This window comes from Sinohyriopsis cumingii, chromosome 17, assembly GCF_028554795.1.
Source record: "Sinohyriopsis cumingii isolate HCF-2022 chromosome 17, ASM2855479v2, whole genome shotgun sequence".
NCBI classification, from domain to species: domain Eukaryota; kingdom Metazoa; phylum Mollusca; class Bivalvia; order Unionida; family Unionidae; genus Sinohyriopsis; species Sinohyriopsis cumingii.
The window spans coordinates 38,813,884-39,068,740 of NC_142977.1; the positions used below are offsets into that span (position 1 = coordinate 38,813,884).

Genomic DNA, 254,857 nt, shown 5'->3' on the forward strand with positions numbered 1-254,857 from the left:
CACTATTACATAGTCTAGCGTACCATACATATATGTATATGCTTTTCCGTCTCCTGCATGATATATGGATGTAGCTGACACAGTTTTGGATCGTCTCTCATTTGATTTTCTACCAGCATTTATTTACTGATCTCTGTTGTCTTTTATACTGATGTCATCAGAAGTTTTTGTATCTCGTAATATCATTTAAACCCTCGATATTTTCGTCCACCACAAGATGCACATAACTGTGTTCTCCTTTTGACCCCAGCGCCACATTTCCGATATGGTTGTGGTCTAGTACTGCCACGAGGTACACTGGCCATATGATAGCTGCAGTACTCATCACTACAATTTTTTTCACAAGGTGTGACTGATCCGATCATGAGCCAACTACAACAATTTTTTGCTCATGTCATATTATATTATTTGAGAAATTTCATTTGAAGAAATTACTTTTCTTACATATAATAAATCACTAATTCTACAGTGGCAAAACAGAGAACAGTATTTTAGTCTAACCAGAATAAAACCAGCTTTTCCAAGGACGAAAATTGCACACAAAAATTTACAAATCAGATTAACAAATTTTAACCGCGAGGGAAATTGAATGATTAGCCGAGATTGGACCCCAACACACCACTAGATTTGTCTTCAACATATTACCAGGTGACAAAAAAAAACAACAACCACGATTTGAGTTACAGTTACATGAATTAATCAGAATGGTTAAAAATGAATTTAATCAAGATGGTGCCTCGGCTTTTTTTTCAACATTCAGGATATATTACGATGTTATTTTCATTGATTCGAACGTGAACGGCAAACGTTAATAATCTTTTGACGACAAATGGTACATGTTCAGAATAAAATTTATTGTCGAACATGTTAGCCAAGATGGCTCAATTTGGATTATTTGTGATAAACTCGACCCTGCTAAGGAATCAGGGCGACTCAACAATGTTGTCAGCGGGGACAAACATTCTAAACCAGGCGTGTTTATCGGAATAGACAAACAGAATCAAGAATAAAAAATAAAGGAATGAGAAGATTCTCTCATCGACGGTACTAAAATAAATAACGTAGCTGTATTAGAAAAACTATTTCAACTTTCGTTCGTGGAAAACAGTGACAAACAAGATCTTCTATGATTCTGGCAAATATGGTAGTTAATAAGCCCCAATTTCAATAGATGATCATATCAGGTACTCCTATACTGAATCATTAATAAAGTCCACGAGAAAGAACAACAAGACTTTACGACGGCAATCTTTTTGTAGAAATTAACAAAATTAGTACGCTTGACCCTATATCTGTCTGGATATTTCACGGTGACGATTCAGATTTATCTGCAGCAGATGAATCAATGTTGGGTTAATTTGTGCTACCGTCGGGTATACTTTATCGGAAAGAATCTCGCCAACGTACGATGAAAGAGATTGCGGTAAAATATGACGTCGACAGTGATGAATTACTCAATAACTGGTTTACTACATCGTCTGTTGGGGGTCATATGTCATATTTGCACAACAACAACATTTATGGCGCCAAACACCAAAATAATTTCTCGACGATACATCATGATCTTGTTTCGAGTTTGGTTATTGTGGTCTTTGGAACACTAAATATAATTTCGACGATATGATCTCAGCTGACAATGTGGCGTTTTATCCCGCTAGTTTTCTTGGATACAGCGAATGTCATCCGTATTTTTAACGATTAGGTCATCCAATACACGAAATGACCAGAATAGCAATAAACGGCGCACTACATCTCCACTACGATCTGATTTAATTGCCGAGATTGAATCATTCGAGTTCTCAGCGAGTATTCATCCGGTTGAACCTGCCTGGTTTGGTCGTCATTTGAATAAAATTGACACAAAACTCAGTCTCAACTACTGATGCGCATATAATCAGCTTGGCTGGGCACCAATACTGCTATTACGATATATGATTGACGCCAATATCCTTATATCGCTGACTGTAACTTCTGCATTGATTTCGTACAGGACGGCGAGGACAGATTGGCTTGCTCAAAATGATAAAGATATTTGCAAAAAATTATCGGTAAGTTTATATTCTCTGCGTAATCTGATAATAACGCCGCTGAAAAAGATTAATCATGGACCCAGCAGAACTTGATTTTGTGATCGCAGATACAACGTTGAGATGAGTATTGATGTAATGGCAAAGTGTAGTCACCCCAAATGGAATAAATATGGGCACGATAGTCAGCTACTACTATGGTGATTCACCAAATTTCACTCATTTGAGATCTTCGATGCTAGCATATTCGTGAACAAACCTGTTATCGATGATTAATCGGTTTTCAGCGGATGCTGCAGGAGTTGCCACGGAATCGTTTTATACAAATCGATTGAATATGAATCTTGTGCTAGTTGGGGTAATTGGGGAATAAAGCGCGAACAAATTGGTAATTATTCTGGATCGGCGGATGTTAAATCTCTTGCGGTGTATTACCGAAACAATACCTTATCAGAACCATGATCGTCACCGTCAGTGAGTGATCCAATCACGAGACAGAGCACGATATGTCTTAATGTTCTTGGTGGTTCTGATAAAGCAACATATATTTATACAATAGGAACGTGATTGACTTTTCATCGACAAGCGAGCAAGCACCAGTCAAGCACCATCCAATGCTACCAAATTATATTCGAGCTATTATAATTAGTCCATCTGGGTCAGGTAAAACTCAGTTGTTGCTCAACATGATAATGAGGTGGCTCAAATGGGACAAACTTTATTAGTGGCTCCATCTGTGGATGACCAAATATTTTATAATGTTCTTATGGAATTTAATGAAAAAACAAAGGATGAAGATGATGTTGCTGAATTTATCACTGATATCGATCATGCACCGTCCGTCGAGGATCTTAACGGGGATATCAACAATCTAGTGGTATACGATGATGTCATGATGCACAAACAAACTAATCCTGCCAGAATAATTTCAAGAGGCAGACGTAAAAAGACAGATGTCATTCACGTTACACAGAGGTATACTCAGATGCCCAAAGTGATCGTGATAAATGTATTTGTTTGGGTTTTTAACGGTGTTGACACGCTGAGAAATATTCATCATGCTTGGTGTCATGGTGACATGGACATAAATAAGTTTAAAAACTTCTTTGCACATGATCAAAAAAACCGCATGGATATATCATAAGCAGTTTACACAATCCAGGAAATCTTTTATTAAAGAAATACACTTACTGTATAATGAACAAGGAAAATATTTACGATATTATCTCTGAGATTGAGCAATTACACCAAGATGGTTTCGCGGTTCAACTTGATGTTAAAAAAAATCAACGATGAATTTTTGATGATACAGCAGCGATGTAAAAAAGGGCAGATACACACCAGCAACAGAATATGGATTTATCAAAATTACTGCAGCGCGAAATGGAACTGTCATTGGCGGATGTACACGAACAACAAAAGATAGCTAAATTTGTTCCACTGGCAAGCGCCGTTGATAAAATACGATCAGAAATGTCTAGACAACATGAATCTCGCGCGGCTGTAAGTGCACATGCGAGGCAGCTGAAAAGTCGTGTATTGCAATCCACTAAGGGTTCTAAATCCACCAAGGCGGAATAGCAATGTCACCAGTACCCCCCCCCCCCAAAAAAAATAAACATATTTTTGTGTCGTTATATTTTGTTTTGTTATTGGTGTGCTATTTTTGTCATGGTGGAGCGTTCAGGATATATCACGGATATTCAAACTAACAATTAATTCTTCACCGCGTGTGTCCAATAAACACCGACCTGGTCAGTTAGAAGAAAACGTATTCGTGACAACGACGAATTATGACATCGTAAATAAACAGGAATGGTTCTCACTGTCACAATCAAATGACCCGGTGGGACATCTGAATAAAAGCTATAAAGAACATATCCCTGTTGGGCCTACCCATGGAATGCTTTCGCAGACGAGGTAGAACTAATCATCGGCTGCGTCACAGACTAAATTTACAGATATTTACTATACCCGGAGATACATGACGATCGTTATTATGTCGGAGAATATCTGGAGTGCCTCTTATTTTCTCCCATATCGTATAAATTTTCAGAAAATATTCTTTAATTATGCCATTAAGAACCTCCTGCATTTTATCATAATCCAATCATGCAGTTTTAACGAGACAGCTGGTCTTCTATGATCTTAAAATGATAAAGAAATGCGATTTTGTATCTTACGCCGTTTACATCCGCCATAACACCCTCGTGAATTACTGTGTCTATCACAGATGTTTGAAGGAGTTTTACATCAGATTTTACCTGGTTCAGATGCCGAACTATCTTAATGATTTTATGTTTAATATTACCATTTGGATATTCAAGTATATATTTCTCCATTAGATCCCTTAGATTTCTTCGTTTAATTCCATATTCCTCCGCTAGTGTATCGACTAATGCCAAGTAGGTTGATTAAATCTGTGCACCACTCCAAAAAGTCTTAAATTCTCCAGAAATATATCATCATAGAACCATACCACAAATTCTTCATCATCTGGTTTTTTCTCTATTTTCCGGTGGGGAGGGTCCGCATTATATATCCATTTCAAATGTTTTCTATGATCTATATACTCTGGACCTTTTGCGAATACTTGCTTGATAAATAATCAGATTGTTGTTTTTCTGCCAGTCCAACCTAAATTGTCGATTACAGCGGAGATCCCAAAATAGTTATGATGGATGACTTATGTATGTCAACGGTGTTATCAACGTCGATATTCTGCCGTATCGTACCAACCGGTCGATAACATAATGGTATGGGTAGATTTGAAAACTTTTCTTTATGTAACATAAATAATTGTTGTTGAAGTGTATCACGAACTATCTTCCTACTTGCAACTATCAAACCATCTGTTCTCCATAAATTCCAAAAGTTGCTCATAGGAGTTTCTGAAATTAATTACGCATTATTTCACATTCATGTTTATTCGGTGGTAGTCTGATTAATTTCTTAAACTCTTTTAATTCTGGATCAAGAGATCTATGATCAACAGCTATTTCTTCATAATAATGAACAAAATTCTTTAACCATTCATGTGGAGACAATCCAACAAAAGGTGGTGGATGACCATGATCGCTACACATTATTACAGCAGTATTTTTTGTTAATAATCAATCATGAAATGTTTTTAATGTTTCTAATGACACTGTATATATTTCATCCCAAACAATTATCTTAGGAATGTATTTTTCGCCCATTCGATCAGGAGTCCATGTTTCTCCTTTCCATCGAAAAAATCTGTGATAAGTACATGATCTAATATTTCTTCCTCTCATTTCTCATGTTAGTCTGTGTTTAGGGGTTAAAACGATCATATCAAATTCCGCAACAGTTCAGTCACACGGGTTGTTTTACCAGAACCAGCAACTCCATTGGGATAAACTGTTTTATTTCTAACTACGGGATCATACACTGACGGTGCAGATGATAGCTTTAATGTCTGATATTTTCTGCAATAAATATCTTTCATTTCAACGACGACTGATTCAGAATAATCAAACATATTTTCATATTCTCCCCATGATGCATAAGTGCCGATATTTAATTTTTCCAACAATCCTGAATATTTTTAATTGATATAAAACGAATCTGTAGCGACTCTGACAGCAAACTTAGAAACTCTATTTATCATCGATAATAGATTTATCGAAACGTACGCGAGTATTGAAGATCTTAAATGAGTAAATTGCGATAGCTCACCGTCCATATAACTCACAAATGTACCTAATTTGGTTCCGTCCGATAAGTTAGCAATACTTCGACTTATAAACGTATTTGGTTTCGTCGTCTTAACAATTATAAAATCTAACTCAGCATCATCTATAATCAATCTTGTACAATGTCGTTTATGATCATATGATCCTCCTTGTGTGAATTTACTGATTATTTTTCTGCCAAGAACTTTTGCAAGTATATTTTCATGATCGGTTATATCAGGATGTTCATCATCAGAATATTTATTTTGTTGTGGTAACCAAACTTCTTTCTGCGGACGATATGATATAATTGCTTCACTTACTGTAAGAAATATCATTATTTTTACATCAAGCATATATCGTAATAATATTTTTTCCTGAAAAATGTTTGCCAAACCAAGCATAACAAAAAATCGGATGATGACCTTTAGGAAACTCGAATGACTCGATACAAGCGAATCCAGTCAGGTCAATATCCGGTAATGGTCCGTTTATCCATATTCTGGTCATTTCGTGTGTGGGATGACCAAATCCCTCAAAATACTCAGAACACTCCCCCATACCAAGAAAGCTTCTGGGATAACATGCAACTATATCAACCGAGATAACATCTCTGTGATCGTATTTACTATTCCACAATCCACCGTATCCGTATTCGACACAACTCGATATTATATCATTAAGAAAATCAAACCCAGTTGGTTTCCACGAATTTTTCTCTCTAGCAAAATGAGCCGCAACTGACGAAACAGTAAAACAATTACTCAGTAATTATTCAGCATCATATGTATATTTTAACGCAAGATTATTCATTTCTTCGTGGAGAGATTATGTGCGATAAATAACGCCATTAGGTCGTACAAACTAATCATAGTTTCCATCATCAGAACTTTGAAACAGCCATATTGATACAGGATCGTTTTTACTTATTTCGTTAATAAAATCAAATATATCTCCCTGGTAAAATTTAACAGTTCGATTTCGTGGAAATATTGTTACTGCATTAGTCCACACACGCGCATTATGATGACTAATTTCAATCGAAGCTCCTTTTGATTTATATTTTGATTCGTACAAAATCTCTCCGGTATCGTTTTTATTGTTATTCGGCATTTTAGTTTCGTTCCTAGCTCAGCGACATCTTTGACAGACGCTCCGGTATTCTTAACTATTTTTCCCCACTCGTTTATTATTTTACGTCTTTTATCCGTTAGACCGTTTCCACCATTCGAAACGGTAAAATGTTACGTTACTCGTTTGGCTACACAATTAAGTCTTGAAAATTTCATCTGTTTCAGATTGTTAATACTGGGTTTTTCATTTATCCGATAAATTCCATAAATAACTGCTGTTACAGGACACGGTCTTTGATAATACGGTGTGTCAATACCAGTCGACATTACTGGTTTGGAATTTTTATTCAGCATGGCAATTTTTTCATTATGAAGGACAGGATCATATTTGTATCGGATGATCCAAATGTCTGTTTCTGCTAATACAACAAATTTTATTTTAAAAAGATATTTTCGATTGTCGAGATAATTAATGATAGTTGCCACTCGTTTGTCGTTCATCGTAGCATCGACACCATCGGTGATTTTGAATCTTGACCACACATGAGATTCGCATGTTTGCGAAATTCTTTCTTGGCGTGATGAATTTTAATAATCAATGTTTTATTCTTCGCATCAACCAGTGCTTTTATCGGTAAGTTAGGAGATAATCTGTCAAGATTAAATCTATCTTTTGAAGGCTTGATCTTAGATAATCTCTCAAATTCGTTCATATTATAATTAAGACAAATATTTAAATTGATGTTGTTGTTGTAGGGTTTAAAGCCATTTTTCAGCACACGATAGGCTATACATGGCGGCCAGTATTAATGGTGGAGGAAGAACCCGCGAAAATCCCGGAAAGATCCACCGACCCACAAGAAGCTACTGGCATATTTAAATTGAAATATTATATATATATATATATATATATATATATATATATATATATATATATATATATATATATATATATATATATATATATATATATATATATATATATATATATATATATATATATATATATATATATATATATGTATATATGATTCAAACAAAGGTCAAGTGCAAGTGGTTAATGATAGGTTCTACGACTCCTTGTAACAAAGCTTGCGTAAACAAATTCTGCGGACATCATTTGCAAAGTGTTCGTAATGGAAGTCTATGACCAAAACCGTGTTTGAAATACGGTGTTGGAGTTAGAGGAAAAACGCATTTGTTTAAGCAATGTAGTGGTTAAAAACACAGAGAACTGAAAATATACTATGATAACAAAATAATGACAGTGACAAGGTGATAAAAGTATAGAAGATTATCTAATTAGATTCTCAAAGTAATAATTTAGACAAATTAGTATTTAAACAAATAATATTATATATTATGGAGCAATACTTTGCCAAACAGTTCAGCCAAGACTGTCTAAGACGGCCGATCATAACGAATTACGAAGCAAATCGTGATGGTGTAATTAGACACTGTCGACGGACGAAAAAGACCTTTAGTCGGCGATATTATTAATTTCGGTCATCTAAGATTTACTGTTGGGAAGAAACAATATTTCTGCCATAAGTTTGTATTCGAATGTTTAAGTGGAGTACTCGAAGACGGTCTTGTGATCGATCACATCAACGGTATAAAAATCGATAATAATTTATCTAATCTGAGAGCTATCACGCACAGTCAAAATTGCAAATTTGGAAAAACTGGTAGATGTAAAACAGTTGGAACAAAGCTGTTAAATCTACAAATACAGAGACGGGCGACGAAATAATATTTCAATCAATAACTGCATCTGGTAAATATTTTGATATTTATTATGCTTCGGTACAATTTGTTGCAGAAAATATAACCAAATCTGCTCTCTCTAAGAAATATAAGCAAAAAAATAATTTTCCATTGTTGTCAAGAGAGATAATTCTGTCTCTCTCCGGTAGAGGAATTACGTGGTTATGCAGCTTATATTACTAAGCTATTTTTTTAAATTTTCTTTTGTATCATCATAATCATTGTTAGAATAACTGTGATAGAAGGATTATTTTACCATTGCAAGACTTATATCTTTGGTGAAGAAATTTCTATAATTATATGAAAACAGAAGTCTCCCAACTCACAAAGTATGCAAGATAGAATAATTATTTTTTCTGAAATATTTATCAAACTGCACTATTACTGAAGGGAGATAACTCTCCTCTCCTTGACATTATCTCCCAATAAACAGTTTTTTTTATTCAGAACTAGACAATATTTTTTTTAGGCTGATCGGCTTTAATACAGGAATGTGCATGATTCAGAATCTGATCTCTATCACACGTGAACATAGAAATATGTTCTCGCCGTATTTGATTTAATTGTTCCTGCGTCAATAAAAAGTCATCGTTGACCTATTCATCAATAAGTATATTAACACTAAATTGTTCTGTGTTGACTGGAGACTGTGTCATTATGGTTCTTAATGCGACCTCCTTGTTGTGAACAGAAATCCTCATGTGTTGGTACATTATATAATATACCTCCTGATTTTAATTAATTGTAAAAAACTCGCCATGATCAAAAAATCTACTGACAACATTTTTATTATAATGATTTTATTTTTTCTGAAATATTCACAATTTCGGTTTTTTCATGAAAATTAGCCAAAATTCATCGTTTTTTCACCTATTTTAGTAATTTTTGTCAAGGAAAATCAGATTCGTAATTTTTGAGGGTGATAACCCCAGCGATTTTCTAAGTGATTTATCGTTAAATCGCTAAATTTTCATAAAACACACCTAAAAAATGATAGGACAATTTTATGCATAATAAAATAAATCTTTCACGTTGAGGTTGAGAATCACTGAGATTTGACATACATATTTATATTAAGAAATTCTTCACGTAGGTCAATTAAGTGTCCGGATTGGTCAGTAAGTTTAAAATTTGTTCTTGATAATAACGGATTATGACATCGTAGATAAACAGGATGAATAGGTTCTTGTACAATCAAATATCTAGGAATTACTTGCGGTGTAAATGTATATAAAATATATCCTTGCTGAGCTTTATTTGATTTTTCAAGATCTATTTGGAAGCTGCCATCAGTTACGTCGCATACAATATTGACTGCAATCGTTGAAGTTATATTAACGATTCCTGTTGAAATATGACGACCTTCACCGTACGGATTAGTGTTGTGTTTAAGAATAGTTGGAGGAAGGGATATTTTCTCCATGACTCGAGTATTTTGGGAAATTTTTCGTTGATAAGATCATTGACTGATTTTTTTAGTTCGTCGGCGCTAAATCCTGGTATTACAAATGTTGGTAACTCTGCTTCAGTTATTTTGTAATGATTGAGAAACAACCGTTTAAGGGTCATTGTTGCACGGGGTTTTGTATAATGATCAACGAACCCATCACCGAGGCGAATCATATTCCAAATGACAGTTTTATTTATATATTTAAGATCTGATTTAACCTTATTTAGATGTATCGTTTCAATGATTTGTTGTTTTACATCATCACTGTAGTGTTGTGTAACGCTGGAAAATAAATTTCGTTGTTTGCTGATTGATTGTCTAAATTTTGAATTAACAGGATCAGAAAATGACTGAATAAATGTTTCATCGACGATTGGATTTAATTTGTCATCATGGGTATACAATTGTCCCAATATTTTAAGAAGCTGTTCACCATCAGGAGAGGTAAAACAATCAACAGAAATATAAAATCCTTTTTGATATTCCCACGGATATTCTTCTCGATATTCTGGTGTTGTTATAAAAAAAAATTCGTTTGTGGAGAAATCATCTCGTTTTGGTTCTGATGGTCCTTCATAGTTTGATGGGATTTCATCCCATCCTAAGAAATTTCTGATTGATGATTGATAAATATCTACAACGTAATCTGGAGAATTTATCTATATCGCAGATGATAAAGTTTGTTCGTGAACTGAAATAGCCATTTTCGCTTCTTTTCCTGTTATTGAGTTTAATCTGGGTTGACATTCATCATTGATTTGTTGGATTTGATAACGTCCTGTTGGAATAGAAACAACATTCCAATCAGGTGTTTCATCTGGGGTTTTTATATTTGCAAATACAAGCGAATTATTCGCCTGTAACCTACCAAACGATTTTGATCTGATATTTGGACAACTGCAATATACTATTAATTGCGCTACTGCGATTTCTTTCATTGAAATTGCAGTTGGAAAGTTAATACTAAATTCTGGATTAGTTGAGCTTACCGTTATCATTATTGTTTTTGACTGATTCGTATTATTTACAATCTGTTGCATTACTCGCTTGGCGATGTCAGTGGAGTTGACATTGTTATTTAAATCTTGATTTTCTAAATCAATCACTGTCATTGCTTCTTTGTAGATTTTAATCGTCTCCGTGAACTCAAAATCTGATATTTTTCCATCACTAAGGCTCGTTGATAATAACGAGGATAATTTGGAGTATTCTAGCGTTGCTGTATGTAATTTTATTATATAATCATGAAATTTTTTTGCATTTGTACACGTACCTATATTTTTTCAATGTTGTTGAGAATACCGGCAATCTTTGTTGCAGTTGAAGCACAAATTGCTACAATAATAATAATAATAATAATAATAATGAGGACTTTGTATAGCGCCTAATCTTTAGAAGCTCTAAGCGCTTTACAACATTAGACAACACCTATAAGATAAAAAAAAACATAATAATATTATTACAAAAACAAACACCATGAAACCAGAACAACATTTAAAAATAAAAAACATGCTGAGAATATTTCAGGTAGGAAACATTATTAGGTCTTTAAGTTTGTTCTTGCAGTCGAAACAAGTGAGTTTTGAGAGCCCTCTTGAATGTGATCACTGTGTCTTTGTGTCTAAGTTCAGTGGATAATTCATTCCACGTTGCTGGGCCCTGGCATGCACAAGAACGCTGTCCACGTGACTTTGTTTTCATAGTGTGAATAATGAGCATACGACTACAACTACTGGGCCATCATTGTTATTGTTGATAATAACACGCCGGTTCTAGCAATAACAGCAGACGCTGAATAAACAATTATATCAACAATAACTACACGTCTGCGATATTTTAATTTTCACTACATTCTCGTCAACGATATTTTTCAATTTTGTTTGCCATTGACGTGCTTGATTGTACCTGAATTTTTGAACGTCAATTGAAGTGCTCATTATACTTCATACAGTAACCAATTGAGGTGCTTCGGCCACAAATTCCAGACACCACCATGCAAAATATTGCGGTCAATTTTTTATCGGATGCTTCCAGAATAAATATTTCTTCGTCTCCCTTATTTAATTTGATAGACATGGTTAAAAAAAAACCTTATCGCTTGAATGCTGCCAGGGATACATAGTAAATATCTCAAATTTTGCAGCGCTGAACACAGACAGTATATACACACTAGTGACTTCTGCAGTGTGTTTGAGAGTTTTAGTTTGCAGTGACCATGTTGAGAATCCTGATGACACTGTGTATACAATGTTGGTAATCTGCCCGTGGGGGATTTTAATTAGATTAATTTTTTTAACGATCTCAGGAATCCCACTGATGACATCTTCTAGTTTTTTTTCTAATCGTTTCAGTATCTGATATAGCTGTTTTAATATCGCCAAGATCTGTGTTAATATCAACAAGTTTTACGTTAACAGTCAACGGACTTCCAAAGAAATCATCTGCGATTTCATTAAGTTTTTGAAAGTTTCTACGAAGTCTTGTAAACTCGCTTACGTGAGAATCAAACTCAGCTCATAGCGTAGATGATTTAGTATCTACTGTGTCTACATATTTGTTTTTGTCGCAGATTCCTCATCAGATGTTGGATCTCTTGAAACAACTATCTTATTTCCATTCATGCTGAGTTCAGCTGTCATTGTATCACCGGTAGATCGTAAACGATTAGCAACATTTCTTGCAATTTCATTTCTAATAGTTGCGATTGATATATCTGAATCCCTGATTCTACCGTCATTTGCAAATAATGGAATATTATCCGTAGTAGCACAGAGAACTCTACGTACTATTTAACTCCATTTGATGATACTCGTCTTTAAAACACCGTGTATATCCTGAAAAACAACAACTTCATCTTGGTCAACTGCAGACAGTTCATAATATCAGCGAGTTCATATTTAGTCGCGTAATTTGACAAATCAATGTCAACTTTATTTTTCTTTCCCTTAGTGGTACCACTAAGAGAAGATCCTTGGTAAATATCAACCATTATACTTTAAGATCTTTTTAAAACGACGCGGTTACTAGTATAATTATTCACGACTTAATGAGGTACATCGCAAGATTTTGATATAGCGTCAAGTACATTAATTACTTCACAACCACGTATCGGTGGATCAGTTAGTGTTTGTGGTGGCAATGCTGAATACCAGACTGGAGTTTTTTATTGTGTTTATATATTTTAAAAATTCAATTGGTGGAACCAACCCATACGAATCGAAATAAACGATTCCACGTGGATCAATTGCATATGCCACCCAATAAGTACCAGGCCCTGAATTATCATCAAGATTAATAATGCCTGTTTCAAAATTGTTTAGTTGTTTTGGTAACTGGTCACGCATAAAAACACCTCTGAAATATTTTTCTGTTGAATTTTTTAGCAGCATCAAGTAAATCAAAGTTATACACTGGAAGAACTAACGAAGTGTTCCTGGAAGTCTCAGACCTTTTCCGTACCGATAAGGGGTTCCCGGTAATCTTAGACCCCTTCCTTTTTCTTCCTTTTTTATATCCTTTTCCTGTTATTTTATCAACAAGCATCTACCAACTTTTCCGGTAGAAGCGCTTAAAATACCAAATGCAGCTGTTTTTGCAATGACTGGGGCTGCAACGACTATTAATCCTAGTATAGCTGCAAGAAGTGGAAATATACCACCAATTTTAACTATATCTTGTCATGAACTATTTATCGCTATTAATAGCGCTCGGAGAAAGATGAAGTTGAAGTCCGGTTTTTGACTCTATGGCCTTATTATAATGTTTAAGTTGAGCCTTGGTCAGCGATAACTTGTTGGGACCGCCACTAGAAATTTAATCTTTATTGTGATACTTTTATTCCGCATTTACTCTCGCGAGTTTTGATTGTAATTTTGTCACCTGATCGTGAGTCAGAGTGACATTAACGTGACTATACGAAATTGTTATGATGTCATGAGCTATTTAATTACATGTTTTCTACTGGAGCGTCAACAACTCTCATTTTTCCACCGATACCTTCAAGTAACATGGATTTATCTGAACTACAGCAACAAGAGGTTGTGTTACTTGAGCTCGAAAATGAATATCAACGACGGATTGTCTAGATAAATCAAGATGCTCCAGCGAAAAGCAATAAATCAGATACAGCGTCGTAAAATCGAATTGTGATATTTGTAAACCAGTATCTGTATTTTGATCACGTCCCATAAACGTCATTAATCGATGATATGCACGAGCTACATGATTTTGATCAAAATTTAATAATATATCCTCAGCTGGTTCTTGATACCCGTTTATCCGTGAAGAAACTTCATTAACACGTTTGTCAAATATCATATGACTACGTGTTTGTGAACTTATTCGCGTAAAATCTTGAAAAGCAACAAATATATGTCGTGGTGCGAAAACACCCCGCTGTGATGCTATGTGCCATGTAAATAAACTATTAACACTAGTTTGAACACTGTCTGTGGTCACTGTCAACCATGATAGTAATGATTTACCACCTGAATCCATAAAAGAAAGTAGTTTTTGTTCTTCGGCAATCGTTGGAGTCATTACTGTCATCCACAACGAAAGTTTTGTTAGTATTACTTTACCAGCATCACCAGCAGGTCGCCAAATTGCATCATCATCAGTAGCCTTTCTTACAAGTGCAACTGTATGTCTAGCTCCAAAGATAACTTTTCTAACATTTCTGCAAAATCCAAAAATATGTGACAGTGGAATTGCGCATGAAAATCTTCTACGAAGATCTTTCAGCATTGATCGTCGTGATAAAAATCCTAAGTTGTAATCTTGATTAGCACTATGAACCACCGGCCACATATCAGCGTCGGCGTTGTCGGCAAAGTTTCTTGGTAGTCTTATATTATACGGTCTGCTGTCATGGAAGTCAGTGCCGTCTTTGTAGAACATCACTGTCGGGCCGTCTGATCTTTTGTAATCATAAGAATGTCTTGCTAGACCTATTATCGTCGTGGCAACGTCAACGTCCTTCTGAATTGATTCAATATTTCTTCCGTCGATGATATACGTGGCACTGTCAAATAACGCCATGATACCGTTGTTGACAAAACCAACTCTAACATCAACTGCGTATTCAGTATCATCTGCTTTTATAATTTCACCTTCTACCTCAGTAAATGCTTCAGCGGGTAAGACATATCTGCTTGTATCTTGAATTTGTAATTCAACTCGCCCACGCTGATTTGGTTTTCGTGCGTCATAAGAATAAAATTGATAATCGCGTATAGATTCTTCTTTAAGAACCGGTGCGTGTACATCGAACGCTTGATCGGATACACGTTTGAACATTTTATTATAATTGTTATCGTCTACCACGAAGACGACTTCCAGCTATCAAACTTGAAGCTATGTTTTTTTTTTTTCTGTTTCACCAGCCAGCTCTGATAGTTTCTGGTTTGCGGCTTGATTTATTATTTTACTGACATTTGTAGGCATAACTTCAGTGCTGGGTAATTTTACTGATGGTAATCGTACTAATCGAGCTGGTCTATCCTTGACTGTCGAGAACGCTTTACCGACAAGATTACCAATATCATTAATTCCTCTATCACGAACAACATCAATAGCCTTCATTCCTAATTGTTTTACAATCGGTATTGCTTTTGGGGCTATCCTTTTGAATAAACCCATAACAGTGTCAACAAGTCCATCTCCGTAAATCGCTTTGTAAGTTGGTAATCGTGAGTTCACTAGCCTGACCATTACGGGTCTACGTTGTGCATTGTGTACAATCATTTTATAAATTACATGTTGATTAATTAATTTGTTTTTTTTTAGTCGCTGTGATAATCATTAGCAAATTCATCAATGAGAGAACGATAAATGTTGTGGTCCATAATACCGCCAGTAAGTAATCTTCGACAAATATTAGATATTTCATTAATAATTTCCGGCGAATTATTTCGTGCGCGTTTTCCTCCAATCAGAACTTCTAATCTATCTAGGTCAGATAGTACACTATCAGGACAGATTCCTTGAGTAACAAAACCACTTCCAGTTGTTTCATCTTTCTTACTTGTTGTATCTTCTGCTTCCTTCTCTCATTTTGCTGAGACTGATTTCCATTTTACTTCTTTCTTATCTGGTAAAGAACGTAATTCCTTCCTTCGTCTAGTTTCTTCAAATTCTTGATCTTCTTCTTCTCTTTCTTTCCTTTCTCGTTCAACCTCCTTAAGTTCCGACCTCATTTCCCTCTCTCTCTTTGTTTCCTTTCTGTTTTTGCTTTTTCAGGTTGCAACTTCATTTCTTCTTCTTTTTGTCTCCTTTCCAGTATTATTTGTTTAACACGCTCATTTACTGTCTGTTCAAAAATACTAAAATTGTTAACATCTTCCACAGATCTGATTCGTGAAATATCAGTAGCGATGCGAAATGCATCTCTAACCCAATCGGCAGATCTCATAGTTCTCACATATTCGGGTTTTACATACTTATCTCTATCATGATATCCAAACGCGGCAATATCAGTTACTTGGTTTGGGTCTTTGATATCGGTAATACCCTCGGGCGTAAATTTATCTGCAATATTAATTTTCCTCCTGGCAGAGGTGGTAGTTGAGGAGGTTGGGGTGGTGGTGGTTGATCTGCTTTAAGACGGCCAGCAATATCAGCAGGCAATGTTTCAAGAGTTTTTTGTGTTGCCTCAGTTGCTGTAACAATGTTCTTGGTTGGTTCGACAATTGGTTTAAATAATATTTCTGCACCTTCTGCATATTCAACTTGAGATTCTTGACGTTCTTGAAGTTTTCGTCTAACAGAATCACGAACAGGAAACAAATTTTGTATTGCTTCTAATCTCTCTCTAGCTAATCTAGCTATATAAGATTCCATAGCTGGTGCAATATTATTTATATATAATAATGATCTAATTATAGCAGCAGAGGAGGCGCAACCTCAATGAGACGTCATAAGGGTAAACAAACAAAAAACATACAAATTTTGACAAAAACAAAGTAACCCAATTAGAGAAACTCTCGGTAAAGTTAGAGGCTTTGGTTTAGCGTCAGTGACCTTATTTTGTTCGTATGAAGTTTTTAGTTTTCGAAGCTACGTTTCAGCACAAGGTCTGTTCGCCTCCTCTGCTGCTACTTACCGTCTGCGAAAAGGACCCAGTACGTTTTTACGAACATTTTCTATCAATATTTCTATTTCACGAATTAAATTAATTTGTGTATTTACTGATTCAGCATTACATACATATTTATTTCTTTTAATTCAGTATTACAGTAACCTCAAAAATTGTCTATTACGAAACAAACACGAACTCTGGTTCTGACAAGTCCCATTTTTTGCAGATTGTCCTGGTAACATCATACATTATTTTGATAATACTGAAAATGAAGATTCATTAGTCAAACCAAACAAAAATCGGGGAGGGGGGCTGGTGGATATACATTTGCCTCAAAGCAGATGGACTTTAAAGCTAAATTTAAAGTTGTCCTGGTATTTTTTCAGATTTTTTGTAACATGTATTTAAAGTCTTATTTGCCATACTGAAAAGTCATGCATTCCATTGGAAAGAACTTACTTTTATTTTTAAATGTACCTCGTACGTAGAGTATTTTGATAATAGCTTATTGTTAATGATATATCTACAGTGTTATTTCTTCAAAATTATCTACAATAAAATGAAATTAAATTTATTTTTCTAAATTGGATTATCGAAAAAATTGCACACCAAATGTAACTTTAAGTTTAATTTCTCCACTGTGACAAAAATATTAGAGACACTTTGGAAATGAGGAAAAGGTAAACATTTTATATAAAGGTACATATTTGTCATATATTTATTCTTTAAAATTTTTCAGGGAGTGCAATTGTGATTGTTGCTAGTATAAGAACTACGTAGTAAGGTATTACAATATTTTTTATTCTGTTGTGGTCTTGTTACACTGTTTAATGGATTGGTGCATTTTCTTTGTTCTGCTCTACTAGTAATTTTTTAATCTCGTGTTCTATTTTATTTCTTGTTTGGTTAGGCAAGAGGATTAATGCTTGAAGAAAAAAAGGTGATATCATTTCAGGCGTGTCAGTAGTTAATCACTGCACTATGATCTATAAAAAGTTGATAATTGTAAATTTGTATATAAATTATTACAGGAACTAAAAATATTTAACTAAATGTCACCTTGTTTTCTTTCAACCCATATTGTTATGCATTGGTATAATTTGGGTCATGGACTATCGCGTTTAATCTGGAATAATTTTACAATAAAGTGTGTTATAACGAGGGAGACCTATATATATACTGTGCATGTATGTACACAATGTTGGTAGATATACTGCAGCAGTTTAGTTTAGAACAGTTAATACACGTACGTGCTAGTTCATGCAAAAAAAAAAAGGCTGTCTTTTCACACAAATTCCCACAGTGAGAAGATAGCTGCAGTACTGCCATGAAGATTCTAAGTACTGGAATAATTCTTTTACTTGCTTGAGAATGCGTCTTAACTAAACTTTATTGTTCAAATATTGTAGTACAGCTGTATGTAATAGTCAAAGGTTTTGCTGCTGAATATTTAACTAACAAATGTGAAAATAGATCTGTTTTAATAGACGATATAAAGATGTATTGGTGCAGTTTTAGGGTTAGTTGGTGGTTGATAGCCAAAGCCAGAAATTATATTTGAAATAAATATTGCCCGTCCTTGGATGGGAGTGATACATTTTCAAGATAAAAATTTGGAAACAGTTTTAAAAAAAAACAATTGGGATGAGCGAGTTTAAAAGAAGGTTTGAACATTAAAATAAAATAAACCAGTAAGAAAAACAACATGGGATGCAGCAGCGAGTTTCGAACTTGCGAACTCATGTTTGACAGCCGGGACACACAAGTAAATGTGTCTTTATATATATAGATTCAAGAAAATTACTTTTCTAAATTGCCTACATGCGATTATGTTGAGTATAGAGGAAATAGCTTATTCTGTAGCTATGCTTAGGCGTGTATTTGCCTAAATTGTGAAGCAAATGTAATGATTTGTCTTTCTTGGATACTTGGCTTAATTATTGTATGTGCAAAGGCTTGTTTGCACTTCAATAAATGTCTTGATAAACATTGTTTCTCACTGTTCTCTCTTAAATTTGAAAATGGAGCACTTGGAACTGTCTTTCTATTTACCCCAGTCATGTCATTTTAAAGATTCCATTCACTTAAACTCATCACATCATAAACATTCACTTAAAATAATCACATCTTGACCAAGTTCGAGCCAAGAAGAACTATTAAATGCAATGTGAAATGAGTTAATACACAAATTAATTTCAATCGTGATATAGAAATATTAATTGAAACTATTGGTAAAAACGTAATAGGTCCTTTTCGCAAACGGCAAGTCTTTTTGGCCAAAGTACTCATTATTAACACTTTATAGTAAAAAGAAATATTACGTGTTATGTAAAATGAGTTCATACACAATTTAATTTCATTTGTGAAATAGATTAGCATTGGACTTGTATCCGTGGACAAAGCACCTTACTTTCATGTATTGATATGCAGTTACACACCATACACATCTGCTCGTTGTTTTAATTCAGATATCTGCAAGGACTGCTAGCAATATGTATGTTCTAAACAAAATGATAGTTTTCTTGCTAGTTTGATTGAAAGACGAAGTGCATTGGATTCAGTAATAGAGAAAACGTACGAGCAATCAATTTTCCGCGCGCAGAGCACGAGCTAATTATATCACGTGATCCGGTAGGCTTCAGCCGCAGGTGAGGCCCTGAAAGCATAGATACGTAGCACGTAGCAGGAAAGAAGGTACGAATACATGTGACATGGTTGTAGAAAACTCGTTGTTGATAGAGACAGAGTGACATAATTTACGAAAAGTGATCTTTAAAAACAATAATAAATATATATATTATTATGGGCAAGAAATCCAGCAAGTTGAACCAGCAAGAATTGAAGCAGTTGATGGCAGTCACCTATTGTAAGTATCGTCTGAAGAAGTTAGCTCCCTTTCTGGATTACAGTTAGGACTCTCGGACTCTCTCTCTCTCTCTCTCTATTGTAAGTATCGTCTGAAGAAGTTAGCTCCCTTTCTGGATTACAGTTAGGACTCTCGGATTCTCTCTCTCTCTCTCTCTCTCTCTCTCTCTGGAAGTTATGTGCGAAGTGCTATATATTCATTAACCCCTTTAACGAACTTGCAACTGCTTAATTTCAGATCATTGTCAAATATCGTCAAGTGGTTTCAAACAAGGTTGATAATAAAACCGACACAAACACATTAAAAGGGGGTGACATTTGCGTATTTCCTAAGTATTGTATTTTCCTAAATTCACAAACTTGTGTTTAGCAGTGCTATTATTCTGTGATTTTGTTTACATTTAATCGAATAAGAATTTGTTAAATTAGCATATTTTCTAATATCCATTGTTTTTATATATGTTTTAAAGATTGATGTATATGGGGTATAATAGATATAAGAACATTAAATTAACGCGTTAATATATAGCAGAAAAGCAATACAGTATCTAAATTATAAAAAAAGTTACACATCAGTTTGCTGTTTTCAGATATAAAGAAAATTTTGTTTCGATCTTTACATCATAATTCACAGTTTAAGTATTCATAATTATAAATTATATTTTATAATTAGTCACAGTGTTAATACTCCCTGTGAAAGTCAGTAGCAATTGGATAACTCATCAGTGGTTTGTTTTTATGAGCATACTGCTGGAGTTTAGAATAGCATAGACAATGTTGCCCTTTGAATGCAATATAGTCGGTTTCCCAAAATGTTTAGAGCCCAGTGTCCTCCAACTCTTCATTGACACCGGTGTCCCCCTTCGGACTTTTTTATGACAATTTGTAATATTATAAAAATGTTCACCTTTGACATCTTTTATCCATTAGATTTGGGATCTGTGGGACGCCTTGTCCTTAGTTCACTGGATCCTGGGTTTACCATAATCCAAATTTCCTCTGACCCTTCCAACCCCATTTTTTATATTTGGACATTTCTGTTGGGGTGTACAGAAATGACTAAATATCAAAAATGGGGTGGGAAGGGTCAGAGGAAACATGGATTAGGTTTAACACTGGTCATATTTATAATGGCATGTTGGTATTTTGGGTGCATTGCCAGCATATTTTACTGGAAGTCAAGACCTCAGTAAACAACTTCTTTTCTTTTGAAAATCTCTTCCATTCTTTCTCTTTGTTTGAAAGTAGCACTTTTCAAGAAGTGAGAATTGCACATAATTTAGGGACAGCCATCGACTGTTTAATTTGGAGGAGTGGGCTTGGTTGGGGTGGGTAGGGTGAGAGCTGCAATTATTCTATTTAAACACTAAACCAGGTTAATAATGGGTAATATTTTTGGTAAACTAATATGATGGATTTAGTTGGCGTCTTTTCTGCAAATCATAACCAGAGCATTTTTATGAAGTTATTGGAGCCCAGAATTAAAAAAATATCAGAAGCCTGACTCTAACCACCCTCTGAAAATTAAATGATTGGTGTGTTATAGCATGTATCTGAGGTTCAGGGACCCTAAAATATAAATCAGAAAGGTATGGAGAAGTCTTTGATCGTACACTAAATAGCTTTAAGTTCATGTGGAATACGAGAAGTATGGTTGCATTTTCTTGTTGAAAACATATACATATGCCATTTTAGATGAAACTTGCAGGAAAGCCATAAGGGATTGCACCAGCTTTGCCCACACCCCGAACCCCATACCTGCCCATGCTAAAAAATTACATTCACAGCAGCCACATGCTCTCATGGCTGTTGTCTGTGCCAAATGTTTGAGTGTGCTAGATAGGAAATACGTGCTGTCAGATGGGAAATGCTACATTAATACACCTGGCTAGACCCAGCACAGACATAAGTCTTGCAGTGATATACATACCTTTTTGATCTGTTATGGTAGTAGAAACTCAGCTATGTCAATAAACCTTACACATGCATTTGCTGTTGCATTGTCCCAAGCCACAGGTGATGTTCCTTTCACACCTGTGGCTGCCTGTGTGAATATTTCCTTGTTTTTCATGAGAATGAATAAACTTACTTAACCAGTCACTTTGAGTTCAAGTAAAATTTTCTTGCCCTTGTGATCCAACATGACCTTTCATTCTGTTCAAATGAGTCAATTTTTTTCTTTGAAACAAACGTATCAGTTGATAAAAGGACACTTTTACTAATGTGTGGAAGAATGCTTCATTGTGTTGTTCATGATGCATATTTGCTATGTGTGGTAATGAAAACTGAGGAAATTTCATCACAGGCAGACATTGGTGATAAATAGATACCACCACATGTGTTATGTTCTGAGTGGGAGGAAACAACGAGTTTTATACAGTGTAGGTGTATGTTAAGACCATCAGGCATTTCTACGCCATATGTTGATATTGATGCATTGACATGTTATGATACCAAGTACATGCATGTAAATTCTATTTTATTGCTGGCATCTTTATGTCACTGTAAAAGGTTAGAAAGGCATGTATGAATGTGCCCTTTACTAGCTGTTTAAAATTTAAGTATGATGCAAACATTTTAATGTAATTGACATTTTTTAGGTTGTTTTGTGGATTGAGTCGGTATTCAAAACATAAAACACAGATGATCAGTGATCAGTACTAATATTAAGTCAATGTTGTAGTTAGTATTTCGAACATTTTATTTAAGGCTCATTCTTTTGATTGAAATAAATAAATGTATTTCATTAAGTACATGTATTGAACTACTGTTTTATTTCACACATTGTGTAGCCATGAAAATTTATATGGCAGATAAGGTCTTGGCCTGAAAATTGATATTCATGGGATGCTGATTTCATGTTTTGAAATGGTTTCATATGCATGTGGTTTGAAATTTTGTAGTGAAAGAAATTAGAATGTATGCCAAGAAAAAAGATGAAGAAAATTTATTTTGAAATGAAATTCATTGAATAAAAGATCCTCAAGTAATCAGTCATAATTGTATATCTATTCATCTCTTCTTTGTTTCATCGATGTTTGGCCAATGAAAACAGGCTATTCTTGCACATAGGTCTTAACAGGCAGACTGAAATTTAATCGCACTACATAATTTAATGAACTTTAGGAGATCAACTGTAGATCCTAAAGCACATGAGAGATTGAATAGTCACATACAAATTATGTTGTTTATTATGTATTTGCTTTTTAATTATGTTGAGTAATATTGGCAGATGGTAATTATTTTATGCCACAAAACCTGTTTTCCACACTAGAGGATCCCATTTGCATTGATTCCTGGCCTTTTGAAGAATTTTACTTCTTTGTTGATGACCGGTCCCATTTACATTGATTCCTGGCCTTTTGAAGACTTTTACTTCCTTGTAGATGACCGGTCCCATTTACATTGATTCATGACCTTTTGAAGACTTTTACTTCTTTGTAGATGGTCAGTCCCATTTACATTGATTCCTGGCCTTTTGAAGACTTTTACTTCTTTGTAGATGACCGGTCCCATTTACATTGATTCATGACCTTTTGAAGAATTTTACTTCTTTGTAGATGGTCAGTCCCATTTACATTGATTCCTGGCCTTTTGAAGACTTTTACTTCCTTGTAGATGACCGGTCCCATTTACATTGATTAATGATCTTTTGAAGACTTTTACTTCTTTGTAGATGGTCAGTCCCATTTACATTGATTCCTGGCCTTTTGAAGACTTTTACTTCTTTGTAGATGACCGGTCCCATTTACATTGATTCATGACCTTTTGAAGACTTTTACTTCTTTGTAGATGGTCAGTCCCATTTACATTGATTCCTGGCCTTTTGAAGACTTTTACTTCTTTGTAGATGAGCCCATTTACATTGATTCCTGGCCTTTTGAAGACTTTTACTTCTTTGTAGATGACCAGTCCCATTTACATTGATTCCTGGCCTTTTGAAGACTTTTACTTCTTTGTAGATGACCAGTCCCATTTACATTGATTCCTGGCCTTTTGAAGACTTTTACTTCTTTGTAGATGACCAGCCCATTTACATTGATTCCTGGCCTTTTGAAGACTTTTACTTCTTTGTAGATGATCAGTCCCATTTACATTGATTCCTGGCCTTTTGAAGACTTTTACTTCTTTGTAGATGACCAGTCCCATTTACATTGATTCCTGGCCTTTTGAAGACTTTTACTTCTTTGTAGATGACCAGTCCCATTTACATTGATTCCTGGCCTTTTGAAGACTTTTACTTTTTTGTAGATGACCAGTCCCATTTACATTGATTCCTGGCCTTTTGAAGACTTTTACTTCTTTGTAGATGACCAGTTAGAGTGACAGATTGATGCTTCAGTTTCTAGAAGTTTTGCATGAATCTTACAGTGTTCTTGCTAGAACAGTTTAGCATGAATCTTACAGTGTTCTTGCTAGAACAGTTTTGCATGAATCTTACAGTGTTCTTGCTAGAACAGTTTTGCACGAATCTTACAGTGTTCTTGCTAGAACAGTTTAGCATGAATCTTACAGTGTTCTTGCTAGAACAGTTCTGCATGAATCTTACAGTGTTCTTGCTAGAACAGTTTTGCATGAATCTTACAGTGTTCTTGCTAGAACAGTTTAGCATGAATCTTACAGTGTTCTTGCTAGAACAGTTCTGCATGAATCTTACAGTGTTCTTGCCATAGGAGATGTGTTGAAAAATTGAAAAACCTCAACCTCCATTTGTAATGGAATCTACTCCAGATTGTCTGGAGCAATGAGCAATTAAATGCTCTACCATAGGTATAAAATATGGTCTCACTTGCATTAAATATTTCAACTGAGAACTTGTTTTTCTGTGGCTAGGATTACAGTGATCCAAAGTGTGTAAACAGTTGTAAGTTAATACCTTTTTTGTGGCTTGTATTACAGTGGTACAAAAATGTAAAAAGTTGTAGGTTAATAACTTTTTCTGTGGCTAGGATTACAGTGGTCCAAAGATGTAAAAGGTTGTATGTTAATATATTTTTAAGTGGCTAGGATTACAGAGGTCCCTTACTTTAAATTTACCCATCAGCATACAGCTGTCCCATTTATAATGCAGGTATGTTATGGATCCCAATAAACTAGTTGATTGTTCTTTTATCATTTATATTTTAATTCTGTTGGCTGAATTTTCTTTTATTTTTGATACTTTAATACAGTCATTTAATTTTAGCTACTGGCTAATGAGAACCAAATAGTTTCTATCATTAAACGCACTATCTTGGTGGACTTTTATGATGGAGCCTTACTGGAACATCTGTCAGTATAATCACTAACACTTATATGACTCTTATGAACAGTTTTATAAAAGGGGAGCACTGTATTCATATATTACCTTGTACAGCATAATAATCAAACGTATCTTCAATAAGCACCCATCATTTACTCAAAATTCACTTTAATAATTTAAATTTTTTTCAGCTGGCAGAAATCAGGCTATTTTCAATGGCCACTGGCATATTTCATATTTTAGTTATTATTTAAACACACTTCCAAATATCACTAGCAGGAATCTTCTGATTCAGTCTTTTCCATCCAGCACTTTTTTGGCATATAAGAATTGTAACTATTGATAGCAAAGTGCTCGCTTGCTTTTATGAATTTCAAACACTGGTACCTATCCTAATATGCCTTCTTAGAGGGACGTTGGTGCCAGATTGGGTCTAGGACATCTGGATTGTATTGGACACTTCCACCATGTCTACTGTGTCTTTTGCCACAACTTCTTGGCTTAAATCAGCCTCAGGCTGGGTGAGACCATATTGAAATAGAAAATGAATATCCAAAGTGACTTATAATAGATCATATAATCAACATTAGTTGCTGATGAAGGCAGTGTGATATTGCAAAAAAATTTGAGCTCTTAAGTTATTTATGCTCCGAGTATGGGAAATTACTAATGATCATGAACTCTCAGTATGGGAAATTACTAATGATCATGAACTCTGAGCATGGGAAATTACTAATGATCATGAACTCTGAGTATGGGAAATTACTAATGATCATGAACTCTGAGTATGGGAAATTACTAATGATCATGAACTCTGAGCATGGGAAATTACTAATGATCATGAACTCTAGTATGGGAAATTACTAATGATCATGAACTCTGAGCATGGGAAATTACTAATGATTAGAAAAAGTTGTTCTATCCCAACTTGTGTCTCATATGATTTCAGATAGTGTTTTTAGCAATGTACAGTCTGCATATCACTGTCGCCATAGAACTGAAACTACTCTTCTGAGAGTAGTTAATGGCCTTTTCTCTGCTTTGGAACGTGGAAAGATTACAGTCCTCACCCTCATTGACGTGCCTGCAGCATTTGACACAATAGACCATGATATATTACTTTCCAGTCCAACATGTATTCATGATAACAGTCTTACTATGGTTCAAGTCTTATTTATAATAGATCATGGTATATTACTTTCTAGTCCAACATGTATTCATGATAACAGTCTTACTATGGTTCAAGTCTTATTTAGTCAACATGACACAAAAATTTGTTTGTAAATGGAAAATATTCCAGTTCATTTGATTTATGTCTTAGCTGCTCTCAAGTGTCATAGATCAACATCAGGTGTCTCACCACTTGTATGCTGGTGACACTGAAATGTACAAATCTAGCTAAGTTGAGGGTACCATCCATGGCATAGAGAGGTACATTTTGGATGTAAAGCCATGGATGACATGTAACAAGCTGCAGATGAATGATAATAAAACTGAAGTCATCCTGATCACCATGCAAAGACTTTCTCATTTACATCTGTCACCTCAAACAATAAGTATCAGCAATACTAACATTAAATTTACACATTCAGTATGAAACCTAGGTGTCAATCTTGGAAGTACACTTTCATTACACAAACATGTAATGAATATATGCAAGGCTGTCCATCTGGAGCTGAGATGCATCAGCTCTATTCACATTTGCCTTTTGATTGATACCACAAAAACACTTATGTGTTCCTTAGCACTTTCAAGACTGGACCATAGTATTCACTTCTGTTGGGTTCATCTCAGTATCTGCTACAGAAACTTAAAAAAGTTAAAAACATGGCTGCTTGGATCATCTTTAGAGTACAAAAAACTGTGCAAAACCTCCCTACCCCTGCTCTGTAACCTCCACTGCTACCCATTAGATCCAGAATGAAACACAAAATCTGTTAACTATGATACCTTTTCTTGACTGACTCCAGTCCAACATACCTGTCTGACCTCACCCATGTGTATACCCCATCTAGAAACTTTACTTCTTTTCTGACACTTGCATTCTCATTGTTCCCACTGTTAAAATGAATTCATACAGATAATGTTCTTTTTGCATACCAGGGGCCAGCTACATGGAATGAATTGCCCATAGATCTTAGACATAAGTGCACTGTGATCTCATACAAGAGTTTAGAGCTCTTAAAACTCACCTATTGTAAATACAATAACAGCATGTTTTTGTTCTGTAATCTCATGGTGTTTGTTTTTGTAATCTTGTCATTGTATACGTTTTTATGTGTTATTGTTAAGAACTTAGAGCATCTAAAGATTAGGCGCTGTACTTAATCCATTTTAATATTATTGTTATTATTAAAGAAGATGAGCTGCTGCTTCAGGGTCAGCAGGCAAATTAATTGTCTTGTGTGCTATATTCTTCTTCAACATTAGTATTATACTCTGGTTGACTTTTATCCATTTATTTAAGCTCTCTTGAGAGTTTTTTTAGACATTAATTCCATACATGCAATGGATGTCTTGCATTTGATTTGTTATTTCTGCAGGGCATTAATGCTTCCAGTTTGGTTGTTTCTTTTATAAAAACACACATTCAAGAAAACAGCAAAGGGTATGTATTTGATTTTAATTTCTCTATTTTGCAATTTACAGACTTGCTTTCCAACGATTAATTCACCTAACTTATATTGCGAACAATTCATCTTGCCTGTATCATGAATTGTGACTATTTTTTTATGTGGGGTATTTGTTTACCACCAAGCTGAAAGACAAGCTTGCCTTTTATGTTTCTCCAGTCACTGGCCAGTGGATTCCTTCAGCCTGAGATGAGATCATCTGTTTGCTTATACCTTCCCACCCATCAGGATGATCCACAGGTCCTTCACAAAGGTAGGCATTCCTTTGCTCAGGTCATTCTGATTGCTTCTTGGTCACGGCCTCTGTGATCATGGTTCAGTGATCTTCTTGATCTGCTTGTGGACTATTCCAAGACCTTACCTCAGAGAATGGACCTTTGGCCACAGCATAGGCTCTCTACTACACAACAGCCCACAGTTTTCTACCTTTATGCTGGGCTCGTCTTGGATGATCTCTCTGCAAAGAAATATTTTTAAATCCAAGTTGCCAAGTGCATCATTTAGTCCAAGAGAAGATCAGCAACTAAGGTGTATGATGCTAACACACAGAATCTTTTGTGATTGTTGTAGTACAAAACATGTAAATCCTAGCTGTCTCTCTTTGAGATCAGTGGCTGTTTTTTTTTCTCTCTTTCTTTTTAAAGAGAAACTCTACCTGGTAGAAGTTTCTACTATTAAGGCTATTGAACAGCCCTTTCCAACTGTTTTGTGTATTTAATCTGTATTATTTGTTAGCTTTTCCTAATGATTATATGTTATATACATTTGTATTTTGTACACGTCCAAAATTAAGTTCACTGTGTACCTGATTAGAGCCAGTGATTTTGTAAACAATATTATACATAGCTAATATTTCTCTGTGAGAATAGATTAAATATTACGATCATTATGAATAGAAGTGAACATGTTTATCTTAATCTGAGTCTTAGACCTGATGTTTGCCATGTATTTATTATAATTTTAGTACAATTTTATCTTGTTGACAACCTAAAACTTTCTAGAAATGAACTTTTGACACTCATCCTGGTTCTACTATTGTCTTTTTTATATAATGTTGTTTACTCTAGAAAATATTCATTCTTGCATTAGCATCTTTAGCAGAATCAGTCTTATTGTTGTATTCATTATTTCTTTTGGGTGGAATTATTTATTCAGATTATTATTCACCAGAAGTATCAAGTGCTCATCAGTAATATTCTTGGGCATAAACATTGATTTGGAATTATAGTGAATTAAGACAAGAACTTTTTTGGATTATAATATTGTGATACATCAAAAGAATCTTACCACATTGCCACAATCCAGGCTACTGAGAAATTACCATGTTTGAGACTATAGGCACACAGAATACCACTGGAATTCAGTTGAATTTTATACATTTGGATTTGTTGTAAAATCTTTAGGACTATTTGGGATTTAATTCAATATACTGTAAGTTGTTTTTAAATTTTCACTTTGTATTATAGGGAAATAAATTATTTGTAAATTTTACAAAACTTGTTCATTTTCATTCTTTTCTGTTACTTTGTTTAAGACCATAGAGTCATGACACGAACACTCTCAAATTTTAAAAAGTCCCTGCCATTGGGATGGATTCTCAATTAGCAGACCTGATCAGTTATTTCGGATTGGAAAGACCAGTCAACCATTTTTTTTCATTCTTTTTTTAAGCAAAAAACCCAGCTACCTTTATTAGATTCACTTCCAGTGAGATCCCCAGTCTCAGCCATATATGTGTTGGAGATGACCGTGATATATGTGTATGCCCATTACTATATATTTTTATTTGGCCTCCTTTAAAAAGAGAAGGATACGAAGCATGAAGCTGACAAATTCAGCTATGCAGTAGCAACAGGTATGGTATTACTGATATGAAAATGTGGTTTGGGGTGGGTGGGCATAAAGCTGATTTTAATGATTTAATACTTAGCTGTTGCTATTTCAGATTCCCTCCCCTCTTGCCACACTGATGTACCACTAAGTTAGCCTGCTCCTTCAAAATAATGATGAGTGCCTAAAGGCATGCCCAGTTTGTGTTCTCCTGCAGAGGTCATTCAGTGTTCTTGAAGCTTCTGGTTCTCCCTAATGATAGGATGGAATTTTCCTCATTTGGTCATGGTATTTCTTTCTCAGAAAAGACCAGCTATGCAATAGCAACAGGTAAATATTAATCATTAAAATTGGTTTTACCCCCTTCCCCACAAAATTACATTTAGTTTTGTTCATAAACATGATGAAGACCTGTTATAATAGTGTATGGTTGTTATATGGAGCTTTGATCTCATGAAATTTACTCAAATAATAATTATATAAGCTCATATTGTGTGGATTATATCAACTGGTTGAATAATAGAATCTGTCATACATGTACTTGTATTTATTAATGTGGGATAGGGGTATTGAACCAGATAGATCATCTAATTTGTGGACGGAGATAAGGCTTTGTCAATTCCCACCAATGAATTATCATTCCAAGGCTGGGATTTTCCCCAACTGAAGATCAGTATGCATGGTTGTTATTTGGAATCTAATTTGTAGACAGAGATAAGGCTTTGTAATTCCAAGGCTGTGATTTTCCCTAACCGAAGATCAGTATGCATGGTTGTTATTTGGAGCCTAATTTGTGGACAGAGATAAGGCTTTGTCAATTCCCACCAATGAATTATTCTAAGGCTGGGATTTTCCCCAACCGAAGATCAGTATGCATGGTTGTTATTTGGAGCCTAATTTGTGGACAGAGATAAGGCTTTGTCAATTCCCGCCAATGAATTATCATTCCAAGGCTGGGATTTTCCCCAACTGAAGATCAGTATGCATGGTTGTTTTGTTTTCTTATTTCAGGGTTAAAAAAATCATTTTGTAACAAAATCTGTCCAGTCATTACAGTTTAAGAATTGAAATGGCTGAAGTATTCAAAGTAAAGGAAATTTTGTTAAACCACAAGTAGATATTATAGATGGTGTGAAAGTGAGGTAAGAGATGTTACATCATGAGTGTAATGACATCATAAAAACAAGACATAGTAATGATGTACTACTTTAGGTATGTTGCCTAAATTTTGAACCAGTAAGGCTTCATTTAAAAAATGAAAGCTTTAGTTTTTGTAATAATGGACCCAAACAGTAATAATAAACTTGAGATTTATGTACGCCAGTTATGTGCCATTATGTATAATTTGCATGCTCATTTTATTTGTTGATATCCATTTTGTTCATTCTGTATAGGTCTCATTAATTTTCTGGAAGATTGATAATAGTCGTCAATATAAATAGTTAAATTTCTTTCTGCTCAAATTTGTTAGATGTAAGTTATATTTTTTTTAGAAGAAGTAGCCTTAATTTAGATTACATTAATACATTCTTTAGTGGGCACTGCCATAGCTTCCTGTGGCTTGGTGGTTCTTACCAGGGTTTTCCTGGGTTCTTCCTCCACCAGATATACTGGCTGCCATGCATAGCCTATCATGGGCTGCAAAATGGCATTAAACCATTATATATAATGATGATCTTTGTTGATCTGCTTCCTGGATTTGATTCATGGCCCTATGAATTCTTAAATTTGAAATACATCAGTTGGTCAGACCATAAAACCGATGAAAAACTGAATTATTGAATTCTTATTAAACAACATTGAGATCCCATGTTGTGTTACAATTTGTAATGATCATAACCGTAGTAATCAGATGCATATGAAACAGATTAATGGATTTTACACAGATATAGTAAAATTATTGCCTAACTCTGGTAAATACTTAGCTAGTAAATCCAGACATGGTCAGGTGGCATGATAACAGTAAGTGTAGTTATGGACTTCTCTGTAACTAAATGGGTCAAGCTAGACCTCAAATTTAGGTACATGTATGTTCTTTGATTATGCAAGAAGGAAGAATTGAAACAGCCGACATGCTTACAAAAAGAAAATTGAAATTTTAGACCACTATAAATTCTGGAAGCAAGTTCAACAAAATACTTTGAAAACTTCCAGTAGGCTACCAGTTTGTATTGGTGGTAACCATGGCCATACTACAACTTCCAGTAGGCTACCAATTTGTATTGATGGGAATCATGGCCAATTACTACAACTTCCAGTAGGCTACCAATTTGTATTGATGGGAATCATGGCCATACTACAACTTCCAGTAGGCTGCCAATTTGTATTGATGGGAATCATGGCCATACTACAACTTCCAGTAGGCTACCAATTTGTATTGATGGGAATCATGGCCAATTACTACAACTTCCAGTAGGCTACCAATTTGTATTGATGGGAATCATGGCCAATTACTACAACTTCCAGTAGGCTACCAATTTGTATTGATGGGAACCATGGCGATACTACAATTTCCAGTAGGCTACCAATTTGTATGTATGGGAATCATGGCCATGCTACAACTTCCAGTAGGCTACCAGTTTGTATTGATGGGAACAATGGTCATACTACAACTTCCAGTAGGCTATCAATTTGTATTGATGGGAACAATGGTCATACTACAACTTCCAGTAGGCTACCAGTATGTATTGATGGGAACAATGGTCATACTACAACTTCCAGTAGCCTACCAGTATGTACTGATGGGAACAATGGTCATACTACAACTTCCAGTAGGCTGCCAATTTGTATTGATGGGAACCATGGACATACTACAACTTCCAGTAGGCTAACAATTTGTATGGATGGAACCCATGGCCATACCACAATTTCCAGTAGCCTACCAATTTGTATGGATGGGACCCATCGCCATACTACAGCTTCCAGTAGGCTACAAATCTGTATGGATGGGAATCATGGCCATACCACAATTTCCAGTAGGCTACCAAGTTGTGTGGATGGGAACCATGGCCATACTACAGCTTCCACTAGGCTACCAGTTTGTATGGATGGGAACCATGGCCTTAAATGACATGCATCATGTGGAAAAATCATTTTGAAGCCTTACTCAATAGTGTTCAAAACAATCTGGATAATGATTGTTCTTTCAGCATTCTTGGTCCCTCATTGTATTGAACTATTCACATCATCTGAGATCCAATATGCCATAGGTAAACAAAGTAGGTAAATGTCCAGGATCAAATTTTTTCATGTATAGAATATTCTAAATTTTCAGATTTTTTAATGGTATAATGGTATGTATGTTTGTACGTAACTTTGATGAGGTCACAAAAGTTACAATTATCCTGCTAATGAAAAATAAAATTGGTAACCTGGTGGAGAAAAATAATTATAGATCTGTAGTTCTTACAACAGTTATTTGGAGACTATTTGAATGTATTGGAATACAGTGATATAAAGTCACAATCTCTGATAATCAGTTTGCTTTAAAAAAAAACCATTCAACAGATTTTTGCCTCAATGCCTTTAAGAAAACGTGGCAGCACTGTGTGTGCATATTTTTTTTATGCTAGTAAGGCATTTGATATGGTCAATTTTTGAACATTTTTTTAAAGAGCTGCTTCAAATTCAATACCCGTCTACCTGTACATTATAAAGTTCACACTCTAGGTAACTGGTATGGCCAACAATTGTACTAAATGCGTTGGGAAGTGCAGTATCCAGCTCATTACATGTAACCAATGTGGTGAGGCAGGGAAGTGTTCTTTTCCCTCTTTTATTTAATATATACATAATCAAGTTAAATCGTATGCTGGGTCATTGTCATGTGGGGGTACATTTGATACTAAATGTGTTATTTCTTAATAATTTTTAGTTTTCCTGATGATATTTCATTGATGGGTCTATTGCAGGTTTAAGGAAATTATTAAAGATATGTGAACAGTATGCATTTGAGAATGATATTGTCTATAATGTACTAAAATTGGTTGGCTACATGTTCTTTCAATTAACTTTCTTTTTGATTAACATATCCTCCTTCTGTGCATCATATTGGTCATGCTGGTACATATGTCAGCAATTATACTTATTTGAATCAGATTTTAATATTCAGTTGGTCAGATGATGAAGATATGATGAGACATTACAGATTTTTGTGTACTCAAACAAACATGCTTTTACCTAAATGTAGAATAGAAATTGTTCTTTGAATATTAAAATTAGGTTATTCAAATCCTATTGCTGCACAGTGTATTGTTCTCCACTGTGAACAAACCTTTGTGACTGTATGAAAAGAAAACTAGTTATTAGTTATTTACTATTAAGACTTTTAAGATGATGTAGTGCCTCTAACATAATTGTGAACAATATTGTATTCAGTTTTGAAGAACTATAATGTATTCAGTTTTGAAGAACTATAATGTATTCAGTTTTGAGAAAGTATGTGTTTTCAGTGATGACAAGAATATCTAGTAGTAAGAATTGTATCTTGAAATCTCTGTTGAACTGTGGATTATAAATTGATGGAATAAATTACCCTTTAAATGTCTTACATAATTTCATTCTTAACAATACCAGACACATTCTGTACTTGTAGATGTGTCTTCATAAATGTACATGATACCTATGGTCTTTTATGTTTAAAATACTTTTATATTTAATATTAATATTTTATATTTCAATTCAGATGTGTTGATTATGCAGTCTGAAATAAAGAAATCTTATATATAACTATTGATATTATGTATTCTCGCGCATGTGACACAGAAATCTGTCTGTTTTGCTAACTTTACTTTTTCTGTCTCAGTCTGGTTATCTCAGACCTGTCGTCTCAGTCACAATGCCCATGCATTAGGAACTACTTTTAAAAAGAAACCCTTGATGTCTTCTGCTGTGCCAGATGGAGATGCTATAAAATCCAACAACAACATGAACATATATAACAAAAGAAATTGACTCATAAAGCAACTTAAGGTCTCTCCAAATTTCATAACACCATACAAAACATTTTCACACACACATACACACACACACCAAGCTGTTTGATAGAGCTCCTGACACACAAGCAATACACATCCCTGGCCACACAGAACCAAACTCTCTCAAGTGCTACTCCAAAGCCAGCAAAAACCAGAAATATATTGGCCTATGTCAAACCTGTTTCTTTTAACTTTGTCGAACACCAACAATTCTCCCCATTTGAATCAAATATAATAGCCTAATGCAATTGCAAATGAACACTCCTGCACTTATCAACCAGAGTGGTTCATTCATCAGTCCACAAGCTATGCCACAAAAAGACTTCCATGTAGCGTATCTTTGCATTAGCAATATCAACACTTGCCATATTTCCAGGACAGAACATGTAAATTTCCAAGTAAGTCATGAATTAGAAATTTCCTGATGTCACTACACACTTCATTGGTATTGTACCCTGTAGGCGTATTGTACTGCACAGTATTGTACCATTGCCTACCATAGAACAATTTCCAAATTAGAACTGATGAAAGTTAAAATTTAACCATATAAAAGATATTAATTATTTATTGTCAGTTTCATATGACATCCATCAATTAAATGTGAAATACGGTAAAAATATCAATGATTTTATGTTTCTATTTTCTCATGCATATAACTTGTGTACTTGGGGTCAGTATGTCACTCCCTTGCCCTTATTAACATATTCATCTTAATGCACAGTACATGTACATGTATTTGGAAAAACAAAAGCACATGGCTTGAAATGCTCATTGTGCAATACTTCCAACACATAACAATTATAACGTTTTTCTTTATTTTTCATTTTCTAAGAGTGGCATATATAGCAAGATTACTTAGATAATTATTTAGATTTGTATATAAGAGTACAGTTGTTGTTGTTGTGGGGTTTAACACCATTTTTCAGCACACGATAGGCTATACATGGCGGCCAGTATTAATGGTGGAGGAAGAATCTGGGAAAACCCCGGAAAGAACTAGTGACCCATGAGAAGCTACTGGCAAACTTTCTCACATACCCACATTGGCTGAATCCAAGACTCGAACTGCCACAGACAGGTGAGATGGCAGTGATCTGTAACGAAGAGCGCTTTAGACCACTCGGCCACTTGGGGGCCCCTATATAAGAGTACAAAACCTGATGACCTTCATATAGAGTGAGAAGCAATAATAGTACCTGATGAATACTGTGTTTTTAATCTGCTGACTAAATTGCAAAGGAACAGCATTATTTCAGTTTAGTTGGAAAAAATTGGGTGAGAAAAATAATTTATGCTGGTGTTTGTACCACAAGGTTATGCCAAGTGTGGAGACAAATAATATAATCTGCAACTGGGATTTCCTTGTCATGGTCCAAACCCCAACATATATTCTATATTGCTTCCAGAGGTGCAACAGTTCTTATCATTTTAATTTGAATTGTTGGTCAGATATCATGAAGTGATAACACATGAAGAGGGATGAAGTCCTGGAAAACATTACATCCACATTGAGATAAAACAGTTCAGGTGGAGAATAAATACTATGAATTCACTATTTTTCATGAAGTACTGGTTGTAGATTTTTTTGTACCTATTAAAGCATGAAATAAGAACATAATGAACTGCCCCTTTTGTGGAACCCATAGGACCCCTTCTCTATCCCATGAATTCAAGTACCCGCAAAAATGCCAATTTGTGATAAACCATGAAAATGGAGACCATCAAAATAAATACATTCCAGTACAGTTAAATGATGATTAATTGGACAGTGATGATCAGGTTGTTTTTTTTTTGGTTTTATTTAAAAAGACTCCTTCTGTATATGCCCACCACCTCAAAATTTTAGTTCCTAAAAATCATTTAAAAAAAACAATCAGATTTTCTGGAAAAATCTTCATATGTTGATAGACCTCTCCAGTGGTTAGAGTATCCATCTTGGAATTGGAATTCATGGGTTCAAACCTGGGCCAAGTCATACCAAAGACTTATAAAAATGGTACTAGCAGCTTCCTCACTTTGAACTCAACATTAAGAGGTTAGTGTTAGGACTGGTTGGTCTGGTGTCAGGATAATGTGACTGGATGGGACATGATGTTACATGTCTGTGGCATGATACCTCAGTGCTAGCCATTACTATAAGCTGTCACACTTAAGACTTCATAGTGATATGACTGGAAAATTGTTAAAGCTATGTTAAAAATCCAAATTACACACTTACTCATCTCTTGATAGGCATGGATAATTTGCACTTGACTGTAGCTGGCATCATATCATGGTAGTGGCGTATCCATTAATATGCTAGAAACTGGTTATTCCACAAAATTATGTGTGTGGCTAGTTATTTATATATCCTAGAGAAAGTACTAGGGGTCACACTGATAAAGGAATAACGGAAAAAGTAGAACTACCTGTAGAATATAAGCCATGTGATAAGCATTGAAATAAAACAAGTTTAATTATTTTCATGATTCATTCTTGGGTCAAGGTCGTCAATTGCCAAGGCTTCAATGGCTGTGGTACAAATATTATTGGTGGCTGAAGATGATTTAATGACTGAGGAATGTCCGACATACAAAACTTACATCTTCTTTTGCATCGTAATGGTTTTCAGACTGATTTGCCAAATTTTGGAATGATTGAATGATGCAGTTTTTCATTGGTTCCACTGCAGTAAACGTTCTGGTCCATGCGCATTTGTTGGGTGCTAAATACATGCGTCTACATGAAATTTTCCAAATTCATAATTACTGTGCCAATACACAAATTGTGTATAAAATTGTAATCATGTGTAATGGTACCGTGCCTCTGAACCATGCAAGAATACCAAATCAATGTTAAACTGCCTGCATGATTATATGTATTGTTGAATTAGTAGCAAATCTTTATTCAAAACCAAAACATTATTAACAGTGATGACAGGAACGAGTCACTCAAACTTGATTGTGTTGGCAACATTTACAGGAAATTCATTGCTGTGCAAGTTTTGTTTGCTCAGTTATTGTTTATATTGTCACACTGTGTTGGTCATTCTTACTCACAGAATACAGTACAGATAAAAGTATCTGTTCAAAAGATTGATTATCCTAATCTTTCACATTGATTATTTCTCACTGTGGAATACACACTGGCATTTTATTATAATTTACTAAAGGCTTTATTGGTGAAATATACAGTATAGACACTGTGTTGGTCAATTTTTCAAGCAAATTGAGAATCTTTGTGAAAGCTTTGTTGATTTCATCATTAATAGGCTCAGTATGTATCCACTGGGTTTTGATTTTTTAATCATTTTCACACTTAAGCAACTTAACCAAATGTACATGAAGAACAATATCCATCTTAACTGCAGATTTGCCTGAAAGTTGTAATGCTGATAAAATGTCCAGAACAAAGTTTCATAGTACTTTGCCTGCCTCATATTCCATCAGGATAATTGCCCAGTAATCTTTTAAATGACCATGATGTTTATGTAACTTGAATTCAGGGACTCATTATCATCATGCTTTTTTGGCAGCCTCAGTAGCGATTACAGCTCTACTATGGTAGCGATGCTTTTGTTCATTGTCAACAGCTGTGATATTTCGGCTCATATAGCCCATGTAGAAATTTTGATATGATGCTATGCTGTTGTTTCATGAAATTTTTTTGCAGTCATATGCAGCTTATTTGGTGAAAGTCCTAACATTGTATATTAGCTTTTCACAGTTTGCTTGTAAATCGCATCATGTGCTCTCATGCAAGTTATAATTTATAATTTGCATACTGGTATATAAGGGAATTTTTTTGTCTAATTGCATATTCTGTAAGCAAATTTTTTATACTTTACCAGTATCAGAAACTGTAATCAGGCAGAGCAGATCGGTTGGTATTTTACAGAGGCCAAGTGATGGTATTATGATAATTGAAAATTGTAAATCAGGCTTTTGCATATAAACAGTCTTGTTCTATTTAGAATCATAAAACAATGTATTGTCTTAACTACTGATTTCAATGTCTTCATCACTAGGTTAACTCAAAGGTGACTTGGTTAATGTAAGCAATTTGAAGTTTTCTTGCACAGTGTCATACAATGACTTTTGATGAGTTTTGGTATAAGCTTGACCTAGTTTACATCATTGTTGTTTAAATACATACCCTTAGTTGATTAATTTATCAAGAATTGCCAGGTATGTATCTGAAGAATGATACACCTTTAGATCCTCTTTGACAAATCTGTATGATGCATTTAAGCAAAATAGAGATTTAATCTTTTCTGAGACATTACAAACACTCCGTTGTTCAACAATATGATTCCCACATTAGGTACACTCATAAATACTTTCATCATGCTGTACACATCAATCTGATAAGTTATTTATATTAAATATATACCATGGTAATTGTTTAATATAAAAGGAAACAGTCTGTATATGTGTTGTCCTTGTGAATCAGTATTTCTTTGAAATTAAAAGTATGCTGCTTATTTTAAGCTGTTACACATAGATATCATACAGATGAGAGATATGTTTTGGTCAGTCATAATTACATTGGTTTGAATTTGCAGCCCCAGATGAACCACTTGCATGCCGTGCATCAGACTAGAAGACTCAGAATTTGTCTCCAACCTCAAAGAATTATGTGTGCCTTTTACTTACAGTTGACAGCAGCCATAAATCTTCATATTAATTTTCATGTACAACCAACCTAAGCTTGATGTTTCCCAATTATAAAGAAAAATATTATTTTCCATGATTTGAACCTCGAATGTCTCAATCAGGAGTATAAGGCGGTCCACTGAGAACTCCTCCTAATGAGTAAGTGAACTCCTAATGAGTAAGTGAAGTCCTAATGAGTAAGTGAACTCCTAATGAGTAAGTGAAGTCATAATGAGTAAGTGAACTCCTAATGAGTAAGTGAACTCCTAATGAGTAAGTGAAGTCCTAATGAGTAAGTGAACTTATAATGAGTAAGTGAACTCCTAATGAGTAAGTGAACTCCTAATGAGTAAGTGAAGTCCTAATGAGTAAGTAAACTTATAATGAGTAAGTGAACTCCTAATGAGTAAGTGAACTCCTAATGAGTAAGTGAAGTCCTAATGAGTAAGTGAACTTATAATGTGTATGTGAACTCCTAATGAGTAAGTGAAAAGACCTCATAACTAATCCTAAGTGCTGGTGAATAATGTGCATGCACACCTCCCCATATTAAATCTATGGGTAAATGAAGCCATTTTGAATTAGCATTCCATGACTTATTATATACATATCCATACATGGTCCCATGTAATGGCAAGTACACATGTTCACCATAGAGGAATAGAAATTCTAGGTCTTAAATATTGATTAACACTTCTATCAACAATAAACTGAGTTGTTTTTCACATTGATTGTTGTCAATATATCTGTCTCTTGTGTAAATACAATTCAACTTTGCAATAATAGGTAAGCCAAAATACTCCTCAACAAATAGCTATTTCTTCCTTGAGAGTTAAAGGTACATAGAAATAGGCTATATTCTTGATATCTTTATACATGAGCTGGTACTGTTTCAGTGACACAGAGCTACACTTGCTTGTATATACATCAATATAAATTTGTCACATTGATATGTGACAGAGTTTGTGTCACAATCACAGAGACATGTAAGTATTATGAGCAGTTTGGTTACTGATCTAGGTTAAAGTCTTCTGCCCATTATGCAGACCTGCCAATGCCAGTTTTGCTGTAAGTCTTATGAAAATGACCATTAAAATATGGGTTAATGGAATAAAAGCAAAAGCTATGTAAATATAATTGTTGCAGTAAAATCCAGATAATTGGCTCATCCTTGTTTAATTTGGATCCAGGTTTCATATTAGATTTAGTAGAGTTAGTCAGGGAACCCGACTGACTTTACAGTAGTACCTCAGACACTTTAAACTACACATATTTTTTCATGGAAAGCATCTGCATGATCAAACTGTTGTTTATTGAATTTTTTCAAATAGTGTCCAGCAAGTGAAACCTGTTGAAGATAAAAGGGAAAATCAGTAACTTAAAAAGTACGACTAATCAGTACAGAAGGAAAAAAATAATAATTAGTTTCATGTGAATAAATGTTGGAAGGGACACTATTATGTTTATTGGACATTATCTGTCAATTTAAGTATGTCTCATGGTGGGAGATATGACTGCTGTCATCATGTGAAATTAAAAAATTTCAGGAATTATATTACGTGAAAGATGGCAACTAGCTGTTGAGCTGCATAAGGTTTAGAATTGAAGTTTGTGCTAGATAAATAAGGTCTATGCGTGCTTTACAAACTTTTCAGTTGAACATAATGTTTATATCACTGCATCAATTTCAAATACCAAACTTTTTAAATACATGTTTTCCAATTTTAAAATAGCAGAACATGATATTTTGTTACACCTTACTGAAAACTAGTCAAACTTACAGAAATAATCAACTGCCTCAATGAGAAGGTCCCATTAGGGTTGGCAGGTCTACTTATGATATGACTTACATTTTGGATGGGCACCTCATGGTAACTTGGTTTGGTGAATTTGCATGTGGGCTTAGTGAGGACGAAGACATGGTGGGGTAGACGGTCTAGATCAGTAACAAAAATTCTAAACTCTTATTATCATACTACTGCTGTAATTGCAATTGGAACATCACTTGTCATTTCTATCAAACTGAGAAATAACCTTGGATATATTTGTAATACATGTACATTTGATCAGTTTGGTTATTCACCTTCAGTAGAGTACACCTCATGTTGTGACAGAAAAGGCAGACAGTGTTATATTTGTGTCTCCTTCTGCTACGATATTGTGCCATGTGAACAAAAGTAATTTTGAATATAGTTCTATATGGTGGCAGATTACATTTGAGATTCATTTCTTGACTGACAAAAAGTCCAGAATCTTACAGTTACTGGAATTGTAGAGGTGCAAAGTGATTGTGTTACCAGTGAAGCACTACTGCTATGTTAACCAGGAGAATACTAGTGTGATATTTGATTTAGTAAAGCTAGGTATCACTTTAGAAAGTTGTTGTTGTTGTTGTTATTGTTGTGGGGTTTAACGCCATTTTTCAGCACGCGATAGGCTATGCATGGCGGCCAGTATAAATGGTGGAGGAAGAACCCGGGAAAACCCCAAGAAGAACCACCGACCCACGAGAAGCTACTGGCAAACTTTCTCACATACCCACATTGGCCAAATCTTGGACTCGAACCCACACAGACAGAGGTGAGATGGCAGTGATCCGTAACGGAGAGCGCTTTAGACCACTCGGCCACTCACTTTAGAAAGTAGTGGAATGTTTAATGAAACTCTTTAAAAATGCAACTTTTAAACTTTGGTGATCATTCTTCTCAGTGTAATCAAACATTTTAGGCCTACACATTTTGTTTCCTTTTAAAATCCTTTCATTCCAACTTTAAAAATTTTGAGAGCTTTGTAGTTTGGTGAATGCCTTATAATGTCTTGCAAAATCTCTTGAATTTGCTGTCTCCCCATCACACATTCACATATTGACATATTCCCGAGTTGGTCATTTAATTATATTTGCCTTTAAGTATAGTTATATGTACTGTAGCTGTAATAACAGTAATGGTGATGATGATTGGTCATTGAGCACATTTAATATTTAGTGCAGGATGCCTGCAAAAGAGGAAATATGATATAACAATGCACTTTTTAATATTTGTTTCATTAACTTGCTAGAAGTGTTAATGACACTGAGCTATGATACCTTGACTTTTGGTATTTTTAGTGAGCCCAGTGTATACAACTTCATTGGTTTTATGCATGAATTATCCTCTCTATGTATATAAAATGCTTTTTCTTTTGCAGTTGACAGGAAGGAGTTGCAAAAATGGTGAGACTTTTTCTGAAATTTCATAGAGTTTAATGTCTGACAATTAAATGCATTTTGAAGATCCTAAATCAAACTCTGGATTCTTTTGTAAATTTAGAACATTGGAATTGTGAAGGGATGAGAGGCCTTTTTGTATTAAGTTTTTTCAGTGAACAATTTGATTGTTCTCAGATTCTGTGTTAATATATGGAATATAGAAAGTATCCTATGTAAGTGCTCAGTAGCAGAATGGTGTATATTGTTTTACAACTGTATGTCTATAAGGACATTCTGAATCCATTTTAGCAGCCTTCTGCATACTTGGTGATTTAGAATAGACTCAGTGTTTTAAGAGATGACTAATGAGGACAGGAAATGTCAAATTTGTCTACCTATGACCATGTTGTAAGAAATTACTAATGGGGCAAGAGTAGTCAATTTGTCTACCTATGACCATGTTGTAAGAGGTGACCAACTTGTCCACTTATGACCATATTATAAGACGTGACTAATGGGGCAAGGATAGTCAATTTGTCTACTTATGACCATACTGTAAGAGATGACTAATGGGGGCAAGATTAGTCAACATGTCTACTTATGATTATGATGTAAGAAGTGATGAATGGGGGCAAGAATAGTCAGTTTGTCTACTTATGACCATGTTGTTATGACCATGTTGTTGGAGGTGGTGAATAGGGGCAAGAATAGTTAATTTGTCTGCTTATGACCATGTTATAAGAGGTGATGAATGGGGGCAAGATTAGCCAATTTGTCTGTTTATGACCATGTTGTAAGAGGTGACAGTAGGGGACAAGAATAGTCAATTTGTGTATTGAGTTATAAGATGTGACTAATGGGGCAAGAATAGTCAATTTGTCTACTTATGACCATACTGTAAGAGATGACTAATGGGGGCAAGATTAGTCAACATGTCTACTTATGATTATGATGTAAGAAGTGATGAATGGGGGCAAGAATAGTCAATTTGTCTACTTATGACCATGTTGTTATGACCATGTTGTTGGAGGTGGTGAATAGGGGCAAGAATAGTTAATTTGTCTGCTTATGACCATGTTATAAGAGGTGATGAATGGGGGCAAGATTAGCCAATTTGTCTGTTTATGACCATGTTGTAAGAGGTGACAGTAGGGGACAAGAATAGTCAATTTGTGTATTGAGTTATAAGAGGTGACTAATGGGGTAAGATTTGTAAAATGTGTCTCCTTATGGCCATGTTGTCAATTTGTCTATTTATGATCATGTGACTGATGAGGGAAAGAGTAATCAATTTGTCTAGTTATGGCCATGTGAGAGATGATTAATGGGAGCAAGAGTAGTATATTTTCCTACTTATGACCATGATGTAAGAGGTGGTGAATGGTGGCAAGAGTATTCAACTTGCCTACTTATGACCATGATGTTAGAGATGACTAATGGTGGCAAGAGTAGTCAACTTGTCTACTTATGACCATGATGTAAGAGATGACTAATGGGGGCAAGAGTAGTCAGCTTGTCTACTTATGACCATGATGTTAGAGATGACTAATGGTGGCAAGAGTAGTCAACTTGTCTACTTATGACCATGATGTAAGAGATGACTAATGGTGGCAAGAGTAGTCAACTTGTCTACTTATGACCATGATGTAAGAGATGACTAATGGTGGCAAGAATAGTCAACTTGTTTACTTATGACCATGATGTTAGAGATGACTAATGGGGGCAAGAGTAGTCAACTTGTCTACTTATGACCATGATGTAAGAGATGACTAATGGTGGCAAGAGTAGTCAACTTGTCTACTCAAGACCATGATGTTAGAGATGACTAATGGGGGCAAGAGTAGTCAACTTGTCTACTCATGACCATGATGTAAGAGATGACTAATGTGGGTAAGAGTATTCAGTGTTCATATATATGCCCATGATGTAAGAGATGACTAATGGGGGCAAGGTGACTGATGGGGGCAAGAGTATTCAACTTGTCTACTCATGATGTAAGAGATGACTAATGGGGGCAAGGTGACTGATGGGGGCAAGAGTAGTCAACTTGTCTACTCATGACCATGATGTAAGAGGTGACGAATGGTGGCAAGAGTATTTCATTTTCCTGCTTATGACCATTTTGTAAGAGGTGACTAACATGTCTACTTATGACCATGATAATGTATAGACAATTTAATAACTTTTAGTCAAAAGGTTTTGTGTTATCATGTTAAGATGGCTTGGTTTGGTGTGGTGTTCTATAGCACAGCAACATAGATAGGTTATTTAATGCAGAAGCAATTTTATTAAAGTGTCTTGTCCAAGGATGCACCAGAGTAGCAAACCCATGTTATCCAGTGGTAGGATTTGAACTTGTCTACTTTCATATGTCAGTTAGCACAATTTATTTACTGCTATATCCCCCAAACTACTGAGAGTATTGACATGAAGCTTTATTCACACATTCATCTTAAATGAAGATGGTACCTCATGGACATCCAGCATTCCCTCCACATCAGTTATCCTGAAAATCTCGTTATTGCTATTACTTCTGAGTGTAGAGTCAAATTCAAATGGGATTTTCTCTGATGATGTCTATTTGGTATCAAGTGTAAATACTGTCATTCTGACATTCATTATGGCCTCCATGGTTGCCATTTTGACAATCTATTTAACACCTCCCTGTATTTTTTTAGGATTGTAATATATTTTACTTTTTTCTTTTATTAGCTCGGTGGTTCATAGACTAGAAGAGTTTATGGGATGGTCTGTTTGTCCAAGTTTGTAATCACTACTTTTCCTAAACTGTCTTGAGGATTGACATGAAATTGTACACATACATTCATCCCATGGTTTAGTTGGTCTAACGTTAATTGAAAATGGTACTGGTTGGACATCTAATATAGCAGCCATCTTGAAAACCTTTGTTATAGCTACTCCTAAATAGATGGTCATATCAACATTGAGTTTTCACTGAAAGACTTCTTATGATATTAAGTTGGGTCTAAATGAAAATAGTGCTGATCTAAAATGGTGACCACAATGGCCATGTTGAAAATCTTGTTATCACTACTCTACCTGCAGTGGATATCACTTTGGGGTTTTCACTAAAAGACATGTTGATGTCCAGTTGGTCCTAAATAAAAATGATGGTGATCTAATGTCCAGTGTAGATTCCATGGCATCCATCCTAAAAATCTTGTTATTGTTTCTCCTCTGGAACATAAGGCCATCACTAAAAGTATTCTTATGGTGTCAGTATGGCATCCACAACAAGCAGCTTAAAAATCTTGTCACTACTTGGCCTGAATAGATTGCTGATCATCATGACTTGGGGTTTTCACCAAAATACTCGTTATGATGTTTATTTTGTCCTGAATAAATATGGTGCCAAGCTGACAAATGTACACCACCTCAGCTAGTTGAAAAGTTTGTTCTCACTTAAGAATATAAAAGATGGTTTTAGTACTAGACAATTGAAACGAAGAACTGGTCTTCTCATGAATTCCTGGAAATTCTTTTTGCCCAGTTTCAGTCCCTTCAAGGAACTCTCATTTTATTTATATCTTTTTGATAATTTTAAATGTTTTATTCATGTAGGACTATTTGTTTACTATCCACTTTTAATAGGCTTTATATAGCGAGTATTGTGCAGAAAAGCCATTGCACCCTTTACACACACACACACACAAACACACACACACAGACACATTTTTCTTCTTGGATGTGTCATCCATACCTGCCGTATTCCCATACAGTGTTGTACATGCATTATCCATACCTGCCTTGTTCTCCTACATTTTTGTACATGTGTTAGCCATTCTTGCCATAGACACATAGTGTTGATTTAATCTGTATCTGATTTAATTGTTTGTAAGTTTTCATATAAAAAAAAATTAATTTCATTATATGTCAAAATAATGTAGTTCTGTTTACTAGGAACTCAATACTTTTCCAGAAAATAGTTTGACCTTGACTATTCCTTTTAGTAAACACATATGACTGACCTGGTTCCCAACCTTAATTCAAAATTGGTAACAGCCATGTGAACAAGTTATTTTTAATTTATTTTTATTGTGGGAATAATAAGGTTGAGATCAAGGCGATGTTGGATACGTGAAATAGTTTTTAGTGAAGTAAACAACTTTTTTTCTCTGAGTAAAATGATTGGTTCATATCAAGGACATACAGGGGCTACGTGATTTTGTTGTATGTAAACATGATCATGTGACCCTTAACCAGGAATCTGTTTTACGCATTATTCAAGTTTTAAACCATTGCTTAGAGAGAAATCTCACAGTCTGGGCTTAAAAATGCTTGATGTCAAGTTGTTTCCTTCTGTTGTAGCCAGTTTTCAAGTTATATGTTAATTTTTCTTCGGATTATTTGGATTCTAAAAGATTAATTCATTTCTCTGGAAATATTTTTATGCTCTTACAGAATTCTTGAACAAAGACATTTGTTAAAAAATTTATTCGGATTTCAAACACTGGATTACTTCTTGTGCTTCTACAAGGAACTGTAGACAACAGCATTGAACAGGATACAGCATATGTCATCGCCTTCCATCTTGGATTCTTCATCTGGACTCGAACTTGAATTCAGTAGCAAGTATTATTATTATGACTTCTAAAATTTTATACCTGGATTATTCTTGGATTATTTTGGATTTGATTCTTGAAACCGTAAGTTCTTATTTGTTTATTTTTACAGTATTTTTCCAGGGAAATAAATTATTTGTTATATTTTTTCAAAGCTTGTTGTTTTCTCTCTTTCTTGTGATACTATTTATTCAAGCCTAAACACATAACATAAAGATTGGAGGCTCATCCAGGATTTTAAATTTTGGCTAAAATATTTCAGAAAACTTTGTTTTTTGAAATTTGAATTCCCCAAGTTTTTGAAATTTTAGTGAAATTGACAAGTATTTTAAAAATGTCATCAGAAGTGGAAATCTTTCTTTCAGATCCTACCCAGGAACAATTAGATCTTTTCAAAAAAGATGAATTGATTCAACTTGCCAGACAATGCGATCTTTCTGAGGTAAAGGCTTCCTTAACGAAACAGGAAAAAAGAAATATTTTAGTTCAGTATTTGGTAGAAAAGGATGTTTTGGATAAAAGTGCTTTGGTTTCAATCAGTAAGCCTCTTTCAGGCTCTGACATAAAAATAAAGGAATTAGAATTAAAATACAAGATGGAATTGGAGTTGAGGAAGCTAGAACTTCAGAAAGAAAAAGAAGAAAAACAAATGCAGTTGCAATTTGAAAAAGAAAAACAAATGAAATTGGAAAAAGAGAAAGAGCAAATGCATTTACAATTGGAAGAAAGAGAGAAAGAAAGACAAATGCAGTTACAAGAAAAGCAGATGCAAATGCAGTTACAAGAAAAACAAATAGATAAGGAAAAAAGATAAAGAGAAATGCAAATGCAAAGAGAGAAGGAAAAGAGGGAGTATCAGTGTAGAATAAAAGAAATGGATCTGGCAAGTGAAAAACAAATACAAATTTATGTTTTGATCTTGCAAAGAATATTAGATTGGTGCCCCCCTTTCAGAAAAAAAGAAGTAGATAAATATTTTACTCATTTTGAAAATAGTTGCTCAGAATTTGAAATGGCCAAGGGAGCATTGGACTCAATTATTACAATGTGTACTCACTGGTAAGGCTGGTGATAATTTACAATTCACTGTCAGTTCACCAAAATGGTGACTATGATACAGTTAAGGAATGCATTGGAAGGGGTTATGAGTTAGTCCTTGAAGCTTATTGGCCAAAATTCAGAAATTATAGAAAAGAAGCTGGTCAAGTTCATGTTGAATTTGATAGAGAAGAAGAGCAGTTATTTGATAGATGGTGCTTAGCCAAGAAAGTTGAGCGAGATTATGAAAGTCTCAAACAACTTGTATTACTTGAAGAGTTCAAGAACTGTGTCCATACTGACATTAAGACTTATCTTGACGAGCATCAGATTGAAACCTTGGAAAATGCAGCTCGTGCTACTGATGAGTATTCTTTAACTCATAAGTTCCTTTTGTAAATAAGACTTCTGCTCAACAGTCTTCTGGCAGAAAAGTATTTCAGCCAATACAAGCCCTTCTAAAACTCAAAGTGGCACAACTTCTAATAATGAAGCTTCTGATAAACTTGATTCAAGATCCTTGTCTCTTCCTACATGTACCTATTGCAAGAAGAAAGGATACATTATTTTTGATTGCTACGAATTGATAAATGGGCATCAGAATCAAGACAGACCTATTCCAAATGCTTTTATTTCTAAGAGGTCAAGGTCATGGTCATGTATTGAAAGCAATACATTTGTTGGGTCTAATAAACCCCAGTCTGATTTTATTATGGAGAATTATGAACCATTCATATAGAAGGGTTCTATATCACTCATGGGTGATTCAGCCAATCCTATCCCTATTAATATTTTAAGGGACACAGGAGCTTCTCAGAGTCTTTTATTGTCAGGTATTTTGCCTTTTTCTGAGAAGCCTTCTTCTAATGAGAGTGTTCTTATTCAGGGAGTAGAGTGTGGCTTTGTTAATGTTACTCTTCATTGTGTAAATTTGTCATCAGACTTAGTCTCAGAACCCGTGACAGTTGACACAGTGTATGTTTTACCTGTTGAGGGCATTCATTTAATACTAGGCAATGACCTAGCTGGAGACAAGGTTGTGGTTAATCCACTCATAACTGACAAGCCTTGCTTGGATCAGAAAGTCGATCCAATTAAAAAATAATTCCCTTATTTATTCCCAGCTTGTGCATTTACCAGAGCTATGGCAAAGAAAGCTCTTGAGAATGATGTTGTTAATGAAATTATTCCTTTAGCTGACACATATATATGTATTGGTCAGGCTTTTGATGAGGTCACCTTCGCTCCTTGTTTGAATCAATAAGAAGGTATTGATCACAGTGATCCTCTATTAACTACTCATTCTCTTTATTCGAATCAGGGTGATAAATGACACTCACTTGTTGTTGAACAGGAAAAAGATCCTGAGATCTCCTGTTTGTTTCAAAGGGCCATTAGTGAAACTGAAGCTACTGAAGCTCCTGACTGTTATTTCATTAAAAATGGAATTCTTATGAGAAACTGGAGACATTCCAAGGTACCTGCTGATGATGAATGGTCAGTGAACTATCAAACTGTGGTTCATAAACCTTACAAACAGGATATACTTAGTCTGGCCCATGAAACTCCTTTGGCTGGTCATTTAGGGATTAATAAAACTTATCACAAGATCTTGACTCACTTCTATTGGCCAAAAAATCAAAAGTGATGTTAGAAAATAATGTAGATCTTGTCATACCTGTCAGATGGTAGGAAAACCAAATCAGAAAATTCCCAAGGCTCATCTACAACCTATTCCTACCTTTGATGAACCATTTAGTAGAATTATGGTAGATTGTATTGATCCTTTACCTGAGACCAAGTCAGGTAACCAATACCTGTTGACCATTATGTGTGCATCAGCAAGGTTTCCAGAGGCAATTCCTTTGAGGAATATAAAATCTAAACCAATAGTAAAAGCTTTGATAAAGTTTTTTAATCATTTTGGCCTTCCAAAACCTGTTGAATTGGGTCAAGGATCAAATTTCAGGTCTGGAACTTTCCAGCCTATTATGCTTGAATTTGGCATTCAGCAATTCAATTCAAAAGTGAAATTACAGTTTGATAGAACTACAATGGAGAGAACTTTTGAGTTTGGTAATAATGGAGTTCTGTCTCTCTTGCTCATTCTTCACATTTTTCGTCAGATTAGATATTATGGCCCTTACAAAGTTAAGATGAAAATGAATGAGTTAAATAATATTAGTGCTCCTGGGATCTAAATAAATTAGAGGAGTACGAGTTTATTGAAAGAGATAGCCGGATTCTACTGATATTGGAGTGACAAATCTTTGAATTCAGAAATTATGAAAGATCTGGACCAGAAACTTTCACATTTGCAAGATCAAGAAAGAAATGAACTTAAGCTGTTATTATTTGAATATGAGCACTTATTTCCAGATGTTCCTACAAGAACTAACACAATTTTCCATGACGTTGAAACTGTAAATTCCAAACCTGTGAAACAGCACCCATACTGGATGAACCCTCTCAAACAGGAATACTTGGAAAAAAAGAAATTCAGTATTTGCTGGAGAATGATTTTAGTTCACCATGCATACTTCTTCCAACACCAGATAAAACTTTCCATATGTGTACTGATTATAGGAAGGTAAATAGTGTGACAATAACAGATTCATTTTCATTACTAAGAATTGATGACTGTATTGATAAGATCGGGAATGCCAAGTATGTCACCAAATTTGACGATCAGAAAGGATTTTGGCAAATTCCACTAATGGAAAGAGCAAAGGTAACTTTGGTATTTGTGACTCCAGATGGACTTTACCAATATAAAGTAGTGCCGTCTGGGATGAAAGGGTCACCAAGTACATTTCAGCATCTCATTAATATGATTACCTCTGGTCTAGACAATTGTGATGTTTACATCGATGATGTCATCATCTACAACAACACCTGTAAAGAACATTTAGCAAGAATTCATAAATTCTTTGACAGACTCACAGATGCAAGTTTGGCAATTAATTTATCTAAAAGTGAGTTCTGCCGTGCTAGTGTAACTTTTCTAGGACATATCGTGGGACATGGACAAGTTAAACCAATAGATGCTAAGGTCAAGGCTCTCTCTGAATTTCCCGTGCCTGTTAATAAAAAGCAACTGATGCGATTTTTGGGTATGGCTGGATACTATCGAAAAATTTTCTATAATTGCTGAACATCTGACAAATTTATTGAATAAGAAAAACAAGTTCCTTTGGACTGAAAAATGAGGCAGCTTTTAGTAAGTTAAAAGCCATACTTAAAAGTGTGCCAGTTCTTACAGCTCCAAATTTCAACCAATCATTTAAACTGTTGATGCAAGTGATGTTGGGGTTGGAGCAATTTTGATTCAAGAAGTTGAAAATGGTATTGATCATTCAGTGTGTTATTTTTCGGAGAAATTAAATAAACTCAAAGAAATTATTAAGCAATCGAGAAGGAATGTTTGGCTTTGATATTGGCATTAAAACATTTTGAAGTTTACCTTAGTTCAGCTCCTTCATCGATTATTGCATTTAGTGCCACAACCCCTTTACTTTCATTGGCAAGATGAAAATAAAAATCAAATACTATTAAGGTCGAGTTTGTTGTTACAGGAATATAATCTTGACATCAGGCACACCAAGGGAAAAGATAATTTAATAGCAGACGCACTTTCCCATGTATAACAATGTATTATTTCATGTACACTGTGTGTAATTTATATGAGTTCTTTTTAACCTCATATAAAACTAATCTGTGGTAAAAAGAAAGCTTTATCATATAAATCTTTCTTTTTTTATGAGGGGAAGTGTTATCTATATTTGATTTAATTTGTATCTGATTTAATTGTTGGTAAGTTTAAAAAAAAAATTAATTTCATTATATGTCAAAATAATATAGTTCTGTTTAATAGGAACTCGATACTTTTCTAGAAAATAGTTTGACCTTGATTGTTCATTTTAGTAAACAGATAAGGCTTACCTAGTTTCCGACCTTAATTCAAAATTAGTAACAGCCACGTGAACAAGTTATTTTTAATTTATTTTTATTGTGGGAATAATAAGGTTGAGATTGAGGCTGTGTTAAATATGTGACCCTCGACTTATAAATAGTTTATAGTGAAGTAAACAACTTTTATTCTCTGAGTAAAATGATTGTTTCTTATCAAGTACATACAGGGGCTATGTAATTTTTTATACGTAAACATGATCATGTGACCCTTATCCGGGCATCTGTTTTATGCATTATTCAAGTTTTAAACCATTACTTACAGAGAGATCTCACAGTCTGGGTTTAAAAACGCTTGATGTCAAGTCGTTTCCTTCTGTTGTAGCCAGTTTTCAAGTTATATGTCAATTTTTCCTCAGATTATTTGGATTCTAAAAGATTAATTCATTTCTTTGGAAATATTTTTGTGCTCATTCAGAATTCTTGAACAAAGACATTTCTTGAAAAAATCTATTTGTATTTCAAACACTGGATTACTTCTTGTGCATCTACAAGGAACTGTAGACAACAATGTTGAACAGGATACAGCATCCGTCATCGCCTTCCATCATGGATTCTTCTTCGGGACTCGAGCTTGAGTTCATTAGAACATTCTGTTATTATGACTTCTAAAATTGTATTCATGTATTATTCTTGGATTATTTTTGGATTTGATTCTTGAAACCGTAAGTTCTTATTTTTCATTTTTACAGTATTTTTCCAGGGAAATAAATTATTTATATTTTTCAAAGCTTGCTGTTTTCACTCTTTCTTGTGTTACTGTTTATTTGAGCCTAAATATGTAGCACTTCTGTATTAAAACCACTGTGGTCCAACATCTTCAACATGATAGGGCCACATGGACAAAACTTGTAAAGTCCATTTGATATATCCATATATACAAATAATTTGTAAATGTAGTTTTCGTTTTTTCAAAACTCAAGTTCACAGTATACCTGATTAGTGACACTGATGTTGTTTTGATTTTGACAAACAAATAATATTTAGCTAATATTTCTCTATGAGAGTGCGTTAAATATTAGAATCATTATCAGTAGAGGTAAACGTATTTGTTTGGGTCTGGGCCGAGGTCATTGGAATTCTCCAATGAAGAACCTGTTGTACCTGATTCTTGTATCACATTCTTTATTTTAATTTTAGTAACAGATTTTATCCATTGGCAACTTAGATTTTTCTATAAATGTTCTTTGGACCTACATCCTGGCTTTTCTTTTGTGTCTTAGTTTTTTATATATATAATCTTGTTTACTTGAGAAATTACTTTTTTGCTTTAACACCTTCAAGCAGGATCAGTCTGATTTTTGTGTTCGGTTTTTCATTTAGGTAGAATTATTTAATCAAATTATTATTCACTGGAAATATAAAGTGTTCATTTATAATATTCTTGAACTGGAACATTAATTTGGAATTATAGTGAATTTAGACAAGGATATTTTGGGTTATATTAGTGTGATTCATCAAAAGACTGTTTGTACATCTCCACATCAGAAGCTAATAAAGCCATATCACTGTATTCAGTGTTGGATCTTATTTTGAACACCACTGACTTTTTTTGGATTTAATTTGCTGTACTGTAAGTTCTTTTTAAATTTACACTTTGTATTCTAGAGAAATAACTTATTTTTTGAATTTTACAAAAGTTGTTTTAGCTTTTTTTCTATTAAATAGCTTAAGACCATAGATTTGTTTATATATGTGTCAGCAACTGCTATTTTAACATCACAAGTTTCAAGTAGACATTTAAAACTTTAAAACTGCTATTTTAACATATCAAGTTTCAAGTAGACATTTAAAACTTTAAAACTGCTATTTTAACATATCAAGTTTCAAGTAGACATTTAAAACTTTAAAACTGCTCTTTTAACATCTCAAGTTTCATGTAGACATTTAAAACTTTAAAACTGCTTTTTTAACCAATCAAGATTCATGTAGACATTTAAAACTTTAAAACTGCTATTTCAACATATCAAGTTTCAAGTAGACATTTAAAACTTTAAAACTGCTATTTTAACATATCAAGTTTCATGTAAACATTTAAAACTTTAAAACTGCTATTTTAACATATCAAGTTTCAAGTAGACATTTAAAACTTTAAAACTGCTATTTTAACATATCAAGTTTCAAGTAGACATTTAAAACTTTAAAACTGCTATTTTAACATATCAAGTTTCAAGTAGACATTTAAAACTTTAAAAGTGCTTTTTTAACATATCAAGATTCAAGTAGACATTTAAAACTTTAAAACTGCTATTTTAACATATCAAGTTTCATGTAGACATTTAAAACTTTAAAACTGCTCTTTTAACATCTCAAGTTTCGTGTAGACATTTAAAACTTTAAAACTGCTTTTTTAACCAATCAAGTTTCAAGTAGACATTTAAAACTTTAAAACTGCAATTTCAACATATCAAGTTTCAAGTAGAATTTAAATCTTTAAAACTGCTATTTTAACATATCAAGTTTCATGTAGACATTTAAAACTTTAAAACTGCTATTTTAACATATCAAGTTTCAAGTGGACATTTAAAACTTTAAAACAGCTATTTTAACATATCAAGTTTCATGTAGACATTTAAAACTTTAAAACTGCTATTTCAACATATCAAGTTTCAAGTAGACATTTAAATCTTTAAAACTGCTATTTTAACATATCAAGTTTCATGTAGACATTTAAAACTTTAAAACTGCTCTTTTAACATCTCAGGTTTCATGTAGACATTTAAAACTTTCCTTGGCATCCGTCCGTCTATGGGAGACGATGGCATAGCTCCAAAGTACGCTTTTGCTTATCCTTCTTTTTAGCTCTCTTTTCAGCTTGCTTTATTCTTCTCTTTTCCTCTGCGTTTTGAACTCCCTGCCTGACAGCTAGACGCCAGCTGGAACAGTTGTTTGCACAGCTCTCCCAGTCGTTGACATTGATGTTTGCTGTCTTCATATCCTTCTTGCAAACATCTTTGTAGCGCATATGTGGTCGTCCAGTTGGTCGTGCACCTTCTGCTAACTCCCCATATAACAGGTCCTTGGGAATGCGACCTGGGTCCATTCTCTTGACATGGCCGAGCCAGCGAAGGCGCCTCTCGGTGAGTATGGAGAACATGCTGTTCATGTTGGCGCATTCTAGAACCTCTGTGTTAGGTACTTTGTCCTGCCACTGGATGTGCAGAATGCGCCGAAGACATCTCAGGTGGAAGCTGTTGAGTTTCCTCTAGTGTCTTGCATAGGTGGTCCATGTTTCGCTGCTGTAGAGAAGTGAGCTGAGCACGCACGCTTGGTAGACACGCAGTTTGGTCTTCTCTGTGAGGTTGGGGTTTTTCCAGACCCTCTGGTTAAGTCTGGCCATCACTGCTGCTGCCTTGGCAATCCTGCCGCCCACCTCAGAATCAATGGAGAGTGAGCTGGAGATGTTAGACCCGAGGTATGTGAAGTTCTCGACAACTTCCAAATTGTACCCATCAATGGAGACAGAGGGACGGGAGTCTGTGTCCTGTGCCATGACATTCGTTTTCTTCAAACTGATGGTCAGTCCAAATTCCTTACATGCATGGGAGAGGCAGCATACCAGCTGCTGAATTCCATCTTCCGTGTGTGATGTCAAGGCTGCATCATCAGCAAAGAGCAATTCACGGATGAGTACCTCTGTGACTTTAGTCTTAGCACGGAGACGGGCGATGTTGAACAGCTTGCCGTCAGCCCTGGTATGGATGTACACTCCCTCACTGCAGTCCATGAATGCGTACTGGAGAAGCATGGAGAAGAAGATGGCAAAGAGCGTCGGTGCAAGGACACAGCCTTGTTTGACTCCGCTAATGACTGGGAATGCTTCAGATGTTGCGCCATTGAAGCACACTGTGCTGTGCATGTTCTCATGGAACGACATAATGACAGCAAGCAGACGTGGGGGGCAGCTGATCTTCTGCAGGAGTCTGAAGAGTCCACTCCGACTAACAATGTCAAACGCCTTCGTCAGGTCTATGAAGGCAATGTAGAGGGCATCCGCTGCTCGCGACACTTCTCCTGCAGCAGACGTAGTGAGAAGATCATGTCTACAATTGACCTGCCGGCTCGAAATCCACACTGGGACTCTGGGTAGACGCGGGAGGCTAGGATCTGCAAGCGCGCCAAGGCAACACGGGCGAAGGCCTTTCCGACGATGCTGAGGAGGGAGATGCCCCGATAGTTGTTGCAGTCGCTACGGTCTCCTTTGTTTTTGTACAAAGTGACGATGTTGGCGTCATGCATGTCCTGTGGGATGTATCCCTGTTCCCAGCAAAGGCAGAGGAGTGTGTGTAGGGGCTGGAGCAGTGCTGGTTTTCCGTTCTTGAGGACTTCAGGCGGAATGCCGTCGCTTCCAGGAGCCTTCCCACAGGCAAGGCAATTGATGGCTTTTCTGAGCTCTTCCAGGGTGGGCTGTGTGTCTAGCTCCTCCATGACAGGCAGGTCTGGAATGACGTCCAGGGCAGTTCCAGTGACATTGTTTTGGGTTGCATATAGCTCGAGATAGTGCTCAACCCATCGCTGCAGTTGTTTCCCCTGGTCTGTGATGACTTCGCCCGTCTTTGACTTGAGGGGGGCGGTCTTGTAGCTGGGGGGGCCTGTCGCCTTTTTGATACCCTCATACATTCCTCTTGTATCCCCGGTGTTAGCAGCTGTCTGTATACTGTTGCAAAGGTTCAGCCAGTAGGTGTTGGCACAGTGGTGGGCGGTCTTCTGGGCATTATTCCTTGCAATCCTGAGGGCTTGTAGTGTTCTGGGGCTAGGTGCAGCCTTGTATGCCAGGAGGGCTTTCCTCTTTGCCTCAGTCACGGGCTCCATCTCCTCCCAGTTTGCCTCATACCAGTCGACATTCTTTCGCTCCCTCTTCCCGTAAGATGTGATGGCTGAATTGTACACAGAGTCACTGATATGGGACCACTTGGAATCAATGGTGTCATCAGGTGTCACTTTGGTGAGGGCTTCCTTCAGTTTGCTGATGAACTGCTGTGTTTTCTCTGGGTTGCTTGCACAGCAGGTGTTGATACATGGGTGACCCTTCTTCTTGGCATGGTGCAGCTTCTTGGGTAATATTCACACCTTGCTGGCCACGAGGGAATGGTCCGTGTCACAATCGGCACTGTGGTAGCTGCGGGTAAGGAGGACACTGGCCAGTTCTGCACGCCTGGTGATGACGAGGTCCAGCTGGTGCCAGTGGCGTGAACGTGGGTGTCTCCACGACACCTGGTGGATCTCCTTGCATTTGAAGAAAGTGTTGGTCACACATAGGCTGTGGGTGCAGCACATCTCCAGCAGTCGCTGACCATTCTCGTTGATCTTGCCCCTTCCGTAAAAGCCAAGACAGGTGGGCCAGGCCTCATGGTCAGCTCCCACTCTAGCATTGAAGTCTCCTAGTAAGTAAAGGCTTTCATTGTTGGGGATACTGGATATTGCCTGATCCAGAGCCTCATAAAACTTGTGTTTCTCCTCGTAGGTGGAGTAGAGGGTTGGGGCGTACACACTGAAGATGTTGACCGGGCCTAAGGATGTTGACAGCCTGAGGGCAAGGATTCTCTCAGTACCTGATGATGGAGGTTCAGTGAAGGCGATTAGCGTGTTCTTGACAGCAAAGCCTACACCATGCCATCTAGGTTCATCCAAGGGTTTCCCCTGCCAAAAGAATGTGTAATTGGCTTCCCTGATGGTGCCGCTGTCAGCCAGTCGGGTCTCCTGGAGGCAGGCAATGTCGATGTTTAGTCAGGAGAGTTCTCTGTCAATGACGGCAGTCTTCCGTGCATCGTCGATCTGCTGTAGGTCAGTGGTCAATCCAGGACACATGGTCCTGATGTTCCAGGTTGCAAAACGAAGAGTTGGAGTCTTTTTATTTCTTCTTTTAGTCTTTCCTGGTGCAGAGTTTTGTGGCCCACTTGTCGAGATGGTTCTCTAAGCTCCACGCACCCAGTGAAGCAGGCAGGCCATGGCGGGCAGCACCTTACTGACTGGGGGCTGCCCAGCTTGAGGCGGGCGGTAGCTGTCCAGTGAGACCTGATGATCTCTCCCACCATCAGAAGTAACCCCTGGCACCAAGCTCTACGCCAATTGAGCTTTGACTTAGAACCAGTAAACTGCTACTTCTCGTGTTGTGCCAACGCCGTACGACGATGCTGGAGTGTCCTCTCCAGTGGAGCTATGAAGCCTGGGCAGGGTCGTATGGAAAATCAGCTGTTGCCCATGCAGCAGATACCCCCTCTCCACGCAGCTGGTGTGCCCAAGGCAACGACGAATGCCGATACAGCTTGGCACCAACGGCATCGCAGGAGTTGCCGGAATGACGTTGAAGTCAATGTCATACCGCCTTAGGGACTCCATCTCCGGATTTTCTGTCGGAGTTTACTCCCTTAGCCTTTCCCATGAGTGGGTATAGCCACAAGGCAGCGGAGGTTTGGAATCGGAGTTTTCCTTCTAGATGAGCTACCATCCAAGGTTTACGAGTCCCATCTACCCGAAGCAACTGGTTTTAAGGCGCCAGTGGGCCGCCTTCACCCCTTCTCCTGTTAGTAGAAAACATGGTCTGCCAGGCTTCAAATCTAAGCCACTCATGAAGGCCAGGAGCTGGATTTTAGTTGACAGAGGCAGTAAGAGACGCAGGCCGTATGGGGCATTTTGGAGGATTGGGGCGCTTGTCTCCCACTCCCACCCCGGGCAATGTCAACCTTAGACCACATTTAAAACTTTAAAACTGCTTTTTTAACCAATCAAGTTTCATGTAGACATTTAAAACTTTAAAACTGCTATTTCAACATATCAAGTTTCAAGTAGACATTTAAATCTTTAAAACTGCTATTTTAACATATCAAGTTTCAAGTAGACATTTAAAACTTTAATACTGCTATTTTAACATATCAAGTTTCAAGTAGACATTTAAAACTTTAAAACTGCTATTTTAACATATCAAGTTTCAAGTAGACATTTAAAACTTTAAAACTGCAATTTCAGCATATCAAGTTTCAAGTAGACATTTAAAACTTTAAAACTGCTATTTTAACATATCAAGTTTCAAGTAGACATTTAAAACTTTAAAACTGCTATTTTAACATATCAAGTTTCAAGTGGACATTTAAAACTTTAAAGCTGCTATTTTAACATCTCAAGTTTCAAGTGGACATTTAAAACTTTAAAACTGCAATTTCAACATATCAAGTTTCAAGTAGACATTTAAAACTTTAAAACTGCAATTTCAACATATCAAGTTTCAAGTAGACATTTAAAACTTTAAAACTGCTATTTTAACATATCAAGTTTCAAGTAGACATTTAAAACTTTAAAGCTGCTATTTTAACATCTCAAGTTTCAAGTAGACATTTAAAACTTTAAAACTGCTATTTCAACATATCAAGTTCCATGTAGACATTTAAAACTTTAAAACTGCTATTTTAACATCTCAAGTTTCAAGTAGACATTTAAAACTTTAACACTGCTATTTCAACATATAAAGTTTCAAGTAGACATTTAAAACTTTAAAACTGCTATTTTAACATATAAAGTTTCAAGTAGACATTTAAAACTTTAAAACTGCTATTTTAACATCTCAAGTTTCATGTAGACATTTAAAACTTAAAAACTGCTATTTCAACATATCAAGTTTCATGTAGACATTTAAAACTTTAAAACTGCTATTTCAGCATATCAAGTTTCAAGTAGACATTTAAAACTTTAAAACTGCAATTTCAACATATCAAGTTTCAAGTAGACATTTAAAACTTTAAAACTGCTATTTTAACATATCAAGTTTCAAGTAGACATTTAAAACTTTAAAACTGCTATTTTAACATATCAAGTTTCAAGTAGACATTTAAAACTTTAAAACTGCTATTTCAACATATCAAGTTTCAAGTAGACATTTAAAACTTTAAAACTGCTATAATTTCAAAATATTAAGTTTCAGTTGATATTTAAATATGGGCATTATGTGAAGAGAAAGAGACTCTTAATTGTTGAATCTTTTCCTGTCGGTGGTTAAAATTACAAATTAGTGAATAGAAAATGTGCTACTTACATGTAATAAATAAGTATTTCACATTTAGCAGAAGGTTAATTATCCTAGAAAGAAAAAAAACATGTACATGAAATCTTGAAAAAGAGGCTTGCTTTCATGAATTTAACTCTGAACTTAATACAACCTACATGCAGCTGTAGACTCCATTGCCACTGAAACCTTAATTGCTGTACTTGACGTTATACCTCCAGTGTGTGTACAATAATAGTTTGGTAGATTTCATGATGTAATTCCCTCAATGTACATACAATATTAATTTGGTAGATTTCGTGATGTAATACCCTCAGTGTGCTTACATTATTACTTTGGGAAATTTCATGATGTAGTACCCTCAGTGTGCTCACATTAATAGTATGGGAAATTTCGTGATGTAATACCCTCAGTGTGCTTACATTATTAGTTTTGGTAAATTTCTTGACATAATATTCTCAGTGTACATACAGTATTAATTTGGTAAATTTTATGATGTAATACCCTCAGTGTGCTTACATTATTAGTTTGGTAAATTTCTTGAAATAATATTCTTAGCATGCTTACATTATTAGTTGGTAAATTTCATGATGTAATACCCTCAGCATGCTTACATTATTAGTTGGTAAATTTCATGATGTAATACCCTCAGTGTGCTTACATTATTAGTTGGTAAATTTCATGATGTAATACCCTCAGCATGCTTACATTATTAGTTTGGTAAATTTCATGATGTAATACCCTCAGCATGCTTATATTATTAGTTTGGTAAATTTCATGATGTAATACCCTCAGTGTGCTTACATTATTAGTTGGTAAATTTCATGATGTAATATCCTCAGCATGCTTACATTATTAGTTGGTAAATTTCATGATGTAATACCCTCAGCATGCTTACATTATTAGTTTGGTAAATTTTATGATGTAATACCCTCAGTGTGCTTACATTATTAGTTTGGTAAATTGCATGATGTAATACCCTCAGTGTGCTTTACATTATTAGTTTGGTAAATTTCATGATGAATACCCTCACTGTGTGTATATTATTAGTTTGGTAAATTTCATGATGTAATACCCTCAGTGTGCTTACATTATTTGGTAAATTTCATGATGTAATACCCTCAGTGTGCTTACATTATTAGTTTGGTAAATTTCATGATGTAATACCCTCAGTGTGCTTTACATTATTATTTATATTGTAAATTTCATGATGTAATACCCTCATTGTGCTTCCATTATTTGGTAAATTTCATGATGTAATACCCTCAGTGTGCTTACATTATTAGTTTGGTAAATTTCATGATGTAATACACTCAGTATGTGTACAGTGTTAGTTTGGAAAATTTCATGACATAATCCTTTCAGTATGCATACAATATTAGTTTGGTAAATTTCTTGACATAATATTCTCAGTGTGCTTTACATTATTAGTTTGGTAAATTTCATGATGTAATACCCTCAGTGTGCTTACAATATTATTTTGGTAAATTTCATGATGTAATACCCTCAGTGTGCTTACAATATTAGTTTGGTAATTTTCATGATGTAATCCTCTCATTGTGCATACATTGTTAGTTTGGTAAATTTCATGACAATTAAACTCTTCATAATAGGTGCACACCAACAATCTAAAAATATATAGTCCCATCAGATATGCATATAGACTGGAAGATTTTGCTCCCTTTAGTGCTGTAGTGAGTTCATCAGTTATTAGATGTACTTTCATAACCAAGATGGTTGCACAGAATAAAAAATACTTTGAAGATCAATTTTTGAGATTGATTTAACCCTCCAAATTAATGTAAAAAGTGCAGCCATGCATGGTAATGAGCACACTACCCAGGGGCCCCGAGTGGCCGAGTGGTCTAAAGCGTTCTCCATTACGGATCACTGCCATCTCACCTCTGTCTGCGTGGGTTCGAGTCTAGGATTCAGCCAATGTGGGTATGTGAGAAAGCTTGCCAGTAGCTTCTCGTGGGTCGGTGGTTCTTCCCGGGGTTTTCCCATGTTCTTCCTCCACCATTAATACTGGCCGCCATGCATAGCCTATCGTGTGCTGAAACATGGCGTTAAACCCCACAACAACAACAACAACAACACACTACCCTAGTTGGGCCATGCATGCAGACTACCCAAATTGGGCCATGCATGGTAATAAGCACACTACCCTAATTAGGACATGAATGCTAAACAGTACACTACCTGAATTGAACCATGCATGCAGATCACCCTAATTGGGTCATGTATGGTAATAAGCAGACTACCCTAATTGGGCCATGCATGGTAATAATCACACAACCCTAATTGGGCCATGAATGTTAATAAGCACACTACCTGAATTGGGCCATGAATGGTAATAAGCACACTACCTGAATTGGGCTATGCATGCAGACTACCCTAATTGGGTCATGCATGGTACTAAGCACATATACCATAATTGGGCCATGAATGGTAATAAGCAGACTACCCTAATTGGGTCATGCATGGTACTAAGCACACATACCCTAATTGGGTCATGCATGGTACTAAGCACACATACCCTAATTGGGCCATGAATGGTAGTAAGCACACTACCCTAATTGGGCCATGCATGGTAATAAGCACACACCCTAAATGGGTCATGCATGGTAATAAGCACACTACCTTAATTGAGCCACACATGGTAATAAGCACACTACCTGAATTGGACCATGAATGGTAATAAGCACGCTACCTGAATTGGGCCATTTTTGCAGACTACCCTAATTGTGCCATGTATGGTACTAAGCACACATACCATAATTGGGCCATGAATGGTAATAAGCACACTACCCTAATTGGATCATGCATGGTAATAAGCACACTACCCTAAAGGAGTCGTGCATGGTAATAAGCACACTACCTGAATTGGGTCATGCATGAAGACTACCCTAATTGGGTCATGTATGGTAATAAGCACACTACCCTAATTGGGCCATGCATGATACTAAACACTCTCCCCTAATTGGGCCATGCATGGTAATAAGCACACTACCTGAATTGGGCCATGAATGGTAATAGGCACACTACCTGAATTGGGCCATGCATGCAGACTACCCTAATTGGACCATGCATGGTACTAAGCACACATACCATAATTGGGCCATGAAACTCAACTTGACAGCGAATCCAACTCCAGACTCACAATGTTCATCAGTGCCATGTCCTCTCCAGAAAAAGGTGTAACCAGCTTCAACTTCAGTCAGTTGGCCCTCATTGGCCAAGTGAGTTTCATTCAGGGCTGCTATCTCTATCTTGTAGCGAGCAAGTTCTCTTGCAATCAGCGCAGTTCTTCTCTCCAGTCTGTCAGCCTTTGCACGATCCAATAGACTGCATATGTTCCAAGCACCAAGAGTGAGTGGAACCTTTCAGGTTTTCTCTGTACTTCGACTGCAAGAATGGGATTCCCTCCAGCCACAGTAAGCTGGTCAGGGTAGATGAAGCAGGCTTTTTTTAGGGCACCTTTTGTAATCCCTTCCTCAGGCTATGAAGCAGTGCTATCCTGAAGAGGTCTGCTTAGTCCTTCAGACTGCTGCCGACATCCATTTCTGTTTCAGGTCAATGGAAGACAACCATATGGCCTGTGCTGCCTGCGTGCAGGTCTGCCACTACGTCTACCAGTGCATCCACACCTGCTGCATCGCAGCTCAGCCGTTGCCACAGGACTTGGGCACGGGTGATGACATAAATGACTTGTGCGCGAGTTGGATTAAAGTGAGGAAGGATTGTGCTGCATTAGCCTCACTCTCTTGTCCAGGCTCCACTTAGTTCAGTTGCAAGACATAGTCAAGATGGCTGGAATGGAGATTGGACGCAGTGGATGACCATGGCATCCTACATGTGTTGCCATGCTCTTAGCACTCCACATCACTTTGCTGGGTCCACCTTCCTGCTCATTGACCAGCTGGTGGTTGCTCCATGCAGTCTGCTGGGTCCAGTCTTCACATGCTCTAGGTGACAATCCCTGACTCACGGAGGGTTTGAGACCCATTGGTTACCCTCAACCTGATTTGGCCGGCCAGTCAAAGCCGTTGCCCATGGTGTGGCCACTGTGCATGCTACAGCTTCTTGGAGCCACAGGTGAGAGCTAAGTGCCAAGTGGAGACCAAAGGTCTAGCTACCCCCAAGGGAGCACAACTGCTACCCACACCAGAGGTACTACCCCTCTATGGGCACCACAAAAGAAACAAAGTACTGTAACCAGCTGTAACTATATTGTAACCAGCTGTACTATGTTGTGACCAGCTGTACTATGTTGTACAGATGATGGCTTGCTGTGTTTGTTTTAATAACTGTAGCATCAAAAAGCGGCAAAAAACTAGAATTTTTTTAAATGACAGTCAAGTCTGGGAAAGTGTATAATCACTTATTAAAGACAATGACCTCATTTACCCCTGGAATTATAGATTCACTTCAGTGACAAACAACATACTCAACCCCTACCTCAAGCCCGTTAAGACGATTTCTAATTATGACATTATTATTGTTGTGTGGTTTTTCCAAGATAAAAAAACAACATGAACCATTGAATTGAATGTGCATGGCTGGAAATTAATCATAATCCACTATCTTACAGTTAGTGATTTTGCCAGTGGATCACTAAAACCCAGCCATCATTAATCAATTGTCCAGGAGCAGTGAAAATAACTCAGACAGTCTCTATGATAACAGGAAGTGGTTGTGAGTGGGCATTTCCTTTATGGTTCATTGATCGATTTATTGTGTAAATTGAGTATCTGCCAACATCCTGCACCTGAGAAGGGGCAATAAATGCTCATTGGACAGATGGGCAGATGTTAAATTACTCATCCAATCATCTGTTAATTTCTGTAATCATCGTCAAAACAGTCTTTGTACACATGGAACTAGACTGGTGTACTGCTCGCAAGCACTGATTTTATTACTGAGGATACAAAAAAATAATAAGATATCAAGACGGTATTGACTAATCAGAAACGATTGCACATCACCTGATTCAGTGAATAAACCAGAATCATAATGAACATTGTTTTACTATTTATATCGTTGTTGATGAACATTCTGTGCATTGTGTAGTGATAATTGTAAACATCGGAGCATTAATAAACAGCAAAAATTAGATGATGACAAGAGAGAATACAGTTGCAAAGATGATAAATAGAAGAGGCTAAGAAAGTACCAGAAATGCTGGGAAAATTAACACAAATGGTTGTGTATGGCCCAGTAAAGGCTGTGGTCTTGTGCACTTTCTGCACTTAGTATTTGAAGATTATAAAAGTGCACATGAGTTTTCATTCATGAGTCTTGTTTGTGAAACAGAGTTATTATTTTGAGTTAATGTTAATGAACAATAATTGGTGCATTAAAAAATGAAATAGGATCAGTAAATATTTTATTCTGGTGATCATGTGGGTTAGTGAAAAAAATCCTAATATCAAGCCCTGTTATTAACATCCTCGACTGCTCCCTTTGAAAAAGAAATAGTTAATTGTATGTATTTACACGAATTGTTCATAATTACAGTGGTTAGTAATGGTTTGCAGTTGGTAGTATAGGATGCTATCTGCATGGCCAGTAGCTTTTAGAAAACTGGTTGTTGTTGTTGTTGTAGGGTTTAATGCCATTTTTCAGCACACGATAGGCTATACATGGCGGCCAGTATTAATGGTGGCGGAAGAACCCGGAAAGAACCACCGACCCACGAGAAGCTACTGGCAAGCTTTCTCACATACCCACATTGGTTAGAAAACTGGTAGTCATACTCAAGTTTTGTTTTGTTTAGAACCAACCCTTCTAATCAGTTGTGTTTACAGCAACAAAAATGTCAGTGTGTTTTTCTCTGTTCTTTCAATGCAATTATTCATAGCAGTGTTATTTAGAACAACCTCTAGTTTGCCTGCAGACCCTTCCAAGCGGTTATAAAGGACTAAAAAAGGTCATTTATGTTTTTCTGTTTTTTGCGATGTGTTTGTTCATAGTCAGATCGCTTATTGTGTCTAAAATTTGTGGCTGTGTTCTGCACGTGGTAACTCACAACAGTTCATTTTTATCATAAAATCTTTGCATAACAATTGTGGTCAGGTGGATGCTCGTAGCAGAGGTCATTCAAAACATGATTTACTATATCAGCTGTAATGTACATGATGGCAGAATTTTCCCTCGGAGTATTTTCAACCATTCATCAGCTGACATAATGGACCATGATATATTACTTCATCGTCACAATGCATCCTTACTATAGTTCAAATCCTACTTTATTAACAGGCCACAAATTCTATCTGTAAATTGAAAACATTTGATCTCTGTTTTGGTGTTTCACAAAGCTTTACCTGAACACTCATCAGCTCTCAAGTGTCATAGATCGACATCCGGTGTCTCACCAGTTGTAAGCTGATGATTCTAAGATATACAAGTCTAAGCTGCCCAGCTATAGTTGAGGTTGCCATCCAAAGAGTAGAGAGGTGCATTTCCAATGTGAAGTTATGGATGACATGTAATAAGTTGCAGATGAATGATGATTAAACTGAAGCCGTACTGATCACCAGGCAAAGGCTTTCTCACTCATATCCTTTACCTCAAACTATAAGTATCAGCAATGCCTACATTAAATTTACAGACAGTACAAAGCATATGTGTCACTCTCAAAAGCATGCTTTTCTTACACCAACGTGTAATGAACATTATGCAAGGCTGCATGCATATCTGGAGCTGAGACGCATCAGCTCCATTTGCAGTTTTCATTTGGTTGATGCCACTAAAACACTTGTGTGTTCCTTAGTATCTCCAAGACTAGAATTTTAATACACTTCTGTCTTTTTCAGCTCATGATCTGCTATGCAGACATCAAAAAATCCAAACCATGTCTGCTTGGATCATCCATGAAGTACAAAGAACCGAGCACACCTCCAGCCTTCTGTAATCTGTTACTCATTTAATCCAGAATCAAACAAAATCTTTTCACTATGTTACTTTTCATTGACTGGCTTCAGTCCAAAATACCTGTGTGACCTTACCCATGTGTACACCCCATGTAGAAACTTATGCTCCTCTTCCAACACTTGTTTTCTCATTATTCCCACTGTTAAAGTGAAGTCATATGGACAGTTTTTTTTGCATATCAGGGGTGGAATGAATTGCCCATAGATCTTAGACATAAGTGCACTGTGATCTCATTTAAGAGTGCCCTTAAAACTTACATATTTTGACTACAAGAACATTTATAAAAACTGAATGCTTACTTCCTTAATTATTGTTAGCATGTTTTAGTTTTATAATTTCATGGTGTTTGTTTTCAATCCTGTCATTGTTTATATTTTTTATGTGTTATCTAAGATTGTAAAGCACTTAGAGCTTCTAAAGATTAGGTACTGTACATTATTATTATTATTATTATTACGGTATTATTATTATTGTACTTCTAAAGATTAGGGACTGTACATTTCTATTATTATTATTATTATTATTATTATTGTTGTACTTCTAAACATTAGGTACTGTACATTATTATTAGTAGTAGTATTAGTATTGTACTTGCCAACCTTCCAGACAGTTTTGGGTTATTTTTAAGACTCAAATAGTATGTTTTAAGGTCACAAGTTTGGTGTGGTGTGGTGTGGTCGTGCACTTGACCCTCAAAAGCCATATTGTAGAAATGAAAATAAGTCATATACCAAAATAATAAATGGCAGACTTGTGGTTGGGGGTTTAGCAGGTGCAAGCACTTTTTTAATGAAAATAAGTTACATTCTTCACTATTTTTTTTAATGAAAAATGTTCATTTTCCATTAGAAAAAGACACTTTTTGCATGGAAAGTTGCATTGATGTATATACATGTAGTCACTTGTTACAGAAATGAACTTTCTATATGAATTCTTTGCATTGACATGAAAAAAATCACATTTCAGAAGAAATGTAAAATTATCAATGTAGATTAAATATATAAGTAGAGAAGCAACAATATATTGCCAAGAATTTACCAAACACAATTATCCTAATGTTTTTCATGATAATGGTGCAGTCTTTATGAAGATTGTAACCTTTTTATGAAATAAGCATTTGTACATATTGATACAAATTGTTCATGAAATAAGTGTTTTGTACACATTGATACAAATTGTTCATGAGAAAAAAGTGAAGTTTTTCATGAAAAAGGTGAAGAATATGCAATCCTCAAAAAATGTGCAGTATTCACAAAGAAATTTGAAAGGACTTTTTAGTGATGTGTTTCTTAATGAAAAAAACTATTCCATGAAAAAGGTACAACATTGTTTTTTTCATGATGTGCATTTTTCATGAAGTTTGTTTCTTTCTTTGTGAAGAAATCAGACTCATCAGAACAAGTTTTTTAATGAAATATTTAATCAGTCTGTACATGCTTATTCAGGATGCATACGTATTTATGTGAAAAATTATCCCTTGTTTATCAAGATATTTGATAGTATTTTGTCTGGAGAAATCTATATGAAAACAGACAGTTCTGTCACAAAGAAATTGATTATTTCATGAAAAAGACACTTTATTGCCAAGAAAGGCGCCATTTTCATCACACTTTTCTGATAAGCATAAAATGATTGGCTGATGATAACGGTTTTAGCTGTTATATGTCAGTCTCTCCAATTTAAATCCTTTACATGCAAGTTTTTTTGTTAAGACATGATGACAACATACAAGTCACTTTATTGAATACCTAGCAGATGTATAGAGTTTTCTCATTGGCTGATTGATTTTTGCTTGCTATGCCAAGGGTCAATGTGGATTGAAGTGAATTGACATCTCTTGGCTAAAGGAGCTGCTTCACACAGTGTTTGGACATTTATGTTCACCCTAGTTGTTGTTAGGAAACCAAGGAAGTTTAAGTAAAGAACTTCAGTATATAGGTCAATCAGCATCTAAATCTGCATACTACATTATTACTATAAATTTATACAAATATTAAAGTCTCATGCAAAATGTTGAAAATCTGATTTCAGAAATAACTGTTCATCAGGACAGAATATATCAGAGTAATCCAAATTAAAATTGTTTATATATATATACAGACACACACACCTTTCTTTTGCAGGTATAGGGACTTTATGAGAGACTGTCCAAGTGGTTACTTGCGATTAGAGGTAAGCATGAGTGACAACTTTAATGTTATCACTGCAGCTGAAAATGGCATTACGGAGTTATTAGGCTGTAAGTTTTACCAAATCAGTTTCATTAATATTTCAGCTAAACTACAGCATGTAATTAAATGCTATATTGGTCAGGATTCTTTCCATTCATCAAGTCATAAGGCCACGAGCTCAAAGTATGGTTCTGCAACTGTCATCATTTGTTATTTGAGATTTCTTTTATTTATATAAAAAAAAACACTGAACAAAATTCAGCTAAATTTGTTGGAGATCATAACTGCTTAAAGAGCTTTCAATCTTTACAAATGATGCCAATCCATTGGAGAATGGCTGCAATTACTAAAAATAGAAAATCTTTGATAGACTTCATCTCAAACACTACTCAGAAGCATAATGGTATAACAGGATTTCAGATTTATACAATTTAAAAATAGAAAAAACATTTAAATGACTTCTGAAAAAAACACTGAACAGAAGAATTTGACCCATTTTGTCAGAAAGCATCCTGACGTAAATGGTAGGGGTAAAACAGTTCATCGATATACCATTAATGCATCAATACTTTTGCTGAAACGATGCATATTTCATTAAAAGAGTCAAAGAATCAGTACAAAACAATACTTACCAGATGCATGTTATTTCAGTCTTCAGCAGCCATGAATAATTATTATTAGTTGCTTTGTTATTCTGTAAAATTATAATCCATCTGAAATAGCATTTGCAATCACATGTTTGTTAGTAAAACTGAATTTTTTATTATAGAATACCCACTTGCCATCTACAATTTAACACAAAGTGACATGATTTGTAATCTGGTCCACCCCGCTCTCATTCCATGCTAATTATCTTAACCCAGAAGTATGTTCTGCATATACTATACGTTTCAAACATGTTCCACATGCATGGTGAAGTAATTTGGTCATCATTTAATAACCACTTTCACGTGAAGTTTTTACTTTGAATTGTATCTTGGCTTCTTTGGTCAATTTGAAAGCTACACTACTGGTGTGTTGTATACTGAAATAAGTTACACTGAATTCTCATTTGTGGTTATTGCTTGTTCTGCTCCAGGTTAAACAATAACTACCAACCAGAAATCAATGTAGCTTATTCTGTGAGTGACAAACAAGAAGTATGGGCAGACCAACAGAGAGACTTAGCAGTAAAGTCATTAGATATGTCAAGTACTTAAGCAAAGACGCTGTCAGGGTGTGCCATTGCGTGAATCCTGCAACATTTGTACAAATTCACATGCTTGGAGAACAGTGAAACGTGAAAACTCCCACAAATTCATTGAAAGTCTCACATAAGAAAATATGCTTGGTGTAGTGTCATGTATATTTAAATCAATTATTTGTCTGTTAGTTTAAAATTTTTTTTATTCCATTACATGTTACTGCAATGTAATATTGTTTACTGGACTTGATTTTTTTTCTCAGAATTAAGTTCAGTTCTGTTTGACTTGATTGATTTTTAAAAAAAAACATTTCATTGATGTAAATGCCTAATAATAGAAACATTTTCTCTAAGTTGCTGACCTTAATATCAGTGACAGTTTTGGTAAACAACTTTTTTTCTTCCCTTTCTCAGAGTAAGAATCATTTAGTTGAGTCAAGGTCATACCTGGACTAAGTGACATGAAGCATGTGTTAATTCATAAACAAACTTCTATTTTTTCCAGAAGTATGAACTTTTGACCCCATCTGGGAATCTGTTTTGCGTTTTAGTTAGTCTTATAGCTGATGTTATGAAAAGAATTCTTTCTGACCCAATTTATGAGTCGTGCCTTAACACTTGAACAGTCAAGTTGTTTTATGTTGTGTCCAGATTGGGGATTGTTTTCCCTGGAAATACTAGTGCGCTAAATTAATTCTTGGACAACAACATTTACCACATTTTATACGGAATTCAAAAACTGGAATAATATTTTCTGTGATTTAATAAGAGACTGTTGACGCATCAGTACAATGCTGACTATTGCATACATCATCACCTTCCATCTTGGATTTTCATTGGGATTTGAACTTGATTCACTTAAAACTTTTCATTGATAGAACTTGTGTTTTTTAATTCTTGGATTACAATTTGGATTTAATTTGCAATGCTGTAAGTTTTTTTTGTTATTTTTTTTACTTTGTGTGTGTGTGCGTGTGTGTGATTTGGATTTTTAACGTAGCTTGAACAATTTTTCAGTCATGTTGCTACGATATCTGCAGTGTGGCAGTTTAAAGTGATGTCTAGCACTGGGGCTTCATGCCGCAGACATGTAGCATGATGTCCCACCCAGTCACATTATCCTGACACCAGGTCGACCAGTCCTAACACTAACTTCTTAATGCTGAGCACCAAGCGAGGCAGCTGTTAGTACCATTTTTGTAAGACTTTGGTATGACTCGGCCAGGGATCAAACCCACGACCTCCCACATCCGAGGTGGACGCTCTAACCACTAGGCCACCGGAGTGGTTGTTTCTTACTTTGTAGTCTAGGGAAATAAATTATTTGTTAAATTTTACAAAGCTTGCTGTCTTCACTCTTTTCTGTTACTTATTTTAAGAGCATAGACTCGTAACAGTATTATATAATTTGTATTTAACCATTCTTGATGCAACATATGTTTTTGGGGCAGCAAATGTTCCACAACTGGGTTCTTCAAGCATGACATGGATGGTTCTGAAACTAAATTTAATTAGAACAATGTGCCGGAAATACAAATTATGGCATAATTTGAACCATTTATGAAGAAAGTTTTACAAAATGCGTATTTAAAATACGGGCTACATAGAAAACCCAAAATGCCTGATTCCTGGATTGGTTCCTTACAATTTCATTCGGCAAATACTTGCTGATGATAGTAATGATGACAGTAATTTTTAAAATCATGAAGTATATCAGATTATTGGAGTGGGGAAAGTGTTAATTTAGATACAAGTGAGTGATTTTGAGCCTGAAATAGTGTTAAATACGAGTCAGATGTACATGCTGGGTGTACAGAAAAATAGATGGCATGACCTTTTCAGTAGTATTTCGAAATTAAATTTACAAAGGGCAGAATACTGAACCTAATTAAAATAAAGAGAATTTAAAAGTATAATGCAATTTTCATTGTTTTGATTAATCAATTTTGCCCTGTAGATCATTTGCTACAAAACTGTACATGTATCCATATCAGGGTTAAGATAAATTGAATAAAATAAGGGTTTAGAAAATGCAAATATGAAGTAAAGATAGTTTAATATCTCTGTCTGCACAGGCATTGATGGACCAAATACCCTTATACAACATTATGGGACAGATAAGAAATTTGCCATAGTAGTCAGTAAACCACTGATTTAACAAAGGATGTTTATGTTGGTGAAAAATCCTATTTAGGAGCAGATGTATCCAAAAGATAATATCTGTCATCTCTGAAAATTTTACATAACAATCACAATGATCAGTTTCCCAACATAGTCAAGCTGACAAAGCTAGCTATATATATATGCCCCTTTCAGAAAAAAGCACAGAACAATAGTGATGCAAAGAAAAGGAGCAGAATATGCACAGATTAATACTTATACAACTAGAGGTGACATCTGTCAAAGATATTGATTTCAGTAGAGCTGTAAGAAAGTGGAGCAGGAAGAGAGACATATTGAAGTTTAGATAAATATTGACTTATGACTTTTTCTTCCTTCTCTCCTTTTTTCATGGATAATGGGGTAGGTCTCCCTTAAGATAAAATCCTGTCATCATCTTCCTTAAATTGGTCACAGAAACAAATTTAGAATTATTCGTTTTTATGCAGAGATATTTAACCAGTGAATGAAGGTGCTGAGGAAATAAATAAAATTAGCATAGAATGAGTGATGGGGCAGTTTCAAACTGCTGAAGTTTATCACCTTTAAGTTAAAAGAAAATTGTAGAATAGGACTGGGTTTAGTCAATATATAGTTTTCATTCTTCACTAACAAATACAACATGTACCTGTGGCTGCAGCAGTCTTTTGCATCTGCAGGAAATAAAAGGTGGTAGGTTTTGTTGTTATTAACCTTGTTCCCCTGCCTGGATTTGTTCTAGATGAGATTTTCTTTGCATGAAGAAATTGCATTATTTCTTCTGTTTTGAAGATAACATCGTAATATCTTCCAAGTGTAACTAAGATATGAAACTGGTAATAATATGTTTTCAGATCATTCATGTTGTTGTTGTTGTTGTAGGGTTTAACGCCATTTTTCACCCACGCAGACAGAGGTGAGATGGCAGTGATCTGTAACGGAGAGCGCTTTAGACCACTCGGCCACTCGGGGCCCCCATTCATGTTGTACAAAACAAAGTTAAATTTAGCCACAATAAAATGCCTAAAATGTGGGATAAAACTCACTGCAACCAACTGGTAGTCAGTTGGAAAGTATTGTTGTTATATTCTCATCAATGAGAATTGCGTATAATGATAACTATTTGTCTGTCTGTAGTCTGCATACTGAAAATAGGAATAGAATGTCAACATACATGAAAGGGCACCACCTACCTTCCAGAGATTGAGAGACCATAAAGATCATGTGTTTCAATATGTATTGTAATGCAAGATATGCATATCATGAATCATATCGTTGAGGTACAGGTGTATCATTTCACCCCTAATAAATGGCTTTTCAGTTGTTTTTTTTATATACAAAAGATGCTGATCCCCCATTTAATAATGGCAATCACAATCATTTTGTGACTTTTCAAGAACTACTCAACAGAAGTTGACCATATTTAACAATAGGCTCTTAGCATCAGGCTTTTAGGTATTGTTTACAAATAATGCTGATCTCCATCCAATATAGCTACCATTACTAAACCTGCTCAACAGAAGTCAACAAGTTTGAAAGAAATCATCCTATCATAAAGGCCTTTCAGGTTTATACTAATTATAGTGATCCACCATTAACTGTTATTTTAAAATGGAAAAACCTTTAAATGATTTCTTGGACATAGTATGTGTATGGTCATGGGGTTCCATGAATCATAGTGCCCATACTGCAGTGGAAAGTGGGGCAAAGTGACTTGCTTTTCTAAAGTTAATTACTTTGTTATATGTTGATTATCCCCAGCATTAAAGGTTTTGGTTTCCTCGTATCTTTAGCTTTAGTTTTGGTATTTGTTTGTAATTTGATTAGAAGACTCCTTGTATCATTTGAAACCAACCCAGATCAAAACAGGTCCTAGTGACCTACTTTTCATGCATGAATCCCATGTTGATATGTGATAGTCCTGTAGGAATGACCTTTTCTGTATATTCATCTGTCAGTCAGTCCATATGTCTTTACTTTATTTAAAGGTTTGCAATCAAGTTACAGCTTCAAACAAATATAGTAATGTCTGCCTTTGACTTTCAAATGGGAACCATCAAAGAGGCAAATTTTGCACCCTTTTGTTATGTATAAAGGTTTACCAATTTTCATGCTACTAATTCTGTTAGAGTTACAAAACACCACACTTAAAGTAATGTGACCTTAAACTTAAAGAAAGAATGACAGCACTCTTTTGTTGTGGTAAAACTTACAAAACACCTTCCAGCCAAATAGATTAGTTTCAGTAAACATTTCAATAATATTGGAAGATTTTTTTACAGAATTACTTATCCACAAACACTGATTCCACATTTTCTTCAAGAATGACATGGACAGTAGTAGCTTGTAGTTTTCTCATTGAACAATTGCTTGGGTAACCATCAAATTTAGTTTAAACCAAAGTGAGATACAGGAAAATGCCTAGAAATAGGTAAATAACATGGCACAGCATATCACCATATGTATGTGGCTAGGGGTTTGGTCTGATTCCAGAGGAAATTTGTCAATACTGTAATGGTGTATTTCTCTTTTCATACCAAGTCAGTGTAGATATAGTTTAAATGTTGGGAATCTTGATGTGAGTCAAGGGTAAGTCCCATACTCCGAGGACTAAACCTAGGATATGTGCTAGATGTACAAGTGTGTATATTCCCTAATTTGTGCCCATACATGTATATATAGCTCTAGAATAGGGATCTTAACATTTTCCACGTTATAAGCCATGATCAAGTTCCCAGTCATGGGAGAACAACCCCGGGTCTGTGTTGGATATATGTTTAATTTTGTTTCCACGTGTCCTTCAAATCTGTATATGGTTATTGGCTGGGGATCTCTGCCTTCAAGAGTTCAATTATTTAGATTTTTTGGAAATTGATCTTATCTCAAGAGTCATAATTAAAATTTTAAAACTGCTATGTGTAACTAAAAGCTACCCCAACCGTATCCCAAAATTTCAATTCTGTGTCGGTGTGAGAGATATATTACGTTACTAATGAAAGGACAGACAGACTGATAGGGAGACATAATTTCCACATTTTTAAAAGAATCATGGGGATAAAAGTCATCTTAATTTTTTGTTTACTTATTTAATCATGATGGTCAATGATAATTATGAAAAGATTTAAAATACTATAGATACTTATAGAAAAAGTTTTGCTTGAAAAAGTACACCTGTTATGAAACAGCTTTTCATGACATGAGAAACACAAAACAAATTTACATACCTCTCAACTTATTGATATACATAATATATAAAAACATTGACTATGCTAACAACCCGTGCACATTGCAGATTATTGTTATTAATAATATTATTATTATTACCTCAATTTTCATAATTAGAAAAATAAAGCTTTTACAGTTTGTGGCTTTTGTGTGAATCTGTCAGTAGGAGATTTCATGGTATTTGTGGGGTCTGAGTTCCTCAGATTACTAATTATTAATTAAAAGGTCACTAAAGTTGGCAACAAGAAAATTTGATTCTTCCCTTCAGATGATAATTTTAAAAGTTACTGAAATTATTACCTATATTAACAGCAACATTGTTTTACATGCAAACATTCATACAAACCAGCATTTTTCCACTTCCAAGAACACAAATTGAAGTGTAGTTTGAAAATAGAAATTAAACCCATTACATGCACTGTAGTTGAAGTAGAGATCAGATCAATGTAAAACTATACATAGAACCCATCACTATTATAGTTATACTTCTCTCAGTGTAAGCTAAGTTCACACTGAGTCTAAATGGACACAAGGGTTGTGGATTCCAATATACGAGTCACTGCAAGCAATGTTCCCTTGAATAGTCCTGTTAAACAGTGGTTTTAAAGGTCCTTTATATGACGTGCTACCTGAAAAAAACAAATAAGGAATATAAACTAAAACAAATTCATGATGTATTATGCCCTGCTCAGTGCATCTGCAGTACATGCAATGCAGAATGAAGAAATGTTGAGTAATTTCAACTGAATTGGAGTTTAATGGTAACAGTTGTCTGAATTTAAACAAGATTAGAAATAGTTTCTGGTTGTGTAGATAACATGCACATCAGTCATGCACTCAGTTAATGTCAAAAGGATGAGTATAAATGTACGCTGTCACTCTCCCCGCTAATTTCCAGTAATTATTGCTTTATCCATAATATCAAATGGAGGAAACAATTACAATAATAATGATGACTTTATTTAAAGAAGAAGCTCATTTGGTCAATTTTCCAATCTTCCATGAGGTCTTCTACAATTACATTTGTACAAAAAAATGTATATATATATATATATATATATATGCACAATTGTTACAAGATGAGGCAGACAATTCATTGACTGCTACAATAAAATATGCACAAGGCATTAAGGATGAGTACATACAGGATACATACAAAGAATAGTAGCGAATGTAAGTAAAACAATATAGGTGAGTACATAATATAACAATGTTTTAAATAGTAGTTGTAGTAAATTAAGCTAAATCATATAAAATGATTGTTTCTGTCGATGTTGGAAAGAAGCTTTTATGAAAGCTTGGCATAAGTCAGCTGACTTTATATAAGGTGATATGGAATTCCATAGTTTGGCTCCAGAAAAAGCGAACCTCTTCTTTAAAACTCAGAATTTGGTTTAGTTAAATATAAATTGTTGTTATAGATGGATCTTAGTTCGTACATATGTGCATTTTCAATCAATTTAATGTTATGTTTAAGATAATCAGGAGCCAATCGATGTAAGGATTTATATACTAGTAAACCCTTTTGTGACTGAGTTCTGTGCTGAAATGGAAGCCACTTTATGGTTTTAAAAAGATTTGTTGATGGTGTATCTAAATCAGCATCAAGAATAACAAGCTGCTCTTTTTCAAAATTTCAGTAGTTTTTCTTAATTTTCTGTACCACTATTACTCCAGATAGAACAACAATATTCTAGGTGTGGCTTGATATTATGCGTTGTAAAACATCTTTTCTGTTCTTGAGGGAAAAAAGATTTTCTTCTGTTCAAGAGATAAAGCAGTGAGTTAACTTCTTTAATGACCTTATCAGCTTGCATTTTCCAGCACAAAATATTGATGCCAAGTACATTTTCATGTTAAGACTGTTGCATATCCATTCTTTTTATCATTACTTTGAAACCCTTTTTCTCAGCTTTACTCTTGCTTGACAACCTATCATCATGGCTTTTGAAATTGGCTTCATTTATCTTCATACCATTGTGCTCACACCAGTTATTTGTTTTATCGAATCTTAATTTAGTGCTAATCTCATGGAAAGTGTTATATAATGTTGTGTTATCTGCAAACATGTTGTTGGTGGATAGCTGAATATGATATGGTAAATGATTGATGTACAGCAGTAAGAGTAATGGTCCAAGAACTGATCCTTGTGGAACACTTGACTTTATCAGATTCTTATCTGAGAATTTATTTAAAATAGAATCTTCTTCTTGTCTGAGTTCAAGGTAGGTTTGAAACAAAGTTAAGCTTTCATGGTTAACTTGATATATGTTGAGCATTTCCAGCAGGATTTTGTGATTTACAAGGTCAAAAGCCTTTGTAAGGTCAAGAAACACTGTGCCTACTACTTGATATATCGATGTACAGAATCAGTATCTTTTACATATCAATACAAGAAGTGAAGAATCAATACTTGAAGACCATACTTGTTACTTTAATCTTTGGCAGTTGTGAATAAGTATTAGCCATTTGCCTTTTTATTCTCTTAATTGAGAATTCGTCAGAAACAGACAGCAGGCACATGTTTGTATTGACTAAAAACTATTGGCTAGCTACACCCACTTGCATTCTGCAAATCAACAAACACAAGGTAACTAAATCACATGGTTTGAAATCTGCCCCTGTCCCTCTCAAAAATTACATATTGATTATTTTATCCTGTCAGCATTCCCAACCACTGATAACATATCAATGTAAAGAAGACATTCCATATTTGTTCCACATGTGTGATTTAAGTGTTCTGTTGATCATTTAATAACCACCTGTATGCTGAGTTTTACTGTTACTTCACGTCTTGTCTATCTTAATAACCACCTGTATGCAGAGTTTTACTGTTACTTCATGTTTGATCATTTAATAACCACCTGTATGCTGAGTTATACTGTTACTTCATGTCTTGTCTATCTTAATAACCACCTGTATGCAGAGTTTTACTGTTACTTCATGTTTGATCATTTAATAACCACCTGTATGCAGAGTTTTACTGTTACTTCGCGTCTTGTCTATCTTAATAACCACCAGTATGCAGAGTTTTACTGTTACTTCATGTTTGATCATTTAATAACCACCTGTATGCAGAGTTTACTGTTACTTCATGTTTGATCATTTAATAACCATCTGTATGCAGAGTTTTACTGTTACTTCACATTTGATCATTTAATAACCACCTGTATGCTGAGTTTTACTGTTACTTCACGTCTTGTCTATCTTAATAACCACCTGTATGCAGAGTTTTACTGTTACTTCACGTTTGATCATTTAATAACCACCTGTATGCTGAATTTTACTGCTACTTCACGTCTTGTCTATTTGTATCAAATATAAGGGCTACACTTCTGGTGTGTCATGTAGCGAAATATGTTGCATTCAATTCTGATTGGTTGTTATTTTTTGTTCAAGTCCAGAGTAATAATAATAATAATAATAATGAGGACTTTGTATAGCGCCTAATCTTTAGAAGCTCTAAGCGCTTTACAACATTAGACAACACCTATAAGATAAGAAACATAATAATATTATTACAAAAACAAACAACATGAAATTAGAAAAACATTAAAAAATAAAAAACATGCTGAGAATATTTCAGGTAGGAAACATTATTAGGTCTTTAAGTTTGTTCTTGCAGTCGAAATAAGTGAGTTTTGAGAGCCCTCTTGAATGTGATCACTGTGTCTTTGTGTCTAAGTTCAGTGGGCAATTCATTCCACATTGCTGGGCCCTGGTATGCAAAAGAACGCTGTCGATATGACTTTGTTTTCATAGTGTGAATAATGAGTATACGATTGTCAGAAGAGGAGTGTAAGTATCTTGCTGGTGTGTACACATGGGTGAGGTCAGATAGGTATGTTGGACTAGAGTCTGACAGTGAAATGTAGCACAAAGAACAAATTTTGTGTTTGATTCTGGATCAAATGGATAGCCAGTGTAGGGTTTCAGAGCAGCGGGGATGTGTGCTCTGAGTAAAACAGTAACCACCGATCAAAGCCAGCTTGTTCAGTACTGAGGGACACACTAGAAGTAATGGCAATCAAACTGTCTAAATATATACAAAGCAGCAGAGAAACTTAACTTGTAATGTCTCCTTTTATGCTGATAATAATAATAATGAGGACTTTGTATAGCGCCTAATCTTTAGAAGCTCTAATCGCTTTACAACATTAGACAACACCTATAAGATAAAAAACATATAATGATATGATTACAAAAACAAACACCATGAAATTAGAAAACATGGTGAGAATATTTAAGGTAGGAAACATTATTAGGTCTTTAAGTTTGTTCTTGCAGTCGAAATAAGTGAGTTTTGAGAGCCCTCTTGAATGTGATCACAGTGTCTTTGTGTCTAAGTTCAGTGGGCAATTCATTCCACGTTGCTGGGCCCTGGTATGCAAAAGAATGCTCCCATATGACTTTGTTTTCATAGTGGGAATAATGAGTATACGATTGTCAGAAGAGGAATGTAAGTATCTTGCTGGTGTGTACACATGAGTGAGGTCAGATAGGTATGTTGGACTAGAGTCCGACAGTGAAATGTAGCACAGAGAACAAATTTTGTGTTTGATTTTGGATCGAATGGATAGCCAGTGTAGGGTACAGAGCAGCGGGGAGGTGTGCTCTGATCGTGGTACTCTATAAGTATGATCCAGGCATCTGGAGCAGATATTGAGATGAACCAGACAGAATTGAGTTACAATAGTCCAGTCTTGAAAGTACTAATGAACACACAAGTGTTTTAGTGGCATCAACTGAAAGATATTTGTGAATTGAGCTGATGCGTCTCAGCTCAAGATATGCAGCCTTGCATATGTTCATGACTTGTTGGTGCAGTGTGAGAGTACTGTCCAGAGTAACACCTAGGTTTTGTACTGATTGTGTGAATTTAATGTTGGTGTTGCTGATATTTATTATTTGAGGTAAAGGATGTGAATGAGAAAGGCTTTGTGTTGTGATCAAAATGGCCTCAGTTTTATCATCATTCATCTGCAGCTTATTACATGTCATTCATGATTTCACATCAGAAATGCACCTCTCTACACCTTGGATGGTAGCATCAACTTCAGTTGGGTGACTAGATTTGTATATTTGGGTGTCATCAGCGTACTATTGGTGAGACACTGGATGATGATCTATGACACTTGAGAGCGACTGAGTGTACAGAATGAAGAGAACATGTCCAAAAACAGACCCCTGTGGAACACCACAACATAGATCAACTGGGCTGGAGTGTATTCCACGATATATGTAATCAGTGACTGAACATGCCGACAGAACTGTATTTGTAGATTTCAGGAAAGCTTTTGACATGGTGGATCATGAAATCCTTTTGAAGAAACTGAAAATCTACCATTGTGATGAAAGAACAATTAGATGGTTTACTTCATACTTAAATGAGAGAACACAACATGTTTACATAAATAATGTTCTGTCTGAACCTGAAACAATTAGATATGGAGTACCACAAGGCTCAATTCTAGGTCCACTACTTGGCATTTTATTTATTAATGACCTACCACTTTTACTAAGAGACTCAATATCATCTACAGATCTCTATGCAGATGACACAACATTGTCAGACATCCAAAACACAAAGCATGAGCTCGAAATTTCTTTACAGAATGCACTAAACAAACTGGAAAACTGGTGCGCATGTAATGGCATGGTGGTAAATACTGGTAAAACTAAAATATTACTTATCTCAACACAGCAAAGAAGGACAAATCTTGATAGTGATGAACTATGTCTGACATGGAAGGATACAAATCTGCAAATAGTCTGTCATGATAGACTACTTGGTGTTCTAGTAGATAATAACCTATCATGGACTGAACATATTAAACATACCAGTAAAAAAGTCAATTCAAGTTTATGGCTTCTCAGTAGGATAAGACATTTTCTCTCTGAAAGGCACAGAAAACTATTTTATAACAGTTACATACAACCCTATTTGGACTACTGTAGTACAGTATGGGGTAATTCAAATGATAAAAACATAGCAAAGCTGGCACATCTTCAAAAAAGAGCATTTGGGCTAATATCAATCCAGAAAGAAAGCAAGGAAAGTTGAGCTGGTAGGTTAAAAATATTACCTATTAAAGACCGAATCTGTTTGAGAAAAGCCAAATTAATGTACAGGATATCTCAGAATAGTGCTCCTGAATATTTACAATCACTATTCCAGTATAGGCTACCTGGTAATACTCCCCACCTGCGATCCATGTCTACCAAACAGTATAAAATTCCCAAACCAAATAAGAAGTTTTTAAAAAAAAAGTTTCCAATACTCTGGAACTCTGCTCTGGAATAGTATTCCAGTTGAGATTAGAAATGCCCACTCTATTTCCTTCTTCCAAACCCAGTATATCCAGTGGCTTCAGAGATGCAGCTTAAATAAATGAATTCCTTTGTATGAGGGCCTCAAGGTAGATTAGTTTTTAGCTAATTGTGTTACCCTCTTTAAATAAGGTCATTATTATTATTATTATTATTATAAAAGAAAATTAGCACAGAATCGACAGTGGATCAGATTCCAAACCACATGAGTTAAAATCAGCTTTTTAATTTTTAGAAGGGAGTGGGTATTGTCAATAATTTTCTTTTGCACTCATAAGAAAGGAGTGTCTGTGTCTGCAGAAATAATTTAGCATCTGCAGGAAGTAGAATGTAAAGGGTTTGGTAATTATTCTACTCTGCTTCCATAACTCAGACTTGTTCTAGGTAAGATAACATTGCACAAGGAAATTCCATTTTTTCTTCTTTTTTGGAAGATGACACTATAATGCATTCCAGATTCAAGTGAAATCATGACATTGGTAATAAAATCTTTTAAAAGCAATCATGCAGTGCAAAACAAAGAGAATAGTGACCAGTCTTAAACTTAACAAATGGAGCAGCCTAAAATGACCCAAAGAGAATAGTGACCGGTCCTAAACTTAACAAATGGAGCAGCCTAAAATGGCCCAAAGAGAATAGCGACCAGTCCTAAACTTAACAAATGGAGCAGCCTAAAATGGCCCAAAGAGAATAGTGACCAGTCCTAAACTTAACAAATGGAGCAGCCTAAAATGGCTGAATAAAATCACTGTATCCTTACAAGTAATCTGCTTAGAAGTGTTTATTTTATCTTGTCATGTCTTGAGAATGGCATATATACAGATGACAAATACAACCTGTATGTCAACACATAAAATGGCACCACCATACCACAGAGGGGACCTAAAAAAGATGAAAAGATCAATCAAGTTTATGTGTGTAACAATGTATCATATTGTAGGCTGTGTATTTCGAATAGTATCTATACTCAGCAGAGGTGTATCATTTCACCCCTAATATTGAATGCATTCATCCGTCACTAATTTATGTAAAACTATCATTGAGAATTAAATTTGCTGCAAGCATCGATTGAATATCATGCTATCATCGAGATCACTAATTCAACCAGTGTTTGTAGTTGTCTGTTTTGAAATTCTCTTCTTTCTCTTCTAACAACTTACTTCAGGTCATATTTCATAGGTTGGAAGCATCTAGTTCTGTTGTATTGTCTGCTACTTCTCTTTCTCCATCTTCTTGATGAGACTAATCCCATCTCTACAGGCAGTTTTCCACAAGACACATTTCTTCTACTGGGGCATTGGTCTTTGCCACCCTGATATTTACAGGGAGTCATCAGTTTCTATGGTAGCAGCTGCATTTGTTTAAATATATATATATTTTCCTTTGCACTATTTATAGAACTCAAAAACAATGTCAACACTTTTCAAATAGGAGAGTTTGACTTTGATTATGTATGTAAACCCAATGTTTGACAGTACTTTATGGGACAGAAAATTGTGCTTTTACAAGGACTCCAATTTCCAGTTTTTGTGGAATTTTATATTTTCTCATTTGATGCAATAGTGCTTCTTCAAAAAACCCTACTGTGGATAGTTGGGTCTGGCTGTGGAAGTTATGTCTTTAAGTACCTCCCCTCACCACTGTCAATAGTGGGGTCCAGCCTGGGAGGTTATGTCTTTTCAAGACTGTTAATTATCTAATACTATAGTAAAAGTCACACAGGTCATGTAAGCACATTTACTGATATAAATTTAAAAATTTATTTGACTTTTAAAATTTAAACGTAATATAGTTATAACAAAGTTTATTCAATCGTGGTTTCTGAGTGATCTGCACATTAATTGTCATAACAAAATTTCCAGAAGAAAATTATCATTCGATATGGACTTTCACAATGGCAGTTCAGCATTACACTGGGTCAAGAAAGTTGATATTGGATTGAACTACTATTAGGACACAGAACACAATTAATTTTACTATATGTTCTCTACATTTGTTTCTCAATACTGACCTTTCCACTGTGTGACAATCAATACAAATCATATGTTAATCTAAAATATCTTCAAAGATGACTTCACGGTGAAGTTCTTGTCAAAGGTTGACCTTCATTTTTTTTTAGAGGCTGGACTGTCAACAGAGCAGCATGTAAACAGAACATAGATTTCACTTCTGGAACATCATTGGCCTTATTACTCGCTGTGCACTTTCACCAAAAACACACAGAACACCACACCCTGAGCTCATATTCTCAAGAATAAACAATTACCTTTAAATCCCTACCAGAAATGCATAAATATAACTCTTCTATCACCACCAAAATGAGAGAGGAAAAAAATGTTCTAAATATAGACTAGAACTACATTCATGGGTACTGAACTGGAAGTACTAATTGCAACCTGATTCCATTAGGGCAAGGGGATTCAGGATAATGATTGCATGAGCAAGAATTGGCATGCATGTTGATTCATCTCCTGCAATCCATCTATGACTGGGATAGAGGAGTAACATAAAATAAAGTTTTATTCTTAACTTGTACATATGACATCTCTTCGCAATGATAATTTAGCTTGATATAAAATTTAACAAATAAAGCTGAATTGACTGCCGTATTACTACCGTCTTTTGTGTGTATGAAAGAAAGTTACATAATTGCCTCCAATTTATTGGACTTGTGTGCCATTTTTTTCCTGCCAGTGTTTTCCAAGGTTTTGTTTATAAATTACGACATTGTCGTATTTCTATTGATGCTTTTAGTACAACTTCTTCTGAATTGCAGGTAAATTCCCTCTTACATCAAAGCGCGTGACAAAAACCAGTTTAAATAGGATCACCCGCTTGCTTGACTGTGCCTTAAAATGTCAAAGTACATTATGGGGTTCATGAAATTACAATCACACTTCAACTTTTTAAGTCTAGTTTAATTTATAAATTTTGTGAAGAATTTCCTTTTGGATCAATGTGAAGGTGAAATAATAAGGCATTTTTCAGCTGCAAATAAAAATGTTTCCAACGGTGTCTGAGGTCAATTGGCCCCTCCTAACCTCTTTCCCCCTTGTGCTTCCCCGCCTTTCCCTCGCTTATCTGACTTCTATTGGAGCCAATTCTAACTTGTGGAAGCAATAGCATAAGCTGCATTTTTTTAAAAATTGGGGCTATTTTATAGGGTCTTTAATCCTTAAGGTCTCGCAGCATTTAAAGTTTTGTGTTTCATGGAACATTTCTTTAAATGGCTCCAGTATTTCATTGTTTGTATATTAATATCATAAGGGTCTTGATTTTGGTATGAAAATTGGTTGGGTATGTGGGGCATCTTAGAGGCCTACTAGCTTTCTTATAGCTGGGGACCTGGATATGTCCACAAATGAACAAACACTTTGCCAACTTTTTCTACAGTTCTGGGAGAGGAGGTTTCAGACTTTAACTTTTGGTATGCATGAAAGATGACCAGTAAACATATCCCAGATAATTTACATATCCTAGGTAATTTACGTATCCTAATCAAGGAAAAGGTATCTAATTTATAATATTCTTTGGCTCTAGTAGCCTGTTTTTATTAACAGTTTTATATGTAGGGTGAAGTATCATGATAGCACTGTAATAAAATTGTGCTTCCCTTTACATAATGATAAAATTTGTTGCATCAAACAAGCTACAGCTCTATCAATGCTAAAATTCCTTGTAATGTTTTTGCTTATTCTTGTAATGGTTGCTTTATTATTTATTCCAATATGACTTGTGTTTTTTGTTTATCTTCATTTTTTAATTTGAATTTGAAAAATATATGCCCAGGCCACTGCTAATTTTGCACTTTCTCACCTGGTGCTTTGGAAGCTATGATGGGATAATGTCAGCAAACATTGGCAGTCAAGTACATCACCAGTGAACTTACCACCACATTGACATATGGCAAGGTTATCAGTTAGTTTTATGTCTTTCTTTGAGTAGTTAAGCCAAATACTGCCATATGAATGATTTTGCCTTTTTTCAGAACCAGTTTATACAAGACTTCAGGCTCCACATTTCCCATTTCTCTTGATTGCTATGCAACAGGCAGGATATAACATGCAGTTCAAACATTTTCTTAGTTAAAATATCTCTCAGAATTTTTTTTTCTTAGAACAGCCTTTGAAAGAGACAAAAAAGTTTTTTAAAATAACATAAATAAGATTGAAGTAGGATTTTTATTTGTATACTATTTATAGAAATACACCAAAAACCTGTTCATTGGCAATGTACTATGTGATTCATGTACTGGAATTATTCTGTACCACAGTGTACCAATATGCAAGTTAAACACATAGAGCATAAAAAGCAAATATTAAACTTTTTCATAACCATTCAACATATTATGGAGTGATTTTTAACAAAAGCACCATTTTAACTCAGATTCTTTCCCAACTGCTCATGAACTTGGTTTTGAGGTACGTATTAGCCAGGTTAATTATTTCAGGCCCTCATGGGCCTCAAATTCCTTCCCAACTGCTCATGAACTTGGCTTTGAGGTATGTATTAGCCAGGTTAATTATTTCAGGCCCACATGGGCCTCAAATTCCTTCCCAACTGCTCATGAACTTGGCTTTGAGGTACATATTAGCCAGTTTAATTATTTCAGGCCCTCATGGGCCTCAAATTCCTTCATAACTGCTCATGAACTTGGCTTTGAGGTACGTATTATCCAGGTTAATTATTTCAGGCCCACATGGGCCTCAAATTCCTTCCAGCTGCTCATGAACTTGGCTTTCAGGTACTTATTAGCCAGGTTAATTATTTCAGGCCCTCATGGGCCTCAAAGAGGTTTCTCATTTACTTTAAGGATTGGGACATTTTTACTACCAACCTTGCTAACATGATTATGCAAAAACTGCTTGATCTAGACAAATAAATTTAGTAAACATGTTTGTGCCTCAATGTTGTTGATGTAATTAGAGCTTCAAGCCATTTAAATGATTGTTGAGATTTTTAATTTTAGACACAGGGCCAGGTATTTTTATGCAGATACCATTTGACCATGACAAATAATATATTTATAAGATTTTTACAATCCATATAGCTGATCTGATTTTTGATAATTGTGACATCTAATTAGTTTTGCAAGATTTAGTTCATTTTGTTTTTTTAAACATTCTGGACTTGGACCTTTTGGTCTGCAGTATGTATCGAATGAAGGAGATATTTGAACAGGATATTCATGATTACGTTGCAATAATTCAGTGTTAAGGTACAATCTGTACTCAGTTGCCTTAGAATCAACCAATGATTCATTGTTGTAATCTACACTCAGGTACCTTATTTACCAATAATTCATTGTTGTAAATCTGTACTCATCTACCTTATCAACAAGTAATTCATTGTTGTAAATCTGAACTCAGCTACATCATCAACCGATAATTTGTTGTTGTAAAGCTGTATTCATCTACTTTATCAACCAGTAATTCATTGTTCTACAATCTGCACTCGGCTACCTTATCAACCATTGTTCATTGTTGCTGTGGATTATAGTTCAGTCACACAGGGAAGAAATCTGTTATTTTCATTAATGAAATTAAGCTTAGGGTTTAAATAGCCTAATGATGTTGATGAAGATTACAATATCATTACAAAGTAAAATAAATTTTTGATTATAAATAATATAACAAGTTGTGTTCTTATTTGTAGACCATATGTTGCATTTGTTTTGTAAGTATACAGTTCTAAGTTGTTAGTTTTGTAACAAATGTTTACATGTCTACCTAGTATAGAAGCTATATGTGATATTTATTTTAGGTTCTTGCGATCACTTCTTAAGCCAGTAATGGACATCTAATCCCTTAATGGATAGAACAGCCCTTAACCAGTACTTCATGATTAAACTGGTAATTATTAGTTTGCTTCACTGTCATACTTGTATTAGAAGAGACATTCCTTTTATCAGGTCTAGTAGCCTGTTTTATCATTTTAAAATTTTTGCTTTTTTCTCTTCTGTACTCAGTAATGAAAACAGTTAATGATGAATGCCATTAGCCCATTCAAAGTGGTTTTTGGCAGCCAAATATATCTGTAACATTCTGACAGCTATAGGTGCAGTGGAGAGGTGTGGAGTTTTAAAAAAGAATGTGACTCAGTTCAAGTTACACATCTAAATTTTTCCAGGAGAGAAATTCAAATTCACTGCTTAAAAAATAGGAATGGTACTAGGTGTTTGTGAAATTAATTTGGACTTAGCATATAAAAAGGAAGAAGCTATTGCAGTTTTATTTTAATGGGCTCCAGTAACCTAATTAATGCTCATGTTTGTCAGTCAAATTAATTGATCCTTTTCTGTAAGTTATATTTACTATACAGCCCAGGGGCCCAGAGTGGCCTAGTGGTCTAAAGCGCTCTCCGTTATGAATGACTGCCATCTCACCTCTGTCTGCATGGGTTAGAGTCTCGGATTCAGCCAATGTGGGTATGTGAGAAAGCTTGCCAGTAGCTTCTCGTGGGTCGGTGGTTCTCTCTGGGGTTTTCCCGGGTTCTTCCTCCACCATTAATAGCAGGCACCATGTATAGCCTATCATGTGCTGAAAAATGGCTTTAAACCCTACAACAACAACAACTATACAGCACAGTGTTGTGAATCTGTACTAATCCACAAGCAAGGTAGGATACAATGCCTGACAGTGTGATTGACAGTGTTGACAGGTTTTACAAATTTTACATGAATTGTTCCTACAGTACACATGATTGACAAGTTGGTTGTTTCATAAATGTTACAATGTTACATTACTTCAAGATGTGATCGATACTGTGAATATTTTACCACTGTTACTTGAATTTTCCAGCAGTACTTGATGGCATGAGCGACAGCTGGGACCTTTACAAATGTTGCATAAATTCTTCCTGTCATGGTGTAATTGATGAGTTGGACATTTTACAAATGTTATTTGGATTGTACCTAACAGTATCATTGACAGTTGTTGCACACACCTGCATTAACAAGGTATATCATGCTAAATACATGATTTGTTAATCCCACACCCTCCTACATGGTTGTATTTCGAAAAACACAATTATCAGTAATCTTCAGAAAAAGGAAAAAATCTTCATCATATGCCCCTTACATGTAGCATGTATAGACAGTAAATAATATGTAAATCAATGAAATGCTTGATACATCTAGCAGAACAAAAGTCCTAATTGGAACTGTTGCAAACTATCCTTACATGTAGCACGTATAGACGTATAGACAGTAAATAGTAAACAGTCCTAATTGGAGCTGTTGCAAACTATCCTTTGAGCAGTTTAAATCCAGACAATTAAAAAGCCAAAAAATCTGGTATAAACCAACATTTTACATATTACTTAACTGACTGACAATAACTAGTGTGATGTATTTGAAAACTGCAGTGGGTGAGTCCATTGTGCTGATTTGCATAGGTAAAGTTTTCAAAGTGGAAAAAACCCAATATAGGTAAATCAAAGAAATGCATGATACATGTAGCAGAACAAAAGTTATAACTTATCATTGCCTTGAATAAGAATGTTTACATCTGTATTAAAGATTATTGGCAGGCTTATGAACAGAGGCAACATCTCTTTGAAATTGGATTTTACTAAATATATAAAACAGAAAACATGATTGTTTAAGTGGTTGGAATAGTGTTCAAGTGTGATTCATTTTGAAGGTGATTCAGAAAGCAATTGGCTATCAGCAAAGCAATCATAGCCCAGCAGAAATAAATTTCATAACTCCTGGTTGATGGAATTTTACTTTGTGAAGCAAGCCAGCAAAAGTGGGGCGGGGGAGGGGAATTTAATTCTGTACATATTGCAAACATGTTGCCATTAGTCATTCCTCTGTGTAAGATGTCTGTCGAAATAAGAGAACGACCTGTAAGCAACATATTTGACAAGCTGAATTGAATATTCAGATTAGTTCTCTTTATTACTATTCACTGTCTTAAACTCGATAAACTACTAACTATTAAGTGACCCAGACTTTTGAGGATTATTTTAGTCTTGACATATTACCTGTAAAGTCCCCATTAAACTTGAAAATATTATGCCTTCCCCCCCCCCCAATAAAATGGTCAGTCCCAATGTGATGTATATTAACTTTTCTATGAAGACAAGCATATTTCATGATCAGACTATCAGATACAGTTTGGATAATGCTAACTTTATGGTCCTCCAGAACAACTTGGTTCTGATCAGGATTCACTCAGAGAATCCAGTATTGAATTTTGAAAATCAGTACCATCTAGTCTCCAGTGAGTGTAGTGATGAACACTAATTACACTTGCATTACCTTCTAATCCCATATTGAGCTATTAACACTAGCAAAGTCTGTGTCTAATTAAGCCTATATTTTGCCATTCAGTGGATTTTAAAGACAGAAACTTGGTGTATGATTTTATTTAATTTCACTGTAGTTGTGATTATGTGACTTTTTATAGATATGTGTATGTGTATGGCACGATATTTGACAATAGTAATTCAACCATTGTAAGTGTATTAAATGCCTTGAACAAGACAGACAAGTTCTTTTCAAGTTTGAATTTCCAATCCCTTGCTATTGGCTTAAAATGAAAAGTTAGCTTATTCTCACTCAGACAAAATAGCTTTTTGGGGGGTCATGTGCACTGACCCCACTTAGGACCTCAAAATACACTTTTCAGAGTCTCAAAAAAGCCCAAACTACTGTTTGGAAACATGGCATTCATCGTTACATGAATTGCTGTTACAGCATCTGACAGTGTGATTGACATTATGTTACTGTGTATATGGATTGTCCTGACATTACCTGATGGTATGTTGGACGTGTTGGAAATTTGATAAATGTTACATGTATTGTTCCTAGTGTACCTGACAGTGTGATTGACAGTATGTTATATAGATTGTCCTGACATTACCTGATTGTATGTTGGACATGGTGGAAATTTGATAAATATGTTCCTAGTGTACCTGACAGTGTGATTGACAGGTTGGACATTTCACTGATTGTTTTAGAATACTTGAAGGTGTAATTGAAAGGTTGGACATTTTACAAATATTACATTGATTGTATCTGCAGTAGCTGACAATGTAATTGAGAAGTTTTAATGTTTTACAGATGTTACATGAATTGTTGCTATAGTACTTGACTGTGAGATTTTGGACGTTTTACAAATCTTACATTGACTTAAGGACTGGATGTTTTACAAATGTTATATGGATGACAGTGTGATAGACAGTATTTTGCTTGAATTGTTCCTACAGTACCCACCTGTGACATTTATAGGTTTGGCATTTTACAAATTTTAAATGGATTGTTCCTAAACTAACTGACGGTATGGTTGGTGGGTTGGAATGATTACAAATGGTGTAGTTCCTGACAGTGTGATTGATATGTTGGATGTTTTATGTATGCTACATGAATTGTACCTACATTACCTTATGCTTGGATTGAAGGGTTTGATATTTTAAATTTGTTATATGGACTGTTTATTTAGTATTGACATGCAAGTCTTGCATGAGTTTGTTCCTACAGTACCCCATGGTGTGGTTGACAGGTTGGATGTTTTAAAAATGTTACACTTTACCCATGTTATTTATCTTGTGTATGATATCAAACCAGCAGTGTAGACCTAGATCTGGTGTTACATAATGACCCAGAAGATAAGGATCCATGATGTTTGTCCTATCTATAATATGAAATAATGATTGTCGACCCAGATCTGTTATTGCATTATGACCCAGCTAAAGAGGGTTCATGCTGTTTGCTGTTCATATGTTATCTAAAACCAACAGTGTAGATACATATGTGTTTTTACATAATGCTACAGCTGATGAGGGTCCATGCTGGTAGCAATACATATGTTAACAAACCAACAGTGTAGATACAAATGTGTTTTTACATAATGCTACAGCTGATGAGGGTCCATGCTGGTAGCAATACATATGTTATCAAACCAACAGTGTAGATACAGATGTGTTTTTACATAATGCTACAGCTGATGAGGGTTCATGCTGGTAGCAATACATATGTTATCAAACCAACAGTGTAGATACAGATGTGTTTTTACATAATGCTACAGTTGATGAGGGTCCATACTAGAAGCAATACATATGTTATCAAACCAGTGGTGTAGATACAGATATGTTTTCACATAATACTACAGCTGATGAGGGTCAATGCTGGTAGCAATACATATGTTAACAAACAAACAGTGTGTGTGTGTGATTTGGATTTTTAATGTAGCTTTAACAATTTTTCAATCATATCGCTATGATGTCTGCAGTGTGACAGTTTATAGTGATGTCTAGCACTGGGTCATCATGCAGCAGAGATGTAGCATGATGTCCCACCCAGTCGCATTATCCTGACACCAGGCCAACCAGTCCTAACACTAACCTCTTAATGCTGAGTGCCAAGAGAGGCAGCTGTTAATACCATTTTTGTAAGTCTTTGGTATCGAACCGACAACCTTCCACATCCAAGGTGGATGCTCTAACCACTAGGCCACTGAAACGGTCAAACAAACAGTGTAGATGTTTCTCATAATGCTACAGCTGATGAAGGTCCATGCTGATAGCAATATATATGTTATCAAACCAACGGTGTAGATACGGATCTGTTGTTACATGATGCTGCATCAGATAAGGGTCCATGCCATGTTCAGGGCTCAAAATTGATAGTTTTGATTCTGATTTTGCTTGCTGAAAAAAAATGAACTGGAACTTTTTTACTAGTGATATTTTGAAAGTGTGTTTAAATTTATTTGCTTCAAAATATAAAATATGCTAGTGGACATTGAAAATAGCCTGATTTCTGCCAGCTGAAACTATTACTTTCAAAATGTTGATAATACTGGCAAAAAAGTTTTCAATCTCTGATGTGTGTTGTCATGTCAGCTGTAGAGACACAGATATTCTGGGGCATAATGTAAGTGTAGATGGGGTCCATACTAGTTACATTACACATTATACAAAAGTATTAGTGTAGTCATTTCACATTTTAGTTTGATTTGGATGCATAACCAGTGGTTGCTATCAATGAATTGCATTAATTAGATCTTACTTTCATGACTTAGATTTAGAGAAATGGCACATTGAGCAATGTTTATGAATGATGCAGTGCAAATGCCAGGTGTATTTAATAATGGCTCTAAGACTGTTGACACCTTTGTAATATTTACCTGTCTTAAGCAGACACCTATGGCCAGAGAAGTGAGGGAAAAATGGACTATTGGGATAGACTTGATTGAGTTTATATATACAATAATTTGATGCAAGTGGCTTTTGATAAGATGTTGTTCATGACAGGTGATTGCTTTTAGTCTTATATATATATATATATATATATATATATATATATATATATATATATATATATATATATATATATATCCACAAAATTTTCCATTTCCTTCTACTATTGTTGTTTTTATTCAGGCTGTTACAAGGGGGGGGGTATTATGTTTGAAGTAACATGATGCCAACAATTTCTAGGAAAGATCAATCTAATTAAGATCAAATCTTCACAGTCCTGTGTGGAAATCTGATGGACACTATATAAAAGTTAATGTTCTTGCTGACCTTTGAAGTTACCAGTCTGTATATTTTTAGTAACCTATCAGGTAAAGCATGGCATTTTGTGTTAAGGATAGTTATCGTTAGTAATGATTAGTTCCAAATGATATTTGTCACTTTCAGAAATTTTGAAAGCTATGATTTCATTGGTAAACCACAAGGTCAGTAGAACATGACCTCTAATGGGTGTCCATCATATTTCCACATAGAGTTGTGAGATCTGATTTCAATCAGATTGTTAACAAGATATTCTTTATTAATTTGTCCCAGTAAGACCTTTTTTTGCAATTTTTTTTAAAGACCAAAACAAGGATATGTCAATACTAAATGTTAGATTAACCATGGATGAGGAAGAAAACAAAGAGATTTACTGCAACAATAAGTGCTTCATTATGCAATTTTGCTAGTCATTTATCTCACTTAAATTCATGACTGTTTTTGGCCTGGTTTTTCCTGTCCAAATAAACTGTCAGTAAAATGTTGATGTACTGCATAATTGGATGTAGGATATGTTTGGGAAGGGATTAACTTGTAGCTATGATAATAAATTAGTCCTTGAAAACTTCATTAAAGTCAGATAACAGTATGAAGAGGGATTAGTAGAATTTATTATCCAGACCAGAAAACTTTTAGAATATGAAACTTTCAGTGCTGCTTTTTTTTTTATAAAGTCACCAGCAAACAAATAAGACAATTGCAAACACGTCACTGATATGATTACATTTTAAAGGTCTCTTTTAAGACAGAGTTAAAAATAAGTTGGATCTGTGTGTTTCCAAGTGTGATGAAATAATAAACCCTATCCCAGATATTTATGATTTTCTTCATTTTTTGACAGCTTTTTTTCAGACTGCACTGTGTGCCCAATGTAAAGCTCTTGAAAATACATGAGTTGCCATACTTTTAGGGCCAATGGCTATGTTCAGTTTTAAGTGCTAGATATATTTAACAAAATGATTACATATGATTCTGTGTTATATTTCCCACAGTGGTACTGAAATTGGCATAATTAAACAAATCAACTTATTTTGATTAATGGAATGCTAAGGTGAATAAAATCCTTATTGTTATCTACGAGACTGTGAATGTCATGAATCTGTTGTCCATTAAATACCAGCAACTTGATCATTGGTAGTGTTAGATGGCATGACTTATTGTCATTGATCCACCTTTCATCTTAAGAGGACATCAATAGTCAGTATCTGCATCATATTGACCTGAAGCCACATAATGCTGATGTTGTACATAGTTGAAAATAACTTAAAAATGTGTGTAATCAATGTTAAAGAATGGAATTATACTGCCTTTCATTTGTTTGTGTGTATATAGGGACTTTAAGAAGCTGAATTGTGATTGCTTGCAGCTTGCAGATCTGTTTAAATGAATTTTGTTGTTGGCGTTGTATCACTTGCAAGGGTCAGTTTGCATAACGATAACTTCCAGTATAGCAGGTTAAACAGTAATTCAAGAGGTGTTCTTTTAATGGCTTTGAAACTTGTGTAATTTTAGATTCTTTGAAGTTGAGAGTTCAAAGCAAGCTGCATTATACATGAAGGTAGTTCTAAAGAACTTCCCAGTTTACAAATTATAAAATGTAAAACACGTTTTAGTTTAAACAATATTTATTGAAGAAAACATCACATGTAGTTCAAAACAATGCAGTATCTGGTGAGTCAGTAAAAGGCTGAAAGCTTTTGAAAAATTCTCCCCTATTACAAACAAATTCTCTTAAAATCAATATTTGTTTACTGGCTGAAAGTTGAATCACCTATATAAAAACGATAAGTGTAGTTGTGATTCATGCATTAGTCTGAAAAACATTACCTTATTTTTATGAAGATTTGCACTGCCAAAAATTAATTTCATCAGTGCATGGAAAAACTGAATTATAATGTCTTAATTGTTAGCTGATAAGATGATTTATTTGAGCTGTATTGATAATCTAATAGGAAGTGTTTAGCTATTTCAATAAGCCTCCATGTACAATAGAATGTCTATTTCAATAAGCCTCCATGTACAATAGAATGTCTATTTCAATAAGCCCCCATGTACAATAGAATGTCTATTTCAATAAGCCTCCATGTACAATAGAATGTCTATTTCAATAAGCCCACATGTACAATAGAATGTCTGTTTCAATAAGCCCACATGTACAATAGAATGTCTGTTTCAATAAGCCCACATGTACAATAGAATGTCTATTTCAATAAGCCCACATGTACAATAAAATGTCTGTTTCAATAAGCCCACATGTACAATAGAATGTCTGTTTCAATAAGCCCACATGTACAATAGAATGTCTATTTCAATAAGCCCACATGTACAATAAAATGTCTGTTTCAATAAGCCCACATGTACAATAGAATGTCTGTTTCAATAAGCCCACATGTACAATAGAATGTCTGTTTCAATAAGCCCACATGTACAATATAATGTCTATTTCAATAAGCCTCCATGTACAATAGAATGTCTGTTTCAATAAGCCCACATGTACAATATAATGTCTATTTCAATAAGCCCACATGTACAATAGAATGTCTGTTTCAATAAGCCCACATGTAGAATGGACTGTTTAGTATGCCCACATGTACAATAGTGTTTCGTTGATTTGAAATGCCTACATGCACAGTAGAGAGTGTTTGACTTTTCGAAATGCTTACATGTACAATGCTTAGTGTTAGAAAGATGATTTAAGAATAACTCGTTATTTAAACTATTGTATTTTGTAAAATATGCTGGGCGTGAACCATACTATCATAACATAATAATATGAAGGAGTTACATGTTTTCTCTCCTTCAGGTAAGCATTGAAGTTTTGAATAGAATAGGTTACTGATTATTGGTATAGTGTTCCACATGCTGCAGCATTGCCAATTCACGTTTTCCCACTTGGTATGGAGTGATGCACAATATTTCTTTTAAGACTTTCCATGAATGTCTTTAATATGTTTTCTTGGGATTATTCAAACAGAACTTTTAATTTTTTATCAACTGTTGATTATGGAAATATTTCGATTCACATACTAACCGATAATCATATTTCTTCTTGCTTTTGGACGGTATAATAACCAGTGTTGAGGGTGTTGTGTACCTTTCACTCAGTCATACATCTGCTCTCTATTAAGTTTTCTCATTTCATTGTGCATTTATGGCAGATCTATAGCTTCAATAATAACCATTTTGTATTACACACTTGCTTACTGCATCACATACTGTTTTTGTAATGTGTCAACACTTTGATATTGTTTCAAGTATTTAATCGATATAATAGGTTGCAGAAGTGAATTTAACAAATTGTAGTCTCATGTCTCGTATGAATTAACTCTTTTGTAACAGCTGAATTCTGGATTTGCGAATATTAAAGAAATATATAATTTGGGCATTATGAAATTTAAAGACCATATGTATTGGGCGATGCGAATTTTTAAAATCATAGCCATTTGGAAATGTGAGTATTTAAGAGCATGGACATTGGGCAATATGATTTTTTAAAGAGCATAACCATTGGGCATTATGTTGTTATTGTTGTTGTTTTGGGCTTTAATGCCATTTCTCACTACAAGATAGGCTGTATAAGGCGGCCAGTATTACTGGTGGAGGAAGAACACGGGGAAAACCCCGGTAAGAACCACCGACCCATGGGAAGCTACTGGCAGGTTTCTCACATACCCACATTGGTCAAGGCCACGATTTGAACCCACGTGGGAAGTGCATGGTAAAGGCGAGTGTTTTAGACCACTTAGCCGCCTGGGGCCCCCATTGGGTAATGCGAATTTTAAAGGGCAGAACCGTTGGGCAGTTTGAATTTTTAAAATCATAGTCATTGGACTGTGCAAATTTTAAGGAGCATACCAAGTGGGCAATGATATCAGACTCACTAGAACTAATGGATCTGCGACACCGGCATGAAATAAGAACTCTAAGTGTAACACCAATATTATAGTGATCAAGAAAGTTTGAGAATATTTTGTCTTAGACCAAGAATCACATTGTAAGCCCGAGTTAGATCATAGCTCGTGAACTCTCAGATTTTATTGATGACTACGATTCGCCATGATATTATGTACCTGTATACGCTCTTACAAAGTGAGAAGAAAAATAGCTACAAGTAGTACAACCCATGGTGTGTTGCATTATTGAATTATCGAGGTCTTGTAAATATTACATACAGTAAATAATGCTTTCCTTTAATAGCACAATAATATGTCCGTTATATCTTGATACTGAGTTAAGAATGGTAATTTAAGATTTCCTGTTAATGCTGCATTTCTTATTCAGTGTTAAATTCTATGGAAAAGTACCTCCCTTTGAGCAAGCTCACTGCAACATGCAGAATTCTCAAAACAGGTTATACATCTGTCTGGGTTTGACAAAAAATAAGGAAAGGAGTATCATATGTGTACAGATTTTGAAGATACTCAAGTTTATTCTAATGCTTTTCTCGTTCAGTAACATTAAAGGACATTTTTTATGGTTAAAATATGGAAATACAGTATTAGTTTTCATACATTAAAAAAATATTTAGCAGATAATTAATGAATCCAGTTTTTGAGTGCATAAATATTCAAAGTATAAGACCCGTTTCCCCAAAAATATATTTTGCATTAGATCAGTGTTTATATTTTTGTACATTTAATCACTTATGGTCATTTCTTGGTTTGACATGATGGATCATAAGCAGTTCAGACTAATAAATTAAAAGTAAAATTTTGACAAAGTGAATAACTATTTTTTTAATTAAAAATTATACCTGCATACTTTGTTTTAAGGCTTAGATGATATGAATTTCCTTGAAAGCTTTATATTTGAAGTTATTATAAATAAAACCCAAATCCATAAGAGAATAATTAAGTTTTAATTATTCTCATCGTTTAACAGATAATTAGGAAGACTACTGAATTGATGATCAAATGAAAAATCACATTAAGGGCCTATATATTTGGTAGCACTAATATGAAAATATATAAATTGAATAATGACCGATATATATATTATGTGATTCTGTCAATTGAGTTGCATCTTAACACATTTCTTGGACACTAAGCACAATTAATATAAAATCACTCGAATACAAGAAACAACATCAAGCTAAATATATGTAACAGATAAACACGTTAAGATTAAAATTGTTCTTGCTTGTACATTATCATTTACCGTTATCACAGAATGTTCTTGTCATAACTGGAACAAATTGTATCAGGCTACTGCCAACTGTCTCATATGAGCAGGTCCCTTTTTTGAGTCATCAACCCATACATGAGGATTTGGAGAATACTTTGCCTTGTATGCTGGAGTTAGTCTGTTCAAGCGTTCAGCAATGGCATTTAACTCTTCCGGAGAAGCTTTTTTCATCCCCATGTATCGTTTGGTCACCCCTGGGATGATTATATTAGTTTTGACCTTTGGTGGCTGGATATATACGAATTCCTTATTTACCAAATCACCACCACCAAGGCTTGACGCTGTTGGCTTGCGGATACGTTCTATTATTTCATTAAGTCGTTCGGGTTCAACTTGTTTGTCACCATACACAAAATCAGTGTAACTTCTCTCTTTTCCGGCACCCCCAGTACTAGCAACTGTTGGCTTTGTCATCCGTCTCACGATCACGTCCAGTTCGTCAGGTGTTACAGACTGAGAACCATACACGTGGTCTTTGTTTTCAAATTTTGCTTGAAGATCAACGCCTCCACGACTTGCACTTGTTGGTTTTGTGACCCGGCTAATGATCTTATTAAGCTCTTCCGAAGATACACTCTCATGGGGACTGTTGACATAGCTGCGCTCTGTACTTTTGGCAGACTTTCTGGGTGTTCGGCTGCTCCTGGGAGTTATAAGTGATCTCGCTGTTGCAGATGCTCTTTGCGTTCTTGGTGTTTTTGGTGCAGATTGAGACCTTTGTGATTGTGAGTGAGGAGATTGTGATGCCATTTCCAATGTATATTCCAATCCTAAGGGCGGTTTTGGTGTATTTGGGTCAACAATTAGCCACGGTGTAGGTTTTGGAACTTTGCCTTTCGATGAACCTTGCCTTGGAATGGTAAAAGATCGGCTATGATTTTTGGACTTCTTGCTAAGTGTTAACACGTCAGAACGTTCAGCGTCTTGCGACTTGCCAGAGAAGGGGCGTTTATACACAACTTTTCCTGTTACATATTCAAGATCCTCAAGACACCAAAGACCAGCAGTGTGACCTCGCGAACAGGGTCTTTGTGTTGGTGTGGCCAGTCTATATACTATCTGGCCCAATTTGTGGCTGTTGACACAGTGCCAGGGTCCGAGGGGACGAAAGTGATCGAGGTGTCCTCCATTCAGCAAGTACAATCTCTCTATACTCTCTAGGTACTCTTGATCACCTTTAGTTAGGTGATCAAAGTCACGTGGATTCAACAACCCAGGGATACCCATTTTTTTATTTAATACGACTTCTATAATGTCATATAATTGCCCAATTCATTCATGGTCAGTAGACTGGAAAAACTTGTTAAATTCAAACTTCAATTTACTGTGTCAATCCCTTTTCATCTCTTTGTGAATCATTGCAATACAAGGCACCCAGTAAAAACTGTAATAGAAAAGACTGACTTTACTATAAAGGCCCCTTTGTTGATTAAATAAATACGTCCTTGAACACCGAAGCTATTAAAGTCTAAAGGTATTAAGTTATTTCAGTCAGTGTTTTATAAGAATCCAGACCAGGACAGGTTGTTATTTGTGACGTGTTAATAAAGGCCTAGAAATTAAAAATCCGACAAGTGAAGATAATTGGCATTATACATCTTGAAACATAATCAAAGCTGTTTAGTTTTTGCTAAGCTCATAACAGTATTGTTTTGGAATTAATGACTTTAATTTATAAGAATGTTAACTTAATACGTTTCTTTGTTTTATTTTCAAATACATTGAGGTACAATTCCAGAGAATCGCAAGAATATTTGAAAGACATTTTATGGCATAGTGATTCGAACAGATATGGATTTTGTTGGGTTTTTATTCATTACAAATGTATATATAACTCTATCGAAGTCTTTTTTTTTAATAAATTCAGTTTCATTATATGCACGACATCACATCAAATGGAGATATAGAAAAAATAATCAAGCAGGTTCTTTGCAAATATTTTATTTTCATAGTATATTTCTGCCTGAAATGTTTAAAATTAGAATTGTTTGCCTCATTTTGTATTTAAGCCGGGGGTGGTGGGTGAAACCCCACCCCCTTATACGTATGTATCGTTAGTAATACAAGCATATATCTAGATACAAGCTGAATCCGCAGTGATAAAAAAGAAGCATTCTTAAAATAACCAGATTTACTTTGCAGGTTTCTTTGAAAATTTCCATGAAAATACGTATTACCTAAGTCATAAATTCATAAACCTGATACCATTTATACAATTACTAATTCTAGAATGTATATAATTCCACACAGTTTTATAAATGTTTATATTTCATTTAGTTTTTTTAATACTAACGAGTATCACACAGTTAGTAAGGACATGTAAAAACAATTGTTAAAGACGATAGCCTTCCTGTAATTAAATGGATAATGCATTATAGATCAGTTTTACTACGTAATATAAAAATAAATAACTGTTGAGAAAATAGTTAATTCATTTATTATGTTTATTGGCTAACAACATTAAAACTGTAATATCAGTACATCGAATTCAGAGCCGATTGTCCTGGACTTCAACATCCTAAAAACAAAAGGTTTTTTAAAGCCAAAATGCCCATAGAAAGACTAACCAGTTTGTAATCATTCACTTGCTTTGCTCGCATTGACATTCTCAACGCTGTCTTAGATTTAATGATCCACAAGGTACTGGTCTAAGAATGGTTTAGGCATTAGACTTGTCACAAGTAGTGTGCAGGTTCAATTCCTACTTTCATATCAGTCCAACTTGACTACAGTAGTGTGCCCCAGAGCACGGCACTTTAGGCTATAACCTTCAAAGTGTTGCTTTGTCATGTAACACCAAAAGTCAAACCAGATCAGAATATAAATAAATTGCATTTGCATTGACACTAAATTGTCCTGATGATATTAAGTTTGCAAAATATCAAATAATTTCACATTTTTGGTTACAAATTCAATATACACTGTAGCCTTTTTTGAAAGACCACCCTGTCTACCAAAGAATGTGGTTTCGGATCATCATATGGACAGTGTTTCTCCCATGATACGCTCAGAAGATCCCATTTATAAAGCGCGGGGGGGGGGGGGCTTTTCATTAGACATAATTTTCTTTAATACACATTTTTAAAGTTTGGAGATGGGCTATTATTTATGCATGGGCTTATCGTGAAATAAATACGAGTGTGAAGTTGATCTGTATCGGGAGGTGCCTTTGTATTCTTGTGATTTTTGCTTGGAACCCAATTTTACTCTTCAGTTATAAGAAACATCAGCCTTCTCATCACAATCTACCCAGTTACCTTCGATAGACGGTTGCTGATAATGCCAATTAAGGAGAACCTTTTTGATTACATGTATACTGGTTTATCGTGTGCACTCAGTTACCTGTTGTGTCACTCTCCATAACAGAGCTGGCTACCACAAAAATTGTGTATCGCAGTATATCGCGGTATTTATGAAAATACCGCGATACGTACTACGGTATACCGTACATATGTTAAGAGAAAAACAATTTAATGTTACCGCAAAGCGCATGCCACTTTGAGAAAAAATCCGTCTGTCAGTAGCTGGAAGAATGTCTTACTCAGATTTATGGCAAATTAACACCGTATGGTATCCATTTGAGGTACACCATATTTCCTGCATACCGGTTGACTGCAGTATTTTTTTCGGGTGGTACGAACACGAACGACGGTACTTTTTCACTGTATCGGTGTTTCGTTAGTTTCGGTCAGTAACGAATGTACCGAAATTCATTATTGGTTACAAAACAGTTTTTAAAATATATTCTTTTACAAAACGGTTGTATATGTCACAGTCCAAATGGAATGTTGTGTAGCATATTGGGGCCAAAATCCATCTTTCGGAAGAATTTTGAGTTTTACGAAACAAAACAAAAAATCCTTTTTATCAGTAAGCGTTTTAATGCCAGTACGATGTCTTTCAAAGTATCACCTATAATGTAAGTTTGATCGTCCCACTTTAGTTCCAGTTTTTTATATTGGAACTTATACAACAATTAGCATGCACATAGCAAATTCATCTACTGTAAGGTACTTGCCATTTAATTTTCGGCGGGGAGTTGTGATTTTCAATTGAGCTGAAATATTTTCTTTTCTTTTATCTCAAGATAATTAATATCTTTGTTCCAAATAATATCATGGATATGAAGATGTTATTTTGACTTAAATCAGGGCAAGATATTTTCCCAGCTATTAACAGACGGAAATGAAGCAAAAAAAGTGTTAGGCCCCTGCTCCAGTATTGAATTGCTGGTCCTTAATATAATTGCGATATATCATCGTAGGTATCGCGGTACGTTCAGAAATATCGCGGTACAAATTTTTTCATGTTACCCAACTCAGTTATCCATTATATTACTAGAAAGAAAAATGCTTCTCTTGAGGTGAAAGAGAATAAAGTATCTCATCACAAAAGAAAATGCCCCCCCCCCCTTCCGAACATTCCATTGTCCGTACCTTAAAGTAGACGAAATTGCTCTGTGCATGTTAATTGTTGTATCAATCCTAATGTATAGACTGTAACTAAAGTGGGATTACATTTTGATGATATTATAGGGCGTGTTGATAAGTAGAGAAGTGTTGACACTGAAGCCTACAGTTGACTAGCTATACTATTGATATAAAAGGCACGAAAACTTTTGAACAGGATGCCAACACCCAGGATATTTTCAGATGGAACATAAAACCCTTACTCAAGAGAAAAAAAAATATTTAATAGACTTCAGAAATTATATAAAATTAAAACAGAAGAAAACTTCTATCCTCAAAATCTTTTTTGGTTGTGTGGATTTTTTAAAATTATTTTCAACGTCGCTTTAACAATTTTTGCCATATCGCTACGATGTCTGCATTGTGGCAGTTTATAGTGATGTCTAGCACTGGGGCATCATACTCACCTCTAATTGCTGAGCGCCAAGCGAGGCAGTTGCTAAGTATCATTTTGTAAATTTTTGGTATGACTGCCGGAGTTTGAAACTACCCGCATCCGAGGCGGACGCTCTAACCACTTGGGCCATCAGAGCGGTCCCTCAAAATCTTAAGAAATGCTATTTTTTTATTTATAAACAAATCAAAAATTTTCCCAACGATTTCATTTAGCCTAAATATCTTTACAATATTCCATGTGGCCACCATGTTGGCATACATGACGCTTGTCAAACACGTGATCAAAGGATCATAAATGTAGTTACAGTTCTAATATTCAAAATTGATATGTGCTAAAACTGTTTAAAAAAATTAAATATTATTTTTTGAATTATTTTGTCGTGAAAAATGCAACAATACTGTTTATATCATGAAATTGGCAGCAAGTTTACTCGGGAATTTCAGTACATTCCTTATCGACGGAAACTACCGACCTGCCGTTACAGTGACAAAGTATCGTGGTACATACCACCGGGAAACAAATACCGCGGTATACCCCGTGTACCGGTAACACCGCGCACCTCTACTCCGTAATATTCTGACTCAGTTTTTCTGGCAGCATAGCAGGGTCTGCTCTGTTTACTTGAGATCATATTGTGATGCCTTTTAAGAAGAATGAACAGCTTAAATCCAGATATATTTATATGACAACATATTTATTGTACCAAGTTCATATTATGTGACAGCAGATCTGTTCCACCAGGTTCACATATTATGAGAGCAGATTACATGTTTACAGGTGGGTGCAGAATTACACATAATTTGCTATACTTTATACCTGGATAATGAAAGACGGAAAGAAAGAGGTGGGGAACTGGAAAACCATGTCAAGATAGCAAACATCAGCATCACTGGCTAAGGATAAGCATAAAAGCTCAATTATGTTCCTTTCAGTTGCAGATTTAAATAGTGTTTAATCAGTATGGGAATGCTAGCATGATATATTTCAGTTTTAATGATCTAATAAAGTTTTCCTGATTTTAAATGATTTTTCGATCAGTATGAAAAGTCATCTAAACGATATATGACTTACAAAAAAAAGTTTAATTTGTGGTAAACATTACTTTTTTTAGGAGAACGCCGGATTTACAGAACGTTTGTCTAGTTCATTTTTATGTTGGGACAGTTTCTAATATTTGTTTCTTAAAATAGGTCAAATTAAAGATCATCTGGTTTCAAAATTGGTCATTCATTTCCTTCATGTTTGGATACATATGCAACTTTGAATATATGTGTTAAAACAATCGGAAAAGACCACAAGCCAGTGACCACAACCATGACCAAAATATATTCGGACTGCCCAATAATTTGGTTTAAGTCACTCTGATTTTTTTGACTGCAAGACTGTTCAGCGTAGAGCTAGTAAATCATATTTCTTTGTACCGTATCATGTCGATCAATACTTGCTTTTATCCAATACAAACGAACGAGATTGTGGCTGGTGTTTAACTACATCTTTAGCACATTATTGGCTAACCCTGATGTCGAGGATATGGGAGCTAATACACAAGGACACCGGACTGGCGTGGATGGGTATCGAATCTGCGAACCTTCTGTTACGAGTCCTACCAACATAGCTTGTGCAGCTCAGATAGAAAAGCAAATAAGTGAAATAGTTAAATGAAATAAAAGAAAGATCCGTATAAATGCTGCAGATTACTAAGCTAACAACTGAGCTTGGCAAATGAAAGTCTTTCATAGGATGTATTTGAATATATTTCTTTAGAGACTGATATATCTATTTGGGGACATCTGCTAATTTAAAAAAGCACGCCAAATGATGGCAGAAATATGTGCGACAACATTAATGATGTGCAATGACTCTTGCTTAAGTTGTAATACAAATAATTATTCTTATAAATTACCATAATTGACTAATTTGGATTCAAGACAAGTGATTTTCCAGCAGTTAAATATAAACAGCGAAACATATTCCTTACTCATGTGTCAGCCTAATTAGAATTAAAATTTATGTGATGGAATTCGATATACCGTTTTAAGAAAAGGTTACATTTTATGGATTTTACGTGTTTTTTTATATCGTCTTACACACCTTACATATAACAGAGCCACGAGTTTGTTTCGTTAAAGTGTACAAGTTTTGTTCTCCCTTTATTTAATTTGTTGACAGACAATTATTTATGTAACAAGAGAATCAACTTTTATACTTGCATAAACACACAGGAATGCAAGTAACAAGTTATTTTTTGCTCTTTCTAATCGTATATAAATCACAAAACGAGCGAATAATTGCTATAATCTTGTGACGAAGGATCATACAGTAGTGCACATAGTTGAACCGTTTCTTATGTGATATCCTATATATAGCAATCTATAATTTCTGCAGATCAAGTTTAGTTAAAATTAATCGCTCAATTAATTTATTATATATAGATAAAGATACCGGCATATGATAGTTATTAGTTCGATGTTAGACAGATAATGTTTTTAACCCCCCCTACCTTCGTGTACTGGATGTGTCGCTAGTTCTTGTTAGTCCTGTTTGACGCTTGATGACTGCACTTCTCTCCTTGACTGCCGGTCAGTCGTGGGTGCGTTTGAAGATAAGCTATTCGGATCCCGAGATTTTATTGTTGATGTTGGAAACTCAATATTTAGGAGTGTAGTTAAGACAAAGAACCAGTCCTTGTTGAATTGAAAATAATAAACTAAATGCTTGACATAAATTAGATTATTAAACTGTAATGTGGATATCGGGTTAGTGTCTGTGATACCATATTAATTATGAATCCTGATCTGTAGGTATTTACCATAGGTCAGCTTTAATAAGTTATATACGTTAATGTAATGAATTTTGTTTGATTTTTTCCAGGGTGATTTAGACAGTAATTTTTGTCTTTAGTATGACGTTTTCACTGAAAGAATATTAAGTGAAAAAGTAAATTACATTGTTTAGAGCTACCTCGTGTTTTTGTTTGTTTAAGAAACAACTTGAACATCAGTTTATTGTTCGGGAGATTTAAAATGAGAGAAAAATTTCTACCCTTTCTAATTATCATTGTGAGAGCAAATTGGCTTTACAGTTGTGTGTGTGTGTGTGTGTGTGTTTATCCTGAATGGTCCTTTACCATAACGAACTTGTAATCATTGAAATGTTGCTCAGCTCTGATAATAATGCATAGTATGACTTGTAAGTAAGTGAACAAGTATGGAGAACTCCATTTTTCATCTGTAATAAATTAAAGGAGACTAAATAAATAGGAAAATTTTGAATTTGTTTGCATAAATTGTTTGAAGCTGTCTGGATTTATTTTACAAATGCACATCTAGCGAATTATTTTTAATTGTCAGTAGTCTATATGATTATTTCTTTTGGCTGACATACATGTCTTGCTGAAAGCAGTATTTATAGAGGCGGACAGTAAATATTAACTTTAGCTTCCGTCCATCCAGCAGTCGTTAGTCTAGTCCCGCAGTATTTTATGGATTGCCTGAATCATGGTCCTTATTATAAACTGCAGATATGGACAAATCACTCTCATGACTTTATTGATGAGCTGTTGCCAATGTTATGTTAAAGCTTCAACTTACACAAGTTTTGAAAGAGATTACAAGGTAAAGAGGACATCCTTGCATAAATAGCGGTGAAAATATTGTTACAAGCCAGGGGTATTTGCTTGACCGAGCCGAGTCAAACCCTGGCGCGATTCCCGCTAGAACTCATAAGTTTACTCCAAATTTCCAAAGACTTCCATACAGCTTCATTTGTAAATTAGAAAGCCCAACGTGTCTATTCTATACCTAAATTTTACTCTGATCAATGCAAGACCATAGATCTCACAACCTGCCAAATGTCTATCAACCGCACATCTGCATGGTTTCTCTTCGATAGGTTTCTGTGCCGCCAGCAGTTCACGCCGTATAAACTATATAACTATCCCCTAACACAGGGAACTATTTTAACTACGCCACCTTAGGCCAGTAAAACTATGGTTTCCAGGCACATTTCGCAAGTACAGCTGCGTCACATTTGCCACCATGGCGACATAAACGGTGTCTGCCGAGTCACTTTTTATTTATTCCTGTGTGTAATTTATCGGTTTCCTATCGTAAATACTGACACATCAGTCACACCACCAATGTATACCACTAGATTTTAATAGGGACTATGGTATTCCAAGGTCACTCATTCGGTTTCGACCTGAATTCACTACTAGTGAACCATGGCATCATGGAAACTCACTAACACTTAACTCCGTGATGTTTGCTTCTAGTAATTGACTAATTATTTCGGGTTGAGGAATATTTCCATTGCACCAAATTCCAATAATCAGACAAGTAATCACAAAAATCTAAGAATTCCTTAAAACGGGGTGCTATAACCTAATGAGCATATTCCAGATTTATTACAATATGATGTAGAATATGTCAAGCAATTTTAAAGTTATTGGCATTTGAGGACTTTCCAGTGGTGATAACTTATCACAGAAACTTGTGACCTTTTCTTGATTCTGGTGACATCATACGTTAGGAATACCCAAAAATAAAAAACAAGTTTTCTGTAAATGAATTTAAGACCCATTTCATTTCTTGTATTTTCAATAACAGTAGTTCAAATTAACATTCATCTTTCGATAACTACAGTTGGAAATGAGAATCAATACACATAATTTATGTCACTGATAAAATAAGTTTGTATTTAGTTATAAGATAAAATAAATTTTAGGCTTCTAGAGAAATGAATGAGAAACATATTTCATTTCCGTATATTCATTGTACAACATTTCAAAAACGAGTTTACTGACAAAAATAAAGTCTCGTGTATACTGCTGAGATCTGAAGAAATATAAATCGATATAAATCATTTAAATTTCATTTTTATGCTGCTAAAATATCCACCAACTAACCCGAAACAAAAGAAAAAAGAATAAGGCACAAAAAGGAAAAGAAAAAGAGCCAAGTAGTCTATCATGACAGACGATTTGCAAATTTGTACCCTTCCATGTCAGACATAGTTCATCATTATCAAGATTTGTTCTTTTTTGCCGTGTTGAGATGAGGAATATTTTAATTTTACCAATATTCACCACCATACTATTGCATGTGCACCAGTTGCCCAGTTTGTTTAGGGCATTCTGTAAAGAAATTTCGAGTTCATGCTTTGTGTTTTGGATGTCAAACAATGTTGTGTCATCAACATAGAGATCTGCAGATGAAATTGAGTCCCTTAGTAAATGTGGTGGTTCATTAATAAATATAAATAGTAATGGACCTAGAATTGAGCCTTGTGGTACTCCATATATAATTGTTGATGGTTCCGACAGAACATTATTTATATAAACATTTTGTGTTTTCTCACTTAAGTAATAAGTAATCCATCTAACTGTATTTTCATCACATTGGTAAATTTTCAGTTTCTTCAGTTTCTTAAAAGGATTTCATGATCCACCATGTCAAAAGCTTTCTGAAATCTACACATACAGATCCTATTATTCTACCTTGATCAAGTACTTGAAGCATTTTATCAGTTGGAGAGTTCAAGACAGTCTCACGTGAATGTTTCTGTCTAAAGTCTGGTTGATTAATGTGTAACAGCAAGTGTTTGGTTAAATATGACATGAATGAGTCATGGACATGTTTTTCAATCAATTTTGACAAGTTTGGTAGTATTGAGATTGGTTGGTAGTTATCAAAGCGTTTTGATACTGGTGGGATATAGAAACATACCTCCTATGGGATTTTGTTGCTGAAGAACTTGTTTAGTTCATTAAATTTGTTTTCTTTCACTGGTTGTTTTAACTTTGTGGTTATGTTGGTGAAGAATATCATTGACAGTATTTGAAATGGTAGCGACATCAGTGTCTAGACTGTCATTTACCAGAAGTGAGTAATTTTATTTGTTTGATCTTTGTGTTTTCCACGAACGAATTTGTTGAAGACTTTCCAAATGGAGTTTGTGTTGCTCTTTTTGTTTTCAAGCATTGATTGATAATACTTTTTTTTATAGCTCTTTTAACCATATTTGTTATTTTATTTATCCATACTTTATATTGTGCATGGTTACTCATAGCCTTGAATTGGTCTCGTGTTTTCAAGGTATCTAGGATTTCAGTAGTAAGCCAATTAGGTTGGATTTCATAATTTACTCGATGTACTTTAAGTGGTGCATGTTTAGAGACCACATCCATACAAAATTCAGTCCACACCCTCAGAGCTTCATCTGTCTCGTCAAAATTTTGGATTATATTCCATGGAACTTTATATAGGTCATCAAGAAATTGTTGTTCATTAAAAACTTTGAACGATCTGTAAGTAATAGTTTTGCGTGTATTTTTCCCATTTCTCTTGTATTTAACATTTCTTGTCCAAAAAAGGTAGGATAGTGGTCACAGTATTTGGTACATTAACATAAGGAGCACTGTCCGGTAGGTTGGTATAAATGTGATCAATAAGAGTGCTTAATATTTATGTTACCCTTATGGGTTCATTTACCTGTTGGACTTGGTCTAATGATTCGTTAAATTTCATTCAGTTGTTCCTTATTTGAGTACTGAGTAGGTCCTTATCTACATCTCCGAGTTTGTTTGTTTTTTTTCCCCTGTGTACGAACATTTTCCTTTTGTTCTAGAAAGTTGACATACCAAATTGCTTTGGAGAACGGTGACCTATAAATGAAACCAACTTGGACTGTTTTTAAATTATTCTGAGAAATTTCCACCCAAACACTTTAAATTTCATGTGACTCCAAGTCAGGTCGCCTTTCTACACTTAACATCTTCTCTAATGTATACAACAAGACCCCCCCCCCCCCCGCTGTCTCTCTGTCCCTGCATAGTGGTTTATTGAAACCTTGACAGTGAAATGGATTGTAATTATGGTTAGCATTTAATTAGGTTTCAGTGAGTCTTAAACCATGTATATTATTTTCCTTTGAAGACAACATTAACTTAATATGGTCTATTTTTCCCACTATACCTTGTACATTTAAGTGACCTATGTTAAAACCTTTTGTATTTAGTTTCATATCAATTATATGTATGCCATCATGCAATGGGTACTCACCGAGATTGTCTCCATTCTACTTGTATCATTCATAAATAATTTAAATGTTTGTTTGGAAATTCCAGCACATAACTGTCATTTTACTCGGGTTAGGGAGCAGGCCTTATCACCACTAATCTATTTAGTAATTTAATATTTGTCTGAGCAGACTTTAATGTTTTCAGAAGTGTGCCTCATAGAAATGTGCACATATTCCAACTAAGAAATTTAAGAAAGTTGAACAGATGTGTATCAGAGTGCATGAAAATACTTCTTAATTAAATTCGAACAGCTATGTGTGCCTATATGTAACCACTAGTAACTAGTATGTGAGTGTTTACGGCATATTTAGTGGCATGTTGAAAGGAGACACCTGTCGTGTGGGGATCATTCCGCAAGCATTATTAGATTGATCCTTATGACCTTCAATACTTAACCGGAGACCCGTGAAATTCATCTTGCCAATTTCTGTCTACCACATGTACCCAGAGCCATAATTGTTCAGATCTTTTCAATGAGATAGTTACGCCGAATAAATAAACTTTAATATGCTACGCCATCTAGTTTTTTTTAGCTTAGTATTGGAAGAAAAAAAACTTGAACAACAAAGGTTTTGTTGAGCTTATTAATAATTAATTTTTAAGAGTCACTGCAGCCAGTAACAAGGGAGATGATTGTTTGAAATCTCCGAGAACATTTCCTCCTTTTTGGTGTGAATGTTTCAGATTTAGTTCAGTTTTGGGATACGTGCAACTGGTATGTAAACATTTCAGCAAAATTTACCCACATCGAGTGGGTACAGTTGAACATATCCTATCAGTCACTGGGATACTTTTAGCACCAAACAGATTTGCAGACACATTGACTGTAAACATCTTCCATACATTTGGTGCTTTTGTTGTGTCGCATTAGTACAACTTCTAATGTTTTTAAAAGCCGTATTAAAAAAAAACTTTCATGAATATTGAGGATCAGTTTTATTTATTTGGTAAAATGGAAGCATTGAAGTAGCTATGGAGTTTTCTCAAGTTATAAAGGATTTAATGATGACAGGCACAACATCATCCTGGTATAGCTTTCTTTCTCATATTTTTTATTTTTAGTTTTAGCTCTACAGGTCATAGGTCAAAAGAGCCTATGGGATGATCTGTCGTCCGTCCTCCGTCCATCCGTTAGCACAAGCTTGTTGTCACTACTCCTACTGAACTACATGTTGGATTGCCATGAGATTTTAAACATGCCTATATTTCATGTTCTAGTTCGTCATAAAAGAATATGGTGACGCTCGAACATTCACTATAACTTCCACAGCAGCCATATTTAAAATCTTGTGATTGCTTTTCCTCTTGAAAGAACGGTTATATCAAAACGGGTATATCACTTAAAGACTACTTCTTATGATCTGTAGTTGGTTCTTAATGAAAATGATGCCAATCTGACGACCAGTCTGATCTTCAAGGCTGCCATTTCTAAACTCTTGTTATCGCTAGTAAACGGAAAGTCATATTAACGCAAGGTTTTCACTACAAGACTTTTTATGATGTATAGTTTGTCCTAAATAAACATAGTGCCGATCTAATGTCCAATACGGCCACCTCATTGGCCATCCTGAAAATATTGTCACTACTCCACCTTAATGGCTGGTCTTATCAAGACGGGATTTTACTCAGTGACTTCTCGTAATGTATAGTTAAGTCCTAAATGAATATTGTGCTGCTCAGATATCCACTATGACCATCACAGTGGCCATCTTGAAATTTTGTAATCACTAATCCTGAACGAATGGACATATCTGCATAGGTTTTCACCGAAAGACTTTTTATGAAGTCTAGTTGATTGAAAATTAAAATGGTGCTGATCTGGCTAACAGTATCGTCGCCGTCTTGAAATCTTATTATGGCTATTTTTCCTAGATGACTGGTCATATCGATATTGTATGTTCAGCATTAGACTTTTTTATATGTCCATTTGGTCTAGTCTGATGTACAATATTTCCCACCAAATGGTCTTGTTAAAGATCTTGTCATTGTTACTTCGAAAACAGAAAATCCTATGATCGTGGGGTTTCCACCAGATCACTTCCTGTGATGTCTTATTGGTCCTAAAACAAACAGTGCTAGTTTGACACCCACGGCAGCTTTAGAGCGCCAGTCCCTCTGAGAATTTTTTTTTTTTTTTTTTTTGGGTTTTTTAAATCCTGTCAAATGAAGTTGGGAGCGGATTTAGAAATGGGCTCGGTCTGTCTTACTTTCATTTCTGGATCATAACTCCAAAACTGTTAAAGAATTGTCTGTTAAACTAGTGGTCCATATGTGCTTTTAGCTATTCACAAGTCTTCAGTTTCAATATTTTAAATGACTTGATCCATCAGTATTCAAACGTGTTTTCAAGCATATCTCCAGAGCCATTCAAAACGTAGGTATGAACTTTGGTTCTAGTACTTGATAGTACTGAAGATGTGCATTTTGTTATTCACACTTATTTTGAACGTTTTTTTTTTATCCAACCATCCGTCCGTCCATCCATCCATCGTTCTCACTTTTCTTTCCAAAGCGTAACTCCAAAACCATTTCAGATAACTCTTTGAAACTTGGCACATGTTAAAGAAATTTTCCAGATGTGCCTTATGCTATTATCGGGCAACACCTCAAAACCGGGTATGAAATTATATGCATAGAATAGTAGTGCAGATATGCCTCTTGCTATTCACAGTTCCTCATTTTCAGTTGTTTGTAACTTTGTCGTGTTTCATCCATCCATGATCCATCCAGTCATCATTAAAACTTTTGTTTCCAGATGACAACTCGAAAACCGTTCAGTATCTTTCTCTGAAATAAGGTACACATGTTAGACGTGTGGTCCAGATTTCTCCTCAGAATAAGTTCCACGATTACGTTAAGATTTGGAATATAAGCCCCACTACCTCCTAAAAGACGAAAATTCGTAGTTTCTATCTATATTATATAGACCAAATGCAATATCTCTTTCCCATTATCAACCCTTGCCGCCGACAGGTGGCTAGTTTTAAGCTTTCGATCTGAACTCAATTGTTCACATCGGCTCCCAAAATCCGTTGGGAATCTGAGGTACATTTCATCCAATCCATGGAGGATTTTTTTATTTTGGCCATAAGTATATGAACTTTTTGACCTACGCTGACTTAGATTTTGCGTTCTCTGACCACATGGTTCTAAACGGCAAAATTGTAATAGAACGTGTTGTACTTTGTGTTCACGTACACTAATTATCACTCCTGGTATAGCTGATGTCTCAAGCGTTGTTAACGCAGTTAATTGTTCATTTCTTTTTTCTTTTCTTACTTTGTCGTTTTAGAAATAACAATGACGACCAAATGTGTTAAATGCAAGAAGTTCAGAGCAAACGAGGACCCTCATGACTCATGTCTCTCTTGTACAAAGTGTACATCCTCGGCTACTTGCAGCATTTATGCCTTTTCTCTCAAATTATATCTGAACACAGCTATAAGTGATTCCACAGACCGATCATATAGCGGTAATTAATAATTTTTTACCAATTTTTTTTTTACACAGACGGTCACTTGACCTATGAGGCAACACAGTGTTCAGAAACACTAGTAATTTCTAAAGGAAAATTACACCAAATTGTAAACAAGTTCGCTTCCAGAACCGTCGAAGTTCGTAAACAAAGGTTAGGTATTGAAATCAAATATTAGTAAACATCTTGGTTATTTCTTAGAAATTGACAAACATCAGATAGGCAAAAATAACATTTTCTCACCTATCAATTACGGACACGATTAAGATCAAGCACACGATCAAAATTAAGTATACATAATACTACTGAGCAGTCAGTCAGACTTCGCATGCTTACTATAAGGTGTTCTGCATATCACTTTGAAGCTCGTTCTCAATATAGTGGCCACGTCTTCATTGCTGTACTTGGCTTCTCCCGTGATTTTCAGGCCGACAGAGAATACGCATGGGAATTAGAGGATATACTATAAAGATAATTGACAGGCCGGCCAACCATGCAGTGGCGAATGCTTTGATAGCTTCCGCTAACCTTGATCTTGTGCGACGGAACGCATGATACACTTAACCTCGCTCCAGCCACATCACGCTCTGATCTTACGAACCACTCCCTTCGAATCACCTATGCTGTTCAGAGGCAAGATAAAAAGGAAGTGCGGTGACAGGCAGCCCAAGAACTGCATTTCCACTTCTCTACGTAGCAACCATCACTTTATAAATCATCTCCAATTCACCCTCAAAGACGTGATGACCGGAGTCGAGGGGAATCGGGGTGGTTCGCTACAAATCCCCAAAACACCCGCGATCACAAACGTATGCACGGAGATCATTAGTTAATCAATCATGAATTAAGTCGAGTCGAGGTTGTAGGTAACAAAGTTTCACTACCCCCAAGTCTCCGCTTTTTCGCCATTGACTGGTGTCCCCGACCATCTGCAAACAACTATTCGGTAAGCTTCAGACTGTTTTTGTTTAACCAGCGCTGGATTGATCTCTTTCACTCAGGCAAGTGGGAGGCGATCCAAATTGTTTCATAGAGGCTTCGGATCTCTTTTTGCAAACCCCCTCCACTTTTGTCTTCTGCATTCCTGACATCAGTACCGTCGGACTTAGTAGACGACATACATTTATAGTAAGAGATCATGACATTGATTGAGAGGCGGACGGTGGAGATTCTTCGGAATTCTCAATATCCGAGGTTTTACTTAAAAAAGTCTTGTCAGGAAGACTAATGACAAGCTCAACCAATCATTGACCTGAGTCATCGAAATCAGTTCATACTTCCACCGAAAGTCAAGATGAATCCGGCAAGATCAGTCCGTCGCAACATCCGTTCGAACGAATTTTGTCGTCATTCTCGAACTGACAGACGCATCTTTTCACCTTTCCATCCATCCGTCATCACGGAAATTGCTGCGGTTTGCATCCCGAGGAAATTGTTATCATTTCGAGCTCTCGATTTCGGCCTGAACATTAATCCTTGGGCTTTTATGAAACTATTCAACTGAATGATGTTCTATTTGGTACAACTTCATGTACTTCTACTGCATCGTATTTAGACGACATCATCTAGAAGTATATGGTAAGTTCTTTCCAGTAAAAGGAAAGAACGATCTCCTCTCCCTTTTAAATCATATAGGTTTTCAGTTTCATTGCTAAAAGTCAGATCTTTGTCCATCCCAACGATGGTTCTTCTGGGTATCGAATTTATCACTCACCTCAAACTGATACGTCTTCTCTACCTTAGTGTGGTACGATTCGTCTGCCTTGTAGCATCTATTTCCATTACGAAATGGATCACGGCCAGAGGGTTTCTGTAGCTGCTCGAATTGTTCAATATAACATCAGAAATTACACCGCTTTCTCGCTTCTACACGTGACCTTTTCAGACAGCTTTAGTGTCTCAGTGGCGACCCTTTTCCATGCCGCTCGATTACAGGATCACCGCAACGAGCGAGATAATATAATTCCTGAACCATTGGTATAACCAAGGTTGGCTCACAACAGGAATGTATCTCGAACAGCCGCAACCGGATGTGACCTTTTGTACAGACTCATGCATCTTTAGTTGGGGAGCACATATCTTACCGGGCGTCAATACCGTAAGCGGCCAGATGGGTCCGGAGGACACGTCTCTACATCACTGTCTTGGAGACTAAAGTTATCATCTAGGTCGAGTGGCCGAGTGGTCTAAAGCGCTCTCCGTTACGGATCACTGTCATCTCACCTCTGTCAGCCAATGTGGGTATGTGAGAAAGCTTGCCGATAGCTTCTCGTGGGTCGGTGGTTCTTTCCTGGGTTTTCCCGGGTTCTTCCGCTACCATTAATACTGGCCGCCATGTATCGTGTGCTGAAAAATGGCGTTAAACTCTACAACAACAACAACAACAACTTTTATTTTTTGGAGAGACCGTCGTCAGAGCAGTGTCGTGCTCATTATATCAGACAACTCCATTGTAGTGATGTACCTGCAGGCCAGACATATCCTCGGCAGTCTCAATATCTTACTCGATTCTCTGTCAAGGAAGGAAAAGATTATCCTTACGGAACGGTCTCTCCATCGTTCTATCATCAAATTTGTTTCCTATGGGGGCATCCGAATGGTATTAGTTTTTGTCTTCGCCCCAACAATTAGGTTCTAAAAATTATGCAGAAATCTATGGGCCAGAAGTGAAAAATGATTTTGATTGGCCCACTTTGTTGGGACGAATCCTAGATCAATGATCTTCTCGATGTAGCGATATATCGGACCCACGTGCTCCATCCTTGCTTGGACTGTATTCCCCTTTACGCTGGCTCTTGTCAGGAGAGTCTTGCAGTATAAACAATCCAACCCTTTTGTCGCTAGAAAGCCCTAAAGTGGCGCGTTTCAGGGACTGGTGCAAGGTCATTAACATCGTTCCTTTGAGTGCGTCAGTCCCACAAGCTGACTTTTTTCTCTGGCTGTTCGAGGAGAAAATGTTGGCACCGATTACTATTAAGGACTATCGCTCTATGATATCAGACAAATTTCATCATCATGACAGAAAGGATCTTTGTCATAACATAGACATCTCCGCCTTGTTGACCAATTCTGACTTGCATAGGCCTAAATCACTCACACTGTTTCCATTAGTGGTATTTTGTCTAACTTCTGAATAGACTGAACTCAAATAAATTTGAGTCTCTAGCCAGGACCTCACTGAAGCTCCTTTCATACAAAATCTGTTTTCTGATAGCGTTCGCTTTGGCATGCAGAGCCAGCGAATATATGCCTTCTTTGTTGACCTAGCCCACCTTCGGTTTCGATCAGATGGCTGTGCGATCCTTATGATGTTACTCGGTTTCTTCGTCAAGAATAGGTCTTGTCAGTGGCACAACCATAATGTCATCATACGAACTCTGTCTTGTACTGATACACCTAAAGAGGCCTTTAAGCAGAACACGGTATTTGCGCTCAGACTTTATCAGTTCGTTGAGCTTAAAGACGCCTCATTCTCTAGTTAAAACTGGGAAAGAGGACGTAAGCCCTCAGACCTCCTCATTATGGTTGAAGTGTTTAATACGCATGGCTGATTCTGACATATCGCCAGAACAGAGTCGCCTCATCATGATCTCTGTTCATGAAATAAGAGCAATCTTAGTGAACCTTGCCTTTTAGGCCGTAATGTTTCTATCAAAGGTATCATCGAGGCCGTCGGTTGGCATGCACAGTCAACCTTCTCGAGCTTTTATCTACGAGACATGGCTCCACAGCGACTACTCTGGATCTGGTAGGCAGTCTCAATCGTACAAACGAATACAAGACCCAACTAACATCAGCACACCAAGCGGACTTTCACCAATGCAGTTTTCTCTGGATTCACCAGGAAATTTTGATATGGTAAGAACATTTTATTGTTTCTTCCCAACCGTAAACTGCATAGCATCTGGTTGTGATGCTCGCAAGTTAGGAGAGTGGGTTAACCTTCACATGGGGAATCTCTTTCCTCAGAGGTTAAACGACGTATTGGTAAGTTGCTAACACTCCCTCCGGCTATTGCACATTCTCCTAAATTTAAGACGATCGGGGAACGCATTTAAATGAGAAAGCAAATTTTTGAGTAAAGTATGTTTCTCCTAGAATACTTAACCGATCATTACTAAAAGGCCCTTCCAACCTCCCGCAATGCAGGCATCCCATTACACGATGTTCCGCTCTGCTTAAAACTAGCTCCATCTGTGGGCAGCAAGGGGAGTTAATGGGCAAGAGTTATTGCCTGTCTAATATAGACAAAAACGACGATTTTTCGTCGTTTAGGTGGGTTGAATTTGGGAGATAGTTGGGCTTATGTTCCTAACGTTATGTATTTTATCGGGTAAGTATTCAAGGAGAAACATAATTTTACTGAAACAATTACTGCCTTTTGTTGTTCAGAGTTTTTCAGTTTCATTATTTTAATGTTACGTATGTTTGGTCATCCGTGTATCTTTCTTTCTTTTCTTGATCTTCATTTCCTGATCAAAAGTTGTAATGTGTACTATATCCCTTTTTACTCGACAAATGTTTTGTTTGGTTCTCTCTAACGGCGCGCTGAACGCGGTATTAGATAATGCCGAGGACGCACTGCGGCAGTCAGCCCATGATGATGTAACGTCGCCCTCTTAGTAAGAGGGGTGGTTAATTGGAGTTGGCTGGCGTTATCTAGAGGATGACCTACCTCGATATTATAGTCTGGCGAGAGTGAAAGGAGAATGGAATTTCAAGAGACAACTGAGCGAGAATACTGGGAAGAAATAAAGCAACACGAGCCCCCTTTTGACAAGAAAATAACAAATTTAATCAGAACAAATTAATAATGGCAATTCCAATTCAAGTTAGATTATATAAATAGAATTCAACAGGTGTGTTCAATTTGGATTTATTTCATCATCATCATAACGAGAGGTGAAAAGAGCGCAATGTCCACGACCGATTTGCATCACCTTCCAGTCTGGACCGTATATCAGTGTTTCCTAGCTCATCTTTCCTAAGCTCTATGCTTGCCCCTTTATGGACTTCCTGGTTATTTTATTCTGACCTCGTCCTTCTTTTCCCTCGGACTTCTATCTCCAGACTGTCCCGTCTTTCTCTCAGAAAGCTGTTCATTAAAGGACAAATTTACCCCGTAATTCTGTATACCCTACTCTCTAGAGGTACATACAATTCACTTACGTTATTCAGAGCATGTTGGCTTCACACACTGCGTAAATTCTGACTCAGTACGGTAGGACATTGGCCTCGCTTCCAGCGGCAGGTCTTAAATTACCACGTCAGCGTCTATCGAATATTACCGTATCCTTTTACATGCTTCTACATATTCGATTACTATTGCATGAAATTCACAAATTGCAACTCACAGCAATCCTTAAACTACAAGATTATTTAACCATTACAAATTCAGATATAATTAGGTAAGTATCGTTAACTCATGATAATCTGTATCGTCCTAACAAAGGAAGTTATGTCATATAACCCTATGAAATCCTACACATATGAACATTTGGATCGCATGCAATCAATTCTACCAATGAACTAATTGTATAATTAAAAAGGTAAATTGCATAACAATGCTAGCCTCAACACTTTCCATGAAATTGAAAAAATAAATTGCATAATAACTCTAGCATCAACACATTTCCATGAAAGTGAAAAAAATAAATTACATAATAACTCTAGCATCAACACATTTCCATGAAATTGACTAAACGATACATAATATTGAAACCTAGTCGTATCAAACACATTTGCATAAAACAGACAATCGAATAATAAAATATTACGTGAAACTAAAATTGCGTACCATATTGCTGTTCTCTTTCAGAACTTGTGCGTCCTAGCACTAAACCTGTCTTTCTTTTTACAAGACGGCCACCTGGTCCCTTTCTTGTTTAACGAGGAAAGCACTATTATCTTTAGGCTTTCCACGGCGTCGAGACTCTTTCCTCTTCCAGGAGATTTTCAGACTAAAGAATTTCGACTAAGGTCGTTACTTTAAAGTCTAATTGCTCTAAAGTGTACGCCCTAATTTATCCTACCCAATCGTATGCAGTGGTCCCTAATTTTTCCCAAAGAAATAATTCCTTTCATCAGGTTTAGACAGATCAGAATCTGTGAAGGACAATGCGTGAAAATTTCCCTTTGAAAAAATGATAAGTGGACATAGGTTCATACCAAGCAGTTAGGGTTGGTAGCTCACATGTTTAGTTTTTGAGGACCGTGTTAAGATATCTCGGTCAATTTCACTGAGTTGCAATGCTGCCCCTTTGAAGTTTACACTGACATGGGGTGGGGGAGATGAACGAAGAAAGGTCGAAGTGACTCTTCACAAAGACTTTTCTGGCTTAAGTGCGATAAAATTTTAATGCTCAATGCGTTCGCTTTAAAGTTCGCTGCAATTCAAAATTCGACACTTCACAGATGGCCAGGACTGTTATGGAACCACGAATGTTGGATTTCATGTCCGATGCTATACCGATTGAGGCTCCTCCCTTTAAGTATGAATGCGTATATATGCTCAGCTCCAATGTGCAAGTATGAATGCCTATATATGTTCGGCTTCCAAGTGTAAGCATGAATGCCTGTATGTGCTCGGAGATGTGGATTGGGCCATGTGAGACCTTCTGCACGTCATGAAGGACCAGGAAGCAGCCTTTTTCGTGTGATGCGTCCCGTAATAATGTTCCAGTTAAGGTCTTTGATTTTTTTAAAGCGTACGTTTAGGCTTTGTAGTTTGAATATGCTATCATTTCTGCCTTTATCTTTGTGTTACAAGCCATTTGGGGCTACCTAAAATTACATGGAACTATATAGCCAAGATTGTTCGTATGTGGCGTTACATACAAACATACATACATACATACATACATACATACACACACACACCCACACATACATACATAGATACATACATACATACATACATACATAATGCATACATACACACACCCACCCATACATACATACATACATACATACATACATACATGGAAGAAATCTTCTACATATGTGCATGCATACATGTAAATCTTCGACATTTGATCACCCAGACATTTCTGCTAGCTGCAGAGTATACATTTTGAATTTTAACTTAATTGAGCACAATAGTCTAAGTTATATATCCGCAATCTAGCGGAGGCAATATGAAAGAAAATGTCGAATTTTAGCATTGCTTTCTTCTCTACTTTGAATCTAGAACGCTTAAAGTAATTAGTTTTTTGACCATTGCTTTTCAGGTTTTAAGCTGATGCATAATGGATGTATGTTAATGTTTCCAATCTTGTCGGTTTGGTGGCCTTTGCATAAAAACACTCATTTATAACTTTACGAGGCTAGATGTTTCAGAATTTCCGAGGAGATGGGTGTCAATACGGTAACTGTGCTATTCGATGGTATGCTGATAATGTTGCTTATGAAATTCAGCTCCGACACATTTGTTTGAAGAAAAGAAATTTTTTTTTATCTCCTTTATAGGGCTTTGGCTGTTGGACCGCTCCTGCAGGTGTAGAAATATAAAAACGACACAAAATGTACACAATACAGTTAAAAGAATTTGATAGGTGTATGTTGTAAATAGTTTCACACGTTCAATGCAACAACGAACTAAATGTTTAAGACACTATTTTACACGTTAGGATACAAATCCGAACACGTTATAGGTAGAGCAAAATGATAGAGTAAGAAATATTTTGTGGGATTCGTTTGAGAAGGATATAACCACGCTTACTGTCTTGAAAATAGTTCCATTATATGACTATCACCACTACCTTTAAAAGAGCGTGGTACACAAAAAATCGTGTGCGAAGAAAACTAGGATTTGCTCATGTCGGGTATAACATTTTTGACTAAGGGAAATTTTCTTTGAATTAAGTTTAGCAAAGCAACTAAAAAAAATTAGTTAGAAGACTCGGCTCCGTGTAAGCTGTGAGCTTTGAGCATATTTTCTAAAAATTAAAAACAAGGACAACAAATTTTAAATGTTCCAAATTGACGAGACAATATGATCTGATATGTTTACTTGGATCTTAGCACAGACACTGATGGCAGTGTACCTAAAACTGCACAAATTCATTCTCAGCTGCCCCATGATATGTTTAAGTCATAGGTTGCGTTGATATTTTGGTAATTAAAGCAAGAAATGAGTTAGAGGATAAGATTCTGACTTCATCCTTTTCCCAGAAAATTAACTAACAATTTTCCAGAATTAGTGTGTCAATGCATTAGCATGAAATATTTCAGATTTCACGCTGCCTTGATTGTAAATATCAGATACCGTCACAGGTCAGCGGCAACAGTCCTTATCCCTTGGTTACTAATGGTAGCTGTCATTGTAACTGAGCGAGTGAGATATTGATCAGATTTATACAATCAAAAATAAAATTAAACCACTGGAAATGGCATTTGCTCATCAGCCAGACAAGGCAGTTCTTGTTACTTCAGTATGACAGGATAAAATAAAAATCTTCAAGAGTATTTAATTACCGTAGATGTCTCATTGTGTCAAATCACGATGGCGTAATTCGTACTGTATGTAGATGTATGGTGCACGCGCCTTTATGTTTAATTGTCACCTTATTGTAAACTACAGGTGAATTCATTTAACTTAGTGGATATCGATTTTCATAGTTTTTTGTATTTAAAAAGTGGCATGTTATATTAGTAAGGTCGTGAAATGAATTGTTTCCTAAGAAACTAGCATTCTAACTGGGGGGGTTTTGTGTGTGTGTTTTTTTTTGTGTGTGTGTAGATTCATGGTTTGTAGCAGTCAAGAAATCCGCTAAATTTTTTAATTCACAGTATTCTTTGTTTATGTTGCATACATATTCATTTGTTCAGAAGCATAAGTTTTCTTAGAGGGGACATATTAACCATCACAAAAGATGAGTAAGACCACATCATGGGTCTTTGTGATTAAACATAATAGAGTGCGAGAGGAATGCTTAATAGTTGGACACAATATAATGGTGCATGTAATAGAGCAGCCAATAAATACTTAGCAGAAGAGAAATTCAGTACATTGTATGGGGCATAAGTAAACAATTCATTGATTGCCACTGGTTCAGAATTATCCGTATGGATGCATAGTTTTCCAGGCCATTTTATTATGCAAGGATTTCTCCAGGAAGTCGGAACTTGATTGCCAGTAACGTTTGGTGTGGTGGTGGTGGTAGACTATTTGCAAAGGGTAGTTCAGTGTCCAAAATCAAAATGGAAGTTGAGATTTATGTTCTTTAATTAGGTCAGTTATGATTTACGTATTTATAGACCAGTGAAGTTTGTAACGAGAACAGTGTTCAGTCAACATCTGTCTAACCAGATTAAGGAAACCAGTCGCACATTCTACGTGTTTGTGTTAATTAGGGAATGAACCATTCATACATTGTTTTACATTTTATATGTAGAACATTAATATCAAAATTAAAAAATGTATTGAACAAACAAGACTTGGTGAGTAGGGGTTGTGGTGTGGAAAAATGTAACAGCAGTAATACACTACCTTAATTTCAGCCTTGCTTACACTCTGGGACATTCATATGAAACGTTCTGAAACTCGACAACGTAAATAACTCGGAACCGGTTTGACTATTACGTCATCGGGATACATTCTTTTCCACAACGCTTGTTACGTGTTCAGTATGCTCTCAGAAACGTTGCATTCGATTACGTGTTTCAATACGTTAATCAAAAATATGTACCTTCAGTCCTTGCATTATTTAATTGTAATTTTAGCTTGTTTTAATATAAGGGTCTTTGTTTTGCCGGGTTCATTTTGCAGCACTATTGTTTTCCCATTACCCGCTGTTAGGTAAATAATTCTGTGCGGGAGTTTCGGAGTTTTGATTCAGTGCTTGCTTTGGCAGTACGATTAATTACTGCAATGAAATAATTTGATAGTAATGCTTCGTCAGTATATTTTCGAAATGTACTCGCCTAGGCAGTATTAATTAATTGTTGCATTAAAAGTGTTTTTGCGCTACTTAAAAAAACCCCAAATATTTATATGAAAAATTCTTTAAAGGAGTGTCGCAGAATGTGGGGAAACGTAGGTAGAACATGACCACAGCTGGATTCACACCACACGTGTTTATCTTGTGCAAAACCCGTACGAAAGGACAGTGGCCCGTTCTGTTTACAACCCGACGATGTTTGGCACATGGTCGAGTGTCGACGCACCTATAAAGGGAGGAAGAAACGCACTTCCCCCTATACTCCTCTATCCCAGGAGAGTACGGGATCCTTATCTCCTCAGTCGCAGTGGTTTTAAATCTTCCTCTTCCCTACAGAAAAATGGTACCAGTTTCTGTGTCCTACGGGATTCTTCCCAATACAGCATGAGACCAAACACTCGATCCCAGGAGCGTATTGGATATGACTTATGTCGAGCGACTCGGTGCTCCCGAAGATTCTCATAATTCTGTCAGGGTATGCACTTTATCTCTAATAAAGCGCTGTTTGTTTCTCCCGAAGTCGAGAGTAAAATCCCTAAAGAATCTCAAGACTTCTTAAGGGTCGGCAGCCCAGTGACGGTGCTAGAGACCATTTCACGAGTCATTGAGTGGAAAATCGGCGATATTGTTCTGGATCGTCTGATAGGCTTATCCATTAGATCACCGTCGCCTGACCGGTCTTCTTGTACCAGTCACCATATCAAGAATCCTATCAACGATACGGAGACAGGGGTGGGGTTGGGTTGATACTCTCCCCCTTTCTCCATACTATCGATAAATTATCTTGGGGACAAGTAGTTGACGTATACTGATTCGTCTTAGGAAAGGCGGTCAGATAAGCATTATACGCCTATTCTTGTGTTCTTGTTAATCTTTTCCTATTAACGGCGCCATGGATGCATTGGTCTTAGAGCAGTTCAGATGAGACAGGTCGCAACCCTACATCTTCTTGCCACCTAAACAAGCACGCGAGTTCAGGAAGTTCCGCTACTCCCGTAAGTAGTTGCGATACGTGGATACCCCTATGGGAGGGACAAGTTTCCCGTGCTTCTCAGAAGCCCGCTAATAGGAGTTCTGGGTTGATGATACCTTTACTCCCAAGTCTGCATCTCATCAAAGAGTCACTGGCCTGAGAAGTACCGTTTACCTTCAGGAACTGGAGCAGGTCGATGACGTGCTTCGGTTTTGGTGGACTCGAACCAGTTCGCTGAAGAACTGGTAAAGTTAGTACCCTCCTGTTACGTTCCCTTCCTTCTCATAACTGTCGCTTTATTTTATCGTCTTCTACTCCAGATTTGTCCCATGCCTTGGGGCATGGAAGACAAGAAACTCGACACCAGATTGAAGAGATTGTTGGGCCTCATTGACCATTTCAGAGATCTTTCATAAAAGTTTTCAAAATGCCAGGAATTCGTGAGCTAACAGAAGGGGTAGTATGTTTCCCCTCTATCCTGCGACCGCTAGTATCGGCGTCCAGCTACAGGGACATTCCTCAGCTTGGCCTCCACTTTTGGAATTGGGGACATAACAAGTGGCTGAATGTACTGGAGCAAAAGGTCGTGTGCTAGTAACCATAGCCTCTCGTGTAAATCTTACAAGGCAGCGTTTTCAGTCTTCTGAAGGAGAATAGTTTCTCTTCAGCACTTGCTTGAAGTGTTTGCCAGTACTTGAGAAGTATGCTTTGTATATAATGCCATGGTGCTCATCCACCTTAGCATGGTCATTGCTCCGGACAGGTCAGAAGTCTTACAAGATCACATGAAGAACCTTCATAGTGCTTTTTCATTGAAGACTGGGACGATTTTCAGAAGTGTCTTTCTTTTGCCATTTCAGGACCTGAGGGTTCGATAGCACCAGTCCCTTGCAACTTCTCATGGCCCATACAATCCAGCCAGGAAGTGTCCTGATCCTGGCTGCCCTTTGAAGGATGCAGCCTCAACAGTCCAAGGAAGTAACATCAATTCAGGCCTCTTTCTCGTCCGTCATTACCAACGTTAGGTGACTGGAAGGGTAAGGAAAACCTGAGGAAACGTGGTTGAGGCGGTGGCTCTAGGGACTTGTTTTTTTTTAATATTCACCTCCTTATAAGGACCCATATTCTTTTCTATCATCAAAATTGGTTCAATTAAGGGGAGAGATGCACACCTTCTATGGAAGGTTGCAATAAACTGGCAAGTAACTAGTCTCCATATTTTTACTTATGGATTATCCTAGTCTCCGAAAAAGAGCCAATGTTTTGGCTCATCATCAATCTTGTTCCCTAAACAGATTTTTTCAGTAGGAGCTATTCAAAATGGAGACTACCGCCTCAGTCAAGAACATCATGAGGTCAGGTGACTGAGCAATCTCCATCAATCTTCAAGATGAGTACCTTTACATCCAAATTTTCAAATGTTGAGCGTTTAGCCTCCACTTCAGAGATTTTACTAGGTTGATGGAAAAAGTTGTCACCCACATGGCAACTTTGGGGACATCCATCCTCCAGTATTTTCAACATCTGATTGATGAACTGTGGCTTGAAATAGTCCCTCTTGTAAGATCTGCCACACTGCTGGTCAACAGTGACTGGCAAGGACTTGTTCCCAACCTACAGAAATGGGGAGCTAATCTCCTCTACAAGTTGTTTAAATCTGGATGAATTTCTTCAACAACAAGTTCTTGTTCCATTGGACATGATAGACGTAATCCTGGTTCTTTTAGCAGCACTTAAGGCCAAGACCTCATTGTTGACTTGCCTGTATCTGTCCATCCTGGGGACCTAGAACTTGGTGCAGACCTTGTTCCCCTGGGAAGCCCATACATACACCCCCACAGGTTTCTTATTTTGGCAAACTCTAAACTGCACAAGGATCCCCCTATTTTTAATTCCTCTGGGGTCAGAATTTCAGCCCCACTTGAGTTGGTGGGCCAGTTGGGGTCAGTTTCTCACTACAGTCCCAATGCACACCCCAAGCAGCACTCCTATCTGTAAATCTACCCCATTTGAGTTTGGGCACTTAACTAAAGCTGGAATGGACAGTTCTTTGGGGTTCTTAGTCTTGGGAAGAAGTAACCTTTCATATAAATGATTTAGAAATGATTTGATTTTTTACGTCTCTAGTTGCGTGCAAACCAAATGAGTTGTCATGGTCTCCACTAACAACACATCGATAATAGTATACCTCAGACAACAAGGAGGTACACAGGCTTTTTGTCTTAGCATGTATGTTTATAACCTTTTGGCTGGGCAGCCTTGGAGATGATTATCCTCTGTATTCTACATATAACGAGGAAGACAGATTCTGGTAGATAGTCTATCCAGGTATGGTCCTCATGGAATAATTTCTGCATCAGTCATTGATAAAGTCCCAGTTTAGATTCTGTGGTTGACTAGTTTGTGATGAGACTGAACAACAGGCTCCCCATTTATATCTTCCCAGTAGCAGATCAGAAGACCTGGACAGTAGATGCCATCATTATTAGGTTTTACCATCTGTTTGACCACTTTGGTGGCCTAGTGGTTAGAGTGTCCACCTGGAGGCAGGAGGTCATGTGATTGATCCCTGGCCAAGTCATACCAAAGACTAACATAAATGGTACTAACAGCTGCCTTGTTTGGCTCTCAGCATTGAGAGGTTGGTGTTAGAACTGGTTGGCCTGGTGTCAGGATAATGTGACTGGGTGGGACATCATGCTACATGTCTGCGGCATGATGCCCCAGTGCTAGACATCACTATAAACTGTCACACTGCAGACATCATAACAATATGACTGAAAAATTCCTAAGGCTATGTTAAAAATCCTAATAACACACACACACACACACACACACACACACACACACACACCATCTGTTTGCTTACACATTTCCACCTTTAATTTGCAAATGTCCCACAAAGTCAGAACATCCACTGCTCATGTCATACAGATAGTCCCTTTTTGGCCTTAGCTATCATGGTTCAACAATCTAGATGACCTCTTGGTAAACCAGTCTTGGACATTACCTCAAAGGAGAAACATGCTGTTGCAGTACTGGGGGTGGGTGTGGCTCTTCACAAAAGCACACAGATTCTCCACCTCACACTTGGCCTGTCTCAAGTGATATATCCATCAGGACAAGTTTTTGAGCAAAATTACATACAATATCTTCCAGGTCAGGAGACTGTCTATGAATAATGTCTACAATTGAAAGCCAAGAATCTTTTGTGATTGTACAGTTGTAAATGCATTACTCGAAGCTGTCCATTCTAAGCAGACTTTCTTAACCTTGTCAAATACAGAATGTTCAATTATACTATTAAGGGCTATAGAGAGCCATGTCAATGTGTTCAAGTTCTATATGGGTCCAGCTATTGTTTGGAACCTCATCTTTCAGATCTTATCAAGTATTTTGAGCTACAGAAACTGGTATCTTGCTCTCATTTTTGTATGGTGGCTTTGTCAAAAAACCATTAAGAACAGCCAGAAAAAGCTTCTTTCATGAACTTTACCCTTAAAACCTGAAAGAAATGGAATATGTTATAACTCATTGAAATAAAAATAGTTTTTATGATGGTGTTGCTGAAATAAATTTAATAAAATCTTTAAATAATACATCAGAAATACATGAGAATTTAAATGAGGGAAAAGTTGAAAGCTAAATAATGACCAAGAAAAATCTATTACTAGAGAAGGAATTGTTTGTAGATTATGTATTATTGAAGTAAAAAGAAGAGAATTTACAATTCGGAATAAAAAATGTTTGCAATGAAAGCAGATTTTGACATAAATGATGACCATATAAAGAAAACAAAAGATACTATTGCTAAAGATAAAGGAAGTGAAATTAGACAAGACAGTACACAGTTTGAAAGTAAAAGAGGACAACTTGTTGGTCATTTAACTCGAACAGAAAAATAACTTGTAGATATTGGTATTATAGCAACAAATTTGCCCTAACCATAGCAAATTTTTTAATGGTTTAACATTAGGAAGTGACAGTGGTTATAGCAGCAGTAGTACATTCACCAATACATTTGGAACCGTTATAAAAAAAATATATTGCTGACCATTTGTCGGACTTAGCAAAATAGAAAGGCAGCTGCAACAGCATTGCATGGCATCATTGGTAGTGGAATTGGCTGACTGTTTACATCGGCCAGAAAAATGTTTATTTAAAAGAAATTATTATTTATTCTTGCATGAATTAGCTTGTTCTTTGCAATTGTGCTAAAAGGTTTTCGTTTAGTATCAAAAATGAACTAGCTAATCTATTAACCAGTTAGTTGATCTGATACTCTGCTTATTTATTTAAAATAGCAAATTGCACCAGTTACTGCAAGCATACACATAATACATTTTTATTCTTCATGATCTATATTATCTGACATAGTAGTAGTAGGTTGGTCTACAAAATTATTCTAGTGTTATCATTTTTTTCTGTCTTTGATTTAGTTCAGACTTTTATAATTCTGTTCTTGTATTTATTACCACCTTGGTATTTACAGCGTGATTTACTCCTAGTTTATATGCATCTAATAACTTTAGTAATTTACTGTCGTATCTGTACTGTTAATTTTCATTGCTATGTTGCTGGATATTGAAAATAAGCATTACTACAAACTGCATAGTTTAACCTAACTTTTGAATCTGAAATATTTTGTTGCAATTTTTTAAAATGTTTTCACATTATTCACATACAATATTCAAAACATTGTCTTAAATAGTATATTCAGAATCCGTAACATATTTTCTACTTTGTACTTGGCCACCTAAAATAGAAATCACAAAGAAAGCTCCTGATTATTTGCACTATTATTTCATTTGTTGGTCCATGTCATCTCTTTATAGGGTGATGTCATTTTTTTTATTTCATTTGTAAGCAACTATACCTCCAGTTTTAATACAAATGTTAAATGTTATTACAGTTTGTTTCAAACTGCTTTAGAGCTGTATTTTTGTTTGTAGGGTTAAATACTGTATCACATGGCAATGGTATTCAGCAATCGTCTACCAGTTTTAGTGTATGAAAGCATGTGTGAAACCTGTATATTGATTTTACTAACTATGCTATACCTTTATCTGATAAATGCCAGTAACATTTTCCACATCCTGATGTTGCCACCCATACAGTTCAGTTTAATTGATTTTGCCAGAATTTCATATCATACTGTGCTGTATATAAATTCAGTAAATCATCAGTATCAAAATTAGATATGTGTTTATCAAAAATGTGTTCATGGCATGTATTCAGAATACTGTTTTTACATATCTTCATATGTGAGTATATGAGAAAGCTTGCCAGTAGCTTCTCGTGGGTCGGTGATTCTTTCCGGGGTTTTCCAGAATACTGTTTTTACATGTGAATATATCTAATGTGTATCTTCATACCTTCATCTCTGTGTGTATATCTTCATCTCACTTAGTTTTTTTTTATGTCCATTATCAACTGTGTGTATATCTTCATCTCACTTAGTTTTTTTTATGTCTGTTATCAGCTGATTCAAGGACATTCATAAGGTGCACTAGTGTTTTCTGTTATTCCATGATTTATTTATATCAACATTTTTCAAAGTTAATTATGTAGTTAATAAAATTGATAGATAGGTCCTGGCTTTTTATGGTGGCCCTGTTGTAACATAAAAATTCTACCAGTCCATTTTTACAGTACCACACCTTTTGTGTGATATGTGTGTCAGTCCAGAAAGTACTACAAGTCAATAACCTCCTGAAATTTGTATAGTAAATACAGTACATTAATGTATAGTACATAATGTGCATTAATGTAAAGTGCAGACTGTGGAGTAATATATAGTGCAGCCAGTGTAATAATGTAAAGTGCAGACTGTGGAGTAATATATAGTGCTGCCAGTGTAATAATGTAAAGTGCAGACTGAAGTAATATATAGTGCTGCCAGTGTAATAATGTAAAGTGCAGACTGTGGAGTAATATATAGTGCTGCCAGTGTAATAATGTAAAGTGCAGACTGTGGAGTAATATATAGTGCAGCCAGTGTAATAATGTAAAGTGCAGACTGTGGAGTAATATATAGTGCAGCCAGTGTAATAATGTAAAGTGCAGACTGAAGTAATATATAGTGCTGCCAGTGTAATAATGTAAAGTGCAGACTGTGGAGTAATATATAGTGCAGCCAGTGTAATAATGTAAAGTGCAGACTGTGGAGTAATATATAGTGCAGCCAGTGTAATAATGTAAAGTGCAGACTGTGGAGTAATATATAGTGCTGCCAGTGTAATAATGTAAAGTGCAGACTGTGGAGTAATATATAGTGCAGCCAGTGTAATAATGTAAAGTGCAGACTGAAGTAATATATAGTGCAGCCAGTGTAATAATGTATAGTGCAGACTTGCAATAATTGTCTAGTCTTTTAGATTTGTTTAGATCTCACAATTTAATAGTGACTGCATGAATTTTACTGATAAAAATTACACAACTGTCAAAGTGTTACTTTCTGTTAGCAAAGGGCTTTGGACAGCTTGCACAAACCCCTTGTTTATATTTCAGGAATTCCAAGAGATTTACAAGCAGTTCTTCCCACATGGCAATCCCAGTAAATTTGCTGCTTTTGTTTTTAATATATTTGATACCAACAAGGCAAGTATTCTGTTTTTCTCATGGTGCATATTTTATAATTATAGACCTTTTGTTGAGATGAATATGAAGTTTTATGAAAAATCCTCTTTTACAGGAAACATGTGATAATTGGTTGGAGAGATAATGTCTTTCTGGGCATTTTGGCAATATTTCAGTTGCCTTTACCATTTTTGCTACCTTACTTTTGTTTAGCACTGTATAACATGATTGTGGTGATGTGTAATAAAAATGCATACATATTTACACACACACACACACACACACACACACATTCTTTTTCATGATTTTGGAGGGGATATAACTACCAGTTTTATCTCTTCCTGTATATGTTTTCCAGAGTATGTAATAATTGGCAATATTGTATGTGATGCAAGTACTTAATTGGAAATTTGGGTCAGAATATTAAGTCAAAAGTCATCATAAGGCAGGCTTCAAGGACACAAGGAATAAGTGAAATACTAACAGCTACAGAGTCCCAGAAATAATCTTGTCAATTGGACAAAAAGATTGATTTTAAGACATGAGAAATAGGCAAACAGAGAAGGACTGTTGTAAGATTGGCCTCTATAAATGAAACAACACTGATCAAAAGTAAAACAATTGTGAGTGTAATCATACAGCACATTGCTGTATTGGCATAGCTGAGCAGTTAGCTATACAGCATAATTATCAAGTCATAATTTTCAAGGCATAATTTAAAAGGCTCAATCCCATAGACTGATAGAAAAATTTGGAGTTATGGATAACAGTTTTACATGGTAGTGATTTTGGTGCATTGGGAGTGGGTAGGTGGGTGGTTAGGCAGCTATGCTTTACGATTTCATTAAGATAACACCACCAGTCAGATTTTTATCAAATAAATGATTCAGGTCTATATGGTGCATTTACTTATTTCCAAGAATGCCTTTTTCTTTCAGGCATCATACTAGAGCAGTGGTTCTTAATCCAAAGTCATGACCCAAAGCTGGGTCACTGTGCTGTTTTGAATAGGTCACGGAGAACAACTTCAATAATTTGAATATTCATACCCATTTGGTTTCTTAGCATTTGATGGGTGGCAAGGCTAACACCACAAATCTAACCTGGTTCGCCACACAAAAGTTAAGAACTCTACTCAGAATGTTACCTACTTTTACAAACTGGCTGCATAAATCAGTGTACAGATTAATGCAAGATAATTCTGGACAAAAACAGTTAACTGAATATAAAACTAAGAGTAATCAGTACAATTTTAGATACTCATATGCTTTTGGGAATCGCATGCAAATTGGCTCCAATACATACCACTGTTGTCAATTATTTAAAATGTAAATCAAAATGACCTTATTTCCTGTTGCATCAGTCAGGGATATTTCCTGTTACATCAGGCAGGGATATTTCCTGTTACATATTCAGGCAGGGATAGTTTGATTATGGCCAGTCATAGATCTAATTTTAGTACATAGTCTGCCCTTTATTAAACAAGGACTATTCATATTCATTTGATTAACCAAATGTCAGATAAACTGATCATTTTCTTTTTAATTTATTTTCAATGCAATCAGCATGATTGACATTGAGATACAGTAGTCTTGATATTTAAGCCTAATCTTAATGATTGACTCCAATTCTTTCCTTTCCACTTTTCAATAGGATGGTTTTATCTCCTTCAAAGAGTTCATTTGTGCCTTGTCCATAACCTCCAGAGGTTCACTGGATGAAAAATTGGACTGTGAGTATTAATTTTATGAAGATGGGTACATCCAGCCCAAGGAGGTTTGATGAATTAGAAGAGTAAATCTTTGTTACAGACTAAATGGTTTTCATCAAAACTATAATGTCCGTTGTTAAGAGTAATTATATCCATGTACTGTCCATGTACTGTCTTACAGAAAAGGTGTAAATTGTGAGCTTTAGATCATTTGTGAGATATAGTTATATGGTATATACAATCTCATGAAGGTGATTAGCCTGTCGCTGGTTTCATTATAGGTAGAAAACCATATTTTTTTAATCAGTAATCTGTGATAAATTTTGCATTTATTTTATCATTCTTATTTTACATTTATTTCCTTTTATTTTTCAAACCTCTCATTAGTTGACAGGACTCAAACTCATCAATTATTAAGACATTGTTTGTACATTTTACTTTTCTGTGTACCATAATGATCTATGCAAGTTGCACATAAAGTTGAAAACATATTTGAATTGCATGACACCAGTGACCTAGATTTAGGATTTATAGGGTCATTTGGTAATTTCTAAGTATTTTCATAGTCTGAGAATGAAGAGTGATGTTTTTAGCTCTACTGGTCATGTACCAGAAGAGCTTATGGTTATGGTCTGTTGTCCATCCATCCATCCATTAGCACATGTTTGTTATAACTATGCATCCTAAGCTTCTTGAAGGATTGCCAAGAATCTTTAGACACTTTCATCTCTGGTCTGGATGGTCCTATATGAAAATGGTGCTGCTTGGACAGCCAATATGGCCAACATAGCAGCCATATTGAAAATCTTGTTGTTGCTACTCCTGAGTGGATGGTTGTATTGGTCCCAAAAGAAAATGGTGCCAGCCTGATGTCCAATATGGCCACTATGCAGTGGTCATTTTGGAAATCGTTATCACTGTTCCTGAATAAATGGTCGTATTAACAAGAGGTTTTCACTAAAAGGATTCTTGTGATGTCTTGTTGGTCATAAATGAAAATGGTGACAAATCTGTTGTCCAGTATGGCTATCCCAGCAGTGATTTTGAAGATCTATTTCTTCCTTCACCTGAATAGAAAGTCAGAGCTTGAAAATATTGTTATCCCTACTCATCTCAGATGGATGGCTATATCAACATGAGGTGATCACCAGTAGACTTCTTAATGATAATAATAATAACTCTATGGTCTTAAATTAAGTAACAGAACAGAGCTAAACCAACAAGTTTAGTAAATTCAACAAATTATTTATTTTCCTGAATGCAAAGTGAAAATTTAAAAAATGAACCAACAGTATTGTGAATTAAATCTCAAATAGTCCTAAAAGCTAATAGTTCTATCACAAGTCCAAAAGTAAAGTGTTCTGAATGAATTCCAGTGTTATTCCAATGAATTCCAATCTTTAATATACTGATGATAGCGACAACTTGGAATGTGCCGATGTACTTACAGTCTTGAAGTGTCACAAGCTGACATCCAGTGTGTGAACCACAACAGATAATTTGAATTTTGTTATCACTGAAGAATATCAGGGATAGTTTCAACACTCTACATTGAAAAGAGAGAAATGGTCTGATCATGAATTCCTGGAAATGCTTTTCACTCGGCAGAACATGAGTACCTGTGAGGGACTCGTGATAGTGGACACAATTTATTAAGCTTAGAAGTTTACTGACAAACTTTCAGTTGAAACTGAAAACTAAATTCTTACATTCAAACATTATCATTATCTCAGTCACATAATAAATTATTTCAGGTTGATAAAATAATACATTGCCTTTTTTTAAAAATGTAAAAATTTTGTATTTTGCCAAGATTATTTGCATGTTACTTTCTGTAGATCACTTAGAGTTGCCAGATAATAAAGTTGTGTGAGTCAAAGGGAATGTGTGACAGATGTGATTAGGATATATGTTGCTTTTAACTGCAGGAACAGGATTTCTTGGTTCAAATGAGTCTTTGACAGAGGTGACCAGTGTCGTCCTTTAATGTACCAGTTTCACAATACTTGAAAACAATTATATCACATTATCTTGCAAAATCTAAAATTTGCAAAATGAGGCACTCACTGCTGTGAGTTTTACAAACAATGAAATTATCAGAATGTGAAAAGTGTTTTGATTATAGCCTTGTGGATTTATAGTGTTGAACTGTCAAACAATAAAAACAAGTCTTAAATGTGAACAATGATTGTGTCAGCAGACAAAAGGTAATTGTGCTAGTGTCGCATGCCAATGCTTAAGTTTGCAGGGGAAAAAAATATCCATCTCATTTTTAAAAAAAGATTGTAAGAGTGATGTTCACATACAACATGTCATGATCTATTGCTGCAGCTTTCTGAAAGATGCTGAATGGACTGGAGATTATAAAGAATTGCCAGAAATTAATTTTTCAGATTTATGACTTTATTAGAAAAGAAAAACAAAACATTGGGCTCGTTAGTAAGTAAAGGAACAAATTCTAAAAAAGAATATGCATACTCATTTTTCACTGATGGGCATATAATTTGTGCATGTGCAAAAGTAATTGAATCTAAGAAAAATAATACAGTATCAGAAACATGGTACATTTTTATTTAAATTAAATTTGTCCATGTTTAGATACTCATCAGACTCAGATTCAGGATTCTGTAGACTTTGAAACTAACAGTCTGCTAGTCAGAGTCTTGTAGCTTTCACTAGAGTAAAAACTGTCAGAGGTATTGGTCCAAATTTTGGGACTGATAATATTTTCAAGTGAAGAAACAGTATTTGAAATTTGTCAAATTTTTACTGCAATATTTGACTCCTATTTGATTTTTATGGGATTTATTTTAAATATAGTGTGAGAGAAAGGTGTTGGGGCAGGAGAGCTCTGTTGTCTTCTGAATCTGCAAAAATAGTGATTGATTTCCCACTGATTGTAGTAACAGCTTCTTTAAGCTGTATGCTACTAAACATGATTTGATAGCTATTAGTACAACTGTATATACCACTAAACATGATTTGATAGCTATTAGTACAACTGTATATACCACTAAACATGACTTGTTAGCTAATTAGCATAACTGTATATCCCTCTAAACATGATTTGATAACTATTAGTACAACCAACTGTATATCATGATTTGATGGCTATTAGTACAACTGTATATATCACTAAACATGATTTGATGGCTATTAGTACAACTGTATATACCACTAAACATGATTTGATAGCTATTAGTACAACTGTATATACTACTAAACATGATTTGATAGCTATTAGTACAACTGTATATACTACTAAACATGATTTGATAGCTATTAGTACAACTGTATATACTACTAAACATGACTTGATAGCTATTAGCATAACTGTATATCATAATTTGATGGCTATTAGTACAACTGTATATATCACTAAACATGATTTGATGGCTATTAGTACAACTGTATATACCACTAAACATGATTTGATGGCTATTAGTACAACTGTATATATCACTAAACATGATTTGATAGCTATTAATACAGCTGTATATACATGTACCACTCCATCGATAACTTGTACCCTGATGACTCGCAAACCCATTTATAACGCGGGGTCAGGCGTGGATCCCATTTTTTAAACCAGAAAATACCCCAAAAGTTGATCCCTGTTTGTTGAATTTGAAGAAAATCGCGATCAAAATTGGTAAGGGAAACTTTGATGCATCGCTCGTTTTATCGTCGAAAGCTGTAGATAGACGGGGAGATTTTAATCAACCCTATGAAATATTAAATTTCAAAATAGGTCAAACAATTTTATACATTTTTTCATTGAAATTTCCTTACATATCGTTAATTGTGGTATACAAGGAATGTCGTTTGGAAAGAAAATCCTAGTACACCACAATTAATGATATGAAAGGAAATTTCAATGAAAATGTCACTTGTGTCCAGTGGAGGCAGGACTTTAATAAATAAATACAAATTAAATATTTTTATCAATTAAAATTTGTGTTCTAGTTCTATCTTTTAGTTCCTTTTAAGTCTAATCATCATAAATGCAATGTGTCCTCTTATAATTAAACGTAAAATGCATCTATATACCATAACAACTATGTCCGTGAGCATTTCTCTGAATTAAGTGCCGACCGTGTTTTAATAACTTACTTGTGGAATTATTTCTTGTATTGTTGCACTGAATGAAAAGCTGGCCTTTTTTGTATTGTCATGTTAATTATGTATTTTGAATCAAATAAAGGAAGTGGAATAAGGGAAAAGTTAAAAGGCACAAAAATCCTACAAACTTAAAATCTAGCGGCCCCAGTTGTATGTATAGTGAACTCACTTCATTTGATCAATCGAACTCTTATAAATGTTATTGTATGTAACATGAACTACCTTAAATTAACCGACTCTTTCATAACTGTGATCAAAGATAACAAGGTAGCCAAGCGAAATGAATTCTTCGTAAAATAAAGAGCTTGATTTCACACATACGGATCATTGTGGGCAAGTGAGTTTCAGAGAATTCTTGAACTGGCACTTAGAGATATCCTTAAGGATGGTAAGAAGTTCCATTATTACTTCCATATAAATCATGACATCAATATTGTACTAATTGAACAATAAAAAAATTGAGTTTTGATGTAGACAATTGTCTCACGAAATAAATGTTTGTTTTTGTAAAAAAGAATCTTCTTTGGTGGTGTATCAACAGTTAGTCTAGTTCCCTGCTCTGCGGACTCCCAGTTTGGCAGTTGACTATTAAACATCACTACGGGAACCAGATTCATCAAGAAAACACAAAGCAGTGATGTAATACAGACATTTCGCATACACATGATGGTTGTTGAAATCATTTGGAACAATCTTTCATATGTTGGACGTTTTGAAAATAAATGTTATTTAAACAGAATAATGAACTTCATTAGAAAAAGCACGCTATTAAAAATTATTGACGTGATTGTAAATGAGGATTCAGTCATTAAACAAACCAATTTCCCTAACGCCACTGCCCCCCCCCCCCCCGCACTCCTCTCAACGCAGCACAGGTTTACTCGATGTCAAAGTGATTTGTTCAATTTTTGGAGATCCCTCGATAACTTGCACCTCACTTATAGTACGGTCTGTTTGTGGACCCCATTGGGCACAAGTTATTGAGGGAGAGGTGTATATCACTAAATATGATTTGATAGCGATTAGTACAAATGTATATAGCACTAAATATGATTTAATAGCAATTAGTACAACTGTATATATCAATAAACATGACTTGATAGCTATTAGTACAACTGTATATATCACTAAACATGACTTGTTAGTGATTAGTACAACTGTATATACCACTAAACATGATTTGACAATGGTATTAAAACTTTAAAAGAAGTTATTCAAACTGGTCTAGTGCAACATAAGATAAAACACATTCTTAACAAACTTATAGTATAATACTAATTTCAAACATATTTTTTTTGTTTGGTTGTTATTTTCTTTTAACATAATGAGGATTGAGTGGATTATTGTCATAAATCTGTGTTCTGGATATTCATATTTTGTTTCATGAAAACTATTAAGTACATGTATTTTATACTATCATATTAGCTAGACTTTCCAACTCAGATCTCTGCTTATGGTGTTGTAGTCAAATTTATTCCCCTCTAAAAGTTTTCCCATCGAAAGAATCAGCCAGTTCTTTCCCCGGGGGAACAAAATGGCTAGTCAATTGTTTCTCCCTTCAGCTGAAAGTTCTCCCCACACCACCACCACCCAGGGGAAAGAATTGGCTTGGTGATTCTTCCCCCCCCTCCAAAACAACTAGCTAGGCAATTCTTTTCCCCCTCCAGCAGAAAATTTCCCTTTGGGGAAAGAATTGGTTAGGTCACTCTCCAATTACACCATTTATACATTGAAACAAATAATTTGCAGAGCTAAATTATTAAAACAGATCCTAACTTTTAGAATTTTATAAGAACAAATTAATGCCCTTTCTTCATTGAGAGGGTTTGTTTTTATTTTTTTGGTTGGGTTTTATGTATAATTAGAATACAAAATGAGGAAATATAACTATTTTAAATTCTACATGGGAAGAAATATTATTATTCCAATTTGTTTACTAGCATGTATAAAAGTTAAATAATTTTGTATTTGATTGAAATTGCAAATTAAAAAGAAAACAATAGGAAATTTGTAACCAGTTTTTCTCAATTATTCTAGGTGATCCTTACTCTATGTATATTAAAGGTAATGATAATAATAATAATAATAATGACTGTATTTATAGAAAAAGCTCATTTGGTCAACTGACCAATCTTCCATGAGGCCTTCTACAGTGACATTTGTACAAAATATATATAAAATGTGCAATTTTTGCGAGATGTGTCTTTAGACAACAAATTCTGTTAAAAGCTCAATAACTGATGTACTGCTACAATAGAATATGTACAAGGTTTCAAGGATGAGTACATGCATGATTCATGCAAATAGTAGTAGTGAACATGTGTAAAACATTATAGGTAAGTACATGATAACAATGTTGTAAAAAGTGGTAGTACTGAATTAAACAAAAGCATGCAAATGATTTTTTCTGTAGATGTTGACTAAGCAGCTTTTTAAAAGCTTGGCATGTGTCAGCTGACTTTATATACAGCGCCATGAAATTCCATAGTTTGGCTCCAGAAAAAGCAAAACTGTTCTTATAAAACTCTGGATTTGGTTCAGGTAAATATAACTTGTTGCTTGAGATGAATCTTAGTTCATACATGTGTACATTTTAAAAAAATGTAAAATTACATTTAAGATAATCAGGAGCCAAGCCATGTAAGGATTTATAGATTAGCAAACCCTTCTGAAACTGAGTTTTCTAGCTGCTCTTTTTTGTTGAAATTTCAGTAATCTGATTTTATATACCACTATTACCCCAGACAGAATAACAATATTCTAGGTGTGGCATGATATATGCATTGTAGAATATCTTTCTCTGTTCTTGAGGGAGAGATTTTTTTCTGTTCAATAAAGCAGTGAATTAACTTTTTTAATGACCTTATCAACTTGTATTTTCCAGGATGCCAAGAAGTTTTTTATTTTAAGACTGTTGTGTACCATTCCTTTTATCAATACTTTGAAATCCTTTTTCTCAACTTTTGCTCTTGCTCTACTACCTATGATCATGGCTTTTGATTTTGCTGCATTTATCTTCATACCATTGTGTTTACACTAGTTATTTATTTTTACCAAATCTTTTTTTAATTTAGTACTAATCTCATGGCCTCTTCATCCAATGTTATATAATGTCATATCATCTTCGAACATGGTGGTGGATAGCTCAATATGTGGCAAATCTTTGATGTACAGCAGAAAGAGTAATGGTCCAAGAACTGATCCTGGTGGAACACCTGACTTTATTAGTTTCTTATCTGAAAGTTTATTTAAAATAAAAACTTGTTGTTTGACTGCCTTCAAGATAGGATCTAAACTAAGTTAAGCTTTCATATTTAACTTGATAAATGCTGAGCTTTTCCAGCAGGATTTTGTGATTTACAAGGTCAAAAGCCTTTGAAAGGTCAAGAAACAATGTGCCTACAAGGTTGCCTTGATCTACTGCTGTTAACCAATCATAAACCATTCTAGTTAGTGTAGTCTGGCATGAATGTCCTTTATAGAAGCCAGATTGTCTTGAATGTAGCAAATTAAATGATTCCAGGTAGTTTCTAAATTCATGACAAACATGTCTTTCTGGTATCTTTGAAAGTGATGAAAAAACTGATACAAGTCTATAGTTATTCATGTCAGAAAGATCTTCCTTCTTATGTATGTTACTTTTGCTAGTTTTAGCCTGTTTGGAAATATACCTGTGGAAATACTTAGATTGAAGATGTACAAAAGTGAAGGTATAATCAATTGAGATGAGTTTTAGAAATTTAGCACCTATATTGTCTATGATCTGTTGCTGTTGTGACATCAAGCTGGTCTAATTCATTTAGGGATTTTGAAACACTTCTTCTTTGCTAAGTTTTGAAGAAATATGTTCATTTAATTCAGGGGCCCCGAGTGGCCGCATGGTCTAAAGCGCTCACCATTCCAGATCACTGCCATCTCACCTGTCTGCATGGGTTCGAGTCCAAGGTTCGGCTAGCATGGGTACATGGGAAAGCCTGCTAGTAGCTTCTCATGGGTCGGTGGTTCTTCCTTGGGTTTGCCAGGGTTCTTCCTCCACCAGTTATACTGGCCGCCATGTATAGCCTATCTTGTGCTGAAAAATGGCATTAAACCCTAGAACAACAATCATTTAATTCATCACTGGAGAATCTTTTAGGAGTTGTGAAATCCACAAGTTTTTAATTTATATACACAAAGTAATCATTGAGTAGATTTGCAATTTCAAGAGGTTCTTGCTTAATATCACCATTTGCGTCACTAATACATGTAAATGGCAGGTTATTGACAGATTTTCCTCTCAAGTCATTGAATGTTTACCAGACTTTTTCTTGGATTCATTTTTGTAATACTATCTGATATTTCAGTGGAATACTAAGTTTTCTTTGCCATTTGAATCATTGACTTAACTTTGTTTCTCCATAATCTGTAATTTGTCTGTATCTTTTAATTTATGAAGTCTATCCCTTGTCTTAACAGCATTCAGTATATCACCTGTAATCCAGTTTGGTTGATTTTCTTGCTTGACTCTGTTGAAATTAAAAGGAGCAGGAGTGCTTAGGGTATCAGTAAACATATCTATCCAGATGTCAAGTGCATCTGTTGGGGCATCAAAACATTCAATTACTGACCAAGGGATATCTTACAGTTCTCTGAGGAATATTTTTGAATGGAATCTTCTCATCATTCGATATCTGATATATTTGTGATAAGTTTTACTTTTTCGACTTAGTTTTCATGTACAGCATATAGGATAATGATCATTTATGGAATATTGTTAGCATTGTTAATAAAAATGTGATCAGTTAGTGTTTCAGATACCTTAGTTATCATAGTCGGTACATAAACTAGCTGTTGATAATTCAGAGAATTCATGGTTTTAATTCAGCTTTGATTGGTTTCATAAAGCAAATTTTAACCAAAGTCACCCACTAAACAGACTTTGTTTTCTATATACATGTAAAGAGTTTCAAGCTTATTTTGAAATATATAGTATACCAAGTATTGTCAGTGTTCTGTGGTCTATATACACAGCCTGATACAAATGGTTTTTGGACATTGTCTCATTTCTAGCCAGCTCATTTCCATATTAATTTCCTCAAGATCATATTTGAAAGAAATGCCATCCTTAATGTAATGAGAATTCCACCACCCTTTTAGAAAATCTGTCTATTCTTTGAAAATTGTAGTTAGGAATTTTAAGTTCATCATTATGAAAAAGTTCATGCAAGAAGGTGTCACTGAAAGCAAAAATATCAATTACTGAATTATTTCCTGAAATAAGTAATTTGATTTCATTTAGTTTCGGAAAAAGATAATGTTCAGATGGCAACTTTTGAGACCTTTTTGCTTCAGCCAATGTTTTTGAAAGAAGTCAAAGTTTTGATGGTTTTGAGATGAATGATATAGAGTATTTTCACTGTCAATATATGAACCATGATATTCCTCCAAAGTTTAATTTATACAGTCCTAAATATCAACTGTTCCCTCAGAAGATTTTTCATTGACTCTTGAAACATTAACACATTCAACAGTAACTATGTCAGTAGCAGTTAACACATTATGGTCACTTTAATTGACGGAAGCACTTAATGGGATTGCACCAGGTGTAATTCCATTGACATCATCACTCATTGGGGTATCTGTAGACACTTAATGGGATTGCACCAGAGGTAATTCCATTGACATCATCACTCATTGGGGTATCTGTAGACACTTAATGGGATTGCACCAGAGGTAATTCCATTGACATCATCACTCATTGGGTTATCTGTAGACACTTAATGGGATTGCACCAGAGGTAATTCCATTGACATCATCACTCACTGGGGTATCTGTAGACACTTAATGGGATTGTACCAGAGGTAATTCCATTGACATCATCACTCAGTGGGGTATCTGTAGACACCTAATGGGATTGCACCAGAGGTAATTCATTGACATCATCACTCATTGGGGTATCTGTAGACACTTAATGGGATTGCACCAGAGGTAATTCCATGGGCATCATCACTCAGTGGGGTATCTGTAGGCACTTAATGGGATTGTAGCAGAGGTAATTCATTGACATCATCACTCATTGGGGTATCTGTAGACACTTAATAGGATTGCACCAGAGGTAATTCCATTGACATCATCACTCATTGGGGTATCTGTAGACACTTAATGGGATTGCACCAGAGGTAATTCCATTGACATCATCACTCATAGGGGTATCTGTAGACACTTAATGGGATTGCAGCAGAGGTAATTCATTGACATCATCACTCATTGGGGTATCTGTAGACACTTAATGGGATTGCACCAGAGGTAATTCCATTGACATCATCACTCATTGGGGTATCTGTAGACACTTAATGGGATTGCACCAGAGGTAATTCCATGGGCATCATCACTCAGTGGGGTATCTGTGGGCACTTAATGGGATTGCACCAGAGGTAATTCCATGGGCATCATCACTCAGTGGGGTATATGTTGGCACTTAATGGGATTGCAAGAGAGGTAATTCATTGACATCATCACTCATTGGGGTATCTGTAGACACTTAATGGGATTGCACCAGAGGTAATTCCATGGGCATCATCACTCAGTGGGGTATCTGTAGACACTTAATGGGATTGCACCAGAGGTAATTCCATGGGCATCATCACTCAGTGGGGTATATGTTGGCACTTAATGGGATTGCAAGAGAGGTAATTCATTGACATCATCACTCATTGGGGTATCTGTAGACACTTAATGGGATTGCACCAGAGGTAATTCCATGGGCATCATCACTCAGTGGGGTATCTGTGGGCACTTAATGGGATTGCACCAGAGGTAATTCCATTGACATCATCACTCATTGGGGTATCTGTAGACACTTAATGGGATTGCACCAGAGGTAATTCCATGGGCATCATCACTCAGTGGGGTATCTGTAGGCACTTAATGGGATTGCACCAGAGGTAATTCCATGGGCATCATCACTCAGTGGGGTATCTGTTGGCACTTAATGGGATTGCACCAGGTGTAATTCCATGGGCATCATCACTCAGTGGGGTATATGTAGGTACTTAATGGGATTGCACCAGAGGTAATTCCATGGGCATCATCACTCAGTGGGGTACCTGTAGGCACTTTATGGGATTGCACCAGAGGTAATTCCATGGACATCAGCACTCAGTGGTGTATCTGCAGTTTGCTTTCTGTTATCACAGGGAGAATTACACTTAGTAGATCTTGTTTTGAAGTTTCTGGAAAAATGGTTTGGTTGTTAAACTGTTGGCCCCATCTTCATTGCCATTTTCCTAATGCTGCATATTTGAGTGGAACATTTTGCAGTGTTTTGCCTTGTGCCCATATTGTAGATAGTCATGACACTGTATTTTGGTTGTGTCTCTGCATGATTGCACATTATGCCCTCGTTTAAAAAGTAGAAATATCTCCTTGATTTCTGATGATGGTTAGAACAGTTTGCATGGTCCCAATTATGTTTGTGATCCGTTTCTATACCTTTTAGAGGCATCATATCTGTCCTTTAGTATAGGAAAAATCACATTTACTGCATTGAGAAAGTGGGATAAACCCTTTTTATTTAGATGAATTTGGTCTTTCACCATTAAATGTTCCAGAACTAATCCAGACTTGGTCATGAATCCATGTTCAGTGTTTGTCATTTTGTGATTCCACTCCTGACATAGATGTTTAATTAGAGCATTCAACTCAATGAATGTCTGTGTCAATTCATGGACATGCACTGCATAAAAAGACTGAGCAGTTAGGATTTTCCAGGTACTTGTACATGTTGTTTAGGATGTTATAAAAATGGTTTCAATCTGGTCAATATGAATATTGTTACTTAGATCGTTGTCACCAACATTGATTAAAATGGTGTCATAATGAGAAAGGTCAATTTTTCTAATGGCATCAAATATATGACCAGTTTCTGCCCCAGGCAAACAATTAACTTGAACTCAAGGTTTTGTCCTCTTTCGTTTACATATTTAATAATGGAGTCTCCAATTATGTGTTTTTTTTTTCCTGGAATTATCGTGGTCTTTGATGTTTTCTTGTCGTTGGTAGAATCATGCATATTACAGAATCTAAAGCTGTTATGCCTGAGATATGAAGACCATTTGCTGCTGTTTGTGACATTGTAAGACTGCAGATTTTCTGGTGAATTCAGAATTTTGAAGATCAAGCCATTATGCCTGTTATCAGTTCCTTGACCATTTCTTGAGGTCAGCTTGTTCTGTTATTTTGATATAAGCTTTATATTATAAGAAGTTATAGAGATTGTGTTGTACTTTAGACTGTAATTATCATCATCAACATTTTAAAATTGTTTTGTGGGAGTTGTGTAAATTTCACTTTTAGAGAATCCCAAGAAACTGCTGCCTTCTAGTGAGGTATCTTGATTAAAGCAAAATAGATTGACAAGAGACTTCCATGGTAAAAAATTAAAAACAAAGTGTTATTTTTTTAGGATCTGTTATTATATTTCAGAGTTGGGCTGAATGTAATCAAACACAATAACAGATCTTCCATTTTGAATCCAGATGGTCATATCCTGATGTTAACATTAGATTTCTTCTATTCTATGCCAGTGCAGTAAATGATATATCATCTGAAGTTTAGTCTTGTAGTTCAACTTAGTCCACTTGGGTAGCCATCTTGGATTATATCAAATCCTATGTTTTGAACTAGTGTCCAAAATTCTCTTGAATAACTGATAATGTGCACATTAAATTTCACTTAAACTAACTCAATATTTTCGTAAATCCACTGTATTAATTATGGCAGTTGGTATTAGCTTTTTCTACACCAGTTATTACACCAAATCCCTTGAATGTTGAGCTCGAACTGTATTCAAAGATATAGTTCCTGATGTTAAACTGCTTAAAAAAATATTTAAAAAAATACTGTTAATTATAGAAACATAAGATATTATTACTCCTTTTTTCCTTGAAATTTGGAATGAATACACCACCAATGATGAGTAAATGTGTTCTATTGAATATCTATGGAACAAAAGAACCACAATCTGCCATGTTGAATCTGGCTTCTGGCCGAGCAAATTTTCACATCACAAAATAGTTCTTGCATTGTATTGCAACAGAAAAATAATGTCAAAGATTCATGAAAAGAAACAGGATGTAGCCTTTTGGTCAAAGATGTTTCATGGATGATGAAATAAAGATATTCCTGGATTTGACTGTTATTACAATTGCACTACTTCTTCCTCTTCACGACTTCACAGCATCAAGTGTCAAGTGTGATGGTTACAGGTGAATGTTACTGTTCTGATATTTTGGGTGTTCAAGGGATCAGGGAAGGGTGGTGTCATTTGAAATACAAACACAGCCATGAAAGTTATATATTGCAAAACCCACGAGAAATTATCACAGGTAGTATCAGATGTTCTCTACAGGATGTTCCCATTTATGAGAGCATCTAGTATCATCAAATCTTGGTATAAATAAAGTTGAATATCCTTAATATTACTTCTTGATTCACAATCATGGATGACAAGTCGCACATTGATATATTATCATATAATAGTGATGGCACCTACCTGGCAGTTATCAAAGATCTCAACAATAGAAAGTGTGACAAGTGTAGCCTTCATATTAAGACTAAAGGTTTTACTGCAAACATGGTGTACTTTACAAAGATAACTGCTGTGTTCCTTAGAAGAAATGAAGTAATAACAGTCCTAGCAATGTCACCTTCATTCTGGTAAGTATTACATTAAAAAAATTAGTATGTATGTATGTGTGTGTGTGTGTTATTTGGATTTTTAACATAAATTTTTTTCAGTCATATCGCTACGATGTCTGCAGTGTGGCAGTTTTATAGTGATGTCTCATACTGGGGCATCATGCTGCAGACATGTAGCATCATGTTCCTGACACAAGGCAGATCAGTCCTAGCCCCAACCTCTTAATTAGTATCATAATATAATATTAATGCAAAATTCCGTGTTACTCCTATAAAATGTACAGCACCTGGATCTATAGTCCAGAAAGCAAAAAAACAATTTAACACTTCTTGCTAAGTTAATTAATATATTGGTATGTCCATACTCTAACAAGATCAATTATCCATCCAGGGAGTGATTATATTTAGAAGAGCTGCATAGTAATTGGTTAATTAACTGACTTACCTGTAATTAAACATACAGGATTCTTCCTTGTTAGAGTGTATGCTTGAATATATTTTCATTGAAAGAAGTCCACTGCCTTCAAACCATGTCATCTCTCTCTCTAATTATTACTGTCTCTCTTTCCCTCTATCTTCCTGTCTATATTTGTCTCTGCTCTGTCTTCCTCTTTGTCTTTCTCTCATTATTCATATATCTATCTCTTCCTGTTCTCTTCTTTTATTCTCTCTTCTCTTTCTCTTTTGTCCAGTCTTTCTCTCTCTTCCTCCTTTTCATCCTCTCATCCTTTTTCTCGATATTTCTTTGTTGTCCTCTCTTCATCTGTCTTCCTCTTTCCTGTCTTCTTTTTCATCTCTCTCTTCCACTGTCTCTTTTTTTCCTCTCTTTCACTGCCTTACTCGTTCAGCTTCTCTCGTCCTTTCACTGTCATCCACTCTATTGTCCTGTTTCTTCCTCTCCATCTATTGCTGTCTTTGTCTTCCTCTTTCTGTCTTCCTCTATTCTTCTCTCTCATCCTGTCTTCTTATATCTCCCCTCTTCCCTTTTTTCTATCTCTATTCCTCTCTCTCTTCCCCTATCTCATCCTTTCATTCTTCCTCACTCTTACTCTCTAAATTTTCCTTTCACTTTGTCTCTTGATCCCTCAGTTTTCACCATCTATCTCTCTAGTACTCTCATATATACTTACTCTTCCTCTCTATCTTTCTCTCCATCCCTCTGTCTGTCTGTCTCTCATCCCCATCTCTTCCTTTGTCTTCCTCTCACTTTACTCTAAATTTTCCTTTCACTCACTCGCTCTCTCTCTCTCCATTTTAATCTGCCTCAATAATGTTCTTATATATACTCCCTCTTTCTCTCTGCTATACACACGGCACATAATCATTAATTGTAACATTCCTTGTACTTTTGAAGTAAAATTGAATTGTTATGTTTTTATTGTAATAGGTAAATACACTGGTGGGCATTGAGACCATGACAAAACATATGAGAAATGCCAGGAAGGGTATTACTGGAAGATGATGAAACAAGATGTAATAAAATATATAAGTGACAGCGATAAAAAGTGAAAGCTCATAGATCACCTAACAAGCAAGTTGGATATATATATATATATATATATATATATATATATATATATATATATATATATATATATATATATATATATATATATATATACCACATGATTTCCACTGCACACCATCCACAAACCAATGGGCAGAGTGAACATGACAATAGGGCCCTGAAGAAATGTTATCCAATGTAACTGATGACCAAGCAACAAATTGGTATGTCTGGCTGCCCAGCACACTGTTTACATACAGGACAAGTGTACAAGCATCTACCAAGGTCACACCTTTTGATATTATGTATGGTAGGAAGGTTAATTTCCACACCTATCCAAAGCAGAGAGTGCAACAAGTTCTCTCATGTGTTGGCAAACATTAAGAAACACAGGGCGTTTATAGGTCAAAATGGAATTGAAAAGATTAAGAAACACAGGGATTTTATAGGTCAAAGTGTAATGGAAAACATTCAGAATGCACAAATCCACCAGAAGTGAATTTTCAATAAATTTTCTTGCTCTTATGAAGAATGCCAATAATGTAAGGAGATTTGGCTTCAAACTGGCACCACAATGGATGTTCTTACAAAGGGCAGGGTAAGACTGCAAAATGAACAAAGTGCTATCTAACATTTATCATTGTAGCCATTTGAAACTTTATACAAGGAGACCAGCTATGACAAAAGCCACCACCACCAAAGATGACACAAATTCCAAGAAAACGCTGAAGGAACTACTGAAAAGACACAACAAAAGATAACATCCTTCAACTCCTCCAACAATAAGTAATAAAATTAATGGTAATCCACCTAAAGTTCTTTAAGGACAAATGATTCAGCAATTGAAACGGTTGCCAACAAGACTTCCAAAGAGGCCCCAGGTACACAAGGAAAAGAAAACATTCATAATATCTTCCACCTACAGAAAAACAATGCCAGGACAGTTGCAGGAAAATGCAAAAAACCTTTATGAATGACCAAGTATAATTTAAATAGACATACACAACCCCAACAAAACTGTGCATTGAATGAGGTGATGGTAATGGTGTGTTTAGCAATGTAAGATTTGCAATTTCAGGAAGCATAGAGTTAAATTTGCCATAATAGTATTGTCGGGCATATGCACTCCACAATGGTTACTAAAAAACTTTGCAGTTACTTCAACAACAGTATACTTGAGTATTTACAGGACAGTAATATCGAGTCAAATACTCTGTGAGCAACTGCTGCTGAGATTAAGGATGCAGCATCACTGTTATCCAGACATTTATGTGTATAGTGGTAGTGGATCAAATTCCAAAGGAGTTGAACAGTACGATTAGTTGAGGTATCCTTGGACACTTTCACTGAGTCTGGAATTTACTTTACAAAACTTTGCAAATGACCTTTTTCGTGTAGTGCTAGGTTGCTAAGAAGAAGCATGAACATTAGTTACAAGTTGTGCTTTATGCATTCTGAATGATTTTTGAAAGGATATTGTAATCTGTATTAATGTAAAGGCTCATTTGAAATAACCCTAGCTATTGTGTTCCCCCCCCCCTTATTTGTTAAGTGACCTATTACATGTATGATATTTCACATTTGGACATTAAGCTTATTACCATAAAGTCCATTAATGAAAATAAACTGATTGTAGAGGGGAAAGAAATAACCGAAAGGGAAAAGAATTTCAACTAGTCAAATTCTTTCTGGGGAAATAATCAGCTGATTTTTTCACAAGGGAAACTTTTAGCTTGGGGGAAAGAATAGGCTGTTACACCAAGTCAATAAAAACAACTTTCATGCAGACATGATAGCCTTAGATTTAGTGATATCAGTGCTCAAAGAAAATCGTTTTAGACACAGGTCCAGGGCTGGTGACTTAAATAAACTCACAAGCCCTGACTGAAATTCCACAAGCCTGGACTACAATTTCCACATGTCCAAAATTTCCCAGTTTTAATATTATCACACAGCATTGCAATAGCTGCAGTTTGAATATAAAATCAATAGGGTTCAAAGTTGAAGGTAATGAAAGAGTCATTAGTGTTCATCAATCAACTCACCCGAGACTGGATGGTCTTGGTGTTCAAACTTCTGCTGGATTCTTGCAGAGAATCCTGGTCAAAACTGAGTTGACTTATGTTGATGTGTTGTTTGCAGTATGTGCAAAGAATTAATATCCCCCCACCCATCTTTTCTTTGCTGGCATGCTTCACAGAGTAAACTCCCTTAACCAAGAATTCTGAAATTTAATTTTGTTGGACTTTTCTAATTGCTGGAACTGAACCTTGTAATACATGAACTAGAATCTTCTAGCATGTTTGATAGAGATGCCAGTATACATGTCATGTATGCATACACAAGAAAAGACCTGGTTATACATTAAAACTGTTTTACATTTGAAGGACCATATGGATTTACATGATAATTAAGTTTATACATGAAGCTTTATGCAACAAAAATAATCATGTGGGATTATAAAAGATCTAGCTTATGATAAAGGAATTAAAGGAGACAAAAGCAAAACTGAGAAAAATGAGAAGTGAAAGTTTGATGACCTTGCCTTATACAAATATATGGAGGCAGTGCCCCATAGGTCAAAGGATAGTCTGAAGGCACCTGTGCTATAACATCCCATTCAGGCACCAAAATTTCAGTTGAAGTGGTGTGCATTTAAAAGGGTGAATAATTTAGATAATATAGGTGATATAATTTATATTTCTTTGACATAAGACAATAACAAAAATGGACTTAAGTTAGGCAGAAAAATACCTAAACCTAACAAAAATACTTTATCAATTTTTTAAACTTGTAAACTTTACTGTGAGAAATTATTAAATCAGTTCTGCTTACATTTGCATCAAGATTGAGGGCTAATATAATACTTCACAAATCTTCTCTTTGTTGTTATAAACCAATCACTTAAAATTTTAGTTTCTATTTCTTGAAATGTTATGTCTAGTGTAAGGGAGATAACTGAATGTTATACATAAGGTGTGGTATTTTTATTTCCTCCAATATATTATCCATGTAATATAGATGAGTTCATGAATACATGTATTGACTTCAATGCAATTAAATTATCCAAAAATACATTATTGATAAAGTGAGAACCTAAAATTCAGGCTTCTGTATGTAGTGTAGACCTCAAGAGTAATGCAGTTTTGTATTCTAAGATGAGGTGGCTGTTTTATATATGATATAGTGTATGCTCTCTATACAGGCAAGGGGAGTGCAGCCTTCCATAAACATGTAGATGTGATCCCATGCCAGTTTGAATTCTTGCGATGGGATGCAAAGCTTGAAGAACAGTTTGGACTTGAATGGAAGGAATGGGCAATATGTGACTAGTATGGTTATCACTCAGTAATGTTGGACATAATCTGGAAATTCCACAAGAACTGCACAGAAATAAATAGAATTAATTGGAAATCAATAGTAGGTTATAACTGGACAAGTGTCGATGGGAAATGCTGTCTTAAAGAAACTGTTCTTTTTTGTTGGTATTCCTTGCTACTTCAACAAAAGGGAATGCAAGAGAACTTATCTAAATAAACTAAATGAACAATATCATGACTGGAAAGTGTACGTTAGTGGACAATTATTGCAGGACAATTGGGTTCAGATCAAGGATAAATTATGTATTTTTGCCTGTGCTGAGAAATGGTTGAAAATTAAAGCTGTGAACTTTCTTAGAGATGTGTTATGTTAATGATTCTATCGTCAGAAATGTTCAGATCTGAGCAATCTGGTTATCATCTAAGATTGTGTTGTCATAATCCTTAGTACTAACACTGAATGTCAGAATCAAAAAGTTAAAGATGAGTGTTGAGTGCTTAGCCTGAAAAGTAGGTCACAATGACCTGCTTTTATTATAGTTGAATTATCTTCAACAGGCATCCACATACCAGTTGTATGGGTGTAGGTGAATCAGGGTCCAAAATAATGAATGGATAGCTGAAAATTGTTACAGTGGCTCATTTTTGGTATGGTAGAGTTATCCTCTTTTTGTGAGAATCAGTGAAATAATCTGATGTGCAAATATTGGGACACACTGATCTAGTTTTGGTATGATCATATTACTTTCAATGACATGTATCCACATGAATTTCCATGAATGCAGATGAAATGGAATACTGAGGTGTAGCAAATGAATAGCTGCAAATACAAACGTCACTGTAACTTGAAAACTACTGTTACATGCATTCCTTAGTTTCGTGAAAGGATAATAAACTTCAAAAGCAGAAAAGGATCAGAAGTTGGAAATACATTTTTAGCAAGATAGTTTAAAAGAAACCAGAACCGTTATGACTCACTTTTATTGAAACTTTTCACCAAGGCCCTTAATGTTCAATGATTCTTGATGAACATCAGTGGAAATACAAATGACTGGGACATTTTTCATCAGAATGGTGAAGAAACTCAAAGCATTTGTATACATTAAGTTGACTTTCAACAAGCTTTGTCAACTTGTAAATATGGGTAAAGTAATATAGAGAAAACTGTAGATGTGTTGCAGACAAGTTTGGTTAGAGTTTTTGGTAGTTTAAAATTTTTCAAGGTTGCAGATACAAGAAAAGATTTACATAGAAACATTACTGTAACAGTGATGTTGAATATTCAAGCGATATGTTTGAGGTATTTAAGATTTACTGTTTTGCATTTTAATCTTATGTTTTAGGGGCTTTCAGTCTGTATGATTTGGACAATGATGGGTTCATCACCAAGAATGAGATGGTCAGCATTGTGGATGCCATATACAAAATGGTTGGGACTCTTTTGGACATGCCAAAGGATGAGGATACACCACAAAAACGAGTAGACAAGATCTTCACACAGATGGATTTGGTATCAGCAAAGTTCTAATCATATTAGTATAGGCACCCAAAAAAATATGTTTCCTATTGCACTGGTTTTAAAATTAGCGTAGGTCATTTCTTTATTTAAATGCTATATACATTATAATGATTAGTATATATAATGTACTAGGCACTTTAAGTACTGAGCTAAGCCAGTTCAGTTAGATGCACATAAAAGTTTTGCAATGTTTCAAAAAATTTAATTTTTTCCCCCAAAAATATATATATTTTAATGATTAGCATATATTATGTACAAAGCACTTCAGATACTGGGATATATCAGTTCAGTTAGATGCACAAATCAAATTTGGGAATTTTTAAAATATTTTCCAGGAGAATAAGGTGCTAGGATAGGCAACAAACAGTGAGGACAGTTGGCCAACCAGAAACACACATTTGGTAAGGGGGGGGGGGCCTTATGTTAAAGTCTTCTGGAGCCACTTGATGGATTAACAGGGCAAGGAATATGAATATCATAAAAACTAAAGTGGGTATTATTGTTTACCATTTTCTGTCCAGGATGGCAAGTTTTTATTTTGTTTCCAGAAATTAGTGACATTACTCTTTCTAAATGTTAAAACTCTGCATTGTGTTGCCTTTGTACGTTTCAGTGAGATATTTGGTGAACATTGGAGTAGCCTACTCTCGCAGTGCATACTATCAAGTAAGGACTTCTGATAACTTTCATAGTATAGGACAAAGGTTAGGTCTCGTGTTCTGAATCAGTTTTATATAGTGAATTTTTGTCAAGTACCTCAGGATTATCTGAAGTATTAGTTTCTTAATCCTTACTTTTTATAAGTATCCACATGGCTTTGAGAACTTTACCTGACTAAGGATAGTGAATAAGGTCTTTTTATTTTTATGTTTATAAAGGAAAATCAAGCTTTGCTTATTGCCGACAGTGAAGACCACACAGGAACTTGTAAAAATTTTCATTGACATTGGATAAAGTGCTATGTTACAGTATGTTTAGTTTGCATTGTAATATAGGGTAAGCACAAATACCGTAAAGTATATTATCGGTTAGGGGTAAAATTGGTCACCTTTATTAAATTACATTTCCTATTATTAGAGAGTGTCATACTGTGATGCATCCATCTTCGAGTATCAATTTACATCAAACTTCCCTTGTTTTGATCTGTTTCATTTCCCAAGCTCTCCGGTCAAAGTGTAGTTCAATTGCATTTTATTGGTAGACTGTGAGGCACCTTATGACCATGTCATTGTGAATCATACATTTATTCTCATGCGTTGTATTATAAAATGTAAATTTAAAATTTGTAATCTGGTCCTGAATTTATTTGAATATTGTCATCTAGTAGATAAAGCTGTCACAATTTTAGGAAAGATTCTACCGGGTACTCATCGATCCTAACAATCCGTTACCTGGATACCTGATCAAAGGGAAGTTGTAATAGATGTTGACAAACCTGAACTCAGGTCAACATTTTTATTAATCACAGTATTCTATAAATATCACGGCCCAGTGTTATCTAATACAACATCCAAGAATTTGTCCTTATTTTCTGATCAAGTTCTGAAATCCCTCCATCATTGTCTAGTAAATAGTTATGGTCTAGTCATCATAAACATCATCTGACCCCTTGGCCTAACTGTCATATACTGTGCTTTTCTAGTGACTGAGATTGAGCATTGTAAAATCATAAAGTTTTGAAATATATTCTAAGGTTGCAGCTGAACATGTGTCAATTATGTAGATAAATCAAATAACCACCCTGTTACTTGCCACTGTACCACACCATGGCTTAATTTGTTTTTTCAATTGTATTGTGTTTCTGAGAACATCATGGAGACCACCATTGTTTAATTTGGTGATGCGATCAAAATTACAGGTGTTTATATATATATATATATATATATATATATATATATATATATATATATACACACAGACACACACACATATATATATATATATATATATATATATATATATATATATATATATATATATATATATATATCTATATCTATATATGGGTTAGTTGGTGGATTGTACCTTCTTACAAGATGTCTGCTTTATTCATATCTTGTTATCTGTATGATCGTCCTTGGTGTTATTGCCCAGATCAAGTCAATATTAACATAAAGTGTGGAACTTATAGGTGGAATAAACAGAGATCTGAGCAGACATATAGAACAAAATGACACGAGCCCCCATATATGAAAACAACAATTTAATCAATTACATACACAGTTGTGATAACATGTTACATTAGGAAGATACACTTCTTTTTGAAATAAATCTTTCACCAAATTTCAAACACAAATATATTTATATAAATAGCCGATCTGTTTAAATGATAGAATTGGTTCATCATGGAATCGAAGTCATTGCCTTGTACAACTTGTGTAACCTGTGCATTCTGGTTCACTCCGTCACGGTAGTTGTTCCTCTTGGTCCTTCTGCTCTTTTGTTTTTCTCCAACAACCTCCCTACTATCTCGCCTCTTTTCGGCCCTCAAACATTGTGTGGGTAGGTGGATAACTTGTATCAGTAGCTATGTGTATACGTCACTGTACACATCAGTGGAGCTATTTCCCCTTTTAAAACAGAGAAGCAACATAATTTTCTGTCGGTTATTCTACTGGGAATCGATCATTACTCCCCTATTGTTAAAGTCAGATATCATTCTGTCGGAATTCAGCCAGATACCAAGGCTATCTGGTCAACTAAACATGGCAGACCACAAACAAACCTAGTTTCATAAGATTAATGTACTTCCTAATGGCAATTTGATCCTAACTCGGATGAACAGCACACGAGACATAACAGTTCCATTCTTCTCTCAATTACACAAATGAATGAATGAAATTCACTATATGACTTAACTACACTATTTTCAGCGAATACACACATTCAAGTCTTTATCATACATGAAATCATCTAAGATCGGTGAATACAAAAGGATCCTCGTAACTCGTATCAACTAAAGTAATGCATGAAATCTTAGAATACTCAATTCCTATACAAACAAGACAACTTCAGCCAATTCATCAAAATTATATAAAGAAGATTATTGCACGAATTCAGATGAATTCATATCAAGAAAATTGATTTTCGAAGTTAAATAAATTCATGCAAGTCATGATATTGGTATCAACAAATTACATGAAATTGATGCAAATACCACGTGTTTCAAGCTTTGTTCACTTATACTGCCAGAATTATGTCTGTTGACTTTCCAAACATCCGGCCCCTTTGATAAATGTTTTACAAGATAATTTCTTCCAAGTCTCTTATAGCTTCACTCTTGCAGGAAAAATGCTAACTAATTATATTTTTAAATGGGGGCAATATTTAATGCCCAAGAAATTTCATGTGGGAAATGTGCCCCTATTTAGCATAACCAATCAGGATGAAATATACTTACCACCTTTTATTAACTAGGCACCAAAATTGGGGTCAGCCTGACTTCTACTTTCCCGAATAACTATTCTGGAGAATTTCAATTCTGACAGTTCCGATATGAAATCAAAGTTAGCCCTGTCCCTAACAGTCTGTCTGACTGCTAACTAAATGAAGGTTTAAGAATCACATCCTCTCACGACACAGACATCAGAAATCATTGCAGTATAGCAATTTAACACGCACCTGTCCCCATAAATCTAATTAATTGTTCTCTGGGATCAGTCTTATGTCGTGTATTTTAGTCGTACCGATCCAGTGACAACAACTAGACCATTTATCAATGTTCATTTACAAATGGTGAATGGTATACTGTTTTATTTGTGGGCACTTCTCCGTCCTTTAGCTATGTTAAGCTATTGGCCTTTGAAGTGTCCCCCCCACAGCCTTCTGAAAATTTTACAGGCTTATATGTGTTTCTATACTCCCCATAGTGTAGGTATTTGTTTTTCTGTAACAAATCAAAAAGAATTTAGAAGAAAAAGAAAATGTATTATTTTTGTTCATTTGCATTTTATGATTGTACAGTGTCTTGTACTCACAAGGTTCCTGGATCAGGTCCCTTTGTTTTCCTTCCCAGTATATCTTTTTTTGATATTTACTGAATCTCTCCTCAAACACTAGGTCTTGCAGCTGGTTTCTATTATCATGGTCCCTAAGTGTAGTGATCTTGGCCAAGGATTAATCTAATGTCCTGTGTGTGTTATATGTTTATGCTATATTGTTTGGATCATGATAAATCGTGTTTGTGCTAGGAATGGCCATTTCAGATACTTTAATTTGTATTAAAATTTTTATTTACTTACAAAAAAAAATGGTATTAAGTTATAATAGTTGTATAAAATTATGTGTTGTGATGGTTTTCTGATTTCAGTCTAATAATTATTGTCTAAACAGTGACGAGACTATAGAGTTTTTGTGTGTGTGTGTGTGAGAGATCTTTTATTGTATTGCTGCATACATTTGTTTGCCCAGCCCTCCCCCCCCAGTGATTATATACTGTGGGAGGGGTTAGAAATCACTCAGCACTGCATTATGGTTAACAGTACTAAATACAGTACATGTGCTTGAGAAGCCAACCACATAAAAACTTTAACACAGAGTAGGTGGATAGAGATGGATATAGAGATGTTTGGATAGTCATGCACACATACACCAAAGTGACTGTTGTTTTGATCTATTACCAAGGCAGGCTTGACAAAAACTTACAATTCATACCTTTACTTATAATCATGTCTACTATAGATGTAGCTATGTATATAACAACACCTTAGTTCACAGAATGTTTTTTGGCCATGAACAAATTCCAGATGGCTGAAAATTGACCTTGGAAAACTTTTGGAACCACGTCTGTACATGTCCTTTGATGTGTCAGAGTATACTGAGGAAATAACAACTTTATATTGGTGGTGTGTCATTTGCAGTACTCTTGCCTGAAAACCTTTTAACAGTTCAGACTCTCACCTCTGTCTGCGGCGGTTCGAGTCTCAGATTCAGCCAATGTGGGTATGTGAGAAAGCTTGCCAGTAGCTTCTCGTGAGTCGGTGGTTCTTTCTGGGGTTTTCCCGGGTTCTTCCTCCACCATTAATACTGGCCGCCATGTATAGCCTATCATGTGCTGAAAAATGGCGTTAAACCCCACAACAACAACAACAACAGTTCAGACTTTTGGGAAAAAATCGGAGCTAAATTGTAATCATGTTGACCATAGAGCTTGTTGACAAACAGGAATATTACTTTTTGAGTACAAGGTTTCATAATTGTTTTCAAATTTAATTTAATAAAGTATAATGTTGCACATTTCTTTTGTATTATCCCAGTGGGTGTTTTAAGTTGTTTTTGTTTTGTTTTTCTTCAGAATCGTGATGGCATGCTGTCACAAGATGAATTTCGGCAGGGATCAAAGTGTGATCCATGGATAGTACAGGCTTTGACAACGAGATGAATTCCGGGAGGGATCAAAGTGTGATCCATGGATAGTACAGGCTTTGGCAACAGAGGTCAATCCTAGCAACAAACAGTGCTGATGCAGCTGACAATATTTCTGATTCCCATCACATTCCATATCATAACTGTGAATCAGTCTTCAAACCTCTGACTACAGAACATTGTCTTTTTTTGTCTTTTTTAACATGCATAGATACTTAATTCTGAAAGTTGATTAACAAAATCACAAATTCTGGATACTTTTTCTTGTGCAAAAGTAAGTAAATTATTATACCAGTATCTAATGCACAAATATGTATTTTACTGGGAAAGCACAAAAGTCATTTGTTTTTTAATTCATAAAGTATATGACATTGCTTAGTTACTTGGGGTGACAGTAGGTGACTCGGTTGGTAGAGTATTGGACTCTTAATAGAATGGACACAGGTTTGATACCTACTAGGCAAGCCCAGGTTGGTTGTCATGATGTATCATTGGAAGATTGAAAATGCCAATAAAATTCTTGATAAATTAATAGAATACTCATTATTGGAATTTTGACTGAATTTATTTTCATATTTGAATGGTTCAGTCATTCTTAGCTATATTTTTTGGCCACACTCTAATAAAAAAATATTTGCATTCGACCAGATGACTAAATTAAACTCATGTTAAGTGTGAAACCAGATAATCGCATTGAATATCATAAAGTGGTCATCTTGTGATGGAAACTAAAAATGCTTAACAATTTAAAAAAATATTTGCAATTAACTACGAGATATACAACTTTTCATTTAGTTGGCAAAACACTGACTAGTATTCATTCATTATAAATGTAACATTATCCATTTGAGTCTTATTCAAAAAAAGTATGACGGACCCTCAGTATAACCGATTTGAAAAATAAATTGATGCGAAACAACAGCTGCAAAATGAAATTACCAAGAGAACCACGCTGATCGTGAAATACAATCACACGTCTTTGGTCATGGATGCTTGTTTGTGGTCTTGCCACAGCAGCAGTTGTTGGTCTTGGTGTAAATGGAATCATGACAACATCAACTGTTGTAGGTACACCAATCGGTATTGTTGTCATAGCTATATTGATTGTAACTGTTGTCTCTAGTGATGCGAGCAAATCACTTTCGATGTGACTGCATTCCCAATTACATGTATATTCCAAATTAATTGCTGCCTCTAAAAGCAGTCTAAATATGATCGGTAAACTATATTCAGTTACAATCGAAGACAAAATAATTGGTGTGACTGAGTTTGAAAAAGAAATAGAAAATTACAGACAATTATGAGCACAAATAAGAAACAGTGCGGATTTACAGGCAGAGAAAGTCAAATAAAAATCTCAAGTATTTAATCGAAAACACATTAGCTGATAACCAGTACATTTTATTTCCCCTGTAAGTGCCTCGGGATCCAATGAGATGGAATTGGTCATGTGATGAGTCAGTGACTGGTCCAGTGTCAAGGAGTCAGTACTTTGTGTTTTTCTCGAGTTTTAAAATTTAGGGATTTCAGTAATTTACAGCTGAACTTTAATGCAAATTTGAAATCGGCACAGGGCAGAAACTTCCTCCACCGTTTTAAAGGCCTTATACAGTCAAAACTGTACTGTACTTCTTTGTTTCATCATTTTTGAGTGTGTCATCTCTTGCACAGCTTTGCACAATGGCAGAATCAGGATAAAACCGATATGTCAATATGGGGCATGGACTATTGCAATAAATATTGCAACTGCATTTAGCTGATAAGGCCAAAGACTTCTCCATCAAGGGGGAACAACTATGCTAAATGATAGCCCTGTTGTGGCATCAAAATCAAGGTGAAATCCTGCATCTACACATATCGAGACTATGCCATTATCAATAGCAAGCTCGTCACGTGACTGTGAAATCTTGAAAGAGTCATTGACAGAAAATGTGACTTATGCACAACAATGGCAGCACCCAGATGACAGTCTTGTTGAACGGCAAGTGACACACAATCAAGTGATGTGGGACCATCAGCTTGAATTATTGACAAATTTGTCAGCTATGGTAACAACTTTGAAGTCACAAGTTGACTGTCTCAGCCAAAAACCCATGGCTGATATGCAGAGATTTGATGAACCGGTATGGAAACGTGCACGGATGGAAACAGTTCAGCATAACGATGGAAGTGATCTTTCTAACACCAGTGTGGAAAGCGAGAAAGATGTCAATGACTTCGAGCATGGCCTTCAAAACATCACCACCAAATTTACCCTCAGAAAAGTAAGGAAATAACATCCTGAAAGAACTTTCCGACTTTTATGAAATGAATGAACGTTGTAGGCCACCCATTCAAGGAGAGCTAGGCCAAAGTTGTGAATACAGGAGTCAGGGCCCAAATAGCACATGATAAATTTAAGGATCTGAGCAAAAAAACATAATTGCTAAAATTTAAGTGTACCTAAAGTAAATCCTGAAATTTGGGCAAAAATGAACAAAGCTACAAAACAAATGGATGCCAAGCTCCGAAAGTTCCAAGGAACTGTTGCTAAAGCTAGTGTTCCCCTTCTCAGGCTCATGAATGAATTACTACAAAATAAGTTAGACGGTACACCTGCAAATATAAATAAACTGCATGCAGATGCTGGTGATGTATTGCGGATGCTTTCTTCTGAATTTTGTGACATGTCTCATAAGAGGGAAGAACTGATCAAGCCAGATCTCCATGACAGCTATCAATCTCTGTGCACCCCAAAATAAGGTAACTGACCTCCTGTTTGGAGATGATCTGCCTACAGAAGTTAAAAATATTGCAGATGCTCAGCAGATGGAGAACAAAGTGTCTGGAAAGCTTTCAGCTTCAAACTATGGAAGATACTCAAATTATAAAGGTGCTAAAGCAGGAACCAAGTCTTTTTTATTGAAGATGGGGGCCAGGTCCCAGCCCTATCAACGGCAACCATACCAACGGGGAAATGAGACAGACTATGTTAAAATTGGTGGTTGCTGGGGTAGTACTGAGAAAATGAGTCACATCAATGTTTTAAAATTGCAGGCCTGCTTCCTGACATTAAAGTCTCTCTGTGGATAAAATATATAACTTACACATTAGGATCTTCATGGATAATACTGTAGCTGTTGCCTACATTAGGAAAATATTACTAGATCAAATGGCCCATGATGCTTCGTTTTGGTGTATAGAAAGACAGAACTGGCTGATCGTTTGCCATCTTCCTGGCAAGAATAATGTAGAAGCAGATCACCTATCTAGGAATTTCAATGATGATGCAGAGTGGGTGTTAAACAAACCAATCTTTAATAAAATTCATGCAATAATTGGAAAGTTTGATATTGATATGTTTGCCTCTAGATTGAATCATCAAATTCACAAATACGTGTCATATAGATCAGACCCACATGTGTGGGCCATTTATGCTTTCTCTATGACATTTTATATATGTTGCCACCTTTCAGCCTGGTGTTGGGTTTTCTTCAGAAGATAGTAGACGACTGTGCAGAAGTGGTTCTTGTAGCACTATTGTGGACAACACAGCCCTGGTTTCCCTGCCTTTTGCGACAGATTGTTCAGCAATCATACATTCTTCCAGATTCACTTCCTGTTGACCTTGCCTCAGGATCCACTCAAGGAATATCAACTGCTGAAAACCCGGCTAGCTGTGTTTTGCTTATTAGGAAAGCTTTGTTCTGTAAAGTCATGTCCAGACAAGCTGCTAGTCATACTCAACTTGTAGAGAGAATCTACAAGGAAACAATATTGGACACATCTCCAGAAATGGTTGCACTTTTCAGTTGTGAAACATATGGATCCCCTTGATCCACCTGTAAATTTGGTCCTGGGTTTCCTGAGAGAGCTGTTTGTCTCTGGTTTAGGTTACTGAACTCCATCAACACTGCCAGATCTGCTATGTCTAGTTTAGTAAAATTGAGTAGTAGTGTTGACCTAGGTAATAATGTGCTCATAAAAAGATTTTTGAGAGGAGTTTTTCTACCTAGGCCAAGTTTGCCAATATATAGCGTAACCTGGGATGTGAGAACAGTGCTTCAGTGCTTCAGCATCTGGAAAAATTGTTTCCCCTGGGGAACATTTCTTTGAAACAAGTGACTCAGAAACTAATGATCCTGTTGGCCTTACTTATTGACCAGAGATGCCAAACTTTGCATGTCATAAATATTGATGATATTACTATTTGTTCTGATAGTTGTTGTCAGAATTGGGGAACTTTTGAAGCAGAGTAAAACCTAGTCAGCATCTATCACAAATGACTTTTTCTGCGTATCATGATAACAGACTATGTATAGTTGAAACCTTACAAGAATACATCAGTAGAACTTCTTCACTTCAGGGAAATGAGAAAAAATTATTGATAACCACACAACCTCCTTTTAGAGCTGTTGCTAAAAGCACCATAGCTAGATGGATCAAGACTGTTATGAAGAAGGCAGGGATTGATACATCCATTTTTGGGGCCAACAGCACTAGAGCTGCATCAAGCACTGCAGCAGCTAAAATGAAACTGTCTTTGCATGCTATTATTAAAACTGTAGGATGGAGTAATGATTGTACTTTCTGCAAGTTCTATCCTAAACCTGTATCGGATAGCTTAGATTTCAGTAGTGCTGTGCTTGGGAAGTCCCAGCTATAAAAACTTTTGATTCAATCTCAGATGCTTATATGTTGTTCTTTATAGTTTTATCTAGTATCACAAGTATATATTTTACTTTATTTTTTCTACATTGTTGTGCTTGGATGCGTAAACTCTGAAATCTCATCCCGAGGCACTTGCAAGGGAAATAAAATTTCACAATTAAACAAGACTTACCAAAGTCGCAGTTTGATTGGGATTTTATGGACACATAAGTGCCAGAGGGATCACATGCCCATCCATATGCAAATTAATTATCTACATGCAGATCTCACACTATGTTGTTCTCTGAGGCATCCAGGATGATCATGTTCTAAAGACTCATCACATAACAAATTTCATCTCATGTGATCCCTCAGGCACTTACAGGTTCATAAAATCCAAATCAAACTGCAACTTTGGTAAGTCTTGTTTAATTGTGAAATTCATGCATTTGCCTGAGTCTGCTGAGTCAGCATGTAATGATTGCTACTATAGGCTTGCCTGAATAAGTACACTGTACAGGATTTCGTTTCTGCAGTCACAGCAGAGTAGTACCAGAGGATGGCGTTTTTCCCATTTTGGAAACCATTTGGTGCACTTCTATCCAGATGACTCTACCCCCCCACCAAAAAAAACCTGACTGACGTCACACGTTTGTGTGTGTGCAAAAAACAAGATTGCTAAACATGCAACAGTCACATATATAGACTATGTCATGGGTCAAAGGCAAAAATGGATGGCAGTGACCCAAGGCGAACAAAGAGCCCAAAACGGCCCATTCATAGTCTTCTTCTTCTTATTATTTTTATTATTATTTATGGTCACAACTTCATGTTCATGTTGTTAAAATGCAAATACCACGATAAAAAATTATTCTTAATACAGAAATAAATATACCTACCAAATTGTGTTATAGTTTCATAGTCGTCTTCGTTAAGATGTTGCTCGCAAACGTAGCTAAATTTACTTGGTGTTGACCGCTTTTTAAATCCTCCACCACCACGCCTTGTGGCATGCATTCACACAATCGGATGTTCTTTATTTTTAGGAAATGTGTCCACCCTTCTGCGAACAATTTGGCATGATAAATTTGTTTTAGGTATGAATTAATAATTTTGTTATTCAAATGTCAAATGCTTACTGCACAACAATAGACCCGCAATGTGAGACCAAATCAAAAGCATTCTGGAGGAGGGAACCACTTGCCTGCAGCGAAGTCTGAAAATATCGATTGGGAAAACAACCGGCCATGTCCCTCACTAAAGAATATTTCTAAACTATATGAGTGAATTGGAGAGGTCTCTGATTCTATTACAGACCCCTTGAATTATATTACATTCGATTACAGAGGTCTAAGTTGGCCAAAAGCATCAAATCATTGGCCATGGTATGGTGGGCTACCAGGCCAATGACCCTAGCAATCCTGGACATTGTGTTCCATGTGTGCCTATTGCCAGATTTCTCCACGAGTCTGAAAATTGCCAGTAAAGCCAAACCTAACAATGAAGAAGTAGCAACTATGTTCTGAACCAGCTCTGATGTGGAAAGGAAAACATGTGTCCACTTTATAAAACTGTGAAGAACAGACATTTGAACATCTGCTATCTTTTTGTCAAGGGCTGGGAGATCACTACTGATGGTATCTGAGTTTTACACCTAGATGAAAATGTCACTGGAATTTGGCTTTCTGAGAAGAAAGCCTTATAGTTTATGGGTCACCAATACTTCACAAAAGTTGGGTCATTGATCACCTTAATTCTAGACGATTGGGGAACAAGCCAGAAAGACTGTGTCTCTTCCTCCTTGTCGAGATCTACCGATTCTTTAACTTTATAGTCCTGAGTAGCAGTAGGGGGTGGAGAGAGATCTGAAGTAGCCAACACCCTATAAAAGTCCTGGACAGTGGTTATGAAGTTAAAATTCAGTCATTTCTGTGGTAGGATCTGAGTTTGGCTGATTTGAAGGAGTTGCATCAAACCAAGTCCCAGTCTGGGTCTACCTGCAGCTCTGGAGAAGCCCTACCAGGTGGCATCAAAGACTCAATTAGAGTCCCTTTGAAAATGTCACTAGCTCTCCCTTGTGGACAAGCAGTCCAGTACTGCTGGAACTGCAAGCTGGTTTGCCTGGCGAATGGTCAGCCTGGATGCTGGAGATATAGATGATGGTCTGGTTATCACTGGTACTGGCCACTGCAGAGGCCTGGCTGGATGGACAGACTTCTCACTGAAATCTCCATAATAGTAAGGGTATGTTACTGATGGTAGGCTAAAATATTAGTTGGCTGGACTGTTTCAACAAAAATGTCCCTATGTTCGGTTGGCAGGATGGCCAGCAATAGTGTAGTTTTATTATGCATTGGATCCAATAGATCTGGTACAAACCTCATGCAACCTGACTTACAAGCCCTAAGGTCATGCTCAGACATGCAGGGGTGGGGACTTACGCCCACTGCGCTGCATAAAATTGGGGGGACATTCCCTCAATGAGTTGGAACTGCAAGCAACAAACTAGTTGGCTGGGCCATCTTCTCAATAGGTCCCCCATGTTGGACAGTTGGTGATGGCTCTACGGCCAGTAACATTGTGTTAGTATGATCCAATGGATTGACCTTGATGATATGTGTTTGAATTGTGCTCATGCAGGAAGTAGTATTGTTTTAATCATTCAAGTGTCCAACCTGTATTATTGGCATAATTTAAGTACCCATGATGCCCCCCCCCCCCCCCAAAGAAACGGCAAAATTGATATCCAGGACAGGAAATGAAAGCCAGTTTTTGCCTTTCTTCCCTTTTTTATTGCATATTCATTGTCTTTGCATCCATTAAATGCTAAATCACTTTGATGCTGTTTTTCTTTCTTAAAAATACTGAAATATTTCATCACTTGCAGTACTTAATAGATCATATAAAATTTAATTCTCTCATAAACTTTAAATAATTTTTAAAAATTGCATTTCTAACCTTTTGCTTTGATCAAGTTAAAGATCAATAATTAAAACCATCCCTGCAGGATAAAAAAATGTGCAAAAAGAAAAATAATTTTAAAAAATGTTATATATAGAATAAATGAATAGCACTTTGAAGGAGGGAAAACCCTCATTTCGGACCAGTTTCTTACACCAACAAAACCAGCTTTAACAAACACACATGCACCCAACACCATTGCAGACATGCAGATCAAAAGGCATAGTATACAAAAAAATAATTTAAAAAATTGAAGAAATATTTATACATGTATCAGAATCTTTCACTGGTCATTTCTATGTGCACAAAGAATGTGCATCATATATTCCATTTGCCTGCCTTAAGTGGTTGCTGCTTAACTGTGCTGGCAAGGTCCCCCAAAAATAACTTATCAAAACATTTGAATAATATGTTTAACAAAATGAAAACTTAATGCAGTGGCCTTAAAATCTAATTTTATCTACATATAAAAGAAAATATAACATTCAACCTCAATTTGGTTTTGATTAATCATATAAATAAGGTTTTTGTCACAAAAAACCCCACATCCAATGAGTTAAAAAATGTTTTCAACAATTGAAAAGTTGCTATAATGGCCTGAAAAACAATATATGTATACAAATATGGTGATCTACATATGCATTTAAATATGCTAGCCAAATTTCACTTATCAAGTAATATTTGATAATGTTTTACAATGTTCAATCACATACATAAACAATATAGAGAAAGCTAAATTGAAGCTTCTGGCCCTGTACAAAGGACTTCATCAGCAGATTGATTTAATCTCTACAGACTGTTAACATCATCCAAGGGAATAGTGAGAAATGTTAACAGTGTCTCAGATATACAGCAGGTTGTAACGGCCCAAAGATACAGTATGGCCAGGGCAAACATTGTGGACATGCTGTGATACTTCATACGAGCTTGAACTTGGTCTTCTATGTTCATTAAATCTTGCTTTCAATGTCCTTTCCGTTTTCCCAATATAGTCATGATGGCACTGTCTTTCACCCTGTCAGTTTTGCTTGTGAAGTCCTTAGTACAAGGAGGAAAGCTTCAGGTTAGCTTTCTCTATTATAATGTTTATGTATGCGATTGAACAGTTTAAAACATGGGACAGATGGAAAAGACAAGGTGTGCCTGCTGCATGCTATGGGCAAATAAACAGTTCAGAAGTGGAATGTAACAGCTCCCATAGCTGCAGTGCCCTCTTATAATGCATAACATAATGTAACAAGGATGGTACAAAGAAATTAGGCTTCAATACACCATGACTCTAAAGACATACAATACTGGCTATTTTAAACTTGTTTAATGAACCACTCAGATGCCTGTCACTTTAAGGACTTGCTCAGATCCAGTGTAATAACACATTCTCATGTCAGTAACTTGGGAAATAGGACACTACCAAAAACTGCAAATCTGCAGTGCTTTAAGTTTTGATGTGTAACAGTGAATATTTCATTTGCAGTAAAACCTATCCAAACTAATTTTGTTGGTACCAATTCTGTAAGTGTATACTGAAGTCATATACCTGCTTATAATGGACAGAATCAAATTGTCTTCAGAATGTCCACTAAAGACAGGTTTTACTAAAACTTGTACCTACAACCCTGAAATTTATTTGATGGTGCAATCAATAATGTTAATTCTTTTAAAACGATACAGATAATCAACAAGAAATTGGATTGGATTTCCAGAGTGAAAAATTAACGAGTTTTAGTCTTAAATTCATCACTTGATGAATACCATCACATATCGCTTATCATTGGCACACACATTTTATAGGAATGTATATATAGTATTGACCTGCAGTTAGAATGGTAAGTACATGCACTGTCATTCATCTATGTAATCTAGTAAAGACTATAGAACACAGATAAGTCACCTGGTTAGTAGTAGCATAAATGGGACAAAGTGATATAGCCTGTGTCAATAAAGACTGATACACTAATCTTTGCAAATCTTGTGTCTGTACAATTATCTCCATTTACATATTTTGTATAAATGATATTATTTTGACAAAAACATCGAGGAAAACTATGAAAAACAAAATGTGTTTGTGATTTGGATTTTTAACATAGCTTTAACATTTTTCTAGTCATAATGCTATCAGTTCTGTAGTGTGGTAGTTTATAGTGATGTCTAGCACTGGGGCATCATGCCGCAGAGATGTAGCATCATGTCATACCCAGTCACATTATCATGACACCAGGCCAACCAGTCCTAACACTAACCTCTTAATGCTGAGCACCTAGCGAGGCAGCTGTACATACCATTTTTATGTCTTTAGTATGACTTGGCCAGGGTTCGAACCCAATAAGAAAATGATAATATACTACAGACCTTCATAATTTCAACCCAAGTATATGATATGAATGTAAAAAGTGGCACATGACTACTGCATATGGGAGGACACAAAACACATCAAACAATAACATAAGCCCATTCCTTTCAATGGTATCGAAGTAGAGGAATTTTAATAAATTTATAAAAATTAACAAAAAATTTATTTCCTTTTACTTTTTATAAAAAATAAATATATATTTCAGAGGCTATGATCATTGTCCATCCCTAAGCCAGATCTTACTAAATGGATACCAGAGGACTCAAGCTAATTTGAAGTGACACCAAGTATTGCCACTACTGCAAGCGTAGATCATGCATCAGTAATCACCTTAATTAGCTACTACATCTGTGGCTTCACAAGAAATGTATACAGTTCATTCTTCTCCTCACTGGCATGTACAATACAAATATATGTTAATCAAGCACATAATTTTGGTCACAGTGACCTGGTTGTAGTGGGTAGTACTAAAAGAGATGCATCTGATTATCAAGTTTTATTATACTAACAGCAACTAAGAAATGAGCTTTAAATGCAAAGATTCAAGAAAATCATGAGCATAAAATATAAGTCAAAGATACTTCATTTCACAACATGATGCACAACCTGCCCAAGTTTCATGGTTCTAGATAGAAGAGTATGCTTACAGCCAAATGCAGAAACTAACCAAAGCCATTTGCTGCAGGGAAGTAGTACCAATAAAGATGCATATCATCTCAAATTCATGATTCTATCATGAATAGTGTTTGATAAATGATATGACAAAATCTAACCCAAAGATGTGAAGAATAAAATAAGGCCCATTATGACCTATGTTTACAATGAGGGTGTAGTGCTCACTGACAGATATCACCTCTTTCAGGAATCTAGATAAGATGGTGTGTGTGTGTGATTTGGATTTTTAACGTAGCTTTAACAACTTTTCAGTCATATCGCCATGATGTCTGCAATGTGAGTTTACAGTGATGTCTAGCACTGAAGCATCATGCCGCAGACATATAGCATGATGTCCCACCCAGTCACATTATCCTGACACCAGGCCAACCAGTCCTAACACTAACCTCTTAATGCTGAGCGCCAAGCAAGGCAGCTGTTAGTACCATTTTTGTAAGCCTTTGGTATGACTTGGCCAGGGATCAAACCCATGACCTCCTATATCCGAGGTGGACACTCTAACCACTAGGCCACCGGAGTGGTACTAGATAGGATGGAAAAATGTATGTAGTCATGAGGTAAATACAAGAACTGGTAAAATGAAGGTCATATACATCTTCTTTGGAGGAATAGGTTTGGTACTACCAGAGATGCATAGAATTATCTAGTTTAATGATTCTAGCATTAACAATGCTTAAAACTAAACTTTCTTAACAGTTTCTACAAAAAATTAAGCAACATAAATTTTTGTGACGGTAAGCTGGTCTTATATGAAAGCTAATGTCAGTAAATCTGTATTGTATGATGTAGCAACATCAGCAAATCTGTCTTGTTTGAACGTTACCAACTGTACCAATGTCATCAAGTCAGTCTTGTATGAAAGTTACCAACTGTACCAATGTCATTAAGTCAGTCTTGCATGAAAGTTACCAACTGTACCAATGTCATTAAGTCAGTCTTGCATGAAAGTTACCAACTGTACCAATGTCATTAAGTCAGTCTTGCATGAAAGTTACCAACTGTACCAATGTCATTAAGTCAGTCTTGTATGAAAGTAATCAGCTGAATTAATAATATCAGTAAGTGTCTTGTATGAAAGCTTTTGGCTGTACCTATATCAGTCAGTCTGTCCTGTATGAAAGCTTTTGACTGTAGTAATATCAGTAAAGTTATCAGCTAGAGTCTGTCTTGTTTAAAAGCTTTCAGCTGTACCTATGTCAATAAGTCTGTCTTTTTATTTAAGCTATCAGCTAAAGTGGTGTCAGAAAGTCTGTCTTGTATGAAAACTTTTGACTGTATTTATGTCAGTCTTTTTTTTATGAGAGCTATTTGCTGTTGTAATGTCAGTAAGTCTGTCTTATATGAAAGCTATAAGCTGTTGTAATGTCAGTAAGTCAGTCCTATATGAAAGCTATAAGCTGTTGTAATGTCAGTAAGTCAGTCTTATATGAAAGCTATAAGCTGAATTAATGTCTGTACGTCTGTGTCCTGTATGAAGACTTTTGACTTGTATGAAAGCTATCAGCTGTATTAATGGGTGAAGTTTGATGATGTTACCAAATTTGAATATTCCTTGTGTACTTAATCATATGTGCATCAACAATGCACATAAATTACAAAATTAGCCATTCCTTGACAATTTGTAAGAAATTTCCAAAGCCCTTGTTAACTCATTAACCCCTGTGTTACCTCAGTGTCCTTGGGAAAGGCACTTAGATATTTAATCATCAATCCAACCAACCAACTCACATCTATTTATTTTTCACTTATATTCAACTCATGTGGCTTATTTAAGTTTTACACCCAATTTTACTGAATGACTCGCATGATATACATTCATAGACTCAGTGATGCCTTAATGTAACATCACCTCAAAATAACAGATTCCTGTGCATAAAAAAACACTTCTATCCCTCCCCATGTGGATAAAATTACACCAACTCACTGAAATGCCACCTAAGTTTAACAACTATCTTGTAATGATAAAAAGTCATTAGCAAGAGACTCATATAAAGCAAAAAGGTTCATCCACAATTTCCTCATCTCTGCAAACTTTTGATAACAAGAAAAAATTACAATTCATCATGTTTTTGTGGTGGAAAATCCCAGAAAGCTGTTGGTTTGTTCTGCACATCTCTTTCTCTTTTGATAAATGCAGTGAATGTAGATATACAATTTCCAATGAAGTAGTCTGCTTTTCCCAGAATGGCCATTTCTACCTGTGGGTATGGAGGGTCATGTTTCACAAACTTCACCTGAAAATAATAGATGTTAGCAAGACTACAAGGAATATTAGAAATGTTTGGCCATTACATTTCTTTACATCCAACATTTTGACATTACCACTTTACCCATGGATAATATTATTAAAACGGACATTTAATCCTAGATTATTATTATTAATATTATTATTAATATTTTTATTAAAACTGACATTTAATCCTAGATTATTATTATTAATATTTTTATTAAACCTGATATTTAATCCTATTACCACACTAACACAATATATTATTATTATTATTAAATCATACATTACCACATTAATCCTAAATATCATTATTAATAATTATAATTAAACCTGACATTTAATCCTAGATATTATTATTAATATTAATATTTTTATTAAACATGACATTTAATCCTATTACCACACTAACACAATATATTATTATTAATTATTATTAAATCATACATTACCACATTAATCCAAGATATTATCATTAATTATTATTAAATCATACATTACCACATTAATCCTAAATATCATTATTAATAATTATAATTAAACCTGACATTTAATCCTAGATATTATTATTAATATTAATATTTTTATTAAACCTGACATTTAATCCTATTACCACACTAACACAATATATTATTATTAATCATTGTTAAACCTGACAATACCACATTATTCCTAGATATTATTATTAATTATCATTAAACCTGACACTACCACATTAATCCAAGATATTATTATTAAACCTGACATTAGCACATTAATCCAAGATAGTATTATTAATAATTATTAAATCATACATTACCACATTAATCCAAGATAGTATTATTAATTATTATTAAATCATACATTACCACATTAATCCAAGATATTATTATTAATTATTATTAAATCATACATTACCACATTAATCCAAGATATTATCATTAATTATTATTAAATCATACATTACAATATTAATCCAAGATATTATTATTAATTATTATTAAATCATACATTACCACATTAATCCAAGATATTATTATTAATTATTATTAAAACATACATTACCACATTAATCCAAGATATTATTAATTATTATTAAATCATACATTACCACATTAATCCTAGATATTATTATTAATTATTATTAAATAACACATTACCACATTAATCCTAAATATCATTATTAATAATTATAATTAAACCTGACTCCAAGCGTAATCTGAGTATGCAAAGTGTATTCTATACATTGAGCATACTGTATACAAAATATGCATATACTTTTGCTACTAACCTGGATCTGTTGCTGGTTAAAAGTCTTGGCAAGAATGGGAAAATCCATATGGATTAGAACCAGAATACAAACACAAAGCTTACTGACAAAATATTTATGTTCAACAGTCACTATAACTAGTCTACATGTCTAATTTTTGTTGATTGATCGTGATGTCCACACATTCTGAAATTAAAAACTCATATTCTTCTTTTCAAACTTGTAAAGCAGTGTTGATTTATCCTTTTTCTGATCTGATATGTTCTTAAGTTTAAAAAGATCCAGCTGGTCAAACAATTTTCAGTCATATAACATCCACAAGTCACACTGTAAAAGCATGTTTCAATAAAGAATCTGGTACCATATTCTTTAAAACTACAGACTGGTCCACTACCTAACTATATTATCAATATAATGAATTTGTGAAAATTAAAGACAATGACAAATTAAAGAAACCTGCATGTTTTCTTAGAAATTTGTCACATACAATTGCTCTAATTATATTATCAATATAATGAATCTGTAGGCAAAGTTTCAAATTAAAGAAACCTGTCTGGTTTTTTTTGAAAATTTTTATATACAATTCCTATCAACAGAAAATCAGGAAAGTATGTGTAGGTCTGGATGAGCAAATTTACTCTTTTTCTTACACAGCAGCCTTTGTTTTCAGAATGTTCTTTAATTTATATGTTGAGTGAGATTAAAGAGATGATAATAAAAATGACAAGCACAACTCTTTTTTGCTTTATTTTTTAAATATTTTTAATGTACCTGAAAAGCATAATCCTTATACAGGTGAGACATAATTATGTGTGTGTGATTAGGATTTTTAACATAGCTTTAACAATTTTTCAGTCATATCACTACGATGTCTGCAGTGTGGCAGTTTATAGTGATGTCTATCACTAGGGTATCATGCCACAGACATGTAGCATGATGTCCCACCCAGTTACATTATCCTGACACCAGGCCAACCAGTCCTAACACTAACCTCTTAATGCTGAGCACCTAGTGAGGCAACTATCAGAACCAATTTTTTAAGTCTTTGGTATGACTCAGCTGGGGTTTTAACCCACGACCTCCCACTTAATTAGGTATAAAAGCGTAATGATTGTCATGTATGCATTAGCATATTTAACCCCAAGTATTATTGTTAAACCTGACAATATCACATTAGCCCTAGATATTATTATTAACCTGACAATATCATATTAGCCCTAGATATTATTATTAAACCTGACAATATCATATTAGCCCTAGATATTATTATTAAACCTGACAATATCACATTAGCCCTAGATAGATCTGTTCAACCTGACAATATCACATTAGCCCTAGATATTATTATTAAACCTGACAATATCACATTAGCCCTAGATATTATTATTAAACCCGACAATATCACATTAGCCCTAGATGGATCTGTTCAACCTGACAATATCACATTAGCCCTAGATATTATTATTAAACCTGACAATATCACATTAGCCCTAGATAGATCTGTTCAACCTGACAATATCACATTAGCCCTAGATGTTATTATTAAACCTGACAATATCACATTAGCCCTAGATATTATTATTAAACCTGACAATATCACATTAGCCCTAGATGGATCTGTTCAACCTGACAATATCACATTAGCCCTAGATATCATTATTAAACCTGACAATATCACATTAGCCCTAGATATTATTATTAAACCTGACAATATCACATTAGCCCTTTATTATTATTATTAAACCTGACAATATCACATTAGCCCTAGATAGATCTGTTCAACCTGACAATGTCACATTAACCCTATATATTATTGTTAACCTTGACAATATCATATTAACCCTAGATATTATCACCAAATCTGACATTATAACATCAACCCTAGATATTATTGTTAAACTTTACATTTATTATAAAACCTGATATTACCGTACCCAATTAACCCTAGATATTATAAACCTGGCATTGGCACATCAACCCTAGATGTTATAATTAAACCTGACAATACCACATTAACCCTAGATATTATTAACTCTTAAAAGGGATCATTGATCTCTGAATAATCTGACAACATATTTTAACAATTTCACAACATAATGACTGGGTGTCTTTTTTAATATGTGTTTGCTTCCTTCCTTGAAACGCAAAGTTCAATAAGTGGTCTTTTATCCAAAAATTCAATAGCATGAATAACGGGCTGCCAATTCAATGCCAGATTTACCCTCTGCCAAAAGATTAATATCAGTTATTTTTAGCAAATGTATACTACTGAGATAAGCGTTCAACACAAAATGTAGTTCTAATTAATGAAATGAATGTCCCTGTCTACCAGTTATTAAAGTATATATTTTAAGTTGTTTTTGTCTTGGGTTTTATGCCATTTCTCTGCACAAGCTAGGCATACATGGCAAAACTGGTGGTGGAAGAATCCGGGAAAAACCCTGGTAAGAACCACCCACCCATTGAAAACTACTGGCAAGCTTACTCACTTACTACAAGTATATTATGAGCTGTAATTTTACTTTTTTTAAAGAAAAGAAGCTTCCAGAGAATTTTGTGTTTTCAATTAAGCAAAGAATGTGAATGATAGTCTCACAAGTTTCAAAAAATAAATGCATGGATACAGAATATTTCTGGTCTAATCTGTAAATAAAGCCAAATTCTGCAGATTGAATGTCACTGTCAAGTCCATTACCAGACTTGCTAATTGCATAAGAATGTCACTGGGCAAGTCCAATTCAAGACTTCCTATTTGCACAAGAATGTCATTGGGCAAGTCCATTACCAGACTTGCTATTTGCATAAGAATGTCACTGGGCAAGTCAATTACCAAACTTGTTATTTGACGTCATTGGGAGCTAAGAGGTCTACCAGTGCACATTATAGAAACTGAAAGCAAAACTAGTGACAGTAAATGTCACAATATAAATGTATGACATTTAGTGTTGTTTACACTATTTACAGGGCAGTAATGTCGGCAGTCAACATCACATTATGACTTTTAACCCCGCCTTTATATGTAATTCACCATCCAATCAACTGTGATATCTACCAGTGTTTACTATACTTAAAAGTCTCTATACTTGGGAGTAAGATTTATGACATGGCCTCATGAAGGACAAAAACATGGCACTGAAGGACATAGCATAACAATTATACTCTTTTGGACTGTAACAAACAATCTTCAAATCACATCGCTTGATTTTCTGTGAATGTTGTGAAAAGAATGTGTGAAAGAGTAGTCACTACAATATTTCAGTTGATTCAAAGAAAAGGCCTCACACGTTTATACTAACTGGTATGAAACCTATACTTCCTGCCTACAAAATGTGAGTATGATGATAAATTAAAAATGCGTCCTACTTAAAATGTAGGAACTGCAATGGATCTGGGGTTAGCAAGATGGTCTCATGACCAAATGGGTGCAGGTTTGAATCCTACCAATGGACCAGCCCAGGGCAGCTACTATGGAGTGTCATTGGGCAAGGCAATTTAGTCCAATTGCCTTGGCACTAAATAACTTATTTGTGTTGCTGTGCATTAAAGCACCAAACCAAAACTTAGATTGCAAGTAAAAGTTCCACTTATCATTCACCATGTTCTTAATCTCTAAAACTAAGAGAACTTACCAGAGATAATATCAGTGGGACAGCATAGACTTTTACACAGATAAGACTCATCTAGAGCTGTACTGTGGTGATGGGGACCATGATCATGACTCATAACTTGAAATCTATTATATGTCACTAACTGCCACTTTTGTCATTGGACTTTTTACACTTTCTCCAAGACTCCAGTGGAGGTGGTGAAATATTTTACTCTCCTTGCAGATTTTTATCATATTGGCAACTTATATATCAAATGTGGTGAATTTCCATTATTCTGTGGTTACTGAGTCAGAGACAGATGGAGAGTAACAATATTCTTGATGCAAAAACATGAAAATAAAACTAGCAGAACCAAAGAGGAGGATATTGTATCTTTATCATATACACAAAGCATTTTAGTTCTAACCTTCTCTTCTTTAACTACGATGAAAATGTTGATAATCTGATGTATTTACCCCCTCAAATGCGGAAGACAGCTTGCCAATCAGGTCCTTACTGTCTGTGGCAATAAAAACCTTCATGACACCAGACTGGTCCAGTTGTTTTTTCACATCTCTAATAATGGTATCATCAGACTGGTAGCACATCTCCATAGTGGCACGACCATGTTCATTCCTGTAACCAAGGCACTGAGCTGCAGCAAATAGTAGGGGACTGTCCTTTACATGGCGACAGGCATTTTGCTGAAATTACAAATTAGCATCTCAGCAAACTCAAACATTGTTCCTAAACTTAAGAAAAGTAAACATCACTAAACCATCTAAAATGTTTTAAGTGTGGATTCTTGTAAAGTATAAACTTTAAACATTAGAGCTTGAATTCATTAGACATTTTTTAAAAATGTGCAAACTCAATCAATCTGCAAACAACAAACCCAAACAGGACATTTATTACTTTACCAAAAATGTCTGATAGTTCTAAATGTCATTAGATAAAACATTTAATTTTATTTGGGCACAATTGTTTTTTCTAACATTTCCTTCAGAATTTCATGGCTTTCATGGTCAATGGGAGAGTTGTTGTTGTTGTAGGGTTTAATGCCATTTTTCAGCACAAGATAGGCTATAAATGGTGGCCAGTAAAACTGGTGGAGAAAGAACCCTGGAAAACCCTGGGAAGAACCACCAACCCACGAGAAGCTACTGGCAAGCTTTCTCACGTACCAACGTTAGCCCAGCCTGAGACTCTAACCCACACAGACAGCGGTGAGATGGCAGTGATCCGGAACAGTGAGTGCTTTAGACCACTCGGCCACTTGGGGCCATGGTCAAAGGGATAGAACTCTTTATTGTAATGGTGGTACTGAAAATAAACTGCACACCAGTATTTGTGCAAATTTAATTTACCCTATTTGTTAATGAAAAAGTACTGTAGATTGACAAAATTATTTCCTCGGTATTAAAGAACTTCTATCTTACAAAATCAGAACCAAGACGTAAATGTATTCCGAGGAAGGGCTGATCTTGAAAGTTGTTACTGATGAACTGTTTGGCCTGCTCCTCTATTTCTTCTGACCACTGCATGTAGCGCTGCAGTGACCGATGGTGTGCCTGAACTGGGAATGGTCCAGGGGCCCCTGTAAAAGCCAACACAGGGTACTTACTTGCTGGAAACCTGAAATAGAATCAATAATGTACCAAAGAAAAACTAAAATATAATGCCTCAGCCACTCCAATTTTCTGTAACACAAATCAAGCAGTTCCTACCATTTTGTGATGAAATGCACTGTTAAATTTGTATGAATGGCAGATTTTGGTGTTATCTTTTAGATTATTATTATCATTCCTCTTTGCATATCGCTACAGAAAACAGACTTATCTTCTTCAGTATCTGAACACAGGGCTACCATAAGCATATTGGGTCACACATACAGTAAATATGAATGTAAGACTGACATATTGGGTCACACATACAGTATACATGAATGTAAGACTGACATAAGCATATTGGGTCACACATACAGTAAATATGAATGTAATGCTGACATATATTGGGTCACACATACATTATACATGAATGTAAGACTGACATAAGCATATTGGGTCACACATACATTATACATGAATGTAAGACTGACATAAGCATATTGGGTCACACATACAGTAAATATGAATGTAAGACTGACATAAGCATATTGGGTCACACATACAGTAAATATGAATGTAAGGCTGACATAAGCATATTGGGTCACACATACAGTAAATATGAATGTAAGGCTGACATAAGCATATTGGGTCACACATGATGATGATGTTTGTCCATCAGTGTCAATGAGGACCATTCAATCATCAATTCACTTGGTGGGGGGGGTGTCCAGAGATGGCTGATCAGTCAGATCTGGGCCAGAAAAGTCTGTTGCAGTGGGGACATGGATGTACAAGTTGCTGACTGGGAGTTGCAAAACTGCTGTTCCTGGATTTGTGCAGATCCCGTTTCTCAGCCGCATCCACCAGTCTTTTCAGCTCAAAGGCTGCCGCACCAGCATTGACTTGACTGCGCCAAGCAGATCGATCAGCAGCGACATTCTCCCACCTGTCAGGGTCAATGCCTAAGTTCTTCAGCGAGGCCTTGAGGGTGTCCTTGTACCTCTTTTTCTGACCACTGTGAGATCGCTTACCTTGCTGTAGCTCTCCAAAGAAGACCTTCTTAGGTAGGCATTCTACCAGCATGGAGACAACATGGCCAGCCTATCGGAGTTGTGACTTACACAGCATGGTGTGAATGCTTGTCATGCCAGCCTGAGTGAGCACCTCTGTGTTTGGTACCTTGTCCTGCCATCTGATTTTCAGTAGTTTTCTCAGGGAGCTCACATGTAAGTTGTTCAGTTTTTTACATGGTGGCTATACACAGTCCATGTCTCGCAAGCATAGAGGAGGGTGGGGAGAACAACTGCTGAGTAGACTTTGAGTTTGGTGGCAAGCTTGATGCCTTTCCCATCCCAGACATTTGAGCAGAGTCTGCCAAATGTTATGCTGGCTTTGGCAATCCTGATGTTGACCTCATCATCTATGTGGACTGCTTGTGAGAGGGTGCTGCCAAGGTATGTGAACCTGTCTACATTTTTGAACTTTTGGCCATGGATGGTTCCAGGTAATCTTCTCCAGGAGCTGGCTGATGCAGAACCTCAGGCTTGCTGGTAGAGATGGTGAGTTCGATGTTGGTGCACACTGTGGAAAAAAGATTCATGCTCTTTTGCATGTCTGCTTCCATGCTGGATTTGAGGGCACAGTCATATGCAAACAGGAGGTCACAAACGTTCTCAACTTGGACTTTGGTTTTGGCTTGAAGCCTCCTCAGGTTGAACAACTTCCCATCCAGATGGTATTGAAGACCTACTCCCTTATCACTATCCTTGAAAGCATCCATCAACATTACAGAGAACATGAGACTGAAGACAGTGGGGGCTAAGATGCATCTTTGTTTCACACCATTCGTAACTGCAATGAGTTTGGAATAGTTCCCTGGTCCTGGACTCGGGCAAACATGCCATCATGAAAATGCCTCACCATTTCAATGAAGACTTTTGGACATCCAAATTTGGCCATGATCTTACAAAGGTCTTCCCAGCTGACAGTGTCAAATGCCTTAGTCAGGTCCACAAAGGTGGTGTATAGCTGGACATTTTGTTCAAGATACTTTTCTTGCATCTGCCTGGCAGTAAAGATCATGTTGATGGTACCTCTCTCCTTTCTGAAGCCACACCAACTTTCTAGCAGTAGGCCATGATCAAGGTACTCTGTGAGTCTGTTCAGCAGAAGCCTGGCAAGGACCTTGCCTGTGATGCAGAGTACAGACATTCCTCTATGGTTGTCGCAGGATTGGCGATTGCCTTTGCGTTTGTAAATGTGGATGATGGATGCATCTTTGAATTCCTGTGGTATGTGTTTCTGCTTCCACATCCCACAGAACATCTCTCTTAGTCTTTCCACTAGCTTAGGCCCACCAGACTTGTAGTTCTCAGCAGGGATGGAGTCTGCTCCTGGAGCTTTCCCACTAGACAGAAGTTCAATGGCCTTATGAGTTTCCAGCACTGTTGGAGGGTCAACCAATCTCTTGTTGATCTCCACCTGGGGTAGACGGACATATACTGGGTCACACATACAGTAAATATGTAAGACTGACACATATTGGGTCACACATACAGTAAATATGAATGTAAAGCTGACAGGGATTGGGTCACACATACAATAAATATGAATGTAAGACTGACATATTGGGTCTCAAATACAGTAAATATTAGTGTAAGACTGACATATATTGGTTCACACATACAGTAAATATGAATGTAAGACTGACATAAGCATATTGGGTCACACATACAGTATACATGACTGTAAGACTGACATAAGTATATTGGGTCACACATGATGATGATGTTTGTCCATCAGTGTCAATGAGGACCATTCAATCATCAATTCACTTGGGGGGAGGGGGTGTCCAGAGATGGCTGATCAGACAGATCTGGGCCAGAAAAGTCTGTTGCAGTGGGGACATGGATGTACAAGTTGCTGACTGGGAGTTGCAAAACTGCTGTTCCTGGATTTGTGCAGATCCCATTTCTCAGCTGCATCCACCAGTCTTTTCTGCTCAAAGGCTGCCGCACCAGCATTGACTTGACTGCGCCAAGCAGATCGATCAGCAGCGACATTCTCCCACCTGTCAGGGTCAATGCCTAAGTTCTTCAGCGAGGCCTTGAGGGTGTCCTTGTACCTCTTCTTCTGACCACCGTGAGCTCGCTTGCCTTGCTGCAGCTCTCCATAGAAGACCTTCTTAGGTAGGCATTCTACCGGCATGGAGACAACATGGCCAGCCTATCGGAGTTGTGACTTACACAGCATGGTGTGAATGCTTGTCATGCCAGCCTGAGTGAGCACCTCTGTGTTTGGTACCTTGTCCTGCCATCTGATTTTCAGTAGTTTTCTCAGGGAGCTCACATGGAAGTGGTTCAGTTTTTTAACATGGCAGCTATACACAGTCCAGGTCTCGCAAGCACAGAGGAGGGTGGGGAGAGCAAATGCTACATAGCCTTTGAGTCTGGTGGCAAGCTTGATGCCTTTCCCATCCCAGACATTTGAGCAGAGTCTGCCAAATGCTATGCTGGCTTTGGCAATCCTGGTGTTGACCTCATCATCTATGTGGACTGCTTGTGAGAGGGTGCTGCCGAGGTATGTGAACCTGTCTACATTTTTGAGCTTTTGGCCATGGACAGTGACAGATGGTTCCAGGTAATCTTCTCCAGGAGCTGGCTGATGCAGAACCTCAGGCTTGCTGGTAGAGATGGTGAGTTCGATGTTGGTGAACACTGTGGAAAAAAGATTCATGCTCTTTTGCATGCCTGCTTCCATGCTGGATTTGAGGGCACAGTCATATGCAAACAGGAGGTCACAAACGTTCTCAACTTGGACTTTGGTTTTGGCTTGAAGCCTCCTCAGGTTGAACAACTTCCCGTCCAGATGGTATTGAAGACCTACTCCCACATCACTGTCCTTGAAAGCATCCATCAACATTACAGAGAACATGAGACTGAAGACAGTGGGGGCTATGATGCATCCTTGTTTCACACCATTCGTAACTGCAATGGGTTTGGAATAGTTCCCTGGTCCTGGACTCGGGCAAACATGCCATCATGAAAATGCCTCACCATTTCAATGAAGACTTTTGGACATCCAAATTTGGCCATGATCTTACAAAGGTCTTCCCAGCTGACAGTGTCAAATGCCTTAGTCAGGTCCACAAAGGTGGTGTATAGCTGGACATTTTGTTCAAGATACTTTTCTTGCATCTGCCTGGCAGTAAAGATCATGTTGATGGTACCTCTCTCCTTTCTGAAGCCACACCAACTTTCTAGCAGTAGGCCATGATCAAGGTACTCTGTGAGTCTGTTCAGCAGAAGCCTGGCAAGGACCTTGCCTGTGATGCAGAGTACAGACATTCCTCTATGGTTGTCGCAGGATTGGCGATTGCCTTTGCATTTGTAAATGTGGATGATGGATGCATCTTTGAATTCCTGTGGTATGTGTTTCTGCTTCCACATCCCACAGAACATCTCTCTTAGTCTTTCCACTAGCTTAGGCCCACCAGACTTGTAGTTCTCAGCAGGGATGGAGTCTGCTCCTGGAGCTTTCCCACTAGACAGAAGTTCAATGGCCTTATGAGATTCCAGCACTGTTGGAGGGTCAACCAATCTCTTGTTGATCTCCACCTGGGGTAGACGGACATATACTGGGTCACACATACAGTAAATATGTAAGACTGACACATATTGGGTCACACATACAGTAAATATGAATGTAAAGCTGACATGGATTGGGTCACACATGCAGTAAATATGAATGTAAGACTGACACAGATTGGGTCACACATACAATAAATATGAATGTAAGACTGACATATTGGGTCTCAAATACAGTAAATATAAGTGTAAGACTGACATATATTGGTTCACACATACAGTAAATATGAATGTACGACTGACATATAATGGGTCACACATACAGTAAATAAGACTGACATATTGGTTCACACATACAGTAAGTATGAATGTAAGACTGACACATATTGGGTCACACATACAGTAAATATGAATGCAAGACTTACATATATTGGTTCATATGTTCAGTAAATGTGAACATAGGATTGACGTTCACATTTACAGTAAATCTGAACACAGGATTGATTCACATAAAGCAAATCTGAATGTAGGACTCACATCCATACTGATTCATACATACATAAAATCTGTGTACATATCGGTTCACAAGTACAGTAAATCTGAATAAGAGTGACATGCATACTAGTTCACATGTACAGTAAGTCAGATGTACAAATAACATTCACCTGTAAAGACTAACTTAGCCAATACAGCTGAACCTTTCAGGCACTATATTTAAAACTAAAACATTTGCAAGACCTTTAAAATGAACATTAATAAACCTAAAGTTACATTATCATAAAGTTATATCTACATATCCATCACAAAAACTATCTAATGACAAATATTTTCTTTAAAAATGCAAAATGCAACAAAATGGATACATTCAAAATTCACTGAAACAGTCTGAAAATCTAAATAGGTTTATGTACATAATGATTCATCGATGCTAACTGATTTTGTGATCATGCTAGCAAGCTTGCTTGGAATTGACCAATCAAAATGCCTTTGCTGACCATGACAAACCAGATAGCAATTGCATGCAGATGGGATCTACAGTACCTGGTTAAAAGTGTGTAGACACTTGTATTGGTATCATAGGAGGAAAACTAACATCACTGCTATTTCTAAACAGGCTAGTAACAAAAATATTGAAGAAACACAACCCCAATATAATTGCTAAACTGTTCCTGAATGGCAAGTGTGTGTGTGTGTGTGTGTGTGTGATTTGGATTTTAACGTAGCTTTAACAATTTTTCAGTCACATCTCTATGATGTCTGCAGTGTGACAGTTTATAGTAATGTCTAGCACTAGGGCATCATGCCGCAGACATGTAGCATGATGTCCCACTTAATCGCATTATCCTGACACCAGGCTGACCAGTCCAGACAATAACCTCTTAATGCTGAGTGCCAAGCGAGGCAGCTGTTAGTACCATTTTTGTAAGTCTTTGGTATGACTCAGCTGGAGATTGAACCCATGACCTCCTGTAATCTGAGGCAGACGCTCTAACCACTTGGCCACCGGAGTGGTTGTTGTTGTTGTTCTAGGGTTTAACGCCATTTTTCAGCACAAGATAGGCCATATATGGCGGCCAGTATAACTGGTGGAGGAAGAACCCTGGAAAACCCAGGAAAGAACCACCGACCCACGAGAAGCTACTGGCAGGCTTTCCCACGTACCCATGCTAGCCGAGTCTTGGACTCGAACATACGCAGACAGAGGTGAGATGGCAGTGATCTGGAACGGTGAGCGCTTTAGACCACTCGGCCACTCGGGGCCCCCACCGGAGTGGTACTGAATGGCAAGAAACACATCCCCAATATAATTGCTAAACTATTCCTGAATGGCAAGAAACACATCCCCACTATAACTGCCAAACTATTGCTGAATGGCAAGAAACACATCCCCAATATAACTGCCAAACTATTCCTGAGTGGCAAGAAACACATCCCCAAAATATTACCAAACTATTCCTGAATGGCAAGAAACACATCCCCAATATATGTTTCCTGCCTTTCTGTAAATCTTGGGAGTCCTCACCTCTTTAATCTTCTTTTGTCAGAGCTTCCACAAACACTGACCCCAAGAGACTCATTAAATTTAGACTCATGGTCAACAAAATACATACATATGATGACAAAGTACCTGTCAATCCATCGGATCATTTCATTTTGGTTTTTGGAATCAAAATACAGTGGCGCATAGAATGCTGACTTATCAAAGTCAACATTAAAATTGTTCCAAAAGGGACCAAAGGGGTTTCCTTCCTTTGCATTGCAGTCATTCTTCTTGTCTCCATCAGATCTGCCCTGGTAACAGAAGGCTGAAAATAAAATTTAGCCTTATGATAAAAATTATAACAATTTTAACAATTTTAAAGAAAATTAATGAAAATTAATTCAAAACAAGAACTGTAAAATCGGTAATACTCATGAGGATACAAATATGTATTTTGGGAGTGAATGGATAATTTCATGGGGATAAAATTGTGCTGGGTAATACTGTTTATTTAACACCCAGTGTAGTGATATGACACTATTTTTATAGGCGGATTTAATTTTGTGAATATACATTACCTATGAAAAACCAAATTTAAATCTGCCATGAATATTTCTGATTGTTTCATTGTGTTCTGATTTTCTCATGTTTCAAGTAAAATGAAATGTGCAAATCAGAAATTCAAATCTGAACATAATGCACAGGCTGTTACTTTTACTTACTATTTGATGTACATGGCACAGATCCTATTCTGTCTGTACAGATCTGTTTACGGCCGGGCGTATTTATATGTAAATGAAAACAGTCAATCAAATTTCGAATTTTTTGATAACCATAATGCTGCTGATACAATAAATGAATCGCTCCATAGATTCATCCAAATTTGTTAGACATAAAGCTACACTGCAGATACCAAAGTCTGGAGGATGAGCAAATCAGGGGTCATAACTCTTGTGAATAATGCCATTAAATGCTGGAAATTTAGTTTATTTAAGGTTTCATCAAAATAGAGTTGCATATAAATTTGGTTGAAATCTAACCATTCTTAATAAAGCCAGGCTACAGACACAAAGTTAGAGAGACAGGCAATCAGGGGCCATAGCTCCTCTAAATAATGGCAGAAGGCTGGAAAATAATTATATTAAGGTCTTGTCAACATAAAGCTACATACCAAATTTGGTTAAAATCCAACAATTCACAGTAAAAATAATCTGTGTAAACCAAATCATTGATGGGTGGACATGACAACTATAAGGATCAACCAACTTCATCAAGCATTTCATATGAAAATGTCTTGATAAGGGCATACGTTAGTTAGGGTCTATAGAAAAGTGTTATTAAAATGATGGTTAATGGATTATGCATATGGTACTTCAGAGACATTCCCCCCCCCCCCCATTTTAAGCTCCACCAATGGAGAGTAATTGTTAGTTTATTCAGAGCATCCAGTCCATCCTAATTATTACTATAAATTACTCAACTATCCTGCACAGTACCAGGGCCAACAAGGGGGTGGTAAACAGGGATATATCCCCAAAGCCAAACAACACTTTTCAATTTTATAAAAGAAAAATTATGTTTGAACAAGAACTAGGAGAGGCCCAGGTGTTTCTTACTCCAGGGTACGTGCTCACTCTCTACAGTCATGGCAGAACATTGTATAAACATTTCAAGGAAACTGAATTTGAACACAAAATATGTTATGGCTGAAAAAGACCATGAAGCAATCTTAACAGTTCCTTTAAAAGAAAGTTAATGAGGAAACATGAATAACCAATCTTAACAGTCCTTTCAAAGAAAGCTAATGAGGAAACATAAATAACCAGTCTTAACAGTCCTTTCAAAGAAAGCTAATGAGGAAACATGAAGCTAATGAGACATGAATAACCAATCTTAAGACTTGGTGGCAAAGTCTAAGAACCGTTCAGTTACTACTGGAGTGGAAGGCATGCTCTCTATGGATGTAACTGTGGGACCAGAAGGGTGTATATGTATTATGATTGGGTAAGTATACTCAAAGTAACATATTTTACTCGTAAAAATTTGTTTCCTCTTTAAATATTTTACCCAATCATAATACCTCAGGAGAATAGGCAAGAGGTGGAGGTAGGTACATCCTCCTACCCCAGAGATACCATCTCCAGTCCCCTAAGGCATGTGAGGCAGCTTCTAGGTAACCCCAAATTGAAGAGACTCCATCTGATTGGGTGAGGCTTCAAATAGGGGAACCCCCCTCCCACCAAATCCAGCATTAGTCATGCAGCTGTGTCTTAAGAAGCTGTCAATCAACCTGTTGATCTGCAGATATAGGTCCTACCAGATTGAAGTGGGCTTTCTGGGATGACGTATCTCAGAGATAGAAGCTAGAGAATGTGGACTCTGATCTCCATCCCACAGCCTGAATGATGTCAGTTGGTGAACAGTTCCAGTCAAATGCTAGGATGGTGGCAACTGCTCTAACCTCATCAAACAAACTGTGTAATAAGTTCATATGAACTAGGGTTATTTCCCAATATGCTTAGCAAATAACCCACTTAATCCAGGATGAGATAATCGATGTTGATATATCATCCTTACCTGTCTCGAGAGCTAGAAAGAGGCATAATGACCATGATGCAATGGCTCTGTTCTATGAATCTTGTAATTGGCCTTCAACTCATGTGTCCAGACAAGACACAGGTTTCATGATAAAAGTCTGGTTACCTGTGAAAGGAAGGTGGTTCTTGGTGATGAAAGAGGATGCCATTTTAAGTAAGACTGACTAACCCATCTTGTCAGAACTGCACGTAATTTGGATCTGCTGATAGGCCATGTATTTCGCTAATTTTGTCTGAATTCTCTAATGCTTTCAGAAAGCAGGTCTTGTAAGAAATGTGCGCCAGAGATGTCCTTGAAATTGTTTCAAAAGGTGTCTTGTTCAGCCACGTTAATACCCAAGATATGTTCCACTTTGGGTATAGGGTTAATGTTTTCAGCCATATAGGTCATACAAGTCCTTGTTTAGTTTGATATCCTCTCTTCTGTGATGATGAAAAGTGTCACTGATCATAACCTTTTATCGTACTTAGTGTGAACTTTTTCTTCAAAGAGCCAGATGAAGTTAGCTATTTGCAATATAGATGCCGAAGAGGTATGATATATTTGTTTGTGCAGCACTGGGTGAAAACATACCATGTGCCTTGCATGCTTTCAGAGTGGAGATCTGTCTTCCTAGAGTTATCCTCTCTATGACTGGTTGTAAGAACTGTTTATTTCTGAGGGCCTGTATAACATGATCCAGACATGCAGGTTCTGTAGCTCTGAGTAGGAATGAAACAACTGCTGTCATGGTTGTTTGAGTAGAAAATCTGAATTTTCCAAGGAGTTCCCATTGAAAGATTGATGAGGCCGTTCATCCATGATTTCTCACATCTAAGTGGTGCAATGAGAATAAGGTGACACTCTGATTCTCTTGCTTTCCATATCACTTTTGGAATCAGATGTTGGTGGGTAGGCATGTAAGCATCCAGGCCACTTCCAATCTATCAATAGAGCATTGGCTGCCTAGGCTTCGAACCTAGGACAGGAGATATGAGGTTGGGAATTTAGTATTTCACCTGGTCACAAATCCGTCCACTAAAGGTACATATATTAAAGAAAATTAAGGAATTAAGAGACCATTCAATCTTTATACATTGCTTGTTCTAAGACAAAGATTTGGCTAATACATTAGGAGCCGTGTGATATGGTGAAACTCAACAAGGATTTGTTGTTGACAACTCCATTTTAGAAAGTCCCACACCAGGACATAAAGATCTTGGGACTTGGTCCCTCCCTGTCATTTGAGATATGTCACCACTGTAGGACCTGGTTCCTCCCTGTCGTTTGAGATATGTCACCACTGTAGAGGTGTCAGACAGAATGAGAACTGCCACCAATAAAAGGCTTTCACAATAACCATCATCTCCAGAATTTATTGATATGTCATTTCTGGGGAGAGCATGCACCACTGGCTTCCTGAAAGGACGGTGGTAAGTGTGCCCCCCAGCCTTCCGTACTTGCATCGGTACAGATTGTAATCTCAGGCAATTTTACATGCAGATGTATAAATGTCATGAGCAAAATTAGGTTGCTCCAACTCTGCAGATTGTGCCTCAACTCTGTGCAGATGGTGAGATTATGGTCCAATTGGCAAACTTAGGCCTCCATTGGCAAAGAATCATTTGCAATGGGCGCATCAGAAGGCAACCTAGGACCATGAGGTCTGCTGCTGCATTGAGCAAGCCTAGTAAACAAAGGAATTCTCATGGAGATAAAATTCTTCAAAAGTGTGTTACCATGGTTTGGATTTCAATGCCCAATACTAAGGGAGATGAAATATGTTGCCTGTGTATTGAACTTCATACCTAGGTGAACAAATTGTTGGTACTAGGTCGGATTTTTTCACTGTTGATGAGAAGTCCAGATTGGTAACAAGGGTTATCATGTCTCACTTGATTTAACTCATAAATGTTTCTGCAGGATGTCTTCTAGGTAACCTGATATTGCTGCCATAGAAATGGTCCAGACATGTGCTATTACTCGATTCATTAAGATGAATGAAGACCCACAATGGATTTGCTCTGAATTGGTATACGATGCTGTAGGCAAATCACAACAATGTCCTGGAAGCCTTGTCAATAGGGACATGAAGGTATGCAGCATTTAAGTCCACACTGATGGTGAAGTTTCAATCAATGATGGTATTCAAAACATGCTGTGGTGTTTCCATTGAGAACCCAGGGATGTTAATGAACTGATTTGCTTTTGGATCCAAGAAATATCTGGGACAAATTACAGGACCCTCTCGGTGCTATATCTGCTTTGGTATGCAAGAACTGTGGCTTTCGCTGGGTGGGGCTTCAATGGGACGATTTTCTGAGTTTCATGTCCTATGAGTGGCCCTTGTATCCTTTTGTTGATTTCTCATACTATCCCTATATCAATGCTGTGTTTGTGAGAAAGTGGAAAATTGGTCTCCTGGATGGCTTGTTTGCAGATTTCTTCAATCCGGCCATTAAACAGAAGATGAGATGATAAAGGTTGTGCTCTTAGCTTGGCTTTATGGTGGTCCTTCAAGAAAATGCAGGCAAAGAGCAAAGAGTCATGTTCTGCTAATTGTAAATTTGTAGTTGCAGTTTTGGCATTGGCCAAAGTGTGTTGAGCAGCTCTATTCTGTATTCAGGCCATTGTTGAGACCAACTCCCATGCATGCCCTGAGGCATTTGGAGTGGGAGAAGATAAGCTATGTTCCGCCTGTTGGAAGATTGCCATAGAGACAAAAGCACAACACTGAAGCCATGGCAATGATATTCCATACTAACTGCCGAGTTTCATCATTGGCCATCCAGTCCATAAGTATGGAGTGTGGCTTTGTCTTCCATGAAACGGCAATATTATTGTCAACTGCTGGGGTTTCCAAATGAAAGACTGGTGTGTGGCAAAGGTAGAGCTGCCATGGAACTGATAACAAAGCAACGTAAGTAATACATGTGTAGTTATTTCATTCCATTGTAAGATGAATAGATGCTGGAGCTCTGGTCCAGGATGTTGATGGAGTGAGAGGAGGAGGACAAAATTCTAGTGGTCAAAGATGGAAAATGTCTTTGATGGATGCTCAAAAGTCTGAATCTTCCTGTGCCATCAGATAGTGTAGAATAGATTACTGGAGAACAAGCAGCAGCAACCTGGTTGCATAAGGCGAAGCTAAGATCCCCTGTAATGCTTGAGACTTAGCTGCAAAACAGTGACAAGATCTGTCACTTATGAAACTCATAGAACGCCCTCAATTCGAAAGCACGACTTCAAGACAGTTGCTGAGTAAAGAGTCTTTTCTCATGGCAGAGTGTAGAGAAATTGCGAAGAGACATCTGTTGATGCATGAAGAACTATTCGTGGCATCATGCCAAATGAGGGTCTCAAGTTGGTACGAGGGCTAGACTAGTTCCTGCAAATGTCTGCAAAAGTCTGGTTCCATACACTGGAAGCCAGACTGAGCTTATAATATTTATGTTTTGGCCCTTTGTGATTTCATGTATATGGCATAGGCCAGATGTAATGGAAACAGGCCATCCATATGGCGAGGATGTTGTTAAGATCATCAGTTTGGGATAGGTTATGGGATGTTTAATCCATGTAACCTGACCATATATCTGCTGAGTGAGAGTGAACTTGGTTGTCTGTAAACTCTATTTCTCACTGTTCCACAAAAGGAATCAAGTCGAACCCCAAAGGAGTTAAGGTAGATGGAGTTGCCAATAATGTTGAGTTCTATGGTGGTGACTTGAGTGCCAGAGCTGTTTTAGAGTGTGTCAATGTCTGGCACTTCATGGCTGAAGGGTAAGTTGATTTATTTCCCTTTTTCTCACACTGAGGAAAGGTCAGCATGCAGACTGGTGATATCTTCATCTTGAGCTGTGTTCTTGCACTTTGTCAACAGTTCTAGTCTGTATGACAAATAGAGCAAAATGTAAAACTGTAGCCCTGCACCTGTCTTTTAGAACACAATGTTGGTGCAGAGCTAAACCTTAAAAAGTTGACCCAGAAATTAATAACCAAAAAAGCAATGAAACATACAGGTAAAATATAATGACAAGACCACCTGTAAGCAATGAAACATACAGGTAAAATATAATGACAAGACCACCTGTAAGAAGAAGTATAAACCTGTGTGTCTACACGGGTGTAGTTTGAATACAGTGTGGGTGCAGATCTATACCAAATAATAGTTACCTGGAAAAAAGTGACAACAGATGATCTCAATTATAATGCTACCTGTAGGGAAGGTCAAGGATGGCATGTACAAGTAGAATCACTGAAGCATGGCATTCCAAAGCTAAGGATGCTGTGGTAAAGGAAACTCACCCATATGTACCAGAAATGATGGAATTATTCATATCTAAGGAGTTTCATAAGGCAGAAAGACATGCACATATATAAATATTGTAGCCTAAATCTATCTTGTGAAATTGCATAGGCAACCTTTGTGACTAACTAAGTGCTCTTTAAATATAATGGAGTGCTTATGCAGAAAAACATGACTCAAGTGTTGCCTATAGAATCATGCATAAGCAAGACGCAATTGAGTAAACTGTGTAAAGAAAGCCAACCTGTACTTGTCTAACCAGTGGAAGGAAAACAGAAATGTACACAAGTGTCTACATTCCACACAAAAAACCTTCACAAAAAAGGACTTATATATACATACAAAGTAGGTGAAACAATATCAATTATGAGGTAATTACCTGTATGGAAAAAATCCCACACTGCCTGTACAAGTAAAAACCCTTTCTATATTTTTATTTCATTCAGTCCATCAGTACAATTGCCCCAAATGTAACAGTAAAACTGGAAAAAATGTAAACTTTTAAAACTGGCTTTCTTTGAGAGGTGGCAGTAGTTCGCCTAAGGTATTATGATTGGGTAACATATTTAAAAAAGAAATTGTTAAAGTCGGTGGATAACAAAAGAAATTTGGTGAAAACCCCATTTTAATATGGCAATCCATTCTTGAGGAATTGTGATAAGATTTTCAAGATGGTCACTATGATGAAATTGGATTTCAGTTCAGCAACATTTTCATCAACAGACCAAGTATATATCATATGTAATCCTTTATTGAAAATCCCATGTTAATAAGACCATCCATTCTGGAAGAGTAGCAATAACAAGAATTTTAAGCTGGCTATCATGGTGCCTATACTGGATGTCAGTTTGGCAATATTTTCATTTAGGACAAACCAATGATGATAATGGCTATCCGTCTGGAAAGAGAAGCAATAACAAGATTTTCAAGATGAGTGCTATGGCAACCATATTGGAGGTCAGCTTGGCACCATTTTCATTTGGGACCAACTAAATAGTATGCATCTTTCAATAAAAAGATTTTTTTATTATGTTACCATCCATTTTTATTGTTACCATCCATTTTATTTTTATCATCCATTTTTATTATGTTACCATTAATTTTATTGTTACCATCCATTTTATTATGCTACCATCCATTTTATTATGTTATCATCCATTTTTATTATGTTATCATCCATTTTATAGTTACCATCCATTTTTATGTTACCATTAATTTTATTGTTACCATCGATTTTTATTAAGTTACCATCCATTTTATTATGCTACCATCCATGTTATTGTTACCATCCATTTAATTATGTTACCATCCATTTTTATTAAGTTACCATCCATTTAATTATGCTACCATCCATTTTATTGTTACCATCCATTTAATTATGTTACCATCCATTTTATTGTTACCATCCATTTTATTGTTTCCATCCATTTTTATTATGTTACCATCCATTTTATTGTTTCCATCCATCTTATTGTTACCATCCATTTTATTGCTACCATCCATTTTTATTATGTTACCATCCATTTTATTGTTACCATCCATTTTTATTATGTTTCCATCCATTTTTATTATGTTACCATCCATTCATAAGGAGTATAACAATAACAAGATTTTCGAGATGGTCACTGGGGTAGCCATAGCAGACCTCTAAATAGCACTATTATCAATCAGGACCAACTAGATGCTGGGATGAATGTATGTGTGTGTGTGTAAGGGTTCATGACAATCCTTCAAGTAGTTTAGAAGAAACAGTAATTTAGCAGAAATGATGGTAACAAACTTGCAATAATGTATGGTCAGGCAATGTCTGGATGAAAGGTCAATAGGCCATCTGATATGTTCTTCTGGTCTATGAGCTAAAACTAAAACCCATAAGAAACACATCTTTGCTCTATGTTCACATCAAACTGCATTCAACTATACTTAATGATTCTTAAACTATGCTAATTACAAGCAATATCTCCTGTTAAGCTATGAAACTGATTGTCAAAAGCCAAAATAAAACAACAGACAAGACAAAACTCACAAATGGCACATCCAGATTTATGAAGCCATGAAATTGCATTAGAATATCTTTAATGGTTCTTAACTCATTCAGCCCCAATTCTGCCTGTAGGCATGATGAGGCTGTACCCTACAGCTCTGTATCATCAAGGTCATTTAAGATATACCAAAGTGTGTGGTATTAAGAAAAGCAGACAGATGTAGCTCTACAATGATACCAAATAATCTGGACTTCCTAATATTACAACAAAATGCAGAAGGAAAAACTTATTTTTTAGACCCAATTGTTTTACACAAAAAATTTGCTAATTGTAGGAATCGGATTGTGTGTAATGATTGTAGACTTTTTGGCCTGTGATCTAAGGCAGACTGGTCTGAACTGCACACAGACAGGTGATCCTTTGCAAAAAGTAGGATAAGTTGGGGACTGGGAGTAAGAAGTGGCCAAGAAACAAACATAATGGGTCCAATAAGCACACAAAAAAGAAAAGAGAAAAGAAAAGGACTCCAACTTTTACCCTTCTGCACATGCATGAGCCAAATAGCCAATGAAAAACAATGTTTCTAGCAAAACTAGGCTCCAGGCTAAACAAAAAACTCCAGATGTATTTAGAATTAACCTCCAAAATGTGTTTCCTACCCCCATTTCAGGCAAAAATGATCAAAATATCTGTAGGCAAATAAGTTAAGCTTTGCTAATTGCAAGCAACATCTCTTGTAAAGCTATCAAGATGGACACAGACAAACAAAGTGATCTATATAGGGACTTCACATCTGCAAGGTCCTAATAATTTAGCTTGTATTTGTAAGTCTGGATTATTCTTTATGCTTAGTGGCACATGTTTGCTTTTGTCCAAGTGGTTTGTGTATGGCCAAACTTGAGGTGCAAGTACACACCCATGAGTGATGTAAATGATAAACTTGACACTTTATCAAAACACAATATGGATATGAACCAGGCTTACACTAAAGCTTGCATAATAAGTTACAACTGTTAAAGTTATTGAAATAGGAATGCATGATGCTGGGGTTAAAGAATTATAACAACAGACAGTATATACAGGCTGACTGATTAAAAGAATTATGACAACAGACAGTATATACAGGCTGACTGGTTAAAGAATTATGACAACAGACAGTGTATAGAGACTGACTGATTAAAAGAATTATGACAACAGACAGTATATAGAGACTGACTGATTAAAAGAATTATGACAACAGACAGTATATACAACAGACAGTTAACAAGAAATTTCTTACAAGTGCTTATATTTTCAAGCATTTTGATTATCAAAACAATGACAGTCATTTTCTATTAATTAAAAAAATTCAAAACCAAAATTATTTAAAAGATTTCCAAAAATCTGATTGTTTTTAGTGCTCAAATATTCAAAGTTTTACTGTATTTTTCAGGAATGCTATGGAAACTATCTGACCATGAAGATACAATCTGTCAAATCTAAGAAACTGGCATGCTCTAGAAATGTTTGCTATCACAAAGTTAACACAAAACCATCTAAAAATAAGAATTTTTTACCTATTCTCTCTCCAGGTGGCCAGACTTTAGGTGCAAGTTCCTCCATAAATAGCTTCATAGTCATCACCCGATGGTATTCCTTCAAAGGTTCTACTTTGAAATATTTATCATATGGAACCTGAATCTGAGGGAAAAACAAACGTGATTGACAGTAAGACACTTCAAAAATTATGGATACCAAAGCACAAGAAAAAAGACAAACAACTTTTACCTTATATCTGATACATTCTTGACGTAAACCTTTCTGAAATTTTCTCGTTTTTACTGAGACCATCTAAGTCATGTGTATTACATAGGCCAGAATACCACCAAGAGATTGTTTTAAAACTTCAAAAAAGTTTCATCCTTTTAATTATGAAGTTGTAATTTGAACAGAGAACCATAACAATGAATATACATTCTCAATCTAATGTAGCAACACCCTGAAAGGCAGTACAATTTATTTCCCCACAAGTACTTTACCAGGACATGTGATTTGGTCCACATAATTGTTTTTGTATCCAATGTCCAAAGTTAAAGCTAGAATCTGAAAAGGGCAACATTTGTAATGACAGTAGATCATAAAAAGCTAGAATCTGAAATGTGCAACATTTGTAATGACAGCAGATCATGAAAAGGGCAACATTTGTAATGACAGTAGATCATAAAAAGCTAGAATCTGAAAAGGGCAACATTTGTAATGACAGTAGATCATAAAAAGCTAGAATCTGAAATGGGCAACATTTGTAATGACAGTAGATCATAAAAAGCTAGAATCTGAAAAGGGCAACATATGTAGTGACAGTAGATCATGAAAAGGGCAACATTTGTAATGACAGTAGATCATAAAAAGCTAGAATCTGAAATGGGCAACATTTGTAATGACACTAGATCCTGAAAAGGGCAACATTTGTAATGACAATAGAATCTGAAAAGGGCAACATTTGTAATGACAGTAGATCATAAAAAGCTAGAATCTGAAAAGGGCAACATTTGTAATGACAGTAGATCATAAAAAGGGCAACATTTGTAATGATGGTAGATCATAAAAAGCTAGAATCTAAAATGGGCAACATTTGTAATGACAGTAGATCCTGAAAAGGGCAACATTTGTAATGACAGTAGGTCATGAAATGGGCAACACTTGTAATGACAGTAGAATATGAAAAGGGCAACATTTGAAATGACAGTAGAATCTGAAAAGGGCAATATTTGTAATGACAGTAGGTCATGAAATGGGCAACATTTGTAATGACAGTAGAATCTGAAAAGGGCAACATTTGTAATGACAGTAGAATCTGAAAAGGGCAATATTTGTAATGACAATAAATCATAAAAAGGGCAACATCTGTAACGACAGTAGATCATGAAAAGCTATAATCTGAAAAGGGCTAGATTTGTAATGGCAGTAGATCATGAAAAGCTAGAATCTGAAATGGGCAACATTTGTAATGACAGTAGATCCTGAAAAGGGCAACATTTGCAATGACCCAATTAACTACTCATCAAACTCAGGCAAAATTCTCATGATTCTTAGCCATTTGTATGATGATTCTTTTTTGAATGGTCCTTAAGGTCAGCAGTCTACATTTCTGGTAAAATCTGAAATTCACTGGCAAGCATTAAAGCTAACCAAAAGCGTACCTGACCATTTAATGCTAGTCAACACAGACAACTTTGACTTCAAGGATTAAAGTAAAGAGTCACTTACTGATCCTGGCTTCATGCTAGGGTATTCTATCCAGTGAGGGAGAACCAGGGTTCTGTTTTGGGCCTTGGCAAATCCTAGAGAACCCAGAAACTGGTCCGCTTGATTACCAAACCTACCTACAAAGTCAAAACACAATCAAATGTAATGTCTGAAGTTAGATTAGTGAGTACAGAGAGCAGGTGATCCATGGACAGCTTGGAAGATATTCATGGCTAGACAAAGCTACATGAAATATGAATAACAAAATCACTCAGTTTACAAAATTGGATCAGGACACTTTTGGTCAAATGAGGATTTCATCTGCATGTAAAAGGGAAGATTAAAAAAATAAATTTGCACATTTAAATATGCTCAGTTAAAAAACAAAGAACTAATTCATTTTCTGTAAAGTATTATTGGTATGACAGGTACTTCTAGGAAATTTCTTTCTTGGCAATAATTGTCATTGATATGTGGGATGAAACAGTACATCATCACTGTACAAGATTTACCCAAAATACCATGCAGAAAACTGTCCAAAATGATTTACGTAAAATTTCATATTTGTATAGAAACGTCCACATCTACCGCTTAACTGAAACTCCGTTACCTGCACAAAATAACTGGATGGACATGCTGAAAAGGACTACAGGCCTTAAACCTTCAGGTAAACCAGGTTGATGCAGTAATTAGAACACCTGAATCTATTTATGAATGTATCTATGTACAATGCTTAAACGGGATCTATTTATGAATGTATCTAAGTACTATTTACTAATTGGAACTATTCATGAATGTATCTAAGTGCAAATTATTAACTGGACCTATTTATGAATGTATCTAAGTGTAATGTATTAATTGGCTATATATATATATATATATATATATATATATATATATATATATATATATATAAACCAAAGTGCAAATAATAATTGGACCTATTTATGAATGTATCTAAGTGCAATGTATTAACTCGACCTATTTATGAATGTATCTAAGTGCAATACAGTAACTAGACCTATTTATGAATGTATCTAAGTGCAGTGTAGTAACTAGACCTATTTATGAATGAATCTCAGCGCAATGTATTAACTTGACCAAATGATGAATGTATCTAAGTGCAATGCATTAACTGTAGTTCAATATCAAATGTCTAATAAACAGCCAAACATATTTGTTTAAAACCTACTGACAAGTAACACAATAAAATGGCAGGGTGTTTTACTGTACAGATTAATAAAGCACATCTTATGGCTTGCCTTCGTTCGAGATATTTTGTTTGGTACCAAACAAAATATCTAGAACAAAGGCAAGCCATGAGATGTGCTTTATTAGTCTGTCACCTTGTTCAGAGGGCATCATCAAATTATCAACAACATTTCACAAACAAGTATTTAGTCATTTCATTTCAGCATCTCCATAAAAGCCAGAACACATAATCTGCAGTGTGAAACCAGTGAGTAAAATTCTGTACAAATTACCAAAGGTTTTTATTCAAAGTAAATGAATTTGTATAATCCCCTAATGATCCAAATTAACTGAATCTAAGCACATTTGTTTTCATATGAATGGAATTTTCATGACTTCTGCAGATGTTTGCCCTTGACATACAAGCTGCATTTCAGGTCGTGGTAAAACAAAAGTGCAGACTGGCTGCATCTGACACACATGTAAAACTCCCTTCTCTAAAACTGGCAAAAATTATGGCATTTATCTATTAGATACCACTTAACAAGTGCTTTTTATAATCCATCTTGTTTACACTAATAATACTCAGTTGAACACTTGTTATGATACTATGGTTTTAAACTGAGTAACAGAAAAGAGTGAAAACCATCAAGTTTTGTAAAATTTAACAAATAATTTATTTCCCTATAATACAAAGTGAAAATTTTAAAAAGAAGCTGCAATAATGTCAATTAAATCCCAAATACTCCTAAAAGTTCTACCACAAGTCCAAATATTTTAAGTTCCAATTGAAATCCAGCTGTATTCCAAATAAATTCTGATACTAAATGCACTGATGTCCCTGTGGTCTCAAAAGTGCTAATGTACAAATTGCCTGGAGTATGGTAATATGCTAGAGTCTTTTGATGTCTCATAATAATATAATCCAAAATGTCCTTGACTGAATTCACTATAATTCCAAATTAATGTTACTGTCCAAGAATATTACTGAGCACTTTGTATTTCCATTGAATATCTGAGTTAATAAATCCACATAAATGAAAACCTGAACACAACAATAAGACTGAACCTGCTTCAGATGTTAAGGAAAGAATGAGTAGCTTTTAGATTTCAAACAAGATTATAAAACCTTCTACTTAACCAAGGTTGCAATTACCATTTTCTGAAAATACTATGTCACTTGATGGAATTTTCCATTATAGTAGATTCTAAGGTCAGAATCAAGACTGTATCTTTTAACTCAAACTCACATAAACATGTTTACATTAATAATGATCTGAAATTTAATCCAAACTCACAGAGAAATATTATCTATATATCATGTTTACAAAATAAATGTCCCTGCTCAGGTACATAGTGAACTTGATTTTGACAAGGTCAGGTACAAAATACAAATGTATTTAACATATAATCATTAAGAGAAGCCAATAAATAATACAAACTAAATATTATGCATACAAGCCAATACCTAGAGAGGTACAAGTGTAATTATTACTAAATAAATATAATTGTCAAAACGGCCATACTTTTAAAAAAAAGCTATATGAAAAATGTACATTTCAGTTTGCTATTAACCTGAATCTGCAGCTGATTAAAATTATTGTCACAAATTGACAAAATCCATGTAGTTCACTACCAGAATACAAACAACACTCACTTTAACTAGTCTATATGTCTAATTTTCAATGATTAATTCTAAGGTCATGTCAAATCCCAAATAATCCAAACAGTTATATCACCAGTCCTAAGTTCTGATTAAATTCCAGAGGTATTCCAAATAAGACCCAACACTGAAGGTGTTAACCCTTTACCTCATGCAATCGTCTTTGGACGCCTATACTCCATTTGCATGGAAGCGCCTTTTGATGCCTCTACTCCATTCGCATGGAAGTGCCTTTTGATGCCTGCTGTAAACATCAGCCATTTTAAGCCAGTTTTCGTAGTGCCACCTTCAGGGAAAACCCCCTATTAGATACTATATTCATTTCTGTGCACAACAATTACATCAGATCACGTGGTCACTGTTTATGCTCTGGTTGATATCTGCTATTTAAAGTAAATGGGTCGTAATCTCCACTCTCCAAAATGGAGGTCACGGATTTCATTCAGTACCTATGAAGTTTTCATGACTAGAATCACAACTATGAAAGATTCAATAACTTAGGTAAAGGCTCTGATATTGATGTAGGCAGCAATTAGTTTTTATAAATTATCAAATTCAGATGACTCAGTAATGTAGACGCAGACGAAAAACTGAGTATGAGAAATGGCAGCTACGGCTGGTCATGCGGCCTCGCTGACATGATGGTGAACGAGTTCTCTCAAGATTATAAAGCACATAAAAAATTCTTCTGTGAAAAATAATTATACAGATAGAACAATCAGACTTTATACTTAAATTTTTCCACACATAATAGATGTGTACCAAAAATGTAAAATGGTTATAATTGTTGTTAAACGTAACATACACTACTTTGGTTAACAGTTAACAGGCAGGACTATGTGTATGGAGTCAAATAGGTAACAGATGTTCTATTTATAGTGCACTGCACTTTGTAACTATGTTCTATGAGGTAAAGGGTTAATATGCCTATAGTCTTATGTACTAATGTAACAATGACCTCAAGTGTGATGATGTGCCAACAGTCCTTTGATGAATCACAGTAATATAATCCAAGATATCCTTGTTCGAATGACTATAATTCCAAATTAATGTCTCTGTCCAAGAATAGTATTGAGCACGTTGTAATTTCCAGAAAATGATAATTTAAATAAATAATTCTAGCCCAAATCAAATACTGAACATAACAATAAGACTGATTTTGCTTCAATATCTTACAGCATGAATGAATAACTTCTATATAAACATGATCATATAAAAAACCTAATAAACAAAAGAAGAGCTAGGACATAAGACAAAAGTTCATTTCCAGAACAATTCAAGCTATTATGAGGTCTGTTAGAATGAAGAACATGGTAAACATAATGTCCTTGACTCAGATCATGATAATGATGCTAATAATTAACCCACACTCTTACAAAAATATTAACTATGTATTATCTGTTTACCAAACAAAAACAACAGTGTAATTTGTCAGGAACAACATAAACTTGATTTTAGACAAAGAAAAGTCCAAAACACAATCATCCATAGCATATAATGAATTTAAAAAAAAAACAATGCAAATTAAATATACATAACAAAAGATTCTAGTATTAACAGAAATTGAGCAATAAACTTAAAATAAAAAAATTAAGCAAAGTCAGACAAGTTTAATAAATGTGTCACATTGACCAGTCTTTGTGATGAGGTATATTATTCTTCAAGATGCATAAACTAACCAGGAATAACAGTATGTATACAGTGTGCAAAATAACCCTAAGGTAAACATAAAAAATAATGAAGAATGTACAACTAATTTATATGTACAAAGTTAGCCCTTAAAAGACTATTTCCTGGGGTTGGGTGTTAGGAAACTAAATTTAAACTGTTCCCTAGGAAGAAAGAATAAGTGTGATGCAGTTATGCTGTACATATGTATATGCTTTTATCTGTGTGGAAACCATGGCAATGTCAGGTGTAGTACAAGCACCTCCCCTCTACTTCATACAGGTGAGTCATGAAGGGCATGTTACAGAATGTGTGTATGTGCATGTGAATTTACTGTACAAGTCATTATGTATTGTAAAAGGGCAGGTAAGTATGCATACATGTACAGAAGGCAATACATATTCAGCCAAACAAACTCAGCATTTAAAAAATAAAGTGAACTATTTTATGGTTCCAACCTTTCAGTATAAGGTTTGACATATTGCATCATCAGTAGCAATGGTTGACTTCCGCAAGGAATAGGAATAAAGGCGCTCTACAAGTGGTCAGTTGTGAGTATTATTAATAACTTGAGACTTTCATAAACATGTTCCAACATAAACTTTAATCAAACAGTCCACTAATATTTTTCTCAACTAAGACTGAGAGTAATAATGTCAATTCGAAAAACTTTCATTGCACTCTCAATAAAGAAAGTGGTTTTTGTCTGGAAACGTTTCCTATCATCAATATTAGCGAAATCTAAACTTGGCATTCCATAGTGGCATATCATAAAAGTCAATAATTCTAGGCTGTAAACTAATAAAGAGACATCACATAAAGGGGTACAGTACCAATCTTACATTTAGATCAGGCAGGGCACAAAACAATGGACAAGCACTGTAGTATGGACTTGGAAGAAGGATACCACACCTTACCTGCCTAGATGGAACATTGCTTTCTAGATTGAAACTTACCCATGCATGGACAGAACAGAATGTATCCATTGGGATCCACCTCCAGTGTGCACAACACTGACATCAAACAGGAAGCAAGCACCAGTATCAAGAACTCTACTGCCATCATCACTCTGGAAAATGGAAAATCACAAATGAGATTAAAAAATAAAGTTGAGAACACTGTAAGGTTTTCTTCTTCTCCTTAAAAAATAAATTTTAGAATTTCTGCAACACAACATGTGTAACTTAGAAATCAAACAACACAAGAGGGAAACACTCTTGTTCAGGTACCAAAATTACAGTAACAGTAATATAAATTCTTAACAGTAACAATACTATGACAGTAACTACTATAAATTCATGACAGTAACTACTATAAATTCATGATAATAACAGCAGTGTAAATTCATGACAGCAACAGCAGTATAAATTCATGACAGCAATAGTACTATAAATTCATGACAGCAACAGCAGTATAAATTCATGACAGCAACAGTACTATAAATTCATGACAGCAACAGCAGTATAAATTCACGACAGCAACAGCAGTATAAATTCATGACAGCAACAGTACTATAAATTCATGACAGCAACAGCAGTATAAATTCATGACAGCAACAGTACTATAAATTCATGACAGCAATAGTATTATAAATCCATGACAGCAACAGCAGTACAAATTCATGACAGCAACAGTTCTATAAATTCATGACAGCAACAGTATAAATTCATGACAGTAACAGTACTATAAATTCGTGATGGCAACAATATATAAATTCATGACAGCAATAGTATTATAAATTCATGACAGCAACAGTACTATAAATTCATGAGTGCAACAACAATATATATTCATGACAGCAACAATAATATAAATTCATGACAGCAACATTATTACAAATTCATGACAGCAACAATAGTATAAATTCATGACAGCAACAGTACTATAAATTCATGAGTGCAACACTATAAATTCATGACAGCAACAATAATATAAATTCATGAGCAATATAATAAATTCATGACAGCAACAGTATTATAAATCATGACAGCAACAGTATTGTAAATTCATCACAGCAACAGTGCTATCAATTCATGACAACAACAGTGCAAACAATTCATGGCAGCAACAGTGCTATAAATACATGACAGTAACTGTTTATGAATTCATGACACTAACTACATTACAAATTCATGACAGTAACTGTAACAAAACTTGAACTATTATAAATTCATGATGGTAACAGTACTATGAATTCATTATAGCAACTACTACAAATTCACTACAGTAACAGTACCATAAATTCATGACAGTAACTATATCATAAATTTATGACAGTAAGTACTATAAACTTAGGACAGTAACAATATTATAAATTCATGATAATAACAGTACTATAAAGTCATTACAGTTTCATTACAGTAACAATACTGTTATAAAATGATTAAAGTAACTGTGTTTTAAATTGATTTATTTTAACAGGGTGAAGACTATCATTTGCTTATACAATTTATCTCCCTCCCTCCCCCCCCCACTAGCAATATAGATTCAAAGTTTGACTTTCATACTGATTGTATGCAGTGATTACCATTCAAGTTTGCTTTTCATCTTGATTTGTTGCAGTGACTGGCCATTCAAGTTTGCTTTTCATCCTGATTTGTGGCAGTGACTGGCCATTCAAGTTTGCTTTTCATCCTGATTGGTTGCAGTGACTAGCCATTCAAGTTTGCTTTTCATCCTGATTGGTTGCAGTGACTAGCCATTCAAGTTTGCTTTTCATTCTGATTGGTTGCAGTGACTAGCCATTCAAGTTTGCTTTTTATCCTGACTGGTTGCAGTGACTGGCCATTCAAGTTTACTTTTCATCCTGACTGGTTGCAGTGACTGGCCATACAAGTTTGCATTTCATCCTGATTGGTTTCAATGACTGGCCAGGATTTTTAATTTTTGTATGTACTCTAAGTCACCTTATATGCGGGAGTATCTTGCCTTTTCACAAGTGAGTTTGGCACATTTTTCTGTCAAGATCACAATTTTGTTTCATAATGATTGATCTGAAAAATTGAATTCAAGCTGAGAAGTCAGTAGTTTTATACAAAATCACTTTATTCAGGGCCATTACCTAAACTTCTATTCTGTTTCCATTCCTTGTAAACTCATGTGCAATGGCAGCAAAACCAGGCAGTGAGGTGTCACATAAAATAAAAAATCATTTCTTACGAGTTCATACATGATGGTACTTGAGTTCCTGAATTACTTAACTGTCTGCTATGTAACAGTTTATAGACTGGAGAAGGGATTTCATGGTTTCTACAGAAAGATCATTGGGTCTTAAAATTTGCAGTTTATAGACATAAATAATCCATGAAAGCTGATTCATTCAGATAGGTGAACAGGCAGCAGCTGAGTTCTTTATTTGTCTCATGTCAACAAGGAAAGAAATACCAGAATAACTGTCCAAATTTATGAACACAGCTGACTTTTTTTCCTTGCCTTCCTTAAAATGCCTGCTCATAAATACTGATCCTGTTAAAAAAAAAAATGGGTAAAATACATTGATTACAACGAATGCTTAGTACTGAAATTCTTATAACACAACCATTAATTTTAGGAAATTAAATTATATTGCCTTCTGTTTGCAACTTTCCTTTAATAGCTTGAGGGCAGTTTACAGTTACCTGAATGCTTGACGTTTACACCTTTAGCATCTTTTAGAGAACTGTTCATTCCTTTTCACAACCTATCTATGACAACAAACTTAACATCTTTAGAATGTGATGTTATGTAGAGATGCCCGGTATTACCAGCATATCGGTATACCATGCTATTTTCCAGACGGTACTTTTTCACCGACCAGTACGACGGTAGTTTCTGTGAGCAAGGAATTATAGAAATTCCAGAAGAAACACATTAGGATTTTAGTCATATTAACAGCGTGTTTTCATTAATCAAGATTAAAAAATTATTATTCATTTTACAAAAAGGCTGTATCTGTCACAAATTTATGGTGAATATTACAAATAATTTTATTTATGCTCTTTTAGTCAGTGTTGACGCGTATCATGTATAGCAGGATGGTAACCAAATGAAATGTTGTCAAACGTATTCAGGCCAAATCCAATTTTGTTTTTAAATTTTGGATTTAAAAAAACAAAAGAGAAGAAAATATATAAAATGTATCATGTTTTACTTATTTACTTATGAATGTGCTAAGTGTATGTATTCCTTATAAGAATGCAATCAGCCTACAATTTTCAGAAGCACACATGTTGTCTGTCTGAACTTTACATAATTTCTCAAGTCCACATAATATTTTCTTGTTTGTTAAGTGTATCATGTGTACTGGCCCTCTCTGATAAATATCTTGCCTGAGTCTTGGCATCCCACTCAAAGTTTCCCTGCCTATTATATCAATAGCGAAGATATAAAATTGGAGGCTTCAGAATGAACAATTTTTATTTTTAATAACAGACTCGGTAATGTCAGCACAATGTATTTCACAATATCAGCTATGGTGTAAGCTTAATAATCGCACTGTAATTACAGTTTGAGATTGCAACTTATATAACAATTAACCAATTAACAAACACACTGCAACTTCATCCACTATAAAGTATTGTCCATTTAATTTCTGTTGATGAGAGAGTGGGTTGTAGGGAGCTGTGATTTTATATTGAGCTGAAATATTTTCTTATATCTCAAGGTAATTAATATTTTAATAATTAATATTAAATAAATCCCCAGATAATATCATGGATGGTGGTATTTTGCTATGAATCTGAGAAAGATATTCTATCCAGTCATTGATATATGTAAAAGGATGATATTACACCACCTAGAATCGAGCCCCTGAAGGACACACCATATTGAAGTAATGAAGTCACCCCACCATGAATCAAACTTTTTTGAAAAACACTACTTTGAAATAGAAACCTAACCAAAAATTGGGAAAAACAAATTTTTCAGTAAATTATGTTTTCTCTGATAATTCTCACCTGACCATATTAAAGTTAGGTTTACTCCAATACCTCTGAATCCAACTTTCCTCAAAAGACAAGAATGTGTATGTGTGTGTGTGTGTGTGTGTGTGTATAGGATTTTGCATTGTGGGGATTGGTGGGAGGGATCAGGTAGGTATTATTAGAAAAACATAATTTACTATAAAAAAATTTCTTTCTCTGTCAAATACATTACCTGATCATATTAGCATTATGTGAATAGGAAAGAGGAGGAGGAAACGCTGAGCATCTTTCCTCTGCCTGTGTCACCCAGTAATAGCATGATGAACTTCTACAGCCTTTAGTTTAGCACAACCAAAGACAATTTGTTTATGTACGAGTGAGATCCCTGTGGTTTTCTGTACTTGACTGTCTCAGTATCAGACGTTTCCCAAGTCAATCCAGCAAAAACAATAAATTCATGCTTGGATCTAAGATTGTGCTTTCATGAATGAGGCAGGGTCACTGTATCTGCAGCTACCACTAGCCCAAAAAAATAGTTAGCAAGGCCATGTCACACAAATGGAAGCTAGAGAACATAAACTGGGTATGCCTGTCAGCCAACTCCATTATGTTCTGAAATGAAACGATGTATTTTAGGCCAAGCTCATGGAGGTAACTTGTATTTCAAGAACTGATTTAGTTATACCCGATTCTGTGAATGTTAGGAGTATGCTGATTTAGTAACTCCCTTTTGCCATGTGGCGTGTGCTTGTAGGGGCTTATGTTTAGCCAAGTGGCCTGTGCTTGTAGGGGCTTATGTTTAGCCAAGTGGCCTGTGCTTGTAGGGGCTTATGTTTAGCCATGTGGCCTGTGCTTGTAGGGGCTTATGCTTAGCCAAGTGGCCTGTGCTTGTAGGGGCTTATGTTTAGTCATGTGGCCTGTGCTTGTAGGGGCTTATGTTTAGCCAAGTGGCCTGTGCTTGTAGGGGCTTATGTTTAGCCAAGTGGCCTGTGCTTGTAGGGGCTTATGTTTAGTCATGTGGCCTTTGCTTGTAGGGGCTTATGTTTAGCCGTGTGGCCTGTGCTTGTAGGGGCTTATGTTTAGCCAAGTGGCCTGTGCTTGTAGGGGCTTATGTTTAGCCAAGTGGCCTGTGCTTGTAGGGGCTTATGTTTAGCCATGTGGCCTGTGCTTGTAGGAGCTTATGTTTAGCCAAGTGGCCTGTGCTTGTAGGGGCTTATGTTTAGCCAAGTGGCCTGTGCTTGTAGGGGCTTATGTTTAACCATGTGGCCTGTGCTTGTAGGGGCTTATATTTAGCCATGTGGCATGTGCTTGTTGGGGCTTATGTTTAGCCAAGTGGCCTGTGCTTGTAGGGGGTTATGCTTGTAGGGGCTTATGTTTAGCCAGGTGGCCTGTGCTTGTAGGGGCTTATGTTTAGTCAAGTGGTCTGTGCTTGTAGGGGCTTACGCTTAGATAAGTGCCATGTGCTTGTGAGGTGTTATGTTTGCGTTCCTGCCTTCCGCTGCATGAATATATCTCCTTATGATCTTACTCCAGCATCACAGACAGAATCTGAGGGTATGTGCAGAGTCCTACAGCTTTACTTCTCTTGACAGATCAATTGAGGAGGGGGAATGAATAGTTATTTGATGGATGACTAGTGAAAGCAACTTGTTCTCAGACAGGAAACCAGGTTGTGTCATTAGAATGACTAACTATCAGAATAGAACATGTAGTTCAGATCCATGGATACCATATGTAACTCACTCCCTTGGCATGCTGAAACAGGCATTATCATAGGTTGCAAGTCTTATATGATAGCTCCTTCACTCAGGTGGAATACATTGATTCCAACTTTGAAGAGTTTGGCCATGTCAAAACCCAGGTGAGATTCCATTTGGGAATAATGTGAGTGAGCATCAATATTGCAACACAAGTCAGAAATTTGTTTGTTGCAGAATAACATAATTTCTTCCATGAAGCCTGAACAAGTCTGAGATCATGGAATGGTTACCTCATTGTCTTCAAGAAAGAGAAAAATTTTAGCAGCTAGGGACTAGATGCTGAGAGTGGTGTGGCATCATTGAGAAGACACCAGTCACTGACAACATATGACTTCCCCTCAAGTGTCTTCAAAGATGATGATCTTCTGTTGATGCAATCCACTCCAAGACTGAAGCTCCATACTCCTTTTTGATGCAATCCTTTCCATGATTGAAGATCTGTACTCCTTTAAGATGCAATCCTCTCCATGACTGAAGCTCCATACTCCTTTTTGATGCAATCCACTTCATGACTGAAGCTCCATACTCCTTTTTGATGCAATCCTCTCCATGACTGAAGCTCCATACTCCTTTTTGATGCAATCCTCTCCATGACTGAAGCGTCATACTCCTTTCTGATGCAATCCTCTCCATGACTGAAGCTCCATACACCTTTTTGATGCAATCCTCTCCATGACTGAAGCTCCATACACCTTTTTGATGCAATCCTCTCCATGACTGAAGCTCCATACACCTTTTTGATCATTTTCTCTTGCATGAATAGAATAGATGCAATTTCAACTGCTTGAGCAGAGTGGAGGTTGCCACAACTTGTATGGGTACATCCCTCTATAAATCAATCAGACTGTTGATCTTGGAAGATTTTCATCTTAGCGGGACAATAAGAAATAAGAACTATTTGCACTCAATCAAAGAAAAATAGGCCCAACTAGGCACAGAAAGAAAATGATATAATTTACTGTCAGGAATTAACTTTGAAATAATGTCTTTTATTTATATTTTTAAATGCAATAAAATGTATAACTTTGTCTTTTCTATATGCAGATTAATCATTTTCTGCATGTAGCATCAGCAACTACAGCACTTTAAAAAAAAGCAAAGTTACATGGCATATTTTAAACATATCTTTGATGTTTTTGTGATGTACTATCATCTTAGAATCCCATAAATGCCTGATACAATCACTGTATGTTCTTTCAAATTTTAATTTCAGATTTATTTTTGTTGCTGAATAGCCTAAAAATCTATAACATTAATCTGCCAAACAATTTCCTGCAATTAATAAGGAACACAGAAAATGTTTATGGACTAAATATTAATTAATACAAAATAAAACCACGGCTTTTAGAACACTATTTTGATGGGATTTCACTCAAAACATATTCAGTTGCTCAGTTTAAGCTGTGACATTTAAAAATATAACTTCCATAATGCAATATTCAAATAAAAACAGTCTATTTGTGGCATATCTGCATTGTCCATATCGGAAAGCTGAAATCATCATTATTCAAATAAAAACAGTCTATTTGTGGCATATTCGCATTGTCCATATCGGAAAGCTGATATTGTCATTATGAAATTTCTTCAAATGACTCAACAAAAAATAAAAATTATTGCTGACATTATTAAAACAAATATAACTTCTGTCATGGATAAGATCCATAACCAATCAGCATAGAATGTTTTGACATTTATAATTTTTGTTACAGTTGTGGGTTATTGCCTATCAGAAAAATTTCAAAAAGTGTCATTTTCCTAAACTTTAAAACTGAATAATTTTTGGTCAGACCATTTACCTCAGACTGAGTGGAGAATTTGTACCTAGAAATAGATGATCAACAATACTTTATAACAAAATACACTGACCAGAACAATGTTATTCTATAAACAAAGAAAAATAGCTATAAAGACTTCAGTGTATATATAGACACGCACTCTTGTTCTTTGGCCAATAGCAATGCACAGGTGAATATACAGAGACAGAAATATTGTACTCCTTTCCATACCATACATTCTTTCTTAATGTATTCAGGAAGGGAAGGTTGGGTGGACACTACATCAGAAAATTGGACTCTTTTTGGGTAAGGTTCTAAACACATGTAGATGTGATGTGATTTGGATTTTTAACATAGCTTTAACAATATTTCAGTCATATCGCTACGATGTCTGCAATGTGGCAGTTTATAATGATGTCTAGCACTGGGGCATCATGCCGCAGATATGTAGCATGATGTCCCACCCAGTCACATTATCCTGACACCGGGCCGACCAGTCCTAACATTAACCTCTTAATGCTGAGCGCCTAGCGAGGCAGCTGTTACTACCATTTTTGTAAGTCTTTGGTATGACTTGGCCGGGGATCGAACCCACGACCTTCCGCATCCGAGGTGGACGCTCTAACCACTAGGCCACCGGAGCGGTTAAACACATGTAGAACAGTATGTAACACAGGAATTTAATTTCCAAGGGTCAGATTATTTTCCCTGAGTCTGGAACTTATTTATCAAGGGTCAGATTACTTCCCCCAAGTCTGGAACTTATTTACCATGGGTCAGATTACTTCCCAGATTCTGGAACTTGTTTACCATGGGTCAGATTACTTACCCAATTCTGAAATGAACTTACCATGAACATAAAATAATTATAGAAATTTGTAATTATATAAGGTATTCACTTTTTTCCCATTCCAGAACTGTGACTCCAGGAAATAATCTGTCTTTTGACAAACGACTTCCACAGTATCAAATATTATCTATATGTCTTTTGTATGTTATGTCCTTTATTCCATAAAAATACTTTTTTCTACATGTCTTTGGTATGTTGTGTGCTTTATTCCATAAAAATACTTTTTTCTACATGTCTTTGGTATGTTGTGTGCTTTATTCCATAAAAATACTTTTGTCTATATGTCTTTGGTATGTTATGAACTTTATTGTTGTTGTTGGGTTTAATGCCATTTTTCAGCACATGATAGGCTATGCATGGCAGCCAGTATTAATGGTGGAGGAAGAACCCGGGAAACCTCCGGGAAGAACCACCGACCCGCGAGAAGCTACTGGCAAGCTTTCTCACATACCCACATTGGACGAAACCTAGAATCGAACCCACACAGACAGAGGTGAGATGGCAGTGATCCGTAACGGAGAGCGCTTTAGACCACTCAGCCACTCGGGGCCCCATTATGAACTTTATTCCATAAAAATACTATCTTCTACATGTCTTTGGTATATTATGTCCTTTATTCCATAAAAATACTTTTTCTACATGTCTTTGGTATGTTGTGTGCTTTATTCCATAAAAATACTTTTTGCTACATGTCTTTGGTATGTTATGGACTTTATTCCATAAAAATACTATCTTCTACATGTCTTTGGTATGTTATGGACTTTATTCCATAAATATACTATCTTCTACATGTCTTTGGTATGTTATGAACTCTATTCCATAAAAATACTATCTTCTACATGCCTTTGGTATGTTATGGACTTTATTCCATAAAAATACTACTTTCTACATGTCTTTGTTATGTTATGGACTCTATTCCATAAAAAGTCATACCAAAGACTTACAAAAATGGTACTAACAGCTGCCTCGCTGGTCCTTCAGCATTAAGAGGTTAGCATCAGGACTGGTCGGCCTGGTGTTAGGATAATGCGACTGGGTGTGACATCATGCTACATGTCTTTGGCATGATGCCCCAGTGCTAGACATCACTATAAACTGCCACATTTTAGACATCGTAGTGATATGACTGAAAAACTGTTAAAGCTATGTTAAAATTCCAATCACATCACAACACGTTAACAGCCATGTTTAATTCCAATCACATCACATCACATTAACAGCCATGTTTAATTCCAATCACATCACATCACATTAACAGCCATGTTTAATTCCAATCACATCACATCACATTAACAGCCATGTTTAATTCCAATCACATCACATCACATTAACAGCCATGTTTAATTCCAATCACATCACAGCATATTAACAGCCATGTTTAATTCCAATCACATCACATCACATTAACAGCCATGTTTAATTCCAATCACATCACAACACATTAACAGCCATGTTTAATTCCAATCACATCACATCACATTAACAGCCATGTTTAATTCCAATCACATCACATCACATTAACAGCCATGTGTAATTCCAATCACATCACAACATATTAACAGCTATGTTTAATTCCAATCACATCACATCACATTAACAGCCATGTTTACTTCTAATCACATCACAACACATTAACAGCCATGTTTAATTCCAATCACATCACAAAACATTAACAGCCATGTGTAATTCCAACCACATCACAACACATTAACAGCCATGTTTAATTCCAATCACATCACAACACATTAACAGCCATGTGTAATTCCAATCACATCACAACACATTAACAGCCATGTGTAATTCCAATCACATCACAACACATTAACAGCCATGTTTAATTCCAATCACATCACAACACATGAACAGCCATGTGTAATTCCAATCACATCACAACACATTAACAGCCATGTGTAATTCCAATCACATCACAACACATTAACAGCCATGTGTAATTCCAATCACATCACAACACATTAATAGCTATGTTTAATTCCAAACAAATCCTATTAATCATATTTGAAAGTATAAATTGGAGTTTATTATTAATTTCTCCATGTGTATGCAATGCTCAGCTGAAAATTACATGCAAGTTTTGTCAGAATATGGTTTGATTTAATTTTAAATTTCAGAAGAATTGATCAAGACAAAGGAGCTAAATCTGAATCAGTTATTTTTTCCAGTAAATGTATGCCAATGAACAAAGAAGTTCAGCAGACACTTTTGATACATACCTTCAATGAAACAAAGTTTTGTTGCACTTTTGAATGAGAATACATGTAGTGTCTGTAATCATTTTCTTCTCACTTTGTTACCAATGATATTTTTACCATTATCATGTTCTTATGAGCCTATGGTTTCAAAACATGACAAAAATCTATAGGTCAAAGATGCTGAACTTCATAAAAAAAATTATTTGTGCAGGAATTCTGATCAGGTTAAATTTGACCTTTGGTGAAATACCTTTAAGCCGGATTTAGCTTATAAATAAAAAGACTAAAAGGGTTTCATTTTATTTACGTACTTGAACAGCGCAAAATATATAACATTCCATGTTAACTAGCATTAGACACAATGACCTCATTCACCACGTGTTACAGATTAACTAGCATTAGACACAATGACCTCATTCACCACGTGTTACAGATTAACTAGCATTAGACACAATGACCTCATTCACCACATGTTACAGATTAACTAGCATTAGACACAATGACCTCATTCACCACGTTACAGATTAACTAGCATTAGACACAATGACCTCATTCACCACGTGTTACAGATTAACTAGCATTAGACACAATGACCTCATTCACCACGTGTTACAGATTTACTAGCATTAGACACAATGACCTCATTCACCACGTGTTACAGATTAACTAGCATTAGACACAATGACCTCATTCACCACGTGTTACAGATTAACTAGCATTAGACACAATTACCTCATTCACCACGTGTTACTGATTAACTAGCATTAGATACAATGACCTCATTCACCACGTGTTACAGATTAACTAGCATTAGACACAATGACCTCATTCACCACGTGTTACAGATTAACTAGCATTAGACACAATGACCTCATTCACCACGTGTTACAGATTAACTAGCATTAGACACAATGACCTCATTCACCACGTTACAGATTAACTAGCATTAGACACAATGACCTCATTCACCACGTGTTACAGATTAACTCCAAAGACATCATACTTGATTGGTATGCTGAAGACTTTAAAATGATCTCCAGTGACATTATCAACATTGTGCATGTTTTCACAAAAGACAAAGAACCAATATAAACCTCTGAACTGATTATGCACATTCCCTTTAAAGAAATAATGGTTAATCATAATGGGTATTCACGTGATTTCAGCACTAAAATAGCAGCAAGTGACAGGCACTTTAGTCTGGTTTACAGTAACAGTGCGAAGCAAATCGCTCTACCTGCATGACCTTTATAATGTAGGAAACCAGTAACCAGCCTCATTGTTTTTCAAGAAGAGTTTTAATGTTTAAGCAGTCATGGTTTCAAAGGATTAAACAATGCTCATCAGCATTTGTCTCTATTTTTGCAGTTTTGTTTCCCACAATTTTGTCCTTCACATGTATCATAAAGCAAATAATATATTACGAGAACAACTTATAATAAAGACTTTGACCAACAAAACAAAAATCACTGGTGCATCCCCATAATAATTATTTATTCATCATAAAGCAAACATAAATTGTTTAAACATTTAATACTGATTCCATTTAATCAAAGTCTATTACTGAATAATCTGCACCTTAACTGTCATCAAGAAACTTGCCGATGAAAGCTATCGATCATTGTGGACATTTACAACAGTGGCTCATTTTCACCAGCCCATGTTCCAATATGATTACACTGTCTACACCTTGGTGTATCGAGCAGATATTTCTGTGCTTTGGATATGTGAATTTCATTGTTCCTTCATGATTGAGACAAGGGGAGTACACAACTTGAATGTACTGATAAATAAGTAATTTTCCACTGCTGGTCAGTGTTTGCACAAATACCTTTCACTCAAATACACCTGTAATGGCTTCCCTCTGGTACGTAGTCATACTTTCAATGTTAAACTTACAAAGTATCCTTTTTAGGTCAATTCCCTTCACCATTTTCAGCAGATCTGTTAGGAATCAGATCACAATGAATAGCTCCAGTTCAGTACCCACAAATGTAGCCCCAGTCTATTTTCTTTGAGTATTTTTTCCAGTCTCCTTTCAGTGGTGATACACTTCGGTGTTAGACTGAGGCTTTCTTGGTATGCATTTAAAGGCAATTGTTTATTCTTTAGAATACGAGCTTATGGTGTCATTGTCTGTGCATGTTTTGGCGACTGTGTACAATGAGTAATACAGTCTTGGTGATGATCCAGAAGTGAAATCTGTGTTCCATTGCATGTTGATTTGTTTACAGTCCAGCCTCTCAAAGAAATGCTGGTGAACCTATGACAAGAACTTCACCAAGAAGTCATCTTTGAAGGTATTTTAGAGTAACATATGATTTGTATTGATTGTCACACAGCATTAAGTTCAATACTGTGAAACAAATGTAGAGAATATATAGTAAAATGATTTTTGTTCTGGGTCCAGATGTACAATGCACCATCCTATTGGTTACTGGGAATTACATACTACGGGAGGCAACTCATGATATCCAATAGCTGTGGCTAGGACATCAATATATCTGTTTGATCAACCAAGGTGTAGATAGGGTTATCATATTGGAACCTTGGCTAGCAAGAATGATTGTGACCAGGTACAAAACTGGGTCAAGAAAAGAACATATTGAATCTAATTGTCACAATATAGTGTAGTATGAATTTGTTCATCAACATGAGTAGCTTTCATTTTAACACCAGCGTCCACGACATTCAATACTGCATCACACCTTTAGGTTGAGCTTTTCCAAAATTGTCCACATACTTAAACATTGATTTTGGCTTATACTACTTTTAGCAGTGTTCAAATGATCTTCCAAAGGAATAGGGAAGTATAAGAATCTAAACAAAGTGAATGATTGCCATTTAATGGTTTGTATAATCATATTCTTAAAAAAATGTATACCCATTACTGAAATAATTGTTGCTTAATGCATATATATATATATATATATATATATATATATATATATATATATATATATATATATATATATATATATACTTATGGTACTCCTAGATCTCCACAGCAAAAACGGCCATTTTCACCCAATATGACTATTATTTTTTTAATTACAAGCATGTGTTGACTTTTTTAATACTGTAAAATGTATAGCAATAAATCATTCCCAATATTTTATATTTTTTAATTTTTAATTATTTAGTATTTCAAGTTGTAAAAGTAGTTCCAGACTGGGTGTACAATACTGCAATTTTAGTGTGCCATATAAAATCACAGACTGAACATTTGTATCGATCGCCACATAGCAATGTAAGATTAGGCCCACATAGTATGTAATAAAGCACCATACGATGAGTTGTCATTTCTACGAAGCTTCAGTGATTTGTTGTTCGAGTTATCGTGGACCCCTTACCACCAAAATATTCCCTTCGTGATTCGCTCTTTGAGTTATCGTGGTACCCTTACTTTAAGCCACCATACGATGAGCTGTTGTTCATCGAAGTATTCCTTCTTTGATTCGTGTTGAGTTATCTTAGACACCTTCGGAACCAGATCACGAAATCTCCATTTCATAAGCAAGCGTTTCGCCAAGCTTGGTTTCCAGCCCGTGTGTACATTAGTCAAAACTATGATAAGAGACCCGTCTAGCATATGGTCTTGCTGAAAAACCGGATTTGGCATCTATGCTAGCCAGGGTTCCGATATGTTAAGGTCTATACACTTTGACTGAGCGATTCGATATTTCAGTGTTTCGGGTCTTCGAATTTCATTGGATGCAGCGGCAAGCTAGGGGCCATCCATTTCGTACGTACGCAAAGATCTGGCAGACTTTACCCCTCCCTCCTCCCTCAACACATGCATACCTCACCCGAAAATCAATATTATCGCGGTTGAAGGACAGATTTATCGGCCTACACACACCCCACCTGCGTACGTACACTTGACGTACCCACCCCCCCACACACGAATTCTATAGAATGGTCTATATTTAATGCACGCAGAAACGATCAAGGATTAATAATATTAAAGTATTTAATAAAACAGATAGTCCACCGACAGCAGCAGAGAGACTGAGCCCACCAACTATTTCGTTTCAACAGAACCCCTATCAAAAACATTTCTGATAGAAGTTCTTATTTCACAAAATAAACCCTTCTATCCAGAAACTATGATGACTAAATCCTCTTTTCTGGCTAGAAGGGTTATTTCGACAGCGATAACTCACTATAAAAAATAGTTTCTTCACGGGGGGGGGGGGGGGTGCACGACGGCGACGTTGGTGGCTCAGTCTCTCTGCTGCTATCATTTTAGGATTTCTGTTGTGAATTAAAAATTTAAGTTAACAATAATGGCCAACATCGGAGAAGCACATTCCGCTAGACTAGCTCGAGAGCGACTAGCGGCGATTGAAAAATTTCTTCCTGTGCGAGATAATGTCAGAGAAAAATTACAGCAGAGACAGCAAATTCAAGAAGGTTTCGCAACGACCACAGGGGAATTATTTAAACCTATCACTGCAGTCACTGGAAAGGTTTTAACTGCTATCAAAGGAAGAACTCCTGAAGAGGCTGCAATTGAGGGTGGAAAAACCAGAGCAAGGTTTGCTTCAAGCAATAAAACAACTTAGTGAACAACAAGTAGCAGCCGCAGCTGATCCAGGTGCAGTAGGTCCACTTGCAACTGTCAAGGAAACATTTATTAAAAAATTTACCGAAGATGGCATCAACGAAATAAGAAATATTCCACTGAGTAACGTAGAGGAGCTTAAAGAGTTTTCTGTTTGGATCGTCGAAAATTATCATCGCAGACATGAATTTTTAAAACCAGATGCTGCCAAGGGCATGTCTCAATCCGAGTGGAGGGATTATGTGTATAAAATAAATCGAGATGTCTCCCGAATGTCTCCAACTGATGATACCTATAATTATATAAAAACAGGAGTAATTGGAGCTAATAAAGATCGGAGAGATCGAGCAGAAAAAAGAAAAGAAGAGGAAAAAATCGCGAAAATACAAGCGAAGGAAGAGCGAAGGAAAGTTACGGCACAGAAACATCAACCGCCACCACCTGAACAACCTAAACGAAAAGGAAGACCTAAAAAGAGAAATCAGCGCCATCTTACTCTGCTCTGAAAGTAGAAGAGTTTCCAGAAGAGGGAGATATTTTTGAAGAATTGGAGATGAAACCTAAAACTGGATCTGGTTTTATTGCCTGTCCTAATAATATTCTCAATGATGTATCTCGGTTGGAAGTTCTCATCGGAGGAAAACGTGCCGGGAATAACTCTCCGGAAATAATTAATGAAGCGGCTGATATCTGTCAGCGACTATTTCGCGGCGGCATCATGGATTCTCACATCTATAGAGAACTCATTAACGAACTCGCGACGGTTATTACAGCGACTAATAATTTTAGTTAGAGAAACAATAATTAAATAAAATGATACTACACGATTCTTTTCGCAGACCAAGCATTGTTAGAGTAGTAAACTCACGATTACCAGTATACGAGGTTGTTTACGGAGATGGAGTCGGTGATGTTGTCAGAGATTTAGTCACAAGGATTGCTCCAAAGGCAGGACCGTTAGCAAAACAATTTGCGATGAAGGCTGCTGATGTTGTCAGGGATAAATCCATTAGCGCTGTTGGTAATCTTGCCGGGAAAGCATTTCAATCAATCAAAGATAGAATAGCACAACTGATACGAAGAAAACCACGTGTGGTTCAACCGCCAGTAAAACTACCATCCACCGAAGCTATGCCGGCAAATGTTAGTAGCGTAGTAAATAGCGCTGCAAATCAGAAATTAACTGAGCTCGCAACGGGAATTACCTCCAAAGCGTTGCAAGATAGTTTAACCGCTAATTTGATAGCCGGTAGTGGTTTCCGACGATGACAACATTTTTTATTTAGACCGTTGTATTCATAATAAAATGTTTGTACACAAACTCAATGACGCGTTTAATATATCCAAACCAGTACTTAAGGATGATTCTTTACGTGATTTTCAATATTATTCTTATGATGCTCGTACTCCTGATCAGCGTGGGCGAATTGAACTGCAAGTCCAGGATACAAGTAGATATTTCTTACCCGCTGAGGCTTTCATAGAAGTCGAAGGTAGATTTACAAAACATGATAACACCCTTTATGACGCAGCTGATAAAGTTGGTTTTGTTAACAACGGCATCATGGCGTTATTTAAAAGCGCCATATACATGATAGATGGAAAAGAAATTGAAACAATTCATGATAATATCGACGTTGCTACAACAATTATCGGTTTAGCAAGATATTCGGATGATTATACTAGATCAGCTGGACCGTCAATGATGTTTGCAAAGGATGCCAGGGACATTGCTGATCAAAGTCCTTATATTGTTAGACGACCACGGAACAATGCTGGAGCCGCTGATGCTGATGTTGAAGATTTATATTTTCCAAACCCGAATCATAATCTAGGATTTGCAGCGCGTAGAACCATGTTAAATGGTAATGGTCAGTTCTCATGTGTGATTCCGCTGTCTCATATTTTTGGATTTTGCAGAGATGTCCATAAGGTTATATTCGGCTCCAAACACACAGTTGTACTTGTACGAAAAGGTGATGATAATGATGCTATCTGGCGAAATGCTGATGTTGCTGACGTTGGTAGAGTGACGTTAACTAAATTATCGCTGTGGATGCCAGTGATGTCTCCGTCAATCGCTGAAGAACAACGACTACTTTCTTTTATGGATACAGGTGGTAAAACACTACTGTCCTGGAAAACGACAACCACAGACACTCTTCAGGGTGATAATACTGGATCGTTCACGTGGCATATTTCATCGCAACGTGGATTAACAGCACCACGACATATCTTTATTGCATTTCAGAATAATAGTAGATTAAACCGTCAGCAAGGAAATCCGATGGTATTTGACAATCTTAATGTCTCTGAAGTCTCGTTGAGAATAAATGGACATCAAGAACCATCCGAGGATATATTAATAGATTACGACGGTAATCGTGTTGCACGTGCGTATCATCGTTTGATGTCATTTATGGGACGCGACCTTAACGTGGATACTGGTCTGCAAATATCACAAAAAGATTTTACAACGTTGTATCCGATATATTACTTTTCGTTGGAACATCTTGATCTTGTTAAACAATCTGTTGTTGATTTACATTTCAAAGCTCGTATAGACGGTCCTATACCAGCTGCAGTTGTTGGTCCACCTGCAATTCCTGGTGGTTTTAGAGCGATCGCTGTCATACTTTCCGATAAGGCAATGTTGCTTGAGGGTGTTGGCGGCCGAATGAGAGTCATCGATGCACCAGTGGAAAATATGTAAACAATTAGATCAATATCGTATTAAATAAAATGTCATACAGTTATGTTAATGTCACTCTGACTCCTGGTCAGGCGAAGAAATTACAATCGAAAAACGCAAGCACATGTGGGACATCAATAACGTTAAAACACGATCAGCTAGCGGGCGGTCCCAACAAACTGTCATTGACTAAAACTCAGCTAAAACATTTCAACAGCGCGAAGCAGGGTAAGACTGGAGTTCGACTTGATCTCTCTCCGGCTGCGGTCAAAGATATGGTTAAAAAGGGAGGTATATTTCCTCTTCTCGCAGCGATACCAGCACTGATAGCTGCTGCTGCTCCCGCAGTCGCAAAGGCAGCCGCGTTAGGAGCTGTTGAAACCGCAGCTGGAATGGCACTAAAGAAAGCCACCGGGAAAGGATACAAAAAAAAGGGATCCGGTCTAAGACTACCGGGAACTCCGGCGTCATGGTACCCAAAAAGGTTTTGAAAACACTTCCAACGACGCAGTCTCCGTTGAGCAATTTTGATTTACTTGATGCTGCATCACGGTTACGTATAAAATCCTTCAGAGGTGTATTTATGCGAGATGAATTACCAGCAACACCGAATAATCCAGAAACAGGAATTATTAATCTCGACAACAAGGAAGGCCCTGGAACTCACTGGGTTGCTTACGCGATCGATCCACGCTGAATTATCTATTTCGATTCGTATGGGTTAGCACCACCAGTTGAATTTCTCAGGTACATAGCGAGATTTTCTAACATTCCAGTTTGGCAGTCAACGTTACCAACACAAACATTAATTGATCCTCCGATATGTGGTCAAGAGGTTTTGAATGTTCTCGCCGCGATAACAAAACATGCAGCGATTCCTCCTCACAAAGTCGTGCGTGAATACACGTTGAAAAATCATCAATGATTTTTTCAATCAATGATTTCCAAATTTAAACAACCCCATAACAGATAATGGTTGATATTTACGGAAGATCAAGCAGAACCAAGGAAGAAAAAAAAGATATCGATTTATCAGCGTATGCGACCAAAGATGAAATTGATGATCTTTTAAATCTGACCGGGATAGACCCAGATGAGGTTGTTATTTTTCAGGACAGGCACGGCAAGCTAAGAACCAGTAACATTAAGTGGAATGACATAATTCGCAGGGTTATTGGAGCTGTCACGGACAACATCGTTGTATTCACTGACAGCGGCAGAATCAGAGATTCGTCGATATCAATTGCGATGCTGCGAGATGATGCACGAAAAGTCGCAACGGAGCGTGTAGCGAAGACCGGTGATACAATGACAGGTGAACTCAGCATGAACGGCAACAAAATAACCGTTCTAAAAAATCCGGAAGGTCCCGAAGATGCCGCAAACAAACAATACGTAGACACCGTTGACGGTAAACTAACTACGTTGCGGGCAGAGTATGATGTTCACGTGGGCGCGTTTACAAGATTTCGAAGAAACTTTCAAAAAACTGGTGAGACCGTGGATAAGTTCTTTGGGACTCCTCCAGTCGTCGATGTAAAACTTTCTGAAATCAAGACCGACATTGACACGATGAAACAAACACAGCAAGATATCGTATCGGGTATTCCTGATATCGTTAACAAAACCAGTCTGATTAAAGTCCCCACTGGAGTTACCCCCGGGCATATCACCAACATCGTATTCACGGTATCATCGGGATTCGCAACATGGTCCCGACAAAATAATACTATCAAATACACAGCAACAGCCACTGGCGTGTACAGGTTGTCTGTGTTTTCAGCCGCTAAATTTGAAATCTTCACAACATATCCTTGGAGACATTCCACCGATAAGTATTCCGGGGTTGTAACTATAATACTAAACAGCGGAACCGAAGAAATATTTATACTTGAAGCCGCAGACAAGAAATTAACCGCAACATCCTACTGGTGGTGTTTGGAATTCGTCGCAGAAACGCCTCAGTTGGTTACGTAAATAATAATAAAAATGAAATCAGCATCAATGACCACGTCATCAACGACAACACCGATGACAACGTCATCAATGACAGAGTCATTGCGCGCTCAGCAATACCGGTATGATCAGGTACGCGAATGGCAATCAACGTTGAAAAACACCACTGACAGATGCGCAACAAAAATAAAAAATACAAACGGCGTGTAACTGTGCTAGACACAATAGTGTATTCGGTATCCGCGGTAGTTGCATCCACGGGTGTGCTATTGTCTGCGTTAACTCCGGTAACGACCGCAATCGCGATCACAATCACAATTTCAGCATCAACGACGATCGCAGGAGTTGCTAATATTATCGCGAAAAAAATATCTTCGTGCGCGATAACAAAATTACACGAGTATACGCGGGTAGCCAACGCGGCCAACAGCGCCTACTCGAAATTGTCCTCGTTGATATCATCCAGCCTTGACGACACAACAATATCAGATTCCGAATTCACGTTGATGTCCGGTATATACAACGATTACGAGCGCGCAGCGAATCTTGATTTGAAAACGATGAAGATAAATAATGACGGAGATACTTCAGCATCGAGCGCTGCTCGACATAGTCGCGAATACAGCTCCGGTAAAAACATCAATGATATCAATATCCTCGACGCAACCAGAATTTAATGTTAATTTTCCAACTGCAATTCCAGTAAGTGAAATCGCGTTGGCACAATTACGAGTATATCACAGTTGGCCCAATATCAGGTCGACATCATTTCACGGACAATCGCCGAATAACTCATTTGTTTTTTCGTATCAGAATAACGCTGATGGAACCCCAGATTGGAACGTCATTGCGTTACCCACTGGGAGTTATCAGATAGAAGAAATCAACAAAGAAATACAGCGTCAAATAAAACGTGTCACCGGAAAAGAATCAAAGATCAGCATAACAGCACACGAGCCAACGCTGTCAACGGTCATCGAAATCTCAACGCCGGGTTACCACGTAGACATTTATAACAGTTCAATCAGAACAGTATTAGGATGGCCTAAAAATCCACCACTGACACCACCGATACCACCTGCACCCGAAAAGTCTGATTACATGACTGACTCGCAGTCATATCACACAATTACACCGCAATACAAACAACGTCTTGATGAGATCCGCAACGATAATCTACAGGGTAAGATTTTTCCTGTCGCGCGCGGTGTCGATATCATATTTAATTTTACTCGTGACGACGACGCAACACGGGTGCGTGTTGGAGTTGTTATGAATCTGAACGACATCGTTGAACACCTGAAGGGTATTAATGACGCGCATGGAACGCACCGAGGGTATCTACGGCAACACCTCCAAGAACATATATCCGCGGTGCACACCGCGATGACAGGTTCACGCGGAGAAATTATTAAACAAATTGAGATATTAAATCAACTTGCCGCAGATATGGAGTATATTAACAAGCACGTGGTTCAGACGGTAATCACCAGCACATCCCCCGATAAACAAAAATTTCTGAGCAAGTACTCGCTGACCGAAGCTGAACTACCGAATTTTAAATTACCAGGATATGTTTCCCCGGTCATCCTACGAAAATTCGTCACTGATATCGTCGATGAATACTTCGATGACATACTTGCACAATGGAAAAAAATACTACCAGAACCCGTTATCTTAGCACACAATAATTCCACAGCGAGCGATGGCCGGCATATTTCTCCGGGCATCGTAGCAATCACTGATGTCGTCGCGGTCAATCTTGTATGTGATGTCATCGATGGCAGTTACAACATAGACACGACAACATCGAATCAAGCACAGCAAGGGTTTATATTGTATTCATTTACTCCTAGAGAACCGCCTTTATTTTTGATTGTGCAAGAGCCAGTCAATCCAGTATTTCTGCGGTGTTTGAGTCCGACGCTGACAAGGATGAATTTTAGAGTCACTGACCAACAACATTGACTGTTGGACCTGCGTGGGGAGACGGTTAGTATTAATCTCCTGGTGAAATCGTGAAACGATTTTCGTCCTAAGGACTTTCATCGTAAAAAATCGAAGATTTTTTCAGGGACTTTCAATGGAAATTCGAAGAATTTCAGAAACGATTTCCATCTTAAGACTTTCAATTAGCGATATCATATCATAATAATGTCCAAAAAATCTTCGAATTACCAGAAGTATGATGATGATGATGATGATGAAAATCTCTCTGACAGTTCTGACGCTAGCGTGGAAACACAAGGTGTTTGTGAATCACAAAGTGATTCTGACAGTGATTTTGTTGTCAGTGATGAAGATGAAGATGTCTCTGACAGTGATTTCGCTGACAACGACGACGACGACGATGATAGCACTGTGGAAAATGCTAACGACATCACCATCAGCGACAGCACTGTCGTAATAAATTATATTAAATGAACGCGAAAATAATAGCATGTATCAGCACGTGAAATGTTCCATCGTTGACAAGCGCGCGCTTGAAGAATTCATCCGAAAAATATTTACCGGAAATCATTTACCGGGCGTTGTTAAAATAATCATCGATAAGTACGGCAATGATGACATTTTACTGACAGATTTTCAGCTGAAGCAACTCCGCGAAAACAATATCACGATGATTACTTGTGACGCAGACCAAATCCTTAATGTTGCTCACTCGTGCATTTCACGGGATCATCTTGATAAGATACTGCAGTAAAAATCCAAAGGATTTTTAAAAATGTCGAAGACATTTCCATCCTGAAATTCGAAGAATTTCAAAAATATTTTACTTTATACACATTTTTTTTTACCACTGACCAAAGTCACGGATTTGATGGGGTAATTGACGGTGAAATTTAACAAAACAGACCAAAGTCACGGATTTTGTGGGGTAATTGCCGGTGAAATTTAACAAAATCGGACAGTTGCATAATTTACACAGTAAAAAAAATATTACTTTTTTTTTACTTCCTTGACAGCGTCAAGGATTTCACTTCCAAGTACTTGACTTCGTCAAGGAAATCAAGGTGAGGTATTTTTACTTCCCGTTGACTTCGTCAACGTGACTGAATTCGTCATCCGTGACGAAGCTATCATTGACTTCAAAATTCTCTGGATTTTCATCCTTGACGAAGTCAGCAGACATACAATGCTTTAATTTCCGGACCCGATTGTTAATTATCTTCTTTGTTTCATACTCGGCTGCCAGTACCAGCCTGATCTTTTCGATTGCACGAGACAGTGGAACAAATTCATTTATTTGTGTCTCCGCTACGCTGGCTAGCGATTTATACAAATTATTTTGGATCATCTTTATGAATCGATATTGAGCAGGAAGAATATAACGCCCTGCGCACTTAGCTTCGTATAATGATTCAAAATCAGACAGAATAGTTTCAACATTTAGTAATATTTTAAATCCTTGTTTTTCTAATTTTTGAATAGCATCAATCACATTATTGATATTTTCTTGATTCATATTTATATATATTTTAAATATTTAAAATAAAAAAACATCACATCTCCTTGAGTCTCTAGGGTGTCTTATGACATCCTACCAAACTCAGGAGGGGGCGGAAACACTACCCCCGATTGAGCTCCTAAACTGCCAAATAACAGTCTAGAAAGCCCAGAGGGCGTGTTTGCGAAATGACGAGACATTCCCCATTTGTGAACCTCCTAGCTTACCATTTGATATGCTAGCAAGGCTCATATGGGGATAACACATAACATATAACTTATCCTAGTACTTAATTCTAACTTATCCTAGGGACGGTACAAACATACAGTAGAAGCTATTTACAGCAGTTACAATCGTATATATAACTTATCCTAGGACTTAATTCTAACTTATCTTAAGAGACTGCACAAACATATAACTTATCCTAGGACGGTACAAGCACAATGCGGGGTTATAATTCTACATCCAACAAGTTTGCACACGTACCCCTGAAATCAACCCTGTTTTGGGGTAAAAGGTTACCCCGAAACGGGGCGATAACGGAGAAAGTTGTGCAACTTCGTTGGGTTTCGAAACCCCAATATGATATCAGGACGATATTGTATATAAACTGACTGATACTTGAAAGTTCAGAAATAGCTCAGCGTGATTTGTTTAAAACATATTTTCTTAAATATGATCATGTGGAAACCACATATGAGCCATAAACCCGAACAAGTGTAATAAAATAGCGATATTGTCTGTGAAAAAAAAAGATAAATACGCGTTTGCCTGATAAAATCCGGAAGATAAAATCATTCTTGCGCTGTCACCTTGACTTGTCAAGGGGAAAAACAAGGGAAGTTATTTACTTCCTTGTGCAGAAAATCGTCTGCTTGTACCTGTAAGGTGACAACGGGGAAATAATTGTATCATTGACCTTTCACGCAGTCGCTGCAGAGTTATCTACATAATAAAATATAATCCAGCTATCAAACCTATTTGAAAAAGTTGATTTGATAATATTCTCTGCGACACGTTGAACCGAACGCGGTTCAATACCAAAATACTTCGCAGCTAAGCTCATTGAGCGAAATATATTTTCTTTGTTAGTATTTTTGTTGAGAGATCTGACAGCTCTTGGAATTTTTGCAAATTTACCAGTGCCATCTCGTGCAGAATTCTCACTCTGAGTAATGGCTTGCAGATTCTGAAGAGAGTTATTAAGTTTATTATTATCTTTATGATCAATTACAAGACCTTTTTTGATCTCTCCGTTAAATACCTCAAACACAAACCTGTGAATATGATAGTTTTTACCCCCAGCAACCTTAAATTGGAGATAACCAGCATTATTAACAGTACCAACTGGTTTTTTCCGCCTACAGTGTCTCACTATTCCCTGTCGTGATGCTTCATAATTTTTAATGGTTGGATGTGAGACAAATTCTTGGCTCATTTATATAATAATGTATTTGTCTAATTTATAATTTGTCTGAAAACCTAGTTATATAATCACTCTCGGATTTTAGCGCGTCTCCGTTATTTTTTTTATTGTAATATCGCTTGAGTTCACGATATCGTTTTCCCCCACACCCCGCACATAATTGTGTTTTATCCCTGACACCAATGCCACATCGCAGGCAACGAATAGGTCCTGTGCTTCCTCGTTTGATGCTCTGTATATGTTCACCGCAGAATTCCTTCCTACAGGGCTTACCACAGACTGTTACGGATCCAACTTTTAACCATCTGCAGTTGTTCATTTGTATATATATAATATTTTCTTATTTAAATATTTGTCTTAAATATAATGGAAGAGTTTTCGAAATTAACCGCAGTTGGCGGCGGGAGATTCGATCTTGACAGGCTAAACCCGGATCCACGACGACGGCACCTAACTGATCTGTTTAATATTATCAACGAGGGTAAAAAAGAATTCAGCGACGACGGCGCATCTCATGCATGGTCGTCATTTAAAATTATCTGCGACGCTAACAAGGTCAATGTCGCTGACGAACTTTTCTTCGGTGATGAGGTCATCATCGATGCTACAATGACTGATGCCCGAGCAAAAACAATTGTTGATTATATTAATTTTCATCAACGCGACAAGAAATATTTTTTCAGAATAAAATTTATTGTCAACGTCGATGACGATACGTGGATTATCCGTGACAAACTCGATCCTGTTCTTGCTAACGGAAAGACCGCTCTGTTAAGTAGCAATTGTAAACCAGGAATGTTGACCGGGATTGATAAACCATATTACGCTCGAGCGTATCCTGTAACCGCAGTCATTTATGGAATATACCCGGTAAAAAAACCAAAAATTGATAAACTCGCACCGATGCGAATGACTGCGTCGACGTTAAATTGTGTAGCAGAGCGAGTAATGGAACATTTTAAAAACGCAAAACGAGGAAACGGGTTAACCGATCTGCGACGTGAAAAATTAACATCATGGGGTGAATCGGTTAAGAATACCGGGGCAACAATAAATGATGTTGATGCGCTATCAAGTAAATTAAAATGCTCAATAACAGTAAAAACACTAACCAGGGAAATATTATACAGTTCGAAGCAATATAAAAAGTCAGGAACACCGATTGAAATTATTGATCATAATTCGCACGCGTGGACTGATGCGGTTACAATATTTCCACGAGACCGTGTTGTCAAGTTTTATTATGGAAACATATACGAGGTTATTTACGCGCTGAGTAAAACCGACCCTGTGTCGGTGTGGTTATTTAGGAGCTCCGAAGATTCCGAGTATGATCAATTTGTGAGACCCAACGGAGAATTCTACAGAACAGAATCGTTGCACCAACAAATGAAAAAACTCGCAAAAACGTATATGAGAGATGCTAGCGATGAGCAATTATTGATTAATTGTTTTACAGTTCCAAGTGTTGCCGCTCACGCCGCCAGAGAAAGAAATTCGTGGAGACCAACCCGAAGTCAGTTTCTTTTGGATATACAATTAAGTTGTGTCCAGTATGGTCATGGCGGGTTGTGGAATACCCGATATGACTACCGGGATATGATTTCCGTAGATATGATTGCCTGCTACCCAGGAAGCTTTCTCGGAAACGGCGAGTGTCGCGAATACTTTACGCGGTTTGGACACCCCACGAACTCGATGACACGAGTCGCCGACGCTGACCTGACAGGATTTGCTCGTGTGACTTCGTTTGAATTCGCCACGGGACTTCATCCGATTTGTTATGTTTGGTTTGGCAGACACTTCGTCGAAAAGCGCTGGGTACCAATAGTGTTATTGCGATACATGCTTGACAGCGGCATACTGGTATCGTTGACTGTCAGCGAAGCAATCATATGTTATCGACCGCAGACATCAGTTTGGTTACCAACACCAGAACGTGTAACTCTCGATGAAGTTATCGAAGAATGGACACAAGCACGTCCAGAAACTCCTATTGATGCTATCCGCGAAGGAGCTCCTGAAATTCTCAAGATTAGGCTCAAAAACAGTGAAATCACAGCGAAAGATCTTGGACGAAGAATAATCGGTAAATTTACTCAGGGTGCAGCATTTGATCATAAAATGCATCACTCGCGGTTGATTATCGATGAAGCTGAATTGGATTTTATAATCGCCGACGCGGTTGCCAGAGACATATTTTGTAACAGGGAGGATGTGTTCTTGTCCGACGGGAAAAAGTTGGGCACAATTGTAAGTTATATCGACGGAGAATCGCCTCAATACACACATTTGAGATCTTCAATGCTGGCTTATGTTTCTATAAATTTGTTATCGATGGTAAATCGATTTCCTGACCCATACCATACTGGTATGGCAGTCAGAGTTGCCACGGATTCATTTTACATCGACAAGAAATATTCAGAATCACTGACCGGTATAATGAAATTCTGCGGCGGAGATGAATGGAGTTCGTGGAGAATAAAAGCGGAGATGTTACACGAGTATTGTGAATCCGCTGATGTTGCAACAGAGGATGATTATTATAAATCAACGATGCCAGAAATATCTTCCGCACCGTCTGTGGATGATCCAATCACCAGACACAAAACTGTTTATTTGAACGGGCCGGGCGGGTCTGGTAAAACAACTCGAGCGATTGAATTATTTCGAAATTCAGATATGATTGTGCTAACACCTACACACAGACTTGCCAGGGAGATGAAACAACGAGGAGTCCATTCTTGTACTTATCACAGCTTTTTCAAATACAGCGGCGGTACGTGGACGCCAGATCGAATGGGAACAAAATATATCAATGATATAATAATTTGGGATGAGATATGTACGGTACCGCTGGAAACGTTAAAAACATTTCTTGATTGGCTGTTAACGAAAAATACTGCAGTGATTATGTGCGGCGATCACGGTCAACCACCTCCGTTTGTCGGCGCATCTCCGCATGATTGGCTGAGGAATTTTGTTGATTATCACGAAGAAGTGTCTGATGATTACCGAGCACTTGATGCAACGCTGAAAGAATTTAAAACACTAATCAGGCTACAACCGAATAAAATTCAATGTGAAATTATGCGCGAGATGATTCCTGAAACTTCGATGAGCGACTTTTTACGCATATGGAAACCAGACGATTTGATAGTGGCAAGTAGAAAGATAGTCAGAGACACACTTCAACAAGAGCTATTTCGGTTACAAAAAAAAAGTTTCCAATGCTGCCAACGCCGTTATGTTATAGACCAACTGATACGCGGTTACAAAATATAGATGTTGATATTCCAGGACGCCTGACTGCGTCAGGGACAGAGAAACAGAATTTAGTATTGAATGATATTGTGTTAGTTGACATCGATGCTGTCGAGGATGCACTAGCGATGAATAAATCTCCGTGGACGCTAGGATACGCTATGACAATTCATTGTTCTCAAGGACTGACTATTTCAGATACAACTGTCTGGATCATTGATGATCGAATCGAATGGTCAAACTTAGTTTACTTAGCGGTGTCCAGAGTCAGAAGAATATCTCAACTGCGAAGAATTGTCTTGAAAAATCCTTCGGATTTTCATTCAAACGCTGATAGCGATGAAAACAACAGCATCACCGATGGTGATGTAATAAGAAAAAAACTCACCGGTTACAAACAGAGTGACAAAAAAAATAATCGCGATTTTGATCTTGATGTTGACTTCGTTGTTGCGCTGAAACAACAACAGAATAATCACTGCGCGAGCTGTAACTGCATAATGCTATGGCAGTATTCGAATAAAAATTCAAGACAATTTACCGTAGACAGAAAAGATAACAATCGCGGTCATACACGTGATAATGTCATGTTGACCTGTCTTGAGTGTAATCGACGTCGGGGTGCCAGCGCTAGCTAAGTCACTTCAGTGATTTTGGCGGCAATTGTGTATCCTCGGGAATTACCTGAAGTTGCTCACGGGTGAATCCGCGTTGAGGAGCAGTTGAATCCAACTTGTAGATTGCTGGTCTGCCAGTGGATCTTGTCACGGTGGATATCTTATGTGTGGTAACACTCCAAATGGGATCAGTCGCTCTTCGTTTACCACCTTCAAGTTTGCCTGGTTCGTATAAATATCTAACTGTGACATTACCCAACACTGGCTGTGTTGAAATATTATTTCGTTGTATTTGTATATATTTTTTTGTGATCGCGATGGAAGGTTTCATGTTGGTTGTTCGAGTTATTTCATTATTTAGCGCAGCTATCACGCTTGGTAATCTTGCAACCCATTCGCGCGATCTCGTATCTTGAATGAATTCTTTCGCGTATTGATATCCAAATAACCGCTCAGCAAGTGTTCTATTGAATCGCTCAACAATTGCCTGATCACGGTGAATTTCAGTGTGTCCTCGTCGTATGGTGACGTTATGTTGTTTCATCAGCGATGATACTGCACCTTGAAATTCTTTGCCAGGATCAACTTGTAGCAGATGTGGCCATCGTAGACCACCTTGTGGTCCGGGTCCTCGCCGATAAATTCTTTCAAACGCAGAAGCAACCTCAGATGATGTTTTAGTCGTTAACGATTCCGCATCTTTGTATCTACTGGCAACATCAACTATGGTTAACGCGTACTTGTATGTGCGTCTTCGGATAGTATCATGTGGCAGAAATAATATATCAGCTTGATGAACCTCATTTGGCACACTAACATCGAAATGCGCGAAGTGAATTTGTTTGGGGCGCGGTAGATAAATTTGCCATATTGCCTGTCGGGATAACCAATTTTTGGCAGTAACCGCCGTAACTTTTGCTGCTTCAGCGAGTTTACTAATTGCCGCGTTACCTCTCCAGTATCCGCTTGGGGAATAATAAATCGACTCCATTATATACCAGTACCTAACGCTAATTTACCTTTCATTGCGGATTTTATCAACCAGGATGCTAACTTTTCCTTGAAAGATTTATCAGGGATGGCATTTAACGCATGAATTAATTTCACGTCCGCGAGATGGCGCTGTTGCAAATCTTTGCTTCGGTAAGCTACATCATGAGCATGGCACGCTGCATCGATAGCGTTTATCGGATACTCACCGGGTTTTGGTTGATCCTGAGCATCAAGTCTGATATCAAGTCGGGTTCCTGGACCACAGTAATTATATCCTGGAAGATGTTTTTCTCCTGGGTATTTAGCCCACGGAGCTCCTGGCAGCGCTGTTAACTTGGCTGCGATATCACCTCCGCTTTTTTTTTAATAAATCTAAATTTTTTTGTGCCACATCGTTCACACTTGCCTGTAAGCGCTTGTCGATTATTTTTTGTTGTAATTGTTGTTGCATCCGTAGTTGGGGTACGTGCTCGGCATTTCACACAATATAAATCCATATTTATTTTATGATATATCTAATGGAGATTACTGACTTTTCTGCGTCAAAGCGACGAGAGCCAATTAAACATAACTCAGTGCTACCAAATTCTGTTCGAATGATTATCATAGGTCCATCTGGGTCGGGTAAGACACAGTTGTTACTTAATTTAATAATGAAGTGGATGAAGTGGGATAAATTATATTTGATAGCGCCGTCAGTGGACGATCAGCGATGCTACAGCGTGTTAAAAGATTTTAACGAAAGTGCAAAATCGATAATGGAAAATCAAAGTGATTTTCACGAAGATGTTATTGATTTTATAACTGACATCGAAGAAGCTCCATCCGTCGATGACATTGATGGATCAATTAACAACCTAGTTGTGTACGACGATGTGATGTTGGATAAACACAAAAATCCAGCCAGAATATTCTCCCGTGGTCGACACAAAAACACTGATGTCATTTATGTGACACAACGTTATACACAAATTCCAAAAGTGATCAGAGATAATTGTAACTTTCTTGCGGTGTTTAACGGAGTTGACGCACACACGCTGAGAAATATTCATCAGACTTGGTGCAGTGGTGACATGGACCTCAATAAATTTAAAAATTTCTTTAGTCATGCTCAACGAAAACCACACGGGTTTGTGACGATAAATTTACATGATCCTCGGACACGATACCGAGTTGGGTTAGATACATTTTTTAACTAAAAATCCTAAAATGATAGCAGCAGAGAGACTGAGCCACCAACATCGCCTTCGTGCCCCCCCCCCCCCCGTGAAGAAACTATTTTTTATAGTGAGTTATCGCTGTCGAAATAACCCTTCTAGCCAGAAAAGAGGATTTAGTCATCATCGTTTCTGGATAGAAGGGTTTATTTTGTGAAATAAGAACTTCTATCAGAAATGTTTTTGATAGGGGTTCTGTTGAAACGAAATAGTTGGTGGGCTCAGTCTCTCTGCTGCTCCGACGTTGAATGTATGGCTGCTTCAAAGAAAAAAGCTGCGTAACTTTAAAAAATTTTGTCTAGTGTCCGCTAAAATTCAAACGCCGACAGTCGAATAGGTTACGTATTAAACAAATTACTATCGAGGTTTCACCCACCCAGTTTCCTATGCGTGCCTACATTATCAGTAGACACACCCCACCCCACCCGCAAGAGTTTGCATTTGGGTTAATAAATTTAAAAAAAAACAAAAAAAAAACGCGTGTACTTAATAAATGGATGGCCCCCTACTGCATACAATCTAAACCAAGTTGTTCAAATCTGAACACTGTTCGTGCGATTTTCGAGAATTTTTACTACTAAGACAAGTCCGAGCTCATGTGATAATATGTATAACGTTTTGAACAAATCTTATTTCGACGTTTACGTGTGCCGCATAGTTTACCTATTTTGAAAATAGAATCGCATGTATACGATGTATGTGCAACGAAAAAGACATTGTCTAATTCGTGCATGGAAGAGGGTTCCTAAAACTGAATTGAGTTAATGATATGTAAAACCTTACTTTTGCATCTACCACTGTTATGTAATTCAAGAAGGGATGCATCGTAGAGTCGCAAACATGGTACATGTAGCTCTTTTCACCGATTTTCACATGTGCACGCACTTGTCCCAAAAGAAAAAATTCTCGAAAAGCGAAAGTTTCGGAGACCGTAACTTCAGTTTGGTACAACGCAGAAAAGTCAATATGGTTTGATGAATAGAAAAATACATCAGGAGTAAAACAAGCCATATAGTATACACGTGTGCCTTTAAAGACGGAAATAGCAGAAGGAAACTGAGGGTCATGGGTGGAACGAAGTATTTTGAAGTTAAGTACCTTCTCTCTTATATATTACGATAGAGGGTCATATGTCAGAACGGGTCATGGGGGTAATATAAGGTATTTTTGTCACTCTGTGTCATTTTTTCCTTCAGATTATTGTTGGCTTTTTTTCTTCTCAACATCAAGTTTGCGTCGAGCACCTGTGGCAGCATCATAGAATATGTTCAAAATGGAATTTCGACATACGAAATGAAATTATGTCTGAAAGGCAGTATTGGTTTGAAAAATAAAACAAAAATTAATAAAGAATGCTTTATTTGAAAGATATGTTACACAAAAATTAAATATTATAATTCCTCTTTGCATACAACCTCCATTTCGTAAAAGAACTTTATAGTGCATTAAGACCTATCTGAATGGAAGTTACTGGGAAAGACCAGAGACAGTACTCCATATACATCTAACTATTAACGGGTCAATGCTAAAGTATGCTATCAAGTTACTCAGTTTAATAAACTGTATATTAATCTTGGTATTTCTAAATTTTTTAAAACCGCTCCGGTGGCCAATTGGTTAGATCGTCCGTCTCGGATGCGGGAGGTCGTGGGTTCGATCCTCGGCCGAGTCATACCAAAGACTTACAAAAATTGTACTAACAGCTGCCTCACTTAGCGCTCAGCATTATAAGGTTAGTGTTAGGACTGGTCGGTCTGGTGTCAGGATAATCTGACTGGGTGGGACATCATGCTATGTGTCTGCGGCATGATGCCCCAGTGCTAGACATCACTATAAACTGCCACATTGCAGACATCGTAGCGATATGACTGAAAAATTATGTTAAAGATATGTTAAAATTCCAAATCACATCACACAATAAATCTATTTTTTATTTTAAAAAGGTTAAGCGAATTACTTTTTATCGTCTACATTTTTAAAATAAATTTATTCATTCATTTATTTATTTATTCCGGACTCCGCCCTTCTCATTCTTGGATTCGTCCCAGTGTCAAGGAAACACTTAAAGTTACTAGCACAGCTGGTGATCAGAAACACCCTCAATCCCCATGTTAATCGAAAATGTCTTGTTTTTATTAAACACAAATGTAAATAGACAATATCGAACCTGGTTTGTCGCAATTGTTGCATCTGTTGCTGGAATAGGATCGAGATTATTTATTTATTTTATCTGATTATAGTGGTAATGTCTATCACTTTATTTTGGTTTTCGTCCACATATAAGCGATAAGGATTTATTGCACGACAAATTAAAATCTAATTATAGTGGTGAACACATAACCCTCTTTCTCACCCATGCGACAATGAAACCTACCTGTTTTGTTAACCTAACATTTCTTATCTCAGTCTGGTTATCTAGTTATGGTCTTCTTAGTCATGTGTCCACGCGCTAGGAATTACTTTTAAAAAGAAGGAACCCTGGTTGTCTTTTGCTGTGCCTGAAGGAGTAGTTACAAAATTAAACAACAACAGATATATAACAAAAAGAAATTTACTCATAAAGCAACTATAACGTTCACTAACTTTGATAACACACCATGCAAATCATTTTGAGAGACACAGGCACACACACGTACACGAATTTGAGCCATTTGGTATTATGCTTGACACTACACACAGTATGACGAATTTAATTTTATCTGTAAATCGGCAAATTTTCAGGTAAGCGTCATTTAATGGAACTAAAAGTACCTAATTAGTTTTAAATACTTCGTGTGAAGCGAATTAGTCACTTTTAGCTACATTTAATGACGCTGACCTCAAAATTTACTAAGTTACAGATAGCATAAATTCGGGATGCTGTTTGGAACAAACTATTAACAGAAAACTCTGTTCCAGACACCACGTGCAACACACATCACTGGCTACAAAATCCATACTCTCTCAATAGCAGCCGCAACAAACAGACATTTATCATGTCACACCGGCGTTCTTCAAACTTTGTCAAACACCTAAAATCATCCCCAGCTAAATCAACCATTGTGAAAACAACCAAATGAAAACTCTTGCACTTACCAGTCATAGTAGTTCTTTCATCAGTCCACACACTTTTCCACAAGATTTCCATGTAGCATGTCATTGCACAAGTAACAGCAACACTTGCAATATTTCCACGAATTTTTTTTATATAAATTTCCTAGAATATCATGAATTAGAAATCACTTCAAAATAATTACACATTTCGTTAGAGCTATATACTTAATCGTACTATTGGATACCATAGATTTTTTCCAAAACTGAACTGATGAAAGTTTAAAGTTATCCTTATAAAATATATTAATTTTTACTTGCTATTTATATGTGGCATCCATCATTAAATATGGTAATACAATAATGATATCAAATGGTTTTATGTTTATATTTTCTCATGTGTAAAACTTGCATACTGAGAAATGACTTGTCACCCCACTGCCCTCATTAAAATAATTGTAATAATGCGCGTTAAAAAATAATAGCACGTGACTTCAGACGCTTATAATGCAATACTTGCAATACATAACAATTATAACTTGGGGGTTGGGGTTGGGCGTTCTTGATTTTTTTTCCCCTTTTCTAAGAGAGACATATATAGCTAGATTCTACGTAGATAATTATTCAGATTTTCGTAAAAGATTACAAGACCAGATGAACTTTAATAAAGTGAGAGCAATGATAATAGGTGAGTAATACTGTATTTGTTAAATCTGCAAGGTTATTTTAATTGGAAAAAAATGGGTGAGAAAAATAATCTATGTCAGTGTTTGTTGCAAGACAAGGAAATTCCAGTCGCGGGGTTGCGTTATTTGTCTCTGAACTTGACAGAGCCTCGTGGGGAGCCAAATAATGTAATTTCTTGACTCCGATTTCCTTGTCTTGGAGCAAAACCCAATCTCGATTCTATTTAAGTCGGTGAAGATTTTATACCAAGTCATCCATCTGTATCTATTTTCTTCTTCTTGAATGTATTCTGCTTTTTGTCTCTGTGACACAAGGAAAGTCTCGAACGATGCTAACTATAATCACCTTGTCAGATAGGTTACTCGCTTCTGAGAATCTAAATATTTATTTATTTATTAGTATTGCAGCCAGATTTCTCTGCACGTGAGGATAAATCGTCTGTGCGTGTTATAATTTTCAGTCATTCAAAAATAGAAAGAGACACAAAGAATTTATCAAGAAGACCGTAATGTCGGCAATCGACCTGATTATTCAGAGTTTACGTGTGAACAGAAAGATTTCAACATCAGCTACACACATTTATTTAATCTAATCTGTACATTAACATTGGTATTATTCAAGAAGTCATCACTTTTTTCTTTATTTGTTAGCAATTTTGAGATACTTTTTAGTTATATTTTCTTTTGTATTTCAGAAATATTGAAAGACGTAGTTCAGTATCATGTGAGGCACGCAATTCAATTTTCTTTCAGATATATCCCACATTCTAGTTTCAGCGGAAAACCTCATCTTCGATAGCCAAGGTTCTGATAGGTTAACCCTATCTACACGTTGGAGGATCGAGCATATATTTTAGTGCTTTGTCTTAGCGACATCTATTGGATTTCATGAGTTGTCTCCCTTAGTATGCAGTGCCAACTAACCAATAGCGTGTGACAGGGGTGCATTGTACATCGGTCGTAATTTGTGGATGCAATTGATTTCAAAAGGATACTTTGTAAGTTTAACATCGAAAGTATTACTACTTATCAGAGAGAAGTCATTACAGGTGTATTCGAGTGAAAGATATTTGTAAAAACACTAAAGGGCAGTGGAAAATTGCATATTTATGAGTCCATTCAAGTTGTGTACTCCTCTTGTCTTGATCATGTAGGACCAGGGTTCGAATTTGAACAACTTAATTTGATTGGATGCGGTGGCTTGCCGCCGCATCCAAGGAAATTCACAGACCCGAAGCGCAGAAATATCTGCTCGATCCACCAAGGTGTACATAGACATAATATAACGAAGATGCTGGAAACCTATCAACCGTTGAACTTAACTTTCTTAAAATGATTCTTTACTTCTGTGGCGTACAAAAAATGGATATATATATATATATATATATATATATATATATATATATATATATATATATATATATATATATATATACATACATCATCCAGTCAACAGATTGGAATGACTGAGATAACCCAAAATTATTAACTCTTAAATTACCTAAAATAATTTGTTTAATACAAGAAAGTCATTAAAATAACATATGTATTCATCGTCTTAGTGTGACATAATATCAACTAATATTTCTGAAATTTGGATTTCTTGAGTTATAAGTCTACTTCAAAATATAACAAACCTAATTTTTTTATATAAATGTAGGTAGAAAACACATAGGTCTCTCCAAACGTAGTATTACGACTCTGTGGTCTTACACAAATATATAGAAAAAAGCAAAATCTAACAAGATTCTTATATATAAAAAAATCAACAAATAATTTATTTCCTTCGAATACAAAGTAAAAATTTAAAAAGACGTTACAGTATTACAAATTAAATCCCAAATAGTCCAAAAAATTATATCACCATTCCTAATGAATAAAGTTCTAACTAAATTCCAGTGGTGTTCGAAAAAATATCTAGCGCTGAAGGCGTTGATGTACCTGTAGTCTTGAATTTACTAATGTACCAGTGCCCTGAAGGCGTTGATGTACCTGTAGTCTTGAATGTACTAATGTACCAGTGCCCTGAAGTGCGAAGATGTACATACTGTCTTGTATAAATTCACTATAATTCCACGTTAATGTTTCTGTCCAAGAATATTATTAGACAGCATTAGTATTTCCAGTGTATAAATAATTTGAATAAATAAATTCAGCCAAATCAAATACTGAACACAACTATACAAACGTTTTCTGATTCAAATGATATCATAGAAATGGATAATTTCTCAGGTAAACAAGATTATATGTCCCTCTACTTGACCTAGATCACAATTAGCATTTTCTGAAAATAATGGAATTTTTTTATAGAACATTCCAAGTTGTTTACAATATATAACCTGTTACTAAAATCATAATAAGAATGTGGTAAACATCAGGTAGGATATGTATTTGTATACGGAATAGCACTATCCTAGAATCAGACCAAAAAAATATGTTTACTTCAATTGATAATAATCCTAATATTTAACTCACACTGCTAGGGAAATAATAACTATCTACAATTTCTTGACAAAATAAAACATCAGGAGTACAGTGAACTTGATGTTGGACAAGGTCGCGTCCAAACTATAGTTAAGCATGATACATAATGATAGAGAAAGAAAATAGCAAATACAAATTAAATATTCATAACAATATATAGCGTCTTGAAAATAAAACGTTTCGTATGAAATCAGCGTGGACATGTTCCACAATGGAATTATTCCTAAAAATGTAGCTCTTATGTCAGTAATATATAACAATAACGCCAAAACCATTGTAAAAATGTTTATGTTGTAAATCCAGTGATATAGACAAATATCTTATTCTTTGATGACAAACTTCGCTTTTTGAAACTTGATCGGTGATTGCCTTTTCTGCCTGATAAAGTGAACTATTGTGTCTGAGAAATTGACTTACATAAACAACTTAATCAACTATTTCGCAGTGATGTATTTCTAAATAGCAAAGAGAAACGGTTAGACTGCCTTGATCTCAGATATTAAACGGTTAGACTGCCTTGATCTCAGATATTAAACGGTTAGACTGCCTTGATCTCAGATATTAAACGGATAGACTGCCTTGATCTCAGATATTAAACGGATAGACTGCCTCGATCTCAGATATTAAACGGTTAGACTGCCTTGATCTCAGATATTAAACGGTTAGACTGAATTGATCTCAGATATTAAACGGTTAGACTGCCTTGTTCTCAGATATTACTGTCTTTCATTGTTTGTTGGTTTTTTTTTTTCCTTCTTCAACATCACGGTTCTCTGCAGTATATAAAGATATATTTCAAAGTTTTCTGAGGATCTTTCTTGTTATCTGCAAAAATAACAGTACTGTTAAAATTTAAGGCAGACCACAATAAGTGCAGATTATCTTGTCTAGTACTAATTGTATTAAACATTGTTTTATAGCCTTGAGTAAAATTCTCTCTCTTCCTGTCTGGCGGGCAAGAAATAGTATAGGAGTTCTCATATCAGGCACGTAATAAACACAACGATTATGTTGGAAATATATAATTAATTAATTTTTTATTTCGATTTATGTTAAGATCTCCGCATATGTTGTACTCCATGTGCCAGGGAAGAAGAGAATCGAACCTAATAAGTAAATTCAAATTACTGAAACTGGTATTAAAATAAATTTAATTTGACCATGCACGACGTTTTTCCATCTTACTGCTTTGCAAATGCAATTTACAAATTTTTGATAATTTTCAGAATGAGTCTCCTAAGTGCTTCGTCATATATAATAAGATAAACTGTGTTACTGCGTTTGTATTATATAACGCAGAAGCAAGAAATTGCAATAAAGTGTTCTATACAAGGGCCATGTACCATCATGGTCATAATAATTCTCAATTAAACCCGCCATACTTTTCATCCCATTGGTAGCCTATGCGCAAATCCGTCATGTGGTTTTGTTTCTCAATATTCTTTAAAAAATATTGTTCAATGAATATTATTTCACAATATTCCAGGACACACGGTACTAATTCAACTCCAATAGTAAACATATGGAAACACCATCATATTCAAAATTCAATAACTTAAAATTTCTGGGTGCTGATGATGAGACCTATAATTCACCATACACATCTAACCTTGGTGCAAGCATATGTATGGAGAATACCATATGACCCGCGGCATTTTGTTTACATACATGTGCATGAAACACATGTTATTGATTCTGCACCAAATGAATCAGGTGCTACTTTCATTATTCAGTACTCCTGAGTCTAGCCTATTAGAATGCTAAAATTGCATCAGTAGAAATTTGTCTATATTTTTTTAAATTACATATAGGATAAGCTCTCAAAAGATATTTTTACTAAAGTTTTAATTTTCATTATTAACCAATTATGGACCACCAAACCCGTAAATACTCTATTATTTCTTCACCCATTTCTTGACTGGTTCACAGTTCTTCCGTATAATTATTAACGTGTGTCCTCCAAGCCCCGTCACTGGAATGACGCCTTTTCTTACTGCTGTTAGTGGGTATCTGATTAACGTAATCTTGGATAATGACACCGTACTCCCTTGATCGTTAACTTTTGTACCTCGCAGAGTTTGTTTAAAAAAAAATGAAAAAAAATGAGAAAGTAAATAATAAAAAACAAGCGAGAAAGTAAATCTATATAACCAAGTAGGACGCGAATCGTGACTAAGTAGATGTATCCATGTCCCATTACTAATAAGCTTTATGATTTTATCCAATATTTCGTCCCATTCGCGTTTGAATCAGGACTTGCAGTATGGAAATTTGTACAGGTTTAGATTTAATGGTTCTAATATCGTATTCAGTAATGTGAACTTGCTTCTGTGGTCCTGAGCTTTTCTCCCCTGTTTCATATGGCATATGGAGCCCAAACTGTGTGGAGTGCTGAACATAAAACGAAAACAAACAGCAAATTAATGATGTGTATCCATAACAACCATTATGTTAATTACATAGAATGAATTCGGTTCTCCATCAATAAACACCAGCTAAGTAGTAATGGGTGTAAGTTTCTCCCTGTGCATAAGATTATTAAACAATCAAATCAATTAACCAATACTTTTTGTAACGATTATTATGACGACGACAGTAGTGTACAAAAACGGTGATTCTGTACAACTTTTTCTTGGATGTGTTTTTATGCAGGAAAATGTGGCTTTCTTGACCAAACGCAAGAAAAACAGGGGCTTTGGGTCACGTATACAGAAATGGGGGTTTCGAACCATTTATACAGAAATAGGTGTTTTGGACCAAACATAGTAAATCCATAGTAAAATGGGGGTTCTGAACCAGACATAAAAAATAGTGGTTCTAGACCAACGTGTTATATGTTTATTTGTATTTATAATGAATGATAAAACATTGTTTCCAAGTATGCCAGCTTTTCCTGAATGACCAAGGACAGAAGTGTCGCCAGAGTTGCCTGAGGTGATGGGTGACTATGCTGATATTTATTAAGTTTGATTACGTGTTTAAGCGTATTTTCAGGTGATGGGAATTCTAGAGCATGCAGCGAAGTGTAAACCAGTCTCTGGTAAAAACGTATCAGCAGCGTACGATACAATTATTTTGAATGCGTTAACGGATGCAACTGCGCCTAGCGTCTCAGGGACGCTGGAGACAAGGTCTCCAGCGCCGAAATCGGAATCCAAGAGATAAATTTGCACACCCACAACACTATCAAGCGCTTCAACTTACTTCTTTTTTCTTCTTCATAGGAACAACCAAGGCGTATTTGCTAAACATATCGATGACCGTCAGCAGATATTTAAAACGATCGTTGTACGGGCTGTAGTCTCTCATGTCGACTAGATCAGCAGACCATATGTCGTCTATCGTCACATCAATAACTCAGTGACGTGGAAAATGCTTACAAGCAGGTTTGTGAAGCTCTTCCATCTGCAGCTTTCATTATGACAGCTTTGACAGATCAGTACACCAACATATGGAGTCATACCGATGCCAGCACACAACTTATGTCTAGCTCCTCTGATACTAAGTACCAGAGCTCTGTCCGCCTGCTGCCTGAAATTGTTTGGCTAAACTCTCTTAAATCCTTCAGCATGACTTTCCCATCCGGCCTTATTGTCTGGATGATCTCTGTAACAAATATCATGCCGCAGAGCAATGCATCCAGGTCGTTATACGGCTCCTGGCAAGGCAGTGGCTGGTCGTTTTTGTTTTCTCGAGTGGATTCCATTGTCAGATATACTTGTGTCCTGGTAACGTCCATTCTCCACTTGGCCTTGGATGTTTTCGGATAAGTTTATGGACATTATTAGCGCCACCAAGTATCTTACGCTCACCACACTGCCGGAAATCTCACACACACCGATTTGGTTCTTTATGAAGGATCTGCACAACTCACAGTTCCCGCAGTACATTTTTTTTTGTATACAGAGAGGCATGCTAAGTGGATGGAGCTGGCGCTTTACCAACTATGATCTACAAGATTTTGGAATCGTATACGTCGCATAGTGATTTAACCATGCGGAGCTTATTTTTGGTGATCACCTTCATAGGGTTTATATTCTTTGTTTTTGTTGTACACTTGAGACAACACGAGTTCATGCTTGTGTTATAATTTATCCTTCTACTAAAAAAATATTGGCCGTACTTCTGTCTCGCGGATTTACTTTAAAAGTGGTAAGATCGCTTCAGAAGTCGTAAGACCACTTCCACAGGTGATTTTCTACTTATATATATGTTTCATGTAATAAATGCAGTACCATCCGCACGTGCTGAAGTTGTAACGAATTGTAGACTGTACCACTATGCTGGAAATCATGTTTCCCTCACCTGTTTTAATGTAACGTAACACATCATCTGGAGGAGGTAAACCAGTGGAATCAAAATACTCGACGTCGCGCTGTTGTGGATCGTTAAACACAGCAACCCAGTGAGTGCCAGTTCCATCGTAATAATTCTGGAGATTATTTTAAACAGCTCGTGATGTGTCTTATCTTATTTTGGTAGAAAAGATAAGAAATACACCTCAACATATTTTTACGCGCCGCACTAACTTTCTCTCACTCTGTGTCAGTTGCAACACCTGAGTTGTCTACAGTGGCATGGGAGACATTGTCTCCTCTGTTAATTTTTCTTTTCGTAAGAATGACAGCTTCATTTTACCTAAATACACACCATTTCCACACGTGGTTCCAGGAAGATGGATACCTCTTCCACTTCCCAGGATAGATGGAATAATAGTCACAGCGAGACATGCTAACAGTGGTGCGATAAACCCTCCCTGTTTTGCAAGCTGAGACTCGAACAATCTAAGAACAAGTCCTTTTCCAGCAACATAATATTTAGCTACAGCATTAGCTTGTCAGGCCCTGTTAATGCCGCTGAGCGTTAGACTTACTGGCACGTAAGACAGTGTTTTCATTTTCACTACATATTATAACAGATGCTATCATTTTAAGTTGTTTTTTTTCATCTTCATGCACCACGATAGCCGCAAGCGGCATTCATGATAGCCCGGTTTAGACTCACACCGTTTCCCATTGCTGCTCTTTGTGTAGTTCCAGTGACAGCTAAGAAGCTGCAGCGAGACTCAGTGGAAGTAATACCGAGCCAAGCAGTTTTGGTGCAAATGTTCTGATGAATAGTACTATCGCTCTGGCAATATAACCACCAGTGTTTCTAAACCGCCTTTTCTCTCCCTTCTGTTACCTCGCTTTTTATTTTTATCGCGCATATATAAAAGTTGTTTAGACGTTTTTACACAATGTATTTGCATTTTACACAATTTATCGTCTTTCTGTCTTTGCGTTTTATACAATCGTATTTCAGACGATTACGTTAATTTTTCCATTGAGCACGTCAAAGCGACATAAACCGATCTGAAGTTACTAGTGCATAACACACATAATTCGCACTATTATTACCAATGGTCCATCGAATCTCGATATCAGCTTGAGAATCTTTGAGTCGCTCGGAATGTTCAGAATCATCGAATTGGAAAATGGGATACAGCGACCCGAATTCATCCAAAGACACTAGAGTTCCAGTATCTTTGTCATGGTACGCACGTGTGTAATATCTAGTGTCAGCAGTGTTTCCATTCTGGTTTTCGCGTCGTGCTGCTAACTAAAATGATTCAAATATATGAAGTGGAAGTTCGCTGCCTGGATTTGTGGCTACTCGCCACGACATAGTTTGCTGAGCCTGTGCAAATTGCTGCACGTAAATTATGTTTTACTCAAAGTAAAGTTTCTTGGTAAATCTAGCCAGATTGGATTATCACTCGAAATTCTGAGCCATTAAAGGTGTAACTTTAGGCATCCACAAAGCGAGTCACGACATAGTAAACTGTCCATCCTCTGGAGCTCACCTGCTTTGTGCATGTACTGTGCAGGGGAATCTCTTTCTAATATGAGAGTATGATTTACACCTCTAAACACCGTGCAGACATCACGACTAACTCCGAAAATGCTGATAAGACAAAGCATCGTGCAAATCTCGCGACTAGAATCTTTGGGAGCTCGACGTGCAGAAAATCGTTCACTGTACGTATCATTATGCGCAAAAGCTAAATTGGCTCTGAAATTAGCTCCACTAACGTTAACATCGTTAACGACAGCAGCCGCTGGAAGCATATAGCCGTTGCAGCAAATTCAGTGCTCGTCTCAGCTCCAGTTTTCGTGTCCCTAAACCACCACATGTTGGTAGCATGTATTCATCGCTGAACATAATTAAATTAAGCAAAGTGCTGGCCTGTGGTTAGTTTCCTCAACGGTTTGATTGTTCAGCTGGTACTACGCTGGCTTGAACTGCTACCATATATTGTTTTGCAGCGTGATATGAGCTTTGGCGGCATAATCTGCTGCAGGGACAGCGTTTGTCTGTCCTTTTCCTCTTACTTCCAGGAAGCCTTATGTGGAATCAACTATACATCTTCATTGAGCGTCTCAAATTTTGCTGAGTACAAGCATTGATATTAGTGATATTGGTATCCAGGTATTCGACATGCTCGTACTCGTGGAATCACCGAAGGGAGTATCCTCGTTCATTATAAGGTAATCGGGTGTCAATCTCGAGTACATAGTTTGTGTATACTATGGTAGTGTGATAATTAACACATCGGTGATTAAACATCACACTGGCAGAACTACCAGTCTTTTAATCCATGTATTGACATCATGTCATCAAGAGCTGGTGTTAACTGTACACTAGGCACAACGTATTCCTTTTTTCCCCTCCAAATCCTGTAAGATCTTTTCAGTCCTTAACCTGATAACGGCTGTAGTTATCTGAAGAGCATGTTTTGCCTGCGATGACAGCTGGCAGTGGCATCTGATGAGACTTAGGAACTTGAGGCATGACTTTACTACTAGGTTTTGGACCTAGTGCAGTTCCTGCTGTCGATGCTGCTCCGTGGCTCCAGCTTCTGTGGCATTAAGAACAATGCGTGCAGCTTTAGACGCAAGACCAGGAAGTATTGATAGAACGATGAAAGTAACATGGATAAAAATCACACCCATTGTTTTAAGGCGTGCTATGCCTGATTGTTTCGTGTTTTATACCTCTAACAGCTACTCTTTCATGTGGCCAAAGATGCTTTAAGATGCGGCCTACCGCCGTACTTGCATGTAATACATGATTCTCTCATTGTTGTTATCCACGGCGTTTCCGAACTGATCCTTGAGCCACATGATTATTTCCGATATCGCGTACGTGTTAACGATGGGTTAATATATGAAAGGATTAGATCGGATTTTCATCAGCAATCCTAGTGGCACATTAATCACCGTGGAATAAATAACGTCGGAGGCTGAACTTACCGAAGAGAGTGACCCTTAGGCGATCAAGCAGTAAACTGTCTACGTCTGTGATTTTCACAGGTAAATCTAAATTCGTGTACCCCATTTCCTGATAAAACGGTACTAGTGATAAAACCAAGGAAAGAACCAATCGATTTTGGAATATCAAATTCTACACGATAACCACCAGATAACGTGATTTTAGTGCGCAGCGTGTAATAATTATGTTCGCTTTTGATGGCTGTAGTGGTGTATCGTTTAGCTGTGATCAACCTTGAAATATCCGTGGCGATATCGGTAATGTTATATCCACCTGGGAAGATCGTGATCATCTGACGTTGTGCACTTGCCCAGTACGAAAACTAACTGTTGCTCGCGGTAACGATACAAAGCTGTTCTATATTTCAGCAGAAATCAACTCGATCTTGGTTGATGCCTTTTAATCTAATTCAAAAGGTGGACTGTATCTCACAGTGGAACTTACCGAGCGAGACTCAAATAACAGTGTGAGGCATCTACTTATTTTAGTTTGATGACACTTTATCCGATGAATCCGTTTCATTTCCACTGTTACCCGATGAATGTATTAGGCTGTTATCCGATTAATTGGTTTCAACCGATTAAATCCTCGTACAAAAGTTGGTACTGGTATCACGTGAGCAGGGCACTATCCAGAAGATGATTTAAAATTTTCACCATCTCGTTATTGCTTTCAAAGCCAACATTACCTGCTTGTTTAGAAGCGATCAGTAATTTTATCCGTTCCACGATCTCGACCTGGTTTTGATAGTAGCGAACATCAAATCCGGTCTTCTTTGTTCCAAGCAATTTTTCAATCTTTTGCGCCAGATCCTCAAGCTTCTTACTAATCTTATCAACGCGTGATCTGTGGAGTTTTTGGATCGACTTAAAAAAAGAACCTTAGGATCACGTGTAAAAGGGGTCGTTTTGTCGTGCACCCGGTGAACGCAACGTCCTTGTGCTTTCTTGAGTTGATATGACTCCAGAAGGGGTTTTTAAAAGGATGGTAACAGGCAGTCATGGTGGTTTGCTTTTAAATTTTTCTTTTGCGCCGGTAACTTTGTCTCTGGCAGCGGAACTGATTGTCATTGGGATGCTGAGAGCGCTTAGAGTTCGGTTGACACCATCGCAAAGTTTGAGGATAGTGCTGCCATACGAAGCAGATTGTGAATCTCTTCCGCTAAAATTCTTCTTCCCCGATACATTTTTCTTTTTTAATCTTTCTTAAAATGTGTTGTAACCTATCACCGATTATTTTGAGATACTTCTCTGTTTCTTTAGCTCGACTCGGCTGGCTTACTTTAGCTATTGCCTCCAAAGTGGCTATGTTCTGATCCTTTTGCTGCTCCTCCTGAAGGTCCATAAGTTTTTCAATGAATGCGGTTTCTTTAGTAGCATCGATTTCCTGCTGTTTGGAGAACGCGTCTTTGACAGGTTTAAGCAGTTTCTGGGCGACATCACACTGAAAGGCTTGCTTACCTATTTTGTCATCAATCACCTTCTGACGTAAATCCGCTCGTTGCTTTTTCACATTTTCTGAGCACGTCCTCGCGCTTACGTTTACAGGTGATCTTCTCAAACGACATGTTGTTATACCGACGGAAGTAGATAAAAAAATCTGCATTGACACTGGAAACGTCGTCTTATGAGCTTGGGACAGGAAAGACTGGAACGTGAAATTCGTCAAAGCCCTTTCTATATCTCCCTGGTACAATTTCTACATCACGATGAAACGCGAAATCATGTTTAGAACTTAACAATCTTTTAAGTCTTTAGCAGTGATGTTGCTGCATTGGTCTCGCGTGATCGCGTCGATGTCCCGGTTTTAAGTGTTACGCCTGATATAATTGATCACATCGTAGTAGTACTGCGTCAAGTAAATACTATTGCAGTGTTTATTTCGTGACAATGAAAAATACTCGCAAATTTTAGTCATGTTATCTCGGTCTGTTTTAATGTGATAAATTTATGATCGTCCTAATCCAGCTCCTCCATTGGGTTTATCTGGTCTAGCTCGACAATTATAAAGACAGAGTCACCGACAGTGTTGCCTGAAACCCCGGAACATTTTTTTTTTCATAGAGACTCACTAAACTCGGATAAAGTCCTGTATTTAGCCCAGATTAAGATTTAACGTGCAAATCAGTACGCAGTAGTAAATACGCATGTTGTTTAATAGCGTGTTCATGAGCAAATTAGTCTTAGGCGACATGTTGTACCTACAATCATGTAATGACAACGCGTAAGTAAAGCATGATGTTTATGTTTTTTGGTCTTTGTCTTTTTATCGAAATCATTGATATTCATTTTTATATTAGCCATGTCCTACACTTCATTTAGAACTCTCATAGGGACAGGAAAATCTTTGACAAAGATTTAACAACCATTGAGTCCAGACAAACCCATTTGAAACTCAACAAGTCGGTGTTTGTAGGAGCCGCCATACACGTTCTCTTCAAAATGCTCGTGCTTGATTTCCATTATGGGTTTATCAAGTCGCTGTACGGAGATCCAGCTAATTTGATCATGACCGATACCGATTTGCTCATCTTCGAGGTTCAGACAGAGGATATTTATCAGGATATATTTAAACACAAAGAGCTTTTTGATTTAAGTGATCACTCACGTGACAATCCGTTTTACTGTGTTGACAATAAAACGATCATAGGAATGTTCAAAAATGAGTGTAACGGTGCGGTCATTGCAGAATTTATCGGTCTGCGGTCCAAAATGTACTGTATCAAAGTTGATATTGGGGTGGTGAAGAAAAAATGAAAAATGAATTATTATTTTTTTTTTAAAAAAACGTCGTCAATAAAATAGCCACAAATGACAATTATAGACAGGCTGTTGCTGGAAGTCTCCTTTATTACACCATGAGAACCTTCAAGTCAGATCGACACAGGAGGATATCCACATTGCTTATCAACAAAAAAGTAGTATGCACCTTTGATGATAAAAGATACTGCGTTAATGGTGTTTCAATATTTGCCTTTGGACATAAAATCATCAAGTAACATTAACTCACACAAAACACCGGTTAGTATATGTCCATTTTGTTTTCTCCGTTAACTTTGCATTGTCAGAAACGTTCAATATTTTATGATACGGAACTCGCGCACAACTTCATAGTGCACTCGTAAAGGAACTACTTTTTATTGTAAACAAACAATGGACGCAGACGCTAGCACTTTTGATTTGTAAACAAATCGTGTACCCTCGCGTAGTAGGCGCTTTACGTTTTGGTTAATTAAATTTGTTTCTGGATAAAGTATAGCAGATGTTTCGTGGACTGTCACATACCAGCTGCTTTGGCACATTCCGCGTTAACTTTTTTGAGACAATGTTTCGGATTTAGGCTAACTATACAGTATACGTCAGAAAGGGTCCTTACAAATAACATGCAAGTGACAAGGCATAAACTGTCTTCTTTAGCAGGTAATAAGAATGACAAAAAATATACTTACAGTTTTACATCCTTAATTTCCTCAAAATGTACTTTCTTAGTTCTGCAAATCCGAATTACATGAGCCATGTCATAGGTTCTCAATCTTAATTACACATTTCGAAATTGTACTGTAATTTCGAATATAAGTGCAATTACATCCTCCTTACTGCACTCAAATTGAAATAAGCATTAAATTCCATAGCGTCCTTTTGATAATTGCAATTGAAAGAATTCATATTTTCCTCACATTATGATTTCAAACATTCAATGACAGAAACAGAAACACATCTGCAGATGTCAACACGTTTCTCCCTCGCTTCTTCAATCCGATGTATTTCATGTGGAATCGTCCATATAAATCCAGTCCAAGATCACGAAATTTCGTAGAATCGACAAAAAGTGCCAAAATCTATTCATTCCAGATCAAATGGAAAAGTTGTTGCAATTCGCAATCCTTCACAATATGACTCCAAATTTCAATTTTAACTAGACACGCCATTTTCTTTCGAAAGTTATGTCTAGCGCGCGATTAAGTTCAAATTTATCTGGGCGGAGTTGTGTGCGCAGTAATACTGCTGTTGTTGTGTAATGATGAATCTGCGCTTGTGTATTTAGTTTGGAATACGGCATACATTCAGTTACCTTTTTTGTCGGGCATTTTGTTAATATAATTAAGCATTAGGTAGAATAAGAAAATCAGCATATCATAAAAAGGTTACTGCATTTGTATGGGAAAATAAGAACTCGTTTTGTCGAATGGATATACTGTACTTCCAAGGTCGTGCAGTATTCCATCCGAAAAACTCGTTCATTTTTTCCCATACAAATGCAGTAACCTATATTTACTGAACTTGGTCCAAAACCACATTGGTTTTCGAGAACACCCATAACGCCTTCCTGTACTTGGTCCAGAACCCTCATTTTACTATAGCTTTACCACGTCTGATCCAGAGCACTAGTTTCTTTATATATGATCCAAAGCACCCTGTATACATGGCCCTGACCCCTCTCCCATTTTCCTGCGTTTGGTCATGAAACCCAAAAAATATTTGTCAAAAAAAAAAAATCATTCAAGAAAAAGTGGTCCAGAACCCCCATTTTCTATTCTACTGACGACAATACGGTCTTTATAAATTCTGTGCGTCTTTCTCTCTGCTTTGAATGCCTGAAAATGATCAACAAACCAAGATAATTTATCCACATGTGTGGATGAATCTGTTATAATACTAATGAAGAAAAACTGTTAAGATTCGCAGAACCGTGTAACCTATCTGACAAGGTGATGAAAGTTATCGTAACTTGTGGCATTGCTAATGTCACAGAGACATAAAGCATAATATATATCAAAGCCAAAAAATAAATAAATACAGAGCAAAACCAAAATAACTCTAACTCTCTCTCTCTCTCTCTCTCTCTCTCTCTCTCAATCGATCGATCTCGATCTCGATAGGCCCAGGATTAAATTACACCACATCTACAATATGCCCAAGTTCTTTTAATGAATTAAACCGAATTGATTAGAATTGGAAAATAAATATTTCAGAACCATATACTTAACGACTACATATACTGGGAACTCTTGGAAATAAATGAGTTAATGCGTGAGATGATGTTGCCTTGGTCAGTTCGAGAGGTTGATGCTATAAATAGCGCTGGAGTCCTCGGAGTGGGCGCAGGTGGCCGCGTCGATTCACCTATAATTTAAAAAAAAAATAATGACGCGTGAGAACAAATTGGTGGCTATATTCAACAGTCTTACAACGTTAGTTATATCATTTTATTCCAATGTGTTGCACTTTTGACTCAATAAATGTAATATCCAATTACAATGCAGCGGTTCCGTCTGCCCCCCCCCCCCCCACGATAAAGTTGAAAATTTGACTATCGTATTGCATTTGTCAATAGTATTTTCGAATGAGTGTTGAACAAGTGTGTGTTCCTGTACATTTTACGCTGTTACTTGTTTTTATATTTTACGTTATCCAGTTTGTGTTTTATTGGCTTCATTTGAAAGCTCTGTATTTCGTTTTTGACGTACATTTGTTTCGTCTGTGTTTTGTTTTCTTCTTTTGACATTTGTCTGTTACCTTTGTTAATCGTTTGCTTTGTTTGATCACTGATTTTTTAAAAAGTGTTTTAAATACCATTTATTTCGTTTGGTCTTTGCCTGGTTAAATCGTGTTTTGTTTGCTTCTTTCGATACTTGTTCGTTTCGTTTGTGCCTAGGTTGTTTCATTTGAATATTTATCTTATTGTCTAAGCTTTCATATTATTTTTATTTTACAAGCATGTCGCTTGATTTCAGATTTACTTGGTTTATTTTAATGTTATTTCTTTTTTTAATTATATATTTGTGGCGACAGCGGAGTTCCATACGCATGGTTACTATTATTAGGTGCTGCAATCCATGTTACTGACGGTTTCGACATTATCGTATTGCCAAGAGTGGCAAACAAAGGAAGATAACACATTAATTGTGAACATAGTCACTGAGATGCGCTTTTAACTGATTTATTATTTTAAAATGAAGACTGAACTTATAATTTAAACAAATCATTAATTAGAATTTTAAATGATTAAAAATTAACATTTCTGATGTCAAAACATTATATTTCTTACATATGACTTTTCATAATGCTAATATTTTCTTCAAAGTATCATACAACATAAATTGTGATGATAAAAATGGCAGCATCATATGCAAATTTCCATTCTTGGATATACAATTTCATCTGCATTTAATAATTAAAAAAAAAATTCATATTACATGTAGAGCTATAGATGCAACTGTGATAGCTATCCCCTTATGAAAGCTGTACTTTTAGGTTATGGCGATTCTTTCAAGTAAATAGATAAAATAAAACTACAAACGATTCCTGATAAGTTGAAGTAGCATGGTAAGTAATTGTTTGTTAAGAAGGCATTTCCTAGTGTTTGAAAAATATTAAATGTATTATGCTATGATATCAAATATTTGTTATTTAAAAAAAATTATAAAATATTTTTTTAATATGGTATGATAGGAAATATCAAAACAGTCTGCTACTATTATAAACTATGGTCTAATATAAAAAAAATATCTATGTTTGGAAATCATTAAAATGTTAGAAACTGCGTGATTTTCTATTATAAATAGGATGATAATGTATGCTACAAACTCTCAACGTTTAAGACAACGAAGAATAATACGCATCTTTATGTTTATCATAATCGTCTTTGAATTAAGCAGACAATGATTGTTCTCTTAAATATGTATATTTACTTGTGCTTAAAGCGGCTAGTTATGGCTGTAAGATTATTGTGGATTTTGGACATCATGCATTTAAAGTGGAGAGTTTTAAATATTGAATTTTAAATATTTAAATTTAAACATGTAAAAAAATAAATAGTGAATTATAGATATAACCTTTTAAACGATATTTCACCGTCTCCAGCATGTATCTGGCATTCATGATACAGCCTTACTGTGGTTCAAGTCCTACTTGGTCAACAGGACACAAATTGTATATGCAAATGGAATACACTCCAGCCCAGTTGATCTATGTTGTGGTGTTCCACAGGGGTCTGTTGTTGGACCTGTTCTCTTCATTCTGTACACTCAGTCTCTCTCAAGTGTCATAGATCATCATCCAGTGTCTCACCAGTTGTACTCTGATGATACCCAAATATACAAATCTAGCCACCCAACTGAAGTTGATGCTACCATCCAAAGTGTAGAGAGGTGCATTTCTGATGTGCAATCATGGATGACATGTAACAAGCTGCAGATGAATGATGATAAAACTGAGGCCATTCTGATCACAACACAAAGACTTTCTCATTCACATCCTTTACCTCAAACAATAAATATCAGCAACGCCAACATTAAATTCACACAATCAGTACGAAACCTAGGTGTTACTCTGGACAGTACTCTCACATTGCACCAACATGTCATGAACATGTGCAAGGCTGCATATCTTGAGCTGAGACGCATCAGCTCAATTCGCAAATATCTTTCAGCTGATGCCACTAAAATACTTGTGTGTTCATTAGTACTTTCAAGACTGGACTATTGTAACTCAATTATGTCTGGTTCATCTCAATATCTACTCCAGAAACTTCAAAAAGTTAAAAACACAGTTGCTCGGATCATAGAGTACCACGATCAGAACACACCTCCTCGCTGCTCTGTACCCTACACTGGCTATCCATTCGATCCAGAATCGAACACAAAATTTGTTCTCTGTGCTACATTTCACTGTCGGACTCTAGTCCAACATACCTATTTGACCTCACTCATGTGTACACACCAGCAAGATACTTACGCTCCTCTTCTGACAATCGTATACTCATTATTCCCACTATGAAAACAAAGTCATATGGACAGCGTTCTTTTGCATACCAGGGCCCAGCAACGTGGAATGAATTGCCCACTGAACTTAGACACAAAGACACAGTGATCACATTCAAGAGGGTTCTCAAAACTCACTTATTTCGACAGCAAGAATAAACTTAAAGACCTAATAAAGTTTCCTGTCTTAAATATTCTCAGCATGTTTTTTTATATTTTTTAAATTTTTTTTTAATTTCATGTTGTTTGTTTTTGTAATAATATTATTATGTTTCTTATCTTATAGGTGTTGTCTAATGTTGTAAAGCGCTTAGAGCTTCTAAAGATTAGGCGCTATGCAAAGTCCTCATTATTATTATTATTATTATTATGCATTAAAATTTATTTTAACATTGAATCTGTGATCTTATATAATTGGCATAATATGTAGTATTAAATCACAAAATTATGAAATGTTGATTAAATTTTGCTTTTGAATGAGATGATTTTTTTAAAAATAATGCACAAATAGTACAATTTTGAATTCTGCAGAATTAAAAAATATTGATGTCCAAAATAATTT

General features: G+C 36.1%; 3 protein-coding genes across 4 annotated transcripts; 1 reads left to right on the forward strand and 2 right to left on the reverse strand.

Moving 5' to 3' along the window:
- Window positions 1-19,757: 19,757 nt before the first annotated feature.
- LOC149778457 (uncharacterized) lies at window positions 19,758-159,617 on the forward strand. Its single transcript, XM_089939299.1, has 7 exons — window positions 19,758-19,959; window positions 42,460-42,484; window positions 69,106-69,154; window positions 131,587-131,676; window positions 133,309-133,387; window positions 153,337-153,503; window positions 158,806-159,617. The coding sequence occupies exons 1-7, from the start codon at window positions 19,896-19,898 to the stop codon at window positions 158,890-158,892; spliced, it is 561 nt and encodes a 186-aa protein (XP_089795425.1). The 5' UTR covers window positions 19,758-19,895; the 3' UTR covers window positions 158,893-159,617.
- LOC149778458 (uncharacterized) lies at window positions 95,164-106,184 on the reverse strand. Its single transcript, XM_089939296.1, has 2 exons — window positions 106,107-106,184; window positions 95,164-100,124 (listed from the first exon to the last, which is right to left on the reverse strand). Exon 2 carries the CDS (start codon window positions 99,965-99,967, stop codon window positions 98,756-98,758), a length of 1,212 nt encoding a protein of 403 aa, XP_089795422.1. The 5' UTR covers window positions 99,968-100,124; window positions 106,107-106,184; the 3' UTR covers window positions 95,164-98,755.
- Window positions 159,618-166,910: 7,293 nt separating the features above from the next.
- LOC149778459 (GDP-fucose protein O-fucosyltransferase 1-like) lies at window positions 166,911-216,396 on the reverse strand. 2 transcript variants are annotated; one of them, XM_089939297.1, is made up of 8 exons: window positions 216,246-216,396; window positions 202,300-202,412; window positions 196,843-196,958; window positions 195,153-195,276; window positions 184,876-185,053; window positions 177,994-178,189; window positions 177,031-177,258; window positions 166,911-171,725 (listed from the first exon to the last, which is right to left on the reverse strand). In XM_089939297.1, the coding sequence occupies exons 1-8, from the start codon at window positions 216,275-216,277 to the stop codon at window positions 171,543-171,545; spliced, it is 1,170 nt and encodes a 389-aa protein (XP_089795423.1). In that variant the 5' UTR covers window positions 216,278-216,396; the 3' UTR covers window positions 166,911-171,542. The 2 variants fall into 2 exon arrangements, with proteins under 2 accessions (XP_089795423.1, XP_089795424.1); XM_089939298.1 differs by having other exon boundaries at window positions 216,193-216,396.
- Between the last annotated feature and the right edge of the window lie 38,461 nt (window positions 216,397-254,857).

Bases quoted from the DNA above. Each gene is read 5' to 3' on its own strand.
- LOC149778457 (XM_089939299.1), top strand. From the start codon at position 19,896: ATGGGCAAGAAATCCAGCAAGTTGAACCAGCAAGAATTGAAGCAGTTG. The intron at 131,677-133,308 runs GCAAGTATTCTG...ACTTTTCAATAG, and splicing joins ATATATTTGATACCAACAAG to GATGGTTTTATCTCCTTCAA. The intron at 153,504-158,805 runs GTATCAGCAAAG...GTTTTTCTTCAG, and splicing joins TCTTCACACAGATGGATTTG to AATCGTGATGGCATGCTGTC.
- LOC149778458 (XM_089939296.1), bottom strand. From the start codon at position 99,967: ATGGGTATCCCTGGGTTGTTGAATCCACGTGACTTTGATCACCTAACT.
- LOC149778459 (XM_089939297.1), bottom strand. From the start codon at position 216,277: ATGAACAACAGCTCATCGTATGGTGGCTTAAA. The intron at 196,959-202,299 runs GTAAGTTTCAAT...TTGACTTTGTAG, and splicing joins TCTGTTCTGTCCATGCATGG to GTAGGTTTGGTAATCAAGCG. The intron at 195,277-196,842 runs GTAAGTGACTCT...TTTTTCCCTCAG, and splicing joins CTAGCATGAAGCCAGGATCA to ATTCAGGTTCCATATGATAA.